Raw genomic sequence first — 278192 nt, forward strand, 5'->3', positions numbered from 1 at the left:
TCCTGATTTTGTTTCAGGGGTTTCCTTAGATAAGAACACCAGAAGAGCCTGTTGGATCAGGAGAATGGCCCATTCAGTCCAGCATCCTGTTCTCACAGTGGCCAATCAGATGCCTTAACATAGGCATACACAAACTTGGCCCTCCAGATGTTTTGGGACTACAACTCCCATCATCCCCGACCACTGGTCCTGTTAGCTAAGGATGATGGGAGTTGTAGTCCCAAAACATCTGGAGGGCCGAGTTTGCCTATGCCTGCCTTAACAGCTCTCCCCTCTCCTGTGGTTTCCAGAAACTGGTATTCAGAAGCATTGCTGCCTCTGACTGTGGAGGCAGAGCATAGTCATCCCGGCTACTGGCCTGGGACTGGGAGAGGAGGGTGAGAAAACACTCCTAGAAAATGCAAGCAGAGGGATGAGTCATTTCCAGAGTGTCCTTTCAGGTCCTGCTGTTGCCTTCTGCGCTGCATGTTTACAATGGGGGCCCTTGAAAGAAGCATCAGCTGGATGTAACCCAACCCCTCCGACGACGGGTCACAAGGCTTCATCTTCCAACTCCACAAGTCAGCATAGGATGAAAATGGGGCTGGTGTGGGCAGGATCTGCCATAAGCTCCTATCCTTCCCTATCTCAAACCAACTGAGTAGCCCTTGCATGGACCTCTCCCTTGCCAACACTGCCTTCAGGCTGCCTTTTGCTCCATGTTGCTCCACCGACTAAGAATCGTAGCTTTTTTAATAAATAATAAATGTTCTGCCAGCACCCTTGCAAACAACCCAAGAGCGGACGTCAGTTCACAGCAACTGAATATACATATTATTGGGGGTGGGACGGAGACTAATTGCCTTGATTACACTTAATTGAAATGATCTCACAGCCTCTTGGGATGTGCTGGATTTTCCCTTCTGGACCTCTGGCAGAAAACGTTTTGAGCCACAGCTTCATATAATCAAAGGCGGCTATTTTTGCCTAATGACTCCTCCGTCCAGAGCAGTGTTGTGATCTGGAGTCCAGCCATGTCACAAACATGGCAGGCAGTGAGCCCAGCCCAGCCAAAAGAGCCTCGGAGATTATTGCTTTACAAAAACATTGTGTGCACGGCTAAAGAAGAACTGGCGTTCCGGCTGAATGCAGAATAACTTTTGGAGGCATGTGGAGAAGGTGCCTCACTAACTCCCTGCTCAAAGGCTCAGGAGGCTGCAAACAAATGAATCTGGCCCTGAGTAAGAATCTCCACAATTACCCATGCACCTCCTTCTGCTGGTCAAACAAGCAACTTCCTCTCCTGGGTGAAGCTGCTCAGTAAGAACCAGTTAAGGATATCAGAAGAGGCTGCTAGGTCTCCTCAATCACCCATCTAGTCCAGCACCCTATTCTCACAGTGGCCACCCAGATGCCCATAGAAAACCTGCAAGCTGGACATGGGCACCACAGCTCTCTCCCAGCTGTGATTCCCACCAACCGCTATGCAGAGGCATCATGCCTCTGGCTGTGGAGGCATAGCATAGCCATCGAGACCAGCAGCCATTAAGTTTGCCAATCCTATTTTAAAGCCACCAAGCTTGGTGGCCATCGCTGCCTCACGACCATAAGTTCTAGTGTTACGAAAGAAGTAAACCTTTTGTCTCTATCCACTTTCTCAATGCCGTGCATAATTTCATAAACTTCCACCATGTCACCTCTTACTCTTACACCTTGCTCTGAACTAAAAGATAAAAAATGCTGCAATCTTTCCTCCTCAGCAAGTTGCTCCTCTTCTGCTGACTTGTGGGAAGTGCACAGCGCTTGACTGGCTAGTGCCAGTGATGTCACGGCCCACCGTAACTGTGTAGCAGTTTTGCAACTTTGAATCAGGTTGGTGTGTTTTCTTAAAAAAACCCAAAAAAACTAACACACATTTAAGTGTCCAATAAACATACCTATTACATTTGGGGAAATAAAGGTAGACCGAAGATGAGAAACTTGGCCAGAACAGATGCCTGAATCACTAGAACTGCTGGTATGTTCACCCACTGATCTTGTACGACGCGAAGGTGGGAATAAACAGAAGGACCCCAAGCCAACGCACTCACAGCCACTGATGTCTTAAAGTTACACTTGTGTGCAGCATCCAGGTGCCTGCAGGAAATGCCAGTCTCATCCACCAATCTCTCTCCCATTACATTGCCTATCTGAGAGTGATGAGGCTTCCCCAGTGCAGGATTTCAAAGAAGGAATTTGGATCATTAGAACCTTCTCCAAGGACCCACCAGGTTTTCCCGAAACATACCAAAAGGAGGCTCATGATTGTCTCTGCAAAGAGAGCTTCTTTCCTAACGTGAGATGGGATTGCACTTGTGAAATGTATTGGGGATGGGAAAATACAATTGCAGCTGCCCCCACCTCTCTGGGAGAGGGGGAAACAACCCTGGGAACATGCTCCCTTCAGGTGGCTGGCTTGCCTGTGCACAGGCTAAGGAAGGATGTGTAGGGAAAGGCCCGAGATGTGCTAGGCAGGAAGGTCTCTGCGTGGGTCGCCCCCCTTTCCCCTGCCAGCCGGAAAGCTTGAAGGCTTTTCCTTCTGTGGCTTGCAGAGAATGCTTCTTGGGTGCCTCTGTCCTACTCTCTGCGAAATGGGCTTAAAAGAGGGCAATTCAAAGACAACAGGAAGATTTCCCCCAGGGACTTGCTGCTTGGCAAAACTAGCCAAGAACTGTTCCATGAACTGTCCACCGGCCGCCCCCTCCTTTAGCGCACAGGTGTCCTCTCCCTCTCGGAGCACCCCCTCGCCTCTCTTAGAGGACCCTCTTCTCCTACCCCCGACGATAACGAAGTGTTGCTTTGGCAGCTGCGCCCCAACAACTGAGGAGAGGCGAGCCGGGCCGGGCCAGCAGCTCCTCCCCCCCAGGGGGCTGTCTGTAGCGGCCGGGAAGCTCCCACTCCCCGCGCGTCTTTGCTCCCTCCCTCTCTCGCGCCCACCCATCCCTCTCCAGGCCCGGAGCGGCGGCTGGCTGCCCCCTCCCACCTGCCGTCTATAAAAGGCTGGGTCCGGCTGGGCCGGCCAGAGAGGCGGATGAACACACGGGGCTCTTCGAGGTGCTGCTAGTGTTGTTGGACGCCGGTTGCGCTCCCTGGTGCCATGGAGGTCAGCGCGTCGCGGGGAGCTCAGTCCTCTTCGGGGTCGTCGCCGGGGGACCTGGCGGACCTGAACGCGCAGGATGCGGCGACGGTGTGCGAGGCGCTGGGTCGCTACGAGGAGACGCTGCGCGGCGCTGTGCGCGAGATCCACGTGGACATCCAGGCCTTCAAGAACGGCGTGGACCGACAGGTGGCCGAAGTGCTGCGCCTGGCCAACCCGCTGGCGCACAACGTGGCCGAGCTCCAGCGAGAGAACCGGCAGCTGCGCGCGCACGTGGACCGCCTGGCCCGGCAGGTGGAGGCCCTCAACCGGGCGGCGGGGCTGCCGGACGCCTCCAGTCCCGAGCCCGAAGCCCCGACGACGACGGCGCCCTGGCCGGGCAGCAGCAGCCGCTTCGCCAGCCACGCCCGGCTCTCCCTCGCCACCAAAAGCCAGGTGAGGTCATTGGAGGTGGGCGGGCAGGTGGGATCGCGCCTTAAAAGGAGCAGTAGGAGCCCCGACGGCTTGGAGGCCCCCCCTGTCCCTTTCTCCCTCGCGCGCTCTCGGCCCCGACGGTCAGGGAGGCTCCGGCCACCCAGTAATCCTTGGGCGCTCTTCCTTCCTCTTGAAGAAGTACCGCTCTGGCACGGGGGGAGGGGTGGAGAGAGGAGAGAGGAGGAAAGAAAGAGCCCATCGCCCCCCTAGTGGCGGCTGTCGAGCGACCCTCGAGGGCGGAGTATTTGCTGCGGGCAGGATGTTTGCACGAGCGCCTTTGCACGTCGAGCGCGCTGGCTCGAGCAGGGGCTGGCGGCCCTCCGCCCGACGCCCCCTGTGGCCTTTTCCGCGTGGGAGGGGCGCAGGAGGGCCGCCGCCCACCACCACGAGAACGCGGTGGGCAAGAAGGGAAGAGCCCGTTCCGGCCGCGGGGCGGTGCAAAGAGCACCGACAACAAGCGAGGGAGGAGTTTGGGGAACGGTGCCGCCTCCTTCCTCGGGGACTTGTGCGGCCGAGTAAAGCTTGCTCTCCGTGGGGGGCATTCCTGACCCCAGAACCTCTTTTCACGAGGAAATGGCCTCTGTAGCCACGAAAGCTAAACGTCTTTAAAGTACCACAGGATGCATTTCTTGTTTTCACAAGTGCTGGATTTGGGATGCAGAAAGAGAGCACCCTGGAGCATGTGAAGAGTACTGCTGTCCTCTGTCTGGCATTGGGCCACAGGACTTGACCAAGCTGTTTTTCAAGACTGGAGTCTAGGGAAGCAGCTGGTGACTTGGGGGCATGGGAATCGGCCAGAGGTTGAGGCTGGGGATGACTTACGGACCAGCTGCTTGCCAAGCCCCTAAATAGAAGGATGACTTGGGACTTGGTGTCCCTGCCTCCTGTGGAGGAGATGGGATTTCTCAATCTGGATATCAGGTGGATTTAGTCCTGTGGGGATCACCTTTTGCCCTATTTTGTGGGGCGGGGGAGGCTTGCTGATTCCCCCATGCTGGGAAATCTGGGGACATGGATGTTAAAATGTTTCCCCAAAAGCACAGGCAAACTAGACTCCCAAGAAGCTAATAAAAAGCAACTATTCCTGGAGAGACAGCTTTGCCTAACAAAAGTTAGATCAGCCACTATTCAGGCTCTGTTGGACTGGACCAAAGGCTAGGAGCTTTCCAGGAGCCAGGAAGACCCACCTGACAAGACCCCAGGCAGGGTCCTACCCCCATTTGTCCCTCTGCCCAGCATTCAAACTTCACCAAGCGCATTTTGCACCTGGCTATCAGCCACTTGCGATCAAGTGAAGATGCCTGGGCGCCAGGATGCTGCCTGACGTCTCCACCCCCTGGAGGTGCCTGCCTGGGGCTCCTTGGATCTTACCTGTTTTCACACACTGGCAACACATCCTTTAGAATTCTACCCGCGATATTTTTATCTGCACAATCGGAACGAATTTCAAGAACCAAAAGGTCTTGTTGAGAAATACGACTTTTGAGCCCTCTGGCCCCAAAGTAGCAACTAGGACATTCCGTTTTGGTGACTGCAACCTTGGTTTAAGGAGCCATTTGGCTTCTAGCTTATATATCTGGGTTTCTAACACTGCTTGTACCCCCACGGCATGACTCTTCAGAGCTGCACAGTCTCTGGACTGGGAGGCTGATGGGCTGCACTGGGGAACCTCTGGCCTGCCAGTTCTCCTCATTTGACCCTAACCACCTTAAGAGCATAAGAACAGCCTGCTACATCAAACCAAAGGGGGCACATCTAGTCTAGCAGGGTCATGCGGCTGGTTTGGCCCCAGCTTTTGCCATCCCACCCCCATCTGTCGGTGTGGGGACTTCAAGGCCATCTCCATGGGGAGGTCTGTGCCTTGCCCCCCTCCCATACTCCTGATCTGCCTTTCTTTGCAAAGCCTCATCTCTGCTGCGGGGCCAAAACCTCGCAGAGACTTTCTGCTTCCGCTGTTTATCTCCCTGGCCAGTGTGTGTGTGAGAGAGTGATTTTCTCCCAGTCCCTCCTGCAGCCTCGGCTGTGTTTTTCTGAAGCCCAAGTGGAGGAGGCAGAGGCAGTGATCCAGCTGTGTGCTCCTGCTTCCAGGTGGCTCCTTCTTTGAGCCGCCTGCTGCTGTCAGGACCACTTAGCCATGACGTCACCTTGGCAGCTGAGCCCTGGGGGGAGGGAGGGGGAGGAGAGGAGTGCAGGCAGCTGGAGTCCCCCTCCAGCCCAGCAACCAGCCTCTGGCCTTTCCATTGGCATGATTAATGGCTTTTGCAGGGAGTGGGCCTGGTTTATGTTACGCTCAGCGACAGCAGAGGTTGACAGCCGGGGCTTCGGAAGGGTCTGCATTTTGTTCTCTCCAAGCTCACCTCTGGGTGCTCCCCACGTCGGCTGGGGCTGAGCGCCCAGCACCGCACCCTCGCTGTATCACGCGAGCCCATCCTGGGCTCATGGCAGTCACTGGTGGTGCCTCGGGGTAACTGGGGCCAGCTGCTGCTTAGCAGTGGCAAATGTTTCCTGCTGCCTTGTTGAGAGGGGGCTCGGGTTACAAGAAAGGAGATTCCGACTAAACACATGGGGGACAAACTTTCTGACAGTAAGAGCTGTTCAGCAGTGGAACAAACTTCCACTAAAGGTGGCGGACTCTCCTTCCTTGGAGGTTTTTTTTTTTAAAAGTAATATTTATTGAGCAATTAATAGCTTCAAAATTTAAACATAAAATACAAAAGCCAAAAAAAACTACAAAAATAGGAAAATACAAAGCAAAACACATAAAGGAACACAATAAAGAAAGTTAACAGAATAGAAGAAAAAGAATAAAGAACACCAAAAAACAAAACAGACAAAAGATTAGTATTTTCATATCCTATACTTCGTTCACTAGTTTCTTGACCTCCTCACACCTCCCTTTTTGTATTCCAGTTCCGATATTTAGTTCAGCAAATCCTTACCCTCTATCACTTAACCTTACTCAGCATCTTAACCTATTTTAAAAATACATTTTCCCTCATTATCAGTCTATATTTACATATTCTTATTAGTCTTTTTACCAACACCGCTTATTTTCCATCCAACGTCCCTTTAACATTCATAAATTTTACAGTATTTCTGTAGATATCCTTTAAACCTTCCTTGGAGGTTTTTAAGCGGAGTTTGGATGGCCATCTGTCATGGGTGCTTTAGATTCCTGCATTGCCGGGGTTGGACTAGATGACCCTTGGGTCCCTTCCAACTTTTAAGGTTCTGTGGCAGCCTCACTTTGGAGTGTTAATCCAGCTGTGGGTGGAGGGCATTGCAGGGTTGCCAGTGAGGTTCAGGTCTCAACGTTCCCCCTTCACCCCTCAGCTACAGAGGCTGCCCAGAGGTCATAGCACCTAGCTGGTCTGGTCAGCTGCTCAACAGGCCCCCGCCCTGTGGCTGTCTCCAAGGTCCTCCTTTCACCACCCGTGGGTGATAACCAGGCATATTGCACAGGTCGCCACTTTCCTCCCGCATCCCACATTCCTGTGCCTGGAGGTTTTTCTCTGTGTCCTGGATGTGGTGGAGACTGTGGTTGCTCAACTGATGAAAAGAAAATGCTTTGTGCATGCTCCGAGAGACACTCCTTCCCTTGTTTCAGACCCCAGGCCAATATTTGAAAGGAGCTCTTTGCAAATCCCCGATTCCAGGTGGGCACATCTTCTCCAGGTGATTTACCTCCTGCCAGTGGGTTGCAGTTCCTGGCTTAAGTTTGTACCAAGGGCTGCAGGTCATTTCTTGACAGGTGGTGGTGGGGAACAGGGCAGTCTGGTTTATTGAGGACATGGATCTCGCAGATTGGCTATGGTGAAGTTCATTTTGATATTTGGAGACATTCTTAGCACGAGTGACAAATATAACAATCCTTCATTTTGTGTGTGTGTGTGTGTAATCTGCATTGTTATTTCGTAGCTCACTTGATAAACATAATGATTTCTCAGAAATGTGTCAGCTTTTGTCTGTGCAGCTTTTTCTCGTGGGCAACTGGAAACAAGCCCCCCACCCTAATGAAGCTGAAGGTTCAAAGATTCAGGGCGGACAAGGTCCTTCTTCACACAGCACAAACTGTGGGACTCACTGCCTCAGGAGGAAGGGATGGCCACCAATTTGAATGGCTTTCCAAGTGGATGAGACAAACTCAGGGAGGAGGCAAAGGCTGTCAGTGGCTCTGACCCCTGATACTTATGTTCTGTCTCCACTGCCAGAAGGCGTGTGCCCCTGAAGAGTGGGGACTGGGGGATCATCAGTGGAGAGGGGGCTGCTGCTGTTGCATTCATGTCCTGCTTATGAGGACATCTGGGGCATCTGGTTTATTTCCAGGTGACGCATGTGTTGTGTTGGGGTATCAGTTAAAAACCATACAGCATTTGGCACAGTGTATTACAATTGCTAGAACAGGCAGGAAAATTAAAGTGGTTCATGGGGGGGGGGAGTTTGGGAGCCCCTGTCAGCAGCACACTTGAGGTTCAGAAGTACCGCCCGCTCCCCCCCAAAAAACTGCATTCTGAAAAGCTTTGAAGCTCTTCTCTGTGGGGTTCTGGCCCCACACATGTGCTCCTCTCAGAGTTCTCCTCCTCTTCTTTTTTGCAGAGTTTGGACTTAGATGATCTGAGTGACTTGAAGAGCAGGAGAGCCCCTGACTCAGCTGCATTGGAGAATGGGCACCACCAGCCCTCCGGAGGTAAGGAAGTCGTGCTGGAGAAATTGTAGAGGTGGAAGGGACCCAAAGGATCATTAGTTGAACCCCCTGCAATGCAGGAATCGCAGCTGAATGGACAGGCTGTACTCCAGAACAGCCCCAAATCTGGCCCGCTCCAAACCTGGCAAACTTGCAAGGCAGCCTTTGTGGGGTGGAGTGGGGTATGGCTTATTGGGTCTCTAAACATGTTCCCTCTTTCACCCTGTATCCATCCCAGAGATGGGAAGACGAGCGAAATCTACATTATTGCGATGGAGGTGTTTGTTTGTTTGTTCATGCTTGTGTCTGAATGAAAATCAAGGCAGTTTACAAACACTCCATTTACAACTTTCAACATGAACCTTTAACATTTTTTCAATTTTCTCTTATTCAAAGTTGTGATTGCGATCCCCCTAGGGGATGAAGGAGGGATAGAAATGGCTGAAAAGTTTTCTGAGTACAAGAGCATAAGCCAGGAATAGGCAAACTCGGCCCTCCAGATGTTTTGGGACTACAACTCCCAACATCGCTAGCTAACAGGACCAGTCATCAGGGATGATGGGAGTAGTAGTCCAAAACATCTGGAGGGCTGAGTTTGCCTATGCCTGGCATAAGCAAATATCCCAAGTCATGGATTGCGTAAAGGTGCCAATGGGGTCAAGCGAGCCTTGCTCTGGGAGCCATCAGGCGAAGTGGGACGTCCTTTCTCCCTTCTCTGACCACCTCCCTCCACCCAAACCTGAGAACAGGGGAACTTCGGCAATCAGGAAATGAGCAGCCAGCTCCTTGCTGTTCACCTGCTGCAGTGAGCCTCTGCTTCTGGCTTGCAGGTGCCCCCAAAGTCCTGCCTGCTTTCTCCAACACAGGAGGATCTCTGCAGTGGCAAAAGCCAAACAGCATCCAGGAGGGCAACCTGCCGCCCCCAGCTAAATACATAGAGGTTCAGAAAAGGGCAACCAAAATGATCAAGGGGATGGAGTGAATCCCCTACGGCAGCCTTTCTCAGCCTTGGGTCCCCAGAAGTTGTTGAACTACAACTCCCATCACCCCTAGCTAGCAAGGCCAGAGCTCAGGGATGATGGGAGTTGTAGTCCAACAACATCTGGGGACCATCAGGTTGAGAAAGGCTGCCCTATGGGGAAAGGTTGCAGCATTCGGGACTTTTTAGTTTAGAGAAAAAGCGAGTAAGAGGCGACATGATAGAAATTTATAAAATGATGCATGCCGTAATTGGAGGAAGTGGATGGAGAAAGGTTCAGTGAAGCTGAATGCTGGAAGGTTCAGGACAGAGAAAAGAAAATACTTCTTCCTGCAGCACATAGTTAAACTGTGCAAATCCCACGGCAGGTCAGTGGTGATCTCCAACTTGGATTGCTTTCAAGGAGGATTGGGCCAATTCATGGAGGAGGAGAGGGCTATCCATGGCTGCTGGCCACCATGGCCCTGCTCTGCCTCCGCAGTTGGAGGCAGCAATGCTTCTGAATACCAGTTGCTGGAAACCTCAGGCGGGGGGGAGAGTGCTCTTGAGCTCAACTTCTGCTTGTGTGTTTCACAAAAGAGGCATCTGGTGGCCGCTGTGAGAATAGGATGCTAGCAGGCGGATCTCTGGTTTGGCAAAAGCAGCATTGTGTCCTGGAGGGGGGTCACACACACACACACAGACACACACACGTTCAGCACTGGAAAGCTCAGTTGGTTAGAGCAATTAAGTGTTGATAACACCAAGGCTGCAGGTTCGATCCCCGTCTGGGACAGCTGCATATTCCTTCATTGCAGGGGGTTGGACTAGATGACCCTCAGGGTCCCTTCCATCTCTACAGTTCTATTCTTCTTCTTGCCACCGTCCTCGCTCCCCCCGCCCCCCCGTCCCAGTAGTTTGAAGCAATAGCATGTTTGTGTCAGCTGCAGGAAATGATAATAATCTCAGAAGGAGGAAAAAACAAGATGTTGCAAACTGCTTGGAGGGATCCGTCCTCCTCTAAAAGATGGTCTAGAATTTTTCCATTAACGTGAGCTGTTCACTATGAACATGCAGAGCCCCAGAAGTGACCTTTGCACTCAGTCTACTTTTGCGTCTCTCCCCGTACCCCCAGGACTGGGGGGACCTCCTCCTCTCCACCGGCCGAATTCTTCCCCCGAGGCCCACGAGCCGGCAGTGAGTCTGCGGATGCCACACCTTCCTGTGACCTCTGTCACCAGAGTATCAGAAACTTATTCGGGAGAAACCACGGGGTCGCCCATCTCGCCAAACGTTCCTGGAGGGCAGCCGAGTGAGGCTGTGTCGAAAACATCAAGCCAAGGAGGTAAAAGAAGAGCAGGAACCCAGAGGGTGGCTGGTGGCAGTGGGAAGCATGTGACTCCCTTCAGCCATTGAGGGCCTCACCCCCAAGGCGACCTGTGAATGTTGTGCCTCAGACCCCAGCAGGATTGCCAGGAGGGCTTTGTGCTAGGCCCTTTAAATATGTGTTTACTGTGGAGTTATAGGTACAGTGGTACCTTGGGTTACATACGCTTCAGGTTACATACGCTTCAGGTTACATACGCTTCAGGTTAGAGACTCCGCTAACCCAGAAATAGTGCTTCAGGTTAAGAACTTTGCTTCTGGATGAGAACAGAAATTATGCTCCAGCGGCGCAGCGGCAGCAGGAGGCCCCATTGGCTAAAGTGGAGCTTCAGGTTAAGAACAGTTTCAGGTTAAGAACGGACCTCCGGAATGAATTAAGTACTTAACTCGAGGTCCCACTGTACAGTCATACCTCAGGTTGAATGTGCTTTATGTTGAGTGCTTTCAGGTTGTGCCCCGTGGCAGCCCAGAAGTAACTGAGCGTGTTACTTCCGGGTTTCACCGCTCTTGCATGCACAGATGCTGAAAATGACATCATGCGTCGAAGCGGCAAAACGTGACCCACACACATGCAGATGTGCTGTCGCGTCTTACATTCTATTCAGGATGCGAACGGGGCTCCGGAACGGATCCCGTTCACATCCCGAGGTACCACTGTAGTTGTAGTAGGGGGTCCCCCAAATCTTTCCAGCAGCTTAGAGGATCAAGTGTTCAAACACTTTTGCCAGAGCGGGATGAGGCCCACCCTCCTGGTCCATCAGCCTGGGTCTGATCCTTCAAGGGCTCTTCACATGCTTTGCGATAAATAGACGCCTGCCTTCCTTTGCATGAAAACCAAACCTGCAGGCTTCTGACTTCTGCTTCTTTGCAGTGAGCGCAGTGAAGAATTGGAGTATAAGTTCCACGAGGACTGGAAGCGCTGCAGTCACCTCAGGTCAGCAGGCTTGTCGAACTGAAAGCTTTCCCTGCCCCGCCCCACCGTTTACAACAAGGGGTTTCTATAATTACAGTATGGAGGTGAATTCAGGGCCCACCCTGAGTTTGGAGGCGCTGGCAGGCCAAATTGCCTGCCCGGCAACACCGGAATCCTAACCCTGCTCAGGGCTCACTGAGACAGAATGACTTAAGCAAATGCTAGACATGGTGAAGCCATGCAACTGTCCTGCCCACCACAGGAGGCAGTGTTGGCCACCAGCTCAGATGGCATTAAAGGGCTAGGCAAATTCATGAAGGAGAGGGCTATGGATGGCAACTAGCCACAATGGCTCTGCTCTGCCTCTGAACACCTCAGGAAGAGGATTCTTGAGCTCGGGTCGTGTTTGTGGGTTTCCCACAATAGGCATCTGGTCGGCCACTGTGAGAAGAGGATGTTGGACTAGATGGGCCATTGGCTTGATCCAATGGACTCTTCTTATGCTCTTATGGACCACTTCTACATGGATCTGCATGACACTCAAAACACTAGGCCTGCATTAGCTAGGGGACATTGATGGACCCTTGGCTCCGCAAAGACTGGAGGAGATGGACTTAGGTAGCAAAGAGGAGTCTCTGTTTATGAGCCTGGTTAACTAGCAGCAATAAATACCTTAAAGGGATCTGGGCACATGTGGCTATAAGGATTTTCGGGGAGTGGAAAAGCCAGTTGTTACCTGGGCAGGAGTTCTGTAAATGCGGGGAGGGGGAACCACCAAAATGTCTTCCTTCATCCTCATTCATTTCATTTTATCCGCAGAGAAATTCTCTTCCGTGACGAAGTCAGTGTCAGCTGTAACCTATGGAGCCCACCAGGCTAGTGAAAGGTGAGGCTTTGGGGCTGGGGGGCTTGGAGGCATCGTTCAGGGAGTCCCCACACCTTCAAAAGGATTGATCATCTGTAGCTCTCTTTTAACGGGACATTTGCCCTTTTCTCTTGTTCTGACAGCATCGTTGCAGACAACCAGCGGGATGCAGCCCCGAAATCCCACTCCCCACCCCCCACGGTCCACAGGCAGGTGGAGAAACGGAGAGAGCTGGTGAGGTCTCAGACGCTGCCCCGGACCTCTGGGACGCAGGCCAGGAAGGCCCTCTTCGAGAAGTTTGATCAGGACAGCGGGAAGTATGTGGCGCCTCCTGTGGTCCCAATTTGTAGTTGTGCGGGGTGCATATGTATACGCACATGTATAAAATGGGGGGTATAGCTGACTTGACAGCAGTACATTCATAAAGGATCCAGGGGTTTTAGTAGACCAGAAACTGAATGTGAGTACACAGTGTGATGCAGCAAGAAAGGCTAATGCCATTCTAGGCTGCATCAACCAAAGTCTAGTGTCCAGATCAAGGGAAGTAATAATATTACTGCTTTAGTCATAACACACCTGGAATACTGTGTCCAGTTCTGGGCATGACAGTTTAAGAAGGACATTGACAAGCCAGAAGGTGTGCAGAGGGGGGTGACCGAGATGGTCAAATTTCCTGTGAGCAAAGGAGGGACAAAATCTCTCGCGGCAGCCACAGCCCAGCTCATGGAGGAGACTGCTATCAACAGCTTCTAGCCCCAGTGGCTGGGCCGTGCCTCCACACTGGGAATAACTAAGTTGGTAGAGCATGAGACTCTTAAATCTCAGGGTGGTGGGTTCGAGCCCTATGTTGGGCAAAAGATACCTACATTGCAGGGGGTTGGACTAGATGACCCTTGTGGTCCCTTCAAACTCTACAATTCTATGCTCTTCCCTGCAGGGGCAAAGGGGAAGGGCGGGCCAAGCTGAAGCGGTCACAGAGCTTTGGGGTCGCCAGTGCGAGCAGCATCAAGCAGATCCTCCTGGACTGGTGCCGATCCAAAACCATCGGCTACAAGGTATTTGCTTATTCCGTTGCCTGTATCTCCCACCACCTCCTTTGCGGAGCTCTGGGTGGCGTATGGGGGTCTCCCTCGTCCTCATTCAATCCTCACAACCCTGTGGGGTAGGCTAGGCTGAGAGGCAGGGCCTGATCCCCAAGGTTATACCTAGCCAACTTGATGGCTAAGTAGGGATCCCCATCTCACCGTCTCCCTCCTTCGCTCTTGTAGAGCCCCGTGGCCTGTTGTGAAAGGGGACGGGGCATTGTAATCCTGATAGCACAGAGTGTTCCTTCCTTCTAACTTCTGGCCCCTCCCCTCCACCTCCGGCAGCACATCGACCTGCAGAACTTCTCCTCCAGTTGGAGTGACGGGATGGCATTCTGTGCCCTGGTCCACTCCTTCTTCCCGGAGGAATTTGACTACCAAGCACGAGACCCCACCAAGCGCAAGGAGAACTTTGAAGTGGCCTTCAGCACGGCGGAGTAAGTAGGCTGCAGCCTCCCCTGCTGCCTGGGCTGGAAGCTCACCCTTGGTGGGCACAGAGATTGGTTGCACAGGCTCTCCAGTTAAGACTGTGGCATTTATAGCCTCTGGCTGACATTTGGGGAGGGCTTGCAGGGCACAGGTAGGGAGAGAATACGTTCTGTGAGATGGAGGGCCTGGGGCAAGTCCACCTGAGCCTCTTTTGCGGGGAGGTCTGAGGAATGACCGCATTTGAAAAACGGTACAGTTCTGGTTGCCTCGCCTCAAAAAGGAGTTGGGAAAGATCCAGAATAAGGCATCCCAAGTGATCAAGGGGGTGCAGCGACTCAGGTGGTGCAATGGGTCGGTGTGTCTGGCTGCTAACCGGGGATAGTTGTGGGCACTGTTCCTGCATTGCAGGGGGTTGGACTAGATGACCCTTCGGGTCCCTTCCAACTTACAATTCTGTGATCCCCTTACAAGGAACAGTTGCAGCATTTGGGACTTTTTGCTTGGAGTAAAGGCAAGTAAGAAGTTTAGGAAATGCTGCAGAACTTGTGAACATGCAGTGAAGCTGCACCTAGGAAGGTTCAGTATAGAGAAAAAGCATTTCATGCAGCGTGTAGTTCAACTGTGGAACTCCCTGCCACAGGGGGAAGTGATGTCCACCATCTTGGATGGCTTTAAAAGGGGATTGGGCAAGGTCACGGAGGAGGAGAGGGCTATTAGTCGCAGTGGCTATGCACTGCCTTGGAATCCGCTTCTGGAAACCACAGTAAGGGAGAAGACTCTTGTGCTTGTGCCCTGTTTGTGGGTTTCCTGCAGGCATCTGGTTGGTCGCTGTGAGAACAAGATGCTGGAGTAGATGGGCCCCCTTTGGCTTGATCATCAGGCTCTTCCAATGTTCCCCTCTCTCTCCTTCCTCTGACTCTCGGCTGCCTCTTGCAGGAAAATGGCCGGCTGTGACCGCCTGATCGAAGTAGACGACATGATGCTGATGGGCCGCAAGCCGGACCCCATGTGCGTCTTCACCTACGTCCAGTCCCTCTACAACCACCTCCGGCGCTTTGAATGAAGCCAGTGCAGGCCGTGAAGGGAGCCGCCACGGCCGCCTGCCAAGAGGGTTGTGGCGCTGCGCTCACCGGAGGAGCAAACAGTTGCTCCCTCCCCTGTGCCCACCTCTTCCTGCGTTGCCGTGGAGGAAGGCCCCAGACGGGCACAGGCTGCCACCGCCGCAGGCCCAGTGCCAGTGGGTTGTGGAAGCAGGGCTGGCTGGTCGAGGCAGAGGTTTCTTGTTCTCTCCAGGCAGCTGAAGCTGGAGGAAGTGCTCAGGCTGCCCTTTCCTCCATTTGGCACAGGCCCCCAGGGGTGTCTGCCTGTGCCTGGAAGCTGCCTTCATCATGTGTGCCAACAGAGCTCAGTGCCACCCTCTCACCCACCCCTGAGCCCTGTTTTCTTGAGTTGAGGTTAGTAGCAGAGGCTGGATGCCAGGTGCTAGATGTGGCCAGGGGTAAGTTCTTGAAGGAACCCCCCAGCCTGTGTGTGTTTGTGTTTGGCATTGGGCAGCCCAGTTCCGTTTTTACTTCTACTGTGAAGGCAACTTTGCTTCCGCTGCCCAACTCCAAGGTGCAACAGCCCATGTGGCCAAGCTGAGAGCTGAACAATTGCCCCATTGGCCACAGGAGCCACAAGTCAGATTGCCAAGGCCAGCCTGGTTCCTCTTTGTCCCACTTTCATTTCCCACCTTCAAGGCAGGCCACGCTGTTTGTATGTGTGTGTGTGTGCGTTCACTCTGTCTTCCTGCTTTGGATGTAGTTGAAGCCAGCCTGAAGACCCCAGGGGGTTAGAGGGCAGAAGACTCTGCATAGTTCCCCAAATATGGAAACTGAGCAGGACTTCTTGTCTCAAACAGCCCCCCTCCCAGCTTGAAAATGAGTCCTAAAATTCTGCACCCTGTGGAGGAGGGCTCCTTAGTTCTGCTAGGCACCCGCTACCCCCACCCTGACCCACCCTAAAAAAGGTGCTTCCGGCTTCCTCAGGCCAGCAAGAGCTTTTGGGCTAAGGCTTCCTTGATGATATTTATACATACATATATATATAATGCCTGGCTCTGTACAGATGGCCATTTCTAATCCTCTCTCGATATATTAAAAGGCAGCTCTTGTTTGGTCTTCGTCCTTTTATTCTGAAAAGCAACATTTATGAACTTGTAAACATCAAGTCAACCTTAAATAACAGCGGCAACTAAGTTAGAAAAAGAGACAGACATAAAAAGGCACGAACAATCAGAAACACGCAACGGCTTTCCTCGAAATGGGTGCAATGGCTCCTTCCTAGAGAGGAATCGCCCCCAGGAACAAATCCAGCTTCTCTGCACGTGTGAATGGATGCAGGCAGACTGTCCTCTTTAAAGGAGGGGAGGGGGCTGCTGTGCCTGCTTGAGCTTGCAATGCAAAGCCTCTCTCCTGTAATGCATCTGCTCCCGAAACACACGGGCAACAGCTGACTTGGAGTGGACAGCACCTCTCCCCACCCCTGGAATTGGTAGCAGGAAGAGTATGCGCTCCTGACCATAAATAGGTATACGAAAGCCATGTGGCGCTTGAGCTGGAAGCATTTTGGAGTACCGATCAGTGTTCCCAGAGAATGGGGGGTGGGCAAGGTTAATAAGAGCACGGTGACCCTTTTGCTGGGGGGTTATCCTGGAAGAGGGGAACCTCTGACCTTACAAGGCTTCCCCTTCTCCTGGGTGGGTGGGTGGGAGGGAAGGGAGAGGAAATGGGAGCTTTGGGTGGGACGAGGATTCGTTCGCCAGCCCCTCCTGCACCAGAAGAGCCTCACATGGTTTTCCAGACCTTGTTGAGAAGTTTCACCACCTCCTCGTAAATGACAAAAACGATGGCCACATCCAGGCAGACCCGGCCCAGGCGGGGGACCGTCCCTTTGTAGAACCTGTGCAAGGGAAGAGATCCCAAAGTCAGAAAAAGGGTTTTCAACAGGTTGCCCCCCCTGTTAACCCAATATCAGACAGCAGCTGGAGGGTGGAGACTCAGAGGGGCTGGACCAAGGAGACCTGGGTTCAAAACCCAGCCCAGCTATTTATTTTATGTAAGTTTTGATTGAGTTTATTTTACAACACATACACACTTATCAAACTAAACATAAAAATAATCACGCCCAATCAAAAAACAAACAGCAACAGAACAAAAAACAAAAAGATACAAATAAAAAATAATAACTATGGAAACTTATACAAAACAACCCGTCCACAAAATATATACATACTATATTTCAACTCTTCTTCCAATTGGCTTCCTTCATCCTCTACACGGTTCTCTTTTCAATTTTTGGTAAATGTCTCCTTTTTAGTTTTTTTTATTATCCCTTATATTTTCTGTTTTTAATAGCTCAGCTATTTAGGCTCATTGGATGAGCGGCAGGGTCCGTCACTGTGTCTCAGCCTGGCCTACTTCACAGGGTTGCTTTGTGGATAAAATGGGCAGTGGTAAAAGGAAAGAGGACCACACGCACTTGCTTTGAGCGCACTGGATGAAAGCCACAAATAAGATTTTTAAACAGATCTGTCGGGGATTCTTGAGCTGTGATTCCTGCATTGCAGGACCCTCGGGGGCTCCCTTCCAACTCTACAATTCTGTACTAATTAAATGAGTGGGCTGCCTGCAGAGTCAGCAGCTGCAGGTAGGGACATCTTGCAAGGGAAGGCAGAGAACTCTTGGACGCGCGGGGAATGTCTTCTGTGCTACATCACATATGTCAACAACTGAGAATTGGCAGTGTGTCTTATGACAAATATGAGAGGGGGAAGAGGAGAAAATGCCAGACAGTGGCTCCATCCGGTATCCTGCCTCCCAGGCTGCATTTTTTATTTATAAAAATACTTCTATACCACTGTATCAAAAAAATCAAATAAAAATCAAAGAGGTATATAGAAACAAAACCATAAAAACAGTTTTAAACAGCCATCAACTAGCCATTGTGGAAGGGTGTGTATTCTCAATTGCTTGCACAGGTCTGGCAGAATAGAAAAGCTTTCAGCAGGCATTTAAATGGTGGCACGGAAGATGCATACTGCATCTCCAGTTGCAGAGAGTACCACAGGACTGGGATGATGCAACACCAAGGACTCGGTTTCTCTGACCGGTGATGCTGCTGCAGGTGATCTCAGTGATCGAGCTGGGATAGAAGGGTTCAGGCAGTCAATGCTGCAACCACAAGAACCCTGCAGAAGATAAACTGGAGTGCTAAAGTCCAGTACAGTGTGGGAGATGGTACACTTGGCTTGGCTGTGGGTGGGGGAGAGTGGGGAGAAAAGGCCTGGATTCAAATCGCTGCTCAGCCTCAAGGCTCACTGAGCAGCCTTGGTAAAATCAGTATATCTAGGCCTGGCCTACCTCGTAAGATTGTTGTTAAGGCTAAAACACCACTGAGTCGCCAAAGAGGAGAGAAAGTGAGATAAAAGGCCTAAAGCAGACAAAAGAGCCCCAGTTCAAGTCAGCTAAGACGAAGGCCAGTTTAGCCTCACTCACGCCAAAGGGCCCTCATTTTTCAGGATCTGGTAGGCACAGTCCAGGGTGTTTCGGTACTTGTATGCTTCCAGTCCCTTGAGAAAGAGAAGAGGCAGGTTTGGAGTTAAGAGCAGCTGAAATCCAGCCCCTTCCCAGAGGTGGCTGGGAGTGCCCTCACCTGCATCCTGGTCTTGATGACATCCAGGGGGGTGTTGCCAAAGACGCTGGCTGCTCCCGCAGTGGCCCCAAACGCAGCTGTGACAAACGGGTTCATCTCCCTGTGGGGGTCGTCCCCTGCCAGGCCCAGCAGAAGGGCAGAGAAAGAGGCATTCAGGCTGATGCAGGAAAGGACTGCCACCACCAGCAGAACAGGGATAAAGAAAGCTCATCCCCTGCTTAGCCGAGTGTCTTACCTAGATACCAGTTGCGGAAGGAGGTCATGACGAAGAAGCGGATGGCCTGGTTAGAGCCTTGCTTGAGGATGGTGGCTGTGAGGCCCTGGTAGGTCCCACGCAGGCCTGCAGGGCAGAGAAAATGGGGAGCTCTGGTTAGGGGGCAGCTGCTGCCTGTTTCCCTTCAAGTCCACCTGGCCTCGGGCCAAGAGAGAGAGTTTAGGGGTTTCTGTGTGGCAGACATCCCTATGGCTCTACACTGCTTGGGCAAAGCTTCCCCCGTTTTCAGGAAAAGGCCATAGCTTGGTGCTTTGCATTGCATTGCAGGGGGTTGGACTGGATGACCCTTGGGGTTCCCTTCTAACTCTACGGAAGAGCATCTGCTTTGCATGCAGAAAAGAACCGGCATGGTGTAGTGGTTAGTTGCCCTCTTCTGAACACCTTCCAGCTTGCCAGTAGTCTTCCTAAACTGGGTTGCCCAGAACCAGACGCAGGAGTCCGGGTGGGGTCTTTGTGGCAGAATTCGCCACCAAGCAGCCGTAATGAAGGCTTTATTTGTTATTCTGCTGCAGAGACAAAAGCAGCTGTCTGCATTTCTGCTCCAGCTTACCTTGTTCCCGCACAATTTCCCGAACTCCATGGAAAAAGCCTCTGTACCTGGGTGTCAGGGACCCCTGATCGTGAATGAACTTCACCTGCAAACAGCAACGAAGAATAATGAATTCAGCACCTTGCCTGTGTCTGTCCTCATCAATAAATCCATAGCTGAAAATAGGATAGGAGAAAATGAGGGCCGAGGTGCCCTCCTGCCACACTGAAAATGCGCTCTAAATGGTGCATCAAGCTCAGCCTGGGTGGCGCAGTGCTTAGCGCAGGGTACCTGTCTGCAATCAGGGAGACCTGGGTTCAGAAAAAAATATATCCACTGAGCCACAAAACTTCCTGCATGACCTCAGGCCAACAGCCAGACCTACCTCACAGGTAGGTAATGTTAGGAGAAGAGGGCGTGATGTCATGCACATGGGACAGGACCCCCCCTCCCAAAGTTGGGTGCAACTCGGCAACTATGGGTGGGGGCACATTCATTCCCGCCGGCCTCTGCCTTAAGGCTGCAGTTCCATCACATCTGCCATGAGACGCAACCAATGCTTGGAGCTCCACCTACCTTGATGGTCTCCATGGGGCAGACGACCACCACGGCCTCTGCCACGCCAGACCCAAGGCCACACAGCAAACTCTTCTTGCTGTCCAGCTTCCCTTGAGGGTCCCTGGCAGAATTGCTGAGGACCTCAAAGACCCCAAACCTGCAGAAAACCAGGGGGCCCAAACTGTGTCATGGGATCATAGAATTGTAGAGTTGGAAGAGATCCCAGAGAGCCAGCTAGCCCAACCCAATGCAGGGATCACAACTACAGAATCCCTGACAGATGGACATCCAACCTCTGCTTTAAAAAATTCCATGAAGGAGAGTCTGCTACCTTCTGCGGACATCCATCTGTCTTAAGAAGATCTGTCCATCCTGAGATGGATGGGAGGCCCCACCAGAGGATTTGGATGCCATCCTCTTATAGTGCAGAGGTTTTCAACCTTTTTTGTGTCCACGACTCCCTTGACCAACTACATTATTTCTGTGGCACCCCTGTGGGGCTTAGGAGCCCAGTTATGTCACCTCTTGCCTGCAGAGCTGGCAGCCTCTCAACCTTTTTCGGGCACCCCCTCTTGTGGAGTGTTTTTTTTATATATATAAATTTTTAATGGGTTTTCATAGTTTATATAGACATAACACAAACACACAAACACAAAGACAAACATGCATAATTTCAAAACCTTATTTTCTTAACCACTTTCCATGACTTCCCCACACCTCCCCTTCTTGCATCCTGATTCCAATAGTTAACTCAGCAAGTTCTTATCTCCCTCTTGTGGAGTGTTCCCTCAGCCTCCTCTCCTCTCCCCTCTCCTTGGGAGTTCTCTGGGCAGCAGCTGCTGCCACCCCTGTTCTCTGAACTTCCCCTCCTGACCCAAAGAGAGGTGCCTCTCAGAGGCAACCTTTGCCTGCAGAGCTTATAGACAGGACTGCTGCAATAAACAGCTGTGAAAGCCTACGGGAGGAAGAGATGCAAGAGGGCAACAGAGGAGGGAGGGGAAAGAAAGAGGGGCAGAGGCCAGTATTGCCCATGGCACCCCTGACCATCATTCAAGGCACCCCAGGGTGCCACAGCATACTGGTTGAAAACCACTGCTCTAGTGAGTCCATTTGGGTGCTGTATTTAGGACCCCCCAAAGCGGCCCCTGTGTGCAAGTCTGAGAAAAGCCAACAGGGTGATGTTGCCAAGAAAGAGCAGCAGGTGCTTACCTGACGGCAGATTTCGGGATGGAGCCATACAGCAGGGAGCTGAGGCCCCTGTACAGCCCCCGGAAGCCATGGTCCTGGACAGTCAGTCTCACACAGTGTCCTGCAAGGGAGGCACCAAAGACGCTGTGAGCACAGGAGATGCGGAATGCGGACTGGCTCACTTGCGAGAGTGGCTTGAGTAAAGTTCTGGGAAGGGAATCCAAAGTCATTGCAAGGCAGAGGGTCTGTGACCACTCAGCTGCAAGAGGGATATGTGCTCCTTTCAGAGGAACTCTTGACAGGCCTCTGCTTCACTTGCTGGTCTGCACATGTGCTCAAGGGAAGCCACAATTTCACAGAGGGGGTGTGGCCCAACTAGATCACAAGGAGGGGGTCAGGTGGAGAGATACGGTGGTACCTGTGGATGCAAACGGGATCTGTTCCGGAGCCCCGTTCGCATCCTGAAGCAAATGCAACCCGTGTCTGCACATGCGCGGGTCACTGCTTCCACGCATGCATGTGATGTCATTTTGAGCGTCTGCGCATGCAGCGAAACCCGGAAGTAACACACTCCGTTACTTCCTGGTTGGCGCAGAGCGCAACCCGAAAATATTCTTCCCGAAGGGCACAAACATGCCTTGTTCTTGGGAAAGAAAAGGGCTGAATCTAACAGCAAGTGCCTGAGAAGATATTAGGCCCACCCACCAACCTGCCTTGGGTAGGGAGACTGAGTCTAAACAAAACCAGAACAAGGAGGGGAGTCCCAGTAGGGGAGTCAGAGCAGCCAGTCATAGAATTGTAGACTTTGAAGGGATCCCCAAGGTCATCTAGTCTAACCCCCGCCATGCAAAGGCCTTGGGACTCTGGGCAGCCCGCTCCAAGGGGTGGAAAGGGTGGCTGACCAATGCTCCTGTAGCGCGGTGGGTTGGCCCTCTCATCCAGCTGCAGCTGCGTCTTGACATACTCAGTGGGGAAGGTGATGCAGATCTCGATGCCCCCCGCAATGCCGCCTGAACAAGAGAAAGAAAAGGGGGTGAGGCGTCAGTGAGCTGGGCCCTGATCTGCGTGGAGAAAAGAGGGGTGCTCCGTTCCCCAACAGTCAGCCTGCTGTGTCCTGCTCTGCAGGGCAGGTGGCGCTTCAAGAGAGTCAGCAGAGGAAGCCGCGTTGCACCAAAGGAAGGCGATGACGGTTCGCCTAGCTCAGTACTGCCGGCACTGGCTGGCAGCGACTCTCTAGGGTGCCCGTCGGGAGGTCCTCTCCCATTCCCACCCTTGAGATGCTGCGTCGGGGGCTTCCTGCAGATAAAAGCAGGTGCTGTGCCCACTGAGCAACACGGTCCTTTGAAGGGCTCTCTCCACCCATCCTTCAGCCTCCGGGCCAGAGAGGGGCTCCCGGGGGCCAAAGGCGAGGAGGAGCCACGGGGAAGCGAAGGGACGCCAACCCGCCCGCGCCGGTGGGACCGGGAGGTCGCGCCGTCAACCAAAGGGACGTTCTCCTCTTCCTCTCCCCTCATTCCGCACCGCAGTGTGTTCTGCGCCCGCCTGCCCGGGGGACGGAAAGTGGGTGCGGGGGAGGGGCCGCCGCGGCCGTTTCTGCCTCACCTGCCAGGATGGCCTTGCCCGGGTGGGTCAATTTGGGCCGGCCGGGGGCGGCGGCGGCCACCGGAGGGGCTCGAGCCCCGCCAGGCTCCGAGGTCTCGGCCATTCCGACACGCCCAGGCGACTGTGAGGCTGAGGCGGCTCCTCGGCTCGATTACAATATTCATAAGCCCCTCATGAATATTAATAGATGGCGCGGGCCGCTCGAGCCAGCCTCAGGGGGCACGCGGATTGGCAGCTGCGAGGCCCAGAGAGCATGCGATTGGCTGAGCGCAGAGGCGAAGTCGGGTGGCCGAGTGGGATGCTTCCCTCCCCCCACCACATTCGGCTGGCATTGGCGCATGCGCAAGGCCGTGCTTTAAGAAAGGACTTTTGCTGCACGCGCCCCGCAATCATATAGGAGGCAGAGTGGTCCTGAGTAGGAAGGTTCTCTTTAGCTACCCTGGTTCCTCAATAGCGGGAAGAAGGCAGGACACGGATGACAACAGAGTCCGACAACTAGAGTGAACGCTGCCTCCTCTGATGGTGAAGGCAGCAGAGCACAGCCTCCATCATGGCTAGTTAGCCCTTTAGTAGTCTTATTGTCCTCCAGGAATTAGACTAATCCTCTTTTTACAGGTTAACTGCGCTTCCTCGCCTTCCTTTTGTCTGTCCAACCCTGCTACGCGAAAGTACAATAATAACAAATATATATACACACACACATACGCGCTCGCATTGTTAGAGTTGGATTAGGACCTGGGAGAGATCAGAATTCAAATCCTCACTCGGCCATGGAGCTCACTCGGGGTGCCTTTGAGGGCCAGCCACTGCCTATCAGCCTAGACTACCTTAGAGGGTTGTGGGGACTAAAAGAAGAGGGTGAAGAGAGGCATGTACACCATCTTGAGCTCCTTGGAGAAAAGGGTGGGCTAAAAATGCAATCAATCAACGCTTCAGTGTCTTTGGAGCGTCCCACAGATTTCTCATGTTACGAGAGGGGAAGGAAAGCCGTCCTCTGTCCACACCACGCGTTATTTTATAAATGCCTCTATCATGGCCCCCATTCCCCCACACTACAACAATAATAAAGAACTCCAGTCGCTTTCCACTTCTCCTGAAGAACGAGGGGACCCCTGAGCATGTGTCGAGCGCCCTTCCCCCCGTCCTGGCCAGTGGTAGGAACGCCGCCCTCGCGGTTTTCCAGGCTTCGCGCCTTTTCATTCATTCCAGGGTTCGTTCATTCATTCCTCGCCTCCTCCGCGGGTTCGGAGGCGGCAGCAGCCAATCGCGGCCGCATTCTGGAACTCCGCCCCCGTTGCCGCGATCCCGCGTTACCCGTCCCCATGGCGACGGGTTTTGTTGCTCGGCGCTTCAGCTTTTGATGCTTCGAGTGCGCGCGCCGAGGACGAGAGCTGCTGCTGCTGCTGCTGCTGCTGCTGCTGCGGAAAGGTGATCTGGCTTCTTAAACCTTAATCCTCTTCGCTGTCTTCTTTCGGCCTAGATTTAGAGCCCTCAGTGCTTTTGCAAGCAGGCGATCCAGTGCCAAAGAGGGGCTGCGCGCTGGGATCCTAAATCCCCGCCACACGCCCCCCCAATCAGAGCTGAATGCGGCGCCGTCCAAGCCTCTCCCATCTCCCAAGCAACGGAGGGTGGTCCTGGTAGGCGGCGCCAATAAACCAAGGAACTCGCCCCCTATTTCAGAACCAATGGCGTAGCGGGGGTTGTCAGCACCCGGGGCAAGGCAAGTAATTTGCGCCCCCCAACTCGTGGATTTTAGCAGGGGGCAGAGAGCTGCGAGTGCGAGCGCGCCCCCCCAGATGTTGCGCCCGGCCCCCCCTGCACCCCCCACGCTACGCCACTGTTCAGAACTGCTGGCATTAATAGGCTGTCGTTTTTTCTTCCTTGCTCTCCTAGAAATATACTTGCCCCTTCTGTGCCCCCCTTTGTAACACAGAAGTGGTCTGCCAACAAGGCCTGGTCCTTGAAGCCAGACTGTATTAAGAATGTATGTGCAGGAAAAACTCAGCCTTGAGTCAATTTGATAGAGAAGAGGCTCCCTGGCTGAATCAGGAATTCCACTCCGATTATGCAGACCTGCTTTTTCTCTGAGAATGTGACTTACTTTTTATGCCTGTGTAAAACTAAGGTGAAGGAAGGCCTCTCTATAAACTCGGGGCTGGCAAGGGGTGGGCCACAGGTGTGTGAGGAGAGCAGGTAGAAATTATTGGTGGTTCAGAAAGGGGGCCTGGACGCCGAATATCTTGCATATGCTTTATGTAACACATACACACACACTTCTGAATAATGGCTTGTGTACTTGTACCATGGACTGAATGTTTCCGACTCTGTACAGTGGTACCTCGGGTTACATACGCTTCAGGTTACAGACTCCGCTAACCCAGAAATAGTGCTTCAGGTTAAGAACTTTGCTTCAGGATAAGAACAGAAATCGTGCTCCTGCGGTGCGGCTGCAGCAGGAGGCCCCATTAGCTAAAGTGGTGCTTCAGGTTAAGAACAGTTTCAGGTTAAGAACAGACCTCCGGAATGAATTAAGTACTTAACCTGAGGTACCACTGTACAAACATTTGCTTCTGCACTTTGAAAGTATGACACTGCTGCAAAATGCAATCACATTTGTAGGTTTTCGTTTTCATAAGCGAACCCCCTGCCGATAACAGCAAAATTGTGGTGTGATGCACGCTGTGTTGCACCCACATTTAACATTTGAAGCGTATGGTTATAGTACAGTGGTACCTCGGGTTAAGAACTTAATTCGTTCTGGAGGTCTGTTCTTAACCTGCAACTGTTCTTAACCTGAGGTACCACTTTAGCCAATGGGGCCTCCCGCTGGCACCGCACCGCCAGCGGGCAATTTCTGTTCTCATTCCTGAAGCAAAGTTCTTAACCCGAGGTACTATTTCTGGGTTAGCGGAGTCTGTAACCTGACGCGTCTGTTACCTGAGGTAGCACTGTATTAAGATTAGTCATTAGGATCTTAACATTCTCAACTGGTAACAAATATTAACATACTTATCATTAACCGAGATTGCACATTTCTTTTATATCCTCTTTTATATCTGGGGGGTTCCCCAGCGGCTGCTGTTGTTCTGACCAAGTGAAGCTGTCTTAAACACCACAAGTGGTGTAGTTAATTGAAGAAAATCCAGTTCACTTCGTCCGTCTGAATCTCCTTCTCCAGGTGCTGAACTGCCCTCTCTCCCTGAAGGCCCTTCCTGAGAAGGGAGCATGGCCAAGCTCCTGCAAGCGCCCCCCAAGTTCCTGCCCCCCGAGTGGCACATCGCCAACAAGGCCCAGTACAGCAGCGCAGAGGCCGAGAGGTGCCGCTCCGAGCGCTTGTTGGACGAGAGCCAGCGTCTGGTGGATGAAATTGAGAGGACCACCCAGAAGACCCAAAGCGATGTCAATAAGAGGATAGGTAGGTTGGGGTGGGGTTGTCTGTGGAGGAGGCTTGGTTTCTGCTGGGGAGAAGGGTCAGTTCACTGGCCTCCCTTGGGCCTCCCTACAAAAGGTGGAATCTTCTTGGGGGTCCCTATCTCCACCCCCATCGTTCAGCCCGGACACTGAGATCCAGCGCCGAGGGCCTTCTGGCGGTTCCCTCATTGCGAGAAGTGAGGTTACAGGGAACCAGACAGAGGGCCTTCTCAGTAGTGGCGCCCGCCCTGTGGAACGCCCTCCCTTCAGATGTGAAAGAAATAAGTAGCTATCTTATCTTTAAAAGACATGTGAAGGCAGCCCTGTTTAGGGAAGTTTTTAATATTTAATGCTGTATTGTTTTTAACATTCGCTTGGAAGCCGCCCAGTGTGGCTGGGGAAACTCAGCCAGATGGGCGGGGTATAAATAATAAATTATTATATCTCACCCTGAACTGACTGCTGAGTCAGGCAAAAGGCCCATAATTCCTAGCACTCTGTCTTCAGCAGTGGACAGCTGCTCATTTCACCCTTTGGAAGCCAAGGAGTATTGACTCACTGGCCTGTAGACCAGAGGGTGATCTAGTCCAGTCTGATTCCACACCTTCACCTGTAGCCATGAGGTTTAGTTGCTTATTTGTGTGGTTTTAAAAAGCAATCACAAAGCACGGGTTTTCTCTAAGTTGAGCCCAGAGGCCCCGCCACCGCCAGAGGCCTTGGTGCTGTCAGCTTCTCCCTTGGGCGTCACCTGGCTCCCTCTCTTCCCGCAGAGCAGAGGCTCGAGGAGATAAAGTTCTGGAAGCAGCAACTGGATGACAAACTCGACCAGCTTGTGAAGGAGACGGAGGTGCTGCTGTCGTTCAAGACGCGGCTGGAAAAGGCACTGGAAAATTTCAAGCAGCCGCTTTGCATCTCTCAGCAGTGCCTCCTGAACCGGTGAGGACGTGGGAATATATTGGGGGCCTTATTCTGGCCTCTCCCAAGTGGAATCATAGAACTGCAGAGATGGAAGGGAGTCAGTGGGTCATCTTCTAGTCCAACTCTCTGCACTGCAGGCCACTGGGGCATCTGGGGGGGGGGGCACTATGAGAATGGGATTCAGGACTAGATGGGCCATTGGCCTGATCCAGCAGGACTCTTCTTATGCTCTTAATGCTTAATACAACCAGTGTGGTGTAGTGGTTAAGAGCAGTGGACTTGTAATCTGGTGAACCGGGTTCGCTTCCCCGCTCCTCCACATGCAGCTGCTGGGTGGCTTTGGGCTAGTCACACTTCTCTGAAGTCTCTCAGCCCCACTCACTTCACAGAGTGTTTGTTGTGGGGGAGGAAGGGAAAGGAGATTGCTAGCTGCTTTGAGACTCCCTAGGGTAGTGATAAAGCGGGATATCAAATCCAAACTCCTCCTCTTCTTTTTCTTCTTCTGCTCCTTTCCTCTTTTTTTCTGCTCCAGGGAGAGGCGGGTTGGGATTGACCTGGTCCATGATGAGGTGGAACAGGAACTGATCAAGGAAGTCGAGGTCCTTCAGGGAGTCGTCGCTCTGCTAGAGAGGACACTGGAGCAAGCCATTGAGCAAGTCAGGTATTGGGGGGACGACACATCGGGGGGCAGGCAGAGAGTGGGGAGAAGAGAGTGGGGATTCTGGAGAGTGTGTGGGCAGGGCTGGAAAAGTGTGTGTGTATACAGCTATTCCCAGGATGTGTGGATGGGTTGCAGGTGGAACAATCTCCTTCAGTATTGTCTACTCTGCAGGTGAAAGACGGATAATAAATTTAATAACAGCAAGCAGTGATGATACTTCTGTTCCACACCTGATCACCACTGCAGCCTGGCATTGCCTTCCGCCCCCTTTCTGCCCCATTCTCCTCCCCACCCAACGGCCGATTTTCCTCTTCCAGGCTCAACCGCTCCGCCAAGTACAACCTGGAGCAGGACCTGAAGGACAAATACACCGCCTTTAACATCGACAACTATTGCTCCAACCTCAACAACAACACGCCGGACATCAGATGCGCCCAGAATGTTCTGAAGGTCGAGGAGAAGTGAGTCTCACGGCGGGTTGAGGAGGAGGGTGGCAGGTGCACAACGGGGGCAGCTGAACTCTTGTGGAGCTCGCTTCACTTCAACAATGTGTGGGGCAAGGAGAGAGTTGCCCCATGTGGGAACAGATGGGGTCGGCAGTTCTTTGGGGCAGCAATGGAGTTGGCTTCCAATAAAGGTTCTGCTGCTTTCTGCCCTCTGTTGCCCAGGTGGTATTGACCAGGTGACATAACCTCAGGCTCTTTCTACCCGCCTTCCAATTGTTGTTGCTGGCATCTGTCTGTCTCGAGACAATGGAGTGTGCCTCTGCGGGTGAAGTCAAACTGCTGTGTTAGCAGCAGCAAAGTGAACTCGCAGGGGTGCAAGGCTGGGCAGTGTGTATGGAGCTCCTGGGCTGCCCAGACGACAAGACCCCCTCTCGACCTTGCTGATGTGGTTCAAAGGGAAGCAGAGCAATGTTTGGTACCAGCTTGGCTGCAAGTTGTTGTTGGAAGGAGGCATACATATCTTAAGGACTCCGGATTTGTGTAGGGTTTTCTCCTTAGCCTTTCCCTCTCCCCAAGATTTCCCACAATCTGGTGGAATCATAATGTAACTGCAGCCTCTTTGCCCACTGCTGCCCTCTGGTAAGGGCTAGACAGGTGTGTACACCCTGACCAGCTGTGGGAATGTGTGTGTCTCCCTCCAGGAGGAAACACCTGAAATTGCAGCTCTGAAATTGCAGTGCCAGTCCCCCGCAAAATAAACAAAGTGTCTGTTGATTGCTGAGTAGATTAACACCATGCACCATCAGATTAATTCTTTTGATAAGGACAAACTAGTACCGTACCCACAAACACAGGAAAGTGCCTTATGCTGCATCAGGACCTTTTGGTCCTTTCGGTTAGTGTTGTCTACCCTGACTGGCAGCAGCAGTGCTGGCTTTCCAGGGTTTCAGACTGAGGGCATTCTAAGCCCTATGTGGAGATGCTGCCAATGGGGATTGTCCCTTGGACCTTCCATTGCAAGGCGGATGCTGTTCCATACTTCTTCCCCAAGGACAGAGGCTGACGTGGGCACCCCACACATAAACACACACACACACACACACACACACACACACACACACACAATCTCTCTCTGCCTGTTTTGAAGGAGGCACCAACTTTTATGCTTTGGAAAACCCTGAGCAGAAGACAGCTGGGATGATATTCCATCTTCAGAGGCAGAGCCACGTCAGAGTTCCACATGGATTCATCGCTCCAATTCCTTAGAGAGAAAATCTTGTTGACGTTTCAGAAACAATACTATTTATTTAGTGTTATAAGGGGAAAAAACCCTGCTCCTTTCCCCTTATGGGGTACCCAAGAGCCCGTGTAGAGTCCTTATGTAGGTCCTCAATCGGTAGGAGAAAAATAACAGAGGCCAACCAGAGAATATTGAGAAGCAAAGCAGCTAGTAAGCATGATCTTTATTAAACTGTTGCAACAGGGTGCTCACCCCACCCCCACGAAGGAGGGAGGAGGAAGCCAGAACATTGGTGTGTAAGCTCTTATATAGAAATTGCCTCCCCTGTAGCTCAGTACCACCCCCCTAAAACATCATATATACATCTACAGCAGAAAACCTGTCTGCCAGGATACCTGATAATGGTCACTGCTTGCTTTTACCTGGGCATCCTGGCCATTCTTTTGTGATGGTAAATGCTCAGTTCCTGAATCCAGGTCACAGGCTCACCCTATTCATACACAAATGTGCCCTTAAGGCAGGATTTGTGAGCACAGAGACAATGGGGAGGCTTTTCCCATTTCATTCCTTTTTGCAGAGAAACATTTGAGGTCAATTTGGGAGAGTCAAAATGGTTTCAGGACTGTTTTCCTGTACTGTTTAAGACATGTGGTTTATATATTTTTGTATGTTTTTGCCTGGTACATTTATGAACATTTATTTTATATCTTAGACCTTATAATTCTCATAACATTTAGCATCACTGGGACCACCACCCCCCCGGAACCTCTCTCCCCTTCCTGAGCCTGAAGATTTAGGGCAGGCCAGCTAGTAGTGACCCCCCACTTCCCTCCCCCTCTCTCATTCCCCCGGCAGTTCGGTGAGCCCCGAAGAATGGGAGGATTTCTCGAACACGAATGTGGAAAAGGCCGACCAACAGCGCAACAACTCCCTAGCGCTGAGGGCCCTGATCGACAGCATCCTCTCCCAGGCGGCCAGTGACTTGCGCAAGCAGATCAACACCGTCAATGTCGCCTTCCGGAACCGGCTGAAGGAGACCAAGAGCGCTAAGGCCAAACTGGAGGACCACCTGGACAAGGTAAGCACTGGACCGGCAGCAGCGAAAGCTCCATCTGGTCACCACTTAGCCTGGTGGTTCCCTAAGTGAGTAGTAGCACCCCTGGGGGGGCAGTGGAATTCCCTAGGGGGGCAATGGAGATGTCAGTGAGTATCAGACTCTGAAGAGGTGGCATCACATTACTGGATTGAGTGCATCTGTTTTCATTAAATGATATCGTTTTAATATGTGCAATTGCTACAGTTTTTCTTCTTTTACTGTGTTATTGTCTTCCATAGTGGGTTGTGTAAATCACTGTTCTGAATACAGTGGTACCTCTGGTTGCGAATGGGATACGTTCCAGAGGCCCGTTCGCAACATGAAAAGAGTGCAACCCACAGCTGCGCGTCTGTGCACACGCGGGTTGCAATCCGCCACATGTGTGTGATGTCATTTTGCGCTTCTGCACATGCGAGAGCGGCGAAACCCGGAAGTAACCCTTTCCGGTACTTCCGGGTCGCCACAGGACGTAACCTGAAAGAACATAACATGAGGTATGCTTTTCATAGGGTAGGGAGGAGTTGATGGAACAAAGGGGGCAAACCACCGGTTTCTCTTTTCCATCCCATCACCATGTTTAGGGCTTTTGTGTGGCATCGGGGTACAGTGTCACACTAGGGGAGATCAAGCAATGATTCCCCACTCAGCCATCAAGCTCACTGGGTGACCCTGAGCCACTCACTGCTTCTCAGCCTTACCTGCCCCACAGGGGTGTTGTGGGCATTTAACAGGGAAGTGGAGAACAATGTATACCACCCTTGGAGAAAAAGGTAGCGTGCAATTGCAATAAACGAATAAAATTACATAAACTACCTCTGTCAATCCTGGGGAAGGCAGCATGTCTGATGCCTATCAGGGCTCTGAACTCCCCCAAGCCAGCTTTCCACTCTTTTAAACTGCAGTGCTCAGGTTTTAGCAATGGGCTTGGTTGAGAGGCACGGCACCTCCTTTCAAGGATCAATCCACAAAGATAATCCCCATGTAGGGATGGCAAAGGGACGCAGGTGGTGCTGTGGGTTAAACCACAGAGCTTAGGACTTGCCAATCAGAAGGTTGGCGGTTCGAATCCCCGCGATGGGGTAAGCTCCTGTTGCTCGGTCCCTGCTCCTGCCAACCCAGCAGTTTGAAAGTACGTCAAAGTGCAAGTAGATAAATAGGTACCGTGCGCTGCTCTGGTTCTTCAGAAGTGGCTTAGTCATGCTGGCTACATGACTCGGAAGCTGTACGCCGGCTCCCTCGGCCAATAAAGCGAGATGAGCGCCGCAACCCCAGAGTCGGCCACGACTGGACCTAATGGTCAGGGGTCCCTTTACCTTTTAGGGATGGCAAAGAATTCCTGTAGCACCTCTGAGGCCGGCTGCAGTGTGGACCAGTGTTGGAGTTTCAGGTCCAGAGGCCATAGATTTGCTCTCCAGACACCTCACCCCAGTTGTATCCTAATGGGCTGCCTTTTATGTGAATGGGGGGGGGGAGAAGAGGAGAGGAGACTGAGAGGCGGTACAATAGCCACCTTCAAATATATGAAGGGTCAGCACATAGAGACGATGGAGCAAGCTTGCTTTCTGCTGCTTCAGAGGGGAGGACTCAGGCCAATGGATTCACACTACAAGGAAGGAGGGTCCGACTAAACATTAGGAAGAAGTTTCCAACATTAAGAGATGGTGGAGCATCTTGGAAGGTGGTGGGCTCTCCTTCCTTGGCGGTTTTCCAGCAGAGGTTGGATGGCTGTCTGTCAGGAATCTGGACTAGATATCCCTTGGGGAACCCTTCCAACTCTACAATTCTAGGATTCTATGCTCTGACATAGCTGGGGCAGCAGAGAGGGGAAGTGGCGAGTTGGTCCTCCGAGATCTTCCTGCCCTGCTCCTGACTCCGCCCTGCTTCTGCTTGAAGGTGATGGAGCAGGTCAGTGCTCAGGAGAAGAACATTGACTCCCTGAAGAAAGCCATCTTGGACAAGGAGGGGCCGGTCAAGGTGGCCCAGACCCGCCTGGAGACAAGGACCCACCGGCCCAATGTGGAGCTCTGCCGGGACAAGGCGCAATACCGGCTGATGCGGGAGGTGCACGAGATCAACCACAACATCCAGAGGCAAGTAAAACAGCTGCAGGGCCAGGCCCACCCCAGAGCTCTCCCTGGCGGGTAGCAGCACCCTCCTTGCTCCGAAGCAGCAGCCAGGAGTGGGTGGGTGGGTGCTGCCTTGCAAAGGGTGCACTTTGTGGTTCCTCAGCAGGGGGCCTTGAAGTACCCAGGCTTATACCTTTGACTGATGTTTTAATGTATTTTCCCCAGGAACTCAAAGGGCCTGATTCTAGTGGGGCGAGAGGGAGGGAGGGCCCAGTGCACCACTTCCTTACCTGCCTTCCTGGCAAACGGAGCTAAGTTATGCAAAGCAACCAAATTCACATGCATGTTCTCGTGGCTTTCCAACGTAGCTGGAAGTTGGAAAATCCAGCACGGATAAAAGAAAAGACCTTCTCAGACAGCTCATAGTTGAAACTATGGAACTCCCTTCCAAAGGAGCAAGAGTGATGGCCACAAGCCGAGATGGCTTTGAAAGAGGATTGGACAAATTAACAGAGGGACGAGAGGGCTACTGATGGCTATTAGCCACGATGGCTGTGCTCTGCCTGCAAAGTCACAGGCAACAATGCTTCTGGGTACCACTTGCTGGAAGCCACAAGAGGGGAGAGAAGGCTCTTGCACTCAGGTCCTGCTTGTGGCTTGCCTTTGGGGCATCTGGTTGACCAAGGGATGCTGGATGAGACGTCTGATCCAGCAGGTCCTTAATTTTTTATGGAACCTCCAGGTGTAGGGGCAGTCTATCTCAATTCCTAGGCTGTTAGACATATTCAGCTACTGTGAGAACAGGATGTTGGGCTACATGGGCCTTTGGCCGGAACCAGCAGGTTCTTCTCATGCGAATTTGGTTGTTTCCCATAATTCTCAAGTGGAATGTTGGGCGTAATGCTCCCATCAGTCTGTGGGCAAATGTATTCACCCGCAGGTGTCAAGATGGATAGAGAGATAATTTATTACGGTCAAAGACCAGCTCAGATGGAGAGTTCTGGTGGGGCCAGGAGCAAGGAGGGTCTGCTTGCCCTATTTAGTCCCCCTCAGAGGCCCGTGACCCTCTTTCCTTCCGCTCCTCCCTTACAGGCTGAAGGAGACCCTGGCCCAGGCCGACGCCGAGCTGAAAGGCCTGAACCGCCGCCAGCTGTCTCTGGAGGAGGAGATCCAAGTCAAAGCAAACACCATCTACATCGACGAGGTCCTCTGCATGCAGATGAGGGAGTCCATTGCCATCAACAACTTCTGACCTCGCAGCAGCGCTGGTGCAGTCTCTGCGCTCCACAGACCCCCCCACCCTACACAACCCCGAATGGACACAAAGGGGCTCAAATCGCTTTAAACTTTATATAGGACAATAAAGTAGAAGCCGAGGGTTCCTTGTAAGCCACCTCTCCCCATTGTAACACATAGAAACAGACCCTTGTTCTGGGGCAGGGTATGGTCAGTAGGACTGGCCGATATTTGGTTTTCAAAATCGTGATGTATCAGCAGCTAAATATTGGGATATGCTAACATATCACCATGCCCCAAATGTATCTCGGCTGATTCTTCCTTAGGGGAGGAAGAAGCGGTGGAGAGCCATCGCCTAGCCCTACAGACCAATCCCACAAACAAGACCGGTATAGGGGCTTGATCAGCTGAGGGGTGGCACATTCCTTGCTTTTGGGCTGGCCATGGAAGCTGCAGGACGCGGGTCCCAATCCCTGTGAGGGCTTCAAGGTGGCTCACCTCAACAACACCCTTGTCTGCCCCCCACCCCCACGAGTCTCCTCTATTCCTTTTCCATCAGAGTCAATCCCAAAGTGGCTCTTTGCACTCAGTCACGGGTGCGAATCGTAGCTCTTTTATTCTCAGTAAGGCAGAGCGGGGCTTGTGCGTTGCAAAGTGCTTTACTTTGAACCTGATCCTGCAGGGAGGCAAAAAGTCTGGGCTGGCCCAACGCCCAGTGGTGGGAGATGTGATTGCTGCTGCCCAGGGATCTTCCTGCAAGACGGATCTCTCTCTACTTCGACTCCTCTGTAAGACAAGATGAGCAAAGGAGGCTCAGTTCCACGGCAGGATTTGTTTCTTCAGGGGAGTCTGGGGGCCTTCATCAATGGCTGTGTGTGTGTGTGTGTGTGTCCGTGTGTCCTATGCCATACATAGCCAGGCTAGAAGGCAAAGCAGGACACACACAGTTGTACAACACCCCAAAAGTCTGTTGGCTGATTCCTGTCTGCCGCAGCAGCAAAGGGTGTTTGCTGAGGTTGCCTCTTCCCAAAGTGGCTCCCTAGATTGGACCACCCCTTGTTCCTGGAAGCTGCTTTGTGGACCCACTGAGTGGAGAGGGGGGTTGAAAAGGGGAGCAGATACACAAAATGGGGTCTGCAATCCCCTGTGGTCCTGGGAGGGCATCCTGAGGGTGGGGGTGGGCGCAGCATGCACTGGATCTCCCGCTTGGAGGGAGAAATGGATCAATCAATTGCCCTCCAAAAGACACTGCAAGCTTTCAAGTAGCTGCAGGGAGATGTCCACCAACAGGGGTTGGAGATGACGCTCTAGGTGTAAAAAATCCCAAACCCAGCAAAGGACAGAGGAGCTTTCTGAGGGTAAAGGCCACTCAGCGGTGGAAGGTGGCGGACATTGGAGGTTTCTCAACAGAGGTCGGATGGCCATCTGTCAAGGATTTCTACATTGCAGAAGGGTTGGGCTAGACCAGGGGTTAGCAAACTTTTTCAGCAGGGGTTGGTCCACTGTCCCTCAGACCTTGCGGGAGGCCAGACTATATATATATTTTTTTTTTGGGGGGGGGGAGAATGAATTCCTATGCCCCACTAATAACCCAGAGATGCATTTTAAATAAAAGCACACATTCTACTCATGTAAAAACACCAGGCAGGCCCCACAAATAAACCAGAGATGCATTTTAAATAAAAGGGCACATTCTACTCATGTAAAAACACGCTGATTCCCGGACTGTCCGTGGGCCGGATTTAGAAGGCAATTGGGCCGGATCCGGCCCCCCGGCCTTAGTTTGCCTACTCATGGGCTAGATGACTGTTGGCCGTCTCTTCTGTGATTCTATTCCTATTCTATTCCTTCAGTCCCCTCAGGGTTGCAGCAACAGCAGGAGGAGACCAGAAGCTCTGTCTCTGCTTATGCATCCTCCCTGGACCAGGGGAGAGGGGTCAGGGTGGATTCTGCCTGAAATAAGGCATGGCAGACTAGCAAGAGCATCAGGCGAGGACTGGAAGAGAACAGCATTCAAATCCTCACCCCACTTGACCATGAAGCTCACTTGTTGACCTTGGACCAGTCCCTGCCTTTCAGCCTAGCCTACCTCGCAGGGCTGTTATGGGCATTAAATGAGGGGGAGATCCATGTACGTACGTCACCTTGAGCGACAGATATCAACAGAATGCAATCAATGAATAAAATAAATACATACCTCCTTTCCTCAGGATCCGGGGGCTCCGTCGCAGGGACTGCAAAGAAGCTCCCCGTCGACACTTTTTCTGGAAGAAGGAGAGGAGGCGGCGGTGAAGGTCTCTCCCCCTGCAGGCTTAGATCCCCTATTCCCCTTAACAGGAGGTTTATACAGGCAGATACATGACCCAGACTGGCCAAACTTCTGTAGGAAATCTCTCCCCCGCTGTCAAGGAGGTGCCAGCGGGTGGCGCCACTGTTCACCCTGGGGGCAAGGAAGCACAGCCCCTCCCCACAAATGTTGAAACTTTCAAGCCAGGGGTGGCGAGCCTCTGGGGCCCCCCTCTGGACACTGCTGGGCTCCAACTCCCATTCGGGGTCGAGAGTTCGAGCTCCACGCTGGGCACTGCAGAGGGTTGGACTAGATGACCCTCGAGGTCCCTTCCAATTCTGTGATTCTATCAGGTGGGGAGGGCCGGTGGCCTCTTGCAAGCCCGAGAAGGAGCAACAAAAGGGGAGACCTCCTGGAGGAAGGTCCCTTTCTCTGGGGGTGCCCCTCCTGAGAACCTGGGGGTGGGATTCAGGTGGAGAGATACCCACCCCACTTGCAATCTGCAAATGCCCCCCATTTCCACCCAGCCAAAGCCTTCCTCTTCCCTCCCCGCTCCTCACCTCGTGCTTCTGCAGGGTGGGCCTGGGCAGGAGGATGTTGCACTGGGAGCAGGTGGCCAGTTGGTCATAGGCTGTGGCGGCCTCTTCCTCGTCCCCCAGGGCCTGGGGCAGGGTGGAGGTGAAGGCCGGCCGGCTGGAGGACTTCTTGGGCCGAGAGGGCTTCATCGAGGGTCTCCCCAGGGAAGACAGCTCCTTCTCCTTTATCTTGGGCCGGACGTCCTTCTCGGCCGCCGGGCTCGGGGTGGGGGGCGGAGTGGCTGGGGTCAGGGGGCTCGAGGCGGACGGAGGGGAGGTGGGCTCTGTGGGTGATCGGGTGCTGAGGGCCCCCAGGAGCTGAGAGAGGGGGCTGCACTCATTCTGCGGAGGAGAAAAAGGGAGGCTGGAGCTGGGCAGAGTCAGGACAAGGGAGGGGCTGACTCAGCCGCACAACCCCCCCTCCCCAAATGAAGAAGCTGGCTGGAGTCCCACACATGGGGGCAAAAGGCTTGGGGTGGGTCTTTGCTGTGCAGACAGCCTCCCCACACCCCAAGCTGGGTGACTTTCAGGTGGGAAGGAGCCAACCCCCCCCCCAACTTTACCCTAGCAGGGAGGGGGATCTTTAATCATGGGGAGGGGGTCACAACCCAGTAGGCAAAATGGGCTGGGGAATATCAGGCTGAATGTGGCCCTCCTGAGCCCTTTAACCGGCCCCTGGGAGTCTCTGCAGACCACAGCCGTCTTCTGTGCCCTCAAAGCCTTGGGGTGGCTGGAATGGGCCCTTGCACCGTGATGTTGGTGCGTGTGTTGTGGCTCATTTGTGTGGTGTACAAGCCACTGACTCCCTCCCCCCCATTACATACTACTAGACAAAGCTTCCTATCCACTGCTCCACCCACTTTTGCATTTGGCCATGCCCACTTTTGCCTCTGGCCCCACCCACCACTGGCACACAGCCCCCCAGGAAAGCTGCCTGAGAGGGAATGTATCCCATTGACCTCCCCATCCCTGGGTCCAAGGGTTTGGCTGGTGAGATTCCAGTGACTTGGCAGGTGTCACAAATTGCCACCCTGTTGCAGTCCCTTCACTCGGCCACCTGTCCTGGAGAGCCTCCTCTGCCTCCTCTCCTGGGCCCCAGTCAAAGCCACCATGGTGGTGAGATGGAGCCAGGAAGCTTACCAGGTGCTGGAGGTACTTCTCGTCGGGGAACCAGCTGTTGCACTGCTGGCACAGATTGGCCTTGGGCCCTGTAGCAGGGAGAGAAAGGGTTACTGGCAGCAAGCGGACCAAGTCAGTGTCCTAGATTGGTTGGGCGTAGAGGAATGGTGGGAAGTGTGATGGCCTGGGACTCAGACTCGGAACCAGAGGAGACTCAGTCTGCCTCAGGCATCACCTGAACCACGTCTGGGGCCTGATCCTGAAGAGTCCCAGTCTGCACAGGTTCCCCTGCAACAAACACCAGCTGGGCCGAGTCAGAGGCCTGAGGCTGCCCTGCTCCAGATGTGGGGATTACCTCGTTGCCTTCAGCTGGGCCATCACTTACAGCTGCTCCACTACCAGTTTGGTCAGGTGAGGCTGAGGCGGCCTCTGGGCCTAGTAACCCACCGACGTCTCCCGAGCTGCAGAGACTCAGGTCTGAGAGAAGGAGAGACCTGAGTACTTGCAGGAGGAGTGCCCGCCTTTGGGCAAAACAGGGATGTGAGTTGCCGGGGGATCAGGACCGGCCGCTACCCTAACAAAGATAAAAGGCTGTCGAACCCTGCTCCAGGTATGCCAGATCCTGCCTGAGATCCTGTACCTGTCCTTGCCTGTTTTTCTGCCTCATGTGCTGCCTTGGCCCTGTCAGACTGAATCCTAGTGGAACCTTTGGATTCTAGACCCGTCCTGGACTTTCATGGGTTACCCCCGGGCCCAGCACAGGAGGAACCAGCTGGGGAACCCCCAGGGGAAGAAGGCTCAGAGGGGATGGTGGGACCAGAGAGAAACAATTGGGAAGAGGAGGTGTCGGAAGCTGAAGAGGTAACAGGACTTAGTGAGCAAAGAGAAGTCCAGAATCAGAGGCAGAAGCTGAAGCAGAAGAGGAGGGAGGCCAAGAGGCAGAGAGGAGTCCAGCTGGTGAAGAGTCACAGGTGTCTCTCCCTCCTGCTGCGACAAAGCTCCCCTGGTCTCACAGAACCAAGAGAGGCATGAAAAGGACAGAGGAGAGGTTGGTTGGCTGCATGCAGGCACAGTCTCAGTTCTCCCCAGGGTCAGCAGCTATACCACCCTTTGCTGGGACAAAGGAGATGAGGGAGCAGGCAGTGATGGCCACCAACCTGGTTGGCTTTGAAACAAAATTAAACAAATGCATGGAGGAGAAGCCTATGGATGGCTACTAGCCATGGTGGCTATGCTCTGCCTCCCTGGTCAGAGGCAGTGATGCATCTGAATAATATCAACTGCTGGAAGCCACAGGAGGAGAAAGGGCTCTTGTGCTTGGATCCTGCTTGCGGGTGCCCCCCCAGTGGGCATCTGCTTGGCCCCTGTGAGCAGTGTTCCCCAACCTTGGGCCTCCAGCTGTTTTTGGACTACAACTCCCATCATCCCTCGCTAGCAAGACCAGTGGTCAAGGATGATGGGAATTGTAGTCCAAAAACAGCTGGAGGCCCAAGGTTGGGGAACACTGCCTGTGAGAAGAGGATGCTGGACTGGATGGGCTATGGGCCTGATCCAGCCTAGGCTCTTCTCGCATCTTTATCTGGAGGGCAGTGTGTTGGCCTTCCCTAGGGGTTAATGTGGGGCATGTTCAGAGCCCCAGAATGGGTGATGGCTTTGGAGACATCGACACCATGCAAGATTGGAGGGGTCAAGGAAAAGTATAGGCAGGGCAAGAGCCTGTCATAGACACCAAAGAAGTATTGCAATTGTGCATTTTACAAAAATAAACCACATTACAGTGAATGCAATTAAGGTCCAGCTCCCGAGTCGCTGCCTTGTGTCTTGTGACTCTCATTAACCACATGCATGACTACAGAGGTGTAGAGTCGGGTCTGAGAGGAGAAAGTGAAGTGTGTGGGAAGCAGAGCAGATAAGTGTGAACTGAAGCCTTTTATCAAGGACACCTAGCAGGAGGATTAACTGCTGGGGAAGCCAGCTGGGGGAATGGAAGAGGCTGGAGCATTTCCTGCCAGGAGACATCCAGGAGAATAAAAGGACAACTTTGGACTCCAGTAACAACCAAACCGTTTTTCTTGCACTTAAAGGACTGCACCCTCTTGTGAAGGACTTTGTATTGAGGCCTTGTATTAGACTGGTGGCCTGTTTGCTCATCTAAACGCTACCTTTGAAGTAAAAACTCATTGCCCTCCATCTCTGTGAGACGGGGTAACTTCAACATTGGGGTCCATGGGGGGGGGGAAACCACTGTGCTGCAGAAGAGCCCTGCGGTATCAGGCCCGTGGCCCACCGAGAGCAGCATCCTGTTCTCACTGGCCAACCAATGCCCATTATGGGAAACTGAGCTCAGCAGTGACCCTCTGCCCTTCTGTGGTTTTCCAGCGACTGGTATCCATTGCTGCCTCAAACTGTGGAAGCAGAGTGTTGCCCTTGTGGCTAGTAAGCCCTTGAGAGCCCTCTCCTCCTCTGAGAACTTGTCTAGTCCTCTTTTAAAGCCTCCCATGTTGGTGGCCATCACTGCCTCCTGAGGCAGGGAGTTCCACAGTTGAACGACACACTGCTTTCTTTTCTCTGTACCGAGTCCACAGAGTTTCACCGCTCGCCACATTAAAAAAAGGACTTGGGCAAACTCACCAGGGCCAGTGAGCACCTTGTTTTCCCGGCAGGTGCGGCTGTGGTCTTCCAGGGCTTTGTACATGATGTACTTGCCGCAATCCCAGCACGGGGTGGTCCGGCTGCCGCAGGCCTTGAGGTGGCTCTGCAGCTGGCGGAAGGGCACCTCCAGCTCGCAGAAGTGGCACTGGGCCAGGCGCTCGGGGCAGTCTTCAGCCTGCAGGGGGAGGAGAGACCGGGGTTCGTCTTGGGGAAAGGGGGCTGGGGGGTGATGCTCTAGGTGGTCACATGGTTCTCTCCCCCCCCACCACTCATTTAATCCCCACAACCACCCTGTGAGGTAGGCTAGGCTGAGAGGGAGTGACCGGCCCACAGAGCTTCACATGGCGGAGTGAGGATTGGTACCCTCCAAGGTGCTGGTCCTCATTTAACCCCCACAGCAACCCGGTGAGGGAGTGACTGATTCCTCAAGGCCACACACCCAGTGAGCCTTCATGGCCAAGTTTGGGGGGGGTGCAGTTTTGAACCCTGGTCTCTCCCAAGTCCTAGCCCGACACTCTAACCACTACACCAGTGTTTCCCAACCGGTGTTCCGCGGCACACTAGTGTGCCGTGAGACGTTGGCTGGTGTGCCGTGGGAGGGAGGCGGGCGAGTCGGGCGGTGAGAGGCGGCGGCGGCGAGGATCCGCGTCGAGCCGGGGGCGGCTCCGCGGTGGTGGTGCCGAGGTTTCTCTCTCCATTCTCCCCTCACACACACACAGAGGAAATAACACAGGATCAGCTGACAGGATCCAGCCAATGGGGCGGCGGCGGGGCAGCGCGTGCAAAAGGGAGGAGCGCAAGACAGCGGATGAGGAGGAGGCCGGCATGTCCGGGCAGCAGCAGCAACAACAGCAGCAGCAACTCCCGCCGCCTCCCCCGCCGCCGCCGGCCACCTCGGCCCCGCCGCCGCCCCCTCCTCCGCCCGCTATCGCCGCCACCACCACAACAGCCGCCGCCGCCTCTGCTGCCGCCATCCCTCAGTCCCTCGCTTTGCTGCCTCCTCCCCCCCCCCACCCCCAAAGCTTGGAGGTTCCCCGGCAAGGGGGAGGGGAAAAAATTGAAAACTTTCACTTTCGTGCGTCCCTCCCGGCGTGACGCTGCGCGCTGACGCCACGGGGCTGTAATGGTGGTGTGCCGCAAGATTTTTTTCATCAAACAAGTGTGCCTTTGCCCAAAAAAGGTTGGGAAACACTGCACTACACCACACTGTCTGAATGAGGAGACACAACCTTGGGAGCACATCTCCCACCACGTCAGCTCTTCAGGGAGCCAGTGTTGGTTGCTCCCTGTCAGGCACCCCCAGAGACCACCCCAGCCCCAAACTCTTTGTCTCTGTCAGGGTGAAAAGAAGCACGTCCAGGGATCTGGGGTGGGCAAGGATGGGAGGGGGTGTTGCTGTTCAGGCCCCTCTAACCAAACTGAGCCCGAGGGCTGCTGTTATCCCAGGGTCAGAATGGAAGCAGGCTCCTGACTCTCTCAACCTAAGTCCCAGGGGCTGGATCCAGCCCATTCGCCTTCTTAATCTGGCCCACGGACCAGAATCAGTGTGTTTTTACATGAGCAGAATGTGTGCTTTTATTAAAAATGCATCTCTGGGTTATTTGTGGGGCCTAGGAATTTGTTCATATTTCCCCCCTAAAATATAGTCCGGCCCCCCACAAGGTCTGAGGGACGGTGGACCGGCCCAGGGCTGAAAAAGGTTGCTGACCCCTGCTCTCAGCAAATGCCCCCACATCCTCCTGGCAAGGCCAGTTGGCCCCCTCCTTACCTCATGGCGCTCCAGTAAGAATTGCTGCATTGCCTGGTGGCAGCGCTTGCATCTGACCTGGAAGTGGGAAGAAGAGGAGGAGGAGGTGAGGAAGGGCATTGGCAGTGCCACAAGAAGGCCCCAAGGTAGCAGGAGGGAAACCACGCCCCACTCCACCCCAAGGAACAGAGGAAGGTGCCTGATCAGCCCCTCTTCTGGAGCACCGACTATCCCACTTGGTGATGATACAGCAGCAGCGGAGGGCCTTTCTGCTTGCAGAAAGATGCTCTACCACAGACCCACAAGGGCCTCCCCCACCCCCAGGGACTGGCTTTGAGAGCCCCTTGTTCTAACCCAAGGCTGGAGGGGCTGCTCTGAGGGGCATCTACAAGGCTCTAAAGATGTCAACGAGGTGAGGGCAAGAGGGCGATGGCAGAGAAAAGCAAATATGGAAGCAGAATGTTTGGGTCCGGATTCTGCAAGGACTTCTGCCTGAGCCTGTCTTAAAGCCACGTCTCCCTCACAGTGGAACACAGAGAGAGCTGTTTCCACTGCCTTTTCCATCGCGTTGCCATACATCCGGGTTTTCCCTGACAAAATCCCCCCCGATGCCATTTTTACACCCAAAACCCCAGGACATGTCAGGTGGGTGGGTTTTGACCAGAAATGCTGTTTTTTGTCTCCTTAACCAGGTTGTGACAACTTTGTGAATCCCGTATTGTAGACAGAACAACCCATATCGGATCAGATCAGAATTAGTTCTGGCTGGTGGGGACGCAATTGCTGGTCCATAATAAACAGTCTTGAGTAGACTTCTACCCTAACCACAACGCAAAGGCTTGATTTTTCTTCCCCACAAGTCAGCTCCCTTCCAGGTACTGAAGCAAAAGGCTGGGGGGCAGAATCTGGCCAGGCCCCTTGGCTTTCACGCTCTGTCTTTGCCAGGTCACAGGGCCTTACAAAAGCACCCAGGGCTGGGGAAGATAGTGTTTGTCCACCATGATTCCTCTGATGTGAACCCTAATCCCCAGCCCACCTCGCAGGCTCCTCTGTCCTGCAACTTGAGCACCCGCTGCCTGGGCAGTTGTGATTCCTGCATCGCAGGCGGTTCGACTAGATAACCCCCCGGGGATCCCTTCCAACTCTTCAGTTCTATTATTCTATGGGCCTTCATCCTCCATGCCCTACCTGTTCGTGGGCTGTAGCAAGGTGTTCCGCCATGTCCTTCAGCACCACCGGCTCCTCACACTTGGGGCAGATGGTCAGGAAGCGCAAGCAGTGGGCCTCATGGAGGGAGAAGTTGGCAGCCACCACGTCCCGCTTGCTGGGCGAGAGAAGAGGAGCCCACGGGCCACAAGGGGCAAGTCAGCACTGCTGGAAGCCCAGCTCCCACCACCCTTGAACTGTGCCACCTGGTCTTCATAAGAACAACCATATAAGAATTGGTGCCTGAGTTGGGTTTTGTTTTTCCTCCTCCCTCCTTGTCCCTTTTTCCTTGTGTACTATGTCTTCTTAGACTGCAAGGCTACAGGGGCAGGGACTGTTTTGTATGTAAGCCACTCTGCTGCAAATGCTCTGTTAAAACCAGGAACGGGTGTGTGTGTGTGTGATTTTTCCTTAATAGCTCTAAGCAAATAAATAAGCTTGGTCCTTTCACCAAGGACTCAGTTCTGCCTGCGAAGTCCTCAACAGAATTGTGAGAGGCTGGGAATTCGCCAAGAGGGTCACTGCCCGGCAGGGACTGACCCCAAACTGAGGAGGGAAGGGAACTCTAAACGTTGCATCTGGCTCTTGCTGTAATTCTATACAAATTAATTTCCATATATTTGTAGCAGAACGAAGGATAGTAACAAATGCCAAACAAAACAAGCAGAAAGGGATACCTACTGTAGAAGAAAACAGACGAGAACAAGTTTCCGTACCAAAACCAAACGTCATGAATTAATATTGGAAGGTTCCAAGCAACACAACTGGAGTTCACCCAACAATTATATTGATCCAATTCCTTTTATGTTAAACGACAGATATGATTTTCTCCATGAGCTACAAAATCCGAGAGGCCCCCTTCATGCAAAACAACCGGGCCCTCTACGTTTCTTCTTAACGCGGGGCGGAAACCCTACTGGATTGCGCCCCAGTCCCATTTATGGAGAGGGGGGTTCCCACTGTAGCCCAGCCAGCCTGTTTGCAGGGAGGGAGATTCGACAGACAGACAGGTACTGAATGATAGACAGGGCTGCATCCCCTACCAGTTCCCGCAGACGCGTGTCTCCACCTCCATCTCCCGTCTCTGCCCAGCGCCCTCTTTCACTTTCATTTCTGCAAAATCTGTCCTGGGTGGAAACGAAAGTTAGTCGCTGGGTGCAACGTCAACAGCCGGGCCATAGAGAAAGCCGACCGGCCAGCCAGCTGACCAGCCAGCAGCAGCACCCCTGGGTGGTGCTCCTTAGGGCATCCATCTCTCCTGCCCCACGCCGGCGGGGCTCCCCCTTTTCGCTGAGAGCGGAGCCCCGACGGCGCTTCTCGGAGCAGGGCGCGATCCAGGAGAGGCCGGACCGGTGTACCCGAGGCGGCCACCAGAGGGCAGCAGAAGAGCACATGAAGCTTGCTACCCTATACAGCGTGAGACCAGTGGGTCAATCTGCGTCGGTATTGCCTACACTGACCGGCAGCGGCGCTCCAAGGTTACAGCCACGGTTCTCTCCCAGTTCTACCTGCAGGTGCCGCTGGAAGGGATTGAACCTGGGACCTTCTGCATGCAAAGCAGCTATTCTGCCACTGAGCTATGACCCTTCCCATAGCTCATTTTGCCTAACTCATCATGGTCCATTAAAACCTGTCCGTGGGGTGGGGGGTCTCAGGCTCACACTCAGAGCCGCTGAGAAGCACCTGGTCTGGGACTGCAGGTCTTCGAATAAGGGAGCTTCCCCATACCCCATACCTGCTACCTGAGCTGCTTTTAACTAGAGATGCCATTAGGACTTCAGCCAGGGGGTTTCTGTCTGCCAAGCCATCAGACTCCATTGTGCCACAAAATTTGAAGTTTTAAATTGTAGGCTCCTTGTGGGCAGAGGACCTGTCCAGTGCTGCACTGGAAAGTACCATTCTCATGGAGGGCATCCTCCTTCTACTCCTCCTCCTCCCCACCACAATGGAACCATAGAATTGTAGAATCGGAAGGGACCCCAAGGGCCATCTAGGCACGTTTAGGGAAGTTTTTAATGTTTGATGCTTTGTGGGTTAAACCACAGAGCCTAGGACTTGCCGATCAGAAGGTCGGTGGTTCGAATCCCCGCAACGGGGTGAGGTCCCGTTGCTCGGTCCCTGCTCCTGCCAACCTAGCAGTTCGAAAGCACGTCAAAGTGGAAGTAGATAAATAGGTACCACTCTGGCGGGAAGGTAAGCGGCGTTTCTGTATGCTGCTCTGGTTTGCCAGAAGCGGCTTAGTCATGCTGGCCACATGACCCGGAAGCTGTACACCGGCTCCCTTGGCCAATAAAGCGAGATGAGCGCCGCAACTCCAGAGTCAGCCACGACTGGACCTAATGGTCAGGGGTCCCTTTACTTTTTACTAATGTTCTGTTGGGAGCCTCCCAGGGTGAATGGGGAAACCCAGCCAGATGGGTGGGTTTTAAATAAATTATTATTATTATTATTATTATTATTATTATTATTATTATCATCATCATCATTATTATTATTATTAATATTAAGTACAACCCCTGCAACACAGGAAGAAGGACACGGTCTCCTGCGGACGAGCAATTCATACATATTACGGCAGGGAAGGAGATTGCTGTGGGCTTGTGTGGGGGCAGGGGGAGCAAAGGTGGAAGGATGCCAGGTTGAGACCTCTGTGGGGGATCCCGTACCTTTAAGAGCAGTATAGAAACAGGGAGGGCTCTGCCTAGGGGCCCTGCTTCTGCCCCCCACAGCTCTGGGGGCTTGGCGGGGCCAAGGGGATTGCCTTCACCACGTCCTGATCTGGAGGGGCCTGTCAGCTCTGGCGCCACTGTGATCATGGGCGTCTGTCTCTGGAGGCCGAGAGAAAAACATTGGCTCTGGCCAGTTGGGGTGCCTGGACCATCCCCAAGGGAGCAGAGGGAGCTGTGCAACCCCATCACCCCACCCTCTCTGGGCATGTAACAATGGCTCTTGTTCAGCCAGCCAATTGTGGTGAGGGCTGACCACGCTCCCTGCATCCCCTGGGGCAGCATCCCCAAGTGGGGCTTCCTAGTGAGCCTCAGTTCCCAAAAGGGGGCTCAAGTCTGCTTTGGGGTTGGAGAAACTCCACACCCGCTAATCTCCATCAGGTGGGGACTAAGAACCCAAGGGGAGCCTGCTGGATCAGGCATGTAGAACCCATCTAGTCCAGCACCCTGTTCTCACAGTAGCCAACCAGATGGTTCAGTAGGAAGCCAGCAAGCGGCATCTGAGCACAAGAGCCCTCTCCTCTCCTGTGGCTTCCACAGCAACTGGTATTCAGAAGCCTTGCTGCCCCCGACTGTGGAGACAGAGCACAGCCACTGTGGCTAGTAGCCATCAATAGCCCTCTCCTCGAATTTTCCTAATCCTCTCTTTTTTTAAGGCATCCAAATTGGTGGCCATCGGACTTCCGGGTTAGCGCCATCGGCAATGGCGGAGTTCCTCTGACCAGGAGGAACCCGCTCCGTGAAAATCGGGTCTTGCCGCGGCGGCGAAGGCGAAGACCTTTTAAAAATCCCAGGCGGAGGAAGCCTGGGAATGTGGGATTCGGCTGACACCAGGAGCGCCTCCCCTACTCGCAGGGAAACCCCTTTTCAGGGATCCGAAGCGACGTGGGGTGAGCGGCGCGGTGCTTTGAATCGACTGCTACTTTTACGGAGTGAAGCCGCACAGCCGTTGCCGGAGAGCGCTGACTTTTTCCTGTGGACAATTGGATTCTAAACAAGTACCCGTGAGTAAAACAGAAAATTGGATTAAGAAACATTTTCATTTGGCACCGAAGCGGGAAGGTTCTAAACAGGAAGTCCGCCTTCCGCTTTTTGTAAATAGACTGAAGCAAAAATTTGCAAGCTAAAGTCTGGAAAGTCGCATATAAAGGACTAAATTTCCTTCAGTTATAACCATCAAAACCCCTTTTGGAAGCATGAGAAAAGGGGGGAATTTTGATTGTTCAAGCCTGCAGGAGAGAGAGTAAAGAAAGATAAATTTCCACCGTCTCAAACCTGGGAACGGGGTGCCAGAGACAGAAATTTTTGGGGAAGTTCATTGACTGTGAATGGAATGTTTTTTTGACAGATAGTTAAAAAAAGAGAAACAAACTGATTCCAATGTTGCCTTTTGCAATCAAAAGATACAAAATATATGAAAAATGAAAGTAATCTTCTTTTGTTGGACCTGTGTACAAAAGATGGATACAAATAGAAATTGTCTCCTCTAGAGGGAGCTTGTTAAATTGTTGCTGGAGTCGATCTGGGGATTTTACAGCTGCAAGATTAGGATCGTGAGACTAGACTCTGGCCTTGAATAAAAATGTGTTTAGAAGAAGTTTTGGTGCTTGCTTTTTGCAAGACAAGCGCTTTGTTGGAGCAGATGCATGAGAAGATGGATTTGATGACTGTTGGAGTCAAACACTTTGGACAAACTGCGAATACCCATATAGAAACCATCCAGGAACCAACTCAGGAACTTGTTTTGACAGGGCAAGTGCAGAAGATAATGGAGGAGGTTGCTGTTGAACCTCAAGTAACACAAATGGAGAGACCCGAGGCCCTGCAGGAGCATAAGCCGCTGTTCTTGAAGATTGAATCTGGAGTGGGCCAGGGGGGGTCTGGAGTTGTGGGGGCTTTTAATTTTGGAGAGTCTTTGAAACATGCTTTTAAATACTTTTTGGACTACACTGCTGAGTGTGGGGAATGGGACTGTGGGGAATGGGCTGATCTGCTGAGGGGAGATGGAGATATCTTTGGGTCGGAGTCTCCCCGAGTCCTATTCCTAAGTGAGAAAGGAAAGAAACTAAGAAAAAGATCAACAGAAGACAAGGTAAAGTGCAGGTATAAACAAGAAGAAGATCTGCAGAAGGGGCATGGAAGAGACTTAAGAGCCTCGGACACAAGAGCACCAGGTTGATGGACCAGATGGAATGGACAGTAAGGACTGACATAACCCGAGACCAGGAAGAAGAGATGTTGGATGAAGATTGGAAGAAAGTTGTTGTTTTTTTAATTATTTTGAGAATTAGTGTAAAACTAATGAGTATTAGGAAAAATGTTGGAATGAAACTATTTGGCTTTAGTAGAAATGATATAAGGAGTTATGTATAAATAAATATTAAGTTTTAAGCTTTAAGGTATTTTATGGTAAGATAAGGTTAAAATAAATTAAGGTAAATTGAATGACAGAACATAGTGAAAGATAGCAAGGATTTGCTGAGTGAATTAATATGTTAGACCATTAAGATAAATTACTTAACAAAAATTGAGAAAGATGGAAAGAATTAGCTGGAAAAATTAACTAAACTAGAATACAAAAAGGGAGGTGTGAGGAGGTCGAGGAAACAAGCAAATGAAAGATAAAGATATGGCGTAGTGGATGTGTGTCTTTATTGTTGTATTGTTGTATTGTTGTATTGGTTTTTATGTTTTTTATTTTCCTTTTTTATGTATTGAAATGTATGTCTTGTTGAATTTTTTATTGTTTTCCTTTTTTCTTTTTTCTGTAATTTCTAAACCTCTAATAAATATTTTTTAAGAAAACAAAAAAAACCCCAAATTGGTGGCCATCACTGCCTCCTGTGGCAGGGAGTTCCGCAGTTTAACTGGGACCCTCAAGGCCCTTTCTAAACAGTTACACAAAAGGCTCCCTTCCCTCCCCGACATCTTGTGTGAATCAAAACCCCTGGGGAGACATCCTGTTCAAGTCCAGGACCAATTCTACAGAATCGTACAGGTGGGAAGAGAGTAGAGCCTTGGGCTGAATCGCTGCCGCCACCAAGGCTCTCTCCCACCCATGCACAAGGGGATGAGTGGGGGACTTCCAGCTGATTCGGAGGGGGGCGTAGCCAGGCCTGCTCCTCTCTTCCTCCCACCCCACCCACCTGCTTGAGCCACAAACCAAAGATGCTTTTCAACCCACAGGTGATTTAGTGATTTTTTTGAGTTTTTTTGAGCAGGGTCAGTCTGGATGATGCCCTGAGTTCCTTCCCAGGCAGCCGCGTTTAGGGAAGCTTTTAATGTTTAATAGATTATTGTATTTTAATATTCTGTTGGAAGCCGCCCAGAGAGTGGCTGGGGAAACCGAGCCAGATGGGCAGGGTATAAATAAATTATTATTATTATTATTATTATTATTATTATTATTATTATTATTGGGTTCTTTTATCTGTGAGGGTTGAAGGTCTGAAAGCAAGCTTGCCCAACCAGTCCCTTTGATTAAATCCTTCCATCCTAAAGACACCAACCTCTCCACTGTTCTTCATTCCAAGGAAACTGAACCCTAGGTAAATTCCTGGAATATTTTGCTGCTCAGAGATTTTTTTGGGGGGGGGTAGTGAGTGGGTGGGGACACACACAGAGTGCCAAAGACTGGAGAGGCTTCCTTGGGATAGTCTTGGCCGCCGCCGCTGCATGAAAAGCCGCGGAAGGAGATCTTGAAGGAACACAGCGGCCTCACAATGCCACTCTGCCGATTCCCCCTCCCTCCCTCTGCGAGTTTCCTTGTGTGAGTTTCTTGGTACAGAACAGAACAAGACAGGCTGTGTTTGGGCATTGTGAGCCTAGGGAGGTCCAAAGAGGACCAGGGGCCTTGGGGGGTGGCTCCTGCTGGGCTGGGCTGGCAACAAGGGGCTCCGCTTACCTGCCACAGGGATGGAGCTATTGCTGTCAGGATTGCAGATCTTCAGAACCCAGCCTTCACAGAGGGGTCATGGGGGTCTCCTTCTGGGTTCAAAGAGCCCTTTCCCTGGATGTGCTCAGGCCAACCATAGCAATACGCAATATTTCAAGGGTGGTCACAACACCAGTTTGCACAATGCCATTGGCGGTTTCGTTTTACAGTCCCTCTTCTAAAGCATCCTTGGCGTGGGATTTGCTGCTCCCAAGGTCTCATCGCTGGCAGTGACTGCCAGTCCTGTCCCCATGAACAGGTGTGTGAAATTACAGCCTTGGTGCTGCCTTGCTTCCTTACACTGAATTGGATTTCCCATTTTCCTGCCCTTCCACCAAGTTTGGACTGGCCCCCTTGAAGCCTCTGCTTCCCCCCACTCCTTAAACAATTTGCTGTCGCTGGCCCGCCAGCCAAGCCAGACTGCTCACCACCCTGAACTCCAGACCATTTCTTGCACAAGTTTAAAAGCCCAGATTCATGTGTGACTCCACTCCACACACCTCTTCCTTGGGAGAACTGTCCGCTCGCAGGATATGGTTGTGGCTTTGCGAAAGCACTTTGCACATGCCTAAAAGCCCTTGCTTTTTTATTCCACACCTTCAAGGGGTGGTGCACACACATGAGCAAAGGCTGGGCCCTTGAGAACAGATAATAGTATTAGTAGTAGTAATAATAATAATAATAATAATAATAATAATAATAATTTTATTATTTATACAACCCACCAAATCTGGTTAGCTTGCCCCAGCCACCTGGGCAGCTTCCAGAACATATAAAAACACAATAGAGCAACAAACATTAAAAACTTCCTGATACAGAGCTGCCTTCAGATGCCTTCTAAAAGTTGCATACTGTAGTTCTTCTTCTCCTTGACATCTGATGGGAGGGCGTTCCACAGGGAGGGAGCTACTGCCGAGAAGGCCCAGGCCCAGCACAATGGTTCAGCAGAAATGGCTGTGTGGAGCAGCTGCGGTTTCCATCTCGCTGCTAGCTGGAGAAAATGGGGGACACGTCTGCCTGGCTGAACTGGCCTCAGCCTAGCAGAATCTCTCTGCTGGATCTGGGCTGTGGCAGCACTCCAAGAACCAGTGGCGGATGTCTCTGCCGGCTGGTCCATTGTTGCCCTTCTCAGTCCAGCACACTCACACAATGCCTCCCTCCTCACCCAAGGACAACCTGCCTGGATACCTGTACACCTGCCACTCACCCCTCTTGGGCTCTCTTGCCTGCCTGCTTGCCTGCCCTTAGAACATAGGAAGCTGCCTTATACTTAGTCAGACCATTGGCCCATCTAGCTCAGTACTGTCTACACTGACTGGCAGAAGCTTTCCAGGATCTCAGGCAAGAATTGTTCCCATCCCTGCTGGGAGATGATGATGATGATGATGATAATAATAATAATAATAATTTGTTATTTATACCCTGCCCATCTGGCTGGGTTTCCCCAGCCACTCTGGGCAGCTCTCAGCAAAATATTAAAATACAATAATTCATCAAATATTAAAAGCTTCCCTCAACAGGGCTGCCTTTAGATGTCTTCTAAAAGTCAGACAGTTGTTTATTTCTTTGACATCTGGTGGGAGGGCGTTCCACAGGGCAGGTGCCACTACCGAGAAGGCCCTCTGCCTGGTTCCCTGTAGCTTTGCTTCTCGCAATGAGGGAACCGCCAGAAGGCCCTCGGCGCTGGACCTCAGCATCCGGGCAGAACGATGGGGGTGGAGACGCTCCTTCAGGTATACTGGACCGAGGCCGTTTAGGGCTTTAAGGGTCAGCACCAACACTTTGAATTGTGCCCGGAAACGTACTGGAAGCCAATGTAGGTGTTTCAGGACCGATGTTATATGGTTTGGCTGCTGCTCCCAGTCACCAGTCTAGCTGCCGCATTCTGGATTTGTTGCAGTTTCTGGGTCAGATGCTGGCAGGAATTGAACTGGGAACCTTCTTCTCGCAAGGCAGACTTTCTACCACTGGGCTGTGGCTCTGCTTTCTGGCTGGTCCCCTTTGGCTTCCGGGGAGATTCTTCCAAACTGCAGGGTGTGTGGGTCTGCCTAGGTGGTCTCTGGACCTAGCAAATGACCCAGAGCTCTTGGTCTGCTTCCCACAAATGTAAGTGCTTGGTGATGATGCTGAGAAGTCTCACCTGAGCAGGGGCCAGCTCAGGTGAGACTGCAAAGAGACACCCGCCCTGCCCCAGTTGGAAAAGGTTCTGAAAAGGGCAACAAAAATTGGGGATGGAGTGGCTTCCCTATGAAGAAAGGTAGTGTTTGGGACTAGGTAAGAGGTGTCATGATAGACATTTATTAAATGATGCTTAGCATGGAGAAGGCAGATGGAGGAAAGTTTTTCTCCCTCTCTCATAGCACTAGAACTTGTGGACAACACATGAAGTTGAATGTTGAAGAATTCAGGACGAACAAATGAAAGCCCTTCTTCATGCATCTCAGTAGTAATAATAGAAATAATAGTCATCCAATGCCCTTTTAAAATGTGTTGGGGAAGGGAGTCTATTGGGTTGTTTATTATTATTATTATTACAGTCATACCTCGAGTTACAGACGCTTTAAGTTGTGTGTTTTTGGGTTGCGCACCACACCAAACGTGGAAGTGCCTAAAAAGGTTACTTCTGGGTTTTGGCACATGTGCAGAAGCACTAAATAGCTCTTTGCGCATGCGCAGAAGCGCCGAATCGTGACCCACGTGTGCGCACACATGGCGCTGCGGGTTGCGAATGCTGTGGGTTGCGAACGTACCTCCTGCACGGATCACGTTTGCAACCCGAGCGTCCACTGTATTATTATTGTTGTTGTTGTTGTTGTTGTTGTTGTTGTTATGCATTTTGTGTTTTTATATTGTGATTTCATGTTGCAACCGCCCTGAGGCCTGAGGGTACAGGGCAGCATACCAATTTTAATAATAAAATAATAATGGTTAAACTATGGAACTCACTCCCGCAGGAGACAGTGATGGCCACCGACTTGGACAGCTTTAAAAGAGGATTAGACAAATTTGCGGAGGAGGCTCTGGAGGGCTACTAGCCATGGCGGCTCTGCTGCGCCTCCACTGTCAGCAGGTTCTGAATGCCAGTTGCTGGAAACACAAGAGGGGAGAGGGCTCCTGTGCTCAAATCCTGCTTGCAGGTCTCCCATAATGAGCACCTGGTTGCTGGACTAGATGGGCCATTGGCCTGATTCAGCAGGCAATTCTTGTGTTCTTAAGGTGGCTCAGTCCATCCTGGAAGCAATCCCAGATGTGCCAGGGGCATTCCCTGTTGCCCTGTGCAAGGAGGGCTAAGGCTGCCTGCCCATTGCACACCTAACGCCAGGCTCCTGCCAGCTCCCAGCTCCTTCCTGCTTCTCACCTGGCACCTCGGGAGGAGGAGGTGAGGGAGAGGTGAGATAGAAGAAGTCTCCCTCTGCCAGCCTCCTGGAGGAGGAGATTAGGAGAGGATTAAGTGTGCTGGTTGGTACAGTTACTCACCCGCAGCAATGCAGGGAGGCCGGTTTTTCTGCTACCCGTTTGATACCCATCTCCTAGGTGATAACTTCTACCTGAGGAGGTTGGCCCCAAAGCTCCAAATGAGCCCCTACCTCCGGTCTGCAAGAGAACCTAAGAACCCAAATAAGAGAGCTGCTGCATTGGACCAATGGTCCATCGAGCCCAGCATCCATTTCTTACTTTAGCCAAATAGGACCTAGGGATCGAGATAGACTGCCTCTGGATATGGAGGTTCCACAAGAACATAAGAACAGCCTGGCATTAAGAACACCAAGCATTAAAGATCTCCCGACACAAGGCTGCCTTCAGATGTCTTCTAAAAGTTATGTTGTTGTTTAGTCGTTTAGTCATGTCCGACTCTTCATGACCCCATGGACCAACCAGAGGTCACTAGGCATTCCTGTCTTTCACTGCCTCCCGCAGTTTGGTCAAACTCATGCTGATAGCCTTGAGAACACTGTCCAACCATCTTGTCCTCTGTCGTCCCGTTCTCCTTGTGCCCTCCATCTTTCCCAACATCAAGGTCTTTTCCAGGGAGTCTTCTCTTCTTGTGAGGCGGCCAAAGTATTGGAGCCTCAGCTTCACGATCTGTCCTTCCCAGTGAGCACTCAGGGCTGATTTCCTTCAGAATGGAGAGGTTTGATCTTCTTGGAGTCCATGGGACTCTCAAGAGTCTCCTCCAGCACCATAATTCAAAAGCATTAATTCTTTGGCGATCAGCCTTCTTTATGGTCCAGCTCTCACTTCCATACATCGCTACTGGGAAAACCATAGCTTTTACTATATGGACCTTTGTTGGCAAGGTGATGTCTCTGCTTTTTAGGATGCTGTCTAGGTTTGTCATTGCTTTTCTCCCAAGAAGCGGGCGTCTTTTAATTTTGTGACTGCTGTCACCATCTGCAGTGAGTGATCATGGAGCCCAAGCTTACAATTACCCCCCCCCCAAAAAAAAGGAAAGGAAAGGAAAGGAAAGGAAAGAAAAGAAAAGAAAAGAAAAGAAAAGAAAAGAAAAGAAAAGAAAAGAAAAGAAAAGAAAAGAAAAGAAAAGAAAAGAAAAGAAAAGAAGCATCCCATAGTAACACAGGGAGCTGCTTTCTACTGAGTTGGACCATTGCTTCATCTAATTCAGTGCTGTCAACACTGACTGGCAGCAGCAGCTGTCCAGGGTTCCCTGCCTGGAAATGCCATTGGATATTGAACCTGGGGACTTCTGCAAGCCAAGCAGCTGTTCTGCCACTGAGCTACAGCCCTTCCTCTGAAAATAAAGTAAGATTCTAGTCCTCGTGGTTTTAAAGGGAACATGTACATGAAAAAGTGGTTGAGCAATTCAGACTGAAATGTTGAATCAGCCTGCCTTGCACACAACACTCCCCTCCTGTCCCATCGATAGGAGCTCTGTCTTTGCAGACTCCCAAAGTCACAGAGAATGTGTCTCTGCATAGATTTCATGATTTAAAAGTATTTCCTAACTGCTCAAGATTTTAAAAAATAAAAAACTCTACAAAAAACTTTCTTGTAAAAACTCTTAAAAACAGGAGTCCAGGGGCAGAAGGGTCCCATTTAATAGGTCAGGGCAAGCCTGGCAAAAAAGACAGATTGAAAAAGCCCATTTGAAGAGCTCAGAGCTCTTCATATCCGTTCTCTCAGGGATCTTCCTGTAAGGTAGGTAAGGATAATCACGCTCCTATTGCGAAGGCTGACAGCGACTTGTACCTACAGCCACCTTTCAGGTAAAATGAGATTTGCAGCCAGGACTTTGTGGGAAAACCGCTCAATGGCACAGGGGCATTATGGCCCGGAGGGGCCCTTGAGAGTGACACCAAGGAAGGGAGTGGGCGGGCAAGGGGACCCTGCTTCACAGAAGTGTAGAGCTGCCTGGAAGGGACCTGAAGTCTAGTCCAACGCCCTGGCTCTACAACATTGGAGCCAACTCCTAGGGGCTGAAGTCCCTTCGCCCCCCAATAAAATATTTGAGGGGGCGCCTCCTCAAAAAAAGTTGATGGGCATTGCCATTCAAATGGTGTGCGTGCAGTACGTCATGTGGGGGCAAGGCTTACCTGCCCCCCATATTTTATTCAGGTTGGAACCCCCGCTCTACCAAGGCGGTGACCTCCAGACGAGGAGCCGGTATCTTTCCAGGGAACTTCGATGAGGTCGCAGCAAAGGCAGAGCGACACCCCGCCCTCCGTAGCTTCCCGTCACTTTTAGCGCAAAAATCCCGGCCTTCGAGGAAGCGATTTCTTTGCGCAAGAGCGCGCCACTGGTTGTGCAACCTGAAGCGGAGGTGACCCCCAAGCTATCAGCCTCTCTGTCCTGCGGCTGCCCCCAAACACCAGGGGGTGTCCCGCCCCCGCCTCGCTTGACTTTCCTCGCCCGGTGGAAATTTTACTCTGGATGTAACTTTCCAGTTCCAGCTGTTTCCCTGGATCTGGCGAGGAAGGGGAACAAGAGGTCCAGGCGACTCCTGCGCGGCCAGGCCAGGGCACTCTGCACGCGCTCAGAGGCGTCCTGCGGCCAGGAGAGGCGACGAAGGCGACAGCGGAGGAGGAGACCGGTTCCCGGAGTGGGAAGGGGGGGGGGAGAGGAGTGAGTGGGGCGGGGGCTGGCTCGGTCCCAGGCGGGCGCTGTTGCTTAAAAGGCCGGCCGGCGAGACGAGCGCGGCGCTGTCTCTGCCTCTGCGTCTCGGGATGCCGTCGCCGCCGCTGCTCCGCTCTCTGCTCCGCTGCAAGACCCTGGTCACGCTGGCCGGCGCCCCGCTCGCTCTCCTGCCGCTGCCGCTTCTCGTGCCCACCCAGGTCAGTCAGTTCGGCCGACCAGCCAGCCAGCCTGCCTAGTGGGCAGAGCGAGGTCTCTCTCCTGGCCAAGCGAAGGGGCGCCCCCCCTTCCGCCAGTTCCTCTTGGGGTGGCACGTCGAGCCTCCCCGGGCAGGAGCAGTCTACCGCCCAGGACCAGCTTTTGGCCTGGCGCTGCCTCCGGCCCGGGCTGGCGCTGCCTCCGGCCCGGGCTGGCTACTGCCGGGGCCAGGCATAAGCGTCGCCTCGGCGGAAGAAGCCAAGCCACGCCAGGTCCAAACGGAGCCTCTCCAGAGGCCGCGGGGATGTCCTTTTTGCAATCGCGCCTCCCGTCTCTTTCCTCGGGGGCGTCCTGGGGGTCCCTCAGCGGGCCTCTTCTGCCGACTACCAGCAGCGCCCCCTCCCCACTCGGGCTCCCTTAGCATCCTGCCTCCGACAGCGGAGTTAAGACCTGAGCCTCTCCCTCCCAGAGTGTCCGACCCCTCCGCCTCTTTGAGGGTATTGAAGACTCGGGAGGGAGGGGGAAACCTCCTCAAGAGAAGCCCCCGCCGCAAGAACATGCGAGAGAGGGAGCGGAGGGGGACTGGGTGCCTGAAGAGGGAGCTGGCAGTCACCATCACCGCCACCTATAGGAGCAAAAAGGATTCAGACAAACCCAATGGAACCTCCATGTCTAGGCAGCGTATACCTGTAAATGCTAGACACACCAGAGTTTTTTGGGGGGCTCGGTTTGTTGGCTTCCCGGAGGCACTTGGCAAACAGGACGTTTGTTGTTTAGTCGTTTAGTCGTGTCCGATTTTTCATGACCCCATGGTAGCCCTAAGCAATTTCTGTGCTGAGGGACAAGCACTCTGCATATAAGCAGAGAGACATTCGATTCATTTCTGGGTACATGTTCCGGTCCGAGCACTGACCCGATTCAAATCTGTTTCTGGCTCTAATGTAAGGTTACCAGATGTCCCCGTTTCCTGGGGACAGTCCCCGGATTTACACATCAGTCCCTATACAAAGTCCTGTCATTCCTGCTGAAGTTGAAAAGTGTCCCTGGATTCATTGAAAAAAATATTGTAACCTTACTCTAATGCTCAGTAGCAAGCGGGGATGGGGTTATGGAGAAAGAAAAAGATTTTCGGTGGTGTGGTTTTGAAAGTGGAAATCTCAGCACCAGCCCTGAACGGAGCCCTGTCAACTGGAAGGAGGAGCGCCAGTCCCAGCTCCAGATGGGCACCTTGAGAGGGGGCCGCCCACGCTGAGCCTCCAGCTCCGCCCCCATTGGTGGTTTTGCAACAGAGCTCAGATGGCCATCTGTCAGGGATTCTTTAGTTGAGATTCCTGCATTGCAGGGGGTGGGCCAGATGACCCTTGGGGTCCCTTCCAACTCTCCAGTTCTAAGATTCTAGGGAAAGAGTTACACAGATGCATCCGGCACGCGCTTCAAGAGCTGCCCAGGAGGGTGGCAAGCTGTGTGCCCAGCGGGGAGCGGATTCTGCCTGCGTTCCCCACAATGCTCCTTGGGTCCTGTGGGGCGTTGGGCAGCCTGAAACGACCAACAATGTCTGCACAGGCAACTCTACTAAATCTCGTCCATCCCATTGACAGATGCAGCTTTCGTGCTGTGTCGCCAGCAGTTCCCCCAGTGCTTTCACGATTCCAATATTATATTTATCTGCGAAAGCCGAGAAGGTGTCCCTCCTTTCGTTTCTTCTAGACTGCAGCTGCAGTTAATTTCTAAGCCTGGTTGTATTCTTGAACTTTAAAGAAATGATTTACTCCAAGCGGGTCAGGAGGGCATTGGCTGGTGCTGGGTGGAAGGATGCAAGCTGACCCAGGATGCCGAGGGCACCAGGTGCTTCTTCAGGCAGAGCGAGGGCGTGGGAGGTCACCCTGGACATTTGGACATTTCCCCTTTGCCCATATTAGGTCGTGATGGCGGGCCTGGGAGGCGGGAGAGGGCAGGACCCAGGCACCAAAGGGTTAAAGTGGCCAGAAACATTAGGAAGGACCTCCTGCCTGCCCAAGCTGCTCAACACCTACTCCAAGACTGCTTGGGAAGGGAATGGGCTCTCCTTGCTTAGAAGCTTCAGGGATGCTCTGGCAGTGTGGGTTAATATATATATATATGACTCAACTATACAGCTGCAAATATTTTACATGCATTATACAAATGTGACACTAGATGGCGATGGTGAGCTAATGGCAAATTCAACATATATTTTAAAATGTTTTTTAAAAAAGCATTTTCACTGTGTGTCCAGATTGAGCCAGAGAGATGCTTAGAACTTACAAGCTTCCTTGGTCTTCCTATCTGTACTGTACATGTCTGGCTTTTTTGTTTCTTTAAAGGTGTGCTAAAATATTGCTGTCTTGTCATGCTCGCTTCACTCCATGGCGGGACATTTGCAGTCGTTCTGGACCCCTTGACACTCTCCCTCCCAACTTTCAGATAAAAGGAAGCCCTTCTTCATGCAGTGCAGAGTTAAATTATGGAACTCCTGCCCGCAGGAGGCAGTGATGGCTACCAGCCTGGATGGCCCTAAAGGGGGTTAGAAAAAATTATGGAGGAGAGGACTATTGATGGCTGCTAGCCATGATGGCCATGCTCTGCCTTCCACAGTTGGAGGCAGCAGTGCTTCTGAATACCAGCTTCTGAGAACTACAGGAGGGGAGAGGGCTCTTGTGTTCGAATTCTGCTTGAGGGCTTCCCATTGGGGCACCTGGTTGGGTCACTGTGAGAACAGGAGGCTGAACAAGATGGGCCCCCTTGGCCTCATTCTGCAGCCAGGCACTTTTGATGTGCTTCTGGGAGATGGATGGGCATCTCCTAAGAATTTCCTTCACTCTTAGCAAAGATTCTTTGAGGGAAGCCATGTCTGTTAACAGCAGTATAAAATCGATCTAAATGTGGAGGATGGCTGAAGCCAAGTTACAGGGAACCAGGCAGAGGGCCTTTTCGGTAGTGGCACCCACCCTGTGGAACGCCCTCCCACAAGATATCAAAGAGAAAAATAACTACCAAACTTTTAGAAGACATCTGAAGGCAGCGCTGTTTAGGGAAGCTTTTAATGTTTAATAGGTTATTGTATTTTAGTGTTTTGTTGGAAGCCACCCAGAGTGGCTGGGAAAACCCAGCCAGATGGGCGGGGTTTAAATAAATTGTTGTTGTTGTTGTTGTTGTTGTTGTTGTTGTTGTTGTTGTTGTTGTTAGTTATCGTACAATAAAAAGGCCACTCGCCCCATGCAGACAGGTCTGGACCAATATGAAATTTGACACCCCCGCCCCACTTCTTTTTTGCTTTTTTAAGAGGCGTCTTGTGGGTGAGCAGGTCTGCTGGTTGCCCTGTGTTCTGGCAAACAGTCATTTTGGGCACAATCAAATGGAGAGGCAATAAGGTGTTTGCCCCAAAGATCCCCTGTTGACAGGACGTTAATTGCCCCGTCTTCCCACAGGAAAATTGACTTGACAAATTCTAGGCCATTTCAGCCTCTCATTAGCAGTTTGATCTGGCCTGTTTACGCAACATTAATCCAGAGAGTCTGGCTTGTGGTTGCCGTAATTGTGGTTTGGTGGAGATTCATTCCAATTACGGACTGTCAGAGGAGTGATTAACTCTCCTGCATTGTGGTAGTTGTAAATTTTTATGCGGGGGACTTTTTGGTTCTAGTGACACCCCTATCCTTGCTCTTGGAGTCACTGAATGAGTGTGGGTCTCTTTCCCCCTCCCTCCCACCAGCCAGTCAACTCAGCTCCTTTTCTGCCTGTGCAAATTGAATTCAGTGTGCACCTAAAGGCAGCCTCACCTAATTCTAGTTTTCTGAAACAATTCACAAACTGAAACATAGAACCCGCTTTCAACACGTGCACCTCTGAATTTTGCAATGTACCAGTTCTCCAGTCATTATATTAGGGGAAATTGTTCTGCAAAATATTAGGCCCCACTGCATACCAAAATGTGTATATTTTGATATAATAACACTTAATGCTGATGAATTTTAAGGAGGACTTTTAAAAAAATGAAAATTGCAAACTGATGTGGCAGTGTGGAGAACTGAAGAGTGGAAAATGAGCTGAAATGGCAGGTTCTCCCATGCCTCCTGAATCTGCAAGGAGCCTGCTCTTTTTTGCACTGATTTCTGAATCAGGCCAGAGCCGGCGCCGCCATTAGGCAGAGTGAGGCAGTGGCCTCAGGAGGCAGATTCTAGGGAGCAGGGAGCAGGGAACAGCAACCAAATGTCAGAAGGCAGAATGTTGTGTGTGGCACAGGATCTTCTCCCCTGGATGTCAGCAACGTGGGCTCCCAGAGCACAGGGGATGAGTTAGACTCAGAGAGTGAATTAAGTGAATGACGGACTGGCTCTGTAGATGAGATGAGAACTGACTGTCAGAGTTGAGAAAGGGCAGTTTGCTAGAGAAGACTCTATTAGCTCTCATGGAGAGGAAGAGTTGGAAGGCAGCCAGAGTGCTGCTAGGCCAGGGGTCTGCAACCCGCGGCTCCGGAGCCGCATGTGGCTCTTTTACACCTTTGCCGTGGCTCCGGGGCAGATACTAGCGAGGGGAGGAGGCGCATTGTGCGCCCCGACACTCCCCACTGTGGCAGGCGCTGTACTGGCTGTGACGTCGCATGGGGGCGGTGCGTGCGTTAGTCACGCACCGTCTCGGCGTCACCTTCCCGCCCGCCCGCCCGCTACATTGTAAGGGGCATGTACGCTGGTCACTGCATTGAAAGGGGGCATGTACTCTGGTCACTGTTTTGAAGGGGAGTGAAGAACACACACACACAAAAAGGTAACTTGTTAATTTAACGTTTATTTCTATGAGGAGGAGTAATTCTGAGGGGTCAAACAAAGAAATAATTTTAAAAAGTGAGAAAAAAGTTATTTTTATAATGACGAGTTTTGCGGCTCCCAGGTTTTTTTTCCCCTTCGGAAACGGGTCCAAGTGGCTCTTTTTGTCTTAAAGGTTGCAGACCCCTGTGCTAGGCAATCAGCAGATAAGCAGAGGTCTGAGTCCGGGTCAAGTGAGAGTGAGGAGTGGGGTGGTCAGCTGTCCTTGATCCAGGCATCTGGATAAAATCAGATGGCATCTCCAGGTGGGATGGGGAGAAACTCCCTGCTGGAACCCCTGGAGAGCAGCTGCTGCCAGTCAGTGTGGGCAATGCTGAGCTAGCTGGATCAATGTTCCTACAAACTTCAAGTCTTAGTGTCTTGGGCTTTTTGAAAAAAGAATCCCCCAACGTGTTCAGTACCACAACAGCTGTGGGCAGGCAGTTATTTGGAGAGCGGGGCTGGCAGCGAACCCAGGGAACACACAGGCAAAGGTTTACGAAGACCAGTGATTTCATCAATCAAACCTCTTCCTGGCAAATCTGGGAAACTGGAATGCATGTCCAGTTCCCAAAATGTGGGGTGCACCAGTTCAACCCATCCCAGTGTCTCCTGAGGAAGCTGAGCCTCTGGTCCAGCCATTTGGGCAAGGAGGGTTCCTGGGCCCTGAGGCATTCCTGCTTGTGTCCTGCATTAGAGGAAGATGGAATAGAGGATGCTTTGAGTCTCTCCTAACCGTGCAATTCTACAGTTCTGTGAGTCTGTGATCACTGGGCCTGATGGAACTCTCCCTCTCTCTTTTCAGGAGGCCAGGTGTGGCTATGTGATCATCCTCATGGCTGTGTACTGGTGCACAGAGGTGATCCCTTTGGCAGTCACCGCCCTCCTGCCTGTCATCCTGTTCCCGATGTTTGGCATCCTGGAGTCCAAAAAGGTAAGTCTCAAGGGCAGCAGAGGAGAGGCGCCCTGCAAGGAAAGTTCTAATTCTTCCTCTTCTACTGCCTGGAAGCCGGAACCTTTTTTGAGGCTGAGCAAAATCCAACAACTGAGCTCAGGAATTCAGAGGACAACAGGGAGGCTGGGCAGGAGCAGAATTAGACCCATATACACAGCCAGGTTAGCACTTGAATGGGGCAGAACCAAGAGGGAGGCTGCGGACTGGACTGGGCCCTGAAAATGACGAGCTGAGCCATCGTGCAAGCAGGGGCCATCCGTGGGAAGGGAAATGTACTCTGTGCATACCCAGATGTGACTGCAAGGACTATAGGCATTCCAGACCTCAAAGAAGCCCTGATGCCAGAGTACAGAGGGTGGGTGTTGGGTGAGGGAGCCCTCCCCAGGGAGTCGGGGAAGGCAACCAAGCCAGCCAACATGAAGCTGCACCATCTGTGACAACGGCAGCCAAAAGGGACCAAAAGTTATGCCTCCTTCATTTCCCTGCTGACTTCCCAGGTGTGCATGCAGTACCTGAAAGACACCAACATGCTCTTTGTGGGGGGCCTGATTGTGGCCGTCGCTGTGGAACACTGGAACCTGCACAAACGGATTGCCCTGAGGGTGCTGCTGATTGTCGGGGTGAAACCTGCTCTGTAAGTGACTCCTGTCTAACCACCCCAACATCCCAAGTGAAACCAGGTGGGGCAGTGGCTGAGCTTCTAATGCAGTGTGTGTGTGTGTGTGTGTGTGTGTCAGGGGGGGGTTATACTGGATCAGGGCCAGAGGCTTACATGTAACACTCATCACATGCTCAGAGGGCCTCCTTTCACAACAGCTGCTTGGGCATGCGGACCTGTACATTGTCCCAGGAGGCACACCCTCCCATTTATTATTTATCCGTTTCACAAAATTAATAGAACTCTTGATAGTTTTTTTTCTTTTCTAAAGAAACATCAAAGTGTTTTGAATAAAAGCCAAAACAATGAAATTAAAAATAAGAAAAAAATAGCAGCAATATTTTCAGGCTTTTGAGAAGTTAAAATAACAATACACTAAAAACGGGTGTAAAAATTGCATTGGCTTTCTAAGCATGGCATAGGCTTGTCATGTGTGCTGCCAGATTTGTAGACCCACCTTTGAGGGTGGGGGGCAGCTTCAGCTGAGCTCTACAGGGGGCCTATCCAGCACAAAACCCCTGCCGCAGCCAGGTTGCCCTTTCCTGGCTCTGGGGTGAAACCTGCATGATTTTCCCCAACCTATCCACCCAACCTCAGATGTATGTTTTGTTTTTTTGGGAGTGGGTGGGAGTCAAGGTATTTAAATGTCCTCTGCTTGGTCACCTTGGGCCGATCCTCGGTCACCCCAAGTGACCACCTGGCAAGCCTCCCTCTCTCCTCCCCGCCTGCCTCTGTCCTCCTTGCAGGCTGATGTTGGGCTTCATGGGGGTCACAGCCTTCCTTTCCATGTGGATCAGCAACACGGCCACCACCGCCATGATGGTTCCCATAGTCCAGGCGGTCCTGGACCAGATGAACAGCTCTGAGCAGGATCTGGCCGTCATGGAGTCTGCAGCTGCTGGACAGCACAGCAACCCCAAGGGTGAACTGGAAGGGAAGGTGGCTGCCTTGGGGGTCTCCACAGTGCAGGGTAAGTGGGCGACAGCTGCAAGGAATCGTGGGGCGGTGGGGACGGGGAGCAATGGTTAAAAAAATGAATAAAATTTCTCAACCTCATTGTCCAAGGCTTCAGGGAATCCTATCCCTCTCACGGTGGGATGCCAAGAAGCGGAAAAACAATAAGAGTTCTTACCACGTAGTTTATTCAATATTCACAGAGAGAGACGAAGGAATGCGCTCTCTCTTAGTTAATGGTGTTGCTCCAAGTAAAGTCCTACCCCCTCAGTCCCTCCTATTCTACGTCACCCCTGTGCTTTCTGCTTCTGAGTTTTCTGTTTATTACTCTCAAGGCATGCCTTGTTCTGGGAGATGGGGGGTCAGGAATGCTTTCAAAAGACACTGAGTCTGTTAGCTGTCTCTCCCCTGGTGTTTCTTCTTCCTGCTGCCCCCCCCCATATTTCCCAGCTTCTCCCCTCTGCAGCCTCTGAACTATGACCTTCTGCAAACCACTGTTCTAAATCTACACTGTCCTCCTCTTTTCTGGAAGGTGTAGGAAAAGGGGGGGGGACTGTTCCCACCTCCTCAGTCCAGCCCCTGACACTCATGTGGAATTCTCAGCATTAGATTTTTAAAAATCATTTATTTCACATGTTTATTAACCGTCGCATGGTCTAAGGCCATCAGAGGTGCGCACAAGACTAAACTGAATTGAAATCCAGAATTGACTCCAACTCAAAAGAGCAGACCTCTTGAAAGTATGAAGATCAGAAGATCCTGCTGGATCAGACCAGTGGCCCATCTTGTCCAGCATCCTGTTCTCACAGGGGGGAACCAGATGCCCATTATGAAAAACCTGCAAGCAGGACTGAGGACAAGAGCACTCCCCCCCTCCTGCCATTTTCAGCAGCTGGTATTCAGAAGCATTGCTGCCTCCAACTGTGGACGCCAGAGCACAGTCACTATGGCTCATAGCAGTCTCCAGACAGCTGCTAATTGCCATTGATAGCCCTCTCCCGCATGCATCTGAAATTAGCATTATTTAGCCATGTCTATCAGTTTCAGTGGGTCTGCTGAGTAGGGCGAACACTGCCTACAACCCGCCAATTCTAAAAAGAGCGAAAGCCATGTCTGCGAGTTCTAAGCATGGTTAAAAGCATTCCTATGAATTCTAAAAACGACAGGCACTTCTGAACTGCCCCCGTTTCCCGCTGGAATTCAATCCCATAATAACCAGCAAATTGCAGGTTGTGCAATTCCAACTGACTGGCAGCTCTTGTGCCACAAACCTGCGTCCCCTGAAGAAGGAGGTTTTTCCTGCAATAAGGGAAGTGATGGGAAAATGGCCCAGAAAGTTTGCTTTGATGCAACCGTCTCCTCCTTAAACAAATTGGAGGGAATGCTCAGCTCAGCAGCCAACATTGTCTAATCTCTCTGCAAAGAAATCAGGATGAGCACTCTATAAAGAGGACAAGTGGGAGCTACCTGGAGAGGCCAGGGATGGAAGGAGAGGCTACCTGTACGTGAAACAGCTCGCAGTCTTGTGATGCATGGGGGCAGCTACTAGTTTTCATCTGGTTTTTTATTTTATTTAAAAAAGGAGTAGACAAATCTGTTAGCCATGACAGCTGAAAGGGCCCTCCGTGTCAATACCAGATACTGCGGGCAGGTAAAAGGAGTAGACTTCCATGTTCACATCCCTCATCATGACCAGGGACCTAACTCCACATTCTGCACCCATGTCAAGAGATTTTTTTTTTTTAAAAAAATGCAATCCTTAGCATAGGAGGAGCTTATTTGAAGAACACTACTGATAACAGTTTTAATAAATTTTAGAAAGCCAATGCAAGTTTTAATCTGTTTTCAGCCTGTTGTTTTTGAAAGCTTTGAATCGTTATCTTGCTGATAATTTTTATTGTTTTTATCATTTTTGTAAACTGCTTTGAGGCTTTAAAAAACAACAACAACTGCAATCAAATGGTGTAGTATACGTTTCATGAAATAAATAAATAATAAAATGCATACGCCAGCCGTCTTCCAAGAAATACACAGCTCTCCCTCTCCTCATTTTGCCTTCTGGGGTAGTTTAGGCTGAGAGGCAGAGACTTAGCCCCACAAAGTCACCCAGTGAGCTTTGTGTGGCTGAGTAAGGATTCGAACTCTGTCCTCCCAGGTCCTCCTAGTCCAGGGGTCTGCAACCCGCAGCTCTGGAGCCACATGTGGCTCTTTTACACCTTTGCCGCGGCTCCGGGGCGGATACTAGCGAGGGGAGGAGGTGCATTGTGCGCCCCGACACTCCCCACTGTGGCGGGCGCTGTACTGGCTGTGACGTCGCATGGGGGTGGTGCGTGCGTTAGTCACGCACCGTCCCGATGTCACCTTCCCGCCCGCCCGCCCACCCGCTACATTGTAAGGGGCATGTACGCTGGTCACTGCATTGAAAGGGGGCATGTACGCTGGTCACTGTTTTGAAGGGGAGTGAAGAACACACACACACAAAAAGGTAACTTGTTAATTTAACGTTTATTTCTATGAGGAGGAGTAATTCTGAGGGGTCAAACAAAGAAATAATAAAAAAGTGACAAAAAAGTTATTTTTATAATGACGAGTTTTGCGGCTCCCAGTTTTTTTCCCTTCGGAAATGGGTCCAAGTGGCTCTTTTTGTCTTAAAGGTTGCAGACCCCTGATCTAGTCCAACACTCCACAAGTGCTGCTCCACATTGCAAGCACTTAGCCCTTTCTTCCCCAGCCACAATCTCAATAAGAGAGTCAGCTCCCCCCATGCAGTAATCGTTGATAGGAAAAAGCTTCTCATAGTGCCAACAGGCACCCTTATGTTAGCAGACTTGGCTGCCTCTGTATCTTGATTTTCATCAGGTTCATGGCTGCGGAAGGGAAGGGTTAAACCTTCCCCTGCAAGTGTAAAAAAAATCAGCCCCAAGGATTTATTTATTTTTTAATGCCCCTAATGGGAACCACACAATTAACAGTAACTCTCTGTAGTTTTCTCTTCCAGAGGCAGCTGGGCAGCTGCTTAGCTGCTGCCTGGAGGCTGTTACAAGCCATAGTGGCTGTGCTCTGCCTCTGCAGTTGGAGACAGCAATGCTTGTGAATGCCACTTGCTGAAAGCCACAGGAAAAGAGAGGGCTCTTGTGCTTGAATCCCAAGAGGGCTAACTGGTTGGCCACTGTGAGAACAGGTTGCTGGACTAGATGGGCCTCCTTGGGTCTGATGCAGCCGGGCTCTGCACATGCTCTTATGCTGAACCAGGTGGGTCTCTCCTGAGCCAGTACAGCGCACAGCGCACCACTTGCACCTTGAGGGCTCACTCTGGTCTCATTCTCCCACCCACCTGGTGTCGCATTGCAATCAAAGGCCAAATCAGCTTTGTCTCCTTCCAGTGAGGCTGCATTTTAATGTTGTATTTTAATCTTGTTTTCTAAGTTGTATTTCAATCGTTTTTATATCTGGTGTTAGCCGCCCTGAGCCCGGTCTTGGCTGGGGAGGGCGGGGTATAAATAAAATTTATTTTTATTATTATTATTATTATTATTATTATTATTATTATTATTATTATTATTATTAGTTGCAGGCAATGGGCACTTGCCGGACAGCTCCAAGAAGTGCGAGAGGGAGACCAAGAAGAGAATCAACAAAGGGATGACCCTCTGTGTCTGCTATGCTGCCAGCATCGGAGGGACAGCAACCCTGACCGGGACGGGGCCAAACCTGGTCCTCAAAGGTCAGATGAACCAGTAAGTCTCTACCGCACCCACAACATGACACACAGCAAAGGCTGGACTCTGCTGTGCGGCTCTTTTATTGAAACCAAAACAGTGTGGCGTGGTTTTTTTCTTGGTGTCATCGGGCTGAAAGGGGGGCTGTGTTTCGTTCAGCCCTCTTGGTCACTTGCTGTGTTACTCCTAAACAATCCAAGCTGGGGTTCTCCCGGAACAGGCCTCCCCCACCCTGCTCCTGATGACCTCCACATTGCTCTCCTATCGGCCTATTCTGCCTTGGTCAGACACCACCGGGATTTTTGTGTCCAGGTTAAAGGCTGGATCTAGACACATCAAGAACTCATTTTAGGGAAACGCGTTGTAAACTGCACAATGGGAAATTGCCTTGGCAAAAGGCGGGGCTCCACAGTGCCATCTGGTGACACGGTGTTATAACGCTTATAAAACACTTTTTCTTTGTTTGTGTAGCTGAGTCCTAAGAAGGATATTGGCAAGCTGGAAGGTGTGTAGGGAGGGAAGCCAGAATGATCCAAGGTCTAGAAACTAAACCTTACGAGGAAAGGTTGAGGGAGCTGGAAATGTTTATCCTGGAGAAGGGGAGACTGAGCGGGGATGTGAGAGCCGTCTTCAGATATCTGAAGGGCTGCCACCTGGATTCATAGAGTTCTTTGAATTATAGTTGGAAGGGGCCACAAGAGTCTTCTAGTCCAACCCGATGCAGTGCAGGAATATTTCACCCGATGTGGGGCTCGAACCAACGACCCTAGGATCCAGGGTTTCATGTTCTACCATTCAGAGCCACACAGATGGAGCAGGCTTGTTTTCTGCTGCTCCAGAGGGGAGGATCCAAAACAACAAATTCAACTGACAAAAAATGAGATTCCGACTCAAAATTAGGAAGAACTTTCTGAGGATAACAACTGGATCAGGCTCCTTGGAAGCTAGTGGCCTCTCCCTCAATGGAAGTTTTGAAAGAGAGGTTGGATCTGTCAGGCATCCTTTAGTTGTGATTCCTGCCTTGCTGGGCAGGGGGTCAGACTAGATGGCCCTTAGGGGAACCCCTCCAGCTCTACATTTCTACGATTCTGTGATTTTAGGCTTTTAAACCATTTCCTCCTCCTCCCAGGTTGTTCCCTGAGAACGGCGACATCTTGAACTTTGCCTCCTGGTTCGGCTTCGCCTTCCCGAACATGCTCCTGATGCTGACGCTCGCCTGGTTCTGGCTCCAGGTCTCCTTCATGGGGTTCAAGTAAGGACTCTGCACCTTTGGGTGGGCTGGTGGATAGGGTGGCCCTGCTTCGTCCGGGGCTGGGGCACCTGTGGAAGCCCTCAGCCATCCAGATCTTCCTGGACTCCTTGTCCCTGACCTCTGGCCTGGCTGGCTGCTTCTGGGCCTTGCTGGGAGTCCAGCAAACAGAAGACCATCAGAAGAGCCCTGCTGGATCAGGCCCATGACCCATCTTGTCCAGCATCCTGATCTCACCATGGCCAACCAGATGCCCCAATTGGAAACTGGCAGACAGAACCTGAGCACATGAATCCTCTCCCCACCGGTGGTTTCCTACCACTAGTAAATTCATGGAGGAGAGGGAAATTGAAGGCTACTAGCCATAGTGTCTAAAAGCCTTCAGCTGCTCTTCACCCTAAAGGGGCCTCATTGTGTAAACATAAAACCACACTCCCATCAATGCGCTTTCCCCACTAGGGCTTGGGTTGCGCCTCTCTGAAGGGCCAGTAGTGGTGTAGAAGTCAGAGGGCCAACTAAGGTGGGAGAGACTAGGGTTCAAATTCTCCCCCCCCCCACTTGGCAATGAAGCCCACTGTGGGCCAGTCACTGTCTCTCAGCTTAACCTACCTTGCAAGGGTGTCGTGAGAGTGGCAGGGAAGAGCCATGTAAGCCGCCTAGAGCTCCTTGGAGAAACAAGCACATTTCCCTGATCGTGGCTGCTCTGCCACGCCACCTGCGGCTTTGCTTTGACCACGACTTGTGCCAGCCCAGCTTCGCTCTCTCCTGGAGCCTCCAGCACCTCTCGTGAATGCCCTTTCCTGGTGTTTCTGCGTTCAGATCTTTCTCCCCCTTTGGGTGTCCAGTTGAGCTCACAGCCAGCCCGCCACAGACAACAAACACAAATGTGCCGAGTTCCCAAGTTGCACCACGTGCCCGGTTGTGGGACCCTCCCCTCCCTCCGTGCTGAATCCCCCAGGTTGCACCCCAAAAGGTCAGCCTGCTAGAGTGGTTACCTGGCAGTCTACTTGGCCCCCTGCCTTGACAACCCTGCTCCTTCTTTCCAGCTTCCGGGAGACCTGGGGCTGTGGGACCCAGAGGACCGAAAAGGAGCAGGCCGCCTTGCGGGTGCTGAAAGAGGAGCATCGGAAACTGGGGCCCATCTCCTTTGCAGAGTTCAACGTGCTGCTGGCCTTCACCCTCCTCATCCTCCTCTGGTTCACCAGGGACCCTGGATTCATCCCCGGTTGGGCCACCACCCTCTTCAACAAGGACAAGGAGTGAGTGGGCTTTGTTCTTTCTCTTGCCAGGCATTTTGCAGACCAGTGAAGCTACCCTTGTGGCGTTTTGTATTTTGGGGTGGTCCCCAATAGCACCAGGCTTAGGGTACTCGGGTGCCTTCAGGCAAACAGCTCAGGGCAGGATTGCTTGCAGCGAAGAGTCTCCTCCTCCTTGTGCTGGCCTGTTCCAGGTTCGAATCCCTGCTCGGCTGGGAGACTCTGGGAGCAGCCCGGAGGAAATCTTGCTTGTGCAGGAAGTTTGGGAGGTTAAATGGGAGAATCTGAGCACCTTGGAGGGACCCAAGAAGAGCCCTGTTGGATTAGGCTAATGGTCCATTTAGTCTGGCTTGCTGTCCTCACAGTGGCCAGGTACCCCTAAAAGCCTAGGGATTGAGATAGACTGCACCTGCACCTGGAAGTTCCATCAGAACCTTTTTCTGTGTCATGCATAATTTCACAAACTGCTATCGTGTTGCCTCTTACTCGCTTTATCTCTAAACTAAAAAGTCCCAACTGTTCTTCATAAGGGAGTTCCTCCATCCCTTTGATCATTTGGGTTGCCCTTTTCCAGCTCTGCAATATCCTTTTTGAAAGGACTCCTGGGAGAGGCCCAGAGAGGGATGCAGCAAGGAGGGTGCTCATCTCTCTCCTGGGAGCTCATGTTCCCTCCAGGGTGTGTGTGTGTGGAGGTGTGTTCAACTGGCTGACCTGTTGCTTTTGGGACAGAACGAGGGGAATGGGACACTGCTGCTGCTGCCACCTCCTCCTCCTCCTCATTCTTCATCTTCCCAAATGTGTCCCAGGTATGTGACGGATGCCACCGTGGCCATCTTCGTGGCCTTTCTCCTGTTCATCCTTCCTGCCACCAGGCCCAGGTGTGGCTTCTGCAGTCATAGCAGCTGCGACCTAGAAGAGGCGGAGGAAGGTAAAGGAAGGCGGATTCTGCCCCCCCCCCCCGGGCCTTTGAGTAGGCTGGTCAAAAGAGACAGACCAGGAGGGGCGTGCCGGGTTCTGCCAGTATTTCATAGCATTGTAGGGTTGGAAGGGACCCCCAAAGGTCATCCAGTCCAACCCCCTGCAACGCAGGAATCCCAGCCGAAGCATCCCTGGCAGGTGGCCATTCAACTTCTCCTATGGAGGAGAGTTGGCCACCTTCTTCCCCTATTCAACAGCTCGTACCCTATAACGTTATTCCAATCTCCGTGTGACCCTTGCCATGGCATCCAGCCTGCTGGCAGCCTCCTGCTGGTGCCAGCTGTGTGGTGGGTGGGTGGGTGTCCTTGCTGGCCCCTGCTTTGCCTCCCCCCTCACACCCAACTTCTCTTGGACTCTCTCCGCAGCTATGAAGGAGCCCTTCTTCCCTGCCCCATTGCTGAACTGGAAGGTGGTCCAGCATAAGATGCCATGGAGCATCGTGCTGCTCCTTGGAGGAGGCTTCGCCCTGGCCAATGGGAGTGACGTAAGTCCTTGGTGGTGGCAGGAGAGGCGGGGGGAGGCTGGCTGGTCGTGGGCATCAGAGAGCTCTGCCAAACCTGGACCTTTGCCACCCAACTTTGGAGGCATGCGTTTCATGTGTGGCTCCCACCACAGTGGCAGCATCGTTGAATATGTCTCTCTGCGTGTAAATAAAGGCTGTGGGACAGCTAACGGGTGCCTCTAGTCACACACAGAGTGCACTGCCCTTTCCTAGTATGTGAGCTCCTGTAATGTCGGGAATTGTGGGAGGGAGCAGGGCCTATGAACCTCCAGGCAAGTCTTGCGTGTTGCCTCTCTCATTTTTGGAAAACGTATTCCGTTCAAAAGCTTGAGCAGGAAGGGAAAGAGAAATCCTTCCAAACGATTTACTTATCTCCCTGTCCTCATTTAATCCCCGCAAGAGGTAGGCTAGGCTAAGGGGCAGCTCACCCAGTGAACTCCACGGCCGAGCGGAGGGGATTTGAACCCAGGGCTCTCCCAGGTCCTAGTCCAATGCTCTAACCACTACAGCTCTAAGGTGGCTGTAGTGAGGCCTCCTCCTGTGTGCTTAAGCCATGGGGAGTGGGGAATTTGAGGGGCCTCTGCCAGAGCTGAGCCTGAGCCCCACCGCAGTAGCCAATCCCCAGTCTCCCTGGCAACACTAGGAGTATGCCAGGGCTGGCTGTTCTCCAGCCCGGAGGCCACCGTCAATTGCGCCAAGCGAACCGCAGCGCTGGTGGGGCAGGCTGTGCCCCATGGCAGAGAATGGTGCAGCAGGTTGCAGGCCTGTCCTTCCCCCTGTTTCATCCAGGGCTCTTGGAAGTGTTTCCCGTGATGTTGCCGTTTTTCTGGCTTTGGGGTGATGGGGGGGAATGTGCCCTCCACGATACCACTTGGCACCAGAGCCCCCTCCTGCCACTGCCAGCTGCATTCTGACGTCCCCAGGAGAAGGGAGGACTTGACCTAGTTTCAACTTGCTCAGAAATGGCTGCAGACTCTCTCCCTGGTCATATTGAGCACCACTCCAAATGATAGGTTTAAATGCAAAAAAACCTCCACCCCACCAGCCATTCAGCAGCCCATCCGGAACAAGCCTCCCTTGTCCTCCCCAAAAGAACTTGGCCTGAGCCAAGCCCTGCCGGGCTCAGACAAAGAGGGTGCTGTGCGCTGCCCAACCTGCTGGCCTCATCCATGCATTGGAAAAGAGGCCTCTTCAGCAGCAGCAGAACAGCAACGTGCAGGACTTGGCCCTGCTAAGCTGGTTCCGTGCTCTAATCCTTAGAACCAAATAACCGGCCAGCCAGAGGCCTGGGCAGGCCAGGTCATCCTCTTATATACCTGCTGGGATTGACAAGGCATCTGCCCCTCACCTGAATCTCATAGCTCTCCTGTAGCTGCCTCTGATTAGTTACCATTTAACTCTTGGGGGAAATAATTAGCATCACACATCATGAGCATGGAAGTTGCCGAACCAATTAACCAACTAGAAGGATTTACTGTTAATAGCACCAGTTTTCCTATAACTTGATATTGCTGGATTTTGATGAACTGCAAAAGCATTTTTAGTTTGCTTTCTGTTGCCACCCTGGAACTTTTATTTATTAGTGCCAATTTGTTTTGTACGATTCCTTGCAAATGAAGGGGGAATCGGCAAACTGGATCTCCATTTCTAATGTGGGGAGGGGCCCCAATTCAGTAAGACGCTCTCTAGCTCAAGAGGAGACCTGCATGGATCCCTCCCCTGGGATGAGGGAGGGGGATCAGTACATTGCCGGAGCTGTCTGAAGACAGCAAATGCTTCCGAATTGCAGTTGCTGGAAGCTGCAGCAGAGAAGAGATTTGCTCTTGTACTCAGATCTTTATTGTGGGCTTCCCTTTGAGGGACCTGATTGCCCCCTGTGAGAACAGGATGCTGGACTAGATGGGCCACTAGCCTAACCCAGCAGGGCTTTTCTTATGGAGGTTTGTTGTGAGAGCAGAACCTCCATGCCCAGGGATAGTCTACCTCTGAATGCCAGATCATGGGGAACAACAACTGGAGAGTGCTGATCTGCTTGGGCCCTGCTTGCTGGTTTCCCATAACTGGTATCTGGTTGGGCACTGTGAGAATGGGATACTGGGCTAGTTGGGCCACTGACCTGATCCAGCAGCAGTCTTAAGCATTTTGTGGGTTTTGCAAAGACCTACATGGGCCCCAAAGGGTTAAGGATACCCCCCTCAGTGGTTGGACAAATACAATAGATTGTCAGAGACCACAGCGGTGGTCCCCCTCCCCAATATTGTCATGGACTGGCGGGATACAGGGGAGTGGTGGGAGGCACCAGCTGGGAAACCCCTAAGGGAACCCCCAGGGGAAGAAGGCTCAGATGGTGTTGGGATGCTGATGAGTGTCAGAGGGAGAAACAGGGGTGGGGTGGGGGGCCAAGAGGCAGAGATGAGGCAGGCTGCTGAAGAAGCCAGGGAGTCTCCCCCTCCTGCTGCAACCAGCTCCCCTCCCCACAGGTCTCCTAGAACACACGGAGACATGAAAAGAGCAGAGCCAAGATTGGTTGTGCGCAGGCGCAGTCTAAGACTACTTGGGAAGTCAGGGAGAGGAGGAGACTGAGAAGGTGGTGGGAGGCAGGGGCCTTCAGCTCTCACAACTGCCTTGCTGGAGCAGGGCCTACTGGGAAGAGCTACTGGGATCTGTTTTGGTTTCTTGAATACAGAGTTACCGTAACTTCACTGACACCATGTTTTGCTTTGATCGCTGACCAACGCTTGACTTCTGCACCGGACAATATTCTCTTTCTCTGCTCTTGCCCCACAACTCCAGGCTTCAGGGCTTTCCAAATGGCTGGGTGACCAGATGACCCCTTTGCACAGCGTCCCCCCCTGGGCCATCGCCATCATCCTCTCCCTGGTCATCGCCATCTTCACCGAATGCACCAGCAACGTGGCCACCGCAACCCTCTTCCTGCCAGTCTTCGCCTCCTTGGTAAGGGAGCTTTCCTCCTTACTGATTTTTATTTCACATTGACAACCCTAAACCCAGCTTGTAAGGATTAAAACAAGGGAAACCAAGGCAGAATGGAGGCTTCTGGCCTCCCGCACACTGGTGGCCAGCCAGGGTTCCAGCAAGGTTCACATTTAGGCCCAGCTGAATAAGTTTTGAGGGCTAGGACCTAGATTAGGACTGTTACTATCTCAAGTACTGTATCCATGCCAGGTATCAGACGACAGGTCTCTGCCCCACAAGCATACAGTTGTTTGTCTGGCAAATTTGTTTAGAAAGCCTGGAAAAGAGGAGATAGGAGAGCCATCTTCAAATGTCACCTGGAGGATAGAGCAGACTTGTTTTCTGCTGCTCCAGAGGGGAGGACCCAATCCAACGGATTCAAATGACCAGAAAGGAGATTCCGACTAAACTCTAGGAATGACTTTCTGATGGTGGAAAGGACTGTCTCAGGAGTTGGTGGGCTTTCCTTCTTGGGAGGTTTTCAAGCAGAGGTTGGAGGACCACCTGTCAGGGGTGATTTAGTTGTGACTCCTGCATTGCAGGCAGTTTTGACGAGATGACGCCGGGGTCCCTTCCAGCCCCATGATTCTCTGCTCTCTTTCTCTCCAGTCGCAGTCCATTGAGGTCAACCCCCTCTACATCATGATTCCCTGCACCCTCAGTGCCTCGTTTGCCTTCATGCTACCCGTGGCCACCCCTCCCAATGCCATCGTATTCTCCTACGGACACCTCCGAGTCTCAGACATGGTAAGGGGGCAGCTTTGCTGTTGCTCAGGCCTCCCCCAGCCTCCCCAAAGGCTGGTCACTGTGGGTGATGCTAAGGAACCAAACCTCTAGATCAGTGGTTCCCAAAGTGGGAGGTACCACTCCCCTGGGTGAGGGGGGATTCCCTGGAGGGGAAGTTTTCATTTGATTTTGAACAAATCATGGAATTGTAGAAGTTAGAAGGGACCTCCAAAGGCCATCTAGTCCAACCCCCTGTGGTCATCTCGGCTGCCTGCCTGATTGGCTCAGGTCTCCCATTTTTCTTTTTGTGTGTGTGCGTGTGCAAGCAAAGGAAATATCTAGGGCATTTGTACAACTGATTGCTACTGTTTTGAATTTATTATCTTCCTTAGTGGGTCACACAAACCATTATTCTGAATAATGGTTTCTGTAGGGTAGGGGGGCACTGGGGAGGTGGTTATGGAACCAAGTGGGTGATGTGTGTCCCCCCCAAAAGGTTAGGAAACCACTTCTCTATATGTTTTGGACTACAACTCCCATCAGCCCTTGCAGCCAGCACACTATATTAGAATAAATAATACTTGCCCACTGGGGTTGATGGGAACTGTAGCCCAAAACATTTGGGTTGGGGAACGCTGCTTTAAGGGGATGCTAATGTCTCCTGTTGATTGTGACGAATCTTAAAACAGCTGCTGTGGGGCTTAGCTTAAGGCTGAGCAGGCAAGAAGGCCTTGGCTGGCTTGCGGCCGGCATGGAGGAATCCCAGTGGGCCTGACCAAGATGACACAACTGAGTGCACTGACTGATATTAATCGGCAGGTGTTTCCCAAACTTGGGTCTCCAGCTGTTTTTGGACTACAATACCCATCACCCTGACCACTGGTCCTGCTAGCTAGGGATGATGGGGATTTGTAGTCCAACAACAGCTGGAGACCCAAGTTTGGGACACTCTGCTCTTAAGGGTACGAACCATGATGGTTTTGCTCAAAGCTTCTGAATACCAGTTGCCGGACACTGCAGGAGGGGAGACAGCTCTTCTCCTCAGGTCCTACTTGTGGACTTCCTATGGGCATCTGGTTGGCCACTGTGAGAACAAGATGCTGGCCTAGGTGGGCCATTGGCCTGATCCAGAAGGCTCTTCTTATGGAACTCATTCCCTCAAGAGGTAGTGATGGCCACAAGATTGGACGGTTTGGAAAGAGGATTGGGCAGGTTCATGGAGGAGGAGAGGGCTCTTGTTGGCTACCAACCACGATGGCTATGTTCTGCCTCCACGGTCAGAGGCAGCAATGCTTCTGGAACCAGAAGGGACATTGGCCTCATCTGGTGGGCTCATCTTATGCTCTTAGGGGCCCCTTTCCTAACTGTTCACCGAGTTCTTCAAAACATCCGGGCCACGTGAAGGGGGGAGAGCACACAGTTTGCACACTGTGTTCCTGGACAAGGAGATCTCTCTGGGTAAGGGGTGGTTCCCTCCTGACCAGGACAGGTCATGCTCTGACGGCAGCGTCTCCTCCTTGCCTCCCTCCCACAAAAGTCTTCTACTGCCTGAACTTGACCCGTGATACACCTGCCTCCTCCTTCTCTTCTCTTCTCTCTCTCCCAGGCCAAGACGGGCATCGTAATGAACGTCATCGGTGTCTTCTGCATCACCCTGGCCATAAACAGCTGGGGCCGCGCCATGTTCCACTTGGACACCTTCCCTTCGTGGGCCAACGCCACCGGGAAGTGAGGGCCGGGTCAGCCAAAGAGGACCTTGGCACGTGGGCTTCCTCGCCTCCTCAGCCGCCTGGGCCCTGGAAGCGCTGGCCCTTTGGAGTCCACGGGTGTGTTTTGGGTTGAGGCTAGAGACTGTTTGAAACCTGCCTCAACTGCTGCCTCTGCTGCTTCCTGAAGAGACCCTGAGGAGGACGAGGGACCCCCGCAGGAGGGGCATCTTCTCCTGGGACCAGCCGTCCGAATGGAATACGGGTCATTTGTTTTTAAGAGAAGAAAAGGACCGTAAAATAGGACAAGGAAGAAGATGCAGCTGCTGCTGCTACTTTTCATAGAATCATAGAATTGTAGAGTCGGAAGGGATCCCCAAAGGTCATTTAGCCCAACCCCCCTGCAACGCAGGAGTTGCAAGTAAAACATTCTCTTTTAACTGAGGGAGTGGGGAGGTCAGAGGCCTGGCAAGACTCACAGCCGCTGAGGGAGAGCCTAGGGACTCCCACAGGCCATGGGAACCAGGATCTGCCTCCTTCCTCCCTCCCTCCCTCCCGCCTGCCTGGGGCCTGCAGGTTAACCATTGCACAAAGAAAGAGACACATGGAACAAATACTTGACCCAGAGTCCAGCTGGGCAGGAGGCCCCACTCAGGTGGACACAAAGCACATAGGAAGCTGCCTTATACAGTGCCAAACCATTGGCCCATCTAGCTCAGTATTGTCGACACTGGTTGGCAGCAGCGGCTCACCAGGGTTCTAGGCAAGGATCTCTCTCATCCTTACCTGAGGAGGCTGCAGGAGTTTGAACCTAGAACCTTCTGCATGCAAGGCCGATGCTGTGCCAAAGGCCCAGAGCTTCCCCAGATGGGACCTTGAAACATAGGAGACAACTCCTAGGGGCTGAGGTCTCTTCGCCCTCCCCCAATAAAATATCTGAGGGGGCCAGGACCCCCAAAGTTGATGGGCATTGCCATTCAAATGGAGTCTGTTCACCATGCCATGTGATCGATTACGCAGGGCAGGGCTTACCTCCTCCACACCCATATTTTATTCAAGTTGGCCCTCTTGCCTTAGAATGCCTTGTGGAAATGACCCCTTTGCAGGCTCTAAGCCCGGAAGGTGGAGTGGCCACTGGGCTGGACGTGGGCAGGGAAGAGGGGTGGGGTGGGAGGAAAGGCAGAACAGCCAGATTCTAATACAGGTAGCCCTAATATATTTAATGTTGTTATTTAATTGCCTTAAAATATTAATAAAGCACCACTTGTGTTTTGTAAATTTTAAATAAACTGCTTGTTAATTCACCCTGATGCCTTGGAATGCAAGAGAGCCAGTGGTGCATACAGTGGTTAGGGTGTTTTAACTAAGACCTAGGAGAGACCAGGGAGGAAAGGTGGGGTGTAAATGCAACAAACAAACACCCACAAATCAGAAAGGACCTCTGTGCTCCTCCAGATACCGTTGTCAGGCTCCCAACTCCCATCAGCCTCAGCAGCCAGCAGGACCAATCGTCTGGGCTGAGGGGTGTGTGTGTGTGTGTGTGTGTGTGTGTGTGTGTGCACTGCCCTGCAAACAACATCTGAAGGGGTCACACACGGGTTCCCCCTCAGGCCTGGTGGTGCTATACTGTAGTAGGAGAAGAAGAAGAGTTTGGATTTGATATCCCGCTTTATCACTACCCGAAGGAGTCTCAAAGAGGCTAACATTCTCCTTTCCCTTCCTCCCCCACAACAAACACTCTGTGAGGTGAGTGAGGCTGAGAGACTTCAGAGAAGTGTGACTGGCCCAAGATCACCCAGCAGCTGCATGTGGAGGAGCGGGGAATCGAACCCAGTTCACCAGATTACGAGTCCACCGCTCTTAACCACTACACCACACTGGCTCCTACTACTACACTAAGCACCAAGTGACTAAATCTTGCTCTAGAGACTTTGCAGTCTCAATGGGGATGATCAGGAGGAGAGGGACTGGGGCCATTGAGGATCGAGGGCAAAGGGCATCTGGCAGGGGGTCTGCAGGGGCCTTCGTGACGTTGCCATGGATCCACATCTTCCTTCCTTACATCTCCTTACTCCCTGTGAAAATGGGGGGTGGGGTGGGACTTTTGCTTGAGCCTGCAGGGCGGGTGGGGTTTTTCTGACATAACTCTTGTGTGGTGTCTAGTGTCTGAGATGCTTGCTAAAGACTAAATATTATTTGTATTGTTATTGTTCATGGTGTTACCTCTCTGGGGTAGGGGTGCTTATCTGTCTGCTTCTTGTTGGAACTGCAGAATTTATTTTATTTACTATTTTTATTTCTATCCCAACTTTTTCTCCAAGGAGCTCAGGGTAGCATACATGGTTCTCTCCCTCCTTATTAATCCCTACAACAACCCTGTGAGGTAGGTTAGGCAGAGAGAGAGAGAGCAACTGGCCCAAGGTTACACCCAGTGAGCTTCATGACCGAGGTGGGGATTTGAACCCTTGTCTCCCAGGTCCTAGTCGGACACTCTAACCACTACACCACACTGGCTCTCAGAAGATGGTATTCCCAAAAGATGTTTCAGTGGGCAGTGAGGTTTGAGTTCCAGTATTGTGGAAGATCTGTAATTCGATCCGGCACTTGATCTGTGTCTTTTCTGGGATTCTTAGCTTTTGCTCTGCTCTTTCCAGGCGCAGGTCCATGTTTAGAAGCTCTGTTTTATTTTTTGCCCCAGAACTTTCCCCACGAAAACCCACTCTTTAGTGCTCAATCGGAGCAAATGTCAATCCAGCTTTCCCATTTCACAGAATCATAGAATTATAGAGTTGGAAGAGGCCCTGAAAATCATCTACTCCAATTCCCTGCAAGGCAGGAATATGCAGCTGTCCCATATGGGGATTGAACCTGCAACCTTGGCATTATCAGCACCGCACTCTAACCAACTGAGCTATTCTCAGTTTCTCCGATTGAGCTTTAAAGAGCGGGTTTTCACAGGGAAATCTCTGGAGAGGAAAAAGGGTGCTCAGACATGGAGCTTTAAAGCGTGGGGTCCATGCCTGGAAATAGTGGAGGAAAGCTAAGTGTGGATAAGCCCTCAATTAACCAAACTAACTCAAAGGAACTTAGCGCTCACTGTTTCGGTCGCTGCCAAAGAGGGATTGAGAGCAGAACAATTAAGGTCCAGTCCTCCGTCCTTAGTGCTGGAGTGGTGGGAAGCTGCCAGAATGATGGACTAGGAGGCTACAGAGAGAGGGGAAGAGGGAGAGAGAAGAAGCTCCGTTTGTGTTGCTATGAAACCTCAAAAAGAAGCCTCCTGCCCTGAGTTCTCTGCTTCTGTTTGGATTGCAAACCTTGGGTGCGTTGATCTTCCCCATTGTATATTGTTTTAGGTTTTGGGAGGCGTCTGTCTGGATGATGCCCTGAGTCTCTTCCAATACTTGGGGGTCCTGTGCCCAGTGATGGTTGCAATCTAGTAAAGGATGCTGTTGTTGAACTAGTCACACAAGTTTATTGGTAAGACAGCAAGTGACCTTATTTGGCAACTTAAGTGTCCTCATCTGTATCCCCAAAGTCTGAGCTGGGTTGCAAGAGCTACCACTGTCCTGGTGCCCTCCAGGCTAATGAGTGGACCTTTCCTCCACCAACCTCACCAGGCTGCTAGGTAGGCAAACAAGAACCAGAGTAATGTGGATGAGATGAACTGGAGCCAGGCTGGAAGCCGGATACACACAGACCTGCTTGTTCTGTACTGGACCCAAAGTTACGACTAGTTGAGAAGAAAGATCTGCTGGGGTGTTTGATGCTGGGAGCCCCTTCATCTTATGCTCAGGATGTATATATGTGTAAATAAAGCCATATATCCCAAACACACCACAGTCTCTGCTGACCTTCCTTCCAAGGAAACCAAACGCTGGGTATGAGCCTGGAACCCCTGGAATCTCTCACTGTTTGGAGAATGGGGTGGTGTGGAACAATATATTTTATGAGTTAATTTAAGCAGGGGGGCTTGCAAAGCTTCTTTCTCCTGGGATGGGCAGAAGCGGCCAGGGGGCTCCAGGCCTTTCCATGCTAGGGAAGGACTTGAAGTATTTGTTGCTGAACGTAAGAAGTAGGCCAGTCTCTGCCAGCTGAGGCTGCTCTCTTGAGCCAAAAATGTGGGTCTTCACTGCTGCTCCCCCACTTCCAGCTTTCCCCACCTGTGTCATCAGCACCAGATATTTCCATCCCTCTACGGAAGGGGGAAAGTACCCTGAAAGCAGGCAAAGGGCATCCCAAAAAGCAATGGAGATGAACTCCAGGATTGAACAAATTTATCTGTTTTTCTCCCCCTGTTTTAATCTCACATGCCTGGATTTAGGTGCATTCTGGGACAAAACATGGGATTTGGTTTTGGTTTTTTGTTTTAAAATGGTGCTGACTTATGCTGGATTTTTCCAGTGACCAGCGAGGGCTGCCTCACCCATTGCAAAATTCCTACCTGAAAGGTAAGATTTGGCAACTCCGAGATTGCTGCCTTTAAAAAGCAAATTTCTCACCCTTAAGGCTTTGAAGGAGAAAGCCATGAGAGACTGTGGAAAGGGGGGGGGGGTGCTTGGTATTGTCAATCAAATCAGAGGAACAAAGCAGTCAGTTCTGATATATGTGTTGCAATCCTAACAGCAGAAAGAGAAATACTTTTCCAAAAATCACCATGTAAAAACTAAAAGTTCTGCTAAACTACATGGATTTTTTTGTAGCTGTGGATCACCACTTTCCTTTCAGATCATCTTTCAGGTCCAATACCCAGTTCAAATTCCCACCCATATAAAGAGTCCCTGTTGAAAGCCTCATAAAAGATCAAATACTGTACAGGTTTTCAAAACACCTATTTGTCCTTATTTGGGCCATAGATCAATCCCAATGAATTTCCCTCATGTAGGATCCCTTTAAGAAATGCATAAGAACTGCATCCTCTTTAAATGATACATGAGGGGACATGCAAATATTTCCCAGCTTTAGAGGTGCCTGTGACTGAATACCACATGCCTCAAGAAATATTTATAAGTGTTAATAGCTCAAGCCTCTTTTTAAAACTGAGTTTCCTGCAGCATTATAAAGTCTGGGTTTTTTTGTTTTGGAGCATTCCAGACTTTCCTTCACTTCCTTGAGGAATTGTTAGGTATTCTCTATTTACATATCTTATGTCCTTTTTAAAAAAAGATTCGCAATTCAAGTTACTTGGTGTATTTTGCCTGCTCCATTTCCCCTCTCCTTCCCTGCTCCGTTTCCCTGTCCCCAAGCACAACATAACACCCACCTGCTGACTGATTCCCTGCACAGAGCATCCTGCAACAGGAGCCTCCAAGTAGCGAATGTATAAGCGGAATGAGATAAACACCATCTCTCTCAATCGGCTCACCAATACTTTCTATTGAAACACTAAATTTCAGCAGAATAGCAGAAAGCCCCTGTTTTCTACCTCACTAAGGATAACCAGGGCATATAAGTCTCATTGTAACTCCCAAAACATAACAAAGAAGTAAGCTGTCTATTTGCCCCCCCTGTGATAGAAACATGCAGCCCTCATTTCCCAAGGGAGTTCTGTAATTGAGGAATCTAAGCCATCGTTTTATTTCATTTCTTTATTTCATAGACTTTATACAGTGCCTGATTGCGCAAAACCTCAAAGCAGTTTACATTCTCCTTTCCCTTCCTCCCTCACAACAAACACTCTGTGAAGTGAGTGGGGCTGAGAGACTTCAGAGAAGTGTGACTAGCCCAAGGTCACCCAGCAGCTGCATGTGGAGGAGCGGGGAATCAAACCTGGTTCACCAGATTACAAGTCTACCAGGGGCGCCGACTTATAAAAAATATTGGGGGAGCCCACGAAAGCTCATGAATAATAAATAAGCTCATGAATATGCAGATAAAGTGGCGCCGCCTCCTTGTGAGTGAATAGGGGAGAGCGTAATGCGCCTATTAATCAGCTCCGAAGGAAATTGGGTGGAGCTTTTACTCGGGAGGGAGGGCAGGAGGCATGCAGCCCGACCCTGTGCATTTTGGGCTGGGGAAGGGGCGGCGGTGGCGCTCTGCTGGAGGGGCGCCCGAGATTATTGGGAGGGCGGAGCCCCCCCAAACGAATTTTTGAGGGGGCTCGGGCCCCCTCAGGCCCCATGGAGTCGGTGCCTATGAAGTCTACCGCTCTTAACTACTACACCACACTGGCTTGCCCCTGCTTCGTTTCCCAAAATATTCTGTTGCAAACACTGCAAGACTTGAACTGTCTGGCAAGTCTCTTTTGCAACGCCTGAGAGTCCTTGAAATGCTACTTTCAGGATGGGGTGGGTGCTTATGTGTTCTGACAGTCACCTGCTGCTGCTGCTTTGGAATAATTTGCCAGGAAGGCCCCCTGCCTCAGCTCAAGCTGCTCCTCAGATCTCTGCCCTGAATTCAGGCTCAAGGAGCTTGGCCCAGGTGGGGCTGTAGGGGTGTACCACCGAGGTGGGCCTCTTCTGCTTGTCCACCATCTGCCTCCGTTCAACGGCCCAAGCCACCAGGCCACCACAGACGTTGTAGATCTTGGGCGACGCCATGCAGGTCTTCCCAGCCTCCTTGGAGAAGTAGCTGCCCACGAGCTGAGCTGCCATGGACGACCGATAACCCACTGTGCAGTAGCAAATGATGGGCTTGCTGGGACCCTCCTCCTCCCGCCCTGGAAGAGACAGAGATGTGTGTGAGAGAAAAGTGATTAGAGTAAAAGTCTGCATAATTGGACCGGAGAAAACTCACATCATCCTGACTCTCTTCTGAGCTGATTGATGGGTGTGCTGCTCACAAGCAGAACTTAGCAGCTCTTATCAGGATGACCGAGTTATTACAACCTGGTTAATTAGACGTCACAAGAAACTAGCTTTGTAGGAAAAACACAGGGAAACAGCACGGCTGGTTAAAAGCCTTCAAACATTCCACGTGCACTTCCTTCACGCTTTAAACTTTTCACCTTTTCGCCCACCTTCAGGCTGACTCTCCACACACACACACACACACACACACACACACACACACACATATATTATGGGGTCTGCCATAAAGCCTTAGGCCTTGCAGACCCCAGACCCATTCATTCTGCGTCCATAGAGAGAAAGGGCTGGTTTCGTCTTGTTGCGAAAAGAAAATTGCAAAACATCAGAACAGCTATAAATAAGAAAATATGTGTATAAACGAGAAGGCTGGAAGGAAGCATCGTGGATTGTCATTGATCTTGAAAACTGCTGTTCCGAAACGTAATACATTTTTAATTTCATTTTTTTATTGAGAGTATTTCAGTTGAACATAATAAAGTTTTTTAAAAAAAAGCTTAGAGAGAACAGAAGAAAAGAAGTATATCATACACTATTTATCCTATATAGTGTTTTTTCCCCTTTTCTTTCCTATTATGTTTTATTGTAATTTTATTGGTGTTAGCTACCCTGATCCCGGTTCTGGCCAGGGAGGTTGGGTTATAAATAAAAAAAATATTAATATTATTATATCTTACATCATTTATTTAGAAGCATTAGTGCCTTCATGATTTGTGTGGAGACGTTAACCAGGTTCTCCCGCCTGATGGATGAGATGGTCCCACCACAGAACCCCTGCCAGAGTCCTGCTGGCAAGACTGTGAGGATCTCACCGCATGAGGAGTTGGCTATACCTGGCGCAAGCCGTGTCTTGAAAAACTCCAGCAAGGCATCTGCTTCGGGAGGAACCAAAATGGCACCCGGCAAGTGGCTGACGTCAAACTCAGCTGAAGTCCGAGTGTCCTGAGGCAACAAGAAGAAGAGAGCAAAATGTTTGGTGTTTAATGATTGGTGGAAATTGGCTTCCTAGTTCTGCCCGCTGGAGCTGCCCAAGCCTTATGAGGGACAGTTGAGGGAGTTGGGTATGTTTAGCCTGGAGGAGACTGAGCCTTGATTTGACAGGCATCTTCAAATTCCCAAAGAGCTGTCGCATGGAAGATGGAGCAAGCTTGTTTTCTGCCGCTCCGGAGGCAGGAGATCCAAACCAGTGGATTCAAATGACAGGAAAGAAGATTCCGACTCAACATTAGAAAGAACTTTGAGACAGGAAGAGCCGGTGCTTTTTTTCTTAAAAATAAATGTTTAGGGGTGCTCTCATTTTCCTACTCATATTGAAATACTTCCCCTCAATGGGGCCGAACTTAGATTCATGAAATGTTTAGGGGTATGCATACCCCTGTGTCCCCACAGAAAAAAGCACTGATAAGAGCCATTCAACAGTGGAACAGATGACCTTGGAAGGTGGTGGACTCTCCTTCTTTGGAGGGTTTTAAGCAGAGGTTGGATGGCCATCTGTCAGGGATTTTTGAGCTGTGATTACAGCATTGCAAGGGGTTGGACTAGATGCCCCTTAGGAGTCCCTTCCGACTCTACAAGTCTGTGATTCAGAGGCATTCATACAATGGAGCTTTTGTGAGCTCCGCAGCATCACCTGCTGCTCCCTTCCCTACTCCCAACCCTCAGTACAACTGGTGGCCAGATCAGCCAAACCTCTAATCAAGGCTCTGCTGTTCTATGCAGGAATCCCTATGATCTTACTGCTGCTCCTGCTGCCTAATGACAGAGGAAGAGTCGAGAAATTGCAGCTTGTGTCCTCGGCTGGTTATAAATAAGCATCTTCTATGCACACCCTCTTTCCATGGCCTGTTTGCAAGTGAAACTCTCTGCAAATTTTGCCTGACCTTTGCAGGAGAGAATCTCTGAAGGTTTCTGGGTGAATTCTGTGTTAAGTAATTCTTGGACCAAAGCAAAAGGCTGCATTCTAGCAGGGCAGAACCAGGAAGAAAAGTATTCTGGGTTAGCGATAATCTGGAATAAAGACCGCCTTGCTTCCATTTGCACCAGGGTTACCTGAGGTTAGAATTCCCATTCCTTGGTAAGCCTCCTCAGAAGTAAGCCCCACTTTGTTTGATAGGGTTACTCTTTTCAAAAGGGTTCTCCCACTTCCATACGACAGACACATTCTACTGTTCTGGCAAGCAAGTGAAAGCAAATCCTTTTTCACTTGAATGTGCTGCATGCATTCTCTCACACCAGAAGCCTACCGATTTATTCTCAGACAGATTGGGGGGGGATGGATGATGCTTACACTCCCCACACAATAAAACCAATAGAGATCCAGTGCGGTATCGGACTAGGCCAGGGAGACCGGCGTTCGAATCCCCACTCAGCCATGAAGCTTTCTGGCTGACCAGTCACTCTCTCAGCCTAACCAACCTCACATGGTTGTTGTGCAGATTAAATGAGGAGGGACAGAACCAGGTACGCACCACCCAGTGCTGCTTGAGGAGAAAAGGTGGGGCAGAAATGCAGTAAAATGAATGAATGAATCCCAAGCAATATACTTGTCCTTACAAAAGATAGACACAGTGACTCCTCAACAGCTCCTGAAAAATACTTCATTGCAAAGGAACAAGAGCAGAGGTCCCCTTAAAGTTTGGAAGCAGGTTCTGTTATTGGAAGGAGGGTAAAAGGAAATAGATAATACCGCATTCACAGCAGAGTGTGCTAAGCAGTAAACCGGACTGTTGTGACTGAACGTTTATGACCAGAGTTGAAAGTGAGAGCTGTTCTACAGAGGAATGGACTCCCTTGGAAGAAGTTGGACACTTATTCATTGGAGGTTTTAAGAGAGAGGTTGGATGGCCATGCGTCGGGCATTCTTTAACTGTGACTCCTGCACGCAGGGCCGGACTAGATGACTCTTGGGGGAGTCCCTCCCAACTCTACAATTATCCGAGTCTCTGTGAGCTGAAGGGATGCCAAAGTTTGTGGATCATCCCCATACGGTTCACGATGATGAAATCCGAAGAAGGGGCCCTCTGGAGAGCTCCCAAGGGAGCAGCTGTCCAAACTGGGCAAATGAGTGAAGACTCAGGAAAGCTGCTGCAAAGAGATGTAAACTGAGTAAAAAAAGAAGAACAATTAATCTAGATTTGACTAATCCAGAAAGAGATATTGGGGTGTGATGGATATAGTTTATTGACAGCATGAATGCAGGGAGGGTGGAACAGTTGTGGAACAGGTTCAGTAGAGGGAAACCCAAATGTTTAAGGGGATAGAGCGACTCTCCTATGAGGAAAGGTAGCAGCGTTTGGGAGGTTTTTGCCTAGAGAAAAGCAAGTGGCGACATGATAGAAGGGCAGTGCATTGTTAACCTGTGGAACTCCCTCCCTCATGAGGCAGTGATGGCCACCAACCTGGATGGCTCTAAAGGAGAATTAGACAAATTATTCATGGAGAAGAGGGCTATTCATGGCTACCAGGCACAAATTTGCAAAATGAGCCACAATGTCAGTCCTGTCTCGTGCCTGAAAGCACCCTCAGGGTATTTGTTTTGGAGACTGGCACTAACAACTTCCATAGGGACCAGACTGACACAACCGCACACACTTGTGTTGCCAGGGGTTGGAAAAGAGCCCGCTGTACAAAACCGACTTGCAAATCGAGCAGCGTTTATTTCAAGCAGTGGAGGCTTTAAATATCTGTGGTGCGGTTGTGTCAGTATGACCTGCAGGAGAGCAAAGAGACGCTTCTGTTGGCTGGGCCCAGCTGGGAGACTGGTTGGCTGCAAGGGCTGATTCTAAAGAGAGACGCTGCCCTCTCTGGCAACCTGAGCCCTGGAATTGTACCTGGCCTGAGTCAAACGGAGAAGGGGGCCTCCTTGGCCTCCTTTCTGGGCTCCCCAGTGCTGATCTCCGTTCTGGCACACAATGGGTGCCTCCCTCTGGGGCCAAGCCCAGTCCTAAGGTAGAAGGCAAGGCAGCTGTAGGTCAGCCCCAGGGACCATATAGGTCAAAAGGACATTTTTGGGCCCCATCAAGCTCTTTGGAATGCTGGGACACCATGGTGGGTTGATTGTGAGAATGTGGTTGGTTCCAAAGATTGGCTTTTTCCTCTCTCTTTTTAAAAAGCGCATAACCCCAGTGTTGGATCCCCAACAGGCAGGCTAACCACATGCTTAGGGCTCCAGTAAAGCATCAGCACCAAAAACAAATGAATTTGACATTTGATATTTAAAAAAACAAACCATACAAGCAATCTATCATGGGAAAAATCAGAACATCCCCTGTTCTCTATTTGTTACTTGTCCCCTCCCCCAAACTAGAGGGGTGTCCTACAAACGTGGACACATCAGGGGAGAGACTGTTGGAGTCATCCAGGAGCACTTGACCTGCCTCCTGCCTCCCCTCAGCCTGGGACCCCTTATAAGGCAAAAATGCTGCTTCATTATTCTTGTCTTCTTTTCACATTTTTGTAGGGAATGTTCTTGGCCTTCATTCCGATTTGCTTGTGGGGAGGTTACATGTGACAATGCGCATCTGTCCTGCATTCATCCCGATTCCATTGTGGGCTCTTTATATGCCTTTCTTGTTAATCACCAATTCATTCCAAGCTTTTTATGGCATTTCCCTGTCACTTTGGGCACCCCCAAGACTGCCAAGATTTTGTGGGAGGGATCTGAGCACCTACCGGAAATTCAGGCAATCTGTTGCCATGGTGCAACAAATCCACTTTATTTTTTTTTTTTTTTTTTTTTAAAAATTTTTATTGGGTTTTCACTTTTTATATAGACAAACCAACACACATAACACGAAGACAATTACAAACAAAACAACAAACATATATAATTCCCAAAAATCTTATTTTCTGACCCTGGTCCTTGACTTCCCCCCACCCCCTCCCTTGCATCCCTATTCCCAAATTTGTATCAGCAAATTGGCATTTCTTCCGTCTTAATATTAGTCCTTTTATAAAAAACAAAAATAAAATTTTCCCTAAGTTGGACCCCAGTTCTCTTCCCTCGATTTCTCATTTTTTCTTAGATAATTTTCTTATTACTAAACCCCCTGGTCTTGAGTGTTGTATAGATTTAATGCTTCCCTCCCTCCCATCCCCGCTGTGCGTCCTTTCCCAAGACATGTCTGAAATAACAGTTTTTAGCCTGGGTTCCGCACATCCGAGGCTCTCAAATCCTTTCCAGTCCCTCTCCGCCGGTTTTGTTGGTAGTCCTTTTTGTCTGTCATCGAGTCTCGAAAGATTTCTTTAACAATCAGTCCAATCAGTCCATAGTCTCTTCCCATATTTAGAGGCAACTGCTGAGAAATCTCCAGTAGGTCAGAATCTTGATGATAGTCAAAGTTAAAGTCTATGTGTAGGCCCCAATTGTACTTCTTTGTTTCTATTTCCTGAATTCCATAAACTCCCAGGGCCTCCACTTTCGTCTTCTGTATCTTTCGTAGACTTACACTGGATTTACTCCAATAGTCTCCTTGCTTGTGTTCTCCAGATGCCGGCTTCTGGTTAGTATTTTCCCAGATAGCTTGTTCTCTTTCTTGTTTTGTCTTCTCCTCTTCTTTGTTTATTATTTCAAATTCAGCTGTGGGTACTTTCTCACTCAGGTCATCATCACATTCAGCAGAACTACTTGTTTCCAAATCCAAGGTCATCAACTGTTTACTCATAGCTGTAGTCTGCTCCTGTAATGTTCCCACCAGTGAAAACATCCTTTCGATTTCTCTCAGTATCTTTCCACCCACAGCCATTGTAATTCCACAGAATTCCCCCTAGAGGGAATCTGGTTGCTGAGTGATCTTTCCTCCAACAATCCTCTGTCCTGTTATTGTTTCTTTGTTTCCCACAATTTTAGTTCAATTGTAACTCCTTTTAATCCGGAGAGGTCTTAAGTAACAATTTTTCAGTGTTAACAGTCCATTTGACAGCTTTGACAGCTGTCAAACTCTGCTCCTCTGTACAGGCTCCAAAACAGATCGCTCCCGGGCCCGGGGGGGAGGGTTATTTGCCAAAAAACAAAGGCTCCTTCAACACTCCAATCTCCTAGTCAAATTTACTTTTCTAAATCTTGGAAATTACTGTCTTTTTGAAACTCACCCTTTACAGGGTGGGCGCTCCAGCTTAGCTCTTGTTTCGTTGCTCTGGATTGTCTGCAAGGGGGGGGGGGTGGGGACTTCCTTTTAGCACACCCCCCGGTCGTCTCAAATTCAAAAGGTAAAAATTTTAAAGTTCAGTTCCAAATTACTCACGGGTTCCTTTTTTCAGTCCAAATTTCAAGGAAGGAAGTCAGCGCTCTCCAGTTATGGCTCGCGGCTTCGCTCAGTGGCGGTAGCGATCGACTCTCAGTGCCGCGCCGTCCCCCGTATCCCCTCCGTAGCCTTTAAAAAGGCTCATTGCGAATCAGGGGGGGCGCTTAAGGCACCCGCCGAGTCCTCAGTCCGCAGGCTTCCGCGCCTGCGGTTTTTAAGGGTCCCCGTGTCGCCGGCACGGCTAAGACCCATCCACCGCTGAGCCGATTCCCTCCGGAGCTCGGAGGGAATCCGCCATTTCCAGATCGCGCCAACCCGGAAGTCCCCAAATCCACTTTAAAAGACAAACCCCCCTGGCTGTTTGCAGTTTGGGAAGTGATGGGAAATGTGCTGGGAAAGTGGGGGTGGGGTGGGTTGAGCAAAATGTTTACTAGGGAGACGTGTCAACACTGCAACCAAACATCATTTCATTCCTCCAGATAAGCTTTGGGCAAGCGGATTCAGTTCAGTCAACAGGATGACAGAGCAGGTTAATTTCCCAGAATGCTCCTGAATTCCTCCCCTTCAAAGTAAATGAACACAGTACACAGCAGCAGCAAAATGGAGCCAGGTGGAATAACGGGGTCAACAGTAAAATGTTACAGGAGATTGCCAGGGCTTCCCCCGTTTCTGGTGCAGCAGACCTAAAGTCCAGGCCTAGCTCCAAATGGTTTTCTTGCCTGAAGTGGAAAAGCACACAGTTGCTGGGAATCACAGCAGGAGCTCAGGGTCAGGACTGCTGCTGTTGAACTCAGGATCTGCTTGCTTGTGGGCTTTCCTTTAGGGCATTTGGTTGACCAATGTGAGAACAGGATGCTGGACTAAGTGAGCCCTCTTTTGCCCTGAACCAGATACAAATCTCTTCTAATGTTCTTAGCAGCCAATGTCACACTCACACCTATCAAGGAGAATTGTACCCAAAGTTGGCTACATCATTTTGACCAGAAAGTTCCACAATCACCTTGACCTGGGAGTAAAAACACAATGATTATAAATTAAAAAGTAACAGGGTAGCTGCCCTTTCAAGACGACACCCTAAATTAGCTGCCTCATTCAAATTAATAATGGTCAGATACTGAACAGCTCAGTGTGGTGCTGATATTGCCATAGTTGCAGGTTTGATCCCTTTGTGGGACAACTGTTTATTCCTTCATTGCAAAGGGTCGGGCCAGATGATCCTTCCAACTCTACAATTATATGATTCTATTATTCTCTTCCATGTTCAGCTAAGCTAGTTTTAGAGAACAGATGCAACTTTTGGGTCCATCTTTGTCCTGCATATTTTATCCTTTATGAAAGCAAAAATTGGCCTGGCTTGGGTGGCCTGGAATAGAAAACGCTGCCGTTTATTTTGGCCCAGCGAAGGGCCAAAGCATCCTGCCGGGGGCTGTCCCCTGAAGTCCCACGTGGGAAAGTGAGCTTGTGGGTTTGTCTGGTGGGCTGCCCCCACCTCCTTTTAGCCGGAGGAAGAGGCTGTGTTTACTGGGGAGGGATGGCATTCTTTGCTTTGTGAAGATGATAGTTTCTCAACTGCTAAAACCACTTTGTGTAAAGAGATACCCTCTCCCGCCATGTTAACAAAAGCTAAGAATAAGTCAGCAGGAGGAGCCTTTCTAAAACTCATTTCTTAAACGCTTTCTTGGAATGGGGAAGATTATAGGATGCCGCTTAAAACAGTTACATGATATCTCCTCATGCAAAAATAGCAAAACCATTTCTAAAAAGGACACGTTGAGGCTGTTGTATAAATGGCAGTTTTTAAAAATAACATACCCAAGGAATGTCCAGTGAAATCCTGATTGTTTGACTCTGTGGGTTACACCACAGAGGTTGTTTTATCCTCCTGATGCAGGGGGGAGAATCTGGGTCAGTAGGCAACTCAGATTTTGGCTATCAACAGAGGCCCTTTCTGTGGCACTTTCTCACCTTGAAATGCAGTGAGAAGCAGCCATGGGTGTCCTGACCCCTTTGTGGAGCAGAGGGTCTTGCAACCAAGCCTCATTCAAACAGACCCACAGAGGAGGAGGAGAGCCTGGCAATATCTCTCGGGCTCATGAATGAAGGCCCACAATAGGAAACGTGACTGGGATGAAAATGAAACTCTTTAATGGGGTCCGGAGGCTCTGCAATCCGAAGCATTTGTATATCTGAAGCGAGTCAAAGAAGAAAAGGGTTGCTGGGAATGCTCTCAGACCCTCCAAGTGTCCCTATTCTCCAGGGAGGCCACTGATTCCAGATTTGATCCTGGAATGTCCCACTTTTCCTTAGGATATCCCTATTTTCACTGGAGAACTGTTGGAGGGTATGGTGCTATCAGACCCTGGAGCTGTCTGAAGGCAATCCTGTATAATGTTTTATGTTTTATTATGCTGTTATATATATTGGAAGCTGCCGAGAATGGCTGGGGCAACCCAGTAATAAGTGTGGGGTATAAATAGTAAAATTATCATTGTGGAATGGGACGTCCCTATTTTCATGAGAGAAATGTTGGAGAGTATGTGCTCTGGGAGGCCTGGCATCAACATATTGGGGGTGGCCAGTGCCACAGGGATCCCCAAGGCTGTCCCCATCCCACTTCAAACACCCTTGTGCCTTGAAAAGCATTCCTTTGGGAAGAAGCTGGGTGCTGCTGCTCCTGCAATCCCAGACCTGCTTTGGGACTCAGTTAGCCGTCCTCCTGGTTAAACAGGCACAGGACTGGGCTGCATCCATTTCTAAATTTGTGGCCCAGATTTTGTAGAAACCTCCCTCTCATTAGATGAGGAACCATTGATGAGAAATACACTTTTTTTGGTTGGGTGTTTCCCAATCAGCTGTGAATCTACCTGGTGGTGCTATCACATAACCCACATTTAAGCAAAATATCCAGTGCTTTACTGAATATAAGATAATTGTACCCACAGCAACACCCCCCCAACAACAGTCCACTAGGACAGGAAATCAAAAGGCAATATTTGTAAAGATTTATCCTTGTCAGAACCATACCTTCTACTCATCACTGCAATTTTATCTAGATGCTTCCAAGCTGACCCCTTTCATATCTTTCCTAGTCTTTAAGCCAGACAGGTCATATTTCCCAAATTCTCCCTTTGCAAAAACATACAAAATTTTAATCTCTCTAACCTTCTCTTAATCATCAGAGATTCTGAGAGTACAGTGGTACCTCGGGTTACATACACTTCAGCTTACATACGCTTCAGGTTACAGACTCTACTAACCCAGCAATATTACCTCGGGTTAAGAACTTTGCTTCAGGATGAGAACAGAAATCATGCAGCGGTGGCGCGGCGGCAGCAGGAGGCCCCATTAGCTAAAGTAGTGCTTCAGGTTAAGAACAGTTTCAGGTTAAGAACGGACCTCCGGAACGAATTAAGTACGTAACCAGAGGTACCACTGTACATCAGTCCCTTTATGGATACAGTTGGCCCTGAAGCCTTCAATTCATTTTAGCTGACTACCTGTTCCTGGCAACTGACCACTCTGCCTCCGACTGTGGAGGCAGAACATGGGCACCTTGGCTGGTAGCCATCAATAGCCCTCTTCTCCATGAATTTGCCTAATCATCTTTTTAAAGCCATTTAGGTTGGTGGTCTCCTGCAGAAGAGAGTTCTGCAGTTTAACTATTCCTGCCAGCAAGAAGTTGCTACTTACAAGAATGATCAGCTCCTCTGGTTTTTCCTTCATCCACTGCTGAAGGGTTTCTGTGGTGACCACCTCCACACCTGGGAACTGCCCCTTTACCCATTTTATCACCAGGGACCTCTTTTCTGATAGGTCCCTGATGCCTGCAGCCTCAATTTCTTTTAATAGCTGGTCTGCCATCACCAGGACCTGGAGCTCTGAAGGAAACGTGGAAAGCGGGTGCCAGCAGGAGACTTTTGACTGGGTGGCTCCAGAATAGTTAAGAGATCACGTGGAATTTATGGGACCAGCCTTGGCAAATATAGCAACACAAGCTTTTCACAGCATTGGGGGCATTTTGCGGGGGAATTCAAAAGGTGGCCCAAACAAGTCTGATATTTTTTAGCAAATATGCCAGTAAAATATGATAGTTTGGGGTGTCTGAACTTTGTTCCCTACTGCTGTGCCCTCAAATTCAGACCTTTCCCCTCCCCCTTGGCAGACACAGCCTGAAACTTAGGTGAGGTGAAACATTAAATGCAAAGGGAGGAGGCACCAATGATAAAACTTTAACTTTGCTTTCCGGTATCAAAATCCCTGTGCCCTTTGAACACTTCAGAACCAGAGATGGGAGCCACGAGGCGGGGAAAGCAGGATCCAAATCACGAGGCAGAATAAATAAAACCTCTGCAAAGGAAAGTGAGATCTGAGCACAAGAACTTTTCCAAGTGTGGAGGCAGAGCATAGCTACTGACAGCCTTTATCCATGAATTTGTTTAATCCTATTTTGAAGTCATCTAGGTTGATGGCCATCACTGCCTCCTGTGGGAGTGAGTTCCACAGTTTAACTTTGAGCTGCACGACATACTCTCCAACATTCCTCAGCAGAATTACTTTCTTTAACCTGTCCTGAATCTTCCAAAGACCAGCTTCATTGGATGTCCACTTTGCTATCATCCGCTCATTAACCCACCCTTCCTCCAAGCAGCTCAGGATAATCCACATGGTCCTCTTCCCCATTTTATCCTCACAACAACCTTGTGAGGATGGCAAGGCTGAGAGAGGGTGTGTGACCGAATGTCACCCAGGGAGCTTCATGACTGAGTGGTGATTTGAAGCTGGGCTTCCAAAACTCCTGACAAAAAACTCTTCCTACAGGGATTAGTGTGAACAGCATTGCAATGGGGACCACCTGTTTATGGAGCACTCATCCTGATTTGTTTGCATTGTGGCATCTGCTTGGCCCCTGTGAGAACTTAATGCTGGACTAGATGGGCTAGTGGTCTGATTCAGCAGGCTGTTCTTATGACCCAGAATTAGGATCCCTGCTTGAGAGCTCTACAGAGCCTTGCAAATAGAAGCATTTCAGTTGCTGGCAGCTGTGTGGAGCAGGCTTGTGGCATTGGACCTAACCCTGACTTTAGCAGAGAGTTAAGCCTGCCTGACTACTGAATCACAGATGTATGATCTCCCTTCTTTATTTTTGACTGGGTTGGGCCTTCAAAGAGAGGACTGTCCTCATTGCTGGAAGGCATCTGGCCACCCTGTTATCCTCACCATAATAGGCACCTGGAACTCCCTGCCACAAGGTACTACAATGATCACTGGCATGAGAAGGATGTTGTTGTTTTAAAAATCTGGACTCCTACTGGACTACTGTTATTCTTCTTTCAGAGGCCTTAGCATGTGGGACACAGACCAGCCAACTAGAAACATATTTTACCCCTTCTGTGCCCCCCACCCTTATTATTTTTTTCTGGTGCCACCACTGTTGACAATTCATGGAGCAGGGGAGGCATTTTCCTGGCACTGTTACAGGTGCTGCATAACGCCCTGCTCTGCATTTGTAAGAAATCATTCTGTTAGTGTTGCAGCACCTTTGCACTTTGGAACTCCCTGCCTATTGAAATCAAGCAGGTGCCTTCACTGTACTCTTTCCGCCTACTAAAAACATTTTTCCTTTAGGCAAGCCTGTCCAGATAGCGAGAATGCTGACGTGCTTTCGGTTCATTGCTGTTTTTTAATATTTTTTATGTTGTAATTGTTTTTTACTAAGAATCTTACTTTTTTGTAAACTGCTTTGAGGTTTTTTAAAAAATAAATAAATAAAAGTAGCACATTAATTTTATGGAATAAACAAATACATGCATATTCCATGGAACAAGCAACAGCCATAGCCACAGCCTGCCCCGCCCCTAATTCGACCCTCCCTTTGGGACCTTCGCCAGGCCCAGAGCATACCCGTTGCCCCGGCAACAGCGACATGCCGTCTCCGCCGCCCCAGTTTCCCAAAACGCACCGCGGCTGAGCTACGCTGCGCATGCGCAGTCTCCGCCGCCGCCGCTATCGCCGCCATATTGCTGTTCCGGTGGTGAAGCCGTGGAAGCAGCTGTCGTTGTTATGGAGAGTGGTGAGTGTTTGAGCGGGGGGGCGAGGAGGGAACCTGGGCCGGGCGGGGTCTCTCCTCGGCTGGAAAGGCCTCCGTTGGCTAGTCAGCGCATTTAAACCCAAGCCATGCAAAAAAAAGGTCGCGCTGTTCACTTGCGGAACTCGCTGCTGCGATGTGCATGGGGTAGCCCACGGCAGGGAGACGACCACGGCCATTCAAAGACTGTTGGGCATGAGGGGAAGTCTGGAAGCTCCTCTGAATGCTAGTTATTGCTGCATGGGGGGTATTGCCTACCCGCCTCCCTCCCTCCCTGGCCTTTTGGACCTCCCAGCTGGCCACAAAAGCCTCGATATAACCCCCCCCCTCTCACACACACTTTGGCCTGGTGTCCAGAAACCACCCTCCTCTGCCCGCTTTGAGAGCTGGGAGTGGAGCCTCGATGTGCAGTTGGAGCCTATCTCTGAGTGGCAGGGGCTAGGGAGAGCTCTGCTTGGGGGCTTCTGGGAGACACCTCCCTTGCCACCAGATGCTAGAATCTGCAGGAGGGGCTCTTGTGCCCAGGTCTTGCTTGTGGATTTCTCACAGGCTTCTGGTTGGACGTGAGAACGGGATGTTGGAGTAGATGGGCCATTGACCTGATCCAGCAGGCTCTTCTGATGTTCTTATGTTCTAAGCATTTGGCTCTTTTTCAAATTTCTGGGCAGGGATAGCACTTGGGGGTTCTAAACCTTTTTCCAGCTCTGTCCCACACTGAGTGAGATCAGGTGGAGCATTTTCATTTCTTGCCTAATCCCACTCACCTTTCTTCTTCTCTTTGCTGCATCAGATGATACTGGCAATCGCCTTCGCTTCCAATTGGAGTTGGAGTTTGTGCAGTGCCTGGCAAACCCCAATTACCTAAACTGTAAGTACTCAAAACAAATCCTTGCTTAGTTCTAAAGGACATATGGGGGACCCTTCAGAAGTCCTTAGATTCTGCCTCCCACCAGCCCTTGCCAACATGCCAGTGGACAGGGATTATGGGAGTTGTAGTCCAGGAACATGTGGAGCACCTCCCCCCACAACCGCAGGTTCCGTGTCCCTGTCCCGTTAAACAAATGTTCACTAACGCAGAATATTTTAAAATTAATGAGAAAGGAAGGGGCAAACTAACAACTTGGGACTGGTTTGCCTACAAGATTGCCTTACCTCACATGTGCTCAGTTGACCCCTTCAATTGGCAGAATTGACACTATTGCAGATGCCACATAATGTACACACTGCATTTGTGGGTTCAGCATGATGCGCATGTGAGCAGCCACATACACATTAAACATGCATAAATGGGGGGCGGGAGTAAGTTTAATCAGTTTCAGTATTTTGACTTTTGTATGTTTTCAAGTGAATTTTTCTCGATTTAATCTTTTTTCCCTTGATTCTTTTTTAAAAAAAACTGCTTTGAGGTATTATTATTTTTTACAATAAAGCAGTATATAAAGTTTATAAAATAAATACATAAAGTTCCAGCAACTTCTGCAGCCAAGCTGGTGCCAAACATATTGTTCTGCTTTCCTTTGGACCACATCAGTGAGGCTGAGAGTGGGGTCTTGTCGTTTGGGCAGCATAGAACTGCCTAGGTTTGCACACCATGGAAGGTCACTTCAGTACTGCTAATGCAGCAATTTGACTTACCCTCAGAGATTCACTACATTTGTCTCTCAAGACAGACGGATGCCAACAAGATTTTTGTTTTATTTATTCGCATGATTTGGGAAAGACCCACTAAACAGATTAGAGAATATAAAACATACAGGAAAACCCAAGTAAAAACAGTTATGGCTAAGATGGTTGAAATTAGAAAGCACTAGATGCATCCTTGACCAGATCCAGCAAAGGTGTTCTCTGTTTTCTGTAACAGCTTCAGTCTTTGTGTGACTTTATGGCTAAAATATAGGCTACGCATTTGCAGGAGTGTTTTGTGTGTAGTTAAAGTTTATTCTGGTTGTACATCCTCTTTCCCCACATCTGTAGAATGGGAATAATGGTGACTAACTGCAGATTGCTGTGAGGATAAACAGGGAAAATCCACTTTTAAGTAAACTGCTTTGTGTGTTTCTTCTAGTTCTTGCCCAGAGAGGATTCTTCAAGGACAAAGCATTTGTTAACTACCTTAAATACCTTCTCTACTGGAAAGAACCAGAGTATGCCAAATACCTAAAGTAAGAGTTACGATTGTGTATCTTGCTGTGTTAAACAAGCTTGGGGCTTATTTGGCTATCTGAAAAAACCCCACGAGTAGCCCTCTGAACTCTGCAGTGGTTTTGAAGGGTAGGGATTGTGTGTCAGAGGCCTGACAAGTCATTGTCCCAAACTGCCACAACCTTTTTGGGGCCTGTACTATGTCATTTTTTCCTGAGTTCATAGATCTGGTTTTTGATTGTTACAAGTGGTGCACAAGACTCAAGGGTTTTCTGTCTACCCATCACTTGCTCAAAGTACAAATGTGTGCACCACCCCCTTTAATGCATGACAGAGTTGAAAAAAATTGCTCAGTGTACTGAGCTAGAATTTATACCAGTGCCCTGAGAGAGTCTCTAAGTCAGTGAGCTAAAGGCAGATCAGTCTGCATGACACGTGAGGAAAAGGACTCTTGTATTTACATTAATTTTATCATGAGGCAGATAAAAAAAGATGCTTAACAAATAAAATTGGCTAAAAAATCCAGTTACATTATGTGTCCTTTAATATAACTTGGTCTAAAATGGTATCTGAATATAACATAAACATGTGAAAAGTCTACACTCATAATCTCTTAAATGGGTTCAGTTTAGACAGTCTTCCCAATAGCGGTTTCTAGAAGGTAAGTGCCAGACCAGACTTTGCATATTTGGACATTCCGACAAACTTTGGGTAGCTGAAAAATGTAAATGGAAAGTATAGCTGTTTGGGAGGGTGGTGGGGGCACTTTTGATGTGTTTATAAGCTCTCTGTCCTTGCTTCCCAAGCAAGAACCTATCTATGTGCCGACTATGCATTTATCTTGTAAGATTTCAACCAACCGGACTTCAACTGTGTATGATTGCAATTGTGCATATTAAATGCACATAAGACATGATCATACTGTATTTGCCTGGCAGTCCAGATGTGTTTTAAAAGCCTCTGCTAATGTATTGCCCTTCTTTTGTTGCAAAGGTATCCCCAGTGCCTGCACATGCTGGAGCTGCTGCAGTATGAGCACTTCCGCAAAGAGCTGGTTAATGCCCAGTGCGCCAAGTTCATCGATGAGCAGCAGATCCTGCACTGGCAGCACTACTCTCGCAAGCGCATGCGCCTCCAGCAGGCCCTGGCAGAGCAGCAACAACAGCAACAGCAGCAGAACAGCACCTCTGTGAAGTGAGCCCTTTTGGCATCCCCTGTGAGTGCAAGAGGGACAGTTGCAGTGGCGGCACCACTCTGGAATCATCCAAGCATGGGGCTGCCTTGGCTGAGCAGCCACAGCACAAAATAGTCACCCTGGGGGGGATCCCAACACCTCTTATGGATCCTCTGGCTTTGCTTTACCAGAGGCTGCATAAACAGCTTCTTTACGTGTTGGATGAAGTAGCAAGAAGTTCTCACCCCCTCCAGATTTAAAGTTGTCACTGCATTTCCCAAAAGACACTCAGTGGAAAGGTGGGTGATTTGGGTTGGTATGTATATATATAAAATCCCTTTGGTGGTAAGTTTTTAGCACATTATTATTGAGAGCAGCAAATAAAGAGACTTAAAAGCTCATCAGTGTGTGCTGGGTTTGTATTAGTCCGTGGATAAATAAAAGCCTGTGAGCTGCATCTTCCTTTTGACAAGAGCTCTCAGATCTATAAGTGATCTGTTTTTAAAAAGCATAAGCAACCCCATCTGCATTAACTGGCTAAATTCATCGCTGGAGTGCAAGATGTAACTGTGTAAGATGTAACTGGTCAGTGAGAACCACTTCCAGCTGCGTGATACAAAATCCTCTCTTGCGTTTCATACTTAAGCTCAGTGGGGATGTGATGGGCTATAACTTTCTGCAGGTATTCAGCCAAAAGTGGCATGTGATGTTTCTACAGGCAGTGACATTCCATAGCAATAGCTAAGCAACAGACTTTGCTGTTGGTCCGCTTTGTTGATTTGAGGACCCTGGCTACTTGTGAAATCAAGGAGGAGCAATTTTGTGTATTTCAATCACGTCCCTTTCAAAAACCACCTTTGTCTGAGACCTTTTGACTTAAATTTTTGTTTCCCACTTGAAGTTTCATTGTAGCTGCTGTCTCCATTTTTCCTAGCCTTACTTCTCCCCTGTTGTCTGACTTTGATTGTAAGATCCTTGAGGGCAGGGACCTGTCTTCTTGTTTATAAAAACTCCGTGTACTTCACATTGTTAACACATCACATATCGACTTCAGTTTGATGATACACTATTATAGGATGGTGCTCACTAAATCAAAGAAAAATTTATTTAACTTAATTGGCTTGCAGGCTGCAAACTTCATTTGTCTGTATTTTAAGACATGATTGGTCTCCTCTCAAGGAATTCTGGTCAGGTCCTCAGCTGGTAGCAGCAAACGCTTTTCATTAGAGCGGAAACAACTTAGTCTTCTGTGAACAGCATCCTCACGAGGTCTGGTTTAAAGCATTCCTGTTCCACCAACTTCTGAGGCTGAAACAAACATTGTACTGTAAATGGTTAAGAAAAGCTGCAAGAGATTAAAGTTCTCCTGTAACTAAGTATCCCTTCCTGCTTTGGCACACTGCCAGGCTTTTGAATAAGCTACACAGCTTGAATTCCACACTGACTACAAGGTTGTTTTATATCTTTCTAAATGAGCAGCTTGGCACCTAAAGGGAAATGTTGTGAAACATTTAATCATTGGTTAACAAGTGTGTAGCAGAGTCCAAAGCTAAGTCATGCAGGGATCTTATTTTCCAAGTCAGATTGGCTCCAGCTACAAGTGCTGAGAGGTAATTCAGCTGTTACAAGAGACTAACTTAATGGTCTGTACTCATGTTTACTTGGGAGTCAGTCTGAATCTGGTGCTCTGAACACAGTGCGTCTTCATACTGAGTACATAAACATGAGCTGAATATTTTTTTAAAAACAAAAACTGCATGGATTTGTAGACATTTGCACAGTTTTTCAGGAAGCATAACAGCACAGCTCTAAAGAGACAGTTTTAAGAAACAAGAAAAATTGTTTGCAATACTCGAAAAATCAGCACAGAGCCCTCAGACCATGTCAATGTGGATTCCAAGCCATCATTCATCACATTTGAAAATACTTACAGTCCCATATTTAAGTAGCGTAGGCACTCCAGTTAAGTGAAGATTCTTTCTGAATTCATTGTTGGGATCTTTCCAACTGTGTGTGGGGGGGAATAAAAATGGGTAATAGTTTTAAAAGGCATTAGGTTAAAAGGCATGAAGGTTTTGAGGGGGGGGGGAATTTCATTAAGATTAATCTGTGAGGATTAATTATTTGTGACCTGGGAGGGGGGAGGAGTCTCACCTTAAAGGCTAAATGCCCTGAGAAAAGGAGAGGTGGCGCAGGGGATATTTCCAGACCCCAAACCTTATGGTTTGGCCAGACAGTCCAAGCGCCCCCTTCTGGCAAAGAGAGAGATTGGGCATTCTCAGTTGTAACCACCTCCTCATTAAATGCACTCCTCAATGAAAACCAGAATAAAATATTTTCAGTGCCAATCAGACTTCTTTCTCAGGCATTTGAAAGTTAATTTTTATCTGCTGTTTTGGAAGACATTTCTATCTGGTTGATTTTAATAGAGATCATGTAGGAGGTGTGTGCCTGTAGCTTGATTATTGCTTCTTGGTGGCCAAATCAAATTCCTTATGTAATTTTTCTTTTTGACTAGATTTCTTTTATTGTGAGTCACCGTGATACTGTTTGGAGTATAATTATGACAGTGATCATAATAATTATACCTTGTTAGAGAAAGACATGACTTCCAAGCAAACCTGTACAAGCAAGGCTGCATTTGAACCAGGATAAATTAAGTGTCCATTCTGGTGTGAATAGGTGCAACATGGGAGGGGGCCAACCTGGGCGTTTGTCTGTCCTGCTTTCCACAACAGCCATCCCTAAAAGCTGGCAGAGCTCACTTAAAGGGCCTTTGCATGAACAAAACCCAGCACTGGATTGGCTCCCTGCTCAAAATCCGTGCTCTGTATGCTCCCCAACTCGCTCCACGTTATACTTACTAAGCTCTTTCTCCTACTTGACAGTAAATGAACACTGATCCTTCTGGCAGGTGCTTGAGCTCTGCCCGCACAATGGGCTCCGCTGAAAGAAAGCAAAAGCAGCCTGCTTACCAACCCATCTGATCATGCCGGACACTCCTAACCACACCCTGAAACTACCAGCAACCCCCTCCTCTCCCTTGCATGGAGCCCAATTGGGGCTGGATCATTCCTGTTGGGTTCACAGCATGGGGGCTTTTTGGGTAGCCATAACACTTTAGAGTGCATTAATGTGCATCAAGGGTGTTATCTCAAGTCACTGCTTTACTGCAGTGGTTCCCAAACATTTTGGGGCCGTTGCCCCCCTTGGTTCCATAAATTAATCACCAGAGCCCGCTACCCGAAACATTATTCAGAACATTGGTTGGCATGACCCACAAAATAATTCAAAATGAGAAAAAAATGCACATTTGTTAAATATCCAGTTAAAACTAGTTGAATTAGTTTAGCAATACTGATGAACTTGATCCAGTGATACCAGCTTTTCAAAGCCTGATACCCATTTTCACCTCCAGCGCCCCCTGCCTCATTGCTTCCCTAGGGAAAACCCACATCAGGTGGTGAAATTCTGCATGCAGCATGCAGTTTTAGACGGGGTTTTTTTTTCCCAGCCAGGAAACAGTTTAGAAATAACTTTTACGTGAATAAATAAAACGAATCGGCACAACAGCCTAGCAAGGTCGGCCGGCGTTATTGCACCCATTTTACAGAATGGGGCGGAGGAGGAAGACTGAGGTGCAGAGAGGGAGGGGCAAGATTCGGAGCTGCGGATGCCCCTCCCTCATGCAAACATGTGCATATCAGGAGGAGGATGCCCCACCGGTGACGCAGTCCGGGCACCAGCTGGTGCCGCTCTTTGGGTCCTTCGTGCCGCTGAAGTAAGCGAAGATCTGCCGGTCGCGGCGCTCCTGGACTGCGGTCGAGAACTCCTCGTAGCCGCTCACCGCCACCTCTTCGTAGCCTTTCATGGCGGACCGACACGCGCGGCGTCAGGCAGGGAAAAGCAGACCCGGAAGGCGAAAGTAGGCCAGGAAGGCTCCGCCCACCGAGGGGCGCGGTCACGACGGCGGCCGCGCGGGGACATGCGAGCAGGTCCTTTCCCTTGCACTCGGGGATGTCTCTCGTCGGCCCCCATACTTCCCCAGCCGTTTCCCGGCGGCCTTCGCGGCGCGCGGTTCCCAGGGAAACCATGGAGAGAAGAGGGAAGCGGCGTCGGCCATAGCGCGGTTTCTCTTCGGCCGCCCGGCGGTGGCGGCATTACTGCTGGCGGGGTCCGCCTCGGCCTCCTCCTCCGAGGGGGAAACCGAGGAAGGCAGGCCGGGCCCGACACCTCGCCACTCCACCCATTGGCCGCAGGGCTCCCTGGTACGTGCGAAGGAGGTCGGGGAGGGAGAGAGATAGACTGCCCCCCGCGCATGGAGGCTTCCTCCGCCGGCCAGTTTGCGCTGTTTCGCCTCGTTGACCCAGTGGGGTGTGTTGCATCTGCTTGCGCTTTCCGCCTAGCACAAGGGTGATAGCGGCTGGGCCTCATGTCCTGCGCACCCGCCACCTCACCAGCTGTCCGTCGTCAAGAGACACAAAGAGTTTGCAGCGACCCTGTGGGTGGGTGGCCGGGCGGCGGCAGAGGGCCTGGCCTGGCCTCTTCCAGCTCCCCAGTTTCGTGGGACCTCGGAGGCTCTCGAGGGAAGCAGCCCATGTGCAGCCAGGAGTCCAGGTCAAGCAGGGAGCTCCCAGATCCCCGGGCAATTACAAGAGGCTGTTTCTTTTTAGGGGGCAGGAGTCAACCAAACACTCCTATGTAGTCCAACCAGCATGGGATACGGTAGGGGCCACTTTGCCTCCATACAGAGGGGCTGGCTGCCTTTGCCTTTATTTTGTAGCCTGCAGCTTCTGAGAAGCTGGAGAGACAGGGAGACAGTGGCCAGGCTCTGCCTTCTGCCCAGGAGGGCCCAGAATAAAGTACTGGCTGTCCTCATGCCCCACGCAGAGAGGAAGCAGCCTGTTGCTTGTGTCCATTTGAGCCCTCTGCCAGGCACTGTGAGGTTGTGGGACATGGATACCAGCTTCTTCTTAAAGTAGCCCTTCCACAGATCTGGTAACTGAGCAGGCGCAAATGCCAGGGGGCAGGGCAGGAGGAGTTGCAGGCCACCTGTACCTTCTTTCTCATGGAGTTGTGTAGAAGGAATCTTTATGGATGCCCCCTGCAATGTTGCTTTCTCTTCCTACTTCTCTTCTTCTTAATGACTATGCAAAGTGCAAGAGGCAGCCTTTCTCTTGCATACCAGACCCTGGAGCCAAGGTGTGCAACAGGAGAGGTTGTGCCTTCATGCTTTCCTTGTTGCAGGCTTTTCCAGGGACCCCTAGTTGCTGTTTGGGCTCAGCTTGGTGATATCCAACCAGCCTCTTTGTGCTCTTCTCCTTTGTACCTGGTCAGCCCTTATTTCCATTTCTCCTTTGAGCGTTTTATGTGCCGAGGCAGCATTTTGGGAGAGTGGGTAGTGCATCTGGGCAGGCTAAGGAAATTTGTATCTTCCTTTGCCTGAAAGGTGAACACTAAGAGAATAGTCTTGAGAAAAGTGAGCAAATGCTGGTGGCAGTTCTTCCCCCTCCATTTTCCTTTTTAAATTTAATTGAGTTAGGAAAATAAGTGCAGGCATAATAGAAAGAGAACTAAGAACCTAAATGATTTAAACCATAAAGTGTCACAGCCTGGGAGGACGAAAGTACAAAGAGGAAATAAAGTATAAACTCATTTTACTTCATTTTTGTAAATCTTTACTATTTGTATTCCCCACCTGTGAGTTCCATTATTATTGAGAATAAAGGTTATATTTAGTATTAAATGAGACAGTTGTATATGTTGATGGCACTGAGTAGTCATGTGCCTTAATATTTGTATAATAAAACCATGTCATATATAAAAAAGATCATTTGATCTCCCCCCTTTATATATTTACAGTTTATGAGATATAATGCATGCTGGTGTCAGTTCTTACATTTTCATTTCCTCTCAGTATTTCAGCAGTACCCTCATAGATGACTAGAGAGCACTGCTCTGTCGGGTGTGATGGGGCCGAGGAAGCCAGCAGCGGTCGGCGTTCCTTCAGCATCTCACTTACAGCCAGACAAAAGTGATGGAAGAGCCCCTCAAAATACGATGCAGGTACTGGGCGATGCCTTTGTCTTGTGGTTCGGGTGCCAACCCTGCTAGGTCTCTTTGGCCTAACTAGTTGGGCATGTTGCTTTTGCGATATGTTTATAAAACCTATACACCACTTGATTGTAAACAGCCTCAAAATAGTTTGCAACGAAGATAGAACACTAGAATTATCACAAAGAAAAATTAGCAACAAAAAGATATTCAAAAAGTTAAAAGAATGATATATTTTAAAAAAGTGGGTGATGGGCCCAAAACTTTCCCCCCATGCTGACATTTGCTGTTTAATGTTTGGCACAGCTCCAGTTCAGTCGGGATGCTCCTGCCCTGCCAGAGAACTTGGCTGTCCGCTACAGCAACCCTCGCCCAATCATCATAGAGAAGCTGGCGCAGCCAGAGGCTAGACGGGATCCGGGAGCTGGCGATGGGCTCAGCTCACAGGGCTCCATGGCATTTTCCATTGTCTCTGAAGAGAAGCTCAACTTAGCCGTGCAGCTGGCCAGGAGGGACATGAAGCGACGGCACCTGGAGGAGCAGGTGAGGCAGCACTTCTCCAAGGGGGAGAAGGGCCCTCTAGCCACCTCTCTTCAGGGAAAGAAGTCTGGCAGTGTAGTCGCAAAGTCTCACTTGAATTTTGGACGTCAGCCGGGCTGCTGCCCCAAGGTGGAGACTACCAGCTCTGGAGCCAAGGTCTACCTCTACACACCCTCCCGGGTCAAGTCGGACCCTTCTCTCTCTGACTCGCCCCCTACCCGTGATCCGGGCCCCGGGCCTCCCCCAGCCTTCAAGAGGGAGGAAGACAGAAGTACGCTGGAGGTCAGGCGGCTGCAGAAGGAGCTTCAGAACTACATCCAGAAGATTGACGAATTGGTGAGGAGAGGTGAGAGAACCTCATGGAGGAAAGGGCTCTCAACGCCTGCTAGCTATGATGACTGTGCTAAGCCTCCATGATTGGAGGCAGCAATGCTTTTGAATGAGAGGAGACCCTCCCCAGAGTTTGGAGGACATACCCTTTGGGCTCCAGGGAAAGTCTTCTCATGAGCTGAAGATGTAATGGAATGCTTCCCATTTATGTAGGGATTACGTTCTGGCTCCCTGCGCACAAAAGTTAAATTTGCGGAGTCGCTTGTAGTGGTTAAAGTGTCAGACTGTGACCTGGGAAACCAGGGTACAAATCCCCCTATATGGCTTGGGCCAGTCAGTATCTCTCAGCCTAATCTGCCTTGCCAGGGTTGTTGTGAGGAGGAGAACCATGCACCATCAACTTAAGGTCACTGGAGGAAAAAGTGGCTTATAAATGTAAAAAATAAATAACAACATAATAACAAATTTGGAAAGCTCCTTTCACATTTCCTCCTGGGGAAGCAGCTCAGAGTTGCTGCCTTGAGCTGAGTTTTAGCTTTTTGCCTTGGGCGAAGGGAAAGTACCATTGGGACATTTTCTGGAAGTGGAGCTGTTTCCAGGCAGCCTTGTGTCCAACTGGGAGGGAGGTGTCTCTCATCACCCTTCCCTCTCGACTGGGGGTTTTATGCCAGCCTTTTCTGCTTTCTTCTCCAAAATACCACACCTGTTCCCCTCATTTGTGTTTGCTAAACATTTTTCGCCCCTCAGAGAGAAGTGAGGAAACTTTGGATCCCGATGAAGAGCGCCGTGTCCAGATCCGGAGGCAGGAGCAAGCTGTGCGCTCTGCCCGGATGCTGTATGTGCTCCAGCAACAGGTCAGAATGAGCCCCACTGGACAGCATGCTGGTAGCTGTGGAGCTGGGTGGGGCGGCCTGGATTTCAGCTCTGCCTACCTTGGGCAGAAGCTTCTCTGGACGTCAGAACTTCTCACCTGAACCAGCAAACCAAGCACTTTGAATTCGAGTTTCCTCATGATTTATCTACCTAATTTGTTTGCAACGTTCTTGAAACAGGTAAAAGAAATAGAGGACGACCTGGAGAAGCTGAGCCCTCGTAAAATAAAGCACACAAAGAAGGTAAGAGATATAAATTGCCGTGGAGGGTCTGTGGGAAGGGTCAGTGATGCAGGCCAGGCTGGAGCCTCCTCGAAAGCATTGTGGCAGATTTCTTCTGTAACCACCTCACTTTTAAAAGAATTTTATTATCAACAGAAAAGAGACAAAGAATAAAAATGATGTGCTTAATAGAAGAAAATCTATGATCCTATTCAGCTAGGGATAGACTTCCCCTCTGTTACTACCTTCTGTTTCTGGTGTTGCTGTGAAGCTCTTGCATCCTTGGCTTCTCTCGTTGACCAGAGTTTACAAAATTGGAAGGGACCCCAAGGGTCATCTATTCCAACTCTATGCAGGATTCACAGCTAAAGAATCCCTGACAGATGGCTTCCTAATCTCTCTTTAAAAACCTTCAATTAATGAGAATCTACTACCTTCCAAGGGAGATCTTTCCACTGTCAAACAGCTCTTACTGTCAGGAAGTTCTTCCTAATGTTTAGTTGGACTTTCCTTTCTTGTCATTCAAATGCTCCCCTCTGGAGCAGCAGAGAATAAGCCAACCTTTCCAGTTTTGGAGAAGAGCCCTGGCTCAGAGCAGCCCTCTCCTCATTGCTGCCCAGCTAACCTCAGTTCTTTCTCACCCTCCCTCCCTTTGTGATGCAGTCACGTGCCATGGCCAGGCTGGCAGCAGCCCACCGGGGAGCCGTCCGGGCCCTGCAGGTCTTTGCCTCCCGTTTTGCTGACCAGCCAGAGGAGCAGCCAGTCCCAGCCCACTGCAAAGAGCTGGGCCACCTCATCCGGCAGCTCTCCCTCTGCTCTGCCCGCCTCGAGACAGACTCCTCCTCCCTTCCCGACAGAGTCGTTGACCTCCTGCTGCAGATCGAGGTCAGGTGTCATTGCTCCTTTGGTTGGTGGGGGGTGTAGCATTTGCGGCTGAGGAGGGAGAGATGAGGAGCTCTGCCTCCCATGGGGAAATCCAGCCCCCCCACAAATGAGTCTGGGGCCAGTGGAAGGAGGGCATCACTTCATGGCCTCCAGGTTTGGGATACAAGGACAAAGCGGCCAAACCTATTTTAACCTGCTCTTTTGTGGCTATGCAAAGAACTGAGATCACCTCCTGGCAGCCTCTTTTGAAGGGATGTTTGCTACAGCCTTTGTTTTTTAAACGGCTGTTGTAAAAATGTCATTTAACAACTAAGGACTGGGTGACCCTGCCCAGTAATTCAACTCCTCAGATGGGGCACTGCTGAGAGGTGCGTCACTTTGCATGCTCCAGAGTTGCACTTGGAATGGACTAGGAACTGGGCTTTTAGTGTTGTAGTCCCAGGTCTCTGAAATCGGTTACCAGCTGAAATTAGACAGAACGGTTGCCGCTCAGTGGTAGAGCAGCTGTTTCGCCTGCAGAAGGTCCCAGGTTCAATCCCCAATGGCATCTCCAGGTGGGGCTCGGAGTGCATTTATCTCTGAAACCCTGGAGGGCGTTTGCTGCCAGTCAGTGTTGACAATACTGAGCTAGATGGGCCGTTGATCTGACTCCATGTAAGGCAGCTTCCTCCGTTCCTAGATGAGTATCTGATATTTAGGCAGCTGTTGGAGACATTTTCATCAAGTGAATAACTTGCAAGGACTTAACTAAAGTTCTCTTAAGGCTGAATATCAGAGCAAGCTTGAGTGCAGGATTGCTTGGCAAGCCCTGTGGCTTGTTTAGGGGCTTTCTGTTTGGAGGCAGATCACGAGAGGGTGTGCCTGAGCTTTGCAGTGAGCCCATTTTGCATGTTTAATCTGAAGTGCAAATTGTCATGGCAGGATTTGGATTCTCTGCTGTCCAAGAAGGAGTCTCCCAAGAAAGGGGGGCCGAAAGGGAGTCTCTCTACGTCTCAAGCTGCCTCTGTGATGGACACGAACAGATGGCTGAAGAGAGAGAAGAAAGCTGCTGCCTCAGAGCCGAGAAAGCAGCCAGTGGCCAGGAGGCTCCTCCCTGGTGGGTCTTCTGGTTCTTGAGTCTGAAGAGGCTTGGTTGCTTTGCCTGTTTGCACATGTTTGAGCCGTGATTTCCCCTGCAGAGGCCTTGTTTTGCCCATCTGGGCATTTCCCCCCATAATTATTGTGGGCAGAGGTGCAGTGAGGGATTCCCAAGCGAGCCCAACCTTGTGGTGTTGTGACTGATGGTTTGTGGACCGTGATCCAGCTGTGGTGTCTAGAAAGAGGAAGCTGACTGCAGAGGGAGGTTTGCAAAAAGAAATACATTTTTCTATGAAGAGAGCAGTGGTTTCCAAAGCTGACAGTAGCACCCCCTGGAGGTTGGGATTTCCTAGGAGGGCACTAAGTGGCAAGGCGGCAGCAGGGGGGTGGCGGAAGCGACAGTGACTACCAGACTTTGAAAAGCTGGTATAGAATCATAGAATTGTAGAGTTGGAAGGGATCCTGGGGGGTCATCTAGTCCAACTGCCTGCTATGCAGGAATCTCAAGCATCCATGACAGATGGCCATCCACCCTCTGCTTAAAAGCCTCCCGTGAAGGAGAATCCAAGGGAGGCCATTCCACTGTTGAACAACTCCTACCAACAGAAGGTTATTCCTAATGTTGAGTTAGAATTGCCTTTCTTGCCATTTGAATGCCATCGGTTTGGGTCCTCCCCTCTGGAGCAGCAGAAAGCAAGCTTGCTCCATCTCCCATGTGGCAGCCCTTCAGATATGTGAAGATGGCTACCATATCATTTCTCAGTCTCACTGGATCAAGTTCAGCAATCTTGCTGCATTTAAAATGATTTTGTTTGTTTAATTCATTTTGAAAACATGTGCAATTAATTGTTATTGTTTTGAATTTTAATGTGTTATTACCGTTCTTAGTGAGTCATGCAGATCATTAATCTGAATCATGCTTTTTATAGGTTAGGGTGCGCTGGGGATGAATTTAAGGAACTAAGAGGAGGTGGGGTGGCCCAGGAGAGAGAAACCAGCAAAATGTGCCCCAAAGATTTTGCTGCTTGTCCATGGCATTCAGCCTTTGGGGGCTGTCCCTGAGAGCTTCCAGTTCCTGTGCTCAAGCAGCCTTGTCATCCTTACCTTTAGATGAACATGAAGGACCTGATGGGCTCCTGGTGCCTCACAATCGAAGCAGTCCCTGCGACATGGCAGCCCTGGAGGGCCTGCCCCCTCCGGAGAGAGAGGTGGTGGGGCAGGCCAAGTGGGAGGCACTGGGGCATGTGAAGACCAGGCCTGGCCCTGAGGTGGGGAGGCCCCCCCGGAAGAGAGGCGTGCTGCTCCCCACCAGACCGCAGGTAGGCAGACGTATAATCATCCGCCCTGTCTTTTGGCTTAATGTTGGGAGCTGCCAGACACTACCTCTGCCATGCTGTCACGTCTTGGCCTTCACTTCTCCAGAATTACAGTGGTTGAGGTGAAAGGCGTGTCATGTTTTGAAGAAGAGCTGCTTGAGCTGTCTGGAAATACATGTTTTTTTTTCTTACTGTTACTTATTTCTCCCAAGGGAAACAGACCCCCTACCAGGGCAAAAAGCATGCAGCTTCATCAGGCCAAGCAGGCCCGCTTCCAGGAGCCCACCATCGCCTTCCGGCTCAAGGAGACAAAGCCGCCCACCCGCGATAGCCGGGTCCCCTGGGTGCCTCCCAGCCTCTCCTCCCCCCTGGCCTCACCTCAGAGGTAGGTTAGCATCTCTGCTGAGGCAGCGGTGTGGGATAGAGTCGGCCAGGTTACCTGAGCAGGGAGCAGCACACAGCAGCCCCTTCTGTACCTGCTGGAATGTGTGAAGAGACCTTGCCCCACATCCAGGCCATATGGCTCCATCTAGCTCAGCCTCATCGGCATTACCTGGCAGCAGGGGCCGTCCACGGTTCCTGGCAGGGGTCTTTCTCCAAAAGTCATACCTTGGAGATGCTGGTGGGGATTGAACCTGATACCGTCTGCATACAATGTGTAGACTTTGCTAGGGAGTGACAGTGGCCCTTCCCTAGGAAGATACTTAGTCAGGCCCTTGGTCCATCCAGCTTGGTGTTATGTAAACAGCTGGTAGAAGCTCTCCAGGGTTTCAGGACCTTTCTCAATCCTACCTGGAGATGCTTCTGGGGATTGAACCTGGCACCTTCGATTGTGCTATCCAGGATTGGTGGGAGTTGTAGTTCAGAACATCAGGAAGGTACCCGGTTTGGGGAAGGTAGCACTTTTGGACTCCACACATTGTCCAGTGTGCGATGCAAAACTTTAGCTACAGCTAATGCCCAACTTTCCAAGGTTGGAACCACGACTCCAGTAATAGCAATTGCTTCTCTCACTTTTTTTCCCCCTTCTCTTGCCCAAACCCAAAATTCCTTGCAGGCACTCAGAGAAAAGTCCCAGAGGCAGAGAGCCAAGGCCAGGGAGAGCAGCAGAGGTGGAAGAAAAGAGTCGAGCAGCCCCAGAAAAGGAAATGCTCAGGTTGACCTGGAATCTTGTTTCACTTGGGGCTCCTCTGGTGGATTTCCCTTTCTCTAAACTTCTCATGCTAAATTTGCAATTACCTGGGAGGGAAGCTCTCTTGGGAATATTCTTGCTTTGGGTTTTGAAGGCTCCCCTCCGTGAGAGAACAGTAGGGAGGTGGAGAAATAGACCCCAGCCTTGGTCAAAAACCCCAAGTGGGAGTGAAGTGGTAAACATGAAATGCCAAATTCTTATAGAATTCTCTTGTTTGGACTCCTCGCAATGCTACCAGGGATGATGGTGCCTCTGCAGCCCAGATAGCGGAGACGGTGGAGCGAGCTGTCCGGGAGCGGCTGGAGCCCCTCTTGGCAAACGCGCAGGTAAGGCAGCAGCCAGGAACCTTCACCCCCATCCCCACTCCACAGTCTTTGACATCACTTCCTGTTGAGAACCTCCACCGCATCTTCTCATTTAACAGATGCCCAGCCCAACTTCTGGGGTCTGTCTCCTCCCAAGGCAAATTACAGCAAGCCAAGCCAATGCAGCATTATTAAGATTCCGAGTGTTGAAATAAAAGTAAAAATTACAAAGGATGCTACAATATTTGGCATGGTTTTCAAAAATAAAAAACCCCAAAATCACCTGAGTGCAGCCTGGAAAAATACTTGCTTTTGGGTTTTCATAAAGGATAGCGGGGGCACAGATTTCCTGAGGGGGTCCCCACCACAGAGATGGACTTTTCCCTGGCTCCCAAGAGACTCTTTCAATGGCGGGCCAGAGCCCTCGGCCTCAGGGGCTGCTCTTCAAGTTCAGGCAGGGCTTGGTGGGTGTTGGGTGGCCCTTCAGGGAGCCTCAAATTATTTAGGGGTTTGAAGGCCTGGATAATTGCCTTGAATAGGCAGCCTGGCTCTGGAATAGGTGTCATGCCTGACTTTTATAAGGGGCTAGGGGGATTGGCCAAATCACTTCCTTGCCCGCTCAGAGGAGCATTTTAGCCTCACAACACATCTGCCAGGAAGGGTCTAGGACTGTGCAGGAAGTCCTGTGGTGTCCTCTTGTTTCCTTAGAAGGTGAATCGCTCCTTGGAAAGGAACATCTGCCAGAAGGAGCTGCCCTGCCAGGATATTGGGAAGGTAGGACAAGAGCCAGGAAATGGAGGGATCTCTCTTGCCTGGCTGATGTGGCATGGCAGAGAAGGTTTTGCTACTTGGGCCACTTTTGGTGGAATCATGGAGGTGCAACATTGGAAGGGACCCCAAGGGTCATCTAGTTCAACCTCCTGCAGTGCAGGGATCCCTGACAGTGAGAGCTCCTTGTGTCCTCCTTCATTGTCAAGGCCCGGGTGCAACCTGGGCGAAAGAGACCCCTTTTGCTGCCTATCCACAGTGGCTTTGAGCCCCATATCCCTGCTCCTCTGAGCCTCTTCTTGACATCTATGGAGGCAGAAGAGAGATGAGAGAGTTTAGCTGGCCTGACAGTCAGGTGCCTGCGCATGAAAGGGCCTTGCCTCAGGTGGGGCAGGATGGGGGCTGATCTGGGCCTCCCTTTAAACCGGGGTAGGGAGAATTCTGCTCCAAACGCCTACTTTGTGTGTTGCCAGGCTCCTGTTGGTCTCCCGCGTCCAGGTCTGGAGGACTTTGCCGAGCTGCAGCGTGAGGAGATTGAGACCCTCTCCAGCCCCTCTGACCTGGAGGCGATGCTGCAAAGGATGGAGGAGATTGAGGTGCATTGGAGCTCAAGCCTTTTCCTTTGAGAAGGAAGAGGCTATGGGGTGGGGAGCTTCCCATGGCTTTTCTTGAATAAAAGCCCTTGAGAACTGGCTGGCATGGAAGGCAGCAGCATCCTGGAGTGGGGCAGCCTTGCTCTTGTGTGTGCCTGGGGGTGGAGGTGATGGCTGGGGCCATGCTTGATGTCTTAACACCAAGGCCCCTGTCCCATAGCAGACAATCCCTTCCCTGTTTTTGGTTAAATATATTTTATTAATTTTCATGGAAAGGTTCTACAAAACTCTGCAAAACACAGTCTTATCAAACAGGATCTGATGGTATGCATAGTCTCCACATACAATGATAGATCACCATCGAACAAAAGCAATGAGGCAGTGTGCTTTCAAACGCCCTACCTCTTGACACCAGGGCCCAGTCACAGCCTCCTAGCCTAAGATACCTCACAGAGTTGTTGTGAGGATTAAATGAGGAGGGGAGCCATGAACACCACCTTGGGCTCCTTGGAAAGTAAGATGAGATATAAATGAAGTGAATTAATGAATCAACTTTTCTGTCCTGCAGCGCTCCCAAGAGGCCGTCCGCAGGCGGTACCACCAGATTGTTTACTCTGATGCTGAGTTCTGGGGTCGGCAAGAGAGATGGGGTGAGTGTCAGGCTTTGTGTTTTGGGGTTTGTAGGAAATAAAGGAGCAGAGGGTGACTGAAGACCCCCCCAAAAAAATGCAGGCAAGGGGATGCCAAGAGATCAAGGAACGACCCTGCCTTCTGTATGTGCTTCTCAGTTTCCTTCTACATGTATTGGAGGTTGTGTTGCTGCTGTTGTGCCACCTCTGACTTGCAAGAGGAAAACTGGCTTCTTGGGGTGGTTCTTGGGTTGGAGCCGGTGACCCATGAGGTGAGGATTCCTGGAAAGAACATAAGATGAGCCTGCTGGATCAGGCCAATGACCCATCTGGTCCAGTATCCTGTTCTCACAGTGGCCAACCAGATAGCCATTATGTGAAACCCTCAATCAGGATTTGAGCACAAGAGCAATTTCCCCTTTGTGCAATTTCCAGCAACTGCTTTTCAGGAGCATTACTGCCTCCAATTGTGGAAGCAGAGCATGGCCATTATGGGTAGTTGCCATCAGTAGTCTTATCCTCCATGAATTTGATCTTCTTTCAAAGCCATCCAGGTTGGAAGCCATCACTGCCTCCTGTGGGAAGGAATTCGACAGTAACTGTGCTGCATGAATAAGTCCTTCTTTTTCTCTTAATCTTCAAATGTTCATCTTCATTGGATGCCCAGGAGTTCTAGTGTTATGAGAGAGGAAGAAAAACTTGCCTCTCTAGGAATGTGGGAACAGGAAAGGCAGATGAGGAAAGGTGTGCAAAGCTCCCCAGGTTGTAGCAGACGGTTTCTCATCTTCCTGATTTTTTTCCTCCACTGCCCAGAGAGAGAAAATGCAGAGGCAGGCCAAGAGCCTGGGACTCCCCATCCCATCCAGATCACGAGGCGGGAGAGTCACCCAGACCCCCAAGTGGACATTGTGCTGGAAAGACCCCTGGACACCAAGTGAGTAGAAGATCCAGGAAATGCATCAGTGCTGCTGGTTGGGCTGAAAACCACCTGGTTGGGTGGGTTGCCGTGGAGTCACGGAATGTTTATGAATATTCTAATAGCCTAGAGGTCATGTGATAGCTGGAAAGGAAGATCGGAAGGCAGCTCAAGGTACCCCTCTGCTGCTGGGTTCTGGGGCAGAAGGAGGGGCAGAAAGGGGGTCACTAGGGAAGGCACCTGCCAGAGCAAGACCATGCTGGCATTCCTGGTTTTCACAGCAGCCGCTAATGACACTCACAAGAGGAAGATGAGCTTTTCCATGGTGTGGGAAGGGGTGGCAGCGGGAGAAGCCCTCCTTCCGTAGATTCTTCTGCCTTCTCTCCCCTGGAGAGTCCAGGAGGTAGGGGAGATGAGGGTCCTGGATGCAGCAGTGCTGAAGGGACCACAGGCAGGCTGGGGCACCTAAGGGGCTAAGACACGATTGGTGTCAGGAGGGGCTGCTGCTGTTGGCCCAAAGGGGAGGCTGGCCAGAGAGGCAGAGGAAAGAACCACATGGGAGGAGTCTGATGCTTCCACATAAGAGCCTGGCTCCTGGATCAGGCCAACGACCCATCTAGTAGTCCAGCATCCTGTTCTCACAATGGCCAACTACCACACTTCTCCATTTAGGTCTTTGGCTCTTGACCTTTCTGGGTCTGGTTTTGGGGCTCCTGCCGTGCCAAGGAATGGCCACTCACTTTGTGTGGTTGTGCTTCCAGTGCTGCGGAGGAGGAGGAAGAGAGCGCTGGGATGGAGGAGCTCCTGGAGCCCAGGAATGGGACTCTGCCGCCTTCGTCATCACATCCCCGCCGGAAGGAGGCTGGCGTCTTCCTCTCTGTCTCTAAGAACATGCTGCAGAGCATTCACGATTACAGTGCGCGATACAACCAGCACCTGAGGTGCATCTCCCATGAGGCGGTGGGCAGCTTCAACCCCTGGCGAATCGCAGAGAGGTACTGGAGGAGGAGTTGAGTCTGCTTGGCAAGGCTTCTTTTCACTTGTGTTGCATCCATTGGGATTCCTCATGACGACACCAGGGGGCGCACCATGCACTGCCAAAGGAGGCTCCAGTATCTGTATCACAGCAATGCCTTTATTAAGCCTTTATTAGGTCACAAAATAGCAGGGATGCTTTCTAGTTTTCCAGAAGCTCTATATCAGGGCAGATGGCAAAAGAGAAAGCAAAGAATTCTGGGAGGGAACCTTCCCTACAGCCACTACCCAATAGAATTAGAATTGTGGAGTTGGAAGGGACACCAGGGGTCATCTAGCCTAACCCTCTTTGTTTTTACATCTGCGTATGAATCTGTCCCTTTGTGACGATAAATGGGGCTTCTGCTTCTCAGTTGGAGGGGGGTTGAAATGAAAAATGGGGTTTGGGGTGGCCATTCTTGTGATGTCCTCTTTAGGCGAGGGCCCGTGTGGAATAGTGTTTAGCATGCTGCACTGGGACCTGGGAGATACCCAGGTTCAAATCGTCATTCTGCCATGAAGCTCACTAGGTGTGACATTGGGGATCAGTCCCTGCCTTTCAGCCTAACCAACCTTGCAGGATTGTTGTGGGGATTAAATGGAGAGAGGGAGAACAATACCACATTGGGTGTGACAGGCTACTGCCTGCTCTTGTGTCACATGCTGGTGGGATCCCTTCCAAGAGAAGTCTAGTGGGAATCTCCTTCCTTGTCGTTTGAGGAGGAGACCCTTGCAGGCTCTGGCATCCCTCCCCAGCAAGCAGATCGTGGCTGAGTCACAGCAGTCCTCTGTGCCTGTAGTCCTGCCTGTTGACTGTCTCTCCCTCCTGCTTCTCCCCCTGCAGCCTGGCCGAGGAGCTGACGGAAGAAGCCTTGGCGGACGTAGCCACGGAGCTGCAGGGCCTGTGTGAGGATTATGCAGAAGCCGTCTTCACCTCGGAGTTCCTGGAGGCAGCTGAGTAGGCAGCACTCGCCTCCTGCTCCTTCTCCTGGTCCAGCAGAGCTGGGCTGGGTGGCCTCCTCCTTGCAGCAGTGGTCGTGGACTTGTCAGGAAGGGCTCTCTCTTTGTGTGGAGTGGGAGCTTAACATGGGCAACATCCCAGGGGTGGTGTCTTGTCAATTGCAGCTGTGTTCGCCTTGTTCAGGAAGGGTGTCTGGGCATGGGAGCAGGGAGTATAATGATGGCTAAGCAAAGTGAATGATGTCTGGCACCTGCTTAGCTGAGGTGCCAGTCAAATGTCAGCTGTTCCAGGAAGAGTTTCCACCCAGCCAGGCTTTGTGAACAAATCACTCTCTTTTTGCCCACTGTCACACTTGGGTCCTTCTGAGATGTTCCATCAGAAGAGTGGGCATCTAGGGGGTGCAGAAGCTGATCCACTGGGATCCCATTGGCGGGGGGGGGAGGTTGCACAGGCTCTGCTTCTATGGCCTTTCTGCCCCCACACCTGGTGTCATTGACTCAAGTCTTGAGGCAACCTGTGTGCTCTGGTTGCGAAATGCATGTTGTGTCCTGTGAGATCTTGGGACCCTTCCTTCCTTCAGGGTTGGTACCTTCTCCACCTCTGTGGGAGCAGGCTTGCCTCTCTGACCTCTCCCCGCCTCTGGGAGTGCCAGGTTCCCTTCCCCAGGCACTGGGACTCTGCAAGGTTTACTTTAAGAACTTACTCAAGATGAAATAAAATAAATCAGATATTTAGTACGCTGTTGCAGGAGTTTGTCAAGCTACCAAACATCACCTCTTTGTATGAAGGTTGTATTTATGAAAGGTTTTGTACATTCCACTGGTAAATTTTCATACTCTGCTTTTTTTCTGAATGTGGGGGAAAACTCACCAAATTTATTAAATAAACTTCTTACAATACGCACATGTCTGTATTTTTGTGCAATGATGTTTCTGTATTATTGCTTTGGGAACCAGGGTCAACCCTGAGGGTGCTGCAAAAAAGTTCAAAGTGATTGCATTTTTGGATCAAGAGGAGGAGGAAGAGTCCCTCTCTCCTCCCAGAGGGTGGCTTCCTAGGTCATGCAGAGGTCCTGTTGAGAAAGAGTTCTGTCCTTTTTTCCTATTTGGAATAGTTGGAACCCTAATTCATAGGCAATACAAAAGGCCTTATCTATAATAAAAAAAATCCTTCCAGTAGCACCTTAAAGACCAACTAAGTTAGTTCTTGGTATGAGCTTTCGTGTGCATGCACACTTCTTCAGATACAGGCACGCACACGTGCATACGTGCATGCACACGAAAGCTCATACCAAGAACTAACTTAGTTGGTCTTTAAGGTGCTACTGGAAGGAATTTTTTTATTTTGACTATGGCAGACCAACACGGCTACCTACCTGTAACTGGCCTTATCTATGTTCATTGGTTCCTTCTCACTGCAACGATTTCACAGTGAGTCTTCTTGTGAGGTCTGCTCCTGCTGTCCTTTCAGAAAGCACAAGGCCTGCCTGAAGATTCTTAGCTCAAGGAAGTCAAATTCTTGAGCACCTGAGAGGCAATGACGGTGACTTTGGCCATGACCCATTGGGACATTTCCCTGTTGAACTGAGCTGGTCTGGCAGGAATGCTGATGGACTCCCTGCATGTGGATTCTGTGTCCATTTTACTTCCCCACCTAAGGCACGGCTTGATTCTGCTGCTATCTGAGCCAAGGGAGAGAGCCAGGCTCTGCCTCTTTGGGTCACCGTCCCAGCTGTTTTATTGCCAGATTGTTTTGGGTCGAGTCCTGAAGCCAACTAACTTGGTCAAAAAAACTGTTGTGGGCTTCTTTTCTTGAGTCCACCCCGCTTACTCTGGGTCCCCTTGAAGACAGGGGCTTGTCTGCAGTTTCATGCTGAGCATCTCCCATAAGGTTCTGGTCTTTCATGTTCAAAAGCATCCTCCATCTTCTCAGCATATGTTTTCTTCTAAAGGTGTCTGCCAAGCATCCAGTATTTAGAAGCATTGCTGCCTCTGACCATGGAGGCAGAGCATACAGGTCATTGTGGCTAGTAGCTGTAGCCTTCTCCATGAATTTGCCCAATCCTCTTTAAAAGCCATCTAGGCTAGCTAGCTAAATGGAGCCTCCAGCTTTAGAGACAGTCTACCTTTGCATGCCGGTTATTGTAGGGAGCAGTGGCTAAGGAAGACTGCCTTGCTAACACCCTGCTTGGAGGCCTTCCTAGAAGCAGCTCTTTGGCATTGTGAACTAGGCAGACCCTCTCTCTGATGCAGGAGGCCTATTCTTCCTTTGGCGCATCTATGCCCCATTGCGACAGTCTGTCCTGTGACTGGGGAGTTTATATTCTATGTCATAATCTGAGCAGTTAGAAGTGAGGCAAGCCCCTTTGAGGCAGTGGCTGGTTGGTTGGTGGCAGAGTGCTTGGAACGGAGGGCGGACCCCCCCACACACAAGGGTGGTGGTGTATCAGGGAGGGGGGAGGGGGATCTGCCTATCTTCACCTAATCGCGGCCACCCTTAATGAAGTGGGGAGTCTATTGACTTCCACCTCCATCCACCAGAGGAGTTGGCTGTGAGTCATCTGCTTGGGCAGCTTCCAGGCATTAAAAACAAACACTTGAGCTGCAGTGCGCATCACAGTGGGCTCTGAAGAGAAAATGAGAGGTTAGCCCAGCATCCGGAGGAGACAAACCAAGGAGGGCTACGGAGGAGGAGAGGGAGGGCCAGGAAGTGGTGGGGTGGTGGGACCCCCAGCCACCTTCTAATGACAACCTGGCCTTCAGCAGAGGGAGTTTGCAAAGGATGACCCACGTGGAGCTACCCTCTTGCAGGTGCCATGGGTATGGTGGCATGCTATGCCATGGGAAGCGTGGGACATCTCTTCTGCTTAGTCACCCCACCTGGCTGGGCTGATGCTGTGCCCCAGGGTCGCCCCAGCCCCAGAACTTCTCCCCAAAGGACACACCCTCAACCGGCAAGTCAGGCAAGCCCCGTCCTGAGCAGAAGGCCATCTAAGGAGCCCCAGTGAGGAGCTGCCTTGCCAGTCAGGACGGGGGAGAAGAGAGAAAAGTCTTTCATCACACAGTGCATGGTGAAACTGTGGAACTCACTCCCACTGGAAGCAGTGATGGCCAATGACTTGGATGGCTTTAAAGAGGGTAAAGCAAATTCATGGAGGAGGAGAGGGCTATTGATGGCTACTAGCCAGGATGGCTATGCTCTGCCTCATGGTCAGAGGCAGCACTGCTTCTGAATACCAGTTTCTGGAAGCCACAGGAGGGGAGAGTGTTGCTCTTGTGCTCTGCTTAGGGGCTTCCCATTGGGGCATGCGGTTGGTCACTGTGAGACTAGGTGGGTCCAGCAGCCAGGCTCTTCTTATGGAACCTCCAGGGGCAGGGGCACGCTATCTAGATTCCTAAGTTCTTTGGGGTATTTGGCCACTGTGAGAGCAGAATGCTGGACTAGGTGGCCTACTGGCCTGACTGGGTGGACTACTGGCTCTTCTTAGGTGGTCTGCCAGTGGGTGGGGATGGGGCCCTTCTGTGGCTGCCGTTTGGTGTCTTTCCCCGCTCTGCCCGGACCCTTGGCTGGCCTCGCTCTGTCAACATTTCAGCTCCGTGTCACTGGGGCGCTCCTGTCTTTGCAAGGGGGTGTCTGTTACGCTCCGCGGCTCCCTTCAGGGTTGTGACATTTGCGGTTTCTTCCTTCTGTCTTCCTTTGCCTCCACATGCTGCAGGAAGTGCCACCCGGGAGGCCCAACCCTTTCAGAATTGCATGTTTACGTCTTCCCTGGCATGAAAAAAAAAAAAAGGTCTTTATTTTTGAATAGCGAAATGAGCGGGTGTCAAGATGGGAGAACCACAAGCGTTTCTCCTGTCCTTGGTTAGCGGAGCAGAACAAAATGGGGGGGGGGGAGAAGAGGAGATTTGTCCCCACAAGGAAATAAGAAGGTGAGAAAAGGCCAGTTACAGATAGGTAGCCGTGTTGGTCTGCCATAGTCAAAATAAAAAAATCCCTTCCAGTAGCACCTTAAAGACCAACTAAGTTAGTTCTTGGTATGAGCTTTCGTGTGCATGCACACTTCTTCAGATACACAGCTTAGTTGGTCTTTAAGGTGCTACTGGAAGGGATTTTTTTATTATGAGAAAAGGCCCTCGGTTTTCCATCTAGCTTCTTGGAAGAGGCACACCAGCCCACACCAGTTTGGCCTAAGACAGGGAGGAGTCTTGGTGGATTGGGAGGAGGCTAAGGAGATGGGGAGGCTACAAGAGAAACCCATTTCCACTCCAGTACTTGGATGAGCTGAGTCTTCCTGGACTCCAACATGAGTGAATCCCCCTTGAAAATGCAAACAGTGCCCGGTCTCTCTCCAGCCACCACTTCAACCTGCTAGATCAGAGCAAGGGACCCCACCCTGTTCTCAGTTCCTGGCTGGATGCCTCAAAAGGGAAACTAGCAAGCACAAGAGCCCTCTCCCTTCCTGTGGTTTCCAGCCACTGGAATTCAGCAGTGTTATTGCCTCCGACAGTGGAGGCACAGCAGAGCCATTGGGGCTAGTAGCCATCAAGAACTCTCTCTCCTCCTTCATGAATTTGTCTGATCCACTTAGAAAGCCATCCAAGTTGGTGGCCATCACCGCCTCCTGTGGGAGGGAGTTCCGTATTTTAACTATGATGGGATGCAGGTGGCGCTGTGGGTTAAACCACAGAGCCTAGGACTTGCCTTTCAGAAGGTTGGCAGTTCGAATCCCCACGACGGGGTGAGCTCCCATTGCTCGGTCTGCTCCTGCCAACCTAGCAGTTTGAAAGCACGTCAAAGTAGATAAATAGGTACCGCTCTGGCGGGAAGGTAAACGGCATTTCCGTGCTCTGCTCTGGTTCGCCAGAAGCGGCTTAGTCATGCTGGCCACATGACCCGGAAGCTGTTCGCCGGCTCCCTTGGCCAATAAAGCGAGATGAGCGCCGCAACCCCAGAGTCGGTCACGACTGGACCTAATGGTCAGGGGTCCCTTTACCTTTACCTTGCAAAGGTCTTCCTTTTCTCTGTCCTGACCAGCAAGGCAACTCTTCGCTGCAGCTCCAACTGCGGAAGCAGAGCAGAGCCTTTGTGGCTAGTAGCCCTCAATAGTCATCTCTCTCTGTGTGGGGTCGGGGGCTGTAAAAGGGGAGTGTGGGCATAATGTGAAGAGCCTGGCTTTCCATCCCATTCCTGCCGCCCGCCCCCCTCCGCCCTCCCTTGCGCCTGGGCAGAGGCCTGTCCACCCGTCCCCACAATGCTGTAGCCTCCATCTGGTGAAGAGGCTGCAGCAGATGGATATAACTGGCAGGTTCTATTTTTAGCCAGGTGCAGCGCAAAGCCCAGGCCCTGGACTCTTCGGAGCGTAATGTGTGAATGAGAAGATGGTGTGTTCTCCCAAAGGCTGGGCTGGGGGGGGGGCTTTAGTTTCCTGGTGCTAACCAGGCATTTGCTGCTGCACTGAAAGGCACGGGCATTTCCCCAGGCCAGGGAGAGGAACATAGATTGCTTGTTGCCTTTCATTCTATTCAGACCATCGGGGTTCATCTAGCTCAGTACTGGTTACACTGGTCGGCAGCAGCAACTCTGCAGGGTCTCCAGCTGGGTTCTCCGCCAGCCTGACCTGGAGATGCCAGCTTCAGGGACCTTCTGCATGCAAGGCAGGTGCTCAGCCACTGACCCTTCCAATGCAAAAGGAGCACTTTATTTTGAGTGAGGCCACTGGCCTTTTTCTCCAGCAGCAGCTCCCACGGGGCCCTTCCAGGCCATTGACTCTCCAGATGCACAGCTTTTAATTTGGCAGCTGCTGCTGCTGCTGCAGTTTCTCTTCCAGGGACCCTGATTTTTCTTTTCTGCGGAGCCTTTTCTGATGCTGGGACGATGGTTTTTCTCCCTGTTAACAGAGAACATAGGAGACTGCTGGATCAGGCCAGTGGCCCCTCTAGTCTAACATCCTGTTCTCACAATGGCCAACCAGAGGGTCAACCCTCCAGCAGGATCTGAGTACAAGAGCAATTTCCTCACCTTGAGGTTTCCAGCAATTGGTATTCAGAAGCATTTACTGAATCTCTGTGGAGGCAGAGTGGAGCCATCATGGTTAGCAGCCACTCATAGTAGCCACTGATTTGTCCAAACCTCTTTGAAAGTCATCCAAGTGGATGGTCCCTAAGAGATTCACCCACAGCCTACAGCAGCTGCGATGGTAGTCAGTATGGAAGCCACAGTGATGTGTGTGTGTGTGTTGGGCATGGCAGCTGCCCCAAGCAGGGAGATGTGCAGAGGAGGAAGGGGGCAGCATTTGGGGCAAGGGCTGCAGCTAAGGAATAGAGCATCAGCCAAAATTCAAGTCCTGGAATCTCCAGGTATGCCTGGGAGAGACTCGTGGTTGGAACCCTGGAAAGCCGTTGCTGCCAGTCAGTGTAGACAGCTGGCTCCTTACCTCTCTTGCCCTGACCTAGCCACTGTGATCCACGCGATGGTCACCTCCAGACTTGATTATTGCAACTTACTCTACGTGGGGCTGCCCTTGAGACTGATCCAGAAACTCCAGCGGGTGCAGAATGCCGTGGCAAGACTCCGTACGGGGTCCTCGCTGTGGGATCACATTCACCCAGTGCTATACCAGCTGCACTGGCTCCCGGTGAAGTACAGGATCAGGTTTAAGGTGCTGGTTTTAACCTTTAAAGCCCAATACGACCTAGGACCCTCGCACCTACGGGACCGCCTCTTCTGGTATGTCCCACCGAGGACCTTACAGTCTTCAAATAAAAACATATTGGAGATCCTGGGCCACAGGGAGGTTAGGCTGGCCTCAACCAGAGCCAGGGCTTTTTTGACTGTGGCCCCAATATGGTGGAACGCTCTGTCACAAGAGACTAAGGCCCTACGGGACTTGACATCTTTCCGCAGGGCCTGCAAGACAGAGCTGTTCCACCAGGCCTTTAGCCAAGGCACAGTCTGACCCCCTCCTTCTGTAATCCTCATAGAACTCTAGCCCAATGGTTGCCATTAATTTGACTCTGAATTGATTTTAGAATGAATTGATTTTAGAATGTATTTCAATTAATTGATTGCGATTTTATGTAAACGGTGTTGTTTTTACTGTTGTTAGCCGCTCTGAGCCCTGCTTCGGCTGGGGAGGGTGGGCTATAAATAAATAAATAAATAATAATTATTATTACTGAGCTAGATGGGAAACTGGTTTGACTCAGTATAGCAGCTTCCTATGTTCCACCTCATGGTCGGAGGGAGGCAGCTGCTGTCAAGCCCATTTTCCAATGAGGTTGGACCTCGATGCTACCTCAATGGCACCGGGTCGAGGGGTGGTGGGGTCTTTGTGGGAGGGAGAGCGACATAGAATCATAGAATCATAGAATTGGAAGAGACCACAAGGGCCATTGAGTCCAACCCCCTGCCAAGCAGGAAACACCATCAGAGCACTCCTGACATATGGTTGTCAAGCCTCTGCTTAAAGACCTCCAAAGTAGGAGACTCCACCACACTCCTTGGCAGCAAATTCCACTGTCAAACAGCTCTTACTGTCAGGAAGTTCTTCCTAATGTTTAGGTGGAATCTTCTTTCTCGTAGTTTGGATCCATTGCTCCGTGTCCGCATCTCTGGAGCAGCAGAAAACAACCTTTCTCCCTCCTCTATGTGGCATCCTTTTATATATTTGAACATGGCTATCATATCACCCCTTAACCTCCTCTTCTTCAGGCTAAACATGCCCAGCTCCCTTAGCCGTTCCTCATAAGGCATCGTTTCCAGGCCTTTGACCATTTTGGTTGCCCTCCTCTGGACACGTTCCAGTTTGTCAGTGTCCTTCTTGAACTGTGGTGCCCAGAACTGGACACAGTACTCCAGGTGAGGTCTGACCAGAGCAGAATACAGTGGCACTATTACTTCCCTTGATCTAGATGCTATACTCCTATTGATGAGGCCCAGAATTGCATTGGCTTTTTTAGCTGCCGCGTCACACTGTTGGCTCATGTCAAGTTTGTGGTCAACCAAGACTCCTAGATCCTTTTCACATGTACTGCTCTCAAGCCAGGTGTCACCCATCTTGTATTTGTGCCTCTCATTTTTTTTTTTTTTGCCCAAGTGCAATACTTTACATTTCTCCCTGTTAAAATTCATCTTGTTTGTTTTTGCCCAGTTCTCTAATCTGTCAAGGTCGTTTTGAAGTGTGATCCTGTCCTCTGGGGTGTTAGCCACCCCTCCCAGTTTGGTGTCATCTGCAAATTTGATCAGGATGCCCTTGAGTCCATCATCCAAGTCGTTGATAAAGATGTTGAATAAGACCGGGCCCAAGACAGAACCCTGTGGCACCCCACTAGTCACTCTTCTCCAGGTTGAAGAGGAACCATTGATGAGCACCCTTTGGGTTCGGTCAGTCAGCCAGTTACAAATCCACTGAGTGGTAGCATAGTCAAGACCGCATTAAGACATCTCTTTCCCAGATAGCTGCTGCTGCGGAGATGCCTTCTCCTCCTTTGGCAAAGGTGAGGCAGATGGAGACCTGCCTCAGTTTCCCTGGCAGAAGGAAGCTGGAAAGCCCGACGCAATTTTTGTGAGTGGGGAGGTGAAAGAGGGGGATAAAAAAAGTCATTTCCGGAACGACGGGGCGTGGGGGGCTGTCTTGTCCTCCGCCCACTGGGCCAAGCAGTAGAAAAGGGGTGCACGTGCTTGGGGGGAGGCCTGCACTGCTGAGTCCTCGCACCGAGTTCCACCTGTCAGGGATTATTGAGCTGAGATTCCTGCATTGAAGGGGTTGGACTAGATGAGCCTTGGGGGTCCCTTCCAACTCTACAATTCTATGAGAAACGGCAGGAGCTCCCACCCCCTTGCGCTTTAGACGCAGGACTGAGAGCCGGGAATGGGGGATTAGTGGAAACTCACCCACCCCCCAAGTTTCTACCCCAGCTCCAGGCACAGCAGGAGCGGGGTATGTGTGTGTCCTCGAAGACAGTTGACCCCCCCATGCTGCCAATTGGCTGCGGCGCCTTTAAATACGGAGGCGGCGGGAGGGGAGGGGGAGCGCGGCGGCGGCGGCGGCGCCTCTCCTTCTCCTTCTCCAGCCCAGGCGAGGAGCGCGACGCATCTCCAGTGCTGGAGAGCGGAGGGAGGCCGGAGGCGATGGCGACAGACCCGCCGCAGCCGCGCCCAGGTGAGCCGCCACCGCATGGCCCAAAACGGAGGGAGGGGGAGCCTGCTATGGTGGAGCTGCTCCTGAGCACGTGCAGAGCGCGGCGAGCCAGGGGAGGCGCCCGACTTGACCTCCTGCATACCTGGAGCTCACCCGCAAGCGGGTCCCGTTTGCAAACCAGGCAGCGCCCTGGAACAGGGGAAGGGGAGAGCGCCCTGATGGAGCGAGGACGCCAAACATGTGCAGAGGGCCTTCTCTGGAATCGCAGTGAGCTTGGACTCCTCCCTCCTTTAGTCATTGACAGAAATGTTTGCTGCTGCTGCTGCTGCGTCTCTCTCTTTCCCCTCGTAAAATACCTCACCATCCTGGCTGCATCAAGCGCTCTCGGGCCGCCATCCCCGCCCCTCATCGCTTCTCCGCCCCCAGGTAGCTTCAGCCCCACGTTGTCTCTACCCCTCGCCGAGCTCCCAGGGGCCGAGGTCCCTTCGCTCCCCACCCTAGAATATTTGAGGGGGTCGGCCCTCCCCCCAAGTTGATGGGCATTACCATTCAAATAGTGTGGGTGCACCCCGTCATGTGATCAATTATTTTATGCAAGTTGGCACCCCTGGTGGGAGTCTTCTGGAGCACCCACGGCGAATCTCCGGGAAAGAAGGCTAGACTAGCAGCAGCAGCCCCGGCACGACGCCGGGCTCTCGCCAGCAGCCTTTACTCGTTTTCCAGCCTTTGCGGGAGTCCCTCTTCCCCACAGCAGTAAAGGCGTTTTTTTACTCTACCAATCCCCCGATCTCCATTTGGAGAGCCAAAGGAGAAGCTTTTCCCGCTGCGTTCTCGCTTTGGGGCCAACTTCGAGTTTCTGCTTGGTGACAGCTGGGCTTGCCCCGCGGAACTCCCTGCTCCGTGAAGTTAGGCAGATTCCTAAACGCGGGCGACATCTCCCCATGTTCTTACAGGCGTTATATTTGCAAAAGGCGCTGACTCCTTGGCCTCAGATCTGTTCAGGACAGCTTTCACCTGATATGCTTTTATCCTTCCTTGAATGCTGCTGTGGAATTATTGTGCTGCTTAGCGGTGTATAAATACTTCCGACGTCTTTTCTGCTCTCCCCACCCCCCACACGGGTTGCAAAATGCCCTTGTGGGGCTGATCCCCCCTCCCCCTACTCCTGGAATGAACGAGGCTTGACTCTTCCTAAGCAGACAGGGAGCAAGCTGGCGGCTGTGTGGCGGAAGACCTGTGGTTCTGGCAGTTGCAAGGGGACTTCCTGACACTGTTGTGGGTGCTTTGTGCAAGGTTTGGAGCCAGGAGGCCACTGTCCACGGTGGGGCTGCGTGGGATGGGGGCTGCTTTTGGCGGCGGCGGCGAGGATAAGGCGCCTATCCAGGTTAGCACGGTGTGGTCTGCCTGCCTGGGCCGAGAGGGCTACTTGCCACTCTGGGCCACAGCTTGCCAGGACTGCTCTGAGTCTGCCTTGGGCCAGTATCTCCCCAAAGCTCTGGAGAGATGTCTTCCTCTGTTGCGTCCCGTCCATTCTGCTGCTGTTCTGTAGCCTGAGCAGAGGAAATGTTCCAGCGAGTGTGGAAGGAAGGAAGGAAGCCTGCGCTGGCAGGTCTCTAAGTCTCCTCAATTCCACCCGCCTGATGCAAAGCCTAATTGGGGATGGGGGTGGTTTATAGATGCATAATGGCTACGTGCTTCTCTGAGCGCTGGAGAAGTTCTAGCAGTCGCGCCCCTGCTGGGTTTGGCCTTCTCGGGACGAAAGCGGAGGGGGAAGTCAGGCTATCTTTGTAACAGCTGAGCACCGAGGAGGCAAATCCCTCAGCAGGCAGAGTCCCCACTGAGAAGCCCCCTCGCCCGCACCCCACGGCTTTCCAACAGGTCTCTGTCTCTCCACAAATTCAGACTATGAAACTGGCTCACGTCTGGAGCTGGGGCGGGGGTCACTTTCCAAACCCCTGGTGGATCCTCCTTTCGAAAAAGCAGAGGGTGGGTGAGGAGAGATTCCTCCTGCCAAGGATCCTTCCTCCTCTTTGGCTTGCTGAGCTCACATCCACCAGCCGCCCTTCCAGAGATCAAGATGGCCAGGGTCATAAAAGGTAGTGTGGTTTCCTGGCTGAGCATCCCAAAATAAGAAACTGGGTTTGCAGGCGTTTCTGCTTAGGCGGGAATCTGGGGACCCTTTCAGCTCCGTCTCCTGCTGCTGTTTTCCACCCCCACCCACCCCCACCTCTGTCACAGGAGATCCTAGATGGGCAGTTCAGTCATACAGGCATCCTCCTAAGGAAGGAGCCCCCATGGACAAGGCTGTGGCCCTGGAGCACATTGCAAAGCCTTAAGGCTGTGGTTCCCAAAGTGTGTGGTTACATCCCCCCTCCCCACCCCCTGGAAGGGGGAGAATGGGATTACCTGGGAGGGTGCCAGGAGGGCACTGGAGGTGTCAGTGCCTATCAGACTTGAAAAGCTGGTATCGCTTTGCAGTTGCTGAATTGATTAAACTAAATGATTTTAATTGGCTTTTGAATGAATGTGCAATTAATTGTTACTCTTTCAAATGTTATTGCATTGCTATCTTTCTCAGTAGGGTATGCAAACTTCTGAGTAATGTTTCTTATAGGGCAGTGGGGCAGGAGTTTAGGGAAGCAATGGGGCTGAGAAAGGGGTCAGTTGTGTTGGTGCAAGGAGGTCTGCTTCCCACCCTGTTGCCAGAACTTTACTCTGTCTCTCTGGTTCATCTCTGAGCAGCTGCTGTTTCATGCTAAGGGCTTCCTACGTCTTACATCTCATTTTTTGCACCCTAAGTGTACAATCACCATTCGCTGTCAGTTATAGGATGTCCCTGCGTCATTCCTTTGAAGAACCACATTTGTAGCAAAGAGATGGCCTTTTTCACACACACACACCCTTTTTTTTATTTGGCTGCAGGGGAGGATTCCCCCTCCTCCTCCAGCCGTTGCTTTCATGGGGATTGAGCCAACTGGTGTAGGATGAGTGTGCAAGTGTGTCAGGCTACCTGATGATTCTGGGAGCATCATGAGGCCAGGCCGTTGTGTCTGCAGCAGATGTCTTCAGGAGGGCAGGTCCTGATGCAGGGGATTCCAACTGCAAGGAAAGGAATTTAGACTCAAGCTATTTGATGCTGGATCTGGGAGGGTAGTGGGTGCTCCTTAGAGGTTCATCATCAGAGGCTGGCTGGCCATCTCCTCTCCAGGATGTTATAGTAGTGGGTGCATCTCCTGTGCTGCCCAGGGGTTGGGCTGGATGACCTTTGAGGGGCCTTCCAACACTGTAATTCTATTGTATTTTTAAAAAGCATTCCTTGTTCATGCCATTAGAGGTCAAGAGCTTAGTCTGTGCTCATATGCCTTGCAAAACAAGAAAAGTGGGGGTGGACATCTTCCTCATTTTATTAAACGTTTTCTTTCTTTCTCTTTTTCTTTTAACTAGCTGTCTCCTCCTCCTTGAGTCTTGTTTCGAAGGAGGAGGAACAGCTCCTGGGCGAAAGTGCAGAGGAGAAAAAAGCATGCCACGTTTTGACTTTGCCAGGATTTCTGGCGAGTCTCTGCCTGGATCCTTGCTGTGGGCTTTCAGGGAGGCAGCTAAGGGGAGCCTCTTTACATAATGTGGCTTTTATTTTATTTTTTGCTCCAAGGGTTTTGCTTTGACCTCGCAGAACAGGAAATACCGCTTGTGCTCCAAACTTTCCTAGGAGGAACAGGAAGGCGGAATCTGCCTGGGCAAAGGAGGGTGGTTGGCTCCTGCCTTTGGGATGGCAGCAGCAGGGAGAAAGTGTGTGTGTGTGTTGGGCGAGGGGGGGGGGAGAGACGACTCAATCTGTTTTCTGTTAATTTGGATGGAAATGAATTCTTCCTCCAGTAATTGACTGCTAATAGGATTGGACTTGGAAAGCTATTGATGGCTAGATGGCTATGCGCTGCCTCCACAGGCAGCAATGCTCCTGAACACCAGTTGCTGGAAACCACCGGAGGGGAGAATTGGGCTTGTGCTCAGGTCCTGTTTGCGGGTTTCCCCATAACGGGCATCTGGTTGGCCACTGTGAGAACAGGATGCTTAATTAGATAGCACCCCTTTGGCCTGATCCAGCAGGATCATCTTATGTTCTTAAGCTGCACCAGTTGTCCCTAGGTGAAGTCTGCTGAGCCACTGGCCACAAACCCTTAACCGGAATAAAGGGGTCATTTCCCTCTCATTGTTCGACACAGATGAGTTTCTACCTGATGAAGAGAGGCAAGAGGAGGAAAGGGGGAAAGAGCAGCAGCCCCCATCTCCAAAGACAGATCCCAGGCAGCATTCCACTTCCCTTTAGACAGGCAGGTAAGGATGATGCTTGCAGCTCGAAGGAAGCTCTGCAGTTTTGCCCCAGAGTGCAACCGACCTGCAATGATGTACAAACAAACCACCTTCTGCCCAACCTGCTGTTTCCAACTCCGTCACAGGCAAATGCACTCGAAATCTTAAGGACATGAGCAGAGCTTGCTGGGTTAGGCCGGTGGCCCAGCATCATGTTCTCACAGTGCTCACCACTCCCAGATGCCTATCAGGGGAAGTCTGCAAGCAGCACAAGAGTCCTTTCCCCTCCTGCGTTCTCCAGCTTTTCTCTAGTGGATAGAGAAAAATGCTCCTCCCTCTCTCATTGCACCAGAAATCGTGGGCATCCCATGAAGCTGGGCATTGGAAGATTCAGGACAAGAAAGAAGAACAACCCATGCAGAGCAGAGTCGAACTGTGGAACTCCCTCCCACAGGAGGCAGTGTGATGGCCACCAACTTGGATGGCTTTGAAAGAGGGTTAGACCAGGGCTGGCCCAAGGCATTTTGGCACCACACAAAGATGCTCCCCTAAAACGGCCAGGGAAGAAGGGAGGGTGGAGATCTACACCAGGAACCAGAGTGGCGGGTAAAGATTCTCAGAAATAGGTGGTGGGAGGAGACTAACAGGGCCTCCTATTCACAGAGGGGCTGCTGTGGAAACAGCATTGGTGGTGGCGCTGCTGAGAAGGCACCAGATCTGGGGTCCCAGGTGTGTGCTGCCACTGGCACCATGGAAGCAGTGCCAGGTGATGGATTCCTTGCGGGCTGGACCTGCCACTCCTGTGGATGCTGTCACCTGAAGCAGATGCCTCCTCTTGCCTCATGGGTGGGCCGGCCCTGGGGTAGACAAATCCATGGAGGATGGAGATGGCTGTCAACTAGCCATGGTGGCCATCTTCCCCCTCCCCTCCACAGTCAGATGCAGCAATGCCTCTGAATACTGGTTGTTGGAGGGGAGGGGAGGGGGCTCTTGTGCTGGGGTCTTGGCTGAGGGTTTCCCATTGGGGGCAGCTGGTTGACTGCTGTGAGTACAGGATGCTGGGCCAGTTGGGCCATTGGCCTCATCCGGGAGCATCTTCTGATGTTCTTAAAAGGCAATGAGGACCACCTCTGCCCACCCAAGGAAGTGGAGCCCCACGGAAACCCCCTTGCCATGTTCTGACCCCCTCTCTTTCTGCCCCGCTGCTGTTCTGGGTTTTTAAAAGCCCTCTAGGAAATAAAATGGCAAGGCTTGTTTTGACTGGAGATGGCATAGGGTGTGGACTGATGAGCAATTACTCTCTCCTACCTCCCACTGGAACTCACTGGGTGGGTGGGGAGATTGCCCGCCTCCGCCCTCTGCCGGGCTCAGGGCCAAAGCCTCTGGTGTGTGCTGCGGGTTGATTTAATTTTAAAGACTTTTAAGATGGTTTAATAGGAGGCAGGTTGATCGCATTGCCTTCAGCTCTACAGGGAAACCCTGGGGACTTGGTGCTGCTGCTGCTGCATGTGGGGACCTCTTGTGGCCCAGCTGGGAAGCACATCCCATGCACTTTTGAATCCCAGCCTCCCTTTGAAAAGGCCCCAAACAGTGGCGTAGCGTGGGTTGTCAGCACCCGGGGCAAGGCAAGTAATTTGTGCCCCCTAACCCGTGGATTTGCGCACCCTAACCCTAACCCCCAGATGTTGCGCCCGGTGTGGCCGGCCCCCCCTGCACCCCCCATGCTACGCCACTGGCCCCAAACTGGCTGCTGGCCTGCCCATTAGGGCAAATCCACCTTTAATGTGCATACCACACACATTTAAATCACATGACCTCCCCCAAGGAATTCTGGGAATGGTAGGTTGCTAAGGATACTGGGAATCAAAACTCATTTGAGGGGGCAACTACAGTTACCAGGATTCTTGCAGGGGCGGGGGACTTGATTTTTATTTTTATTTATTTCATAAAATTTATACACTGCTTGATTGTAAAAAAACAAACAAATAACCCTCAAAGCAGTTTATATATATATAAAATAAGTTTATCACTAAGAAAAACTAACAAATACTTTCAAACTTTCAAAAAGTTAAAATAGCAATAGACTAAAAGCAGACTGAGACTCTCAACAACTTTCTAAACATCTGGACAGACTGTTTTTAGCCAGTGCTGAAAAGAGTTCAGTGAAGGTGCTTGCCTGTTGTCAAGAGGCAGGGAGTTCCATAGGGCAGGAACTGCCATACTAAAGGATCAATTGCTTACAAATGTGGAATGGGTATTATGTGGCAGCTGTAACACTGCTCCGTTAAGTAGGTGTATAAGGGGTAAGGGGGTTTTGCAGGTAAACAAGTCCCATGTTGCTAAGGGCTTTAAATGTACACCTGGTGTTTTTTAAATGTATGGTGTGGATCTGCTCATTGTGTGAATAGTTGCCAGGCTCTCCCTCCAGCCCATCACAGTAGCTCCCATGGCCAGTGGTCAGGGATGGTGATGCTGGAGTTGCTGGTGATGGGGGTTGTTGGAGGGGCACATATTCCCCCGCTAGAAAAGGCAGAATGGGGAGGTTGGAAAAGTGGAACCCTATCAGCATTTGCAGGATTTGTTCCTGGCTTTGGTGGTAGAATCAAGTCTGAATCCCTGAATCTTTATGGGTTTTGTAAAAAGCAGTTCTAGGCTGGAAAGGGAGAACAGCGATGCCTCTGAACAGTCGTGGAGGTAGCGGGGATGGGGAGAGACTCTCTAAGAAATGGAGGATCCTTTGCCCTGATCGCCATATCAAATTGGGGTTTCGCAGCTAAATTTAGTGCTTTCTGTCTCCCTATGTTTTGGGATGGTTTCTACCTTTGGCCCGCCAGAAGTTGCTCGATTACATTTACAACTCCCATCATGAGAACCTAAGAAGAACCCTGCTGGATCAGGCCAATGGCCCATCTAGCATCCTGTTTCCACAGTGGCCAACTAGATGCCTGTGGGAAGCCCCAAAACAGGATTTGAGTATAAGAGCAACTCTCTCTCTTCTGCCTTGGTCTGACCACACCTGGAGTCCTGTATCCAGTTCTGGGCATCACCATTTAAGGAGGATATTGACAAGCTGGAACGTGTGCAGGTGAGGTCAACCGAGTTGATGATAGAAAGGTTTTCTAGTTTCTAAGCTAGCTGACAAAGATTGTCAAGGCCAAGCCTTAGGAGGAATAAGGTGTGTTGGGTGTGTTGAGCCTGGGGAGAAGAAGACAATAGAGGTGACATAACAGCCACCTTCAAATATCTCAAGTGCTGTCACGTGGGAAGATGGAGCCAGCTTCTTTTCTCTTGCTCCAGAGGGGAGGACCGGAACCGATGGATTCAGTTGACAATGAAGGAGATTCCAGATCAACACTAAGAAGAACTTTCTGACAGTAAGAGCCATTCAGCTCTGGAACGGGCTCCTTGGGAAGGTGGTGGACACTCCTTCATGGGATGATTTTGAAGAGATATTGGATGACAATTTGTCAGGGATTCTGATTCCTGCATCGTAGGGTCAGACTAGATGGCCGCTGGATTCCCTTCCAGCTCTACAGTTCTATGATTCCCCTCGCATGGTTTCCAGTAACTGATATTCAGGGGGGGGGGGATTCTGCCCCAGGGCCAATGGCCATGGAGAATATGGGAATCTAGCACCATCTGGGGGGGCTCAGATTCCCACCAGCGCCGGTGTTGGGGCTTGTCTCCTTGTGGCTTTCACCCCACCCCAAATAACATTTAATCTCTTTCTGTATCTCGCTGCTCCAGTTGCATCACTGCAATGGTGGTGCTCCTGAGTGCCCCCTCCCGCCATCGTCTGCTGGGCATCTTGCCTCCTGCACTAGCGGTGATATTTGAAGGGAGCCCACTGCGCAGGCGCCTCCCTGCACGGGAGAGAGAAAATAGCTCTGGGAAAATAAACATTAGTTCAGGGTGTTTGGAAGCCTGGCGGCCTGGCTAGACGCCAGTGGCGCTCAGCTCTCTCTCTCCTGGCTGGCTGGCTGGCATTGTGTCCGTCAGCAGAGCGAGCTCTGAAGGAGGCGCCTTGTCTGCCCAAGGCAGAAAATGAGGCGTGGGGCTTCTGGAGAGTCTGTGACCTTCTCCATCCCAAAGGAGTTTGAGCAGCCTCCTTTGTGTCTCCCTTGACAGTCGCCTTCAAAGGGAAGGTCGATGGGCCACTTGCAATGGCGAAACGGGCTTTGCACGCTCCTCCAGAAACTTGGAAGGATTTAAAAACAGGATTGGAGGCTGAGAAGGCTGCTGCTAGCCATGATGGCAATGTTCTCTGCCTCCACAGTTGGAGGAAGCAATGCTTCTGAATACCAGTTGCTAGAAGCCACAGGAGGGGGGCGGGTCTTGTGCTTCTGGGTTTCCCCTAAGGGGCATCTGGTTGGCAACTTTGAGAACAGGGTGCTGGATGAGTAGGGCCATTGGCCTAATCCAGGGAGGGCTCTTCTGGTGCTCTTCTGGAACCTCCAGGCCCAGAGGCAGTCTACCCAGATTCCTAGATTGTTAGATGAGTGAGAAGCAGCATGATTAAAAAAAAAAATCCATGAAATTATGCAGGGCATAATCTTTTGTAATACCAGAACACTCGGACATCTAATGAAGCTGAAAGTTGGGAGATTCAGGACAGACAAAATAAAGTCCATGCAATGCAGACTTAACCTGTGGAACTCCCTCCTACAGGCGGCAGAGATGGCCACCAACTTGGATGACTTTAGGTAAAGGTAAAGGGACCCCTGACCATTAGGTCCAGTCGTGTCCGACTCTGGGGTTGCGGCGCTCATCTTACTTTATTGGCCGAGGGAGCCGGCGTACAGCTTCCGGGTCATGTTGCCAGCATGACTAAGCCACTTCTGGCGAACCAGAGCAGCGCACGGAAACGCCATTTACCTTCCTGCTGGAGCGGTTCCTGTTTATCTACTTGCACTTTGACGTGCTTTCGAACTGCTAGGTTGGCAGGAGCAGGGACCAAGCAACGGGAGCTCACCCCGTCGCGGGGATTCGAACCGCCGACCTTCTGATCGGCAAGTCCTAGGCTCTGTGGTTCAACCCACAGTGCCACCCGTGTCATGGATGGCTTCAGAAGGGGGTTAAACAAATTCTTGAAGGAGGAGAGGCTATCAATGGCTACTTGCCATGATGGGTATGGTATTCACTGCATCCATCATCTGAAGCAGGGATGCTTCTGAATACCAGTTGCTGGAAGACACAGGAGGGGAGAGTGGTGGTCTTCTGCTTCAGTCCTGCTTGTGGGCTTTGCTTTGGGCTAGCTGGTTGGTCAGTATGCTGGGCCAGATGGCCTGATCCAGCAGGGCACTTGTTAGGAGCAAATGTCCACACAGAGCCAGAAAGACCTGGAAATGCTTGGTTCACGAAGCCCATTCATCCGAACTGCGCATGTGTTGAAAGTGAAATACTACATTTTGTGCAGAACCACATAAAACATATTTCATTAAATTGGTCTACTGTTTGACTGCAAAAACAAACAAACCTCAAAGCAGTGTACAAAAAGACAAAATAAGACAACAAAGAGAGAGAAAATTACAGTAGCTTAAAGCATGCAAAAAGAATAAAATGGGTCAAAATTCATACCAGCTTTCTAAACTAGTCTGAATGAGAATTTGTTGAGCAGGTGCCCCAAGAGAACAGCGAAGGCGCCTGCTTGATTTCAATAGGCAGGGAGTTCCAAAGTGTAGATGCCGCCACACTAAATTGTAGAGGATGCCCCCTTTCCACTGGCTTTCCCCCTCCTGTCGTAAGCCCTGCCAGAGACAAAAGAAGGGGTGCTTAGCTTTCCTTTCTTCCTCCCCTCTCCTCCCTCTCCCCCTCCTTCCCAGCCCACTCTGAACTGGGAGTGAAGCTGCATCACCAGAACTCGAATTAGCCCCTGATGTCACCCTGGAAGTTGGCGCTGTGCTCCATAACGCAGCCACTCCTTGCGTCAGCCACGGCTCATTGACATTCTCTCCGGTGCTTCCCTCTCCCCTCCTCAGCATGCGCTGTTGCTGCCAGGTCTATTTTTAGCTCCACAGGTTTGAGCAGAATGAGGCCTCTCCATCACAACTTCAGCCTCCCCCTCCCCGACTTCTGCTTGCCTCTTCCCCGTGTTCAACACACGGAAGGAGACGCCAAACACTGTCTTAGTTTTTGTTTGTTGCCTTGAGAGCTCCACCTTTTTCTCCCCAAGGAGCTCCAGGCGGTGTACGTGGTTCTTCCCCCCCATCTCAATTAAACCCCACAGCAAACCTGTGAGGTAGGCAAGGCTGAGAGGCAGCAACTAGCTCCCCAAGGTAACCAAGCAAGCTTCATGGCAGAGTGATGGATTTGAACCCTGATCTCTCCCAGGTCCTAGTCCGACACTCTGACTGATACCAATGGGAATATGTGATTCAGTTGTGACATACAGTGGTACCTCAGGTTAAGAACTTAATTCGTTCTGGAGGTCTGTTCTTAACCTGAAACTGTTCTTAACCTGAAGCACCACTTTAGCTAATGGGGCCTCCTGCTGCTGCCGCCCCACCGCAGCACGATTTCTGTTCTCATCCTGAAGCAAAGTTCTTAACCCGAGGTACTATCTCTGGGTTAACAGAGTCTGTAACCTGAAGTGTATTTAACCTGAAGCGTATGTAACCCAAGGTACCACTGTATTTGTCAATGGTAAAAATTAAGCACTGAAAGAGGATAGGATAACTATCATTCTTTCCTTAGCAGTGTTAAGGATCCTGAAGTCTCTCCCTCCTCCATCCGCAATATATATCCTGCAATTAAGAAGCCCATTATGTGCTTGCGGGGGGTCCCCCCATCTCCCTGTTGTAATGCAGAATAGCATCCTTGCCAAGTCTGGATGGTCCTGAGATGAGAGTTTGGAAATCACCAGAGAGTTTATAAAATTTTGCATGGCCCAGAGAGAGTGCTTGTTCTCTTGTAAGCAGGCCAGTGCAGACCTTGCCTGAGGTCTGGGATGGGAGTCTTGTTCTTGGCATAACGGCACAAGTCATGGGTAGGCAAACTAAGGCCTGGGGGCTGGATCCGGCCCAATCGCCTTCTAAATCAGGCCAGATCTGGGAATGAGTAGAATGTGAGCTTTTATTTAAAATGCATCTCTGGGTTATTTGTGGGGCATAGGAATTCGTTCTCCCCCCTCCCCCCCCCCCAAATATAGTCTGACCCTCCACAAGGTCTGAGGGACAGTGGACCAGACCCCTGCTGAAAAAGTTTGCTGCCCCTGGCATAAGTCCAGCAGGGCTCCCCAGCCGGCTGAGTCCTCCGAGGCTCAGAGCAAGTGGACCTGGCTGTCCACCCCTCTGCAAGGGTATGTAAGGACATGGTCATATTGTGGAGCTCAGGTGGACATCCAATCTTGTTGAATGGTGTGAAGAGTCATCTTTGGCTGTTGAGGTCAAAGGCCTTTGTCAAGTCTATGAAGGCGATGGATGAGGGGCATCTCTGCTCTGGGCATTCCTCCTGCAGCTGCTGCAGTGAGAAAATCATGTCGACTGTTAACCTCTGAGCTCTAAAGCCTCATTATGACTCAGGATAGACCCTGTCAGTGAGTGACTGTAATCTGTTGAGAACTTCACGGGCAAAGGATTTCCCCACAGTACTCAGCAGGAAGATCCCATGTTACAGTCATGGCAATCCCCTTTGTTCATATAGAGCAGTGTTTCCCAAACTTGAGTCCCCAAACCAGCTGGTTTTTGGACTACAATTACCACCATCCCTAGCTAGCAGGACTAGTGGTGAGGAATCATGGGAACTGTAGTCCAAAAACAGCTGGAGACCCAAATTTGGCTGGCAATGGCTACTAGTCATGCTGGCTATGGTCTGCCTCCAAAGTCAAGACAGTGATGCTTCTGAATGCTGGAAACCGCAGGAGGGAAGAGGGCTCTCATTCTGCTTTCAAGTTTTCCACTGGGGCTTCTGGCTGGCCACTGTGTGAAGAGGATGCTGTGTGAAGACAGAATGCTGTCCAGGGTTGTAAAGACTGTGGAGAGAATAATTGGGTGGACTCTTCCCACCTTGGATCAAATCTATGCTTCCAGGTGCCATATGAAAGAGGCAGAGATAGTGCAGAATAGTGCGCACCCCGGAAATGATCTCTTTCAGCTCCTGCCTTCTGGAAGAAGGTACAGGGTTATAAAGACTAGGACTAGCCGTCTGAGAAGCAGTTTCTATCCAAATGCGATTTTGGTTTTAAACGCAGTGTAAGGTAGTCTCTATGTGAGTATATTGTATTCGATTATGGGGTATCATAGTTTTTAGGGGCAAACCGGGCTGGGATAGCTGGGATAGCAGGCTTGTGGGTTTTTGAATGTCTGATGTAGATTTTTTCCAATTTTGTTGTTCTGTATGGGACAATGACAATAAAGATTATTGTATTCTATCATATCGTATCATTTCGACTAGATTAGTCATTGGTCTGAACCAGCAGCCTCTTCTTATGTTCTCATGAGACCCAAGCCTTGAACACGGGGCTCCTTTTCACGGGGGCAGAACTGCATTGCAGAGCCCCTGAATAAATGCCCGCCCAGCTCAGCTCTCAGAATGTCCACAGCTGGGCACTTTCCGCATGTCGGCAAATGCCCAGAAAATTACTTTTAATGTGGCTTGCAAGGACCTGATTGCATCCAGGTGTCAGCCACAGCCAGAAAATGATCTTTGGCATGGAGACTGACCTTTAATTAATTGGATGCAGCATAATATAATTGAATGATAGAATAGTAGAGTTGAAAGGGACCCCAGGGGTCATCTCATCCAATCCCCTACAATATAGCTAGTGCCCAGGCTTGCCATACGTCAGGACAATTCCTGACATGTCCTGGTTTTGGGGCGTAAAAATGACGTCAGGGGGGAATTTTGCTGAACTGGCAAAATGTCAGGGGAAACCCAGGTCTATGGCAATGCAGAAACAGCTCCGAAAGCTTCAACGTCACTACGTTATTGGGGGAGGTTTCGCTCAAAAGTTTGGGTTTTTCCGCATAAAAAGCTCAACAATTTGGCTGGTTTCCTAAAGAAAGCTCAGCAACTTTGTGGATGTCATTAATGCCAGGAATTTTACTTTTTGAAATATGGCAACCCTACTAGTGCCTATCCAGGGGAAATGAACGTGGTTGCCAGGTAATAAGAAGGGCCAGGGAGGTGGGATTGTCCAGCTACCAGCCTCAAAATTCTACCCTGGTTGCCTCTGGGGTTTCTGGGCTAGTTGTTTGTCATGGTTTGCAAAGCCCTTGATGGTTTGGGCCCCAAATATCTGCAGGGCTCCCACCCCAGCTCCAAAACCAGATAGATCTATTCTTAATACCTCTGTGTGTATTGGGGGGGGGGGGCTCTGTTCATGCTCTCTGCCAGGATTTGGTGTGAGAGGCCTCTTTTCCATGGCTCTGGAACATGGCTAGGCAAACTAAGGCCCGGGGGCCGAATCCAGCCCAATCGCCTTCTAAATCCGGCCTGCGGATGGTCCGGGAATCAGCATGTTTGTACATGAGTAGAATGTGTCCTTTTATTTAAAATGCACCTCTGGGTTATTTGTGGGGCATAGGAATTCGTTCTCTCGCCCCCCAAAAATATAGTCCGCCCCCCCACAAGGTCCGAGAGACAGTGGACCGGCCCCCTGCTGAAAAAGTTTGCTGACCCCTGCTCTGGAATGATCCCACCTCTCTTCTGCATTTGAAACAGACCTCTTCAAATATCTGAAGGGCTGTCACACGTGAGATGGAGAAAGTCTGTTTTCTGCTGCTCCAGAGGAGAGGACCCAAACCAGTGAATTCAAATGGCAAAGAAAGGAGATTCTGACTAAATGTTAGGAAAAACTCTCTTGACAGCAGGAGCTGTTCGACAGTGGAACGGACTTCCCTGGAAGGTGGTGGACTCTCCTTCCTGGGAGGTTTTTAAAGAGTTCAATGGCCACCTGTTGTGGATTCTTTAGCTGTGATTCCTGCATTGCTGGGGGTTGGCCTGGATGACCTTTGGGGGTCCCTTCCAACTCAACTCTATGAGTCTGTGAAAAAAGGGCTAGAATCAGCCAGTTGGGCCTGTGTCTTTTGCCTTCGGTTCTTCTTCTCCCCCCCCCCCCAAGCGATGGCGATGCCTCCTTCCGGAAATGATGATGGGCTCCCTTGCAAAGGCAGGGATACCGGGGCTTGGCCCCCCCCAGCAGGGTTAGTTCGGCCCATCAGGGATTCCATCTAATAGCAGCAGTGTGGCTTTTTTGCAGGGAAAGGAGAGAAAGAGATATCCATTTGGGGGATGAGTCATCCAGTGAGCAGCTCCACAAGCCACCCCACCCCCCTTCTTCTTCTTCTTGCCTGTTTTGAGTTCCCAGGCGAGGGCGGAGGTGAGCCTGGAGCCTGAGCTAATCGCCACAGCAGGGAGCGCTTTTCCCTCTCAGGGGAAAGGAAGGAGGAGCAGGAGGCAGAAGTCTCTCATCCCAGTCCACCTCCTTGAGGAAGGAGGGCTTTTAGCATTTCAAAGGAACTAGGAGGCTTTTTGAGAAGAGAGAGCGATCCTGAGTGCCTAATGGAAGGTTTCATCTCAGGTGTCCATGCACAATTTGGTTTGGTACTGTGAGGGAGAGAGAGAGAGCGAGAGAGAGAGAGGCAGTGGTGGTGTAGTGGTTAGAGCACCAGACTAAGACCTGGAAGACACCAGGGTTCAAATCCCCACTCAGCCACGAAGCTCACTGGGTGGCCTTGGGGGCCAGTCACTGCCTCTCGGCCTAGCCTACCTCACAGGGCTGTTGTGAGGATAAAATGGGGAAAGAGCCATGGGCCCCACTTTGCTCTTCTTGGAGAAAAAGGTGGGACAGAAATGTAATGATGAAGAGTGCCACGCGTGGGTTAGTCCTCCTCCTCCTCTGCAGACCCAATCTTTGTGGCTTAGGGCCTAGAACATGCCCTCCCCGCTGCTCAATGTGCCCAGGCCATCATCGTAGAACCGAAGAGTTGGAAGGACCCTGAAATAAACCCTGACTCTCTTACAACAACCCCAAGGGCCATCTAGTCCAACCCCTGCAATGCAGGAACCACAGCTAAAGAATCCCTGACAGGTGGCTGCCTAAGCTCTGTTTAAAAACCTCCAAGGAAGGACAGTCCACCGCCTTCCCATGCGGCCCGCTCTACTATCGAACAGCTCTTGCTGTCTGAAAGCTTTAATCATAATCTCCTTTCTAGCAATATGAATTCATTGGTTCAGGTTCCCCTCCTCAGGAGCAGAGGAAAGCAAGCTTTCTCCATCTTCCCAAGCACAGCCCTTCAGATATTTGAAGGTGGCTATCATATCACCTCTCGGTCTCCTCTTCTCCAGGCTAAACGTCCCCAACTCCCTCAACTGCTCCTCATCAGGCATGGTTTCCAGACCCTTGGCTATCTTGGTTGCCCTCCTCGACACACTTTCTAGCTTGTCAATATCCTCCTTAAATTATGATGCTCAGAACTAGACACAGGACTCCAGCTGTGGTCTGTCCAAGGCAGAATAGAAATCACATCAAAGTGCAAGTAGATAAATAGGTACCACTCTGGCAAGAAGGTAAGCGGTGTTTCCATGTGCTGCTCTGGTTTGCCAGAAGCAGCTTAGTCATGCTGGCCACAGAAGCTGTATGCTGGCTCCCTTGGCCAATAAAGCGCGATGAGCACCGCAACCCCAGAGTTGTCCGTGACTGGACCTAACGGTCAGGGGTCCCTTTACCTTTACCTTTATAATCCCCCTCTGTTCCCGCCCCCTTCCTTCAACTCTGTCTGACAGTTGGATGCAGGGAGAAGAGAGTGTTATGGTTGCCTAGCAACCAGAGGGATGGTGGTGGTCTTCCTTTGCTTTCCTGGCATCTCCTGTGCCCATTTGGTTTGCAGGTAAGCAAACGCTCCTCCATCCCAGCCTCTTTCGCCTCTCTCATCACACAAAGCTACCACCATCCTGACCATCCTGCTGTGGTCAAAGGATAGAGGTGAGGCCAAAGCTGAGGCTGAACGCTTGAAGTTTCAGGACAGGTAAAAGAAAGTTATTTATGCAGCACATAGTTAAACTATGGAACTCCCTCCCACAGGAGATGGCCACCAACTTGGATGGATTGAAAAGAGAATTGAACAAATTCACAGAGGAGGAGAGGGCTATTGATGGCTGCTAGCTACGATGGCTAGGCTCTGCCTCCACAGTCCGGGGCAGCAGTTGGGAATCACAAGAAGGGGGAGTGCTGCCCTTGGGCTCAAGTCCTGCTTGTGGGTTTCCCACAGACATTCTGGGCGGCCACTGTGAGAGCAGGATGCTGGACTAGATGGGCTCCTGGACTGATCTAGCAGGCTATTCTTAGGTTTTTAAAGGCCACCCAAACAGGGCAACTGTTTCTCTAATTGCTCTAGCAGAAGAACAATCAAGCCTTCACCTTGTGGTTAGCATAAAAGTCTGCTCAGGTCGGCTGTTGTGTCAGAGGAGACCCCACTCGCCAGACTCTCTTCTGAGCTGATAGGGTGCTTTGCATACATAACAGCTATTATTATTATTATTATTATTATTATTATTATTATTATTATTATAGATTTTGTTGATTTACAAAAGTGTGTGCAATGTCTCATTTCCCCCCTCCATGTAACATTTTTACAAATAATAATAATAATAATAATAATAATAATAATATATTATTTATACTCCGCCCATCTAGCTGGGTTTCCGCATACTGATGAACACCCAGCCCAAACCTCCTGATGATCTCTCCTAGTGGCTGCATGTAAATGTTGAAAAGCATGGGGAAGAGGACAGAACCCTGAGGCACCCCACAAGTGAGAGCCCAGGGGTCTGAACACTCATCCCCCACCACCACTTTCTGAACACGGCCCAGGAGGAAGGAGTGGAACCACTGTATGACAGTGCCCCCAGCTCCCAGCCCCTCTAGACGGTCCAGAAGGATGTTATGGTCGCTGATGCCAAAAGCCGCTGAGAGATTCAGCAAAACTAGGAAACAGCTTTCACCTTTGTCCCTAGCCCGCCAGAAATCAGTTTCATTTGTTGAGACGTTAGGAAGAAAAGGGGGAAAGAGGTGGAGTGGGGGAAAGATGGGTGGGGTTGGGGTTGGGTGGCAATGTTTCTATTTTACTTTCTATATGTAGGGTTTGGTGTCAGCGTTGCTTGTGCAGGTTCTTTGCTGTTCACTTGCGTTCCTTTGGTGGTGAGAGAGGTTGGGGTTGGCCTAGGGTGTGGCTGTTCATTTGTGGTTGGCTGTGGTGGTCTTTGTTTTCGTGTGTGAGGGGTGTGTGTTTTGGATCAGGTTAGCCATATTGATTTGTATGCTGTTGGTGGATTTTTGTCATCGTACATAACAGCTTTTATGACAAAGTTATTACATATATAAGACACTGCAAGAAGTTAGCTTTGCAAGAAAAACACAGGACAATAGCATTGCCAGTCAAACATTCCGGACTCCCATTCAAATATTCATCCTCTTTCTTTCGTTGAGTTTCTTCTCTCTCTTTTTTGCACACTCCAAAGGAGACATGGTCTTAAGATAGAAATAGGCTGAGGACATAATAGAGTCCAAGTTCCTTGGTGATCAGATACCCAGACATTCTGCTTCCACACTGCAAGGGTTCCCTTACCCCCTACAGATGGGGGGCTGAAGGTGGCATTGGCTTTCGAGGCTGGGGAATGCAGAGGGCAAGCGGGCGATTCAAAGGAGCACTGCTGGGAGGGAGGCCTAAACATTTATCCTCATCAGGCGCAGCACTCAATTAGTCGAGTCTTCGTCAGCTTAATTTGAAGGGGCTCCGTGTGTGTCTGGGAACACTTAAGGCTAAGTGGACTTTATTCAATGGAGCCAAGCGATTAAGCTGAGTTCTGTGCCTGCCAGGCAAAACGGTCGAGATATTGGATCCATGACTGCCGCATTCATTAGCCATAATTAGACAACTTGCATTTATAAAATCCTATAGGCATTAAGTGGGCTTATCAGGAGGAGTGGGAACAGCGAGGCTGTCGGAGGAGGAAGGCTACCTAATGGCTGGCCTGGCTCTGCCAATAATGGCATGGGGGCTTCTTGAGGGAGTTTTCAGATTTCCCCTTGCATCTGCTGAGTCTCTGAGCCCAAATACGATGTTTGTTTGGCCTGTTCCGGTTGCAGGGCTCTTCTTAGTTTCTTAGGATTGCTAAATGGAGCCTCCATGAACAGAGCCGGTCTACCTTAGAATGGTGGAGAACAAGACTGGGTTTCCCATTTGGCCACTGTGAGGGCAGGATCCAACAGGCTCTTCCTATGGTCTTAGGACAAGCTCTGAGTCATGTCTGATCCACTGAAGGAGGTGGTAACTGAAATGTTTTTCTCCCAGAGTGTCATATATCTGCCTTGTTAGTCATCCTACTTAATCTACAAGCATTTTTACCTCTTAGCTAAAGAGACTCCTCCAGTGATTTGCAAGAATCATGCATTGCAAGCCACCAGAGGGCTTTTTAAAGTCTTGCACAGATACACACCTAATAAATTCTAAGCAGGAATGAACACTGTTGCCCGTTTCCAGAGAATTCTGACTTGCCACAGTGTTTGCACACAAGGGGTGAGTTGTTGGCTGTGGAGATGATAAAAGATTCATCTTCTTGGCGGCTCTTGCTGCTTTCCTTCTCTGATGATTGTGCTTATTGTATGAGTAATGATTTGCCCCTTGTTTATTTCTTTGGGTGCCTGACGTATGGGCTGGAAACCAAACTTCCAAATCATATACATTAATAGAGGAGAAGCCAGCTTGGGGTTCGAGTTTCTAGCTGCCTGTATTGTTTGTTGCATTTATCTCCCAACTTTTTCTCCAAGGAGCTCAAGGTGGCATACGTAGTTTGTCCTCCCTCCTCATTTAATCTTCACAACAACCCTGTGAGGTAGGCTAGTCTGAGAGGTGGTGACTGGCCCATGGTCACTCAATGAGCTTCAGAGTTGCTTCCAAACTCTGCCCCTCCCCTGGGCTGCCTTCCTTTTCTGGCGTGAATCTGTAGCACAGATGCAGAGCCTGCCGGATCAGGCCTATGGCCCACCTTAGCCCAGCATCCTGTCCTCACAGTGGCCTATTGTGGGAAACCAGCAAGTAGGATCCGAACACAAAAGCCCTTTCCAGCTACTGGTATTCAGATGCATGGCTGCAGAGCAAAGCCATCATGGCTAGTATCCATCAATAGCCCTCTGCTCCCTCTGCTGGGAGCCAGTGTGGTGTAGTGGTTAAGAGCAGTGGACTTGTAAACTGGTGAACCAGGTTCGATTCCCCGCTCCTCCACCTGCAGCTGCTGGGGGACCTTGGGCCAGTCACACTTCTCTGAAGTCTCTCAGCCTCACTCACCTCACAGAGTGTTTGTTGTGAGGGAAGGACGGAAAGGAGATTGTTAGCCGCTTCGAGACTCCTTAAGGGGAGTGAAAGGCGGGATATCAAGTCCAAACTCTTCTTCTCTTCTCTTCTTCTTCCTTCATGAATCTGTCTAATCCTTTCTAAAAGCAATCCGAATTGGGAGCCATTATGCCCTCCTATGATTGTGAGTTCCACATTTTAACTCTGTGCTGCGTGAGGAAGAGCTTTCTTATATCTGTCCTAAATCTTCCAGTGATATTCTCTGGACATGGTGGGCACTCTCAGGTGTCAATAAGTGATGAAATGGTAGCAGTTTTACTCAGTTGATTGATAGGTAAATATGTGTATATGAAAAATGGGGGGAGGGGAATCCACCTAGTCCAGAAGTGAAAAAAGTGTCCTTGGGGATGAAGGCTTGTTTTGGATAAAGGGCACCTTATTGTTCTCACATGTTCATGATTATTATGTGAGCGTTTACACCCCTGTGTTCAGCCAACAAGACTCCCAGAGTGGCTTACATACAGTCACTTAAAACAAAGCAATCCCGTTCTCCACAAGTTTGCTATATAAGAAAATACAACTTGCAAGGGAAAAGGCACAGGAAGGGCAGAGGGGGAAAAAAAACTTGGGTATCAATTCTTAAACAGCTGCTCTCATGTGGGTGGGTGAGCAGGATCCTGCCTTTCATATGGTGCTTGATGTTTGCTGTTTCTGTAAGTTCATGTATGAAAATAAGTTTAATTTCACCAGGCTGATTAATTGGGAGCACTTTTCATAGCAGATCAAAATGTTTTGTTTTGACTCCAGCATTGCAGCCAAAAATCTGTTCACTCCTCTGACTTTTCTCTGTTTGTTTGTCTCCTTCTGCAGCTGATTTACGCCGGTTCAGCGCTCAGTGGCCCATGCACGGGATCCTGACTGACTCTGTGGAGAGCTCTGATGATGAGTTCTTTGATGCACGAGGTTGGTGTTCATTATGCTTACTGCCAGGCATCCAAAGTGTCTCTCAGGGCATCGTCCCCTTGCTCCATTTCCTAGAGGCCTTTGGTGTTTCCACTGTCGGGTTCCTCTTGGACATCCTCTGCTGCCTTAGGCTGAGTCAGACCACTAGTCCATCCAGGTCAACAATATTATCAATGAAAATAATAAAAGCAGAAATACTAAAAAAAAACCAACCCAAAGCAAAACAGTGTGGTATATCTGGCCAGTGCAGTACTTAAGACCATTAGGAAAGTCAATTTTCACATTGTGCTGTGGAAAGGGAGTCCTGTGTGACTGTATTTCATAGAATCATGGAATTGTGGAGCTGGAAGGGACCATGAGGGTCTAACCCTCTGCAATGCAGAAATTGCATCTAGAATGCTTGAGAGGTGGTCATCCAAACTTTGTTGACAAACTTCCAGTGAATGAGAGTCTACTATCCTCCAAGGGAGTTCATTTCACTGTTGAAGAGTTCTTCCTAATGTGTAGTCAGAATCTCCTTTCTTGTCATTTGATTCCATCAGTTCAGGCCCTCCCACTTGGAGAAAACAAGCTGGCTCCTTCTTCCCATGTGACAGCCTTTCAGGTATTTGAAGATGGTTATCATGTCACCTCTCGGTCTTCTCCAGGCTAAACAGCTCCCTCAACTGTTCCTCATAAGGCTTGGTTTCCAGGTCCTTGATACTGCTGCTCTCCCTCCTCTGCACATCTTCCAGCTTGTCAATGTCCTTTTAAAACTGTGGTGCCCAGAACTGGCCACAGGACTCCAGATGTGGTCTGACCAAGGCAGAATGCAGTGGTACTATGATTTCCCTTGATCTAGACACTAGATTTCTGTTGTTGCAGCCTAGAATAGCAGTAGCTCTCTCTTTTTTCTTTTTTTTTAGTGCTTCATCACACTGTTGACTCATATTAAGCTTGTGGTAGATTAAGACCCCTAGATGTTTTTTGCATGTACTGATGTGAGAAGCCTTGAGGCCTTGTGAGTGTCTGTGTTGGGGGGGGGGAGCTCTCCTTTCTCGGCTATCTGACATATCCATTGTGCAAGGAAGACTCCAGAATAAGGAGCCTCTCCGGTACTTTTTCCCTTCTCTCTCCCCACCTCTTGGGAAGGAAAAATGCCCCCCCCCTCCAAAAAGCCCTTCTGCAAACTTAAAGTCCTTCCTTCTCACAGCAGCTCTTTTGAGGCTGCCCTTGCCAAACGTCCCACTGCTATTTCTGGAATTGCTCAACAACATCTATAATTTAAAAGCACCGATGGCATCTTTCCCTAGGCAGATGCCTGAACAGAGGCCCACCCGGGCTTTCCATGGAAACTAGAAGTACACAGTGACAGGAATGCTGTCAATATTTTGATGTTTCAAAAGACTCTTTTCCGTCAAATATTATTATTACAGTTCATCAGCGGAAGACAGTAATAGTTGCATTAATAAGGACTGGGTGTGATGCAGGTTTCCAGTCAAATTTTATTATTTGATAAGGGAGGACAAATGTCCTAATCTGGAATAAATGCCAGTGGGGGAGACAGTTGTGTGTGCAGGCCCCAGACACACACACACACACACACACACACACACACACACACACACACAGATTACATCTCTGGTGTAATCAGCCCCAATGCCAAACTGAAAGAATTTCTGGTCCTATTGATGGCTATGCTCTACAGCCACATGCTTCTGAATGCCCGTTGCTGGTGTGATAAGAGTTTTAAGGTCTTAGGGCAGATTTTGTTTACAACACTGGAAGCCACAGGAGGGGAGAGGGCTCTTATGGGGTTTCCAGAAGAGGCATCTGGCTGGCTGCTGTGAGTACAGGAAGCTGATGGAAACAGGCCATTGGCCTGTTCCAGCCAGTTCTTTCTTATGATTACAGGCTGTTTCCAAGCTGGGTCTTGGCTGTGAAACACCCATGCTGTGTCTACTCAGTTTTTGTGGGGCATCCCCCGCATGATGCAAAGGTGCCGACTCCTAGGAGCTGAGGCAGTTTTGGCCCCCTGAATACATTTTTTGAGGGGACTGGGCTGCCTCAATATTCAGAGGATGACACGTGTTGTCAGGACATTGTGCAATGTTGCATGTGTGATGTCAGGACGTGCGATGTGCCGGTCCCTCCCCCCCCCTCCCGATCCTCTGGAGAAGCTGGTGACACTTTGAAGAAAATGCCATTCTTTCAGGTTCTTCCTGTTCTTCCCCCACCCCAGAGTTCAGAGGATAAGACTGTCAACAACCACTAGCCATGATAGTTGTGCTCTGTCTCCGCGGTCGGAGGTAGGATTGCTCTTGGTTGTATGGTTCCCCAGTGGCGCCTCCGTTGAATGAAGGGACTCTTTGAAGAGTGTTGTAAACAAAAATCTGCCCTTTCCCCCTTACGGGGTATCCAAGAGCCCATATAGAGTCCTTACATAGGTTCCCTATAAGACCTCAAAATTCCTATCACAAGAGCCTTATAGCAGGGGGTCCCAACTCACCCAGCCTCCTGTCCTCAATAGCAGACAACCAGATGCCCCCAAGGGAAACCTGCAAGCAGACTGATATTTGAGCAAATGAAACAATCATTGCATTTCTTTTCTCAAGGAGGCCTCGAGCTCCTTGCAACAGGTCTAGCTGTTGTCCTTGGGAGCTGGAGCCCACCTGCCTTCTGTTTTTCTTCTTCTTCTTCTGAATTTGCAGCTGCATGAGATTGGAAGGAAAAGGGGTTCCCGAGTCCTCATCCCTTTTCTGCCTTCCTTGCTGCTGCCTCTTGAGCGGCGAACACAAAGGGCCTAGAGGGGTTCCGCTTCCAAAGTGGCACTTTCTGGCTTCGAAACACCTGATCGGATGTGCAGACATTTGCCTCCTTTTAAAATCTTCCTCAAGTGTTGGGAAGGGAGGGGGCTCCGTCATCCATATTCATGAATGCAATGGCTGAGATGGTGATAATTGCAGCCGGAAGGAAATGCTTTGGGCTTGGTAGAAAAACCACCCAACGGAGGAGTCAGAGATTTGCCTGGGATGAGGCTGCCTTTCCGCATTGTTGCCTCTTGGAGCCAAGCCAGCCAGGCCCAGGATGACGAAGACAATTAACAGGGGATTTTTCTTGTTGTGTTTCGTTATGTAAATAGCATCTTTGGAGAAGCCTGAGCTGCTGGGCGGGGGGGGGGGGGGGCAGCATGGTGGTGGGGAGAAGTTAAGCTCTCCTTCTCCCAGCCATGGGTCCGACAAATACCCTCTCAGAAGCTGTTATTTACCTGTTAATGAAACCTTTCATTGGCACCAATAGAGGAGGAATAATAGAACCAGTGAATTGTCGAGTTCAAAGGGACCACAGCATACCCTCCAACATTTCTCTGATGAAAATAGGGACATCCTATTCCATAATGATGGTGATGATGATGATAATTAATTAATTAATTAATTAATAATTCTCTGGGTAGCTTCCAACACACAAAAACATAATAAAACTATATAGGGCTTCTAAAGGTTAAACCATAGAGCCTAGGGCTTGCCGATCAGAAGGTTGGCGGTTCAAATCCCTGCAACGGGGTGAGCTCCCATTGCACGGTCCCTGCTCCTGCCCACCTAGCAGTTTGAAAGCACGTCAAAGTGCAAGTAGATAAATAGGTACCACTCCAGCGGGAAGGTAAACAGCGCTTCCGTGCGCTGCTCTGGTTTGCCAGAAGCGGCTTAGTCATGCTGGCCACATGACCCGGAAGCTGTACGCTGGCTCCCTCGGCCAATAAAGCGAGATAAGCGCCGCACTCCCAGAGTCGTCCGGGACTGGACCTAATGGTTAGGGGTCCCTTTACCTCTACCTTAAAGGTTGTATAGTTATCTCCTTGGGTCTGGGGGTCACATAACTCCATACCCTCCAACATATCTCCCATGAAAATAGGGACATCCTACCATACACTCCAACATTTCTCCTTAGGGACGTCCTAAGGAAAAGCAGGACCTTCTAGGATCAAATCAAAAACTGAGATGGCTTCTGTAAATTCAGGATGTCTCTGGAAAATAGGGACACTTGGAGAGTCTACCACAGAAGTCATCTAGTTCAGCCCCCTGCAATGCAGGAATTGCAGCTAAAGAATCACTGACAGATGCCATCAAACCTCACCTTAGAAACCTCCAGTGAAGGAGAGTCCACACATTCATTGGGAGTCTGCTGTCAAATGGCTTATACCCCCAGAAAGTTCTTTCTAATATTTAGTCAGAATAACCTTCTTGTCATTTGAATCCAGCAATTAGGGTCCTGTCCCCTGGAGCAGCACAAAACAAGCTAGCTCCATCTTCCATGTAGCAGCCTTGCGGTATTTGAAGATGGCTCTGATATCACCTCTCTGTTTCTCTTCTCCAGGCTAAACTTGCGCAACTCCCTCAACCATCAGTGTGTTGTAAACTCACCTCCTCAGTGTATCAGTCTAAATTGCAGTTTGCACACAATTGATGGTAGCAGCCTTGAACTTCAATAAAGGGGGATAGAGATCTATTTATTTTTAATTCAGGGGAATGCGTCTATTGTACTTAATCCTCTATTAACATCGCCGTCTCTTACAAATTGCACTGAAGTTCAGCCAAGAATACCCACTACAATTAACCCAGAACAGTGAAACGTACAAATGATAACACAACCTGTAACAAATATTCTCAGAGAAAGATTTTGCATTTTATTACCTGTGTTGTTTTAATTAGGGGTAAGGTGCATTGAGTCCTGGTCTGGGAAAACAGTGGGGTAATAATAATAATAATAATAATAATAGTGCTTCTTCCCCCAAAGCATGGCTGCCCATGTGAATGCCTTGTGAGTGGCACCCAGCTCTGTGCCAGCCTTGCCATGTGGCATCCTCTCTCTAGCGCTCCAGGGCTAAGATCCTAAGGGGTGTTGTGAAGGAGACACAGTGGGTGTCTGGGCCTCCTGTTTATTTATTTATTTCATAAAATTTACTCACCGCTAGCTTGCAAGAAGAACTTCAGATTCATTTACGAAAAACAGGTAAAACCATAAAGTTATCAGTGAGAAAAATAAACAGCAATAATTCAGAGCATTCAAAAAGTTAAAATAACAACAGACTGACAAGAGATAAGAGACTCACACTGGCTTTCTAAATATCTGGGTATGTGTGTGTCTTAAAAAGAACCCTTTTAGCAGGCACCAAAAAACCCCACCCCAAAAACAATGAAGGCACCTTCTTGACGTCAATAGGCAAGGAGTTCCAAAGTGTAGGTGCTGCCACACTGAAAGATGGAAGGATTTCTTACAAAGGCTGAACAGGTATAATGTGGTACCCATAGCAGTGCCAGTTCCACCAACTGAAGTGGTTGAGTCAGCATATATAAGGGATAAGGTGGTCTCTTGAGTAAAGTGGTCCCAAATTGTTAAGGGCTTTATATAATAATAGTGTTTTACACATGCAGGGGATGCGGTGATGCTCTTGCTGTACTCTTGCAAAGGATCCTGGAGGAAGAAATTTAAGGAATATTTATTAAAATACAATAATATAATATATATTATTACTATTATTATTACTATTATTATTATTATTATATAACATATAATATAAGAGGAAATACTTGCAAGTACTAAATTTGGTTTAGGATTAAATTATGTTGAAAGTATAAAATGATGGATTGAGAATATTATGAAAAGAAAGGAAGTTAGTAATCTGAACAAGTTAACATTATTAGCAGTGGATATTGGAAAATTGCTAAAATGAAATTTAATGGAAATCAGTCAGGAAGGATTTGAGGAAGTCACCTAAAATGGATTGAATTTGGATTTTTAACGCTAAGAAATTTTGAATGTATGTTTGTTTATTTGTGTGTGTGTGTGTGTGTGTGTGTGTGTGTGTATGTTTGTTATTTGTTCGTTATTTTGTGTTGTGTTAAAAATAGAAAACTAATAAAAAAATGGGGGGGGAGGATCCTGGGGGAGACCCTCCACTTTCTGACCCTGTGGCCAGGCCATGCATGCCCACCACGACCTGCTTTAGTCTCAGTGAAGCCGTCCTGGCTCTGGTATCTGTGCCATTGTGCTGAAATGTGATGCCGTTTTCTCTCGCCGCAGAGGAGGTGGCGGAAGGGAAGAGCGCGATTCTCCTGGGGATGAGCCAGTGGAACTCCAACGACCTGGTGGAGCAGATTGAGACCATTGGGAAGCTGGAGGAGAACCAAGGTAACATTGAGTCACATGCAATGCCCCCTCTCTGCCCCCAGGGTTGGAAAAGTTTCAGAAAAGGGGGCGATCAAGGGGATGGAGCGACTCCCCTAAGAGAAAAGGCTGCAGCGTCTTTTCAGTTTGGTGAAAGGGCAAGTAAGTGGCGACGTGATAGAAGTTTATAAAATTCTGCATGGCGTGGAAGAGGTAGGCAGAGAAAAGTTTTCCTCCATCTCTTTTAACACTAGAACTCATGGCCATGCAATGAAGCAGAAAGTTGTGAGTTTCAGGGCAGATAAAAGGGAAGGAGTTCTTCCTGCAGTGCAGAGTTAAACTATGGAACTCCCTGCCACAGGAGGCAGTGGTGGCCACCAAATTGGATGGCTTCAAAAGAGGGTTGGACAAGTTCATTGAGGACAATAAGGTCATCAGTGGCTACTAGAGATGATCTGGTCATGGAGATTATGGAGATGGAGGGTCTATTGATGGCTACCAACCATGGTGGCTATGCTCTGCCTACACAGCAGGAGGCAGTAATGCTTCTGGGTACCAGTTGGGTACCAGTTGCTGCTTGTGGGTTTCACACAGGCTTCTGGGTGGCTGCTGTGAGGACAGGATGCTGGACTAGGTGGGCCTGATCTAGTAGAGCCCAGGAAGGCTATTCTCATGCTCTTAACACCTGGAGGGTCCCCAGTTGGCAAACACTGCTCTCATTCTCTATAGCAATTGGGAGCCCAGTTTGATGCTGATGCTGCTCTGTTGCCCGGCGACCAAGGTGGCGTGACGCTCTTTTGCAGCGGCTCCCTGCTCCTCATAGCTCAGGCTCAAGACCAGCCTCTGCAACCTGCCTATGATTGCGGATCACAGCTCCCCACTCAACAAATCAACTCTCAAAGGCTTCCAGCTACAATCTTGCCCCTTGTCTTCCCCTTACCTGCTTCACACCTGCCAGCCCTTCCTAATGTTTAGTCAGAATCTCCTTCCTTGTCATTTGAATCCGTTGGTTTGGGTCCTCCCCTCTGGAGCAGCAGAAAACAAAGTTGCTCCATCTTCCTTGTGGAAGCCCTTTAGATATTTGAAGATGGCTTTATTACGTCACCTCTCAGGATTCTCTTCTTCAGGTTAAACATCCCTAAACTCCCTCCACCATTCCTCATCAGGTTTGGTTTCCAGACCCATGGCAATCTTTGTCAATTGTGGTTCGAGGACCCGACCCCCGCGATGTGAAATGAATACACAAGGACACATGATATAAGGTTAATGAGCATGAAAAGGCCACAACTTTATTGGTTACAGCAGTGAAAAGGTATTGGCTTAGGCATTGGATCTCACAAACAAGTGGGTTTATTCACCAGTAGGTGGAGCCTGTTGATGCTAATCCAACTATAGGCTCCCCCCTGATGTCACCGAGGGTCGTGCTATGGCCTCCCGCCAAGCAGGCATCGGACAGAACACACGACCGCCAGATTCCTTTAACGGAATACCCAAAAATCGAAGGCATAGGCGATGGCCACACCTAGCCCTTCGACACACCACAACACATTATTCCAATGCCTAACCTACCCACCGATACCACAAAAGTTGTGACGATTGCTACGAGGTAGGCGAAAAAACCAAAAAGCCTAATGCCAAATGGAAAAACTCCTACCAGGCCCCCTAGACAACCAGGGCGACCAACCTAAGGTCCATAGCAAGGCCAATGACCTAAGCCCTAACTCTAAGGGAGTGGAGGGTGGGTGACTCGCGACGAGACGACGGGAAAGAATGAGGCCGGGGAGAGGCTGGCGCCGCAGCAAAAGGCTGCTGAACACGCCCCCTCCGAGGCACCTGGTTGGAAGCCTCCAGAGGGGCGTGGGCGCCAGCCAGGTGAGGTGGAGGCAGGGGGCTACGCCCCCTGCTAGGGGCAGTGCTCGGGCTCCCGCCCACAACAACTCCCCTCTCTTCCAGGGAGGAGAGTCTTTAGCTTAGAATTAGATACCTTTTCCAAGTGATGCACTTCCGATAATAAGTTGCTTTGCTGTTTTCTTGCTCTACAAGCCCCTGTGTGTGTGAATCAACAGATTAGTACCCTAACACAAATTCTGTGCATACTAAAGACCTCCGATCAGTTTTTGGGCTCTGTTTCAGTATGCTGGAGAGAGTAGCATTTGCTGCTCTCTTGTCACTGCTTGGGGTTCTTGTTCCTCCTCCTACTGGCATGTTTGTTAGCTGACTGTCATGGGTTCCGCACAGGCCAGGCAGCATCTTCAAGGCTGCTAAACAGATAATTAGTGGGTATGTGTGTGTTGTGGGAGGGGGGGGGGAGTGTGATCTGTTTCACACTGCCCTTGATGATGGCCAGGATCAAGTGCTTCCCTGCTAATTTATCTCAATCAAGACTGGATGATTCATAGGCTTTCCTTTTTTTTCTTTGCTGAGAAAAGACAGTTTCTCTGCATCCCAAGCTTTTCTCGCCTCTTGACAGCAGGCAAGGTGGGGCATGGGGGAAGCAGATTAATCTGACAAGGAACAGAGCCATTTAGCGGGGAATGACAGGGCTGAGAACCTCAGATCTGGCTTCCCTCTGGGAGTTGTGTCGTCATTGCAGCGCAAGCCTCTTAGGGAATGAAGCCTGAAAATGGTGCATTTATCTCTCTTTTGTGTCCCATCATGTGTAGGTTGTGTAATAGCCTATCAAGTCTTAAATCTGGCTGTGAGGTGGAGCAGGATTTTGTTCAATCTTAAATCTGGGTCTTACATCTGGATCTTAAACTGGGCTACGAGGTGAAGCAGGTTCATACTGGCTTTGGATTCTAAGGACCGGAATTTGGTGCCCTTCTTGCTCAAAGAGCAGAACAGGGCTACCTGGGGTCCAACAAGCATCTCCCAGCCTAATTGATCTTCCAGCTTGCCATAGGGTGAGGGTGTCTTACTCTCTGAGAATGTCAGCCTTCCCTACTCCTGTCAGTCTGGGGCAGCACCCTTTCCATCCTTAGATACCCACAAGGTGGAATTGCCTACCAAAGACTAGATAATATTGTGACATTTCTGCTGGAAACGTTGTGCGTGGCAGTAGGGAACTCTCTGCTTGCTGCTAACAGAGCCTGGAGGAAAGCAGCAGGGGAGAGACTAAAGTGTGTGTGTGTGTGTGTGTGTGTGTGTGTGTGTGTTTGTGACTGAGTGAGTGAGTGAGTGAGTGAGTAAATGACAGAATCCCTCTTTCATTTCCTCTGCTTTGCATCCATAACAATGTATCCCCCGAATGTACATATTACATGGATTTATTTTATTTTTATTTTTTATAGAGCAGAGACCTAAGGAAAGGTAATTGACGCCGTCATAAAAAAGCATGGGGTAATTTTTGATGCAAAAATTACTTTTTGCTATTACTAATAATTATGAAGCCATACTAATCGTTAGTGGCTCCAGTTTGGTTTAAGTGGGCTGTTTTTGGAGCGCCCCACAATAAGAGCCCTGCTGGATCAGGCCAGTATCCCAACGAGCTCACCTGAATGCATGATATGGGAAACACTCATGGTCAGAGACAGGGATGCTTCTGAGTGCCATTTTCTGGAACCGCAGGAGGGGAGAGGGCTCTTGTGCTTGCATCCTGATTGCAAGTTTTCCACTGAGACATTGGGTTGCCCACTGTGAAAAAAGGATGCTGCATTAGCTGGACTGCTGGCCTGATCCAGCAGGCTCTTCTTAGGTTCTTATGATGATGGCCCGTGTGGACCACCAACACTTAGTGGTGTAGTGGTTGAGAGCGGTAGTCTTGTAATCTGGGGAACTGGGTTCGATTCCCCGCTCCTCCATATGCAGCTGCTGGGTGACCTTGGGCCAGTCACACTTCCTTGAAGTCTCTCAGCCCCACTCACCTCACAGAGTGTTTGTTGTGGGGGAGGAAGGGAAAGGAGAATGTTAGCCGCTTTGAGACTCCTTAAAGGGAGTGAAAGGTGGGATATCAAATCCAAACTCTTCTTCTTCTTCTTCTTCTTCTTCTTCTTCTTCTTCTTCTTCTTCTTCTTCTTCTTCTTCTTCTTCGAGGGGCCCTGGGACGGTTTTAAAACCACCCAAACCAGTAGCCATCACTGTATTTTGGATGGGTGGTTATCCACTTAATTACACATTGTGCAATAGGGTCCTTTCTTCTGTCTCTCCTGAGCTTGTGTGGCTCTGAGCTGTCTGTTTCTACCCATCCACCCACCCACCCTCACTGCTTCCCATTTGCATCACCCTATCTTTATTCCTCATGATAATTAGTATAATTGTATGGCCTTTCAAGAGTCCCAGTGATGCAACTGCCACATTGGCTTGGGTGGGAGATGCAGGTTAGTGGTGGGGGAGGCAGGAAAGTCCCTTCCTGGAGCAGCCAAGCTTTGTCATGGGCTTGGAAGGTCAGATTTGGAGCTTGAAACTTGGACCCAATGTGGGTGGAATATAGCTCCTTATGGAGCACTTACGGTAGCTCACCATCAGAGGATGATAAGAGGAATAACAAACATGGGTTGGCTCTGTGTGCTCTCAATTTATATCATTTATTAACAATTGTGCAATAATCTCCCTTCCATCTCAGTCATAACAAGCACTCTGGAGAAATTATCTTAATACTCTAAACTGAAGAATACCCTGTGGATTTGAGCTTAAACTGTCATGTGAAAGATTTTCCAGGTCTGTTTTCATGTCATATGGATGACTGCATTCACGGCTTAACATCTGTGCATGCATTTGTCCTGGAAGATGACACTTAATGCTTGGTAATTGTTTAAAAACCTTTCAATAAGATTTGTAATAATAATAGTAAAGATTTTGGAGCTTGAAAGTGTCCGGGAGGGAGAGCAATTTGTGGCTCAGCGGATGCAACACAGAGGTTGTTTCCTTGTACTTCGGGCCAGGAGATGCTAACTTTGCCCCTCTTGCTTCCCTCTGGCAGGCGAAGATCCATCCTTCTGCTCATCTGGAGTCCTGCAGGAAAAACAAAGTGAGTCCTGGTGCTTTTTAATTTATTTTTTTAAACCCTCCTCCTCCTCTTTTCCTCCAGAGGGTTCATTCTTATGTTTGAATTTCAAATGGTAATGGATTAAACCCATTGTAATGCTCTTTTCCAAGGCCATCTGGAGGCCAAAATCAGATTTTTGTTGAGCCCCTTCCTCGGGATTATGAAGTTGATTATTTATGACTTGAAAGCCGTGTTTTGGTGGTTCTGCCTCCCCTTTGGTTTAGGGAAGTTTTTAATGGCTGATGTTTTAATGTATTTTTAATCTTTTGTTGGAAGCTGCCCAGATGGGCAGGGTAAAAATTTATTATTATTATTATTATTATTATTATTATTATTATTATTATTATTATTATTATTATTATTTACAGCCCCAGATGCTCTTTCTGTATGTGTGTGGGGGGGGGGGAGCCCAGGCTTGAGCATGCACAGGCTCCAAAGCCGCCCCCCCCGGCACCTTCAGTTAACAAGCCTCTCAAATAGAAAAAGTGGCCCTTGGAGTTTGTGATGTATGGTGTGGGGCAGACCATGGGGCAGGGCAGTTGCAGATTTCAAGACTCAGTGCTCCTCCAGACAACCTGTTTATTGGGTATTTATCCTGAGTTGCTTATGCAGAGGTTAAACTCTGCCTGTCCTTCAGTGAGCATTCATTGTGATTTGTTTACAGGGCAGTTGTATTATAATTATAATAATTATTATAATTATTGCAATATAAAAAACAAATTTATTAGAATACAGATAATAGAAACAGGACAACACTGTTCAGAATCTTTTCCTTAAAAGCAGTCCATTATCCAAAGCCTGCCAGAATTAAGAAAGGGATAACAGGCAGGCAGGGAGCCCTTTAGCTTCTCTAGGGATGGGGTTCCAAAGCCTGGGAGCAGCCACCGAGAAGGCCCTGTCCCGTGTCTTCACCAAGCGCAGTGTGTGGTTACACATGTCAGAACATTTTTGCACCACTTTGCTCTTGTGGCCAAAGCAGTCCTTGAATCATCAAATGCCGCCCTCACTCACATCCCATGTCACCTTCACTCTTATCATTGTACAAAGCAAAATTCATTACACTCAATCCCAAAGCCAAGCTTTATTGATCTCTCTAACATGAAGGTCCACAGGGAGCTGCTCCGAAACGAGCTCTCTGTGGCTGCAGAGTTGGTGCCAAAGGCCTGCGCTTCTATAAAGTGGGCAGATTGCAGGCTGGGCAGCACTGATTCCGGGGGCTTCCCAGCTCCCACCCCCCTCGCACACCACTTTGCTCTCTCTCTCAGTCTCACAGTAACCTGTAAGCATTTCAATCTTCCATCAGGTTTTTCTTTTTAAATATATTTTTTTTATCACTTGCTAATAGGAACCATATGCCCACAGCCGCATGCAAGTTTATTTCTCTTTGACAGATTTGTTGTCATAAACAGCCAGCAACAGTGCAACAGATGGCAGGGAAACGGGTCTGATTTCATCGGGGAATGCAAGAATGACACGCTTTCTCCCCCCCCACCCCGGCGCCGTTCGTTAGCATCGGCTTGTTAATTCTCAATTGTTGGCAATTCTTCTCCTTTTAAAAAACAAACATAAGAAGAGCTGAAAAGGACTTTGTGAGGCACCGAGCGATTATTTCCCCCTTCCCACGCACCCATGCATAAGCAGCAGCAAGAATTTTAACCTTCAAGGACTGAGCATTTTTGGGGTAGGGTGTGTGGTTTGAAGGGACTCTTAAGAGGGCTGGCTGGAGGGGTGGGTAGGTGGGTGGAGATGCTTTTGACTCAGGGGCTGGATCCAGGCCTGCTGCTCTGGTCAAATGCTTGACTACTCCTTGCAAAGCTATCCCCCCCCTCCCTAGGCAGGCAGCCTGCTCTGTCTCCCCTGCAGCCAGGAAGGTCTCTTACAAATGGGCAAATACAGGTGAAACTTGAAAAATTAGAATATTGTGGAAAAGTTCATTTATTTCAGTAATTCAACTTAAAAGGTGAAACTAATATATGAAATAGACTCATGACATGCAAAGCAAGATATGTCAAGTCTTTATTTGTTATAATTGTGATGGTTATGGCATACAGCTGATGAAAACCCCAAGTTAACAATCTCAGAAAATTAGAATATGGTGAAGAGGTGCAGTAGCTATTCAATCCATAACACCTGCAATGGGTTCCTGTACAACCTTAAGAACACAAGAGCCAGTTGGATCAGGCCAATAGCCTATCTAGTCTGGTATCCTGTTATCACAGTGGCCAACACAGATGCCTGTGGGAAACTAGCAGAAGAACACTCTCCTGTCCATGGTTTCCAGCAGCTGGCACTCAGACACAGTACTGCCTCTAGCCATGGAGGCAGAACAATAGCTATCATGGCTAGAAGCCATTGATAGCCTTATTATCACCTATGAGTGTCTGATCTTCTTTTAAAGTAACCCAAATAGGTGGCCTTCAGGGCCTCCTCTTAGAGCAAGTTCCATAGTTTAATAGTACACTTTTATAAACTTCTATCATGCTGCCTTTTACTTGCCTTTTCATCAACCTTCTTCTCTGATGCAGCAGGCAAGGCAGACAATTAGTCCTTGTCCCCCTGTGAAGCAATGGATGCTTTATGAAGCCCAGCTCCTGTGATGGTCTGCAGAAGCAGTAGCTAGGGCTAGGAGGAGGAGCAAGGGGTGGCTAGACCCCACAAGCCTGGAATTCCCAAACCAGAAACTCCAGAGAAGCTCTTTCTTGCATCTGATTCCCTTAAGAGGCTGAGCCCCCTCCCACACCAGCCCCCTGGGATATCCTACGGATGCCAGGCAGCAAGTGACCAGAGCTGGCTCAGGGCATGAGGGTTGCTGCCCCTTTAAGGATATTTGTTTCTCAGAGAGGAAAAAAAAGGTCTTCCTTGGAGGTGGGAATTCTTTTGGGCAAGTGGCTCCCTCCAAGAGATCTGTCCGAGGTCTTGAAATCCTGGCAGGCTCTGTCCATAGTCCTGAAAACTTCACTGACACCCTCAAAGGGATCTGTCCGAGGTCCTGAAAGCATCGCTCTGTCCAGCTACTGGACCTTGGTTTATCTGCTAATCTTCATCTCAAGGATCATGAGCACCACTTTGGAATGGGCACCTTGCCAATACCAGGTCTCTCCAGACATCTGTGGGTGCTGTCCTTCCCCCAAGACAGGATGTGGAGCAGATCACCAGATATTGTGGAGAGGTCCTGCCTTGGAAGCCAGACTGGCTTTACCAAAGACCAGGCACTTTGTGACTCCTGTAACTTGTGATGTCCTTCATGTATTATCGCATGGAGGTGTTGCTGGACTGTATGAAGACCTGTTACTGTGTGGGCAGGACCAGCTCTTCCCTCTCAATTGTTGCCCAGGATAGGAAGGAATGGAGAGGGGGCATGCTTGCACCTCCACCCCCCCCAAATGCTGGGCCTCTGCTATGACTTTTAAAGGGCACCCCTGTTAGCTCTTGATGCTGTACAGTTGACTGCTACTTTCTGCTACGTTCCCAGTCCAGGGCAGGACTGCTGATTCTGCCATCTGCTATGCAAAATGGTCCTCCCAAACCTATCAGAGAGTAGCTGCATTTGACCTTCTGCTTCCCTCCCCAGGAAATGCGTGTGGGGTCTGGTTTGTTGTTGTTGAGGGCCTCATTCCCTTGGAGGGGTGGTGGTGTAGTGGTCAGAGTGCTGGACCGGTAACTGAGGAGACCAGGGTTCAAATGCAACTTTGATCTCTATGAAGGGAAAATGGAATATAAACACAACAAATAATAAATCTTGGCAGGGGGCCAGAGCCTTTCTTTCCCCTCCTCCTCCTATCCCTATACCTCCCCTTTTGCTACCTACCTGCCTGAAATTAACTTGAGAGCCATGGGGCTCCCCACTTCTTTCTTCCAGATACCATTAGTCCAAATCTCCCCCTGTAGTTTTTACTATTTTCTTCCCACAAAAAGAGCCTGGCATGTTTCTCGCATGCAGGGCTTTGCTGTGCCAGCCCTGCAGCAGGATCTCTGCTATTGAGTACAGATCCCCTGGGGAGTTCCTTTTTCCCTTGAAAAGAAAAGAGGAAAACGAAATTCCAGTTTTCCTGGCTGTGATTCATAAGCCAATTTTAGAGCATCTTGTTCTCCAGGGTGGAATCCTTGGCTTGTCCCTGTTTTCTACCTGCTAGTTGGAGGCCAGGAAGCCTTTGGAACAGGTTCTGAATTGCTCCCTGCAAGTTACATGAAATGGGGAGATGCAATTTTGCCTTTGCAGCAAAGATTAGTTTTCCTATTCCATTCATTGGTGGCTCGAGTTGGGCTTATTTAATGAGGCTGCCCTCTGTTAACTCCACCCCCCTTCTGCCTCTGCATGAAAGGGGAGGGTTTCATTGAGGCAGGAGTTCCACACTGGGCTTAACATTCTCTTGAATTCTTCTTCATGCACTGCATGGTTAAACTGTGGAACTTGCTTCTGCAAGAGTCAGTGATGGCCACCAACTTGGATGGCTTTGAAAAAGGATTGGACCATTAAAGGAGGAGAGGGCTATTGAAAGCTGCCAACCATGATGGCTATTCTCTGCCTCCACAGTCAGAGGCAGAAATGCTTCTGAATACCACAGGAGAGGAGAGGGCTATTGCACTCGGATCCTGCTTGTGAGTTTTCCACTAGCTTCTGGGTGGCCACTATGAGAACAGGATGCTGGACAAGATGAGTCATTGGTCTGATCCAGCAGCCTCATCTGATCTCCTTGTGATGGTGGAGTAAATGGGCCCCCTTTGGGGGCTCTTCTTATGGAGGTCTATTGTGAGAGCCGAACCTCCATGCCCAGGGACAGTCTACCTCTGAATACTGGGCAACAGAGAACAACTAGATAGTGCTCTTCTGATTGTCCTGCTTGCAGGCTTCCCATACTGGGAATCTGGTCGGCCACTGTGAGAACAGGATGCTAGACTACATGGCCCCCCTTTGGCTGATTCAACAGGTTCTGCTTACATTCTTATGAGGAGTAGAGGTTTCCCCAGGAAGCACTGCTGCCTCTCAGCCACTCAGATCTTTCCCTCCATGGCCTGGAGCTCTTCTGAGAAATCTTAGCAGAGACATTTTTCTTGTTATCTACAAATGCCTTAGGAAGTCATGGAGGCAGGTTGCCTGGAATGTGGAATAAGGTCTGTGTTTTCTGATTAAGCACAGTTCTTCCATTTTGGGTGGCGCCATCCCTGTCTAGCTGATTGTTGTCTTGATGGTTGAAGGCTGGCTGTCTAATGTGTTAAGACAGGGAAGCCTGGGCCTTGTCACTCAGGAGGGTTGGGTAGGCCGTGGATGACTCAGCCTTGCTCAAGAGTGGTGGGTGGTGGTGGTGCCCCTATGGGCTGAGCAACTCTTGCCTTTCTGCCCCCTGGAGCAGTCACTGCCTCTTAGCCTAACCTACTTTACAGGGTTGTCGTGGGGATTAAATGAGGAAGGGGAGAACCATGTCAGCCACCTTGATCCCCCTTGCAGGAGAAAGGTAGGGTGTAAATGCAGTGAATAGAGTAGATCAGAACAGGGTTAGCCAATGGAGTGCCCTATAGATGTTCTTGGACTGCAACTCTCATGGTCCCTGACTGCTGGTCCTGCTGGCTGCTGGGAACTGGGATCCAGCAGTAAATGTAGAAGACACCACATTTGTTACCCCTGCTCTGGAGAAGCAGCACAACTGAGGAACGACCACTTAACAGCCAGCATAGGAGTTGCCTGGAGCAGCCAAGCATTCTTGTCTGTGTGAAGAGGGAAAGTTAACTGAGCCTGGCCAGTGTTATTTGAAATAGTAGGTGCTCTTAGTTTGGAGATGGTTTACCTTTGGTCAGGAGGTCAACTCTCCCTCCAGGTCATAGAATTGCAAGACTGGACAAGATGTTGTCCTCCTCTTCCTCCTCTTTTTCTTCCTCCCCGCCTTTCTCGTCTTCCTCGCAGGGCCTGGCATGTTTCAAAGCTTGCCTTGGTTCTTGCCTCCCCAGATCTTTATTGTAAACAACACCAACGCCAACAAAAAACAACCACCTCTCAAACAAGTCCATATCCAATCAGGACTTTCCCCCCTGCTGTTTGAATGGAGGACTCTCATCCACGTGCTGAGTTCTACCTTCTGTGTGGGATTTTAATTTACCTTCTTTGCTCCCATAGTTTGTATAATGATGTAATTAGCATAACTTGCAGTAATGACAGTATAAAGGCTGCCAAGGAAAAACTGGCAAAAAGCTGGAGCCTCACCTGGGAGCCTCTTTGTGTCCTACTAAGTCTCTTTTATAATTTTACCTCATTAAAACTTCTCCAGTAAACAGAGCAACACATCATTTCCCTCATAATCAGCTTCATTCAGGCAGCTAATGAAATCACCCTGTTTTCTTTATGGTCCCCTTCCTTTTCTCTTGCTCTGGGGACCTGCATACAACCTCATCCCTGGTGTATGCTCAACTGCAAGGTCACAGGTTTCTCCTTTTCCGTTGGGTCTGGCTGCACAGTTTCCCCTCCACTTGGATGACAGGACCATTCACAGTCCCCAGCGCACCTTGGAAACAGTCAGTATTCATTGGCTTCCAGGCAGGCAGGCAGGTGATGTAAGATCAGCACCCTGGAGAGTGACCTTGGTGTGGGTTTCAGGACCTCGGCCAGCGACCCTGCTGCTGAGGCAGAACATGCACGTTGCCTCAGCAGCATCCTGGAGCTCTGCTCACTTTTGCCTCTGGTCCTCTGGTCCCACACACCGCCAGCATGTGAGCAGAATGGAATGTGGCCCTCGGACTGGAAAGAACCCCACACCCATGGTGTGTGTCGGTGGACTTTTAGGGCTTCAGGAGATGTCAACAGGGGCATTTTATTTCATCCTCAAAATTTATACACTTCATTGGAAAGAAGGGGGGGAAAGAAAGACACCCAAAGCAGTGTACAATAAAAGGGAAAACCCCCAATAATTTTACTACTAAGAAAAATCAGCAACCATAATTTAAAACTTCTGAAAAGTTAAAATAACAGTAGACCAAATCCGAATTAAAACTTGCAATAGCTTTCTGAACATCTGGGTGGGGTTACCTAAAGAGGAATGTTTTCATCAGGCAACAAAGAGAGTACAGTGAAGGGGTCTGCCTGATGTCAAGAGGCAGGGCGTTCCAAAGTGTAGGTGCTGTATATGGTGGAGTTCTTATAAATGCAGAATGCGTATTATGTGGCACTTGTAGTAGTGCCAGTTCTGCCGATCAAAGCAGTCAAGTGGGCACATGTTGAGAAGGCAATCTCGCAGGTCAACTGGTTCTAAGTTGTTAAGGGCTTTGTATACTAATAGTAGCACCTTTGAACCTAGCCAGGTAGGGAATCGGCAACCAGGTGTGGTATGCTTGCCAGACCTCACTCCTGTCAGCAATCATGCTACGGCATTCTGCACTAACTGCAGCTTCCAGATCAAGCACAAAGGAAGTCCCACATAGAGCATATTACGGCAATCCTGTTTTGAAGCAACCAATGAATGAACTATGGAAAAGTTTTCCTGGGGCAGGAATGGCCACAGCTGTTGAAACAGTCACAGTTGGTAAAAGGCACTTTTAGCTACTGATGCTACCAGAGCCTCCAGTGACAGAGCAACCCCACTGCTCCTTCGGGGGGAGAGCAAACCCATCCAGGGTAGGCAACTGAGCAATTTCCCAGACACAGGAGCTTCTCTCACACAGTGCCTCCATCTCGCCAGGATTCAAGCTCGGCTTGTTTCTCTTCATCCATTTTACCCCTGCGTCCTGGCAATGGCCCAGGGACTGCACGGCCTCTACTGATTCATGTCTTATGGAGAAATAAAGCCAAATGTTTTCTGCAATGGATGGTCTTTGGGAACAATCCGCAACTCAGGATTTCCACCTCAAACCAGCTGAATTGCCCTCATAGGCTCATTGCCTGTATGTCCATGTTGATCCTTTGTTGACTGTGGCCTCAGGTGATTCAGCTCCCACACAAAAGGAGTTTCCCCAGGCAAATCCTCACAGCAAGGAACTCCCTTGGTGCCCAGCCACGATGCAAAAAATGTAACACTTTTCTAAGGTGATGTTATTGTGCTAGTCTGCTTTTGAAGTCCTGCATTACATTCTATGACATGTTTACGCCCACTCAACCGCTTCAATAAGCAGAGCTGGCCCTGTTACAGGAAGCCACAAAATACCCGTTCTGCATTAGTCAGAAACCCTTCTTTTAGTGTTGCAGCACCTGCACATCTGGAACTCCCTGCCCATTGACGCCCAGGCAGGTGCCTTCGCTGTGTACCCTTTTTGATACCTGCTAAAAAGTTTATTGTTTAGATAAGCCTACCTAGATGTTCAGAAAGCTGATGTGTGTTTTAATCTGTTATTAGTCTACCATTATTTTAACTTTTTTAAAAGTATTGAATTATTATTGTTGATTTTTCTTGTTGATCATTTTCTTGTTTAATCTTTTGTAAACCACTTTTTAAAAACTATCAAGCCATGTATAAATTTTGTGAAATAAAGAAATAAATGTGAGGTAGTCAAGTGGCCATAACTGTAGTGGCAGTACGCCCTTCAGAGGGATCGCAGTTTTGAATTCCCCTGCACCATGTTAAAAATTCCCTACATGTAGAAAGCCAGAAGTCAAAGGGGCTGGGACCTCAACCTTTTATCCTGGCTTTTATCTTCTGTCCCTCAGATATCTCACCTCACCCTGTTGCCCATGAGTAGAGCCACTTTGGATCAAAGCACACTTTCTGGGCCAGCACCCTTTTTTTGAGACTGCACGGATTCCATTTTTTAAAATATCCTCTGGAATCTTTTAAACAAACCCTGCCTGTAGAAGACTAGCGCAGCGAAGAGGAAGTGTGAAGAGTCTTCTTCCTTGACAGGAAGGTTTTGGATAATGTGGGGCAGGAGTCTTCAAATGCAGGACCCCATCCTCTGCTGGTGCAGTCCCAGGGAAGAGGCAGTGCATGCGCAGGTAGAGCCAAGGCGAGAAGCCTCTGGAAGCGAGAGAAGGAAGTTCTGGCCTTGTGGCTGCTCCCCAAAACTGGTGCAGAGTTTGGCATCAAACTTCAAAATGGGGGCATCTGGGGCAGAGCTCCTGGTGGCCGCCCCAGAGATGGACATGGCAGTCAGGTTTTGCCACGGAGATAATCGGATTCTGTCCTGCGGCTGTTTCCTTGACAACTAACAGAGGCAGAGATAGTGAGCGAGAAGACAGAGTTGAGCGGGTGGAAGAAAAGCCTGGGGTGGGGAGCGACTGAGCAAGCGGCTTGGGGGGGTGTGTGATATGGGAGTATAAAAATCTTTCCTCACAATTTCATCACACCTTATATTTTGTAGTCTTCTCCAGAGATTTCAGGAATGTAATGTGCGAATTGAGCCCCCTGGTGGGCCTTTCGCCTCCCTCCCTCCCTCTTCCCCTTGTTACCTTACAAATGGGGAATCATAGAATTGTAGAGTTGGAAGGGACCCCAAGGGCCCTCTTGTCTAACCCCCTGCAGCGCAGGAAGTTGTGCCCCTGTTCTCTGGGGCAGGGGAGTCTGCTGCCTGCAAGATCCCATTTTGACTCATAAAACTAAAAAACAAAATCAGAATCAACAACATATAGAACAATGAGACATCATAAAGAAATTTCTGCATGTATGTAAAACCTACTTCAGATTTAAATTAGGTAAATTATAATACACCCATTTCCTATTATTGCAGATATTTCGTTATTAATTGTGTCTCTATTTTATTACAGGTAATGGAAATAATAATAATAATAGACAAGTTTATACAAGCCAGACCATACTATATGCACACACTCTCCCCTGCTTGCCCTCAGTCTTCTGATATTATTACTATATTACTGTTACTAAATTTATTTATATCCTGCCTTCTTTCCAGACTGGGACTCAAGGCAGTTTGCAGAAATCAAAACAACACAGATAAAATACAAAAGCTAAAAACCTATAAAACGTGATGGTTAGAAAGTAATTAAACTCTAGCAGAAATTAAAGCCAAATAGAAAACAAGTCTATTAAAACACAGACAGTAAAGTCAGCACAGCACTATTAAAAGCCACTTCTTTAAAAAAAGAAGAAAAAGCAACAGTCAGTTCCCAAAGGCCTGTGAGAATATAGGAGTCTTCAGCTGCCGGAGGAAGGACAACAAGGAGGGAGCCAGTCTGGCTTCTCTAGAGAGGGAATTCCAAAGCCTGGGAGCAGCTACCCAGAAGGCCCTGTCCTGCGTCCTCACCAAGCAGGACTGTGAGGGTAGTGGGACCGAGAGGAAGGGCTTCCCCCGATGATCTCAGAGCCCAGGCTGGTTCATATGGAAGATTACAGCCCTTCAGGTTGCCACCCAGGTGGTCCCTACAGATCATGACTATTATATTAGGGCTGGCAGGAGAGAAAATTCAGCAGCCCATTTGGTGACTGTCCAGGACAACCAGGAGTAAAAGGGTTTGAAAGGTGACCCCAATTTCTCTCTTTTCCTCCAGGGGAGCTCTACAGAGCCTCTTTGAGGAAGCACCGCTATCCTGCGCAAGGCAGCATTGAGATCCACGAGGAGAGTGAGGTGAGCAGTGTGTAGGAGAGGGGCGGGAGGAGGCAGGGGTGGGCTCCACAGAGGAAAGTTTTGGACGTCATGGGGCTCTCTTTGATTTCTCCTGGTTTTTATTGTGGGGAGGCTAATAGAATTGTAGGAATGTCTGATTGGAAGGAAACCCCAAAGGTCATTTAGTCCAACCCCCTTCAGTGCAGGAATCACAGCTCAAGATTTCCTTGCAGATGGCCATCCAAACTCTGTTTGAAGGTGCCTTAGGAATTATTGAAAGAGTTGGGTATGTTTAGCCTGGGAAAGAGATGACTGAGAGGAGATACGATAGCCACCTTCAAATATCTAAAGGGTTAAAGGAAGAGGGGAAAGAAGGTTTTTCTGCTGCTCTAGAGGGGAAGAACTGAACCAGTCGATTCAAAGCACAAGAAAGGAGAATCTGGCGAGCGTTGGGAATAACTTTCTGAGGGTACCGTATTTTTCGCTCCATAAGGCTCACCTGACCAGAAGGCGCACCTACTTTTATGAGGGGCTGGCAGGGGAACCCTGGGTTTCCCCCACGCCCAGCCCCAAAGAGCAGGTTGGGGAGCAGCAGAAAGGCTGTGCGCAGCCTTCCTGCTGCTCCCCGAGCTTGTTGGGGCTGGCGGGGGAAGCCTGGGTCCCCCCCCAGCTCCAGGGACCACACATTCGCTCCATAAGACGCACAGACATTTCCCCTTAGGTTTTAAAAGGAAAAAAGTGCGTCTTATGGAGCTAAAAATACGGTAAGTGTGGAACGTCAGCAGGTGTCAGGCTCCCCTTAGTTGGAGGTTTTTAAACAGAGATTGGATGGCCACCTGCCAGGGATTCTTGAGCTGGGATTCCTGCATTGCAGGGGGTTGGCATAGATGGCCCTTGGAGTTCCCTTCCAGCCCTGCAATTCACTCATTCCTTGTAGAAGCCCCAGCACTGCCACAAGGCTCTTTGGTTTTTCTCACTTCCATTGTCCCTTGACTCCAAAGCGAGAGCTGCTCAGGCCTTTATCCTCATACTGGTTTGCTTTTCTAGGTACGTACATAGCTTGGTTCACTTCTCTCTCTCTCTCTCTCCCCCAGGAAGGGGGTCAGCAGCAGAACTGCAAAACCCACGTCTTGATCCTGGTCCTGCATGGGGGCAACATCCTGGACACGGGTGGCGGGGAGCCCAGCAGCAAGATGGCTGACATCAACACCTTCACGTCGGTGTTTGAGAAGGTCACACGGGCCCACTTCCCGGCTGCCCTGGGCCACATCCTGATCAAGCTCGTCCCTTGCCCAGCTGTCTGCTCAGAGGCCTTCTCTCTCATGGCAAAGTGAGTTTCCTGTGGGTTTTTGGCTGTCGTGTTGCATTGTTCAGTCAACTAGTCCTGAGTGAGGAAAAGGGAAAACCTGTGCTTTGGCCCTTCTCCCTTAGGCTCAGCCTCCCACCTGGGAAATGGGGACAGCCGGGATCTTCTTCTCAGGCTTCTGTTGTACGGACAAATAAATACAGTGGTACCTCAGGTTACAGACACTTCAGGTTACAGACTCCGCTAACCTAGAAATAGTACCTCGGGTTAAGAACTTTGCTTCAGGATGAGAACAGGAATTGCGGCACGGTGGCAGCAGGAGGCCCCATTAGCTAAAGCGGTACCTCAGGTTAAGAACAGTTTCAGGTTAAGAATGGACCTCCAGTACTTAACCCGAGGTACCACTGTGCTGCAAACAGTTCTGGGTGCCACTCCTTGAAAAGGATATTGTGGAGCTGGAAAAGGTTCAGAAAGGGGCGAGCAAAATGATTGATGGAGCGACAGCCCTATAAGGAAAGGTTGCAGCGTTTGAGACTTTTTAGCTTTGGAAAGAAGGTGATCAAGAGGAGATATGATAGAGGTGTATAAAATTAATGCATGGCCTGGAGAACGTGGATAGAGATAGGTTTTCCTCCCTCTTAACACCAGAACTCATGGACGTCCAGCTGAAAGTTGGAAGATTCAGGACAGATAAAAGAAAGTCTTTCTGGATGCAGTGTATTGTTGAACTATGGAACTCTCTCCCACTGGGGGCAGTGATGGCCACCAACTTGGATTGCTTTGAAAGAGAGTTTAACAGTATAATGAGGAGGATAATAAGGCTACTGAAAGCTACTAGCCACGGAGGCTATACTCTGCCTCCACAGTTGTGATAGCTCAGTCGGTAGAGAATGAGACTCTTAATCTTAGGGTTGTGGGTTTGAGTCCCACGTTGTGCAAAAGATCCCTGCATTGCAGGAGGTTGGACTAGATGACCCTTGGGTCCCTTCCAACACTACAATTCTATGATTCTAGCTACGCTTCTGAATACCAGTTACTGGAAACCACAGGAGAGGGGAGGGTTCTTGTGCTCAGGTCTTGCTTGTTTCCCGTTGGGGTGTCTGGTCGGCCGCTGTGAAAACAGGATGCTGGCTCGATGGCGAGACATGTCTGGATTAGAAGCGCTGGATTCGTAAAGAGAAAACAAATAGGAGCGATTTTAAGCTGGTGGCAATTTTCATAGCAAGTTAACGCGAGCGATCCTTCAGCTCCACTTAGCAAGCAGCTCAATCTATGGCATTCAGCCCTGTTCACTGCCTCTGGCTTTTCAGAGGCTCCTGCGGGGATCTCTCTGTGCACAAATTTATGGAACGGCAAAGCTTCTGTGTGGCATTTCCAGTGAAAAATGAGACCCCGTTAAGCAAAAACGCCTCTGCTTAGGATGAAATATTTGGCTTTTGCTCTGCTGAGTTTGGGCTGATATTTAGTGCTTCTCTCACTGCGGAGCTAAAACAATCTGCTTAGCATGAAGTCACCAGCTAAGTCTTCACGGAAAATGGGGGTGGGGTGGGGAGATATACAATTATTTCCAGCCTGCCTCCCTGTTTTCTCCTTCTTCATCCATGTGAGATGTCTTTCTTACCATAACAAATCCTACGTTTTTGTTTTTCAAGAAGCCATTGGGGAAATGTGCATTATTTCTGCATGTTCCTCTCTGCGAAATTTGCATGTCTGCATGTGCTTTATTCTCAAAGAGGCATTTGAATCTCAAATATGTTTTTTTCTGGGTACATAGAGTCCCCAAAGTGAATGATTAACTGCATTACGATCCACGTCTTAGTTGGAGAAATGCAAATCCGGTCAATTTGCAGACAGGATGAAATCCTCAAGCAAAGCCAGGAGTGGGGTGTTTTTTTATTGGGGGGGGGGATGAGCCACCTGGCTCAGTGATGCCTTCTGAAACATTTGTTCTGGGGGCAGGTAGGTTAGCAAGACCTCTGGAAAGACCTCTGCAACTTTCCACTGCATACTAAGTCCATGTGCCTGGTGGGGGGTTTTTGGCCTGTTTGCCAAAGGAGAATTTTGCAGCTCATTGTGGGGGGTGGGGTGGGGCTGGTTGTCTCAAGTGACCTCTCCTCCATCCCTAGAGTCATAGAGCTCTAGAGTTGAAGAGGGTTCCCGAGGTTCATCTAGTCCAACCCTTTGGAATGCAGGAACCACAGCTAAATCATCCTTGACTGTTGGCCATGCAATGCCTGTTTGGAAACCTCCAAAGAAGGACAGCCCACTCCACTGTCAAGCAGCTCTTGCCACTGGGAAGTTCTTCCCAATGTTTACTCAGGATCTAAATTCTTGCCATTTGAATCCATTGTTTCAGGTCCTACCTGCTGGTGCAGCAGAAAACAATCTTGCTCCATCTTGTCACCTGCCAATGGGTGGCTGATGTGAGCCTCGTACCCCTGTTGTTTGGGTTCCATTTCTAACGCATTGCTGGGAGGAGCTGGACTAGGTTACTCTTCCAACTTTACAGTTCTGTGATTCTAGTATTGTTTCGTAGAATCATAGATGTCTAGAGTTGCAAGGGACCACAAGGGTCATCTAGTCCAACCCCCGGCAGTGCACCATCTTTTTCCCAAATGTTAGGCTTCTACCCATGACCCTGTGATTAAGAGTCTCCTGCTCTACTGACTTGGGACGTTAAAGGCAGGAGCGTTCAAGAGATTCAGGCCACAGAGTTAACGTACAGCTCTGCACAAGCTATGATTAAAACCTTTCAAGGAATAATCTTCAGCAATCCTTCTGCGGACAGTGAAATAAATCCAGAGCCCGAGCTGCTCCTTCCTCTGCCCTCAAAACATCATCACATCACCATAATTGGCAGTTATGGAACGGGTGCCCGTGTCAAAACATCTCTCCTGCCCTAATTGGCATTTTCTGCTGCTGCTGCTGCGCCTTCAGCGACATTAATTGAGTTAAACTGCTTTGTAAATAATTAGAGATCACCTTGTCCTGTTTGCGTTCCTCTTTGTGCCAGCCAATCCAGGGTATCTCCCAGATCAGTTTGGCCAGAGGCAACCATGTCAGGTCTCCAAAGAAGGGAAAGAAGGTTTCCTCCAGAGAGGAGGCCGGTATTCAGGACAGGGAAAGGAAAGCCCTTCCTCACTCAGTGCAGAGTTAAACTTTGGAAATCACTCCCAAGGGAGACAGTCACCACCACCAAATCATGCAGGAGGAGAGAGCAATCAAGGGCTATGAGCCACGATGGCTATGCTCTTGGGCTGTCCGGATTTCCCCAGACATTACTGGGATTTCAAAGATGGAATTGTAGTCCGGGGGAATTTCTGAAAGACAGTGCTTTGTCCTGGATATTAGGCAAGTCAATCGAAAAATTTTGTTTTAAAAAAAGCTCAACAATTTTGGGGGTTTCCTTAAAAAACTCTCAACAACTTTTGGGGTGTCATGGTTTTTACTTTTTGAAATATGGCAACCCTGCTTTGCTCTGCCTCCACAGTCAGAGACAGCAATGCTTCTGAATACCAGAAAGTACAGGAGGGGGCAGTGCTCTTGTGCTGGAATTCGACTTACTGGTTTCTCACTGGGGTTTCTGGTTGCCCACTGTGAGGACAAGATGTTGGACTAGATTGGCCATTGGCCTGATCCTGCAGGTGGCTCTTATGTTAAGAGAATACCGAAGGAGGCAGGCCAGTCTTTCCATTGGGATGGAGCCAAAGCGACTCTTTCTGCCCTGGGGGATCCAACCTCTGAACAGCTGTAAGACAGTGTCAGCACCTTGATCTTCCATGGAAGAGATCTGCAAATAGCAAGAAACCCCATCCTGAATAGGGGTTGGACTGGATGTCCTTCAGCAGTCCCTTCCAAATTTACAGTTCAGTGATTCTGTGAACATGACCGATGATCAGAGCCCATTTTCAGGCCCACTGCTCTGTGGCAATGATTGTTGCAAAAAAAGTATTAAGTTTGCCAGTACTGCTGTTGCCTCCAGATCGTGGTGGCATTTTGAGTGGTAAGATGCCTGTTGAATGCAGGTTTTGGGAGCCCCAGCTGTGATTCCTGCACCACAGGAGGTTGGACTAGATGACCCCGGGGTTCCCTTCCAACTCCACAATTCTATGATTCCAATAACTCTTGAAAGCTCCTGGTGACCAATTCCTGGAGGGCACTTTGCAGATAAGACTTCTCGCCTTCCTGCCAAGACGGACTCAACACCTTTGCCTGAGTTGGAGATGGATGCAGCTTGGACACAGTTGCTAGGGGCTCTGTTGTTATGGATACCTTTTCAGCTTGTGCAACCTGGACCAACTCCCTGGTGGCAGGAGGCTTCCTGCCTGGACACCGGACCCTTCCCCATCAAGTCTGCATCAAAAGGCAAATCCTACCTACGGCGAATCTGTCTTTCCTCAGGAGCACCAGCTGCCTTGGAAGCAGCGTTCTTGCAAGGCCATTTAGAAATCTTGCATAGCAAAAGCTGCTTCCTTAGGGACAGGTGCTGAGCACACCTGTGTGAGCAAGGAGTGAGAGGCATCTCTTGCACTCTGCAAAGGGCATCTGCCAGGTGAGAGTGGCTTGGCTTGCTTACTTGAGCCACCTGGACCTCCCTTGCTGTTCTGCTCTTGCACATTCTCTCTTTCATGGAGCAGTGGCTTCTTGCTGGTGGGCTGCATGGGTTTCTTAGGTAGTGAACTGCTCGTCTTCTGGGCCTGCAAGGCCATAGCTGAGTGGTAGAGCATTTGCTTTGCATGCAGACGGTCCCAGGTTCAATCCACAGCAGAAAGGATCCTGATTGAACTTCTGGAGACAGTACTGAGCCAGATGGACCAATGGCCTGACTCTGTATCAGGCAGTTTCCTCTGATTCTGTGCTCTGATGGCACTCATGCCATTGCTTCAGCCCACTCAATTTTCTCATCTGAGCCATGTCTTGACTTATTTTTTCAGATATTCTAACTTCCCCTCGAGACCTTTTCATACCTGTTGTGTCTCAAAGGTCCTTTCAAAGTGGCCACATTAGACAGACGGATCCAGCAGGAGCGGTTGGGCTGTTTTGGAGGCAGCACATCCCAGGCACTGGAGTCTTTTGGATAGATTTGGAGGATGGGAACAGAGTGCACCGCTGACTTACGAGCTTGCATATCTCACCATAACAGAGATCCCAGCCCTGGGGTTCTGCAGAAGGAGCAAGTGGTAATAGGGAACCAATAGCCAAGGCTGGGCAATGCCGCCCCCTTGTGGCAACAGGCATGATGAGTCTTTAGGTTTGATTTACAGATTCTTTAGCTGTGATTCCTGAATCGCAGGTGGTTAGACTAGATGGAGCCTTGGGGTAATTTCCAGCTCTTTGACTCATTGGAGGTTTTTAATCAGAGTTTGGGAAGCCAGCTCTGAGGGATGCTTGAGCTGTGATTCCTGCATTGCTGGGGGTTGGACTGGATGACCTTTGGCGCGCCCCTCGCTACTCTGCAATTCTGTGATCCTATCTGCAAATATTTAGGATCTGGCCAATACAAAACCAATATGGATAACAACTTCGGAGAAGAAGGAAGATATCTCTGAATGTGCCCACGGAACACAGCTCAGGAAAAACATTTCTAGCATTACATCTCCAGCATTGACCTGTATTATACAGCCCCTTTCTGTAAGAACATGCATTAGTTCTAAACAAAACTCATTCTTTTAAAAAAACAATAAAACTTCTTTGGCTTTGGGAGGTGTTGAAGCACAAGGTGAGTCTCAGCAATACAGACAAATTGATTAGGTATTGAACGTACATGGGAGAAGGACCTGCACATGCAAACCGAGGATTCTAAATCGTATGCACTTTGGTCATCTAAACCATATAGGCCAGTCCCAGCTTCTGTGTTCCAGGAAAATCCTACACAGAGGGAACTGTACACCGTGCAAACTGCCCATATGATGTCAAAATATTCTCAGAACTCTTGGAGGGGCTGTGGAAGAAGAGGCAGCATTTCTCACTTGTGGTGGGACTGCCCACAAGTATTCAACTTCTGGACAATGGTTTGTCAGGAAACGACCGGAATACCCAAACATCCCGTTCCATCTTTGTTTATTAAATCTGTGGGATGATCAGCTGGAAGGTTTTAGCTCTCAGGAACACTTGACATGGATGCTGTCAGCTGTCAGAACGTCAGTTGCCCCCAAATGGAAACCTTGCAGGATTTCCAAGTTCCGCATTGTTATTAAAATATGTGGAGTTTAGCATTAGCTGAAAAAACAACTCATAAATTATGTGTTGCCAAAGGCTCGGAGGGCCCTGAAAAATTCTGCGCTGTTTGGTGGGATTTTGTTTTATATGCAACAAATACAGACACACAGGACTCCTTCTGCACAGCATAACGTGTAATTTGGCCTTCCTTTTTTAAAAAAATGTTTTTATTGATTTTCCAATATCGTTCCAATAGCAGCCTCATTATAACAATACCAATTTTATCCAATTAATACAATTATTAATGCCAATTATTCCAATGTCAAAATATACAATTTAATCAAACTGCCCTCCCTGTGTGCTAGACTCGATGACTTCATTCGTCTACATTTTTTGGCGTTCCAAATCCTAAATAATTTCCATTCCGTTCAGATATAATAATCCCTTATACAATCTTGTGATTTCATTCGTGTTGGTAAATTAGGTAATTTATAAAGTTTCAAGTGAGGAACTCTAACTGTAATCCTTATTATGTGTCAGTTCCACACACCCCATGATGTTCCCCATCCATATATGGTGTCATATCCTTCATTCCTACAACTGTTGATGGTTCCTGTCATGCCTCAAGAAGAAGCAATTATCTCAGAGTTTCCAAAAGTCACTGCATCACTTTGTCCTGTGATTTGGCTTCCAGCAAACAAGGCGCCTTCGCCATTTTTCCAGCCTAGGAAGAACGGCCTGAATCCAGACTGCAAATAGTTAATCCAAAAGCTTCTATTCCTGCAGCTGGTGGACTCCTTTCTTCCCTGCCAGTGATTTATGGCCAATTGTCCTTATCTCAGACACTTTCCTTCATGGATAACGGAGCTTAGGGTGGACTTTGCTCCATATTTTCAAAGTGTAATGTTTCCTCCTGCCTCTCAATTCCTTTCTCTCTCACACGCAGTTCCAATTTTGTTAAATTCCATATTTATATTCCAATTTCTTCTTTCCTCGCTTGTACAGATTTTTTAAAATAAAACTTGCATTCCCGGGAGGGTTGCCGTATCATAAATGTAGAGAAAAACTTTGATATAAGTAAACCATGGGCTCCCCTCCCCTCATCGTCTCTTTCACCGAATTAAATCCCCTCTCAATCCAAACCTTTTAAATCCTTGTAGCTGGGTTCATTTTTGCAGTTTCTTATCATCTCCAGTGCACGCCTGCAGTTTACTCCCATTAAAAAATCCCAATTAGCAGGATAACCTGTGCTTCCAGGAACGGGATCGGGGGTGGGGTGGGGGTGCAGCAGCTGGAGTGCTCCATGCACCCAGTGCCTTTGCCTGCCCTCGCATTCCATGGGGAAGCAAGTGCCAGACCGCCAGGCAAATTGCGGGTGAGAGCCAGGTTCCTCTTCCAACCAAAGAGGAATGCAGAAAATGCAATTCCCCCATCATTTTCTGATTATCTCCATTGGTGTCTCTCCGTGGTGTTGGGAGAGGCAATTTATCCCCTGGTGCCCAGGAAACCGGAAACCTGCAATTTGACCCTCCTGTTGGCAATAAGTACTTCCCCAACCTAATATTAAGTCTCTTCTGGATATACTGTGATGCTTTTTTGTACTTCTGTTATTTTTATTGCATTAATTTGTTTTGCTTCAATAAGTCTTTTTGGTTGTTTTAAAGAGAATCTGAAAATAAGTACCGGTAATACAGATGAGGATCCTGCTGTAGATGGCCCTTGTGGTTTCACACCTGCTTTTTAGCCCTGACTAATTCCCTGTGCTGTCCCTTTTCTTACCCCCTTGTCCATCCCCCCCCCCCAGCCTGAATCCCTACAGCTATGATGAGACCTCCCTGAGCAGCAGCGAAGACCACATCCCTCTGGCTGCCTTGCCACTGCTGGCCATCTCCTCCCCGCAGTACCAGGATGCGGTTGCCATGGTGATCAGCCGAGCCAACCAGGTTTACAATGAATTTCTCAAGTCTCCTGACGGGAGTGGATTTAATGGGCAGGTACGATCATGCCTCTCTTGGATGAAGAACACGATGGCCAGGGTTTAAGGGGATCAGCCCGTCCACAGGCAGCAGCTTTGATAAGGTTCTTCCCTCTAACCACTGGGCATTTCTCTCTTCCTTTCTCTCGTTCATACTTTGAACTTGTGTGTCCCTTTCTTTAAATGGAATCAAGGCAACTGAAAATGATGTAAAAATCTGCCTTATACACAGTGGAGAATAAATGTTAACTTACAAAGTTTTGGCCTTGTAAGTCATGCTTCTCACTCTGCAGTTAAAACTCCTTCCTATGGGAAGCAGTGACAGCCACCAATCTGGATGGCTTTAAAATAAGCCTCTTTTAAATTCACGGAGGAGGAGAGTGCTCTCCAGCGCTACTAGCCAGGATGGCAACACTCTGCTTCCGCAGTTGGAGGCAGCGATGCTTCTGAATGCTGGTTGTTGGAAGCCACAGGAGGAGAGAGGGCTGTTGTGCTTGGGTCCTGCCTGTGGGTTTCACATTGAAGTGTCAGGTTGGCCATTGTGAGAATAGGATGCTGGACTAGATGTACCATTGGCTTGATCAAGCAGGGATCTGCTTACATTCTTATGTTTTAGAATAGAATAGAATTTATTATTTATACCCCGCCCATCTGGCTGGGTTTGCCCAGCCACTCTGGGTGGCTTCCAACAAAGTATTAAAATACAATAGTCTGTTAAGCATTAAAAGCTTCCCTAAAGAGGGCTGCCTTCAGATGTCTTCTAAAAATCTGGTAGTTGCTCTTCTCTTTGACATCTGGTGGGAGGGCGTTCCACAGGGCGGGTGCCACCACTGAGAAGGCCCTCTGCTGGTTCCCTATAACTTGGCTTCTCGCAGTGAGGGAACCACCAGAAGGCCCTCGACGCTGGACCTCAGTGTCTGGGCAGAACAATGGGGGTGCTCCTTCAGATTTTCACATCACCTGAATGCTCCTTCAGGTTTTTCACATCACCTGAAGATGTTCCTTCAGGTTTTCACATCACCTGAATCCTCCTGTCTCTGCGTGTTGTGGTGGAGGCTCTCTTGACTTTTGTTGATGGGTTTGGGGATTGTTTGACTCTTTGGGTGTGTGTGGGTTTGCATGCTGAGTGGTGGGTCTAGATGAGGCCTCTGGGACTTTGCTGCAAGGTGATGCCCTACCAACTTGGACGCCCTTCTCTTCTCCTTCCCAGGTGTGCCTCATTGGGGACTGCGTGGGAGGAATTATGGGGTTCGATGCCATCTGCTACAGCACCGGCTTGGCAGATGAAAGCCAGTCCAGCAGCAGGAGAGGCAGTGCCAGCAGTGCCCAGGTACAGTCCCTTCCTCTTGGGAGTGGGGTGGAGGGCGGGAGTCAGGACTGGCAGGCTTCCTGAGAGATCCCTGGCACCCGTCTGCTTGGGAACTCCAGTGCTCCTCCTATCCACCGAAAAAGCACATTGAGGAAGCTTTGGAGGCGAAACCATGGTTGCAGCTGCACCTGTTGAATTTCTGTCTGTCAGACTACTATTAAGGGTAAAGGAATAGGATACTAAGAAAAATCGCAAGCCTTCTTGCAAGAGGCCCAGAGACCCAATATAAGGTGGTGTGGTGTAGCGGCTAGCCTGTAGGGCTAGGATCTGGGAGAGACCAGCATTTCAATCCAGACTCAGCCATGAAGCTCACTGGGTGTGGCCTCAGGCCAGTCAGCCACTCTCGACCAAAGCCTAGCCTGCAGGGTTGTTGTGAGGATAAAATGGGGGGGGGACACCATGTGACCACCTTGAACTTCCTTGGAAGAAAATGTGGGATGTAAATGTAGTAAAACAAATAAATCAGTTACTGGGAGCCACAGGAGGGGAGAATGTTGCTCTTTTGCTAAGGTCTTGCATGTGGGCTCCCCATTGGGGTATCTGGCTGACCCCTGTGAGAACAGAACTAGATGGACTAGATGGGCCATTGGCCTGATCCAGCAGATTCTTCTCATGTTCTCATCGCTGCTTTATCCCACTCTTTCCCTGCCACTATAAACCTGTCCAAGTTTTGGGAGTAGATTTTGATGGCTGTACATTGGTGATTTTTGCACCATGAATGCCCCCTAGTGGACGAAGGCCTCTGCATAGCAAGATTCCAGCTCCTCTTGTGTCCCATCATGTTCTCTCTTCCCTTTTGAGCGCGCACACACACACCACACCTGGGTTGTCCCAACGGCAATTCAATATTCCCTTTGCTGGCTTCTCTGCCCCTTCAGGATAATCCCCTCTCAGGCGAAGACTCCAACCTGGGGGAGCTGAAGCGTCTCAGCAAGAGCAACATTGACATCTCTGGGATGATGGAGGACGAGGAGCCCCGGCAACCGTTGCCGCGGAAACAGAGCGACTGCTCCAGCTACGAATGTGACGCTATCACGCAGCATCACGCCTTCCTCTCCAGGTAAGGGAGGAGAGGCAGCCTCAGGTGGGTCCATCCAGGAGCCTGGAGACCAAAGTTCTATGAGCACCTGGGAGCAGTTCCTATTCATGTTGTTATTAATGTTTTTAATGTTTCTTTATTCAAGGAAGGACACAATCTTCAACAAGATAAAAGACTAAAGAAGGAAATAAAGAGGATCATGCAACTGAACGGAGATTAAAATTAAACATGCACACAAAACAAGCTTGGGCCTTTTTGTTCACAAACCTCGTGGTGCATCAATAAAACTGCTAGGACATTTGTAAAGCTAAGAGGATCTGGTATCATTTCAAAATGTATGAGGGCTGACCCCCTACTTTGCAGGGGCTTGGGCTAGATGGCTGTTGGGGTCCACACCAACTCTGCAATTCTATGATTCTGTTAGTGGGAGTATAGAATTGTAGAATGGGACACCAAGGGTTGTCTAATCTGACCTCCTGGAATCCAGGAATTGCAGCAGACGAATCCTTGATAGGTGGCTATCCAACCTCTGCTTAAAAGCCTCTGATAGAGGAGAGTCCACTACCTTCTGAAGGAGTCCATCCACTGGCTGAACAGCTCTTACTGCCAGAATGTTCTTCCTAAAGTTGGGGTGGACTTTCTTCTCATTCAAATCCGTTGGTTTGGGTCGTTGTTGTCCCCACCCCAGAGCAACAGGAAACAAGCTTGCTTGATATTTCATGTGACGGCCCTTCAGATATTTGAAGATGGCTATCATGTCCCCTCTCCATCTCCTCTTCTCCAAGCTAAACATACCCAGCTCCCTCAGCTGTTCCTCATAAGGCTTGGTTTCCAGACCCTTGATCATCTCGGGTCTGGACAACGTTCATCTTCCATGTTCCTCTCCCTCTCCGTCTCTCCTCTCCAGCATCCACTCCACAATGATGAGTGAGGATGCTGATTTCCCTCCTGAGACCTCTGCCAACCTGCTGGACGTCAACCTGGGACGCTTTGACTTTGAAGTCTCTGATTTCTTCCTCTTCGGCTCCCCCCTTGGTTTGGTGCTTGCCATGAGGAGAACAGTCCTGCCTGGCCTGGAAGGTGAGCCCAGTTTCTTGGGGGGAATTACCTGGAGGGGTGCTAAGAAGCAAGGGGGCAGTAGGGGGGCTCTGGAGGTGGCTACCTTCAAGCGCATCAATCACTTCTTTATGACTGATCAGCCTTAGAGCCTTGAACAAAACACTTTCCACACTTCTTCAAAAAAATTTACTGCTGTTAGCGCTTTCAATGCTACTCCCATTGGTCACATTTGTTTGTATTTACAGTGCCGAGTTGTCACAAGATAGCCAATTTTCGGTAACAGCTATTGATTCTTATAAATTAGTTACTGTACATCTGTGGTAGGTGAAGGTTTGCGCATAGAATCATAGAATTGTAGAGTTGGAAGGGACCCTGAGGGTCATCTAGTCCAACCCCCTGCAATGCAGGAATCTCTTGTCCAACATGGGGCTTGAACCCACAACTCTGAGATTAAGAGTCCTGTGCTCTACTGACTGAGCTCTCCAGCTTTTTGGTAAGTAGTCATATACAAATAATCTAAATATACAAACACTCTAAAGGCTCTAAATTTCATTCACCCTCACATTTCCATTAGTAAGGATGTGTAAAAAATATTTTTCATGAAATATTCTTTGCTGTATAGCATATTTTTTCTTTTAGCTGCAATGTCAGAGCATATATTTATTTTCTGAATGAATGAATGTGCAGTTAATTGTTACTGTGTTGAAGGATGCAGATGCAGAGAGGATTATTATTATTATTATTATTATTATTATTATTATTATTATTCTGGAAAAAGCAAATCCTGCTGTTTATGGGATGCACCCGCTCATTTAAGAACCCACTGGGCTGCCCCATTTCTCCATTTGACAGCTCAAAGCTGACCCCCATCCTGGGCCCCCCCCCTCCGCTGAAGCCTCTCTGGAAATGTAGGGACAAGCTTGGCAGCTGTTTCTGTCCTGCTTCAAGACATTTTGTGGGCAATTTCTGATGATTCTGGGACTCCTTCCTCCCCTCCCTCTCTCCCCCTTTCCAGCCTCCCAGGTGCATCCCGCCTGCAGCCAGGTCTACAGCCTTTTCCACTCTGCGGACCCCTCCGCTTCCAGACTTGAGCCCTTACTGGAGAACAAGTTCCACCTCCTGCCTCCATTTACGGTCCCAAGATACCAGCGTTACCCACTGGGAGATGGGAAGTCCCACCTCTTAGGTACTTCTCATATTTCTCTGGTTTTCCAATTTTATTGGTTTCTCACCTCAAAAAGTGCAAATATAACAACAAATGAAAGAGGACAAAGAATAAAAAAAATGTACAGCATCAAAGCCCAGAAGAGCAGAAGTATAAAGATAGAGCGCATTTCCAAAGGGATAATAAAGTATTAACCTCATACAAAGATTCCCTTTAGAAACATTAAAAACGATTCTCTACCTGTGAGTCCCGTCATTATTGAGAATAAAGATTCTATGTAGACTTAAATGAGACATTTGCATACCTTGGTGGCACTCAGTAGCCACGTGCCGCAATATTCGTGTAAGAAATAAAATCATGCCTTTCCTACTACAAGGTGACTTACAAAAATAGCTTAAAACAATAGATAGATAGATAGATAGATAGATAGATAGATAGATAGATAGATAGATAGATAGACAGACAGAGTGGTACCTTAGTTCTCGAATGGCTTAGTTGCTGAACAAATCGGCTCCCGAACACCGCAAACCTGGAAGTAAGTGTTCCGGTTTGCAAACGTTTTTCGGAAGCTGAACATCTGATGCGGCTTCCGCTTGAGTGCAAGAAGCTTCTGCAGCCAATTGGAAGCCATGCCTTGGTTTTCAAATGGTTTCGGGAGTTGAACGGACTCCTGGAATGGATTAAGTTCGAGAACTAAGGTATCACTGTAGATTAGAAAGAAAGAAAGAAAGAAAGAAAGAAAGAAAGAAAGAAAGAAAGATAGATAGCAAAAGGCTGCAATATCAGATAAGATACAGTGGTTACAAACACCTCAGGTTACAAACACTTCAGGTTACAAACTCCACAAACCTGGAAGAGTTACCTCGAGTTGAGAACTTTGCCCCAGGATGAGAACGGAAATTGTGTGCTGGCGGCACAGCATCAGCAAGAGGCCCCATTAGCAAAAGCACACCTCCAGTTAAGAACAGTTTCAGGTTAAGAATGGACCTCCGGAACGAATTCAGTTCGTAACTAGAGGTACCACTGTAGTGGCAAAATAGTAGCCTAAAAGACTCCCTCTTTCCCCAGATACTCAGCCAAAGGAAGGCATCTCATGAACACATGGTTTTCTGGGGGGACGGGGGACAAAGATGGACTGGAATAACACCTCCTGCCACCTGATATCTCTCTCTCTCTCTCTCTCTCTCTCTCTCTCTCTCTCTCTCTCTCCCCATCCCCTGCAGCGGATGTCCTCCACTGCCACAGCGCCCTGTTTGCTGAAGATAATTCTGCAAAGCTGCCCTCCTTTTCCTTGGCAGGGGTCTCTGAGCCTTCCAACGCCACTCTAGGGAAGGGGCGGCGAGGGAGCACCGGCAGCAGCGACAGCGAGAGTTCTGGGTCGAGGGAGAGCTTGCTGCCTGCTAGCGTGACCCAGAGTGAGTCCTACCCTCTGTGGGTTAAGGCAGGAGATCTCTCTCTCTGTTTGAACAAAAAATGGGAATCCAGGGTGCAGGGAATCTTGTGAGAAACAGGAAGCTTTGGGGCACAGTCTTGCTGATGCTGACCTCCTTTGTTTCCCTGCAGTCACATCTAAATGGTGGGGGGCAAAGAGGATAGATTATGCCTTATACTGCCCAGACGTCCTTACGGCTTTCCCCACAGTGGCTCTCCCCCATCTCTTCCACGCCAGCTACTGGGAGTCCACAGACGTGGTTGCCTTCATCCTCAGACAGGTGAGAGGATCACTTTTTCTCCTCTACCTTAGGGCAGACGTAAAATGGAGGATGGGAGAACCATAGAACCTGGAAGGGGGGAACAGGTGGAATATAAATGTAATAAAAAATGAATAATTTAACAATTTGGGATCAGTTTATCTGCAAGATTGGCTTACCAAGTTCATGACCACTCGACCAGTTTGATTGACCAAACTAGCACTGTTTACAAGTGCCACGCAACACCCACGCTGCATTCGTAAGCAATCGATCCTTTAGTGTGGCAGCACCTGCTCTACAGAACTCCCTGCCTCTTGACCTTCACTTTGCTCTTTTGGGCGCCTGCTAAAAACATTCTTGGTTAGACAAGTCTACCGAGATGTTTAGAAAGCTGGTGTGAGTTTTAACCCATTTTTTAACTTTTTGAATGTCTTAAATCATTGTTGTTCATTTTTATTATCCATAATTTAATTGTTTAATTTTTTTGCAAAGCCCCTTTTTAATGAATTGTATGAATTTTATGGAACAGAATGGATAAATAAATCCATCAGGGCACCTTGGAATTCCTTGTTCCATGCACGCAACAACCTAGTTGAATCCAACTCATTATTATAAAGAAAATGATGCCATCTTGCGTGGCTGTTTCTGCCGCCGAGGCTGCCGTCCCTCTCAGATGCTCACATTTCGTTTCAGGTGATGAGATTTGAAACCACCACTGTCAAGGAGAGTAACAGCTTGGACCCGGCGATGCTCAGTCCCTTGAACCCCCGAGAGAAATGGCTGCGCAAGAGAACCCAAGTCAAACTGAGGGTGATGAGCGCCTTTTCATTCATTCATTCATTCATTCATTCATTCATTTTATTTCTATGCTGCTTTCCCACACATAGAGAGAAATACGGTACCCACCGCAGCTTATAACAAAGAAAACAGGAGTGCATTTCTTTCCTTTTCAGAATGTGACTTCCAACCACCGATCGAATGACGTCATTGCGGCCGAAGATGGCCCCCAGTCCCTGGTTGGCCGCTTCATGTACGGCCCCCTTGACATGGTGGCCCTGACAGGAGAAAAGGTAAGCGCCCCCCCCCCCCGGTCTTCATTCTTCCTGCTAAGGCTAATTGGAAACACAGGGGTGTGTCAGCCATGCAGTGAAAGAGACTTCAGAAGGGGACTTTGTTCTCAGAGGGAGGCTTCTTACTGGTGGGACGGCAGAGGAAGAGCAAGGCTGCCCATCCTTAGCATTTTTAGCAGGTTCCATATTGCACCAAAGTGCAGAGTCTAAGGGAGGCATCTCCTGGGTGGCAACCCTTTGATTTAATGGCTCATTTAAACCTGCCTGCTCCTTGCCACTCTCTTCACCTGGGCAAAATGGCAGCACTCAACACTGGGAAGTAAAGTGGGGAAAGAGGCTGGTGCTGCCTCCCCACCAATTATTATTATTATTATTATTATTATTATTATTATTATTATTATACTGCCCTAAACCTGGGGGTCTCAGGACAGTTCACAGAACAAAATCAAGATATAAAACCATAAAATACCTAATAACAGTATATTTTTAAAAACTCCAATAGCCTCCCCCCCAAAAAAAAACAACAAAACCATTTTAAAAGGGCATAGGGTGTAAATCGGATCAACCAAAGGCCTGGTTAAGAAGGAACGTTTTTGCCTGGCACCTAAAGGTATATAATGAAGGCACCATGCGAACTTCCCTGGGGAGAGCATTCCATAGATAGGGACCTGCTGCAGAGAAGGCTCCGTTCTCGTGTTGCCACCCTCTGGACCTCTTGAGGAGGGGTCACACGGAGGAGGGCCTCAGAAGATGATCTCAGGGTCTGGGTAGGTTCATATGGAAAGAGGTGGTCCTTGAGGAATTGCCGTTCTGAGCTGTTTATAGGTCAAAACCAGCACTTTGAACTGGGCCCGGAAACTAATTGGTAGCTAGTGCAGTTGGACCAGGATCAGTGTAATATGCTCAAACCGTCTTGCTCCGGTGAGCAACCTGGCCACTGAATTCTGCACCAGCTGAAGTTTCCGAACCATTTTCTGAGACAGCCCAATGTATAATGCACCAATATCACAGCCTGGTCCTTTTTGGCACTCACGTTAACTCCCTTGCCTCTTCCACTGCAGTCTGGGGCTTATGGGAGTTGTACTCCAAAAATATCTGGTCGTAGGGTACTTGTGACACAGGTTGCCCCAACAGAGAACAACAGCTGGGGGTGGAGGGGGGGTCTCAGGAGGAACAGCTGTGGATCTGTTGCCACTGTACCACAACATCCAGCAAGGACGGTCTGATGCTCTGAAATTGAAATTTGAAATACTTTATTGTCACTTGTACAACTTGTATACAGTGAGATTACACAAGCACCCCCCACTCAGCTCTCTTAGTCTTAATTCCCCTCGTTTACTGAAGCACACCCACCAAACCCGAAAGTCAGTTGCCCTGTTGTTGTCTTTTCATTCAGCAGCCTAACAGCCCACGGATAGACACTGTTCTTTACCCTCTTCTGGAGCTTCCAGGCCCAGAGGCAATCTATCTACATTCCTAGTCTGTTAGGGGCATTTGGCCTCTGTGAGAATAGTGTGCTGGACCAGTTGGGTCATCAGCTTGACCCACCAAGGTTCATCTTTCGTTCTTCTGTGCTCCTGCTCTCTGACCGGATAACAGGAAGTGCATCCAGGTGTTCTCTTCCTCCTGCAGGTTGACATCTTCATTATGACAGAGCCCTCTTCTGGGCGCTGGGTCTACTTTGACACGGAGATCACCAACAGCAGCGGGAGGGTCTCCTACAACTTCCCTAAAGAGAAGAGACTGGCGGTGGGTGTCTACCCCATCAAGATGGTGGTCAGGTAAGGCCCAGGGCTTGGGAAGTTCTGGGAAGGGTGTCTGTGTGCCATGGTGAGGGTGGCAGTGCAGAATCCAAAGAAATGCTCAGTGGTTGGAGAGAACACGGTACTTGCTTTTTTCCACCCCCAGGGGCGACCAGAGCACAGCCGTCAGCTACCTCACTGTCCTCCCCCGGGGGATGGAGTGCGTGGTTTTCAGCATTGATGGGTCCTTCGCAGCCAGTGTCTCCATCATGGGCAGTGACCCCAAAGTTCGGGCCGGCGCAGTCGACGTTGTCAGGTGAGGGGCTCCCAGCAAATTATTCGGTGGACAGAATTAATTCATACTTAGGCTGGGTGGAGGCTCAGTTGACCTCGGGAAACCCTAGAGGCTGGACCATGAGAACAGGCCAATGGATCAGGCCAATGACCCACCCCAGTCCAGCATCCTTTTCTTCCAGTAGCCACCCAGAGGCCTCTGGGAAACCATCAAGCAAGACCCAAGCACAAGAGCCCCCGCCCCACCTGCAGTTTCCAACAACTGGAACTCAGAAGCATTGATAGCCTTCTCCATGAATTTGTCTGATAGTCTTTTAAAGCCATCCAAGTTGGTGGCCATCACTGCCTCCTGTGGGAGGGAGTTCCATAGTTTAACTCTGTGCTATGTGAAGGAGTACTTTCTTTTATCTGTCCTGAATCTCCCAATGTTCATTGGACATCCCCAATTTCTAGCATAACAAGAGAAGGAGGAAAACTTTTCCCTACCCTCTTGCTCCATGCCTTGCATAATTTTACAAACTTCTATCATGTTGCTTCTTATTTGTCTTTTCTCCAAATCAAAAAGTCCAAAATGCCGCAACCTTTCTTGATAGTGGAGCCGTTTTTCATTAAGGTTGCCCTTTTCTAAATGAGCACTCTGTGATTTGAGCACCTTCTCTCTCTGTGTGTGTCTCCTGCATACTGCAGACACTGGCAAGACCTGGGCTACCTGATCATCTACATCACAGGGCGCCCAGACATGCAGAAGCAGCGGGTCGTCTCCTGGCTCTCTCAGCACAACTTTCCCCAAGGGATGATCTTCTTCTCGGATGGGCTGGTCCACGACCCCTTGAGGCAGAAGACCATCTTCCTCCGCAACCTGGTGCAAGAGGTAGCTGACAGATGGGTGGGGACTTCCCCTCCTGAGGGTTTTGGGAATGGAGGGAGGGGTGGGGGGGTACAAATGCAATAAGCAAACAAATTTATATATATATATATAGAGAGAGAGAGAGAGAGAGAGAGAGAGAGCGCGAGAGCGCATATATAGCATATATAGATATATTCAAGCAATCCCCCTTGGTATAATGCATTGTTTATTGTTATTTTTTAAATAGACACATTTACTGGCCCTCAAGTATATGCGTTTTGGGGCACTTTTTTGTCGTTGGATAACTTCACTCCAAAATTCAGAGAAGTGAGAGTTTTGTTTCAGTTTGCAAAATTGTTTCAGGAAGTTCAGATCGAATCCACACCCATCCTTAGTTCTGGTTGGGGCTTTGCTGACTGGGCACTGACCTGGTGCAGTTGGCACCAGCGTTGGCTCAGATGAATATCTCCTGCTCAGTCCTGATGCTTCAAACTGCATGCAGGGGCAAATTTTGGACATTATGAACATAGGAACATAACAACATAGGAAGAGCTTGCTGGATCAGGCCAGCGGCCCATCTAGTCCAGCATCTCACAGTGGACAATCAGATGCTTGCAGGAAACCAGCAAGCAGGATCGGAGCTCAAGAACTCTCTCCCCTCCCGTGGTATTCAAAAGCATTGCTACCTCCAGCTGTGGAGGTAGAGCATAGCATGGCTAGCAGCCATTGGTATCCCTCTCCTCCATGAATTTCTCTCTTGTATACCCCTTCTGTCCCTGGAGAGAGTACGGAGAGCGTGTCCATAGCAGCAAACCAGAATCGCTCTGGAGTTGGTGCTTCAATTCCTGAAATAAGTGAGTCAAAGAGGCAACCGGCCAAAATGTGATGAAAAGGGGCTGAAGCTTTGTCATTTCTCCATCCTCTCTTAGTGCCACATCAAGATCTGTGCTGCCTATGGCTCCATGAAAGACATCTCTGTTTACAACGTCCTGGGTCTCTCCCCCTCCCAGATCTACATCGTTGGACGGCCAGCAAAGAAATATCAGGCTCAGTGTCAGGTGACTTTGTTATTTCTTTGTTTAGGGCAGTGGTCCCAGAACCTTTGGGGGCCACCACCCCTTTGGTTCCGCCAATTCATCCCTAGTGCTCCCTGTGCTATATATATTTAAAAGCATCATTTACAATATCGCTTTACATGATCCACTAAGGACAATAATAACCCAATGAATGAATGAGTCAATTTCGGTGACTGACCAGGATGAGTACCCCAATAAAATTCAAAACAGTTGCACTTCATTGCACATTTATTCAAAAGTATTTTTCAGAATAGCAGTTTGTGCAACCCACCGTGCAAAGTAATAATGCACAATTCAAAGCAATAAGAATTAATTGCACATTTATTCAAAATCCAAATGAAACTAGTTACAGGTAGGTAGCTGTGTTGTCTGCTGTAGTCAAAACAAAATAAAAAAATTCCTTCCAGTAGCACCTTAGAGACCAACTAAGTTTGTTATTGGTATGAGCTTTTGTGTGCATGCACACTTCTTCAGATGCTGTTTAGTTTAATGGAGTAAGCAAACTGGATGAAATTGATCCAGTGCCCCTCTACTATCTGCTTGCCTCTTCGCCACCCCCCTAGGGAATCCTGCTGCCCCCCAGGGGGTGGTACCCACTGATCTAGCTGAAAGGCAAGGCAAGGAAATCTCACAGAATCAAAGAATCAAGGAGTTGGAAGGGGTCCCTAGAGTCATCTAGTTCAACCTACTGCATTGCAGGAATCATCATCAATCTGCTTTAACTACACTGCAGCCCTATTTGTTATTGTTGTTGTATAACTGTAAGATTATTGCATAATTTTAGAAGGCAGCATGGCTGTGAAGAAGGGTGGGACCCTACATTTCTGCATTTGCCTCTCCAGTTACTGACTGAGTGCATGTGAGAGTTGACTCTTTGCGAGGGGCAAGTTCAAAGGGTGAAAAGGACAGTTGTGAATGGGCTTCTGCTCCCTTGCCCTGGGTGGTTTGGACTTCAGGAAACAGCACCTCAGTCCTCACATTCTTGTAACAATAACAATTTATTATTTATAGCCCGCCCATCTGGCTAGGTTTCCCCAGTGACTCTGGGCGGCTCCCAACAGATTAAAAACAGAATAAAACATCAAAAATTATAAACTTCCCTAAACAGGGCTGCCTTTAGATGTCTTCTAAAAGTCACATAGTTGTTTATTTCCTTGACATCTGATAGGAGGGCATTCCACAGGGCAGGTGCCACCTCCGAGAAGGCCCTCTGCCTGGTTCCCTGTAACCCCACTTCTCACAGTGAGGAAACCACCAGAAGGCCCTCTGAGCCGGACCTCAGTGTCCGGGCAGAATAATGGGGGTGGAGACACTCCTTGAGGTATACTGGGCTGAGGCCGTTTAGGGCTTTAAAGGTCAGCACCAATACTTTGAATTGTGCTTGGAAACGTACTGGGAGCCAATGCAGGTCTTTCAGGACAAGTGTTATGTGGTCTCAGCGGCCGCTCCCAGTCACCAGTCTAACTGCCGCATTCTAGATTAGTTGTAGTTTCTAAGTCACCTTCAAAGGTAGCCCCACATAGAGCGCATTGCAGTAGTCCAAGCGGGAGATAACTAGAGCATGCACCACTCTGGCGAGACAGTCTGTGGGCAGGTAGGGTCTCAGCCTGCATACCAGATGGAGCTGGTAGACAGCTGCGCTTGACACAGAATTGACCTGTGCCTCAATGGACAGCTGTGAGTCCAAAATGACTCCAAGGCTGTGCACCTGGTCCTTGCTCCATTCAGGACCAGGGAGTCCTCCATACCTGCCTGCCCCCTGTCCCCCCCCAAACAGTATTTCTGTTTTGTCAGGATTCAGCCTCAATCTGTTAGCCAATCTGACCGCCTCCAGGCACTCACACAGGACCTTCACTGCCTTCACTGGTTCTGATTTAAAAGAGATGTAGAGCTGGGTATCATCCGCATACTGATGAACACCCAGCCTGAACCCCCTGATGATCTCTCCCAGAGGCTTCATGTAGATGTTAGAAAGCATGGGGGAGGGGACAGAACCCTGAGGCACCCCACAAGTGAGAGCCCAGGGGTTTGAACACTCATCCCCCAACACCACTTTCTGGACACGGTCCAGTAGGAAGGAGCAGAACCACTGTATAACAGTGCCCCCAACTCCCAGCCCCTCTAGAATCATCATAGAATTGTAGAATTGGAAGGTACCCCAAGGGTCTAGTCCAACTGCCTTCAATGCTGCCGATTTCTGTCCTTCTCCATTTTCTCTTCCCTCCAGTTCCTGAGCGAAGGCTACGCGGCCCACCTGGCCTCGCTGGAGTCCAGCCTGCGCTCCCGCCCCAAGAAGAACAACTCGCGCATGATCCTGCGCAAGGGCAGCTTTGGCCTCCACTCGCAGCCGGACTTCCTGCGCAAGCGGAACCACCTCCGGCGGACTCTCTCTGTCCAGCAGCCTGACCCGCCTTCCCTGACCCCCAAGCCGGAACGGGCCCAGAGCCAGCCCGAGTCGGACAAGGACCATGACCGGCCCCTGCCCCCCATTGCGTGGGGCAGAGGGGGGATCCCCAAGTTCGAGTCTGCCCCATAGCGGGCATCAGGGAGGGTGCCGTCGTGGCTCCTGTGTCCTGTGATGAGCGTGTTGGGTTCCGGCGCTTTGAGAGCCGCCTGGGCGGCTCTGGGATCCAAATTGGGCGGGGAAGGGCCGGGGGGGGGCTCCCCCAAGCTCCAATGGTGTCTGTCTTCCGAAGGGACACCCCTGCGTGCTCCCCTATTTGTGTATCTGCTGACGAAATGTGGAGAGCAGAGAAAACGGGGCATGCCTGCTGCGGTTTCTGGAGGTTGGTGCATTGGGCGGGCAAATGAGCTGTACATGTATACTACATTTTGAAGTGTGCAATAAGGGGTCCGGCTCATACCACAGAGCAGGGGCGGGGACCCCAAGCAGCACCTAAACCTGCTTTTCAAATAAAAAAGTGCAGGTTGGTTTCCAAGCCCCATGGCTGCACCGACAGTGGAGACAACTCTCTCGGGGATGGAAGGAACCCATCCAAGCACATAGGTGGTCAGCAGGCAGCTTTGCAGAGAGACTCTCTGAAGTGCCTGAAAGGTCTTTTCCGTTCCAGCGGCCCATTGATATAGCCGGCCTCAGATTTCCATGTTTCTAAAGAGATGGAAAACGGACAGGGACATCAGCAAAGAAGGAGGCGAACGTGGCTTCTCTCCGGAAACATTTACGAAAGGAAAGTTCCCTGGAGAAGAGGAAGGCAAAGGTGGCATCTGCTGCTTGAAGGGCTGCCTGGCTTTTTTCCAGCTGTGGGGCCTGCTTTCTCCTGCCACACGGTTGGGCGTGTTGGTGGCTTGTGGTTTTGTGGACAATAAACCCCACACTGGAGCGGTCCATTTGATGAACCAAATATCGTTAGGAGTGTGTTATGTGCCCCTTCTTCTTCTTCTCTCCTTCGCCCCCATTGGGATCTCCAAAGCACCCCTCAGTGCTGCTGCCACCCTGTGTGTGTCGAAATTGTGCGCGCTGCCGTTGTGTCTTGTGGAACGTGGTCGGTTGTGGCAAGTGTTTCCAAGTGAAAGGGGTGGGTGGGAAGTGCATGTGTCACCTGTTCAGTGTTCAGTGTGGATTTCAAACGGAAAAGGCAAGGACTTGCTCACACCTGCGCTTCCAGGTCTGATGTCCTAAACACACACACACACACCACAACCATACACGCCAACACCGCCAACACGCACACACCATACCCAACACACTCACATTCTCTTTCCCAGCTCTTGGGTGCAAACCCATGGCTTTTTGGGGGGATAGGGGAGCTCCATGGCAGCTGAGTAGTCCAGTTTCACTAAGTCAAGGTGTGGAAAGAGAGAAATATTTACATAGGGGAACAGGAAGGGGTGCCAAATGGCGTGCCCTGTGTGTGCAGTGTATATTATCCCATGGGGGCCTTTTGCACGACTTTCACTGCTGACGTTGCATAGCACAGGTTCACATTTTCGCACTTGACCTGTTTTGTTTGCTGTCCTGTCAGAAAGAAAGTGGGGAGGGGGACTTGTATTCATCACCCAGATCTTGAGCTTTCATTCTCAAGAGGCGCTCAGGCGATGGTTAGGTCTGCTGGTCCTGAGGGGTGAGAGAGCTGGGCTTCCCTCCTCAGCTCCTGAACCTTCTCTCTGTGGAGTTTGTTTCAAAAGTCTTAGAAAGCGAGGTCACCCAAAACACTTTCAACTTCCTCTTTAAAAAAAATCCCTCCTACTGATGTGATACCATGATTTGGAGTGAGTCAGCGGTGGTCTCGTAACTTGGAAGGTACTGCAGACCCATTTCAAAGCTTTTAGTGCTCCAGGCTGAAAAACTCCAGGGGTAGGGTTGTGTTTCTGTGAAAGTTTTTGACTAATAGTTGCTCCAGTGGGAAAGCAGCATCCCTGAACCAGTTTCAAACTGGCTGGAATCATAGGATTGCTGAGTTAGAAGTCATCTGGTGCAACCCCCTGCAGCAACACTGCAGTGGTGTCTCCTTCAGATCCCAACCCTGAGCTTGGAGCTGGGGACAGATTGTCCAGTGATTATCTCAAAGGACCGCATTTCAAACTCTGAACTGCTTGAACTTTGGGTTGCAAAATGCAGCATCAGCAGCTTCTTAGGACACAGTTGATGACTATAGAGAAGTTCCCTCCATGCCTATTGAACTTCTGCCATGAAAGGCAGAGGGGTGAGATCACCTAAGCAAATGGAAGCCAGTCTGGACAGTCAAACACAGCTGTAGTTCTTGATAAAACTCAGGCTGGGTGATGAAGTTGCAAGCACCAGAAGATTATGGCCCCTCCAATGCTTTCAAGAGCTGGTGTGCCAAGGAATGGTGGTCTTGGGGTGGCAAGGCTCTTCCTAGCCCTGACTCTGAGGATTCTTGTCCTGCCACAGATGTGAAGTCCTGGGTGTCCTCTTTGTGCAAAGAGACAGGAGGGTTTCAGGGGGCGTTTTGAAGTCTTACAGTCTGCATCTATGTACAACTCTGAATTTCTTACATGGACAATCAACACGGGAGGAGGGAATAAAGACTCGTGTCCTCCCCCCAGAAGCGGTGTACATTTTGGTGTGGAATTGTGTGTTTTTCTATTATATATATAAAAAATAATCCTCTGACAAATGGAGTCCTGTCAAATGAACACCTTCTCTGCCTTTTTGGTATCTGTACTTGGAAAGGGTCCTTTTCTCACTCTCTGTCCTTCCTGCTGAATTTCTGCAACCCTCTCAGCACACGGATCAAATAAAACCACTCTACCTTCTCACTCAGGACTGTGTGGCTCTTGCTGGTTTGCAGTTCTTTGTTGTCAGACTGTGTGTGTGTGTCAAGGTATGATCTGCTCCTCTTGTGGGAATGTTGAGGATAGTAGGAAAGGATATATTGAATAAGTATTATCTTTCCTTCGCTCACGCTAGTGAGTGATGTAGCAGAGCAGATTCCCCTCAATATAGCAGGAAGCCAGTTTGCAGATTCGTTTGAATCTCTTTGGTTAAGTAACCCAATCTGGCTTGCCCAGATGAATTATTCCTGGTGTCCCCTTTTATCCCTCTTAAAAGAATAAAGGCATAAAGTAACCAGAAGTTTACTCACATTTCAGTTCACGATTTGATCCCTGAAAGGCAGACTTTAACTAGCAGTTACGTGACAAACTGTGAGTTCATCAGTTCATCTCATATGGAGATTGAGCTCAGGTCCTGCTGGCTGAGAGCCAGCAGACAGCAAAATTACATTAAGAGAACAAAATGGCTGCAGGAGAGCAGCATGGCAGCAAGAGAACAGCAAGAGAAAGCCAATAGAGAGAAAATGGCTGTGTGACTTAGTTCTTTTATGGAGTCAGCCAGGGCCACGTCCATCTCCCAGATCACATGCAGGGAGAGGATGCTCCAGACCAGTGGAAGAGGAAGTTACACTGACTGGAGTAACACCCCCCTGCCTGTGCCCCCTCTAGGGAAATAAGGAATGTTGTACTTGACTGTTCCAATGGATTACATCCCGGTAAAGAAATCCTCCAGGCATTATTAATCTATGGAGCTCTTTCCCCATGGGAGGCTGTGATGGCAGCCAACTTGGATGGCTTTAAAAGATGATTGAGAAAATGAATGGAGGAGAAAGTTGCTCTTGTGATCAGGTCCTGCTTGCGGGTTTCCTATTGGGGGCATATGGTTGGCCACTGTGAGAACAGGATGCTGGGATAGATGAGCCATTGGCTTGATGTTAAGCTCAGCACCTTAGGATGAGCCATTGGCCTGATGTTAAGCTCAGCACCTGGTTAGAACCTCATTTACTGTCAGGGCTGTTGGCCTCAGTTTTCCAAGCTCCCTCCTTCCTGAAAATGTGTGTTTGAGAACAGAGGTCTGCCCTACACTTCCACAGTGAGGACACTAACTCACTGGTTTCCAACCCGTTTGGGGCCTCTGCCCCCTTGGCTCCATTAACCTCATACCCAACACCCCCTCCCCACCCCTCCAAAAAGCATAATTCAGAATAGCTGTTTGCATGACCCCACCAAGTAAGATAATACCACACTGGAATTCAAAACTAGGACAATTAATTGTGCTTTTATTCAAAGTCCAATTTAAGTTAAAACAAGTCAACAAAATGGATGAACTCAATCCAGGTTTGGTAAAGCTGCTTGGAAATAGATGGTTCTTTATGTGAACAAAAGAACCCTCAAATAGTGTAAATTATATCATTCCAGCAGCTAAGAAAGGGGCACTTGCTGACTTCAGGGACCACTTTCTGGGAGAGCCCTTCCCAGAAGGCAGGTTGTCTGCTTGATGGGCAGAGAATCCCTTGGATGAAAAGTCTGTTCAGCAATGAAGGGGCCGGAATTCGAGGTGGGGAAAGAGAGAGAGGAGGCCCATTGAAGTGGCAAAGGGCTTGCTGAGATTCAGGCTGCGTTTTCCTCATGAGGTCTATGCGCTGGTGGTAGTGGCAGGAATGGCTGTGGTATTCATAACACTATCTAGATATGACACAAGATCCTTGGCCCACTGAGCATTTGAGTCAGCACAGGCTGACTTCCCACTATTGAATATAAACCTGTCAGGGAAAGAAACAGACACCATTAATGTGTCACTGAGTATGCTCTTTGAATTGTCCGTTTGTGTGAGGACCCCTCTTCTCTTGAATCTGGAGAAACAAGCGGGGAGTTTGCCTCCCACGTTAAAAGGCCCCAAGCCCACCCTTAACAGGGTGTAGAGAAGAGGAAGAAATTTCTCCTATTCACAATGTAATAAGAGCCCCACAAAATTCCCAACCAAAACGCCCACTGAATTGCACCTCTCCTTCAAAATGTGCACCACTCTGAATTTTGCAATCCAGTTCCCCCACCAAACCATACACACAAATATGTCTGTGTTAATGGTGATAATGTACAAAAGTGCAACCTATTGCTTGCATAAATGCATGGATTATGAGTAATATACAACATTTGTCTACAAATTTTCATGCAATATATATATATATATTGCATGAATATATGAATATATATATATATATAGATAGATATAGATATAGATATAGATATAGATATAGATATAGATATAGATATAGATATAGATATAGATATAGATAAAGATATATAGATGCGTACCTCTGAAAAATTGACTGACCTGAACTTAAGACTCAGAAGCTGAATTGGAGAGAACCCATCTTGGCTCCCTGGTGACAATTCCTCTGTATCTCTCAGACCTACTCATGATTTTTTCAGTGTCTCCCCCAACTCAAAATAGCCCCCCCCCAAATGCTGGAACCTTTTGTCATCATCTTTCACCCTTCACCCTTTGAACCACGTTCACCCACTGTTCTTTGGGCTCTTGCCCGGCCTCTAAAACTTACACTATGGAAGGCAGAGAACATCTGTTGCTGGTGTAGAAATAATCTTTCACCGTAGCCTTTGGGAACACCTCCTGGGAATTCTGTATGCAGCAGGGAGTTGCTTCTGCCTCAGCTATAAGAGGTGGGGAAAGCAGGTATTGTTATTTATTTACGAAATTCATTAAAAACCAAGTGGCTATCACCAAAGGCATCATCATCCAGTTGACCGGAGGGTTACCCCCATCTTGCCTGTCCATAGAGGCTCATGCATTTAAAAGCAGGAGTGGGGGACTTCAGGCTTGGCTGAATGTGGCCCTTCAGGACTCTCCATCTGGCCCTCAGAACTCTCCCCAGACCATGCTCTCCTCCCTTTACCAGTCCCTGCTCTCCACCTTCTTCAAGTGCCCAACCCTATCCTATCAAGGCCAAGGAGCCTTGTTCTGCCAGTTCTGGTAGGCTTTGAAGTCTACTAGACAAGATCACTGCCACACATTTCTCTGAATAAAGTGTTGCTTTTTAAATTCCCTTTAATAAAAAGTGTGGTGCCCTTTATCCTGTCTGTACCCAATTTCCATTGTGCTGAAAACAAAACAAGTCTTGCTCTTGCGTTTAACTGCTGTGCTACACAGACTCTCTCAAGGTGACTTGTTTTGGAGCACCCCTGAGCCCATCAAACCCAGGTACTGTGATTTGTTGACTAAAATTAGTAAATGTATTAAATGCAAAGTAGCTATCACCAGAGGCACCATCATCCACTTGACTGGACTGCAATCCTCTTCCTTTCTCTATCCCTTATATTTAATAGCAGCAGTTAGGTACCTCCTTCTGAATCTGGTCCTCAGAATTCTCCCTGGGCCTGGCTGATGATTCGTGTGCCAGGATGGAGAAAGGGGAAAAGAATTGGAGGCTGGAGGTGTGGGGGGGGGACCCTGGTTTTCTGTGTGTGGCTGGGATATATTTTGCTGTACGAATCTGAGAGGCACATTCCGTGCTTCCCCTCCTCCCCACTTTCCTTCTGGCCATACTCACTACCTCTGGGTATGTGAACCCCCCAAGAAGGGAATGAGGCTCTTGGTCTGAAAAAAGTTTCCCACTTCTGTTGAAAAGCTGTCATGGGCAACCCAACCACGAGACACAGGGGCCACACTCGGCATGGTGGGCCACAGATGGGTCTGGGCTTGATGGGGCACCATTTCCAAGGAAGGTCTCCTGACGAAGCCCCAGTGAAATGAACAGGATCTCATAGGGATGCCATGGGGGGGGGGGAGAGGGAGAGAAGCATGGTCCTCCTAACGTGTGGGTTCCATGTAGCTGTCATGCCTCAAACTTATTCCTTTCATTTCTAAGATTTTTTACCCTATCCCTTCACCATAAGGTCCTGGGGTGGGTGACAACTGTTATAAATGCAAATATAAATACTGTTATAAATACTGTTGGAAGAACTTCCTTTTCCTCCCCCCTCCACCTGCTGCATGGATGTGTCTATGTATTTTCTTTCCCACTATCTAAGATGTTTCCATCTTGGGTTAATGCATTGCATCAAGGGGGCGTGCTCAACCAAAAACACCTCCCCATTAAGCACGGCACTGGGCCACCTCTCCAACAAACTGGTTGGCACATCCCTGAGATGGCCCACCCTAGTGATGGCCACCAACTTGTATGGCTTTAAAAGAGGATTAGGTTAATCCATGGAGGACAGAGCTATTGATGGTTAATAGCCAGGGTGGCTATGATCTGCCTCTGCAGTTGGAGGCAGTAATCAGTTGCTAGAAACCACAGGAGGGAAGAGTTGCTTTTGTGGGTTACCCATTGTGGCATCTGGTTGGCCACTGTGAGAACAGGGTTCAGGACCGCATGGCTCTTCTTGCATTCTTATGTCCTTATTCCAGCTAATGTTCAACCACAGGTCAATCAATGCCATGGAACAAGAACTGACAACTCCAGTAGGTTTCCAGGTCAGCTGAAGAGGGTCACAGCAGACAATGCTCTCCATGAAACTTTTTAATTCTTTTTAGATGAAGAGACTGATGCCCCTCACCATGTCTCCCCATTTCAAAGTGCTTTATCCCAAAAGAACAAGCTCCTGTACTACACCCACAAGTGTGCCTCATCTTAGAGCACCCCCAAGCCCATCAAGGACCAAGAAAAGGCACCACAAGCCCCTGTGAGTGTCCCAAATCTCCTAGGAGAATCATGTGGAAAGAGATTAGAATTGACTTACCTGGGGCAGCAGTGACCAGGGAGAACACGGCCACAACAAGGAGAGCAGCTATGGAAGCCAGAGCGATCTTCATGTTGTCTAGTGACGAGGAGCAGATTTGAGGACAGACCAAAAGGCTTTCTCAGCTGCTCAGTACCTAATGCTCCTCCAGGTCTCTTCTTATATAGTATTTTGGCTGAAGTCACAAGGTGTGGCGCAGAGAGGACACACACAGAGCTTCTCCAGAACTGAGGAGATGATGTCATGGGGGCAAATCATTTCATGGGTAGCAGAAAGGGGAAGTTGGGCACAATCAAAAGATGTAGCGATTGAAGGCGGTTGATGTAGGGTGAGGCACATTTCATTGACCTTTCATGAGAAGGTCAGCAGTTTCCACACAAACAGCCCCACACTGGGGGATAGCAAGCAACCCACATCCCACGATATAGAGGCAGGATGCAACACTTGGGGCTTTTGCGTTTAGAAAAATGGTGAGCAGGGTAATACAAGTGCAACAGTTTGTGCACGGAAAATATTCCTTAGCTGTGATTTCTGCACTGCAGAGGGTTGTATACATGCCCAACGCTTTCCCAAACTGACTCTTCCCTGTAATCAATAAAGTTGTGGCCTAATTCAACCTAATACTGTATCAGTCTCCTGTGTCCATTCTTTTGGCCCTCCCTACACTGGCCGTGGGCGTCGTACGGCTGTGGCAGCAACTTGTTGGTAATGAGGTAATGATGGCCAACTTGGATTACAGTACTTTAAAAGAGAATTAGACCAATTCCTGGCGGTGGGGCGGGGATGTTAGCTATGGCTACTAGTCACAAGGGCTAGTAGAAGTTTGTGTCTCCCCAATCAGAGCAGAATGTCTTTGAATACCAGGTGCTGGGAATCACAGGTGGGGAGACTTGGTGTTACTCTCATGCAGGAACATAAGAAAAGCCTGCAGGATCAGGCCAGTGGCCCATCGAGTCCTGATCCCTCTCCTGATCTGAGGGAAACCAGCAAGCAGGTTTCAAGCACAAAAGTATCTCTTCCCGCCTGTGATTTCCATCTACTGGTATTCAGAAGCATTGCTCTCTCCAACTGAGGAAGAAGAGTACATCTAGTGGCCATCGATAGCCCTCTCCTCCTCCATGAATTTGTCTAATCCTCTTTTATAGCCATCCAAGCTGGTGGCCATGACCACCTCTGGTGGAAGTGAGTTCCATAGTTTAATACGGTTAAAAGCCTCTGAGGACATATAGCAACTTGTGGAATGATATCTTTAAAGTCATTTCAGGTTTATTGTTTTTTTAAAAAAAGGTAAGTGTAATTAAATAGGCACCTGATCCTTCTGTGGGGTGGGAACTGTTGAATGTTGATGGTTGCTTCTTGCATAAATAAAAACAATAAAATATTTGGGTGTGGAGAACAAAATGACGGGATGAATCAGCAAAAATAAAATTAAATAAAACACAAGGCAATAAATTTAAGAAGCCAGAAAGCATCTAGTACAGAGCACTGCAATCACCATGACAGCTTGTAGTGCCCTCTGCAATCTTCAAGTCGTTCATGGAGAAAAGTCTTTTGAAGCCTCTTCATTGTAACCCTCCTTGCTTTCGACCTTCATAAACTGGTTTCCATTTTCTTTTCTTTTGTTTACTGGGTTTGGTTCAGTTTCATCAAGACGAGTTTCCATGAACTCGGTGATCTGTGATTATGTAATTTCCATCTCCAGAATTGAGGAGATGATACCATAGTGGCAAACGTGTCTGCTGTTAATGGAAAAGGGAAGCTGGGTGCAACTGAAAGATTAAGTCCATTTCCAGGAAGGAAAGTTCATGAGAAGGAGGTCAGTTTCTGCCCACGCAGCTCCTCAGTGAGGAGGTGGCAAGAGACCAGCACCCCATGAAACAGAGACAGGATGCGAAGGAAAGGCTGCAACATTGCTTTTGAGTTTAGAAAAATGTGGAGTGGAGTGATAGAGAAGCACAGTTAAAGTAGGGAGCATGTTCCTCCAGGAAAATGTAGTGATGGAGGGCCACCAGCTCAATCTGTGCAACCAGATACTTCTGGGAAACCCAAGAGCAGCACATTGGGCCAACACCACTCCTCCTCTGCTGTTGTCCCCCTTGTTTCTGGTTATTCAGGGGCAGAGGGAGTATAACATAATAGTCTGGAGTATAACATATCATGACTAGCAGCCATCAATCACCCTCTCCATCAGTGCTTTTTTCCTAGAGCAATAGGTGCCGGTACTCACAATGAAGTTGTTACAGTAAGTGCCATACTTTTTAACAACAAGAAGAGGTGCCGGTACTGTGTACCCTTGAGTACCCCCTGGGGAGCACTACTTTCTATGAATATGTCTAATCCTATTTTAAAGCCATCCAGGTTGGTGGCCAGGCAGGGGGAGATAAAGAACCGACATTTACCAGCTCTGACAAATGGTCAGGATGGATGATGGGAGGTGTAGTTCAACAGCTTCTTCCTGGCGCAAAGGAACACCATGATGGAAACCAGAACGCACAGAAACGCCGTTTACCTTCCCGCCGCAGCGGTACCTATTTATCTACTTGCACTGGCATGCTTTCGAACTGCTAGGTTGGCAGGAACTGGGACAGAGCAACGGGAGCTCACCCCATCGCGGGGATTCAAACTGCTGACCTTCTGATCAGCAAGCCCAAGAGGCTCAGTGGTTTGCACCACAGCACCGCCTGCATCCAGCGGGCATCAAATTGGCTGCCCTTGCTCAAAATGTTAAGACGCTATCCAATTGATTGTGTGATATGAGTCTGCACCTGTCTATCGCTGTTTTTAGCCAATGAGTGACATCATGGAGATGACTGACAGTTAGAGGGTGCTTTTAACCATAGAAATAGAGGCTATAGTGACACACCTGTCTGAAGGTAGCAGCAAGATCCTCCTGGCCATAGGAGCCAAATCCTAGGGGCCAAAGTCCCTTCAGCCACACCCCTCGATAAAATATTAGAGCTCCACTCAAGTTGATGAACATTGCCATTCAAACTCTGTGTGTGTGTGTGTGTGTGTGTGACATGTCATGTGATCAATTATGTGGGGCAGGGCTTACCTGTTCCCCCTCCCAATACTTTATTCAAGTTGGCACCCCTGTCTCTGGCTCAGATCTTATTTCATACAAAAATAAAAATATGAGTTTGCATTAAAAAAACCCCACACCTCTCCCAATCAAAAGGATGTAGGGATCTGGAGCTTTTTAACAGAGTGTGCTGCAGAAGGATTTCCAGCTGGGGGAGCTTCTCTCCCTGCCGCTGCCTGAGCTGAAAATGCTGAGCCCCCCACCCCCTGCTAGCCCTCTGCTCTGCCTCTGTCCAGGACAAAACTCAAAAGGGCCATTACTCCAGCTGACCCTTAAGCACCCACCCCCCACACCTGCAATCTAAACACTCAAATATGCAATTTTAAAAGAAAGACACTCTGCACATGCTCAGAACTACTCCCTTTAATCTTACTGCAGAAGCCTGATTTTCTGGCATTCAAAACAGCTTGAGACCTGGTTCCAGTTCTCTTCCTGATGAGAAGGAGGAGGGAGCAAGGAGCAGGAGGGATGTTGTCTCTATGATGGTGGTGGAAAACACTCCAAGGTCTTCTGTACCCATTCTTTGCTGGGGTCAGCACATGCCTTTCTGTTCTTCTTCTTTAGGTGGAATCTATGAAAAAGGAACGGCCTGCTTAGTGCCCAGTCAAAGCTGAGCAAAAGGCAATTCTCTGCTTTGGAAGTTCCACAGCTCAGGACTGGTGGGGTGTGGCTGGGTTGCAGGGAGGAGAGCTGATTCTGACATTTACCTCGTGCCGGATTTATGTATAAGCTAAACAAGCTATAGCTTAGGGCTCCACTCTCTTGCGCCCCCACTATTAATATACTACTTCTTAATTGTATTTCAGTTCAACCATTACTTTGATAAAATACATATTTTGCTATGTGCAAATGGCTTTAGATACATTTTAGGTCCATAAATTACCATATAGCATATATTCAACACAAAAAACAGCGACAATTTGTTGTTGATACAGCTGGACATATAAAGGGCCCCATTACCTTCAGTAGCTTAGAGCATCATCAAACCTAAATCCAGCCCTGCATTTACCCTCTAAGGCCCAGGAGATCAAGGGTCAAATCCCCACTCAGCCATTAAATTGGGTGACTTTGGGCTAGTCCTAGTCTCTCAACTTAACTCACCTCACAGGGTTGTGGTGAGGATGATATAGAAGAGGGAGAGCCACGTATACCACCTTGAGCTCCATGGAGAGATATAAATGCTGAGCTGGGGGCTGACGTTTCCCAAAGGCCACATGGCCAGTTCAGGGCAGAGAGGAGACCTCCTGACAACTACAAGACTTAGGGATTTACCTGGCCCTCTAATGCCACATTCACAGTCCTTGTGGCTCTCCCTGCAAAGAATCCTGGGAACTGTGGTTTCCCTGGGGCGCTGGGAACTGTAGCTCTGTGTCACCTAAACTACACTTTTCAAGGTTCCTTTGTTGCTTAGAGTGGGGTGCTAATAACACCAAGGTTGCACGTTTGATCCCCGTAAGGGACATCTGCATATTCTTGCATTGCAGGGGGTTGGACTAGATGATCCTCAGGATCCCTACCAACTCTGCAATTCTATGAGTCTATGAAATGGCACTTTCAGTGTAAGCTGTGGATGTGATCTGTTGCAGCTTAACGGGGGAGTTGCTGGTATGCTGGATCTGCACAAATCTGCTGCAAATCAAGGAACAGTCCAAGGATTTGAAACAAACAGCCCTGAGCGTTTGATACTTCCAACATGCAGAGTTGTGCTCCCCTCCATCTAATGAAGTTGGTTGCTACTTACATGACAGCCGGCTTGGCACATGTGCTGGGTGCCCTTTCGTAGTATTTTATGGCCTTGCATGGAATTGGTCTATTTACGTAATTAAGGCAGCAGTTGGCTCCTAAGGAGAGGGAGGAAATGGAATAATTTAGTGGCTTCTGTAGTGTGGAAGAGGAATGGGAGATGATGCCCCCCAGAGGCTTTGGAGGTCCCAGTCTGCTGCTCTTCTGGAGGGGGAAAGTGACTTTCCTCTGATCCAGGAAAGGTCCCTGGAAAGGGGTGGGATGGACCTTCCTCCCACCCACCTGAATGGATGCTTCATGGGAAGGAGTCTGAAGCCCCCTTTGGTGGACATTGCCTCCATCACAACAAGCTCAGAAAGGGACAGCCAACGTTGCCCAAAATGGTCGTGTGAAGAACATCCTTGGGACAGAGATTAGGGAAGGAACTGCTTATGTGTGTCTGGCACCAGCTCCCCCTTTGAGTATAGTTGAGGAGGCAGCAACAAGGAAGACCTACTCTTATGAGCCACATCCTGAGTCTCCTTAGCAGGTTCCACTGAAAGAGAGAAAGCAAATGAGGGTCATTATGGGTTCCTCTCTCTATGAACTGTCCACTGTTCCACAGCCATAGATATGGGAATCTTTCCCCATGAAACTTTTGTTGCTAGCCTTTGACTTGGGTGGGGATGCGGGTGGCGCTGTGGGTTAAACCACAGAGCCTAGGACTTGCCGATCAGAAGGTTGGCGGTTCGAATCCCCACAACGGGGTGAACTCCCATTGCTCGGTCCCTGATCCTGCCAACCTAGCAGTTCAAAAGCATGTCAAAGTGCAAGTAGATAAATAGGTACCGCTCCGGCGGGAAGGTAAACGGCGTTTCCGTGCGCTGCTCTGGTTCGCCAGAAGCGGCTTAGTCATGCTGGCCACATGACCCGGAAGCTATACGCTGGCTCCCTCAGCCAATAAAGTGAGATGAGCGCCGCAACCCCAGAGTCGGTCACACGACTGGACCTAATGGTCAGGGGTCCCTTTACCTTTATATCCCAGCCCCACCTGGGACTGTGCCTGGCACCATCTATAGGCAAACAGGTGCTCTGTCCCAGAGCTACATGGAGAAAGGCATCCCGGCTTTGGCCTGGGGGTGGGAAAGAGGAGGGCACCCTGGCGTTCACCCTCCAGAGCCTCTCCCTCCCCTGGGAAGCTGTTGACTCGCTCTCCCACCTGCACCTCCTCAGAGTTGGGGTCAGGGGCTGAGGCTTCCCTAAGGCCACCATGTCACTGGCCAATAAAGCGAGATGAGCACCGCAACCCCAGAGTCGTCCGCGACTGGACCTAATGGTCAGGGGTCCCTTTACCTTTACCTTTATGACTTGGGTGAGACTTTCTTAGGGTGGCTTTTTCACTAAGCAAAACAAGGAAATCCTGTGGCAGCTTTCTCTGGGTGAGACAAGTGCCTTTTTGTGGGCCTTTTTGCGATTTCCCCACCAGTCCCCTCCGCTCCTGCTAAGATCCAGAGGCCAGTCTGGGCGAACGGACTCACTCTGGTGCCCTCACACAGTGGCACTGAGGACCAGTTGCCCTGGGGCTACATAACCAAAGGGAAGCCCTCTGTGAGTCAAAGCCTTGGTCTGTCTCTCTTACTATCATCATGCATTGATGAGCATTTGCTGTCCAGGGCTTCCTTTACCAGCCCCACCTGGAATGCTGGAGTCACACCTGAAAACTATGGCAAGCAAAGCAGGTGCCCTACTGCTGTCCTGCAGCCTGTGCTGTCCTCCTCCTCCTCCTCCTCCTCCTCCTCCTATTTTCAAAATAAGGGATAGAAGAAAAGGGCAGACTCACATGGGCAAACAGAAGCCAGGGCAAAGGTGGCCCCAAGGAAGAGGAAACCGAAGGAAGTTGAAGAGAGCTTCATGGCAGGTGGAGATGGAGAGAGGACTCAAGACCCTCCAGGTTTCTTCCTTGGCTCCTTCAATGCTTAGTAGCTTGAGGATCCCCTGGTCTCTTTTTATAGACAAGTCTGGCCACCTTGTCTCTAGAATGAGGAGGTGACATCATGGGGAAAATGACTTTGTATAAAGCAGCGAAGTTTCCACTCCCTCTGATAGCGATGAAGATACCGAGGGGCTGATGTTCAAGCTAGAGAGGCAGTGTATGGGCCGATCACGAGGCCCATAATCTGCGGCTCCTTTTGTTTGAGAAAAGGGTTGATAAGAGCCTTATCGTGCACCAACTTTGCTGCAGCAGCCGATCCACTTTCTGAGAAAACCCACAAAGAACTTAGATGCTTCAAAAACATCAGGGGAGGGTTGGAAACCATCAGGGCAATAAGCAAGCAAAGGGCAGCCGGAACAAGCTCCTGAGAAAAACAACTCATTTTAGGGTTATGGATGGGCCAGTGGCGTAGCGTGGGGGGTGCAGGGGGGGCCGGCCGCACCGGGCACAACATCGGGGGGTTAGGCAAATCCACGGGTTAGGGGGCGCAAATCCACGGGTTAGGGGGCGCAAATTACTTGCCTTGCCCCAGGTGCTGACAACCCACGCTATGCCACTGGGATGGGCAGCAACCAGGCTGTGGGTGTAGTGGAGCCATGACCTTAAGGACTCCTTTAAAAGAAAAAAGGCTACATTGTCCAAAGTGGAGACCTTCTTCCATCACTGCCTGGTGCTGGCAAAGGCCAGTTCCTTTCTGCTAGCTCCACCAAAAGCCCACCTGGACCTCCTTTTTGACTATCTTGTTTATCAGGCCTGGATTTGCATTCTACCTGCCAAAGCTGTAGGGACCCCTTGGACCTCCCCACCCCACCCCACCCCTCATTTGGAGTGTCTGCGTCTCTGCTTGAGTAGCACCCAGCTGTCAACTGGCTCTGTGGTTCTGATGCCCTTCCATGCTCCTGTAGCAAAAGAGTAACTTTAACTTTACATCTGCCCCAGCTGCAACAAAACATATCTTTCCTGCATCGGTCTCTACAGCCACAGCAGGTGTTGCAACCTTCCAACAGCTTGACCTCACCCCGAAAAGGCTCACTTCTCCATTGTCTCCCAAGGCAGATGGATGCCAACATGTAGCTTAAGGGATAGACAGAATTTTCTTGCTGAAACTAGTTTACAGCTCAGGATGCAGCAGGTCTGCTGGGTTGAGGGGCTCTGCTCAGCTCGTGTTCCTGGGAAAGCCAGAACTGGTCCCGACAAAGCCCACATTTGCATTCCTGCAATATGGCCCACATGGGGCTGCCTTCTGAAGGGTGTCCAGAAACTTTGGCTGGTCCAGGATGCAGTAGGAAGGGTTAGGGCAGGGGCTCCTCCTTGAGAATACCCAACTCCTGTTTTACAGTGTGAATGTAAGAAGAACCTGGCTGCTGGATCAGGCCACAGGGGGTCTCACTTAGACCAGAACACATGTCTCAACCAGTGGCTTATGGAAAGCCTGTGAGCAGGCTATGGCAGCAATAACCCCCTCCTCTGCTGTTGCCTCCCCTGTTTCTGGCTATTCAGGGGCAGGGGGAGTGATTCAAATAGTTGGAACCAGCTCTGAGAGCTGGGAGAGGAGTGGGAGGGGTGCACTACACAGAAACACATATCCTAAACACCAAAATAAAACAGAAGTTCACACACACACACACACACACACACACACACACGTGCCACAAACTTTTGTTACTCTGCTCAGCATCAGAAGGTATAAATCATTTGAAGGCTCCTTCTCCGGGATGGGAGAATTGTCTGCTATCAGACCCCCCTCCCCCCGAGCTTTGAGAGTCAGGACTGGTTGGAATTTTGCTGATGACTAGAAACATCCTAATATGTATAGACTGGGAGCACCTGGGTGAAAAAGTGAGCTTCCCCTTCCACCCATGGCCAGATTTGAGGAGGGGGCTGCAGTCCTGGGCCCATGAAGGAGGGAATACCATTCCAGGTTTGGGTTGTTATGTTGCCTTGGCAGCTGGATTTTACCTAGGTCCTAGCCCTGCCTCCTGTGCCCAGTTCCACCATTTCCTGGCCAGATTCCCAGCTTTCCTTGGAAAGGAAAGGCAGCTGTTGTCGGACTACAACTCCCATCAACTTCTAGCCATCATGGTCAATGGTCAAGGTGGATGATGGGAGTTGTAGTCCAATGACTTCTGTAGGATACCATATTGGCTGCCCCTGTTCAATATGAGATATGAGGTGAAATGTTGAGAGCCACCCACCCCCAGCCCAGCCCAGCCAAGCCCTCCACCTCTGTCTTTGGCCAGGACGAAAGGGTTGGGAATGTACATTTTCAGTTGCGAGGCTATAAATGAGAGGCACTCAGCACATGATCTGCATCACTCGCTTTAATCATATTGCTTCACTTTTTGCATGGCTGTTTCTTTCCAGCATTCAAAGCAGCTTCAGCCCTGGACTCTCTTTTCTTCCTGTGGAGAAGGAAGGGGAGGGATGTTGTCTCTATGGTGGGGGCAGTTTGCAGATGAGATCCTTGACCCACTGATCATCGGGGTTAGTGCAGATCCTTTTATTCCCCTTTGTGATGAATCTGTAAAAGGTGAAATGTCTGTTTAGTTCCAAGTTGGTCAAGGCAAAAGATTGTTCTCTGACTTGGGATTGACTGGGGTGGTGCTGAGGTCTGGTCCCGACATTCACCCTCTAGGACCCAGGGTCAAGGGTTCAAATACCCGCATAACATGAAGCTCTATGAGTTATCTTGGGCCCAGTGTAGTATCTCAGCCTAGCCTACCTCACAGGATTGTTGTGAAGATGATATGGGGACAGGAGAGCCACATATAACCACCTTGAGCTCCATAGAGAGTTATAATATAAATATGGTTAACATAATCCAATCAGAGTTGAGGGGCTTAAGGCAACTTATCCAACCTAGGGCAGAGAGGAGATTCCATCCAGGGACCTTCTGACAACTAGAAGACTTAGGAATGACTCTGCTCTCACACACATCATTCCCTTAAAGCACTCTTAATACCACTCTCACAGTTTTGGCTCTGCCCCCAGGAATCCCGGGAGCTGTGATTTTTTAAGTGTCCTGGGAACTGTAGTTCTGCAAGGGGTAAACTAATCTTCTCAAGAGTCTTTCTTTAAGTGGCACCAATGTCTTTTCAATGTGACTCGGGTGCACCTTAACTCAAGAGAATTGCTGGTGGGCTGGTTTTGTACAGATCATTGGCCAAGTACATGAAGTTGGCTGCAACTCAGTGACGAGCCAAACAATTGAAAACAAAGAAAACCATTTGTTACTTTGGAACATGCAGAACGTGCAGAGGTTTCTGGTTGTTTGTTTTTTTTAAAAAATAAACTTGTTGCTACTTACATGATAGCCGGCAGGGGGCAGGTACTGCCTGCATACTCATAGCTAACCAAGAGCTTGAGTGGAATGGGTTTCCTGTTATATTTCACGCAGCAGTGACTTGAGCCTGTGAAGGAGAGGTGAGGATTGGAACAGTTTAGTGGCTTCTGTACCATGGAACGTGAAAGGGGGGTAGTTTTCACAGAGGCTCTGGGAGGCCCCGGCCTCTCCTTGAGAGGGGAAGGGTTCATTCTCCTTCCGATCAAGGGAGGTTCACTGGGGAGGGCTGGAATAGACTTCCTTCACTCCCCATCCACCTGAACTGATGCTTCATGGAAAGGAGCCTGAATCTCCCTGCAATGGATGTTGCCTCCCACACAACAGGCTCAGGCTGGGGCAGCAGGGGCAGCCTTAAAAGCTGTGGCCTGAAATATGGTGATAGGACTGTCACATGGAAGATGGAGCAAGCTTTCTTTTCCTGCTGCGCCAGAGTGGAGGATCCAAACCAATGAATTCAAAAAACAAGAAAGGAGATTCCGACTCAATGTTAAGAAGAACTTTCTGAGGGTAGGAGTCATTCAATAGTGGAAGAGGTTCCCTTGGAAGTGGTGGAATCCCCTTCAATTGAGCTTTCTAAGCAGACGTTGGATGGCCTAGAGGACCTTTGGGTGCATTCCAACTTTACAGTTTTATGATTCTATGAAACGGCTGCCTGAACAGCATCCTTAGGACAGAGTAGAGAAGGAACTGCCCATGTGAATCTGGCACCAGCTTCCTCTTTGAGTATAGTTGAGGAGGGAGGACAAGGAAGACTTACCATCACGAGCCTCATCCTGGGTCTCCTTGGTCTCTTCCCCTGATGGAGAGAAATGAATGGCGGCTCAATATAAGTTGCTCTCCCTTTCAACCGTCCACCATCCCATTGCCAAGGATACGGGATTTTTTGCCCTGTGAAACTTTCATTGATAGCCTGTGACTTGGGTGAGACATTTCTTTTTTCCTTTTTTAATTTTAATTTTTTATTTTCAGAAGGTTGCAAATTCAATACAGTGGTACCTCAGGTTAAGTACTTAATTCATTCCAGAGGTCCATTCTTAACCTGAAACTGTTCTTAAACCTGAAGCACCACTTTAGCTAATGGGGCCTCCCACTGCTGCCACGCCGCTGGAGCCCGATTTCTGTTTTTATCCTGAAGCAAAGTTCTTAACCTGAAGCACTATTTCTGGGTTAGCGGAGTGTGTAACCTGAAGCGTATGTAACCTGAAGCGTATGTAACCCGAGGTACCACTGTACACCTTGCGTATCTCCTTGTGAGGAGATCCAGAGACCAGTCTGGGTGGGCAGACTCACTCTGGGGCCTGTGCCACTTCAGCTCTGAGAACCCGTCACCCTGGCACCACAGAGCCAAAGAGAAGCCCCCTCTGGCTCCATTAGGGAGCACACACTTTGCTAAAATGTGTATATTTGGAGCTTTCTCTAAAAAGCTGGTGAATTTTCACGAGAGCTTTTAAATAAGGGAATGGGCAAACTATGTAGAAATGCAGAAAACAGACCCGACAATTGGAAAAATGGGGAACAAAGAAAGGGGGAATGTGACGGAATCATCACCCATTGCTAGGCCCTATCCTAGTTAAATTTATTTAAAAGCCGTTATAAAGCACTTAAATATTTTTTAACTCTCTATGTATTGTACAAATCTCTCTGTCTGTCTGTCTGTCTGTCTGTCTGTCTGTCTGTCTGTCTGTCTCCCTCTAATAAAAGTAGCCTGCTGGATCAGGCCAATGGTTCACCTAGTCCAGCATCCTGGTCGCACAGTGAAGGAACAGTTCCTATGGTAAACCAGCAAGCAGGATTTCAGCAAAAGAGCTCTCTCCCCTCCTGTGGTTTCCAGCAACTTTCTCCTTCCCCTCCCCACCAGCCCCTCTCTATAATTATTACAGCCTAATGATGAAAGCCATCCTGCCCATCTTTCAGCTGTAAAAGAGGGTCTAAATCTCAGGCACACAGGATGCTGCCCTATCCTGAGTCAGAGCCCTGGTCCATCTCTCTTACTAGCACCATTCACTGGAGAGCTTTTGCTCCCCAGGGCTTCAGGTAGTGAGTCCTTTACCAGCCTTACCTGGAAATGCTGGAGTCACACCTGAAACCTATGGTAAGCAAAGCAGGTGCTCTTCCGCTGACCTGCAGCCTGTGCCCCGGGAGAGGAGAGGAAAGGAGGATGGATAGACACCCTTGACTCACCTGAAGAGGCATCAGCCAGGGCAAAGGTGGCCACAAGGAGGAGGAAGACGAGAGCAGCCAAAGAGAGTTTCATGGCAGGTGAAGATGGAAAGACACTTTCCAGACTTCTTCTTCGTTTATTCAGTCCTGGGTACCTGAGGCTCCCCCAGATTTCTTTTTATAGAGGATTCTGGCTACCCAAAATCTAGAATGCAAAGCTGATCTCAGGAGACAAGGGCTTTGTCAGAAGCATTGCAGCTTCCTCCCCAGCTGATGCCGAAGGAGATAGCGAGGGATTGATACCCAAGATTGAGAGGCAGGAGTTTATCATCTGTGGCATCCTTTTGTTGATAAGGAGGCCCATAAGAGCCATTTTGTGGGCCAAACCTGCTGCTGCAGCAGATCCACTTTCTGACCAAACTTGCCAATTTCTGTGTAAACAGTTCAGATGCTTCAGAAGTAGATAGCTGGTTTATGTGTCCTATCAGCAGATGTAGAATGCATCCACCAGCTAAGGACCGTTTTGGGGAGAGATGACTTGACCATGCTCTGATAACTTTCAGGCTGGGTTTTTGTGATGCGCTCTATGTGCAGCAGCCAGTTTACTGGCTGGGGTTCTATTTAGATCTCATACAAAGCCCTGCTCTAAAATAGCTTCACTGGTGCCAGTTTCTGGGTCCAATTCAAGGGGCTCATGCTAGTGTTCAAAGCCCTAAAGGACTTAGTCCTCAAATATTTGAAAAGCTGCCTCCTTCCCTACAGACTGACTTGAGTGCTGCAATTGGCAAAGGGGTAGTTCCTCCACTCTCAGAGGTTTGGAGTGGTGGCAGGCCCTTCTCTACGGCAGCCCCTGAGTTGTGGAACTCCCTCCCCACAGAGGTGCATCTGGCATCTTCATTGTACAGCTTTCAGAGGATGTTGAAGACCCACTTCTTTACCCTTGCCATTAACACTGCATAGTTTTAGGACCCATAGTTTTAATGCATAGTTCTAGGACCCATCTTATTTTTATATTTGTAAGTTGCTTGGGAAAAAAAATAAGGTTGTGTTTTAATGATATAAAGGTAAAGGGACCACTGACCATTAGTTGTGGCCCTCATCTCGCTTTATTGGCCGAGGGAGCCGGCGTACAGCTTCCAGGTCATGTGGCCAGCATGACTAAGCCACTTCTGGCGAACCAGAGCAGTGCACGGAAATGCCGTTTACCTTCCCGCAAGAGTGGTACCTATTTATCTACTTGAGCTTTGAGGTGCTTTTGAACTGCTAGGTTGGCAGGAGCAGGGACCGAGCAACGGGAGCTCACCCCATTGCGGGGATTCAAACCACCAACCTTCTGTGGTTTAACCCACAGTGCCACCCGCGTCCCTTTTAATGATGTAACCTGCCCTTAATGATGTAACCTGCCCTTAACCTCATGGTTAAGTGTGGGTTGATAATGATATTAGTAATAATAGTAACATTGTAGGTTTTAGGGGTCAACCTGGATGATGCTACAAGTCGCTTCCAATTCTTGGGGTCTGGCACTCACAGTGCATTGGAGATTAACAGAGGAAGTCAGACAGGTTTCTTTGTGAGACAGTGACCTTAGCTGGCCATTTCAGGGTCCTCATCAGGATGAGCTAGGATACAAGAACTACAACTAAGTGAGGGTGCCACCCACTCTTAACTTGGACAGCTGCTCCAGGTCGCTGAGAGGTCAAAGAGAATTACAGTGGTACCTCGGGTTAAGTACTTAATTCGTTCCGGAGGTCTGTTCTTAACCTGAAACTGTCCTTAACCTAAAGCACCACTTTAGCTAATGGGGCTTCCTGCTGCCACCGTGCCGCCGGAGCACGATTTCTGTTCTCATCTTGAAGCAAAGTTCTTAACCAGAGGTACTATTTCTGGGTTAGCTGCGTTTGTAACCTGAAACGTCTGTAACCCGAAGTGTCTGTAACCCGAGGTACCGCTGTAATGGCACAGGTCATCATTTAGGGTGACCCAAGCAGTTTCTGTGCCAAAACCAGGCCTAAACCTAAACTGAGATGTATCTAGTTGCTGGAAACCACATTGGAAGAGAGCATGGCTGTCAACGTTTTCCATTTTTTAAAGGGAAATTCCCTTATTCCGAACAGGATTCCTTGCAAGAAAAGGGGAAAGTTGACAGCTATGGAGGAGAGGGCTTTCCCCCTTGATTCCTGCTGGCAAGTTCCCACAGGCCTCTGGTTGGCCACTGTAAGGACATGATGCAGGACTAGCTGGGCTGTGGGCCTCATGCAGCAGGGGCTTTCATACCCTCCAACGTTTTGGGAGGGCAAATTGGGGCACCTCCACACATCACCCTGCTGCCCCACTGCCTGCACACTCACCTCCTCCCTGCCTCCTCTTTCGCTTGCCAGCTGCTGCCCCCCCCTTGTGCCATTGTCTGCCACCTCCTCCTCTGCCCCCTCCATGACTTCCACCTCCTCCTCCTCTGCAGGTGCTGGAGCTGTACTTCCAGGAGCTGGCTTCCACAAGTTCTGCGATGGAAGGAGGAGGAAGAGTGGTGACGCGTGGGGGCAAGGTAGGTTTTGCTTCCATTTTTTTTGGTCCCATCCACTGGTGTGAGTCAACTGACTTGGGCCACAGTGTGGGGCAAAGAAACAGCCACCTTCTGCTCCACAGCCAGAGCACAGGAGCCAAAATGGGACACCCAAGATGGGGATCAGAAGCCAGGGTAGCTTCTGTCAATCTGGGACGTCCCACTTAAAACGGGACGGTTGCGCTGCATACTCTTTTCACGTCCTTCTGTTATGTTCCTATGGAAGTAGCTGGCTTGTGTCATCTGCTGGACCACCCCTTGTTCCTTACATCCACCTCTGGGTTGCCACAACACCTCCTGACTCAGTCTCACTCAGTGCTGGCCTCAACTGTCCCCTGGTTACCCCCAGAGCCACCTCAGCTAGGCAAGGGGTCAGGGCACCATGAATCATTTGGATAAGGAAGGAGTGGTTTATGTCTCTTGAAAGAGAGGCTACTTCCTTCCTAGGCACAAACACACACTCTTTCTCTTGCTCAAAAATAGAACGTCTGCGGTGCTGTCCTGTATGACACAGCATTATGGGGGCAAGTGTTCCCCTTTTGTTCCTGGAGTGCATAGGAGCCAACGCCTAGGGGCTGAGATCCCTTTGGTCCCCCCATTGAATATTTGAAGCAACTGGAGAGCTGCCTTTTATCAGGCTTCTTATGAATTTGCCCCAAAGCAGATGTTTTTCCTCTTGCAGATTCATCACAAGGAAGAACTAGAGGTTCTGTGCTGACCCCAGGTCTCCAATTCTATGATTCTATCTGGAGAGTTGCTCTCATTGAAATAATTTAGGATAGCCTGTTGGATTGCTTCCAGGGAGGACTAGAATGAGCCTTCTTCCCTTCCCATCCTCTTGAATTGATGCTTTAGAGAATGAAGCCCAAATCTCCCTTCAATGAACATTTCCTCCTTCAGAGGGACAGCTGAGGCAGCGTTGAAAACTGTGGCCACTTTCCCCCTCTGAGGAAGCAATCCAACAGGCTATCCTAAATTATTTCAATGAGAGCAACTCTCCAGATAGAATCATAGAATTGGAGACTTGGAAGGAACCCCAAGGGTCATCTAGTCAACTCCCCCCCATAGTGCAGGAATCTCTGCTAAAACATCCATGACAGATGGCCATCCAACTTCTGCTTAAAAACCAACAAAGGAGAGTCCACAACCTCCTGAGGGAGACTGTTCCTCTGTTGAACAGCTCTTACTGTCAGAAAGTTCTTCCTGATGCTTAGTTGAAATGTCCTTTCTTGTAACTTGAAGTCCTACCCTCCAGAGCAGGAGAAAACAAGCTTGTTCCCTCTTCCATGTAACAGCCCTTGAGATATTGGAAGATGGCTACCATATCTCCTCTCAGTCTCCTCTTTTCCAAGCTAAACATACCCACTTCCCTGAACCATTCCACATAAGGTTTGGTTTCCATGTTTCCCATGAGATTCTGTGGAATGCTGTGAAAGCCACAGTTTGTGGCGTGTGCATCACAGAACAAGCGAAACGTAATAGAAAAGTTGCTCTCCAGATACAACAACTATACTTGGACATTGAGACCTTAGAGAAGGAGCACAGGAAGACAGGATCTAAGTAGATATATGCTGAACTCTTCTCCACCAAGAGATTGCTTTGCAATCACACTGTTGACAAGTCCATGATATTTCTTAAACAAAGGTTTTATGAATTCAGGAACAGAAATCCAAAATAACTAGCTAATGCTCTAAGTAAAACAAAGAACCTGCTTTCGTATCAATTCTCTTAGATGCAAGTGGTCAATTGACATACGACCCAAGAACCATCAACAATCTCTTTGCCGAATACTACTTCAATTTATGTAAGCCTCCTAAATATGATTCATACTGCTAATAAATTGAGATCCTCCTTTGCAAAAATTTCATTGGATGGATATAAAACATTGCCTATAATGGAAATATTTGTCTCAGTAGAAAAATGTAAGGTTAGACTGTTAAGATAAATTATAGAACAAAAATTGAGAAAGATGGAAAGAATTTGCAGAAACAATTAATTGAATTAGAATACAAAAAGGGAGGTGTGAGGAGGTCAATGAAACAAGTAAATGAAAGGTAAAGATATGGAATACTGGATGTATGTTTTTTTTAATAATGTTATTGTTCTTTTTCACTGTATTGTATTTTTTATGTTATTCTTTTTATGTAATGTAATGTAATGTAATGTTTGTCTTGTTAAATTTTTTGTTGTTTTCTCTCTTTTTCTTTTTTTGTAATTCCTAAACTTCTAATAAATATCTTTTTTTAAAAAAATTGTCTCAGCTATTACTTAAATTTGATTTGGGGTCTCTTTTTGTAACAGCCATATCACAATCATATGCCAAAAATGTAGCAACTATTCATACTGTTAAAAAAAGTCAGGTGTCACCCCCCCACACACACACACTCTACCAAGTGGTAGCAAGATTCCAGGGGGTTCCAGGCATTCACACAGGGTCTGCGTTCCTTTGGAGAATTGAGACACGGCAGAGACTGTCGTAGCTTTAAGAAATATGGTTTATTCACCTATTTGCACCTTCAGTCTGCATGGAGGGAGTCCATATCTTACAGCACAGTCCTTTCAAGACCACTGCTTGTCCCCCACAGCAGTGTAGCCCTGGAGTCAAAGATATCTCTCCCAACCAGCCTTCAGCCAGCCTGCCCAACATGGATCCCAGTCTTTTTCCTCCCCTTCTTCCTTCCAGCACACCTTGCTCTAAATACTCTCTTTTCCTGACACCTCAAACACACACCCCATCAGCATGGCAACCTCTGCCTGCCCAGGCCCAAGACTCCTCTTAGATGGGTCATCAACCCCTTTTGTCATGTTAATGCTTCTATTCCATGCAAGGCCCTGGCTTGGAAAGAAAGCTTAGCCTGTACTTTTCCTCTGGCCTCCAATCTTCCCTTCAGTGCTCAAAATAATCAAAATCCTACTATTTATTAATTTCCAGGGTTTAGCCTCCCCCCCCCCCAAAAAAAACCTATTACAATGCTAAAGTGTTGAAATTTGATCCCATAGAGATATGTGGCACAAAACAAGGGGGTTTGTTTTCTCGCTTGCTCTTTGCCCCTTTCCTGATGCCCCTTACAGATTCATTTAGAGAGAATTGTGGCCACCTTTGGTTGAAACTGTTGTGCAAGTAGCACCCCCAATATAGTGAGCAGGGAAGGAACGGTCCATGCAAGTTTGTCACCTGTTTCCTCTTTAAGTGTGGTTGAGGAGGGAGGACAAGGAAGACTACCATCACGAGCCTCAGCTTGGAACTCCTTGGTGTCTTCCCCTGACAGCGAGAACTGAATGGCGGTTCAATATAGGTTAATCTCCCTTTTAACTGTTCATCACCCCATTGCCAAGGAAATGGGAAACTTTGCCCTGTGAAACTTTTCACTGCTAGCCTTGAGAATTGAGTGAGAATTTCTTAGGAGTGACTTTTTGGCTGAGCAACACAAAGGAGTTGTCACAGGAGGTCTCATTGTGGCACCTTCTCATAGGTGAGATTGGCTCCTTTTGGGGAGCCAGCATTTCAGCTCTTCATTTGGAAATGCCCTTGATTTTGCCTGCTATTCCCTCCTACTGAGGAGACGCAAGGCCTGTCTGAGTGGAGAGACTCAGTCTGGTTTGGTTCCTGCACCACTTCAGTCCTGAGGACCACTTGCTCTGGGGCTACAGAGCTGGGGGGGAGGCCCCTCTGGCTCCCTCCATCAGATGGGCAAATGACTGCAAGTTTCTCCATGTAGGGTATGAAACAAGTAATTATATTGTTATTACATTGCTGTCTTGAAATCAATCAAAAGTGGGTATAAATCTACTGAATCACAAACATATAAGAGAAGAGAAGGGTAGACTCACATTGGCTAGCAATGGCCAGGGCAAAGGCAATCACAAGTAGGAGGAAGGTGAGGGCAGTTGCAGAGAACTTCATGGCAGGCGGAGGTGGAGAGAGGACTCAGGGACACTTTGACTCTCAATACCTTGAGGTCCCCCCTGGTCTCCTTTTATAGGAAAAGTGTCAAGGATAATTTCAAAACAGTTTCCACTCTACCCAAAAGCAAGGAAGATAGTGAGGGGTTGACGCCCAAGATAGGATGTGGACGTATCTTGAGGCCCATCATTCATGGCATATTTTGACTGACAAGGGTGTTTTCTTGGGCCAGGCCCATTTCTGGGTAAAGAGCTCAGATGCTTCCAAAGCATCAGGGAAGGGCTGAGGACCTGTGAGGGCAAACATAGGAGAACTGGAAGAAGGTCCAGAGAAAGTTCAGGCCATTTTAGGGTTATGGGTGGGTAGCAACTGAGTTTGAATCCATTGATTTAAGTTGTATCCTCCAGGGAAGTAGAAAGCAAGCTTGCTCCATTGCTCAGGTGACAGCCCTTCAGATATTTGAAGAAGACTCTCATGTCACCTCTCAACCTTCTTCTACAGGCTGAACATCCCCAGCTTTCCCAACCATCCCCCATAATGCTTGGTTTCCATGCCCTTAGTCATCTTGGTCACCCTTCTCTACATACCTCCCACCTTGTCAATATCCTTCTTAAACTGTGGTGCTCAGAACTCGACACAGGTGGGGATCAGGTGTGGTCTGACCAAGGCAGAATAGAGTGATAGGAAATTATACTTCTGTTGATGCAGCTTAGATTCACATTAGCATTTTTTGAAGTTATTCAGTCCCAGACAGTTCTAGTTTCCTCCCAAAGTTACCATATTCTTCCATGTATAAGATGCCCCCATGTATAAGATGCCCCCTATTTTTGGGGAGTACAAATTAAGAAAACACCCCTTAGCACTTCCCGTGTATAAGATGAGCCCCAATTTTAAACCTATTTTTTGTTAAAAAACCTAGTTTTATACATGGAAAAATACGGTATTTCCTCCTTGTTGTCAAACCTATTTGAACAAGGGTTCCCGCCCCCCTCCCAAGATTTTGCGATTATTTTTATTAGTTTTCAATTACAGTCCAATAATAGCCTCATTATAACAATACCAATTTATAATATAAGTATTAATACCAATCATTCAAATACCGAATTATAAAATTTAGTTAAAGTGGCTCCCACATTTGCTAGATTTGATGGTTTTCTTTATTTCTGCATTCCAAAATCTTATTGATTTCAACTACATTCCAGTCATAATAATAATCCCTCATACAACTGCAATATTAATAACTTCTATTCATGTTGACACATTAAATGATTTATAAAACTACAAGTGAGGAGCTCAAACTACAGTATATCCTTATTTTTCCTGTGTGTGGCAATTATTCTGTCCATGTTGTTTCTTCCTGTCCTTGTAAGATATTATGTCTTTCTTTCCCCCTGGTTGTTGCTGTTATCCCTCATGCCTTGGGCGAAACTGATATCCCATTGCTGTTCCAAAAATTTCTCCATTGCTCCATCTGCAACTTTAACAACAAGTGCAAAAGTCACTCTATCCCAGTAAATATTACCTGTTGTCACCATTTTTCCTCAGCCTGGAAAGAGAGCGGTCTGTTGAACTGCAGATGACTCAATAAAGAACCTTATCAGTTCCTTGGCAGTTCACAGACTCCTTTCATCCTTCCTTCCAACTAAAGATATATGAGCAATTATACTTCCAATTAAATTAAAATCCAAGCCCTCTTAGCGTTATTCAGTTCACTTCATAAATAATAGAAGATGGGGAAGAATCAGCTCTAAGTTTCCATCATAAACCTTTTGCAAAATAGAGCTTCCCTCCCTTTCCCCCCCTTTTTTTACACACATGGTTCCATTTGATGTCATATTCCATATTTATAATCCAGTTTCTTCCATCTCCGCTTGTACAAATATAATCTGAACTAACATTCAGAGGAGGGTTGCCGAATTATAAATGTAGAGAAGAAAACTTTAAATAAACTGTAGGCTCCCCTCCCCTGTCTTTTGCACTGAATGAAGTCTTTTTTTTATATAAAGTTTTTTATTGGGTTTTAACAATAGAAGAAAAAGTACAGAACAAAAGATATAGAAACACACAATACATACTACAAAATACAACAATACAAACATTAAGCACTAAAATACAAAAATACAAAAATAGCTAAAAAGAAAAAACACATATACAAAAAACACAAAAATTCCCTCTTTCTTATTTTATATCTAGAATTCACATATTTTCCTGACTTCCTCACATCTCCCATTCTTGTATCCCTTTTAAGAGTTGGTTCAGCAAATTCATAGCCCTTCATTTATCTAGTTATTGGTTTGATCCTAAGTTTTTATCTTGTTACTAGAGCCTCCACAATTCATTTCAATGCCATCAACATTCAGAAATTTTACAGTATTTCTGCAAATAAGTCTTAAATTTCCCCCAATCTTCTTCCACTTGCTCTTCTCCCTGGTCTCGGATTCTGCCAGTCATCTGAATGAAGTCTTATCTCAAGTACTGTACAAATCTTAAAGTCCTTGCAGTTGGTTTGCTCCGCAGTTTGTGATCTCATCTCTTCTAGCACACACCTGTACTTTACTCCAATTAAGCTCTAATTAACAGGAGAACCTCTGCTTCTTAATGATGGCGTTGTTATCAGCAGGTGAAGTGCTGAACCCCAGGAAAGTGCAGGGAACCCTGGAGTCTCTCACTGCTCAGAAATTGGGGTGCATGTCACAACATAAAATTATATTGGGGAAAATTCCTTGCCCAAAATGTATATATTTGACAAAATTGTGTACAAATGTGGATACAGCAGGGGAAATATATGTGGAAATTCATGTGGGTTTTTGCACAGGCTTTTAAAAGAAAAATTGATGCAGAAATATAGAAAATGGAACTTCCAAGTTGGAAAGAATGAGAAACTCAGAGAAACCCAATGAGCCGCTTTTTCTTGCCTCCTCCCCTCTCCCCAATTAAGCTACAGAACGAAGCTGAACCCTTGAGAGCGGGATGGGGGAGGGAGGGACGAAGCAGAATGAACCAGTCTGAGGCCCAGAAGGATTCCATTTTTGCCCTGATATTTATTCACATGAAAGGTCTTTGTGACGATGCTTTACAGAAAGAACCTCTGGGCTATCTCACTTCCCTTGTGGAAAACAATAATACAAAAATACACAACTGATTAAAATATGCTGAAATAAATAAATTAAAATACATTATAATAAAGTGCAACTGTCACATGGGTGGGTGTGGGTGGCTGTGCATGTTCTGCACATGGCAAGGCTTTCGCGCACTTGGTTTTCTCATTCCTTGCTGAGTGTTGTCAATGTTTGGGAGAGACTTTGGATACGTTCCTGGGTCCATGCGGCACTGGGGTCTGCACACTGCCGCCTATTCGCTTTCGTGGTAAATCTGCAAAGAGAGAAATGCCTGTTTAGTGCCCAGCCAGCCAGAGCGTCAGAAACTCTGCACTGTCTACACTGACTGGCAGCAGTGGCTCTGTGAAGTTTTGGGAAGGACTGGCGCGGGTGGTGCTGTGGGTTAAACCACAGAGCCTAGAACTTGCTGATCAGAAGGTCGGCGGTTCGAATCCCCACGATGGGGTGAACTCCCATTGAAGAGGTCCCTGCTCCTGCCGACCCAACAGTTCAAAAGCACATCAAAGTGCAAGTAGATAAATAGGTACCACTCCAGCGGAAAGGTAAATGGCGTTTCTGTGCACTGCTCTGGTTCGCCAGAAGCGGCTTAGTCATGCTGGCCGCATGACCCGGAAGCTGTACGCCAGCTCCCTCAGCCAATAAAGCAAGATGAGCGCCGCAACCCCAGAGTCGGTCACGACTAGACCTAATGGTCAGGGGTCCCTTTACCTTTATATCCCAGCCCCACCTGGGACTGTACCTGGGACCATCTATAGGCAAACAGGTGCTCTGTCACAAAGCTACATGGAGAAAGGCATCCCGGCTTTGGCCTGGGGGTGGGGAAGAGGAGGGCACCCCTGGCATTCACCCTCCAGAGCCTCTCCCTTCCCTGGGAAGCTGTTGACTCGCTCTCCCACCTGCACCTCCTCAGAGTTGGGGTCAGGGGCTGAGGCTTCCCTAAGGCCACCAGTTCACTTCCAGGATGGAGAGGCGATTCCCTGAAGCCCCCTGATCTGGTATGGAATTGCAAAGGGACTTTGGCCTCTGCAGCTATTGCTAATAGTTTGTAGCTTGGCTGATCACACACGAATTGTTTTCAGAGTTTTTCATACTTACACGACAGCTGGCAGGGAGCACTTGCTGCTTGCATAGTCATAGGACACCAAGAGTCTGAGTGGTATGGGCCTCATAACGTATTTTTTGCAGCAGTAGCCTGAGTCTGTGGGAGAGAAGAGCGGAAGGGAGTGAATGAATGACTTCTGCTTCCTGCAGTCTTGATTTGACTCCACAAGGGATTGGACCTGAGATCTTCTGCATTCAAGGCAGTTGCTCTGTCGCTGAGCTTCTTCCCCCAAAGTAAGATTCTAGTCCCAAGGATTCTGAATCAAGGACTGTTATTAAATATAGGAAGCTACTTTATACCAAGTCTGACCATTGGTCCATCTAAGCCAATATTGTCTACACAGACTGGCAGCAGCAGCTGTTCGGGATTTCACGCCTAACCCAGCCTAACCTAGAGATGTGGCTGGGATTGAACACGAGACCTGCATTCAAAGCAGATGCTCTGGCACTGAGTTATTGTTCTTTCCCTAAAACTATCCACAGTCATGAGTGCTGAAACCTTAGAGGGCTAATTTAATAGGCACATAAGAAGCTACCTTTCAGCAAGTCAACCCATCTAGCTCACTATGTCTGCTATGATTGGCAGTGGCTCAGTGTGGTGTCAGATGTGGGGCATTCCCAGCCCTACCTGGAAATGCTGGGGAGTGAACCTGGGACTCTCTCTCTGGCCAACAGAGGTGCCTTGGGGAGGGTTGCAGTGGAGCCCTGCTCTCCTCCCAAGCAAACCCTTTAGAACAAACCCCTAAAGAATATAAGAGGAGCCATGCTATCCTCCATGAATTGAACTAATGCTCTTCTAAAGTCCTCCAAGTTGGTGGCCATCATTGGCTCCGGTGGGAAGGAGTTTTAAAAGAACATCTGAAGTGCCTTGCTGCATCAGGCCAGTAGCCCATCTAGTCCAGCATCCTCTTCTCACAATGGCCAACCAGATGCCCCAATAGGAAGCCCACAAGTGGGACCTGAGCACACTCCCTTCCCATGGGTTCCATCAACTTGTCTCCAGAAGTGTTGCTGTCTCCAGCCACAGAGGCAGAGCGTTGCCACCATGGCTTGTGGCCGTCAATAGCCCTCTTCTGCTTCACCCAGTTCCTGCGGCAGCAGGAGCAGCCAGGAGTGCAGGACGGCCTTGGAATAAGTTGGTGGTGCGGACTGTGGTCCCCAAGGCTTGAGATGCCTTTGGCAGTGATGCTGTGAAGAAGGAAAGGGGGACTTACCTATATGAGACTGAGCCTGGGAGAAGAGGAGGGCAGTGATGGTCAGCAGGAAAGCAAAGGCAGCAATGAAGCTCTTCATTTTTGCTCGTGGAATGAATGGAAGAGGAGGGTTGTTGCTCAAAGCCGAGGGTGCAGAAGCAGTCAAGGTCCAAGCTCTCGGTTGCTCCAGAATGAGCTCCATGAGTTTTCCCCTCCTCTTTTATACAGGCAGATGAGGGTTCCTTGGAAGCCGAATCACTCAGGAGTGACGAAATTCCAGCCCCAATTTTGCTTACTCTGGAGAAGCATCCAAATTAGCCAGCGGGGGAGGGAAGAGGAAGTGAAAAATAGATTCTGCAATCCCCCGCTGGTCCTGCAGGTGGGTGGATCTGGTCAGGAAGAGAAGGCAAGGAAGTGTTTGCTGTTTCAGTCCCAACAGGAAAGTTTTCAGCACCAGATTTCAGAGGGATGAGAATGAGCACAGCAATCTGTGGAACATTTCCAAGAGGGAGGCAGCAGTAGGGACTTTTTTTGTTATTGCAGATGCACAAGAAATAACAGCACACTGAGAAGATTTTCTGCCAGGGGTTATAGGGACAGAAATTCCAAAGAAGATAGTTAAGTTATTTATGTATATAACTTCAGCAGCAAGGATTCCCCCCACCCCGAAACTGAAGGATGAAGAGGTTTCCACTAAAGAAGAATGAATAAAGAAAGTGATGGACTGAATCAGCAAAGTTACTAGCTAAAATAAGAGAACTTAATGATGCTTGTTTCATTGAAGAATGGAAGCCTTTTTTGGATTATTTAAATAAATGTTATAGTATCAGAAACCCATGAGCAGGATTTGAACTATAAGCAACAGAAAGAATTAGAAATTGTTGTATCGTCCTAACCTAGCCTAATGTAACCTTGAACGATAGGTCAAGAAGTAGTGAAAGGGAAATGTAAATTATTTATGTATGCGACAACCGTGTCAAGAATTTTAATAGCTCAAAATTGGAAGTCTGGAGAAATGCCAACCAAAGAACAATGACAAGAAAAACTGATGGATTATGCAGAGTTAGCAAAGTTAACAAACCACATGAAAAAGACAGCAGTGACTTTAAAAATGAATAGGAACCTTTTACAATCTATCTGCAGAAACAACAAAAAGAAATGGACTCATTGGCAGGATTTGAATAAACCTTCACCACTTTATTGAATTTAAATATGGAGGATAACAATGTAACAAGATTTAATCCAGTGGTACCTTGGGTTAAGTACTTAATTCGTTCCGGAGGTACGTACTTAACCTGAAACTGTTCTTAACCTGAAGCACCACTTTAGCTAATGGGGCCTCCTGTTGCCGCCGCAGGATTTCTGTTCTCATCCTGAAGCAAAGTTCTTAACCCGAGGTAATGTTTCTGGGTTAGCAGAGTCTGTAACCTGAAGTGTATGTAACCTGAAGCGTATGTAACCCGAGGTGCCACTGTAGTGTACATACCTGCAGAATACAACAAATAATGTAACAACCCAGAACGGGAAGATGAGGGAAGTCAGTGGGAAGGGGACTTGGGGAATCAGATTTTTCTTTTTTCTTGAGATAATGTTATAGTGATGAATATAAAATTGTAAAACTGAATAGATAGATAGATAGATAGATAGATAGATAGATAGATAGATAGATAGATAGATAAAATCGTGATTATAATATAAGAGAGAGAAAGTAGGGTGCAGCATGGGAAGTTGATAAAACAAAAGAAAAAAATATTATATATTGGAATTATATGTGAAATTTGTGGAAATTTAATAAATTTCATTTTTTTTAAAAAAAAAGAAATAGCAGTGCATTGTTAAACTATGGAACTCACTTCTGTAGGAGGCAGTGATGGTTGCCAACTTGGATGGCTTTAAAAGAGAACTGACAAATTCATGGAGGAAAGGGCTATTGAGCGCTACTAGCCATGATGGCTATGTTCCCCCTCCACAGTTGGAGGCAGCGATGTTTCTGAACACCAGTTGCTGGAAACCACAGGAGGAAAGAGAGGTCTTGCACTCAGGTCCTGCTTGCAGGTTTCCCGCAGACATCTGGTTAGCCACTACGAGAACAGGATGCTGGACCAGATGGGTTTTTGGCTAATCCAGCAGGGATCTTCTTAGGTTCTTAAATCCAGCGAGGGCTGCTCAGGAGAAGCAAGCGGGGGCGGGGTCTTACTCCATTTCTGCAAGCAGAATTGGATTAGGAAGAGGAACTGCCCACCTTAAGCCAGTGGCCACCCGATTCTGCCCCCAATACCCAGCCAGCAGCCAACATGGGTGGACATATTTCACTCTAGAGCCTGCAAATTATTTGATGCTCCAGGGTGGCACCTGCCCTGTGGAACGCCCTCCCATCAGATGTCAAGGAAATAAACAATTACCTGACTTTTAGAAGACGTCTGAAGGCAGCCCTATTTTTAATATTCTGTTGGAAGCTTCCCAGAATGGCTGGGGAAACCCAGCCAGATGGGCGGAGTATAAATAAATGATGATGGTGGTGGTGATGATGCTAGCTCATTTGTTTTTTCATTTCATAGAACTGGAAGGGACCCTAAGGTCATCTAGCCCCGGCCCAGGCAACGCAAGAATTACAGCTAAGGAATCCCTGACAAACGACCATTCAGCCTCTGCTTAAAAACCTCCAAGGAAACCTCCACTGCCTGCTACAACCTCTGGAAATGGTGGTGGTTGAGATTCAGTGTTGTGCCAAGGGTACCATTCTATCAGTGCAGATATTTCTGCTTGCCAGACAACACTACCTCCCCTCTTTTTGCCCCCATGTGCTGTTCCAGGGGTTCTTCTGACTCTCCCAAGCAGATGTGGGAAGGGCACAAGGGAAGAGGATTGCGGAAGGTGAGGGTAAGTCCTATCACTCTGGCAGGACTCACCATGTTGGCTTATGCTAATGCAGGCCCTCCAGATGCTTGGGACTGCAATTCCCACCCTCCCTGACCACTGGTCCTGTTAGCTAGGGATGATGAGAATTGCACTCCCAAACATCTGGAGGGCCGGAGTTTGCCTATGCCTGTGCTAATGCAACAACTTAGTTGAATCTAACCTACTTTTTTATATATATATATATATATATATATATATATATATATATATATATATATATGCTTTCGTAGATTTTCACGGGTACAGGAATGCAGGTTTTGGTGTCTTCGGGTGTCTTCCCGTGTAAGAGTTGGGGTGTCTAGGCGACGTTTCGACGAGGTCTCACTCGTCATCTTCAGGCTGGTGCTTTCGGCTTCTTGTTACTGGAACAGAGCAGGATCTCAGTGTTTGAGTTCCTATAAATACTGTTGAGGGGGTGTGGTGTATAGCCTCCGACGTTCTGGGCAGAGAGGAAGTTCCCAGGTTAGTGTGACTTTTCTTCTTTTGTTCCTTAATTACTTGAGGGATATCTTGAGTGATTTCTTGAGTGATATTCTGAGTACCACTTAGGAGGGTCATTAAGTGTGGATTAGTTGCTAAAGCTTTCGTGTCTTGACCTCTTGAGCTTGTGAAGAGTTTTTCTGAGAAGATGGCTGTACTACAACTAAGTGCAGTTCCTCAAGTAATTAAGGAACAAAAGAAGAAAAGTCACACTAACCTGGGAACTTCCTCTCTGCCCAGAACGTCGGAGGCTATACACCACACCCCCTCAACAGTATTTATAGGAACTCAAACACTGAGATCCTGCTCTGTTCCAGTAACAAGAAGCCGAAAGCACCAGCCTGAAGATGACGAGTGAGACCTCGTCGAAACGTCGCCTAGACACCCCAACTTTTACACGGGAAGACACCCGAGGACACCAAAACCTGCATTCCTGTACCCGTGAAAATCTACGAAAACAAATATATATATATATATATATATATATATATATATATATATATATATACAGTATATATATATATACACACACACACACAGTGGTACCTCGGGTTACATACGCTTCAGGTTACATATGCTTCAGGTTACAGACTCTGTTAACCCAGAAATATTACCTCGGGTTAAGAACTTTGCTTCAGGATGAGAACAGAAATTGTGCTCCAGTGGCATGGCGGCAGCAGGAGGCCCCATTAGCTAAAGTGGTGCTTCAGGTTAAGAACAGTTCCAGGTTAAGAACGGACCTCCGGAACGAATTAAGTACTTAACCCGAGGTACCACTGTAATCTTCATTATTATTATTTTAACAATAGGAACAACAAACACCACATTTCCTAAACAGGAGCTGTAAAACACCAAAATAGGACATTCCATAGTACAGTAGTAATATACACAACAGTAGTTTTATTGTTCAGCGAATATAACACACTGTTGCACGCCTCCTCTGTTTCTGAGCGAGGTGAGACTCCAGGGGTTCGTGTTCCCCTCGGTGTGAGCCATGGTGGAGGCTGTGCTGTCTTTAGGATACAGTGGTACCTTGGAAGTCAAATGGAATCTGTTCCGGAAGTCCATTCGACTTCCAAAACTTTCGGAAACCAAGGCGTGGCTTCCAATTGGCTGCAGGAAGCTCCCACAGCCAGTCGGAAGCCACAGAAGCTGTGTCGGATGTTCAAAGAACGTTCACAAACTGGAATACTCACTTCCAGGTTTGCAGCGTTTGGGAGCCAAGACGTTTAACCCGCAAGGCACTCGGGATCCAAGGTATGACTGTATACGGTTTATGTGCACATATATACATATTGAGTTGACAGTGGAGGTGTTCACAGCATCAACACCCAGGAGAGCCTTGATTCAAACTATAGGGTTGCTGTACATTCGGAATTTCCCGGACATAACCAGAATACTGCAGCTGCAAGCAGTGTCCACATGGAAATCGGAACATCTGGGGAAATCTAGACGTATGACAGCCCATGCCAGCAGTGTTCAATTTCCCTCAGGAATAACTCAAAGACATCCAATTTCTTTGGGATGTTGCTAAACTAAGAAAAGCTTGACAGCTTTGCCCCTTCCCCCCGCAGAAAAGCTCAAACAACTTTTCTGTTCGGATTTTCACTTTTTGAAACGTGGCAACTCTCTTCAAACAGAAAGCAATCATTACCCCGACTCTCTCTCCAGCTTGCTGTTTGTTCTTGCTCACATCACTGCCAAAATTCTCCGCTCTGGCTTTGCCTTTCTAACTATTTGTGGGTTGAGGGAGGGGCCCCACTCATTTGTCATCTTGCACAGATTCCCTTTCCTTTGTTCCCTTGCCGATCAGAAGGTCAGCGGTTCGAATTCCCACGACGGGGTGAGCTCCCGTTGCTCGGTCCCTGCTCCTGCCAACCTAGCAGTTCAAAAGCACGTCAAAGTGCAAGTAGATAAATAGGTAGCACTCCAGCGGGAAGGTAAACAGTGTTTCCGTGCGCTGCTCTGGTTTGCCAGAAGTGGCTTAGTCATGCTGGCCACATGACCCGGAAGCTGTACGCCGGCTCCCTCGGACAGTAAAGCAAGATGAGCGCCGCAACCCCAGAGTTGGCCACGACTGGACCTAATGGTCAGGGGTCCCCTTACCTTTACCTTTAATTTAGAGAAAAGGCAAGCAAGAGGCAACATGGCTTAAGCTTAAATTGTTTTGCCTGGCATGAAAAAGTGGATAGAGAAAAGTGTTACTGTATTCCCTTTCCCATAACACTAGAACTCGTGGACATCCTATGAAGCTGCATGTTGGGTACAAATTTCTCCCCATATACACACCTTTACGTCTGCCTCATTTGACCTAATATACCTTTTTCTGCAAAGCAATTTCCCACAATATAATGCATTTTTGCATGCTGTTTTCAATAATTCAATGCATTTTTAATGTAAACATATCCTTAATATACACATTTTTGGGCACATGATTGGCTGGTGAACTGCATTGCGAAATTCAGAGAAGTGCAACTTTCAAATGACAGTTGGCAAATTGTTTTGCACAGGAGGTAGGTTCACCTTTAAATGCGAAATGCATCAAATCTCTCCCCCACCCCAAGGTTTCTTGTCACTGTGGGGACTTCTAGAGCCTCTCTGCCTTGGGCTCAGCAGGGTCCCCTTGCCCAGCACCCACACGAGTTAACAGGAAGGCCACCCAAAGGTTTCTTCTGAACTGCACGAGCTGAGTCACCCTGCTGGTGCCAGGACTGCGCTTGCAGGGTCCTCTGACAGTATTGAAAGTAGAAGCTTTGCTAATCTTAGCAGATTTTGTCTCAATCAGTTTTCTGGGGAACTTGATTGAGTTCCACAGATGTCTCGGGCCTGCAGCCAAGCTGTGCACAGTGACGCACAAGGCGCTGATGCTGCCCTTTGCACAAGCACACAACCCTCACAGTGTAAACACACAACCCTGCAGAGGCAGCAGGAGAAGGGAGGATGCATCATAAATCTTGACCTGGGAAAGCAGCAAATTGCCTGTCAATGGAATCCTAGACCATCTTACACAGACAGACAGACACACACAAACACAAACACACACCCGCCGGCACTGTTCCTGGACCATCTGCAACTCATTCTGAGGGTCTTCCAGAGAAGCCATGTATGAACCCAGCCAAGGACGCAGAGAAATTTAAGAGCAGAGTTGGAACAAGGGGTTGGGGGAATCAGCCCTGGGCCAGATGTCCTTGCAAAAACACACATTTACATTTCATGCGTGTTTTGGAGAGGGAAATAATTCTCAGCACGCTCAGCTATGGGCTCTGGTGGCGGTGGCAGGGTGTGTGTGTGTGTGTGTGTGTGTGTACTACAACAGCAAAAATACAAGCATAACAAAATGAAGAATCAAAAGTGTAAACTATAAAAGCGTCTCAGCCTGGAAGGACAAAAAGACAAAGATCCAGTAAAGCTCCAAAGGTGCGAAGATCCCCTATATACATAATAAAGATTTATAAAAGGATTCCAGATCCTCCAAGTGTCCCTGTTTTCCTAGATAAGCCAGACATATACTGATGGCACTGTGCCTCTATAAGAAATAAAAGCATGTCATATATATATAGACATTCAAGCTCTGCCTCTTAGATACTTTTAGTTCATGAGGCATCATTTCAAGAAGAACAATCTACCCAACCCTGGAATGCCAGTAATCCAAATGATTAAGATTATTATTATTTATTAAATTGATAATACCGATCTTCATCTGAAGTTCACAGAGCACTTTGCAACATAAAAATACAAAATAAAAACAAGACCACAACACAGCAGCAAATACCCTCAACGCATTCTGAAGGTAATAGATTCTTTTAATCAGTCAAAGGCCTGGCTGAAAAGGAACGTTTTTTCCTGGCACCTAATGATATGTAACGAAGGCACCTAAACATACGTAACGAAGGCACAAGATAGGGCCAGCCCACCCATGAGGCAAGGGGAGGTGACTGGTCTCAGGTGGCAGGATCCCCTGGGTCAGCAGATCCCGATGTCAATCTTTCTCCCCTTCTTGTTCCTGATGCTTTCCTGGTGGGGAGGGGGGCACTATTTTTGGGGTCTACCTCAGGTGCCAAAATGTCCTGGGCCGACACTATCACAAGAACATTCCCTCTCCTGTGGTTTCCAGCAACTGGTTTTCGGAAGCATTGGTGTCTCCAGCTGTGGAGGTAAAGGTAAATGGACCCTTGACCATTAGGTCCAGTCGTGGACGACTCTGGGGTTGTGGCACTCATCTCACTTTACAGGCCATGGGAGCTGGCGTACAGCTTCCGGGTCATGTGGCCAGCATGACTAAGCCGCTTCTGGCAAACCAGAGTAGCGCACGGAAACGCCGTTTACCTTCCTGCCGGAGTGGTACCTATTTATCTACTTGCACTTTGATGTGCTTTCAAACTGCTAGGTTGGCAGGAGCAGGGACCGAGCAAAGGAAGCTCACCCCGTTGCGGGGATTCGAACTGCCGACCTTCTGATCAACAAGCCCTAGGCTCTGTGGTTTAGACCACATCCCAACTGTGAAGGTAGAGCAGAACCATTATGGCTGGTAGCCATCAATAGTCCTCTCCTCTTCCATAAATTTGTCCATCCAAGTTGGTGGCCATCACTGCCACCTACGTGTGGAGGGGGTTCCACCATTTAACTATGCACTCTGTGAATAAGAACTTTCTTTTATCTGTCCTGAATCTTCCACATTCAACTTGGGTGTCCCCTCTTTTCACTTTCCCCATGCCATGCATCATTTCATAAATTTCCATCATGTCTCCTCTTACCACCTTTTCTCTCAACTGAAAAGTCCCAAACACTAACGTCTTTCCCACAATAGGCACCTGATCAGCCACTGTGAGGACGGGATGCTGAACTAGGTGGGCAAATGGCCCAATCCAGGAAGTTCTCCTTATGTCCTTATGGAAACCAGAGGAGGGGAGAGTACTCTTGGGCTCAGCTCCTGTTTGAGGGTTTCCCGTTGGGGCACCAGGCAAAACATTTCCTCAGTAACCAGCAGGCCTTTGGCCTTTAACTATCAGTGGCCTTCTAGAAGTAGGCAGTACATCTTGAATGTATTTCTTTCTCCTCTTAGTTTTAATGTATCTATGTAGGACTTTTGGTCTGTTTGTTTGGTTGGTTGTAGGTGACTTTGGGTTGCCGTGGGGAAGAAGATAAATTGATGAACAAATTCAATGAATGAATGAATGAATGATCTTGGTTGGCCACTGTGAGAAGAGGATGCTAGACTAGAAGGGCCATTGGCCTGATCCAGCCCAGCTCTTCTTTTGGTGCTGGAATAGATGAGCCATTCATTGGCCTGATCTGGCAGGACTCATCCTATGTTCTCATGTTCTATGGTTCATTCCAGAAGGAAGAAATGTTTTCCTCCCTTTTCCTTAAAAGAGGAAAAGCTTTGACTCTACTGTCCATCAGCCTGTCTTAACACGTCCTAATTTTGAGAGTGAGAGAGGTGCAGACACCAGGGTGGGGTGTGTACCTGTCCATGTTGTGGTTGTTCCTCAGAACAACAGTGCTCAGCAGAGGATGTATGTTCCCCACTTATTCCTCTTTCTTCAATCAAGAAATAGATTATGGGAACTGGGGGCTCCCTCACTCTCTCCACGTCATCTGCTGTCTCCCTTTACAGACATGTGGGACTATAGTTTACTCATTATTTTATTTTTTGCATTTATATCTCACCCTTCTCTCTCCAAGGATCTCAATGTGGCATTCATGGTTCTCCCCGATCTTCATTCAATCCCAACAACCTGCGAGGTAGGTTAGGCTGAGAGCCGGTGACTGGCCCCCAAGGTCACCCTGAGTGAGAGTTTCATGGCTGAGGGAGGATTTGAACCCCGTTCTCTCCCAGCAATTAGCCCGGCACATTAACCACTAACCCTCAGCTATGGTATTTTAGCTCAGTCATCAAATTCAGATCTGTAACAAAGCAGCTCCCCAACCCCTGCACATAAAATGATGTTGCTGAGGCTGGTGGAAGTTGCAAGCCACAACATCTAAACAGCACCAGATTGCAGTTGGGGGGGGTGAGAGGAAGACATAAACCACAGCTGTATAAATAGATGAAGGTCTGGGTCTTTTCTAGATAAGTTGCAGGGTGGTTAGATGGTGTTGCATCAAGCAGATGTTATCCCACTTACTGCAGCATCTTTTCCCGGCACTTTCTTTATCACATAAACAAAAAAAACCAAACCACTTGGGGGTGTTAAGGAAAAAATCTAGGTGCGAGGCTGCTCAGTCACCCAGCTCGTCGGGCATTGCCCGCGGGTACCTGCGGAATAAAGGAAGGATTCCAGCCACCAACCGGAGCAAATAGCTGTAGACCAAAGTTTATTGCGCAATAGGTTCAAAGAGCAAATTTGAACCCCGAGGATGGGGTGACAAAGACTTTTAAAACTTTCCCACCTTATCCCAGGATACAGTTTGTACAGCATCATTGCTACATCATTGCTACATCACTGACATGTCACAAAAGGGGAGGGGTTAACCTTGGCAAACATGTCCAGACAAGTCCTTGGTACAAGATTAGCATAAGCAGACATGGCAGGGCAAGACTCAGGTATAAGATTAGCATTGACAAATATGTCTTAAGTACCCACCACCCAAAAAAGTACAATAGAAGTTCCTTTGCATGTCTGGAGCCTGAGGCAAGTCAGGTGATGAGATTTGGCTTTCTTTGGCTAACAATGAGCCCAGCAATTGTCACCTCTGGGAACTTCCTGGAGTCCTTTTTCAAGGGGAAAATAGCTTTGGAATGGAGGAAACTGGGAAAGGAGATGATTTTATATTATTTTTTAAGCTAGGTAACTTCCCTGAGCTGTCAAGTTGAAAGGATACATTCAGGCATAATATTTGTAATATTTAACTTTAAAGATGTGCCCCCCCCCCCGGTAATTTCCGTAACGGTTGGCAGTCTAACCCTCTGTAAGGCAGCTTCTGATATTCCCGTTTAGCACAGGCCTTAATTCAGAACCATAGGGATAGGAATTTTATGGTCTTAAATATATAGTAATGTTCATAACTGCACATACATAGATCAGCACAGGAAAGCCAACCTGGAACCATTTTTATTCCTAAACTGACCAAATCCTTTCTCTGCAAGGTTAAAAATGGAAAAGCCTCCCCATTGTCTCTTCCTTCACAAATCCTGTCTTAATCTGTGTTTGAATAAGGTGTGAGCCTGTGACCTGGCCCAGGAAATAAGTATTTTAGCACTACAAAAGAATGGCCAGGCTCCCCAGAAATCCAATCAAGCAACTTGCCAGACAGGAGATAAACTGGGACAGGAGAAAAACAACATTTAAATTTCTGTGATGTAGGTGGGATGTATCTGAGGGGTGGTCTTAGGTTACACCCCTTCTGTGATGTATGCATAATGTTTCTGGGGGTGGTCTTGATCTAGAGGATGGGAATTTCAAAAGTCTTTATAAGGCCTTGCAGGCCATTGTTCTGGGTCCTCTTCCTCTCCTGCGTGTGAGGGGAGTACCCTGTTGCAACAGATCAATAAAGATCAAGCTTACTAGCTGCTTTGCTTCTCAATATTCTCTGGTTGGCCTGTTATTTTCTCCTACCAATAGGGAACCTATGTAAGGACTCTATATGGGCTCTTGGATACCCCATAAGGGAAAAGGGCATATTTTTATTTACAACAGGAACTAGAGTCTTACTTCGGGAAAGGGTGAGAGCTCAGGGGTAGAAGATCTGCCTTGTATGCGCAAGATCCCAAGACTAAACTCCAGCAACATCTACAGGCATGGCTGGGAATGTTCCCACCTTGAACCCAGGGTAGTTGCTGCCAGTCTGTGCAGACATTACTGAGCTAGATGAACCAAAGGTCTTCCTCTGTCTCTCTACTAAAACAGTTTACTAAGTTCTTATGCTCTTTGCCTATTACTTATAGAATAGAATAGATTCTTTATTGTCATTACACAAGTGCAACATTGCACAAAGTGCAACGAAATTGGATGCCATCCCTTAAAACAACAAAAGCAAAACAACAACAACAACCAAACAAACCACATTCCAGCCACACCCACACCACACCCATCAAACTCCCAGGTCACACTATCGAGTTACAGCATTCAAAAAGGCCACAGCTCTTGGATAGAAACTGTTTTTCAGTCTATTTGTCTTTGACTTGATGTTTCTATATCTCCTGCCAGAAGGCAGTAGTGCAAACAGACCGTGTCCCGGGTGAGATGAATCCTGCAGGATGTTATTTGCTTTCCTAAGACAACGGGAACCGTACAGTTCTTCCAAAGATGGGAGAGGATGACCAATAATCCTTTGGGCTGTGGTTATGACCTTCTGGAGCACCTTCCTCTCCCTAGCTGTACAACTGGAGAACCAAGCACAAATACAGTATGTAAGAATGCTCTCTATGGAGCCTCGGTAGAAGGACACCAGCAGTCTCTCACTCAGATTGTTCTTTTTTAAAAGTCTGAGGAAATAAATTCTCTGCTGGGCCTTCTTCACCAGAGCAGTGGTATGTGCGCTCCAAGTCATGCCCTGATCGATAGCTACTCCCAAAAACCTGAATTCCGCCACCCTCTCCACCCGTTCCCCGTTGATATACAAGGGCTGAATGTCCGCCTTTTTTTTTCTGTAATCCACCACCAATTCCTTGGTCTTAGCCGTATTAAGAGCCAGATTGTTCTCTCCACACCAAACACAGAGCCGCTCCACCTCGTCCCGATAGGCGGACTCATCCCCTCCTGAAATGAGCCCTACCACCGTAGTGTCATCAGCAAACTTGATGATTTTGTTGCTGGAATAGATGGCTGTACAGTCATACGTATAGAGAGTGTAGAGCAGGGGACTCAACACACAACCCTGTGGTGAGCCGGTGTTAAGGCTAAGGGCTGTGGACATGTGTGACCCTACTCTAACCCTCTGAGAACGTTCTGACAAAAAATCCAAAACCCAGAGACAGGTGGAGTTGGAGAGTCCAATCGCCTCTAGCTTGGACACCAGTCTATGGGGGAGGATAGTGTTAAAAGCAGAGCTAAAATCCACAAACAGCAGCCTCACATAACTCCCCGGCTGCTCCAGATGGGACAGAGCAGCATGGAGAGTGGTATTGATGGCGTCTTCTGTGGATCTATTTGCTCTGTATGCAAACTGGTAGTTGTCAAAAGTTGATGGAAGACAGGAAATAATGTGACGGCGCACCAGTTTCTCAAAACACTTCATGATGATTGGAGTCAGTGCAACTGGTCTATAGTCATTCAAACTACTGATTGTGGATTTTTTAGGCAGAGGGACAATAGTTGACGACTTCAGGCAGGGTGGGACAATAGACTGGTGTAAGGACTTATTGAAGATCTTAGTAAAGACCCTCGCCAGCTGATCCGCACAGCCCTTCAACACCTTTCCAGTGATGCCATCAGGTCCAGCCGCCTTCCTCAGATTCGCCATCCTCAAAACCTGTCTCACCTCATGTTCCTCTACCGTGAATGAGGGGCCCCTATGGGCTGGTGGCTGTAATACCGGCGTCTCAGGTGGCTCCTTCTCGAAGCGAGCAAAGAAGAGGTTAAGCTCCTCCGCCAGCAAGGGGTCACCGTCGACAGCACCAAGGTTAGGTTTGTAGTTGGTAATATGCTGAATCCCCTGCCACATCTGTCTTGTGTTGTTGCTCCTTAAATTATCCTCAATCCTCAGCCTATAATCCAATTTTGCCCGTCGAATACCCCTCCTCAAGTTTGCTCTTGCTACACTGTAAAGCTGCACCTCGCCTGACCTGAAAGCCCTGTTCCTTTCCCGCAACAGGCACTGGACCTCTCTATTCATCCAGGGTTTCTGATTGGGGTAAAACCGGATGGATTTATTTACTGTGACAGTGTCTGTGCAGTGATTGATATAGCACAGAACTGCCGCCGTGTGCTCCTCCAGGTCTGAACTATCGAAAATATCCCAATTGGTTCTCTCAAAACAGTCCTGCAGCTGGTGAATAGCACCTTCAGGCCAGATTTTAACAGATTTTAATATTGTGGGAGCCCGTTTCCTGAGTGGGATATATGCTGGTACCAGGAACAGAGACATATGGTCGGACTGGCCCAAGTGTGGCAGCTGTAAAGCCCTATAGCCGTGATTTACATTCGAATAAACTTTATCCAGTGTCTTGTCCCCTCTTGTGGGACATTTCACATGCTGATAGAGCGTTGGGAGCACCGTTTTAAGTTCAACATGGTTGAAGTCTCCCGCAATGATGTGCACAGCTTCAGGATACTTGTCTTGCTGGCTGCTGATAAGGTCCTGCAGGCATCCCAAAGCCAAGTTGGCATTGGTATCTGGTGGCACGTACACACCAGTTAACATAACAGCTGTGAACTCCCTAGGGAGATAGGCTGGTCTACATTTAACAGCCACATATTCCAAATCCGGTGAACAGTGACTGCCCACAGTCTTCGAATTATTGGACCAGCATTTGTTCACATATACACACAGCCCCCCTCCTTTGGTTTTTCCGAAGTCCATGCCTCGGTCATGACGATGTACCGCACAGCCTTCCAACTGAATAGCTGTGTCTGGTATGGACGGTTGAAGCCATGTCTCAATGACAAATAAAACGCAGCAATCTTTTACAAGGCTGTTCTTTGCTACCTGCAGCCTCAATTCGTCCATCTTGTTGGTAAGAGAGTTTACTAAGTTCTTATGCTCTTTGCCTATTACTTATGTGCAAAAATAAACCAATGCACTCTGGTTTCTCTTCAGATCGCCTTTTACAAAAGGCATTACATTGGAAACGTTTGTGATTTGGTATGAGTCCAAATAGGTCGAGCCAAAAAGTTATTCAGTAGACACTGAATCCAGCTGACTGCCTGTTTCATTGGACTTTGGCAAACAGCAAGAATTTGAAATGGATTCAGCAGGGTGTTGTGCTTAATTATTTTCCCACAAGTGTCATTGCAGTTTTTAAGCTTGATCCCGGGAGAAACATAAACAAACAAGGAATTTCATGATCACCCAGTTGCGAGCCAAGTTGGGGTTGGAGCGGCGTAAGTCTGGTGTAGTAGAAATCACAGGCAGGAGTTTGTAGCACTGAACTGAGTGGAAGTGACACACTCCGTGTCAATTTTCCACTCCTTAGGCCCACCTGAGAAGGCTAAAAAACACAGAGGCCCACCAGTCTCAAAATGGTGGCAGAGATAGGCATAATCAGATGGTTTTTAATGGTTAATGGTTTTTAATACTCTCTTGGGAGCAAGTCTCCTGATATGCTATCTCTGGAACTTTTACAGAGAATGGCAAACCTGTGTCACAGGCTCAGCTTCAAGAACCCCTTGGAGACGTTCCATATAAATGGATTCAGCCATGTCAAAGATCCCAGTTTGGAGCTTTACTTCTGGTCAAAGACCAGGCCGTGGGGCCTCTGTCTCCCTCTGAAGAGCTGATGGTTCAGCCCAGGGACACAGAAAAAAGGCACAATATCAAAAATCGACCACATTCTTGTGATGCTTATGCTTAGCTCCGATAAGGGCTTGAGGCATTTCTGGGAACATGATGTTAGAGATGAAACTTCTGCCACTGAGCGGGGCAAGATTTAGAGCGCTGTGGCTTTTGAAACCACTTCCGCCAAAGTGAAAAGAAAGTGTTTTGAAAGCAACCCCCCCCCCCATGCCTGTTGGATGAAATCAATAAATTGGCTGATCCCATTTTCTAGAGAAATTGGAGTTTGTTGGGTTCACATGTCCACCATGTATGATGGTTTCCCCCCTAGAGAAAGCTCATTTTGGATAATAGCATTCAGAGTAACTGAGCAAATAACAAAACAGAAAGTCTTCCTTAGCTATTGCTTTCAATTTTTGATTACCCAAACCAATTTATTGCATAAGAATTTGGGTTTTTTCCTCTCTCTCTCTCTCTCTCTCTCTCTCTCTCTCTCTCTCTCTCTGAAAATTGTGGTTGCATCTTTGGACATGCATTTTTTAAAAAATAAATGTTATTACGGTTTATAGAGAAAAATACAAAGCTTAATATATTTTCACTTTTCTTAACCAAACCAATATTTTTTATCGGGGGGGGTAGAGAAGAGGGGGAAAAGAAATAAAAAAAGAATAGAAAAGAGGTTAAAAGAGGAAGATAGAAAAATAAGATTCAGAAAGTAAAGAACTACTGATTCTTCATCTGGCTGCTATATAAAAACAATACTGTATCCACTTTGTCCAATCCAATATAACACCCAGCAAAGCTACATTCTATATAGAAATATTATCTTCAATCCAGATTTCATTATTTCCTTCTCTTTTTCACACACTGATTTGTTAAACGGCAGGCAAAGACAGATTTGGGATCTTGTACTCCTGGAGAAATTGACTTGGTAGTTTAACTATGCGCTGCATGAATTGAATTGAATTGAATTTATTAATACGGTCACGGACCAGCGTCAACACACACAATATCACAGATCATAAAAATATCAGAAATACAAAAGACAATATGAGTATAACAAGGATTTAAATATAAAAATTAAAATTGATTATTAGCGTGCTCCCTGTAGTTAACATTTGGGGGTTTGGTCATTATGGGGTACCACTTGCTTCCTGCGATTGATTGCAGACACACAGAATTTGGCTACATTTAATGTAGTCTTGGGATTCTTATCCTCTAGCAGTAGTTTTAAACTATGGAGTTCCGATTCTTTCCTGGACTTTTGCAAAACAGGTGTAATAAAAGTCAAATGTATATCCTCATAAAGACGACAACGTAATAGTACATGTAGAGCAGTTTCAACTTCCAACGAGCCACAAGGGGAGACCCGTGCTGTATATGGATTACCCTCAAATCTGCCCTGAAGTAAGGCAGAAGGGAGAACGTTGAATCTGGCAAGAGTAAAAGACCGTCTGTACCTGAAGGCCTGACAGATAGTTAGCTGGAGAGAAACCTCTCCCATGGTCCCTTATTGCTGGGTGTTTGATCATTTCGCTCATGTGGCATTGTAATTCTACGTCCCAGATATGCTGGCGAATTGTAGTCCTAGCTTTCTCGAAGCCTGTCGCTATCAGGGTCTGTAGTGAGATCCCCAAGCCTTTGAGCTTTTCCAGCAGTGTAGATTTCCATTTGCGCTGCATGAAGAAGGACTTTCTTTTATCTTTTCTGAATCCCCCAACATTCAGTTGAATCAAATGTTCATGAAGTAGATTTGTTTCACCTATTTTAGAAGCAACCCCAGAACTTTTACTCATGTCTGACCAGTGCTCTATTTGGGGGAGGGTGGGGTCAGGAGGAGAGTTGCAAATCCAAATCTGTGATGAAAGCTTTCGTCGAGTCATCCTACCAACCATTCGGTGACAAAAAACTGCAGCTTTGACGTGCCCTTTCTGGCAAATGGCCTTCAGACGAAGGAGTTTGATCCTCTGGGCAAACCAGCTTTTGTACATGGAAAATGTGAGTCAGGCCATGACAGGAAGGTGAGAGTTCATCCTGGTTTGCTGGCACAAAGTTTACACAGACATTAAAAACATAAGACGATAAGGAGAGCCTGCAGGGTCAGGCCCATCTCATCCTCACCAACCACATGCGCCAATGGGAAACTGGCAAGCAGGATCCAAGCACAAGGCCCTCTCCTCTCCTGTGGTTTCCAGCAACAGGCATTCAGAAGCATTGCTGCCCCTGACTCTGAAGGCAGGGCACAGCCATCATGGATGGTGGCCATCAATAGCTCCCTCTCCCATTATTTCCTTGACCAGATGATCTCTGGTCTTTGTTGAGCCTTGGTTCTGCTTGTCTGCCTTAGACACAGCCTTCTTTTTTCTTTATTTATACTTTTCAAATTTATGCATTTCACTAATTTTACAATCATTTTAACATTTCAAGGTTTGACTTCCTTCCCCCTCTTTCTGCGGTTCCTTAAATATATTTTAAAAATATATTCTGCATATCCAAATTCATTTAATTTGCTCATTTAATTATCTACTTTAAATATATACTCTTATGAAACTTCAGGTTATTACAATAATCCTGCCAATGCTTTTATCTGTTTGCAATTTATCTGTAAATATTCAATAAACCATTTCCACTCTTTTAGAAAAAGTTTGTTATCTTGATTTCTTAATCTTCCAGTAAGTTTCACCATTTCTACATGTTCCATAAGTTTTTGTATCCATTCTTCCTTTGCTTTTCTGCTCCTTTCCATTTGGGGGCGAGTAGCATTCTTGCTGCTGTAGTCGCATACATAAATAAATTTCTATACTCTTTAGGTAGTTCTGGCTCTATAATTCCCAAAAGAACTGGGCCCAAGGGCAGATGCCCAAGTAAATATGGACCCACTCAAAGAGCGGGGGTGGAGGGCACTTGGGGCATCATGCCTGAGCCACCCAGCAGGGCTAAATCTGGTCCTGGAACAGGACAGGATTGGTTCTTCCTGGGCACTGCTCCACCATAGAATCGTAGAATTGTAGCACTGGAAAGGTTATCCACACAGGTAATGTAGTCCAAGCCCCTGCAATGCAGGAGCCACAGCTCAGTAATCATGGCCATGTTCAGGTGTGTTTCCTCTCCTGGGCTACCTGGTAGTGGCTGAGGCAAGGAGGCCTCCACAGGGCTCAGTGGTGGCTAGACCAAGACTGCCATTGCTCCTCCTGTGCTGACTGGACAAATCTTGGCTCTGCAAAGGAAACCAAAGGGGGATTTCTTGGTGCTCTTTAGAACCGGATAAGCGAGAAGAGGAAGTTTTGCCACAATCTGAAGAGGAAGGATGTAAGACTCGCTCTCTCACAAGTTCCCTTCTTCGCTGAGCACCTGCTGGCCTAAGCATCCTTGCACAGAGGAAGCATCAAAGGGGCTCTATCCCCCTCCCAATTCTCCACATTTTAAGAAAAATCCCTCCCAAAAATTCATCAGGATTTTAGTGCAAACTTCTCATTCATGTATGCAATTTTGCAACCTATACACATTTTTTGCAAAGCAAACCCCCCCCAAAAAATGCAGCCTGATGCTGTTGTTGTTTTTTAACCAATCCATGCATTTTTATGCACATTTTACACAAGCGTGTGGATTTTTGGCCACATACCTTGGCTGCGGAAGTGCACCGCAAAATTCAGAAGTAGATTGAAGGATGGTTTTGTGTTTCAGTTTGCAAATTGCTTTGAGAGACACAAATTAAATAGAGTCACCTTTAAGAATGAACTGGGCCAAATTTCTTCTCACTCCCTAGCTCAGGAGAACACTTGTCATGCCATCTAGCCTCCCCACAAACAAAATGGGAGCGAACGCTCATGAAGTAGGCAGCTTTGTCTAATCTCTCTGCAAACAAATCAGGCTTGAAGGCTTAGCAAACAGGTGGCTTGGAGGTGACTTTACTTTGGGACTGGTGATAATGATGATGTTAATTTTTCACCCGGCTCCTGCCAGTCAGTGGCCGCGATGCAACAGATGAGTTTGCAAAATCAACTCATTTAACATTGGCCTCTCTGAACTTTGTCAGGAATGCACCATGCCTAGTGTTCGAATAAGCAAAAACATACTGTTTTCTCGTGAGATGTCCAGATGATCCCCAAGAGAGGAAAACCAACAAGCCAAAGAGGATGGTTTTGGTTATCGCTTATAATGAGGATCAGGCAGGCATGAGACTCTTGCTTCCGGAAGTCAGTTGGGTTGACTCCAGCAACACTCTGGGAGTTTCAAAGTGACCCTTCAACCTGCTGGGGGGGGGGGGTTGGACAAACAGAGGTAACTTACACACATTTTATGGGTGTTTTTTAACCAATCCATGCATTTTTATGCACACTTTACACAAGCGTGTGGATTTTTGGCCACATTCCTTGGCTGCCGAAGTGCACTGCAAAATTCAGAAGAATATTGAAGGATGGTTCTGCGTTTCAGTTTGCAAATTTGCAAATTGCTTCAAGAGACACAAATTAAACAGAGTCACCTCTGTTTAAACCCACAGAAACCTGGGGGTTTCCAAGCACCTCCTTACAATATGCCCCTTCAACCTGTTGGAGGGAAATAAACAGAGGTAACTTTCACACATGTTATTGTCAAGTATAGCAAGGAGAATGTCAGGGATTCTTTAGCTGCGATTCCCACAGGGATGTCCCTTCCAGCTCTACAACTCCATGATTCTGTGAATGTGGTCCAAACTGCATATGACATTTCCTTCCTAGCTTGCCCTCTATAAAACACACACACACACACACACACACACACACACACACACAGAGCAGTGGTCTTTTTTGGGTTTTTTTAAAAGTTTTTATTGATTTTCCAATAAAAACACCCAATTAACATACCGAATCCAATAAAAATAAAAAAACTAAAATAAAAAAGGTCCAATTGTCTTCCAAATTATAATAATTTTGTTTTGACTTCCCACGGTCTGAATTTCGAAGCGCATTCAACATCACAGTCCTGCCTCTCATCATCCTCGATGTTATTCATAATTCCATGTCTGATTTTCCCCCTCCACATTTTGACTCTGGTTCTACAATCCTCATTCATGTCAGAAAACAGATACTTTTTTCCCTTATGGAGTGCAGATTTGTCCGTATATTGTACTCCTTCAGCTGTTTTTTCATTGCACCGCTTCGTTTAATTGCATCCAATTTCAAAGTTCTGTCCAGCTCTTTGAGAGTTGTTATTTTGGCAGCTCCCAGATCGTTACTCTTTCCTGTTCAGGTGTTATCAAAGAAACAGAGAGAAATTTCCTTCTGTAACCTCCTTGTTGATTTATTCTTGAACAGACTGTTTGCAATATAACCATATATCAGACAGTTAACAATTGGCCTTTGGAATCCTCCCAGTCCCCCCTCCGGGCCCTAGAGGGGGCTGCCAGACATCCATTTAGCCCTCTCTCTCGCTCGTAATCAAAAAAAATCTTTTTGCAAACAGTTATATATGTAATATTGTTTCCAGTCTTTATAACCAACCGTCAATTAGCTCCTGTTTCTCTTAGTCAGGGAAGTGTTTCAGATATTCCATAAATACGTGGCAGGTAGAAGCCATTTTGTCCTTTGTTCTTTGTTTTCGTCTTTAACAAACATTTCCGGTCTTAGAAGAAAAGCGGCTGTGAACAGATCCCAATTATATATGAAAGTCCATCTGAACTCACTTTTTGAAGAGCAATTTAAGTTCTTAATGAGGCTTGGCATGCATTACAGATTGTTGATGTTAGAGAGATAAGGATGTTTTTTACATACCAAGCCCCTCCACATTCCAAACGTCATGATGAGGATCACTGTATTCTGCTCTGGTCAGACCTCACCTGGAGTACTGTGTCCAGTTCTGGGCACCACAGTTCAAGAAGGACACTGACAAACTGGGACGTGTCCAGAGGAGGGCAACCAAAATGGTCAAAGGCCTGGAAATGATGCCTTATGAGGAATGGCTAAGGGAGCTGGGCATGTTTAGCCTGAAGAAGAGGAGGTTAAGGGGTGATATGATAGCCATGTTCAAATATATAAAAGGATGTCACATAGAGGAAGGAGAAAGGTTGTTTTCTGCTGCTCCAGAGAAGTGGACACGGAGCAATGGATCCAAACTACAAGAAAGAAGATTCCACCTAAACATTAGGAAGAACTTCCTGACAGTAAGAGCTGTTCGACAGTGGAATTTGCTGCCAAGGAGTGTGGTGGAGTCTCCTTCTTTGGAGGTCTTTAAGCAGAGGCTTGACAACCATATGTCAGGAGTGCTCTGATGGTGTTTCTTGCTTGGCAGGGGGTTGGACTCGATGGCCCTTGTGGTCTCTTCCAACTCTATGATTCTATGATTCTATGATTCTTTGAAGTTCAATCTTTTGCACCAGAGACTGTACATACTGCAGGTTTTTCCCCAGCTTCGTCAATTCAGAGCGTGTCTGTTTGTTTTCCAGATCTTTATATTTTCCCAAACAGATGTGTTCGGCTATGGGGTGGCGTCGCAGGAGTGTCAGCCGTCCCTTGCTCCGTGACCCAGTGCCCCTGCCGTCTGCCACATTGGCAATCTGGGGCAGACCGCGGGTCTTCGAGACAGTCCTCCCCTGCCATGGGGAGGCTGCCATGGCTAATTACCCCCATATCAGCCCTGAATTATCGGAACGGCTGAGGTCCGATCGTGTGGGATCCGCCATTTTCCACCACCGGAAACAGGAAGTCCACACAGCAGTGGTCTTGATCTGGATCCAGGAGATGAGAGGAGGGGGCTTTAACCCTTTGGTTCCTGCTGTGGCCATGACTCCAGGGTGAGATCTCGGTAGACCTCACAAGATCTCACCCAAAACTGCTGCTGCTGCTGCCAGCACCACTTCTCTGCCAGTGGAAGAGGCAGCAGAGCAGGTCCATGAGGGGGCCACCTTTTGGGCTTCTGCCCCCTGAGGCAGTTGCCTCATCCTGCCCCATGGGTTGGCCGGCTCTCATCGAATAGCAGAATTTCTCTAGAAATTACAAGATAGCTATGAATTGTGGCTAATGTTTAAATGCCATCAGTGGAAAGCCACAGAAGGCGGTGTGTATGTTCATCTTTCTACAGCCTTAGATGATCTTAAACAGATCACAGGGGTATGAAATTCCGAGGAATCAAATAAATGCATTTTGGAATTACCCGGAAGGCCGTGCTGAGAATGTTAATGGGGAAATGGTGACTATTCTCTTGATAGCAGCTAACATGTCAGTTTCGATGTACTGGGGACGATGAGAAAGTTGGCAGAGCAGTCCATGTTAATGTTTGAGGTTCAGCAAAGGGCAACGGAAATGATCAAGAGAATAGAGCAAATGTTGTTGTATTCAGGACTTTTTAGAACATGGTAGGCAAACTAAGCCCAGGGGCCAGATCCGGCCCAATCGCCTTCTAAATCTGGCCCGCAGACGGTAGGGGAATCAGCGTGTTTTTACATGAGTAGAATGTTTCCTTTAAAAAAAAATGCATCGCTGGGTTATTTGTGCAGCATAGGAATTCGTTCATATTTTCTTTTCCAAAATAGTCCGGCCCCCACAAGGTCTGAGGGACAGTGGACCAGCCCCCTGCTGAAAAAGTTTGCTGACCCCTGTTTTAGAGAAAGGGTAAGAAAGGTGAAAAGATAGAAGTTTATAAAATGATGTGTAGTATGGAGAAAGTGGGGACGCGGGTGGCGCTGTGGGTTAAACCACAGAGCCTAGGACTTGCTGATCAGAAGGTCGGCGGTTCGAATCCCCGCGAGGGGGTGAGCTCCCGTTGCTCGGTCCCTGCTCGCATCCCGGAGGAGGTTACCCTCACACAAACACTGATTCAAAGGCTGTTTTGGGAACCAGCAGCAGGTCCACAACCCTCAGGGACACCCCCCCCCCACAGGCCATACCCACTTCTCAGCCTCTAACCCCTCACCACCCTTCTTTCGCACCCTTCCTTGACCCGGCTATGATCCATCCTTGAACTCTGAAGGTGCCTCTTGACTGCCTGGAGGACAGAGAGGGTGTTGGGTTTTCTCTCTCTCTCTCTCTCTCTCTCTGTGTGTGTGTGTGTGTTGCTTATGACGTATTGCGGTTCCTTGGCTTTCCTAGTCCAGCAGGCTTTTCTTATTTTCTTAAGTGGCCTCTGTTATGTACTGAGTTGAATAGGATCCAAACTGCAGCAGTCTGATTGGTCCTAGAACAATAAGATCCAAAATGCAGCAGTCTGATTGGTCCTAGAACAATAGGATTCAGAATGCAGCAGTCTGATTGGTCCTAGAACAATGCAGCACCCAATCCTGCTCCAGATAGAAGTGAATCCACAACCTGATTGGCTTACAGTAGAATTCCGGAATTAGCCAATCATGTGCAGCCCATTGTGTAAATAATGTATATAAAGCAGATACTGTGAGGGGACTTTCATTCATTCCTCCTCACCACTATGAGCTGAATAAAGAGCATGAAATCACTTTGCGACTCTGAGTATATTTCAGCCTCCTTCAGTGGGTAGGGTGTTTTAATCCTGCTTCATATTTATTTAATTTAAAATTTATTTTTATAGATATCATTGGGCTAACAACAACTGCAACAAAAGTACACATCAAGCTGGTACAATAAAAACAGAAGACTGTGTATACATTTAAACACAGAATGAAATAAAAAAAAACTCATTGGAATGACTGGGATGAATTCAATAATATACTCATATTTTATTGAATCAGCCAAATCCATTGAGAAGCATTCCTCTTCCTTAAAGAAGAACGCCACATTTCCCCCTTATTTACATGTGTAATAAAACCAAACCAAACCTCTGCAAATCTATCCTTTTTACATTGTCCCCTGGAAACACATAGATCATTGGTCAACTTTTCTGATAAAGCAAGTTCTCAAACATTGGAATAACAAAGAGAAATATTGGCTCCATTCAGATGTCTCCTGCCTTTTAAGAAAGTGAAGGTGTTTTAGATTCCCTGTGTTTCATTTCATGCTGGTGCGAATGCATGTTTTATTTCTTTATTACTACAAGGTATATTTGCAAAAAAGGGGAAAAAGAACCAAGTTTAAGTCATAATAGAGGACCTTGCTCCCTCAGTCCAAGGAGAGGTTGGACATCAGTGTCAGGCTCCAAGAGGACTCTTGACCCAGGACATGATTTGTGCTTCCACTATTTTCATGCCTCTGGCATTTAATCATGGACCAGTTCACAGGGCTGGAATCTAGGGAAAGCTGGCTGACTCAATCCAAAAAAAGCCTCCTGTTGCATCAGCTCTCAGGATCAACACCTCCTTTACGGGAACACAACAAACTACGCCTGAAGGAGAGGTGAATGCCCCCCGACCCTGAACAGCAGCTGAACCCTCTTGTGGCCCAGCCATAAAGGACAGCGGAGGAGGCAGTGGGTGTGCTTTTGACAGTCTGGCTGGAATTTCCCACATTGCAGTGAGAAATTTCCCAGTGTCTTATTTGGGGATATGCATGTGATGGGTCTCTGGCCAGCTGCTTCCAAAGAATGAGAGGCTTGATTCAACCACAAAGGGTTTCTCAGGATCTTGGTCATCATAAGAGCAATGGTTTAAGAATTGGCACTGATAAGGAAAATTCTGGGATGAGAGACTACTCAACAGCCCAGCTCATCGGGGTCCAAGTCCCCCGTGGGTCCATGCGGTCAATAAAAGAAGGAAATTCCAGCCAAGCAATTGGGAGCAAAACAGCAGTCAGTAGACTTAGATCTGCGAGTTAAGGGAGGGGCCATCTCGCACTGAGCCCCTTAATCCCCATCACCTCAACAGAAAGCTAGCTTGGCTTGATTAGATTTTAACACTTGCTGGATCCAGGGATTAGAGGAGCCTGCCCCACTCCAACTCATAGCAATATACTGTATTTTTCCGTGTATAAGACTAGGTTTTTTCCTTAAAAATAATGTAAAAATTAGGGGGCATCTTATACTCTGGGCCATCTCCCCCCATTTTCTTAAATCTGAGTCCCCAAAAATAGGGGGCATCTTATACATGGGGGCGTCTTATAGACGGAAAAATACGGTATATTCTTTTATAATAAGTTTGCTTAATCATACTTACTATAGGCCACATTTTCTCAATCCATTTGGATATCGTAAGAGATATGCTTCCCCCCTATTTTAGCTATTATAATCTTAGCAGCAGTTATAATAATAATAATAATTTTTATTTATACCCCGCCCTCCCCAGCCAAGGCCGGGCTCAGAGCGGCTTACAAGCAATAATAAAAACAAGTTGAATGATTACAACTTAAAAACAAAATTAAAATACAACATTAAAATATTGAAACGTTAAAATATTAAAATGTAGCCTCCTCACAGGAGAAGAAGGAAAAGAAAAAAGAAAGAGAGGGAGGGAATCAAATTGGCTCCAAGCCAAAGGCCAGGCGGAACAACTCTGTCTTACAGGTCCTGTGGAAAGAAATCAGATCCTGCAGGGCCCTGGTCTCATGAGGCAGATAAATAAGACTGAACATTTTCTGGAAGAACATCTTTTAGATAACCAAGCAAAAATATTTTAGGTTCCAAGGGTATACGGTGTACTACCATATCAGAAATATTAGCCTGAACAGATTTCCAGAGAACATTTCCAGAAAATATGTATGAGATTTTGTTTGTTTAACCCACATCTCCAATGTTTATCTGACACTAATTTGTTTATTGAATTCAGTTTATAAGGTGTTAAATACCATTGTCAGAGGATTTTAAATACTTCTCCTTTAAACCTGCTGAAATTGTATTAGAATGGAAGTCAGCCCAAATCCAGTTTCCTGACTATGATCCAAATCCCGCACCCATTTTCTCATATACGTATCCTGGTTCTGATCCAAGTTTAACCAAAGCTCATGGAATTTTGTGATTATGCCTTTATCCAAATGAAAGAATTTCCCATCTATTCTCTTTCCTGATTTCCTCATATTTTTGTATGAAGGAGGAGGACGCACCTCTAGTTTTAAAATATTGGAAGAGTGGAGCTCTTCTTCCTTCCAAGGCCTTTGCGACCTCCTTAGTTGTCAGAATAAGTTGAGCCTGCAACATCATCTCTAGGCTTTCTAAGCCAGTATTTTGCCATGGCTTGGAATCTTTAACTACCTTAGATTTAGAAAGTCATTATAAAATGGAAAGGTTAAAAGCCATAATCCTGGAGATACTGAATCGGATCCCTTGACCCCTCTACCCTCCCCATCCCTTTCCTCTTGCAGGTCACAGCTTGCTTTGGAGGCAAGCCACTCTGGGAGACTTTTTGCTTGAAGAGCTCAAATGTGCTAAATAACTAACTAACTAACTAACTAACTAACTAACTAACTAACTAACTAACCCCCATTGTTCCCCAGCCAGCAGGGATGATGAGAGCCATAGTTCAACAATGTCTTGAGGGCACCAGGTTGGCAGGGGCCTCTCAGCACCATTTCCTTGAATCTCCCTATTCTGTTTCCCCTGAGCTGGCCCTTTCAGACAGCCTCACATTCATGGCTCCCTGCCTTGGTTGTTTTTCTAAAGAAACACACAAGCATTCTTCTGTCTGATGAATCTGTGCATCACAGAAATGTCTGCCCAGGTGACTCAGGCTTGCCTGAAAGACTTTTCTGTTATTAGAATTTGTATTTGGTAATAGTTTTGCTAATAGTTTGCTATTTGCTAATAGTTACGAAATCGCCTTACCTCATACGTGCCCACTCGACCACTTCAATCTGTGGAAGGTGTCGCATAATACCCATTTCGCTTTTGTCAGAAATTGATCTTTGGGCATGGCAGCAGTAACACAATGGAACTCCCTGCCTCCTGATATCAGGCAGGCGCCTTCGCTCTACTCTTTTCAGCACCTGCTAAAAACATCTCTTCTTTAGGCAAGCCTACCCAGACATGTATAGTGTTGATGCATATTTTGATTTACTAAAAGAATAGAGCGATGGAATTATCAGTTAAAAACAACCATTTTAAAATTTCAAAAGGTAATTAAGGCTTTTAGATAATAGTAAGAGTGGCTCCCAACAGAACACTAAAAACAGAATAAAACTTCAAACATTAAAAACAAAAGTGTGAGATCAGAAAACAAGAGTCTTCCAGTCTGGCGCTCTGGTGTGAGCCAGCTGACTCATGCCAGAATGCCGGGACAAAAAGCAGGACATTCCAGGTTCCAATCAGAAGCCAGAATTGGCTTCTGTAATTCTGTGGTGTCCTGCTTAAATCAGGACTGTTGAGTGGTGTTGCTCATCTTGGGTTACGGGTGGGCCGGTCCTGAGGCCAAGTGAGGTCACCTGGAGTGCTATGTCCAGTTCTGGGTAAAGGTAAAGATAAAGGGACCCCTGACCATTAGGTCCAGTCATGGCCGACTCTGGGGTGGTGGCGCTCATCTCGCTTTACTGGCCGAGGGAGTCGGCGTACAGCTTCCGGGTCATGTGGCCAGCATGACTAAGCCACTTCTGGTGAACCAGAGCAGCGCACGGAAATGCCGTTTACCTTCCTGCCAGAGCGGTACCTATTTATCTACTTGCACTTTGACGTGCTTTGGAACTGCTAGGTTGGCAGGAGCAGGGACCGAGCAACGGGAGCTCAACCCGTGGCAGGGATTCGAACCACCAACCTTCTGATCCTAGAGTCCTAGGCTCTGTGGTTTAACCCACAGCGCCACCCACACCCCAGTTCTGGGTACCACGGTTCAATAAGGATATTGACAAGCTGCAAGGTGTGCAGAGGATGGCAACCAAGATGATGCCTGGAAACCAAGCATGGTTGGGAGAGCTGGGGATGTTTAGCCTATAGAAGAGAAGGTTGGGAGGTGCACAAGAGCCTTCTTCACATATCTGAAGGGCTGTCACCTGAGCGATGGAGCAAGCTCGTTTTCTGATGCTCTGGAGGGGAGGACCTGAACCAATGCAAGAAAGGAGATTCCAACTAAGCATTAGGAAGAACTTTCTGAGAATAATTGTGGAACGGACTCCCTCGGAAGCTGGTAGTCTCTCCTTCTTTGGAGGTTTTTAAATGGAGGATGGGTCATCATCTCTCAGGGATTCTTTAGTTGCAATTCCTGCCTTGGGTTGTCCCTTCCAATTCTACAGTTCTATAAATCTTTGTGGCAGCCACTTCATGCAGCCACAAGGAGGCAGCAAATCCTTGGTTATTTCCTTCATGGCTTTCTGTTTGCTTCCAGGGGAGGCATTTGTGTCTGGGGTGACAGGTGGTGGTGGGGTCCTCTGCCTCAGGTGCCAAAATAATGTGACCAGCCTTAGGTACTCTGCACCTGATGAAGCAACCTTTCTTAACCTTGGATTCCCCAGATGTCGTTGAACTACAACTCCCTTCATTCCTAGCTAGCATGGCCTGTGGTCAGGGATGATGGGAGTTGTAGTTCAAGAATATCTAAGGTTGAGAAAGTGATGACCGCCAGTTGGGATGGCTAAAAAAACCATTATTACTGTTTTTAAAACGTACAAAACAATATGCTACAATAAAAAAGAAGAGCAGGGGGGAAACCAGAGAGAGAGAGAGAGAGAGAGAGAGAGAGAGAGGAGCAATTGATAAATTACATTTAGCCTAGTAAATAAGGTCTCCCCATGTACATATGGGGAGCCTATCCACACATGTTTTGCCCCACACTTTCTAGCCACAGGTCCATGTTTTTTAAAATTTTATTTATTGATACTTATTCAAAGATACACAAAAATGCATACCCATTACAAACTATCCTTTCATAATATGCTGAGATAACAGCTACTTAGTTATTACTGTTTTGAATTTTCATTGCAGTTATGAATTTCATTGTGCTATTATCTTCCTGAGTGGGCCATTCAAATCACTATTCTGAGCTTTTTATGGGGGGAGGAGCTTATGGAACCAAGGGGGCAGTGGCCCCCCAAAAACATGGGAGCCACTGATTTAGATGGTGGTCCTGAGCCCATACCAACTAGGGTGGCTTTCAAAGAGGATTAGACGAGAAGAGCTACCAATGGCTACCAATAGTATACCTCTTAAGACCAGGTGCTGGGGAACAGAATTAGGCAAGTGCTATTGCACCCAGGTTCTGCTTGTGAGTTTCCCTTTGGGGCATTTTGTCAGACTCTAGGAGGACTAGATGGGTCCGCTTTGGCCTGGTCTAGCTGCCGCAGGGCTCTCCTAAAGTTGCTATGTTTCCTAAATGCAGTCTCCATGGACAGAGTCAGTCTAGCTTAGAATGGCGGAGAACAAGGTTGGGAGAAGGTTTTGACCCTCACAGCCTGCTTGTGGGCTCCCCTTTGGGGCAGCTGGGGCAGCTGATTGGCTGCTGGGAGAACAGGCTGCCGGGCTCCTCCTATGGGGCAGACCTGGGTGTGAGTGACATTTGCTGCCTGCCCAGGAATTGGCTTTCATGTCCATCAGTCAGATAGCCCTGAAGGCTTTTCTGGTAGCAACACACCTTGGATTTGGACCTGAGATTGCAAGGCCACCTATGAACCTCTGCCCAGCCTGGTGATTGCAGGATTGCTACTTCCATCAACTCGCCTGCTGGGGCTGATGGGAGTTGGAGTCCAAAAGATCTGAATGACACCATCAGGATGAGGGAGACTTTTTCCAGGAACCCACCCCCTGCCATCCCTTTTGGACCCTCCAGCCCACTCCACGTTGAGATTCCCAGAGAAGAGACAATCTCCACAAGAGACAGAGATAAAACCAAATTGCATCTTTATTTTTGGAAGGCAGCAAGAGAGCTGAGGAATTCCCTACTTGCAGACATGCATTAATAAATAGTGAGGATAGCTTATAATAACACAGTATGAATACTTTTTCATGAAATTCATATACTGCTTGATTGGGTTTTTTTAAACAAACAAACCTAAAAGCGGTTCATAAAACAATGAAATAAATTATATATATTTTTTAAAAAAAAAAACACAGTATAAATAGGAAACACACTATTCTTAAATCTCACAAAGAGCTTGAGGAGTACTTAAATATATAAATAAACACATACAAACAGGTATGGAAATGGATTCACAAAAGTGGGAGCATGAACATGCAGAGACCTCTAGTTTGCAAGACTCTAGTTTGCAACACAACCCCACCCCAAGCAAAAACCTGCTCCAAATTTCATTTTAGTTAAGCTTATACCACTTGTACTGCTGTGGCTTCCCCCAAGGAATTCTGGGAATGGGAGTTTGGTGCTTTGCTGAGAATTCTATGGACCAATCTGCATCTCTCCAGGAAGGACAGTGATCCTGAAAGCACTTTGGATATTTTGGAGCTCAAGATCATACCCTGTGTTCTATCAGCCACATAATATGTGTTCCCAAATCTATCTGTCTGTCTATCTATCTATCTATCTATCTATCTATCTATCTATCTATCTATCTCTATCATCTAAAGCATGAATTTGGTCCTAAAATATGTTTTGGGGCTGCAGGGGGAGGGATAGTGTTTGTTTTCCTTCACCATCTTTCAGAATCAAACTTTGCGTCCACAGACCAGTTTTTTGAAACTGATCAGCAAATGTGAAAGGCTGACCACTAAGACTGAATTTGAACATTCAGAATCCGCCTCTCTCTCTCTCTCTCTCTCTCTCTCTCTCTCTCTCTCTCTGTGTGTGTGTGTGTGTGTGTGTGTGTAAATTTCCTCATGGCTGCAAATATTGTGGCCTAGCAATGAAGCTGACTTTCAGCCATACCAGAAAGCCACAGAGTTATTTCCAAAGGCTCTTCAAAAGACGGAGACTTGTATCAAGGAAGAAGATTCCTTTGCTGTGATTCCTGCATTGCAGGGGTCGGACCAGATAACCCATGGAGTCCCTTCCAAGCCTACCATGCTGCGATTCTGTGATTTAGTCAAGAAAGGGCATCTTCTCATCCTCTGACCACTTCTCGCTGAGAAAGCCCTTCTCCGGAAATGGATGGCTTGATGAGAGCGGTGGCCCTGAGGGACCTCAACCTGGGTGGCGATGGTGGGTCCCTTGGGTGGGTGGGAATCAGAGAAACAGCAGGAGCACAGGTGGAATGAGGCTGTGGCTGAAAGGTAGTTCTTCCTAGAAGGAGATCTACAGCTGGCACCAGAAGGATAGAGGCAGGGATGCAGGTGGTTGATGGATAGGTGGGTTGTTCTCACTCTGGTGTAAGGGATGCCATAAGTTTTTTCGCCCACTCGGCCTTGGGGTCAGCACAGCCCGATTTACCATTCCTGAATACAAACCTGTCAAGGGAAGAAGCAGGTGTTTACAGAGTCCCTCTCTATTGCACTTGGCTCTCTCCATTGTGAGATGCTCCTGCGTTTTATAACAACATCAGAAGAACCTGCTGGGTCTGGCCCAAGGGGGCCCATCTAGTCTGGCATCCTGTTCTCACAGCGGTCAAGCAGATGCCCCCAATGGGAAACCCACAAGCAGGGTCTGTGCACAAAAGCCTTTTCCCCTCCTGGGGTTCAGAAGCACTGCTGCCTCTCACTGGAGAGGGACAGCATAGCCATTGTGGCTAGGAGCTATCGTTAGCCATGAATTTGTGCCTTTCAAAGAGCCATCCAAGTTGGTGGCCATTTAGAGAGATGGGAGCTTGCCTCACACTTTAGGAGGTGACCGCAGGATCATGTTTGCCATGGATCGTGCCCTTGATTGGCAGGGAGGCAGAACCACAACCAGCCACACCTGTCACAGGTGAGACTTCTCTGGTTTGCTCCCATCCTCTAGTGTAAATTAAAAGTTTCCTGTTCACACGCTCTACCCATTTCTTGCTTTTTATTAATTCCGGATGTGGGATTAGTGACGAATTGCTCCTGAGTTGCCCCAATGTTGGTTGAGGGGCTTTAATGACTAATTTCATGGCATTTCTTTCTTTTCTTTTGCATTTCAATTTTTTTTACAGCTCATGGCCACTATTGAAATGAAGGGGGTGACAAAATCAGTAATTAAGGCCAGACAAAATGGACATTGGAGCAATTCAGAGAGGCTACTCAGTCCCCAAGCCACCATCAACAAGACAAAGGGGTAGGGTGTGCAAACAGGACCCTTTTAACTAAAGGTACAAGAGCCCCCAAAAGACTAAAGAAAGCTTTGTCTGTTCACCTACAGCATACATTTTAGTGCAATATAAAAATGCAGCAAATCAAGGGCCCTAGCTCAGAGATAGACCATTTGCCTTGCATGCAGAAGGTCCTAGGTTCAGGTCCCAGGGGCAGGGCTGAGAGGGGGAGGCTCTCTGACTGAAAACTTGGGCAGCTGCTGCCAGTCAGTGTAGGCAATACTGAGCTAGATGAGCCAATGGTCTGACTTGGTGTAAGGCAACCTCCTGGGTTCAAAAGTGGACCGCACAGAAATGCCCTCTTGGGCATCGGATCGCTTGGCATCTGCCCTTTCTGAAACTTACACTACGGCAGGACGGTTGCAGTGCGAACTGGTGCGGAAAAAGCTCTTCACGATGCTCCTTGGGAACGGTTTGTGGTTGTATCTGGGGCAGCAGGGAGACGCGTCCAAACCACCTAGAAGTTGCAAAAGGCAGGCGTCAGTTTAAACCATATGATCATAAGCTGCAGTGTAGCGGTTGGAGTGTCAGAGTAGAACCTGGAGAGACCAGGGTTGAAATCCTCACTCAGCCATGTATGTCAATGGGTGACATTGAGGGCCAGTTTACTGCCTCTCCATCTAACCTACCTTACAGGGTTGTTGTTGTTGGGTGTAGGACCTGGGAGCTCAGGGTTCAAATACCCCCAAGTCCAATGCACACCACCTCAAGCTCTTTGGAGAAAGAGGATGGGATATAAATGCAATAAATAAATAAGTATGGCTGGCCTTTTTCATCCTGGAGGCTGTTGAAGAAGTGAATTTCACCAACTGAGCTAGTTCCCGTTCCTATCCATCATGCCACTCTCAGATGGAATCTGACTTCTTTTTGGAACACAGGAGGGTCCAACATTGTGCCACCCATAGAATCATAGAATTGTAGGGTTGGGAGGGACCCAAAGGATCATCTAGTCCAACCCCTTGCTATGCAGTTGTTGCTGGGTTATAGTTCCCACCAGTTGAAGCCAGGGGGGTTGGTGCTGTGAGGGATGATGGGGCTTGTAGTCCAACAATATATGGAAGACATTGTCTTTGCTGCCCGTGATTTACAACACTCCTTGTCTGTGGATTCTGGGCAGATCAAAGTCCCAGAATAGCTTTATGAACTCTCAAAGGTTCATAATTCTTCTACAGATGATTGCCATCTTGCACCAAATTGCATTGGCCACTCCGCAGGAGATCCAGAAGGTGGCAAAACAGGAGAACAGGGCCTTTTCTGTGGCAGCTCCCCATTTGTGGGGTGCTCTTCCTGGGAAGGCTTGCCTGCCAATATAGTTACATAGCCACCAGGCAAACACATTCCTATTTGATCAGGCTTTATTTTTTAGCTATCTATGACTTTTTTGTGTGGGTATGATGTTTAAAACCTGCCTTTTAAAAATCTGAATGTATTTTAGATTATTTTTGTTTGTTTGTTTCATGCTGGTTTTAATGCATGTTTTATTTATTCATTGCTGTAAGTTAGTTTTAGGTTGTTTTTTTATGTGCCCCTCGCCATTTTGTTTTATGCTGGTTTGAATGGATGCGCTGTGTATGCCTTGTTGTAAGTCACTTTGAGTTCCTTTTGTAAAAATTAAAGGGACTAATAAGTTTAATTAAGTAATAACAATGACAACAACCCCCTGCCAAATGATATCCCTCATTTCAAAGTTTACCACCCATGATTCTCCCCCTATTTTTAAAAGGGTTTCTGTCCCTCATTTTAAAGTTCTGAGTTCGAGATATACAAGCAGAAGAGGTTTGACTCACGTTGGGCAGCGACGGTCAGAGACAAGGAGACAAGGAGGAGGAGGAGGAAGGTGAGGCCAGCTGTGGAGACCTTCATGTCTTCTGGAGATGCTGAGTGGAGCTGAGGATCGTCTCTCAAAGTCTCTCTGTGCTGCTTTGGTGCTCTCTACCTTCCTCTCCACCAAGTCTCTCTTTATATAGGGTTCTGGACACTGTCGCAGTGGAAAGAGTGAGTGTCCGTGTCGTCCGTGGAGGTGGAAACACCAGAGTTTCATCCTCCAGAGTTGGTCATGGGGCAACTGATTCTGCCGCTAGCAGAAAAGGAAGTTACATGAGAAGGGCTGAGGAAATCATTGGACGCAAGAGGAAGCCGAAGAAGGTGATAAATTGTTACTGCACGCGCTCAGTAGGTGAGGGGAGCAACACTGCCCTAAAAGGCCTGTAGCCAGGATGTGGGGACATCACAAGGCACCTGCCAGGGTCCCCTCTGCTGGGCTTTCCCCAAAAGAGGATTAAAGAGCCCCTTTTCTGATGCAGCTCTGACTCCTTAACATCTACTCACATCTTTACATAAATGGACACCTCAGAAGTTTCGGAAATAGCAGGAAATTAAAACCAGGTATATGGGGCTGATGGACCTAGATGTGGCAACCAGAGACTGATTCAGATCAGGCAACAGTACTCAGGTCCTGTTTATGAGCTTCCCAGATGAATCAGAGAATTGTTGAGCTGGAAGGGACCCCAAGGGCCACACTCCTACAATGCAGGAATCACAGCAAAGGCGCCCCCCCCCCAGCCTCTGCTCAACAATCTCCAATGAAGGGGAGTCCGCCACTTTCCCAGGGAGTCTGTTTGACACTGTCAAACTTCTCTTACCATCAGAAAGTTATTCCAAATGCTCAGTCACAATCTCTTCTTGCAGAAGAAGAGGCTTCTGATCAGCCACTGCAAGGAAAGGAGGATATTGGACTTGGAGGGCTCACTTTTCACCTGATCCAGCAGCCAAGGACACGTTTTAGAGCCACAAAAAGCCAACTCAGAACACCATTTCATAGTTTTTCAGGCTTGCAGTTTTAATCCAAACGACCACCTCCCCACGGTGCGGGACCTCACAAGCCGCCTCCCCCCCCCCCCGCCCAACGCTTCTCCAGTGAAGTTCACAGATGAAGGAGAGGACGAAGCTCTTGCCTTCATGCTGTCCTTGTGCAATAGAGGCATCTTGTAGCTACAGCTGGAATCCAGATGCTGGGCCAGATGAATCTTTTGGCCACTGATCAAACCAGTCTTCAGTTCTCCCAAAGCATTTCCCTTCTGAGTGTTTGTTCTCATTACAAGAGGTGAGATTGGTTGAAGAATATAACAACCTCAAAATAGCCCTACCGAAGCAAGCCAGTAGAGCAAGCCACCTTCTGGTCCAGCACCCTGCTCTGACAGTGGCAGACTAGATGCCCCAATGGGAAGCCCGCAGGACCTCAGCATGAGAGCATTCTCCCCTCCTGTCTTTCCAGGAACTAGTATTCAGAAGCATTGCTGTCTCCGGTTGTGGAGGCAGAGCATAGCCATCATGGCTGGTCGTCATTGAGAGCCTTATCCTCCAAGAATTTGCCTTATCCTTTTTTAAAGCCATCTAAGTTGGGTTGCCATACCTGCCACCTGCAGAAGAGAGTTCCATAGTTGAACTATGTGCTGGGTGGAGAAGTACTTCCATTTATCCTTCAAAACTGTCCAACATTCAGCATCATTGGGTGTCAACCTGTTGCGTTCTTATGAGAGACGAAGGGAAATGTCCCACCTTCCACTCTCTCCATGCTCTAGACCAGTCATTTATCCTCTTACATGCCCTTTCTCTAAACTAAAATGATTAGAACACTGAAACCCTTCTGCATAGGGGAGACTGAAATATACTCAGAGTCCTGTAGTGATTTCATGCTCTTTATTGCAGCTTGTAAAACAGTGATTGAATTGCCCCCCAAACATCAGGCTTTTATATACATTATTTACACAATGAGTCCTGTCTGATTGGCTGATTCTGCTTCCCTCCTGGAGCCTGATTAGTCTTTTCCTGCAGGCCAATCAGTTGTTGCATTCTAAGATCCTACCAGCCTAATAGGCTGATTAACTTCTTCCTGGAGCCTGATTGGTCTTCTCCTGCAAGGCAATCAGTTGTTGCATTCTAAGATCCTACTTGCCTATTGTTCTAGGATCCAAGGTTAGTACATAACAGAGCCCCTCCATCCCCATGATCACTTCTGGTGCCCTTCTCTCTACCTTTTCCAACTCCACAATATCCATTTGGAGGTGAGGAGACCAGAACTGCAAACAGCATTCCAACTGTGGCTGCACCATAGATTTGTAAAATGGTGTTATCATCTCTGCAGGTTTATTCTCAATTCTTATCCCAGTGATGCCTAGCATGGATTTTACCTTTTCCACAGCTGCTAAATTCTACGTCCACAGGTTCATGAAACTACGTCCTCTGAGCCCAAGGTCTCACTTCTAGTCCTTCCCCTCCAGTTCACATTCCATGAGCATTTATGTGAAATAAATATGTTTTGCTCCAACATGTATCACTTTACCCTTGTTTATATTGAATAGCACTTGCCTGCATCCTACACCCATTTTGCTTGTGGCGGATTGAAGGGGGGGGGGGCGCTAATCCGTAGCTATGATGTTCAAGGTACCCATGGAGGCAGGAGGAAAGAAATGACTCATGTCAACTTCCAGCTGAGTCAAGCCTTGGGCCATCACAGGACACAAAGTGGATCCCTCTCCCCAGAGAGGGAAGTCTCAAGGGATTACTATTTCAAGTGCCAGAGAGCAAGGAAACCACCAAGAACTTTTGACTGATGCAAGATCCCTTTTTCATGGGTCACAGCCGGCTTCCCCCTCCCCTCTGCCCCTGCCATGGCTTGTGTCATGTGACTAAATATATCCCCAGAGGAAATCTAAGACGCCACCATGACAAAGCAGTTTCTCTTGAAGTGGCTTTGGTTCCTGGCCCTGCAGAACCAGACAATGGTCCTCAAAAGCCAAGGAAGGAGAAGAGTGGAAAAAGGAGAACCGGGTATGCCCTTTTCAGTTTTCTCTTCCCTTTTGCCCGGGGTGCGTCTGAGAAGCAGGCATATTTTGCTTTGAAGAAGACCAAGGGCACAAGGCAGCTTCAGGAAGAACATGAGAAGAGCTCGGTGGATCTGGTGCCCCATCTAGTCCAGCATCCTTGCTCACACCCTGGCCAGCCAGATGCCCATCATGAGAATTCAACAAGGAACATCCGAGCACAAGAAGATCCAAGCACAATTCTGAATCATAGAATTGTGGAGTTGGAAGAGACCCCAAGGGTCTTCTGGCCCAACCCCCTGCAATGCATGTGACTAAATATATTCCGAGAGGAAATCAAAGACACCACCATAACAAAGCTGTTTCACTTCACTCGGGTTTGGGTTGGGAAAGGTTCCTCGGAAGCCAAGGCAGGAGGAGGGTAGGAAAAGGAGAACCAGAGGAAGACACAGGATTTACCCACACTGGAAGAATGGCAGATGAAAGTGATGGACTACATGGAATTGGCAGAAATGACCGGCAGAATCCGTGACCAGGGAGAAGAGTCGGTGGAAGAAGACTGGAAGAAATTTAAAGACTATTTGCAGAAATACTGTAAAATTAAGGAATGTTAAAATGATGTTGGATGGAAACTAAGTGGTATTGGTAAAAAGATTATTAAGAATATGTAAATGTGGATTGACAATGGTTATAAACACATGGTTATGATAGGTTAAGATACTGAGTAAAGATAAATGACAGAGGGTAAGGATTTGCTGAATTAAATATCTGAACTGGAATACAAAAAGGGAGGTGTGAGGAGGTCAGGAAATTAGTAAATGAAGTATAAGATATGAAATTATTGATCTTTTTCTTTTCTTTTTTTCCTTTTTGTTAACTGTTTTCTATTTTGTATTTTTCATGTGTTCTGTTTTTGTACTTTTGTAGTTTTTTTTCTTTTTTTCTTTTTTAAGGTTATTTTTTGTTCTTATTTGTTAAGTCTAAACTTTGAAACTTTTTAATGTTTGTAAAATCTCAATAAATATTATTTAAAAAAACAAAAAAAAACAAAATATAAGATAAAATACAAGTAAGATAAAACCTAAAAAAAAAAAAAAGGAAAAGGAGAACCAGAATGCCCTTCTTATTTTGCTCTTCTCTTTTGCCATGGGTGCTCATGAGAAGCCACATAATCTGCAGTATAGAGATAGAGAGAGATAATTCGTCAGTGGCTTTATCTTGCCCAGGGCAAGCAAATTGCAAGCAAGCAAATATCCTGGGGTAAATGGTGCATAAAAATGCACATAATAGTAAACGTAGTTCATGTTGTTTGTGGGCATCCATCTGTCTCGAGAGACAATGGAGTGCATGAGCAGCCCTGAGGGTGCAAACCTGGGCAGTGTATCTGGAGGTCCTGGGCTGCCCAGATGACAAGACCCCCCTCTCAGCCTCACTGATGTGGTCCAAAGGAAAGCAGAGCAATATGTTTGCAGGAATATGGCTGCAGGAATTGCTGGAAAGAGACGTACAAGGCACCATTCAACCATCTTAGGGACTCAGCTCTGGATTTGTGTAGGGTTTACTCTTTAGCCTTTTCTTCTCCCAAAGGTGTCCCTCAAGGCAGTGGTGCTTTAGGGTCAGAGTTTTTCTTCTACTAAATGAGCTACCTTCCCAGGTTAATGAGCCCCATCTCATTTCCCTCTAAAGCATGTGCAGATACTGCCTTAATGACCACCGGATCCACTATTGGTCTCATCCACTCATTCTGTTGGAGCCTGATGAAAATGTATCATTTTAGGAGAAATCGCTTTGCAAAATTGCATGCAAATAGGTATATAAGTAGAAGAAATTCGCACTAAAATGCTGCCGGATTTTTCACGTTGCAGCTGGGGCAGAGAAAGAGCATTTCTGTTCTTTTATTTTTCCACAGTAACACAAGAAGACACAGGGGAAAACACCCTTACGCTCAAGCCAACGTTGCTTGGAGTGTCGTTCCACCACCACCTCCTAGCGACCAGACTCCTCCTGCTGCCTACGGTGGCCGCTAAGGGCAAACCTCCTCTGGGCTTTCTGTTCTGAGACATGCAGAGCATGTCTAGTTCTCAGGGAAGGGGGGGCTCTGACAAACTTTCCAGAGACAGTGTTTCACTTGGCTACTGCACAGATTTGAACACATACGACTCCTGCCTCTGTTCACTGCTACTTTGCTCCTGTTCTTCCTCACCCATTATTTCCCAACTCCTTTCCTCTTCTTCTGGGGTGTGACCTGTTTCAAACCACCAGTCCAATACCTCATTCTCTTCCGCACCCATCCCCCTGGAAGGCTCTTGGGGTGGCAGTCTCCACCGCTCCTCCTCACGCAAACAGAACATTCAATAGACTGAACAGCCAAATGGTCTTAAACACAAATCCCACCCTCTCTTTCACTGGTAGCAGCTTGCTCACGCACCCTGTCTCACAAAAATGAATATTAAACTGAAGTTGCAGGTGATGTGCAATAGGAAATGAGTCGTGAGAAGGCCTTGGCCTCTCCAGGTCAGCAACCTGGTCAGCAAAGGAACAAACCCATTTCCCAAGAGCCAGGATTTCCTTGTACCAAGCAGACATCTACAACATGGTGCTGCCTCTCTCAGCTTCACCAGGTCAGCTTCCCTGAGGGCCAGGAGCTCCTTGTACCAAGGACACGCCCCCCCCAGCTGCAGTCCAGCAGCCAGAGAGTCATACGTGGCACTTTCTGCAGGAGCTATGAAGCCTAAAGAGGGAACGTTGGAGGAACATCCAAGGCTTGCTTACTGTTCTGTGACATTTTGATTGATCTCGGTGAAGTGTGGGTTTGGAGGTTCATTTCATGGAACATCAAAAGCTTCCCTTGCATTCCTCACTACACTGTTTTTTGAGGATTGTATAACTACCCACTCCTTTCAGTAAAAAAAGGTAAAGGACCCCTGACAGTTAGGTCCAGTTGCAACCGACTCTGGGGTTGTAGCAGTCATCTCGTTTTACTAGCTGAGGAAGCCGACAATTGTCTGCAGACAGTTTTTCCAGGTCATGTGGCCAGCATGACTAAGCCACTTCTGGTGAAACCAGAGCAGCACATAGAAACGCCATTTACCTTCCCACCGGAGCAGTACCTATTTATCTACTTGCACTTGACGTGCTTTTGAACTGCTAGGTTGGCAGGAGCAGGGACCAAGCAACGGGAGCTCACCCCGTCGCAGGGATTCGAACCACCGACCTTCCGATCGGCAAGCCCAAGGCTCAGTGGTTTAGATCACTGTGCCACCCACATCCTTTCAGTACCTTTCCCCAAAAGAACGTGTTTGACCAGTAGTTATTGCAACCTTCAGGGTTTCACAGCTTCCTTCAAAGCAACAGGGGCCAGCTTTCTTCTCACTCACCTCCTGGACCCAGTTGTCCAATCCCCTTTTGAAAGCCCAGTAGCCAAGGAAGACAAATATCAAACATCCAAGAGGGTTGGGCTGAGGTGTGTGCATGTCCTTTTCCTCCCTCCCCATCAACAAGAAGGTTCAGCTGTGGAGGCAGACGGGGGATCTGTGCAGCACTGAGAGCAACTGACTTGAAGGAGAAAAGTAAGAGGAATCTCTACCATAGCAGATCCACAAATTCACCTTGGAAGAAGAGGAGACTACAAGGTAAGATGGAAAGTGAAGGGAACCCCATGAATACAGGACAGAATTGTGGAAGGTCCGGAACTAAAGAGAGGCAAACAAACCCAAGCCTTTCTATGTGGGGTTACCTTGTGATGAGAAGAGCCTTTAACTCTGGGAGGAATAGAGGACTTTGTAACCTCCCAGTGAATGAGAAGAGCTTCACAATCTCTGGGAGTAGTTGAGCCCAAAGATCTTACACTGAAGGGGAGCCAGAAGGACTGAAAAGAATAATGAGTTGCCCCAAAATCCCTCCTCTCTCTCCCCTCTCCCAACACAGATAGCAATAGTATGTTAGCATTGTGGAAGCACTGCAGAAAAAACTAATCAAGCAGGATAAATCCTGCTTGGGCTGGGCTATTCTTGTGTTAAGAACAGACCAAGGAAGGCACCAGCAAGAAACCCCCAGTCCGAAGGGGTCCTCAGCTTCTCCGGATCAGCCACTTTGGACTCAGGGGAGAAAACACATTCCCTGAGAGCCAGGAGCTCATTGCAACAAGGACATTCCCAGGTTTCAGGGGACCCTGCCTGCTTCTCGGTGGCCTAAATCTGTGGGGTGTCCTCTTTGTCCTCTGAGGACTCTGTATCTGGTACCATTTTGGGGCTGGGAAGAGAGTTGAAGAAGCTTTAGTAGGTTAGCATCATGGAACCTGAGAGTCCCGGGGATGGTCCTTAAATCTGTTCTTCCTCTCCAGGCAGCATGAAGACCTCTGGGGCTGCCCTCATCTTCCTCCTCCTTGTGGCTATTCCATGTGAGTCCAATTCTTTCCTCTCCCCTGGTAGTTGTCTTACCAGAGTTGGGACTCCCACTGAAGGGTGTCATGCCACTCCCTGGGCCCTGATGGACTTAGGGGTGCTCTGAAATGAGGAGCCCCAAGACGGTCCCTTCCTGTCTGACTCAGACCCACCACTCCATTCCCATGGGTCCTGCCCCTGGGTCCCACTGGAGGATTGGCACTGAAAGCTTTTAAGGCGAGATGGAAAACCACTTTCAGATGGGGGCGGCTTCCCTTGTTGGCCACCTTCCTGGGGTCGCATGCCCAGTGGCACTGAATGTAGCCGCTTGCAAAAGTGGGGCAGAGCAACTGATATAACCCATGAATTCCAAGCGGGGGGGGGGAGGGAGGTGTTGTGGTTTTAGCCCAGCTCTCTCCCATTCCACAGCAAGGGTGCTTTCCAGACAGGCACAATCACTCAAAGCAGGGGCAGAGGAGGACTAAGGAGAGGCAAGGCCCATGGAGGGCGCTCTGCATTCTGACCCACGACTTGAGGCTCCCCTCCCCTGCTTTTCAGCATAGGATCATAGAAGTGGATGGGACCTCGGGTGCCATCTTCTCCAACCCCCTTCAGTGCAGAAATAGCAGCTCAAGAATCCCCGACAGGTGGCCTGAGTTCAAAAGCCTCCAGCAAAGCAGACTCCTACACCTTCCAAGGAAGTCTGCTCCACTCCAGTGTCTGCCACTGGAGTCTCATATTTCAGCAGCACCCTGCGCAACGCCAAAATTCTGCGCCCCCTTGCTTCTCATGCTCCATTGTAAATCATAATTGTGGCATTCTCAGCAGTGCCCCCAGGGCTCCATGCGCGCTGAGACCATGCTCCCCTACATCCGCCTCTGTCCACTGTCAGTGAGGAAGCACTGCAAAACCAGTGGGAGTCTATAAACTGTAAAATGTATTATTATTATTTTTTAAGGGCCAGGGGAAGTCTGGGGGGAGGGAGATAAAGAGGCTTGGCAGGGGGAGTGGAGTCATCATTCCAACCAAAGGCTTGAGGCTCCCCTTTCCAGCTTGTTCAGCTTAAAGTCCTCCATGCATAGGCAAGGGGTGGGGAGTGTCCAGTGATGCTTCAAGTTGACCAAAGCAACTCACCTCCCTGAGCAAGAGCTATTAAGTATCCAACAAAAGCAGTCAATAAATAACAGTGCCTGCCTTCTCCTGCTTTCAACAGCTGTGGTATCCAAAAAACCCTGCTGCGCCACATATGCCAAGAAACCATTCCCAAAGAACCAGATAGAGGACTATTCGTACATCACCTATCCATGCAAGCATGATGCTATAGTGTAAGTTTCTGGTGCTGGGTCAAAGCTGAGAGAACACTTGGTTAAGGATGCTTCAACACTGTGGGTGAAGAGAGCTGATGGGACGCTTAAGGCTTTGGAGGCCAGTTCTGAGGTTGGGGGAAGGGATGCAGAAGAGAGACATAAAATCAGAAAGATAGGGAGAAATTGTCACCTTGGAACAGGAAGTGACTCCACTTTGAAAAACATTCAGGGGTTTTAGTAAAGGGAAGAGGTAACATGATGGAAGTTCGAAAAATTATGACCGGCATGGTGAAAGTGGAAAGAAAAAATGCTTTCCTTCCTCTTTCATAACACTAGAAATTGTGCACATTCCCTGAAATTGAATGTTGGAAGACTCAGGGCAGATCAAAGAAAGGACTTCTTAGCATAGCAGAAAGTCTAAATATGGAACTCATTCCCCCAGGTGGCAGTGAAGGCCACTGGCTTGGATGGCTTTAAAAGTGGATTAGACAAATTCATGGAGCAATATTGATGGCTGGTAGCCATGATGGCTATGGGCTGCCCCTACAGTCAGAGGCAGCAATGCCTCTGAATACCGGTTGCTGGAAATCACAGGAGGGGAGAGGGGGCTGCTGCTCACATTCTCCTTGCTGGTTTCTCACAGGGATCTGGTTGGCCACTGTGAGAGCAGGAAGCTGGACTAGGTGGGGCATTGGCCTGATCCAGCAAGTCTCTTGTGATGTTCTTGTGTTCCCATGGGATCTGCTGCGATGCCCAGCTAGGGATGGATGAAACTCTCCATTTCACAGTCTTATGGTTTTACAGTCTTATGTTCAGTTTGCCCAATTTAAATGAAGGTCTTCTAATCTACATGCATTTCTGCAAGCTGCTTCCCCACAACAGGAAGTATTTTTGCACCTGATTTTTCCCAATATGAACATATCTGCATGCTCCAATTTGCTGAAAAGCTGAATGGCAAAATTCAGAGAAACATGAAATTTTGGAGGCAAGCCACATCTTGTATTGGATTTGGAAGTGTGAATTTGATAGGTAGACATTAAGTTGGGAACAAAATTAATTTCTCTCCCTCCTCCCCCCCCCCGCCGCCCTTTACACACACCCCCCTACAATGGCAGGACGCTTGAAAAATGAAAGCTTAGAGTCTTGGCACCAAATGCAATGACACCATCCTAAATCCGGTCCTCTCTGTAGCACATTGTAAATGCCTGCTTCCCCCCCTGACAGATTCAAATTCAAGAATGGTAAAATGGGCTGTGCTAATCCAGACGACGAATGGGTGCATGATCTTGTGGCACATGTGGATAAGTTGTATGCACGTCCTTATCCTGGCAACTACAGACCCCTCAGAAGGAAAAGGAACCCCTGAACCTCAACAACTTCTTTGCTGTTTTGGTGAACTTCCTTTCTGCCTATCTCTCTCCACCTTCAAAAACAAAATGACTCCTTAATGGCTGGACAGAGTCTTCATCCAAGGGTCTCTGTGGCTATCAAGGGAGTTTGTCAAATGCCCTTTTCTTAGTTAAGTGTACTTGCCTGGCATAACTGACATTGTTTCAGGGTTTCTGTTCATGCAAACAATTGTCTATTTACAAGCAGTTTTGAAAGACCAACATGTAGTGCAGGACAAATCTAGTTCCATACCCCTTAGTGCATGTTTTTTACATGCTAACTACCAGGTCTACCCAAAAAACATTTTTGCTTCTGCACTGATGTAAAAGAGCTTGTGAACATATAACTGCTTCATATTGTATACCTGCTTCGACTACCTGCCCTTCCTCTGCTCTGAGTATGCTTGCAGATCAGTTCTCCTGTTGGCTTCCAAAAATAAAGATGCAAACTGCTTTGTGTCTCTCTGAGTCTTTTTCTTCTCTGGTAATCCCACAATGAGGTGGGTTGGATGGGAAAAGGTGGGAGGGGAGAGGCAGGTCAATCCCAGACCCGGAGGATAATGTTGCAGTTATTAATAATGCACAGCTTGAAGCAACCGGATGCATAAAAAACTGACTCATTTTGAAATAAAAATTGTCCAGACCCATAAATATGATTCAAAGCTTTACTAACCAGAACTTCTTCAAAACAGATACAAAAAGAAATCAATAATACATCCAAATAATTCCATAAGACATATGGTTGTCCAAGCATAGGCTCAGCATCATCTTAGAAATACAACTCCGAACAGGCCTAGAATCAAAAGTCTCTCTCCGTACAGTTTCTATTAGCCTGGAGCTTTATTCTCTTCCAGAGAGACTCATTTCCACATATTTCTCCCACTGTGTCTTGGAACAAAAAAAACCAAAACACCAAACACAGCTCCCTTCAAAATGACAATTTGCAATTCAATGCCTTAATCATGTGATCTAAGGTTAATCACTCACTTGTAAGAGCAGAGAACATCAACAGTTAATCGTTAACCTAACTAGAAGCTTAGAGACTTGACAGAAAAAACTCCCAAGCTGCTTACAATGAAGAATATAAAAGATCTGCTTGTTTTAGAAATCACAAAGATTTTAAAAACATTTACATGCATGTTTCAGATATTTTAAAACCCTGCAATTTAAAAATAATTTTACATACCTAAATTGCATGTTAAAATGCCGTGTCTTGCATGATGAAAGAAAACAATGTAGAGAACCCCTTTGTTGTATCCCTGATCTCTGATGGTGATGGAGGACCTTAAGATCTGAGTAGGCTGATTTGGGAGCAGGGAGTTCTATAGGTCCCGGGGTTCCAAGCCATGAAGGCCTTTGAATGGACAACACCAAAAGAACATAAGACAACCGGATGCCTGTAGGAAACCAGCGAGCATCAAGTAGACAAAAGGTTGTTGGAAGAACGTTCTGTCCTGGCTGATTAGCACTGTCAAAACTAAAAATAACAAATTCTGTGTCTGGAGTGGCCCCCAGCTTCTCCAGGTCAGCCAACTTGATCTCAAGGGAACAAAGTCATTTTCTGAGGGCCGGTACACCCCCAAAGCTATGGTCCAGCAGGCAGAGAGTTGGACGTGCCACTTTCTGCAGGATCCACATAGTGGGCCGTCTTCAGAGGGAGTGTAGGAGCAGAATTCTAAACCTTACTCATTATTTTGTGACATTTGGATTAGATACCTTCCAACTGTCCTGATTTTCCAGCGAAAGTCCCAGAATTATGAAAGCCATACCAGCTCCTGATTTAATCCTGGAACATCCCTGTTTCCACTCCCTTGGGCAGCTCAAAGCAGCTGCTGGAAAGTGGGAAAGTCGGAGGAGAGGCCACTGCCACTGAGGCCCAGCCCCACATGACCCATGAGCTCTGTGGGGCAGGCAGAGGGCAGGGCTGCCCTGGGTGGGAAGAAAGGGAGAGCAGAGCAGAGTGGAGCGCAATACGTCTTGCCCCTTCCTAAAATTTATTTATGGCTGTGTCAAAATAAAAAAATTCCTTCCAGTAGCACCTTAAAGACCAACTAAGTTAGTTCTTGGTATGAGCTTTCGTGTGCATGCACACTTCTTCAGATACACTGAAACAGAAGTTGCCAGATCCTTCTATATAGTGAGAAGGTGGGGAGGGGTATTACTCAGAAGGGTGGTGGGAATGGGTGATTGGCAGATAGCTGAGATGAGCCTGTTGACGACTCTTAACGACTGCAATAGGTCTTACAGGAAAAGGCAAGGGGTGAGAAGGTGAAAAATGGCTAGTCATGTATAATGAGATAAGAATCCAATGTCTCTGTTGAGACCAGGTCTCTCCATGGTAAGAGAGAGTCTTACCATGGTAAGAGAGAGTCGTCAACAGGCTCATCTCAGCTATCTGCCAATCACCCATTCCCACCACCCTTCTGAGTAATACCCCTCCCCACCTTCTCACTATATAGAAGGATCTGGCAACTTCTGTTTCAGTGTATCTGAAGAAGTGTGCATGCACACGAAAGCTCATACCAAGAACTAACTTAGTTGGTCTTTAAGGTGCTAGTGGAAGGAATTTTTTTATTTTGACTATGGCAGACCAACACGGCTACCTATCTGTAACTGGAATTATGGCTGTGTGTTTTTCTTTTTTGTGAATCTACCATGAAATGAAATGAAATGAAATGAAAGAGGGATTTTTTTCAGGACAGCGGAGGGTGTGTGTGCTGTGTCACCTTGGTGTGGTGTTGGTGGCACTTGCCCTTCTTCGGATACGAAATGTCCTGCAGGGAAGGACCAAAAAATGGTGGGTCAAGCAAGAAATGGCGGGGAGCAATAAATGTCCCTATTTTCATCTGAGGAATTTTGAAGGATATGTGATTGGCCTTGCTCTCTGGCTAACCTGTCCAAAAAGAGTGTGGTTGCTTGAGCTTCAGTACCCAAGGAGGTACTTCTTAAGGCCACATCACCGCTTCCTACCCCACCGCCACCGCCCAGTTGGCCCCAGTGGATTTCTCTCTAAAACATAATCACATACTGTAAGAGGCGCCTGCTGGATCACTCCAGCGGCTCATCTAGTCCAGGCTCCTCTTCTCACCAATTGCCTGTTATGGGAAACCAGGAAGCAGGGTTCAAGCACATTAGCACTCCTGCCCCCCCCCCGCCAATGACTTGCAGCAACTGGTTTTCAGAAGCATTGCTTTATCCAACTAGGGAGTCTGAGTATAGTTTTTAGAGTGTGATGTTGTGTTGTACTTTTACTATTTTTTGTTGTGAGCTGCCAGAGTGGCTTGGGCAACCCAGTCAGATGGGCGGCAATAAAAAGCAATAAAACGTTGTAAAGCAATAAAACGATCAATTTTAAAAATGAATAACAATTTAATACTTTTAAATAGGGTGGTATATGAATTCAATCAATCAATCAATAAAAATAAATCCAATAATTCCCTCCATTCAAAACCCCCAAAGCAGACAATCAATAAGCAATCGCCAAGAGGTGTGATATTTGACCGTTCAGCACTTTCCAGTAAATGATATTTTACTGCAATATAGAAAAAGCAAAATATGATCTAGATCCCACACTCAATCAATTTATTGCATACTAACAGGCTCTTCATCTTCAAAATCAGATGACCTCATCACAGGTCAGCCACTCTGAACTCAAGGAAACAAACACATTTCCTGAGGGCCAGGAGCTCCTTGTACCAGAAACAAGCCCATGGCTTCGGTCCAGGGGCCAGAGAGTTGGACATATCCCTTTCTGCAGAATCCATGAAGCCTGAAGAAGGGGCATAGAAGGAAAATCCCAAGTCTTGCTTACTGTTCTGTGACATTTTGATTGGTCTTGATAAAGTTATTGCCTTACTGTGAGCTATTGGATTCTTCTTATCAAGAACAACAAGAGGTCCCTTTCATTCCCACAACACCACTTTTTTAGGGACTGCCACCCACTCCCTTGAGTACCTTGCCCCCAAAATGTGTGGTTGGTTGATAGTTATTGTATTTAATGGGACAGGCTAGGTTTTGGTTTTGGGTCGGGTTGTGGAGGGGGACCACGAGCTGTACAGCAAAAGGGAATTCAATGCAGAAGTTGGTGGTATGGCTTGCTGTCAAGCAACTTGTCTGCATCATCTGTCTTCCTCCAACCAGGGAAGGTAAAATGTTCTGTACATATTCTAAAAGCAATTTCCCCTTGCATAGTTTGTTTGGCACATTTGAACTCCAGATTCCACTCCTCTCTAAGTTCCTGAACATCCACCTTCCAAAAATATACAAAGCATCTATGAATAGTTATGGGTTCAGCTTTCTGTGAAGATCAATTTATTCCCTCCAGCTGAAGTCCTCAAAGCAGACGATCTATAAACAGACACTAGGAGGTGCTGTATTTAAAGACATGACCATTCAGCCCTCAGTGGTGATATTTGAACTGCAACGTAGAAAAGCAATGTGTGATCTAGTGGATTGCCCCATTTCTTGCACACAAACAGGCCTACTCTCTATCTTCAAATTCTGATTACTTCGTAACAGGAAAGCCACCTTGACCTCAATGGAACAAACTCATTGTTTGAGGGTCTGGAGCTCCTTGTACCAGGAACAAACCCATGGCTTCGGCCCAGTGGCCAGAGAGTTGAACATGTCCCTTTCTGCAGAATCCATGAAGCCTGAAGAGGGAGCATAGGAGGAAAACCCCAAGTCTTGCTTACTGTTCTGTGACATTTTGATTGGTCTTGATAAAGTTATTGCCTGACCGTGGGCTATTGGATTCTTCTTATCAAGAACAAGATGTTCCTTTTATTCCCACTTTTTTGGGGACTGTCTATCACCCACTCCCTTGAGTACCTTGCCCTTAAAGAGTGTCACTGGTTGATAGTTATTGCAACCTATTGTAATTTTTTTATTTTTTAAATAAATTTATTTATTTGGTTTTTCAAATTAAAATTTTACAGAGATATATAAAACATAAATCATCAAAACAAGATTCCAATGAATCCCCTGGACTTCCATCCTCCCTTTTGTGGGTCCTGTTATTTATCATTTCCTTCCTCATCTTTTATGGTAGTCCAGATCTTTTGCATCTCCATGGTATCCAGAATTCATCCTTAAACTACAAGTGATATTCCAATCCTACTAACAATTTTAACTGTTTACAATGGTCTTTAAGATAAGTTATAAATTTTCCCCATTCCTTATTTTAAAAAATTAAGGAATGGCCACAGGGAGTTGGGTATGTTCAGCCTGGAGAAGATGGAAAGGTGAAAGTTATCTTCAAATATCTGAAGGGCTGTCACACAGAAGATGGAGGAAACTCGTTTCCTCCTGCTCCAGAGGGTGGGAGCAGAACCAATGGATTCAAATGACAAGAATAGCGATTCCAACTAAACATTAGGAAGAACTTTAAAAGCTGTTTGACAGTGAGACAGATGACTTTGGAAGGTGGTGGACTCTCCTTTGCTGGAGGTTTTTAGACTGAGGTGGATGGTCACCTGTCAGGGATTGTTTAGCTGTGATTCCCACATTGCAAGGAGTCCCTTTCAACTCTATGGTTCAAGAGTTGGTTCTATGTTCAAGGCAGCTGAGACTGACCACAAGGTGCCATTAATTGTCTTCTCAACCCAGCTGGCCAATCCCATTTTGTGACCTCCTTAACCAAGGATCAAGCATGCATAGGAATTGTGATAGGATGTGGGTTGGAGTGGGTGCAGGCCCTGCCCTCTCCTGCCTATCTATAAGGGGAAGATGCAATTGGAGGAGGAGACAGAAGCTCAGCGCAGCCCTGAGAGCAACTGGCTTTGAAGGTGAAAGGTAGGAGGACTCTGTAGCAAAGGAGTTTGTTCCAAAAACTGACTTTGGAGAAGGAGGCAGTTACAGTGTAAGTGGGAAGTATTCTGAGAAGAGGAACACAGTGAACTCAGGAAATTCAGAACAGAATTATGGAAGGTCTGGAATGAAAACGAGGCAGGCAAGCCAATCCTTTCTATGTGGGACTGTCCTGGGATGCAAAGAATAGCCATCACTTGAGAGCATCCATCCAAGCTTTGCATTCAACTGATCAAATACTGGCTTCCAGGTAGATCTCTGCTTTCTCACACAGGGTGACAAACCCAGTAGCTTTCTAAGGGACCTAGACTAAGCTCCTGCCACCTGGGAACTAAGCCATTTCATAGGAGACCCACCATGTGAAATGCTCTCCCTATTGAGAGTTGGAGGTCACCAACGGTAGTGTTTTCACCATCAATGAAACACCTGTTTGTTTACCCAGCCTTTTACCAACTGCTAGTAAAGGTTCCCTGTTGCCTTTGGGGCCTTTGCTGTTTTCACTCTAAGTACTCTTTTTTTAGAGATTACTGTCATGTTTTATGATGTGAACCACTCTGGTATTTTTTGATAACAAAAAGCAGTATATAAATTCCGAAAATTAGTTAATTAAACCCTAAGATCCAGATGGGGAGGCCATAAGTCAGATGAACAGAGGACATCGCTGTATAAGCCTGATTGGCAGTAGAAATAATTATTGTTTGTTTGTTTGTTTGTTTGTTTGTTTATATGCAACCCATCTGACTGGGTTGCACCAGTCACTCTAGGCAGCTGCCAACAAATTAAAACACAGTAAGCTATCAAACACTGAAAACTTCCCTGTATAGGAAACTTCCCTATAAAATGATTCCACCTTGCAGAAAAAAGGACTCTTGCAATAAATTGCCCTTCAGGAAAACACCAAAGACCTGAGTTTCTCCCAGCAACTGAAAGGCTAAAGCAGAATACAGTTTAGACTCTGGCCTCCTAGACTGTGGCATCTGAATATAGACTGCATTTTTAATCAAGGCATATATTGGCTTATATCTTGATCAGGTAAATGGGCTTAGACTTTCAAAAGTTTCATGCCATGCAGAAACCAGCTGGCTAAGTACTTTGGCAGTTGTTTATCTTCCTGCTCTCCTGAACAAGGGCCTCCCTGATTTATAGCAGTAGCAGGAGACAAGTTTCTCAAAGTTGTAAAAGCTGGAATTACAGGCTGAAGATCAAGGTTACACAGACCCTACATAATTAAGAGTTTGGTAAACAGTAAAATAAAACCATGTGCTTTAAACTTGAGCCTAAGGTCAAAAGGCCAAGAGCACATGGAAAACAAACCGGCTGGAGAAGGGGGGGAAGTGTGAACAGGGGAAGAGGTTTTTTTCCCTATTTTATTTTGAGGCTGTAAACTGTTCCTTCCTTGTTACTTTTAGGAAGTTTATCCTTCTAAAAAGCTATCAATGTATGAAATATCCTGGCTTAAATGTAATTATGCAAAGGATTTAAGAAATGCTAGATTTATCCTGAAATTAAGTCAGCCAGCCCAGCCCCCTGTCAGACAAGAAGACGCCAAGCGAGCACTTATGACAAATGGCTGTCAGACCTTTGTTTAAAGACCTCCAAAAGGAGATATTTCATTGATGATGCATGAGAATATGAACCCAGGTCTCTGACATCTGTTCAAGATAAAAATTTAAAATTATTAACCATTTGTTTTAGAAGGCAATAGGGCAAGGGGGGGCAAGAGGTGAGCTGGTAATTAAGATTCCTTGTTGAGACGCATGTAAGATATATTAATACTTATTTGTCATTTATAGATGTAACAATATATAGCTCTTTGTGTTCCATATAAGGACAGTAGGATATGAGTGTATTTTTGTGATTGGTTATACCAATCAGCCAATAGGAATTTCAACCAGGCTGATGGGACAGAGGCAGCCATAGGAGGAGCAAAGGGGGCTGGATTAAGGAAATATAAGTGCTGGCCATAATGGCAGGAGGGCAGGCCAGAGCTTGGTAACCATATACCACTGTGCCTCTTATTTATTTGTCTGACAAATAAATTATTTTTTTAATTTCTCTGTTGCTGCGTTGAATATTTCATTCCAGCTAAGCGTTAACCACAAGCAGGGTGCTACAAGACCACACCAAACCACAACTGCTAGCAGAGGAGTTCCAGGGATTGCTTACTCATGAGTAGGCTGCTTACTCATGAGAAGGCCCCTTTTACTCAAGTGTTCCATGGTGACTTGGATATGCATGCTGTGCTGTTGCTTTTCGGCTCAGCCGTGGCCTTCTGAAGGACCAAGGGAGGGGGAGAGAGGGAGAAATTCATAGAATCATAGAATTGTACAGTTAGAAGGGTTACCCACAGGGCATCTAGCCCAACTCCCTGCAACGCCCTCCTCTGACAGCTCCAGGGCTTTTTAAGCAGGTCTCTCAGCCTGGAAGGCCTGTGAAGAGGTTCCTTAGCATTTGTTCAGAGGTGACCCTGCCTGCTCCTGGATCTGTGTCCTGGTTGTCCTCTGAGAACTCAGTGTCTGGTATTGGGTCAGAGCTGGGAACGGCATCTCAAAGGAGAGGTGGAGGAGCTTTAGGTGGTGAGCATTACAGAAGCGGAGGAAGCCTCTGAAATGGTCCTGAAATATCCTCTTCCTCTCCAGACAGTATGAAGATCTCAGGGGCTACTGTTGCCTTACTCCTTGCTGTGGCAGCTCTGCGTGAGTCAACCTGACTTTTCAATTTGTACAGTACTATACATTCCAGCCACAAAATAATAATAATAAACAACCTCTCATAATCATCACAGTATGAGGATGCATTCCACCGCAAAAAGCCACCAGAGGAAGGGACAGAATCATAGAAGGGTAGAATTGAAAGGAGCCACCAAGTGTCCTCTAGTCCAGGCAGGTCCAACAGGTAGATCGTGATCTACCAGTAGATCACTGGATGCATGTGGTAGATCACTGGTAGATCACTGGCTCTTCCCCCCTCCCCAAAGCTTTCCTCCTCCCTAAAAGAAGCTCAACAACTTTGACCTGAACCCAAAAAAGGGGATTGATCACTGCCAGTAGATCACAGTCTCTTGGGAGTTGGCCACCCATGTTAAGTCCAACCCCCTGCAGTGCCTGACAGATAGACACCCAACCTCTTCTTAAAAGCCTCTGAGGAAGGAGAGTCCATCACCTTTTGAGAGAATCCGTTCCACTGATGAATGTTCTCCCTAATGTTTAGGGCTGTGAAGGATATGGCCCTGGATTTGAGAGAAAGACAGGGTGGCCTGGCAGAAGGGAAGACCCACACAGACCCCAGCCCTGATGTCTTTCAACATAAATGCCTCCACACAGAGAGAGACAAGGGGTGCGATCCTCCAGTCAAGTGGGTGGTGATGTCTCTGGGTGTTTGATGCAAATAAACTCCCATAGCTTTAGCTCTTGGGCATCTTACACATTTCATAATATGAATAGCAATGCCTGCTCTCCCCAGCTCTCCAGGCTCGACGGAATGCCCCACCTGGCTGCTGCTCTGCCCATTATCCAGGAAGTGTGGGACCCACTGCCGTAGTGGATTATTTCTACCCCGACCCTAAATGCGCTCTGCCTTCTGTGGTGTAAGTTTTGGGGAATGGGTGAAAGCCAAGGTGTCAGTTGACGAATGGTGGGGGATCAGGAAAGATGGGAAGCAAAGACTTAAGCATTTGGGAGCTGGGTTTGGGGAGCGGAGAGATCATAGATACGATAGATTGAGAAAATCAGGAGTGGCTCAGAGGGAAAAGGAGGAGCTGAGACTGATTTTGCTTCCCCACTAGGGAACGGCAGATCCTTCAGTTTCAATTTCTCTCTATTTTCCCATCTTAAATTCAGCATTTGCAGACATTCTGGTGCACCTTTGTTCCAAAATATGTGAATTCCCCAGGAAAGAGTGCTTGTTTGTATATTATTTTCGCTAACAGAGACATTTTTGTCTGCATTGGAGAACTGTATCCAAAATTCAGAGAAGTCCAAGTGTTTAAGGTGGGCGTGCTGCTTTGGGAAGCGGGGATTTGGCTGGCAGGCTCACATTTAATGGTGAGCAAAATGAATTTGTGCCCCCTCTCTACACCCTGCTGAGAACATGTGATCTGTGGTGAGGATGGGCCTGGTGCCTTTTAACAAGGAAGAGGACCTGCCTGCCTGTTTTACCAGTTCCAGAAGTGGAGAAATAATGGAGAAATAAATAGCCCTTGTTCAGTGGCCCATTGAAAATGCATTTGGGATTTTTTAGTCCAGAGAAAAAGCAAGTAAGAGGTGACACGACAGAAGTTTATAAAATTGATGCATGGCATGAGAAAATGGGTAGAGAAACCCAGCCAGTAAATAATAAAATTGTTGTTGTTGTTGTTGTTGGTCTCCCTCTCTCATAACACCAGGCCATAATGTGACCACACCCTCTGTCCTCCTAGGACAGAGGAAAATGTTATGTACTGAAGTTCTCACCCTGGACCAGCAGGGGATACTGTAGATAGTTCAGGTCCACATATGCAAATAAGGGATCAAAAGTGACGTTCAGTGATTGGATAGTTACAGAAAATGGTTACTGTTGCGTTCTAGTGGAGCTCTATATAAGCAGGCTGGCTGAACCCTTCAGTTCAGTTCTGTTCTGGCCTGTGAATAAACAAGAGCTGTTTGAAGAATCGCTGTGTCATCTGATATGTTCACCCACAACTTAACAAAAAGAGTCTTTCTTCATGAAGCACATCATTAAACAGTGGAACTCCTTCCCTCGGGAGGCAGATATGGCCACCAACGTGGAAGAGAAAGCGTAAAAAAGAATTAGATAAATTCAAGGAGGCGATGGCTCTTGATGGCCACCAAGCCATGATGACGATGCTCTGCCCTGACAGATGGAAACTGGATGTGTCTCCACAGAGGCATAGCAAGGGCAGGTGATATTAGTGCAAAAAAAATTGTGTGTCTCCCCCGCCCCCCACACACACATTGCAGGCCCCAGAGTTGTTGAGCTTCTTTTAGGGAGGGTTGGCCACAAAACAGATACGCCCGCCGATCGTGCTAATCCGAGGGTGGAATCAGAGGGTGCAATCAGAGGGTGGATTTTCATGACGACAATCACACCACTCATGATCCGCCCAGGGGGATTTTGTCACACACCCCAGGCATGACATCCGGGGCGGCCCACACCCCCGCACCCCCTTGCAACGCTGCTGCTTCTCCACAAGAGTGGTTCTCTCGTTTTCAGACCCCAATTGCTGGTTTCCTACAGACATCTGTTTGGCCACTAGGAGGACAGGAGGCTGGTTGAGATGAACCTGAGCCATTAGGGGTTATCTTATGCTCTTATGGCTTCTCCTTTCCTTGACAGGTTTATTTTGCTTATCCAGAAGCAGCTCTGCGCTAACCCAAAAGCTGAATGGGCCATTAAACTTGTGAGATTCTTAGACGCAAAGCATGGGATCTCCTCCTGAACCATCGTGGCTCTGCCTGAATTCTATTGTGTGGCTGCAGGATGAATTTATTTCCAT

At 48.6% G+C, this 278192-nt stretch overlaps 15 protein-coding genes and 3 long non-coding RNA genes across 28 annotated transcripts in view; 8 read left to right on the forward strand and 10 right to left on the reverse strand.

Annotated features, from left to right (window-relative positions):
• The first annotated feature begins 237 nt into the window (after nucleotides 1-237).
• SMTNL2 (smoothelin like 2) lies at nucleotides 238-16066 on the forward strand. The gene is made up of 9 exons (XM_083479337.1): nucleotides 238-3550; nucleotides 8186-8276; nucleotides 10367-10576; nucleotides 11489-11551; nucleotides 12350-12416; nucleotides 12539-12712; nucleotides 13333-13450; nucleotides 13766-13917; nucleotides 14846-16066. The coding sequence occupies exons 1-9, from the start codon at nucleotides 3116-3118 to the stop codon at nucleotides 14970-14972; spliced, it is 1437 nt and encodes a 478-aa protein (XP_083335463.1). The 5' UTR covers nucleotides 238-3115; the 3' UTR covers nucleotides 14973-16066.
• LOC310695264 (tricarboxylate transport protein, mitochondrial-like) lies at nucleotides 16059-23080 on the reverse strand. Its single transcript, XM_083479419.1, has 9 exons — nucleotides 22753-23080; nucleotides 22053-22160; nucleotides 21172-21271; nucleotides 19981-20119; nucleotides 19426-19510; nucleotides 18837-18941; nucleotides 18602-18717; nucleotides 18445-18518; nucleotides 16059-16849 (listed from the first exon to the last, which is right to left on the reverse strand). The coding sequence occupies exons 1-9, from the start codon at nucleotides 22853-22855 to the stop codon at nucleotides 16735-16737; spliced, it is 945 nt and encodes a 314-aa protein (XP_083335545.1). The 5' UTR covers nucleotides 22856-23080; the 3' UTR covers nucleotides 16059-16734.
• Nucleotides 23081-24066: 986 nt separating this feature from the next.
• On the forward strand, nucleotides 24067-33979 carry TEKT1 (tektin 1). Of its 2 annotated transcripts, none has more exons than XM_083479352.1 (8): nucleotides 24067-24180; nucleotides 25931-26167; nucleotides 26934-27099; nucleotides 27614-27742; nucleotides 28060-28203; nucleotides 30284-30506; nucleotides 32418-32614; nucleotides 33683-33979. In XM_083479352.1, exons 2-8 carry the CDS (start codon nucleotides 25978-25980, stop codon nucleotides 33840-33842), a joined length of 1209 nt encoding a protein of 402 aa, XP_083335478.1. In that variant the 5' UTR covers nucleotides 24067-24180; nucleotides 25931-25977; the 3' UTR covers nucleotides 33843-33979. The 2 variants fall into 2 exon arrangements, with proteins under 2 accessions (XP_083335478.1, XP_083335479.1); XM_083479353.1 differs by having other exon boundaries at nucleotides 24095-24180; nucleotides 25958-26167.
• Nucleotides 33980-34466: 487 nt separating this feature from the next.
• Nucleotides 34467-46312, reverse strand: XAF1 (XIAP associated factor 1). Of its 4 annotated transcripts, none has more exons than XM_083479407.1 (9): nucleotides 46079-46312; nucleotides 44456-44534; nucleotides 43395-43530; nucleotides 42228-42284; nucleotides 40439-40634; nucleotides 37829-37896; nucleotides 36674-37030; nucleotides 36024-36090; nucleotides 34467-34612 (listed from the first exon to the last, which is right to left on the reverse strand). In XM_083479407.1, the coding sequence occupies exons 2-9, from the start codon at nucleotides 44521-44523 to the stop codon at nucleotides 34599-34601; spliced, it is 963 nt and encodes a 320-aa protein (XP_083335533.1). In that variant the 5' UTR covers nucleotides 44524-44534; nucleotides 46079-46312; the 3' UTR covers nucleotides 34467-34598. The 4 variants fall into 4 exon arrangements, with proteins under 4 accessions (XP_083335533.1, XP_083335531.1, XP_083335532.1 ...); XM_083479405.1 differs by having other exon boundaries at nucleotides 44456-44539; nucleotides 46079-46311; XM_083479406.1 differs by lacking the exon at nucleotides 46079-46312 and adding an exon at nucleotides 44722-44772 and having other exon boundaries at nucleotides 44456-44670.
• Nucleotides 46313-56232: 9920 nt separating this feature from the next.
• SLC13A5 (solute carrier family 13 member 5) lies at nucleotides 56233-80693 on the forward strand. Its single transcript, XM_083479312.1, has 12 exons — nucleotides 56233-56362; nucleotides 61986-62114; nucleotides 62633-62769; nucleotides 63540-63763; nucleotides 67316-67484; nucleotides 68596-68718; nucleotides 69762-69974; nucleotides 70778-70899; nucleotides 71315-71433; nucleotides 74245-74406; nucleotides 75037-75174; nucleotides 76760-80693. Exons 1-12 carry the CDS (start codon nucleotides 56255-56257, stop codon nucleotides 76883-76885), a joined length of 1770 nt encoding a protein of 589 aa, XP_083335438.1. The 5' UTR covers nucleotides 56233-56254; the 3' UTR covers nucleotides 76886-80693.
• A 2306-nt stretch (nucleotides 80694-82999) lies between these two features.
• Nucleotides 83000-95560, reverse strand: LOC310695302 (tRNA uridine(34) hydroxylase-like). Of its 2 annotated transcripts, XM_083479482.1 has the most exons (5): nucleotides 95331-95560; nucleotides 94469-94601; nucleotides 86216-86310; nucleotides 84496-84604; nucleotides 83000-83514 (listed from the first exon to the last, which is right to left on the reverse strand). In XM_083479482.1, the coding sequence occupies exons 3-5, from the start codon at nucleotides 86261-86263 to the stop codon at nucleotides 83234-83236; spliced, it is 438 nt and encodes a 145-aa protein (XP_083335608.1). In that variant the 5' UTR covers nucleotides 86264-86310; nucleotides 94469-94601; nucleotides 95331-95560; the 3' UTR covers nucleotides 83000-83233. The 2 variants fall into 2 exon arrangements, with proteins under 2 accessions (XP_083335608.1, XP_083335607.1); XM_083479481.1 differs by lacking the exons at nucleotides 86216-86310; nucleotides 94469-94601; nucleotides 95331-95560 and adding an exon at nucleotides 93595-94163.
• Nucleotides 95561-95853: 293 nt separating this feature from the next.
• MED31 (mediator complex subunit 31) lies at nucleotides 95854-99706 on the forward strand. The gene is made up of 4 exons (XM_083479498.1): nucleotides 95854-95974; nucleotides 96780-96857; nucleotides 98055-98151; nucleotides 99125-99706. The coding sequence occupies exons 1-4, from the start codon at nucleotides 95965-95967 to the stop codon at nucleotides 99327-99329; spliced, it is 390 nt and encodes a 129-aa protein (XP_083335624.1). The 5' UTR covers nucleotides 95854-95964; the 3' UTR covers nucleotides 99330-99706.
• Nucleotides 99707-100387: 681 nt separating this feature from the next.
• On the reverse strand, nucleotides 100388-103176 carry TXNDC17 (thioredoxin domain containing 17; the record flags this gene model as incomplete). The annotated part of the gene is made up of 4 exons (XM_083479499.1): nucleotides 100388-100613; nucleotides 101237-101312; nucleotides 102170-102251; nucleotides 103029-103176. The coding sequence occupies 4 exons, from the start codon at nucleotides 103174-103176 to the stop codon at nucleotides 100545-100547; spliced, it is 375 nt and encodes a 124-aa protein (XP_083335625.1). The 3' UTR covers nucleotides 100388-100544.
• A 193-nt stretch (nucleotides 103177-103369) lies between these two features.
• KIAA0753 lies at nucleotides 103370-117878 on the forward strand. The gene is made up of 17 exons (XM_083479241.1): nucleotides 103370-103573; nucleotides 105223-105371; nucleotides 105666-106245; nucleotides 106977-107083; nucleotides 107282-107344; nucleotides 107987-108208; nucleotides 109130-109304; nucleotides 110396-110604; nucleotides 110814-110986; nucleotides 111659-111757; nucleotides 112032-112119; nucleotides 112807-112872; nucleotides 113340-113462; nucleotides 114028-114109; nucleotides 114902-115022; nucleotides 115766-115999; nucleotides 116863-117878. The coding sequence occupies exons 2-17, from the start codon at nucleotides 105276-105278 to the stop codon at nucleotides 116978-116980; spliced, it is 2556 nt and encodes an 851-aa protein (XP_083335367.1). The 5' UTR covers nucleotides 103370-103573; nucleotides 105223-105275; the 3' UTR covers nucleotides 116981-117878.
• On the reverse strand, nucleotides 106346-107968 carry LOC310695351. Its single transcript, XR_014520028.1, has 2 exons — nucleotides 107758-107968; nucleotides 106346-106460 (listed from the first exon to the last, which is right to left on the reverse strand). It is a non-coding gene; the product is annotated as an uncharacterized lncRNA (long non-coding RNA).
• An 8059-nt stretch (nucleotides 117879-125937) lies between the features above and the next one.
• PITPNM3 (PITPNM family member 3) lies at nucleotides 125938-194316 on the forward strand. Of its 4 annotated transcripts, XM_083479195.1 has the most exons (21): nucleotides 126064-126139; nucleotides 130339-130450; nucleotides 146587-146679; nucleotides 152740-152847; nucleotides 157742-157789; nucleotides 168228-168304; nucleotides 169378-169613; nucleotides 177553-177742; nucleotides 178934-179053; nucleotides 179971-180152; nucleotides 181039-181211; nucleotides 182206-182376; nucleotides 183579-183770; nucleotides 183919-184067; nucleotides 184740-184856; nucleotides 185000-185116; nucleotides 186749-186897; nucleotides 187025-187174; nucleotides 187840-188023; nucleotides 188929-189057; nucleotides 191303-194316. In XM_083479195.1, exons 2-21 carry the CDS (start codon nucleotides 130339-130341, stop codon nucleotides 191609-191611), a joined length of 3006 nt encoding a protein of 1001 aa, XP_083335321.1. In that variant the 5' UTR covers nucleotides 126064-126139; the 3' UTR covers nucleotides 191612-194316. The 4 variants fall into 4 exon arrangements, with proteins under 4 accessions (XP_083335320.1, XP_083335321.1, XP_083335322.1 ...); XM_083479194.1 differs by lacking the exon at nucleotides 130339-130450 and having other exon boundaries at nucleotides 125938-126139; XM_083479196.1 differs by lacking the exons at nucleotides 126064-126139; nucleotides 130339-130450 and adding an exon at nucleotides 142172-142254.
• LOC310695326 lies at nucleotides 189286-199228 on the reverse strand. Its single transcript, XR_014520000.1, has 4 exons — nucleotides 199093-199228; nucleotides 196893-197004; nucleotides 195318-196094; nucleotides 189286-195279 (listed from the first exon to the last, which is right to left on the reverse strand). It is a non-coding gene; the product is annotated as an uncharacterized lncRNA (long non-coding RNA).
• A 3294-nt stretch (nucleotides 199229-202522) lies between these two features.
• LOC310695319 (C-C motif chemokine 18-like) lies at nucleotides 202523-205934 on the reverse strand. The gene is made up of 4 exons (XM_083479504.1): nucleotides 205737-205934; nucleotides 204414-204452; nucleotides 203916-204015; nucleotides 202523-202745 (listed from the first exon to the last, which is right to left on the reverse strand). The coding sequence occupies exons 1-4, from the start codon at nucleotides 205807-205809 to the stop codon at nucleotides 202652-202654; spliced, it is 306 nt and encodes a 101-aa protein (XP_083335630.1). The 5' UTR covers nucleotides 205810-205934; the 3' UTR covers nucleotides 202523-202651.
• Nucleotides 205935-208192: 2258 nt separating this feature from the next.
• On the reverse strand, nucleotides 208193-211638 carry LOC310695322 (C-C motif chemokine 5-like). The gene is made up of 4 exons (XM_083479512.1): nucleotides 211414-211638; nucleotides 209990-210028; nucleotides 209197-209299; nucleotides 208193-208410 (listed from the first exon to the last, which is right to left on the reverse strand). The coding sequence occupies exons 1-4, from the start codon at nucleotides 211484-211486 to the stop codon at nucleotides 208323-208325; spliced, it is 303 nt and encodes a 100-aa protein (XP_083335638.1). The 5' UTR covers nucleotides 211487-211638; the 3' UTR covers nucleotides 208193-208322.
• A 9239-nt stretch (nucleotides 211639-220877) lies between these two features.
• LOC310695618 (C-C motif chemokine 5-like) lies at nucleotides 220878-223505 on the reverse strand. Its single transcript, XM_083480284.1, has 3 exons — nucleotides 223291-223505; nucleotides 222071-222173; nucleotides 220878-221228 (listed from the first exon to the last, which is right to left on the reverse strand). Exons 1-3 carry the CDS (start codon nucleotides 223469-223471, stop codon nucleotides 221120-221122), a joined length of 393 nt encoding a protein of 130 aa, XP_083336410.1. The 5' UTR covers nucleotides 223472-223505; the 3' UTR covers nucleotides 220878-221119.
• A 30056-nt stretch (nucleotides 223506-253561) lies between these two features.
• Nucleotides 253562-256996, reverse strand: LOC310695324 (C-C motif chemokine 5-like). Its single transcript, XM_083479514.1, has 3 exons — nucleotides 256778-256996; nucleotides 255336-255447; nucleotides 253562-254169 (listed from the first exon to the last, which is right to left on the reverse strand). The coding sequence occupies exons 1-3, from the start codon at nucleotides 256851-256853 to the stop codon at nucleotides 254082-254084; spliced, it is 276 nt and encodes a 91-aa protein (XP_083335640.1). The 5' UTR covers nucleotides 256854-256996; the 3' UTR covers nucleotides 253562-254081.
• A 2700-nt stretch (nucleotides 256997-259696) lies between these two features.
• LOC310695918 (C-C motif chemokine 5-like) lies at nucleotides 259697-267343 on the forward strand. Of its 2 annotated transcripts, none has more exons than XM_083480860.1 (4): nucleotides 259697-259820; nucleotides 264156-264212; nucleotides 265409-265520; nucleotides 266727-267343. In XM_083480860.1, exons 1-4 carry the CDS (start codon nucleotides 259715-259717, stop codon nucleotides 266866-266868), a joined length of 417 nt encoding a protein of 138 aa, XP_083336986.1. In that variant the 5' UTR covers nucleotides 259697-259714; the 3' UTR covers nucleotides 266869-267343. The 2 variants fall into 2 exon arrangements, with proteins under 2 accessions (XP_083336986.1, XP_083336987.1); XM_083480861.1 differs by lacking the exon at nucleotides 259697-259820 and adding an exon at nucleotides 263295-263445.
• Nucleotides 267344-272640: 5297 nt separating this feature from the next.
• Nucleotides 272641-278192, forward strand: part of LOC310695919 — a 5581-nt gene continuing 29 nt past the window's right edge. Inside the window, exons 1-4 of one of the 2 annotated variants that reach the window (XR_014520351.1) lie at nucleotides 272641-272683; nucleotides 275338-275394; nucleotides 276161-276284; nucleotides 278033-278192. The exon at nucleotides 278033-278192 is cut by the window's right edge and continues 29 nt beyond it. This is a non-coding gene — a long non-coding RNA (uncharacterized lncRNA). Of the gene's footprint in view, nucleotides 272684-272867; nucleotides 272949-275337; nucleotides 275395-276160; nucleotides 276285-278032 lie in introns of those variants that run through there. The other variant, XR_014520352.1, reaches the window with a different exon arrangement.

The sequence above is a fragment of the Podarcis liolepis genome, assembly GCF_965112155.1.
Source record: "Podarcis liolepis genome assembly, chromosome: 16".
NCBI classification, from domain to species: domain Eukaryota; kingdom Metazoa; phylum Chordata; class Lepidosauria; order Squamata; family Lacertidae; genus Podarcis; species Podarcis liolepis.

Coding starts and splice junctions, on each gene's coding strand:
- LOC310695618 (XM_083480284.1), bottom strand. CDS start 223,471: ATGGAGCTCATTCTGGAGCAACCGAGAGCTTGGACCTTGACTGCTTCT. Junction 222,174..223,290: donor CCAGGCTCAGTCTCATATAG/GTAAGTCCCCCT, acceptor TCTCTCCCACAG/ACTCAGGCTACTGCTGCAAA. Junction 221,229..222,070: donor TGCTCCCTGCCAGCTGTCGT/GTAAGTATGAAA, acceptor CTCTCTTTGCAG/ATTTACCACGAAAGCGAATA.
- LOC310695918 (XM_083480860.1), top strand. CDS start 259,715: ATGACAAAGCAGTTTCTCTTGAAGTGGCTTTGGTTCCTGGCCCTGCAG. Junction 259,821..264,155: donor AGTGGAAAAAGGAGAACCGG/GTATGCCCTTTT, acceptor CTTCCTCTCCAG/GCAGCATGAAGACCTCTGGG. Junction 264,213..265,408: donor CCTCCTTGTGGCTATTCCAT/GTGAGTCCAATT, acceptor TGCTTTCAACAG/CTGTGGTATCCAAAAAACCC.
- LOC310695264 (XM_083479419.1), bottom strand. CDS start 22,855: ATGGCCGAGACCTCGGAGCCTGGCGGGGCTCGAGCCCCTCCGGTGGCC. Junction 22,161..22,752: donor GGGCAAGGCCATCCTGGCAG/GTGAGGCAGAAA, acceptor TCTCTTGTTCAG/GCGGCATTGCGGGGGGCATC. Junction 18,942..19,425: donor GGAAATTGTGCGGGAACAAG/GTAAGCTGGAGC, acceptor TCTGCCCTGCAG/GCCTGCGTGGGACCTACCAG.
- SMTNL2 (XM_083479337.1), top strand. CDS start 3,116: ATGGAGGTCAGCGCGTCGCGGGGAGCTCAGTCCTCTTCGGGGTCGTCG. Junction 12,417..12,538: donor GCCCACCAGGCTAGTGAAAG/GTGAGGCTTTGG, acceptor TTGTTCTGACAG/CATCGTTGCAGACAACCAGC. Junction 13,918..14,845: donor GTGGCCTTCAGCACGGCGGA/GTAAGTAGGCTG, acceptor TGCCTCTTGCAG/GAAAATGGCCGGCTGTGACC.
- LOC310695319 (XM_083479504.1), bottom strand. CDS start 205,809: ATGAAGCTCTCTTCAACTTCCTTCGGTTTCCTCTTCCTTGGGGCCACC. Junction 204,453..205,736: donor CCTGGCTTCTGTTTGCCCAT/GTGAGTCTGCCC, acceptor TCTCTCTTTCAG/TGGAACCTGCTAAGGAGACT. Junction 202,746..203,915: donor TGTGCCAAGCCGGCTGTCAT/GTAAGTAGCAAC, acceptor CCTTTTTCATAG/ATTCCACCTAAAGAAGAAGA.
- LOC310695324 (XM_083479514.1), bottom strand. CDS start 256,853: ATGAAGGTCTCCACAGCTGGCCTCACCTTCCTCCTCCTCCTCCTTGTC. Junction 255,448..256,777: donor TCTGACCGTCGCTGCCCAAC/GTGAGTCAAACC, acceptor TGCAACTTCTAG/GTGGTTTGGACGCGTCTCCC. Junction 254,170..255,335: donor TGCAACCGTCCTGCCGTAGT/GTAAGTTTCAGA, acceptor TTCCCTTGACAG/GTTTGTATTCAGGAATGGTA.
- KIAA0753 (XM_083479241.1), top strand. CDS start 105,276: ATGGGGCCGAGGAAGCCAGCAGCGGTCGGCGTTCCTTCAGCATCTCAC. Junction 111,758..112,031: donor CCAGAAAAGGAAATGCTCAG/GTTGACCTGGAA, acceptor CAATGCTACCAG/GGATGATGGTGCCTCTGCAG. Junction 112,873..113,339: donor CCTGCCAGGATATTGGGAAG/GTAGGACAAGAG, acceptor GTGTGTTGCCAG/GCTCCTGTTGGTCTCCCGCG.
- SLC13A5 (XM_083479312.1), top strand. CDS start 56,255: ATGCCGTCGCCGCCGCTGCTCCGCTCTCTGCTCCGCTGCAAGACCCTG. Junction 63,764..67,315: donor GGGGGTCTCCACAGTGCAGG/GTAAGTGGGCGA, acceptor TATTATTATTAG/TTGCAGGCAATGGGCACTTG. Junction 71,434..74,244: donor CCCTGGCCAATGGGAGTGAC/GTAAGTCCTTGG, acceptor CCACAACTCCAG/GCTTCAGGGCTTTCCAAATG.
- XAF1 (XM_083479407.1), bottom strand. CDS start 44,523: ATGAAAGTGAAAGAGGGCGCTGGGCAGAGACGGGAGATGGAGGTGGAG. Junction 42,285..43,394: donor TTGCTACAGCCCACGAACAG/GTAGGGCATGGA, acceptor TCCCACTTCCAG/GTCAGATGCAAGCGCTGCCA. Junction 36,091..36,673: donor CCACCCTGCAGAAGCACGAG/GTGAGGAGCGGG, acceptor TCCTTCTTCCAG/AAAAAGTGTCGACGGGGAGC.
- TEKT1 (XM_083479352.1), top strand. CDS start 25,978: ATGGCCAAGCTCCTGCAAGCGCCCCCCAAGTTCCTGCCCCCCGAGTGG. Junction 27,743..28,059: donor CAAGCCATTGAGCAAGTCAG/GTATTGGGGGGA, acceptor TTCCTCTTCCAG/GCTCAACCGCTCCGCCAAGT. Junction 32,615..33,682: donor ATCAACCACAACATCCAGAG/GCAAGTAAAACA, acceptor CCTCCCTTACAG/GCTGAAGGAGACCCTGGCCC.
- MED31 (XM_083479498.1), top strand. Junction 96,858..98,054: donor AAACCCCAATTACCTAAACT/GTAAGTACTCAA, acceptor TGTTTCTTCTAG/TTCTTGCCCAGAGAGGATTC. Junction 98,152..99,124: donor GAGTATGCCAAATACCTAAA/GTAAGAGTTACG, acceptor TTTGTTGCAAAG/GTATCCCCAGTGCCTGCACA.
- LOC310695322 (XM_083479512.1), bottom strand. CDS start 211,486: ATGAAACTCTCTTTGGCTGCTCTCGTCTTCCTCCTCCTTGTGGCCACC. Junction 209,300..209,989: donor CCAGGATGAGGCTCGTGATG/GTAAGTCTTCCT, acceptor TCTCCTTCACAG/GCTCAAGTCACTGCTGCGTG. Junction 208,411..209,196: donor TGCCCCCTGCCGGCTATCAT/GTAAGTAGCAAC, acceptor CACCTTTTACAG/ATTCATCACAAAGGGGAATA.
- LOC310695302 (XM_083479481.1), bottom strand. CDS start 93,765: ATGGCAGACCAGCTATTAAAAGAAATTGAGGCTGCAGGCATCAGGGAC. Junction 84,605..93,594: donor CAGAGGAGCTGATCATTCTT/GTAAGTAGCAAC, acceptor TTGTTGCCTCAG/GACACTCGGACTTCAGCTGA. Junction 83,515..84,495: donor CAAGACACGGCTTGCGCCAG/GTATAGCCAACT, acceptor TGTCTCTTCCAG/GGCGGGAGGAGGAGGGTCCC.
- PITPNM3 (XM_083479194.1), top strand. CDS start 125,953: ATGCTGCCAATTGGCTGCGGCGCCTTTAAATACGGAGGCGGCGGGAGG. Junction 183,771..183,918: donor GCCTGCTAGCGTGACCCAGA/GTGAGTCCTACC, acceptor GTTTCCCTGCAG/TCACATCTAAATGGTGGGGG. Junction 188,024..188,928: donor TCCGCAACCTGGTGCAAGAG/GTAGCTGACAGA, acceptor ATCCTCTCTTAG/TGCCACATCAAGATCTGTGC.